The following is a 288,358-nucleotide window of genomic DNA, read 5'->3' on the forward strand; positions in this document are numbered from 1 at the left end:
ATGAGGGAACAAAATAAAATGGACATGCAAAGTTTAGGCAAATTTTAATGTGTTTATAAATCAGAACCATTACGGTAGCTCTTTACTACATGCTGTGTGGATCGCTTGTTTAGCAAAAAAAGCTGAAACATTTCCGTATGAGCTTATCTTAAGGTTTATTTCTTGAATATGAATTCTCTGTACTCTTTAAATTTAACCTTTTCAGCATTTCAGCCATTTTGAACTCTTGTAAATTATAGTATCTTGTGTTCCTGCTCAGCTGCATTATCTATAAAGTGTTAACACTAATGTGCCTTTCAAATGTGTTATCTAAATCAATCTTACGAAATCTGAAGAGGAAATCTATCTTCTTTTCGAACTATACCCTATTTTTCAGAAAGCTTATCAGTTTGAAGGCTTCAGCGGTAAAATTTACCTATAGTGATTTCAGCTCTGGTCTTTGGTGATTTTGTAGAATCTGCCTGTATTCAACACAGAGAAATAACCGAGTCAGTAGGCTGCCACATCTAAGAAGGATGGGTTCTGTCACCTCCAAGTGGTCTGTCTGTCCCCAGTGTCTATAGAGGGGACCTAAAGAACAGATTTTCATACAGAAATTTCACCTCAAGTTCTAGTGTAAACATATGCCATCAAGTCTCTAGTGATGGTTCACACTTTGTTTTTAATTTTTTCTAAGTATTGTTTCCCACCAACAACACTTGCCTGGAGCTTTGATAGATCAAATTGTCTTCCAGGTGGATGACAACCCTCCTCCTTACAGCATATACTAAAAGATAGTGACACAGTGGAGTTTCTAATCTCTTACATGAATATAGTAGATCAATCTCTTCTTAATTTCCCTAAATGAAGGCAGATTTTCTAGGGTAAGAATTAAGTCTGCTATAACATAAAAAATCAGAATACTGCTACAGAAATAAATAAATAAATAAATAAAATAAAAGCTTTGTAGGGAATATTCCTTTCTTCAGGGCAGGACAAAACATTCCCTCAAGACAGAACGCTGATCCTGACAAATATTTGCCTAACCTGCTCTTGAAAGCTTCTAAAAGTGGACTTTCTACAGTTTCTGTTGCTTAACCACACTACTGCATCACTGTTTTTCCTGCAAGGAAGTTTTCCTTAAGGTTTAAGCTTCTTTGGTGTGTATGCAGTTTAAAGCCCATTATCATGGCTTGTTTTTATCCAGTCTCTGGATACAGAACAGGAGAGGTTTTCTCAACAACATCATGAACAGGGAGGGCTTCGCTTTGTCCCTGTCCCCTTGTTTCATGGAAATGAAAAAGAAAAGTGAGTATTCTGTATTCCTTTTTTTTTTTCTTTTAACCCATGTGGAGTATATGTGTTACCTAACAATCTCTCTATCTGACTATGCCCCACTAAAATATTTCCTATTAAAAACTGATGAGACACCAAGCTGTACATTAGTGAAACTTTGCTCCTAACTTTGGGACACTATGCATAGGCCATGCATGAGTAACAGCTCCTAATATGAAAGGTCACATTCAAAAAGTAATCAGCAGACAAACTGAGTACAGAAATAAAATGGCTGTGAGAAAAACATTCTGCTCCTGGGTGACTGTCTGCTTTCTCCAGATTAGAAAAGAGCATTGGCCCATAGCAGCTGACAGGCTATTGTTCTTTCCAGATACATGATCTGCACAGACAGGAAGGTAAGGAGATGAGTAGCTAAATTTGAACTTGCATGTAAACCTCTGACAGAACAAACAAACTTTGTAGATTATTTCCTAACAAGGAATTGGGGATATCATTCTAGTTTGGGAATTTATGGCCAACAGAAAGTTGCTGAACTAATGAAGTTCTGATCTCAGTGTCATGCAAAGTGACACAAGATTCAGAGGCAGAAATCGTTCAGTGAAAATGGAGGTCACACTCAGGGAAAATAGAGGTGCACACACACTATTTGGCTTTATTTCCCCAACTGTGTGTGGTGTGAATGGAAATCAGTACAGTTTCACAATGATTTCTAACAATATCCTTTCCACTGTGCCTCTTCTGAGTGGAACAGCCTCTGCAGATATACAGGAGATACACAGAGTACCTCTTCAGGTCCCCATTTTATCTCATAAAAAAAAATGTATTTACAGATCTGTAAGTTCTCCATTTCCTTTCAGATTTAGCCTTCTCTACAAACCCAGCACATAGCCTTCTGGATCAATGCTAGACACCCAGTACATGTATCATAGAAACACAGGACGTAAAGAGAGACAGGTGCCCAAGACCATTTTGGAGCATACTTGCATGTCAACAATGGAATCATTGTAATAATCCATACGTAGAGCTCTGCATTCTTGATACTTAGTTTAAATCTGAATGGGAGACTGAATGGAGAGCACTGCCTGTAAATGATCAGTCGAGTGTGCTTTACTATTTGGAGAGCTGAACAAACCAAAAATGCTAGAAGGAACACAGGAACAAGAGTTACAGAGGTGTCTGCACACACAAAACCTGCTCTAAATCTTTTTGAAATTCAGAGAAAGATAAGATAGTTTTACATTGTGTTTTTTTCTTTTTCTTTTTTTTCCTTCTGACCCCCTATCTTTTTCTGTTTATCCATGCTGCAGCATTACTTGTGGTGCTTCCTTCAAGAAGAGACACATTTTAAGGGTCATGGTTGAATACTCCAATATCCACCTTCTTCAGAGCATGCAGTGAAGCCAGAATGTATGACAGAAGTGACCTATTCTAACGTATCTATTTCTGAAACAGATTTTCACTTGATCCTGCATAAAAATATTTGCTAAAGAACCCTCTTGTGTGACCATGGACAACCAAGCATGAACAGTAATACGTCAGATCAGCTAAATGTGTTGAGATCAATAGTATGATCTAAGAACAGTGCTATAAGAGCATGGAGAAATAAATGCTTTGTTCTGTCACTGAAAATGGATTGTCTTCTAATGTCAGCATGAGAGTGAATGGAGATTGAGAGGAAAGCAGAGAGAGGAGAGAAATACAGATGCAGAACAAAAGTAGTTAAGTAAAATTTAGATTATATGTTTATTGCATCAACATCACAGTAAAATACAGTACAATACAGTACAATCACAGTAAAATACATCACAGTAAAATCACAGTACAATTTCACAAAGTGCTTAAAATACATAGATTTTAGACATTATTAATATTATACATACTATAAATAAAATACATAATAATTCCAGCAGATGAAAGTTTTCAGAGGAGCCAACTCCTTATATGTCACTGAGCCCTCTCAAAATCTGAGGTACGTGTTCTTTGCCAACAGATCTGCTGTAGAGACCTGTATGTGGATGAGAGTTTTCAGCAGTGAGAAGTAGCCACTGTAGATTTTTGAAACCATAATCTCATTCAGTTTCTCCCTGAGAATGTAACATTAGGCACACCTTCAACCATGCTCAGGTTAAAAGTTAGATCTGTTAACGGAAAAAGATTCCCAAAACCTCTTGCAAGAAGGGGAAGTCAAACAGTTAAACCAAAGGCCAAACCAAACCAAAATCAGGCTTAGCAGTACCTACCAGAATGAATGAAAGAATAAAGATCCTCTTGAGTTGTTGGCTTTTTTAAATAATAACAACAAAAAGGTAATTGTGATACAGCTTGTGTAATTCCACTGCAGCCTAAGATTCAAGTTCCACCAAGCTACGATAATAATCCTACTGAAGGATTCAAATAAACACATGACAAGTGGTCGAATTTTAACATATAGATATCTGTAGCTGATATCAGATATTATTCAGGGACTAACTGGTATATGAATATCTAAATATATTGAGAATCTGACTTGGTTGTAAATCTTTCACAGATTAATAAAAGCATCTTTATTTTTTTTTTCACTGATATATATCAATGTCCCCGCATATGTAGTCATGCAGTCCTGTTCTTACAGCCAGATTCTAACCTCTGCAGTCATTCCTACATCTGTGATCTATGCTTGAACTATGCTTGCCTGGCTGCTTGCACTAAGCTTGACAGTACAAGTTGCTCAGATTAGAAGACAGAGATGAAACTGAAGACACAGTCTACCAGCAAGTGGAGGAGTAAGCTACTGTCTGTACTTGAAAAGGAAATTATGATATAAAAACATGACAGCACAGCTATTACCTTCAAACAGGGGAGCAAAAACTTGCCTGTGCCCTGAATATTGTCTGATTGTACAGGAAACATCATGGTTTCAGTCTGCAAGCTGTTGCTTCAGGAAATACGAAGTGATCACCAAATAAGTAAGGAAATGGAAGTACACACATTCCCACACATGCAAGAAAGGCAATAAAGATAGAGCACAATATATTGACTTGGTTGTGAATAAAGTCAGTGTGACCATGAATGAATGAATACATGGCTGAGGTAATCTTTCTGTTAGAATCGGAGGAGAAGTAGTGGTTTCAGACAACATACCTCAAGAAATGAAACAGACTTTCAGGGTTCTTGTGCCCTACTTAAAGCTTGCTCAGCCATGAAGTCTTTATTGAGTTCTTAGTTATATGGACTTTACTGGAGACTTGTAAATTTACGTATTCTAGGTTCATAACTATCCAAAGACATTTGGGCCAATTCAGGGACTTCAACAAACTTGAGATCACGTTCCTAATGAAAGTAATTTAGTACTTAGGTACAATGCACAATAAATACACATTATATACATGATGCATATATTCCTACATATAGAATGAAACTATACATTATATACAGCTTTTCCCTGTCTACTAGAACGTAGCATAGACTCTTGTATCTCCCATATCTGGTTTATTAATTAATTTATTTTGCTAAGGGAGCTCATTCGCAGGAACAATTGCATTTTTGTAAGCTAACTATTACACAGTGAGTTATTAACTTTGAACACCCTTCATTCCTGAAAGCTATGTAGTAGAAACACTTTAGGTTAGGGCAACTGCTCTTACATAAGAGAGTCTTTCTGCCAAGTAATTACCTCAGAAGGCCTTTATGATATAGGTGAGTGTTTGTTCAGAGATTTCCACTCCTCATACAACAAAGAGCTACTGGAGAACTCAATGCCCTGCATATGGCAGGATAAAGGCAGTCTTAAGCTCGATAAAACAGAAGCAAAGCCTCTCCAAAAAGTTCAGAGAAAAGAAAACCAGGTGCTGGACTGTAATCCTATCTGCTGTGGAGTCCTGCCTATTCCTGCTGCTTCCAGCAAAAGCAGATATCCTGACACCTTGTAGAAGCTCCAGAACACCTGGCTGGCTCTCAAGGGTAAGTCTAAACTTGTCTGTGAGCTCATAAGAAAAGCACTGGTATGTTTTTCTCCTTGATTTTTCTTTTCCATTTGCCTAAAGATTCTCTGGCCAGTGTACTTTCTCCTTCTCAGAAGTTCCAACAAATAAATATTGATAAGCTTGGCTTGAAACATAAAGGGCCAAGTTAAACAACTGTCCTGATGGTCTTGGGCTCCCTTGGGTGCTTGAGGTTTCTATGAACTTGCAAAAAGAGTAGAGAAGTTGACATAAACACTGTATTTTTCTCTTTTCGCTGTTTGGTTGGTCTGAGGAAAGCACGTACTAGCTAACAAGTTCTGCCCTGTCCCGTTGTTATTCTAAACTGGTACTCTGGTCAGACAATTAGACCAGGCAATTAGAGGGCTGTGTTGTTAGGCTCCCTTTTAGAATGTATTTAGATGGGTAGCCTAAAGACTAACGGGACTGTCTAGCTAGATCTACATTTTGGATCTACTAAGCCAAGTTCACCTTTTTTGCCCTACCCAGGGAAAAAAATTACAGCGTCTAAGTTGAAGGAAAGTAAAGACTTTCTTGTAGTCTGTAGTCAGGCTCTTTGGAGTGAATTTCTATGAATGAACTTAGGGAAATATGAGAATTCTTGCAATGGAAAACTTCTTTGGTCCTAAAAAAGAATCATGACCAAAAATCTTTCAGAAGATTTTGTCTTGGTTTCCACTCCCACAGGAGTAAATGTGAACACCTGGATTTGATTTCAAAGGGAGAAAAACATGCCAGCATTTCCACAGAAATGCTATTTTTCATATACTTCAACATGGAGGCTCTGAAGTTTTGACCCTTCTATAGATCATGTTAAGGAGTAATCTCCAAGGAAAGGGAAAATTGGCTGCTATGTCGATGGGGAAACATTCATTAATCACAGAATCAGTAGTCTAAACATTTCCTGTTTATATCCAGAATAACACTTCTTTAAATGATATTGCCAGCTCCAATTTGGCATCAATGTCTTATTTTGTTAAAACAAGCTGTTTTCAAATTTAACAGTAATAGATCTTTCTCAGTAATAGATTAGAAAACAAACTTTCATTAGGAACTGGAATCCAGTCATCTCAAATAGAAAAGTTGAAGGGAATCTGCTTGAAACAAGTTTGGAGGTATTCTATATTGTCCATTTAATGAAAAAGAAGAAAAAAAAGACATGAATTATTATGGAGATTTCTAATTCATTGTTTAGTCTTGTGGTAAGCGTGCCTCTGATAGATCACAGAATCACAGAATCAAAGAGCTGTAGGGGTTGGAAGGGACCTCTAGAGATCATCTAGTCCAAGAAACTGAAGTTGTACAGCTCACACAACCAGAAACATCCATTCTGATTCTTTCTGTTTGTCACTCATACTCTTTCAAAATCACCAAGATCAACAGTTCTCCCTCTTTTTTATTTATTTTCCCCTCAGACCAAATGCTACTTTTTATTTATGTTTGTTTGTGTGTGTGTGATCAGAAGTCCAGTGACACAGAGACTTCTGCATATTTGGGGCCACTGCAAGAACATACAGGCAAGTAATGCAAGTAGAAAGAGAGACAAAGGGAACTGTGGGAAGGAAAAAGGTAGCTGAAAGACAAACCAGACATTTCCATATTCCATTTCCACCACTAATCTTCAGCACAACAAGGTAGGCTTAATGAAACTACATTTGTATCAACAAACAGCTGTACTAGGAGAAAAAAAGCATGATTTGTCACTGAATTTAATGGGCATAAAATAGCTGTGCCCATTCTGTTCACTCTCCAAAACACATTGGCTGTATCCAAACATCCATATGGAACAGATTCCAGGGAGCGTGTTTAGGAAATGCTGGGCCTCCAGTTGGTAATCAGGATTGTTCATCCTGAAATATTTTATCTTTTCCTCTGTGAGGGATCTGCTCAGGAGTGTGTTGTGAGTGGTGGCAAGCTCCACGTACCCTAATAAAAGTGTGGCTTATGAAAGAAAAGGAAAAGCCTTATTTAGAGAAGTGAAACAATTTGCTCCATCTCAGATTTTTCCCTTTGCTAGTGTGTCTGACCCAACAAACTGATGCACGAAAGCACCATTCCCAAAAGTCTAACTTCTGTATCTTATCCATTGGAAAATGGGTGGGTGATCCAATCACCTAGGACATGGTTCTTAATATAGTACTTACCAGAATCTGTGTATGTTCCTTTCTTATCTGTTTTACTGCTTCAGCACATGAAAGTAACAAGCATTAGAGGCATTTAAACTGTTGATGGAACTGCAAGTCCTGCCATATTTTGTCTGAGCAACTGTGATTCAGGGCTGGATTTTCAAGGCAGAATCTATTTAGCAGCCTCATCAGAAAACAGTTTTCAATGCTTCAAAGTTTTGGTTTATCAAGACAGAAAAAAAGTCAAGAAGGCTGTAGTCTAATCCAAGCAAATTCAGTTCAGTTCAGAGGAACTGTTTGCCATTATCAAAAAATGCTGTAGAATAACTTAACCTACGATTGTTAAGTGTTTATATGTTCAGGTCAGCAGAGGAACTGCAAAACTTGGGTTTTTCTGTTCAAGCAGCTCCTGATGTTTATTACCCACAACAAAGCATTCAGCCTTTTCCTATACAACACTGCCTTGTTCTGAGGCAGGGCCAGGAATGCAGGAATGTGGCTCTCAGCCAAGCTCGTGGGGAGTGAATTCCCTCAACCTGGAGGATCCCAGCTCTCTCCACTCTGCATCTTTTGTCCAGCCATGTGCAGTACGCACTCCTCCATGCTGCCGTGGTTCTGGCTCAGCCTGGGTGGCCACGTTGGGTTGGTTTGTGCACTGTTGGGCAGGCAGGATGTGGCTGCTGGGAGGGCAGATGCAGGGAAGGCCAGAGCTTGGCTATGTATACCTAATATCAAGAAAGTCAATGTTCACAGGCTGAGAATACCACAGTGTCTGAGCTAAGGGAAGCTCTTTGTTTGCTTTTTCTTGTGGCAGCGCCTGGGTTGCTTGAACCTAACAGAAGGCTCTTTATTTTGTGTTCTCTGAGCCTGAACCACCACAAATCAATTACAGAAAGCCTATAGGAGATCTCTCTAGCTCCTCCCAGGAGAGGCAGCTGAAAATAATTCATGATGAACAAACTCCATAGTTCTCAAAGAGACTTGTATTCAGTGAGCTGCAAGGTCTTCCTTCTGCTTCCAACTCACTGAAAGAGAGAGGTGATCTTCACATGTGATAGTGTTGGTAGGAGTAAAGGCATTCCATCCTCCACCAGTATGCAGTACCCACTTGTCCCTCTGATACATTCAGTAACTTTGGGAAACAGATGCAGTCAGGGTCCTTCAGGGGTAAAATCTGCCAACCACCCGTACAACTGCAGCGCAGCAGGGCTCCAGACTCTTGTTTTACTTCAGAGTTCTCCATGGGGTATAAAAATACTAACTTCTGGGAAGTTTAGGGTTAAAGAAGTGAGTGGTTTATTCCTCTGTAAAGACAGGACCTACCGTGAATTCAGACTGACTCTGGGACCAGATGTTAAGGTTGACTGAGGCACACCACCTCCCATTCCAGAGTCAGTGGCATTTTACAAAGGAATGAAGCTAATCAGCAAGGATTTAAATGGCAGCTTTTCCCAAAGTCTGTTTATATTGTCTGCTTTAATCATACTTTCATTGAGCCAGAAAATAATAACATTGTAATAGCATTGTGCCAGATAAGCCACTTAAAAACAGGAAGAAATAGAAGTTATAAACACAGAACTGGCAGAGAAGAAGACCACTAGAGATTGCCCAAATGGTGCCAACGTGTCTGCAAACAGTGCACGGAGACAATAGGAGACAATACATTCAGATAGAAACCCATGCTGGATGGGAAAGTGTTTGTTCAGGCGACAGACAATCATGGCCTCCTAGGTCTGTATTTGATGTGCCTTATATATGGATGTGTTTTCAACAAGTATTTAAGTGCCTAAGGAGCTAAGCTGAGTATCTAGATGCTTTTGAGACCTTATTATTTACTGTTCTTTTCCTTTAAAAACTGCTTAAACCAGATTTAAGAATCTGGCATTTTGAGCTTGATTTCTCAAAAGTGCTTGGCTTTCAAACAACTTGAGGTCTGCAAGCACTTGAATAGCCTCCATACCTCTTCACGCTGTGAGGTATGGACACCCTATCCTCAGTGCTTTCACATCCTGTCACTTAAATTTCTTTGGCCCAGCCATAGTCTTTGGCTTCCATAAGATTGCTCCAACAAGTTACCAGCTTTCTAACTATTCTTTCCATCCTGCAAGGGTGTTTGTAAAGTGCTCTGGCAGGAAAGCACTCTCATGAGCAATGTGTTGTTGTGTGCTACAGAGCTTGGTTTCATTCCAAAGAGAGAGAAAAGCAACAGGAAGGGATTTCATTTAATCCTCTGTTTTTCTGATTGTGTGTAGGATGCAGCTAAAAGGGCCCAGAAATCTCCAGATGTGAGACAACCTGGGAATATTCTTGGTTGCTCTTTATGAAACTGTGTTGAAATTTTTCTCATACCATTAACTTTTTCAAGTCCAACATATTTAGTGTCCTGAGAGAAGTAACAGTAAATTTCAGGCTGGATGACAGATTCAAAAGATGCTTCTAGTTATAAAGGGTGGTGAAGGCCTAACACCTTCACCCTTTTGGAGGTATGTGGGTGTGATGAGTGGGTTAGTTCACAAGGGACCAGAGAGGATGTGCAGTTCATTGTGGTCTCTGTAGTGGAGGAGATGCAAATGTCTGTGCAAGGGTAGCACCTTTCACAGCAGACAGCCTCTGACTCCTCACATAGTTATTAGCTAACTTCTGTAACCTTAGAATTTTATCTGAGTTAAAGGAGGAACATTGAAAGTTTGGAGTTTGTACGTTCTTGCATCATCTTACCAGGCTCAGGAGGAGAGGTGTTTAAATAGCCTATGCAGCACAAAGATCCAAGGACTGGATATTTTTTATGCTGACTCAAACATTTTGTGCCCCTCTGGCCTTGCACTTAACCAGTCCCAGCAATGATGTGCAAAGAGGAAGCAGCTGCCAGCCCTTGAATCTTTCTAGCTGCCAGGGTGAAGGAGGACTTGCACAAGATTCACTCCCTTTTTCTCAGCTCTAGAAATCTCACAGAATTTGGAGTATGTATCATGGACACTTCACAAAGGAAAATCTTTGGTGGAATGATCAGAGAGGAATGAGCTCATATATGAGGTCATACAGACATATATGTTATCTTGGAACTTCATTAAATAAATTTTGAATGTGTGTACATACACATGTACACACATACATGTGTGCATACATGTCAAAGTAAAAATGTGACAATATCTCTGCAAGTAAAAGCGAGGAGGAATTCATAGCTACCTACAGTACATATGCCCACAGATGAGCTGCTCTCTCCACGCTGCCTTGCAGGCAAAGGTGTCAGGCACTGAGCAGAGCACATATCACCATTGTCTGAAATATATCATGTTTTTAAAAGCCTTTTTCCCTCTATTACCTGTAGAGGAGCATAAGCCAGCATCCTGGAATGCGGATTGCCACGTTGCAGAGGTGAAACAAATCCCATCTTTCCCACCTCTCCTGTGAATTCTGCATACTTTTTACTACATCACACGTTGCTTGCAAGGTTTTTTGTGTGCATGGACTCTTCACATGCAGAAAGTAAATCAATCAGTAAAACTGATCTGAATCCAACTGATGATTATAACAGATTCTTCAATGAGACAGCCCCAGTATTTATTACAATGTGCAGCACTTTCTCAAATGCAGTCTTCGCTCTAAGAGGCCTTCAGTTTTTGGAGTCTTCTTTTTAGAATTTAGTCTATTGATCCAGATTATAAACTGATTCCACAGACATCAGTGTTAGCACAACTAAGAGAGCTCTTTAACACGGGGCAGCAGACAGAAGTTTCTTGAGTTAATATTTCTGCTAAAATTTGTGTCAGGAGACAAAGCGTAAAGGACAGGCCTAGCACACGGTTGTTGCAAGCTGAGTTTACTTTATCAGCAAAATAAGTAGAGTAGGATTTCAGGTGTATATATAGGAGGTAGGTCAGAGGCTATTCCCCAGGAGCAGTTAAATTAACTCTTAAATGTAAATGTTCATACTTGAGTAGCAATGGCACTGATTATCATTACAGTATAACTTAAAGGACATCACAGATGCTTAGTACAGTTCAAGTTTAACTTATTGCTGAGAAAACATCAGATGACACCAGACTGGTCACAAATCTTTTGCTTATTTATCATACAAATAGAGGTATAACTGAAACACAGGCATTAACTGAGGGATACCTAGTCTCACTCTGCCTAATATCAGATGCTGAGATGCCCAAGTCAGAAGTTTAGCTGTTTTAACTCCCTGTAGAGTTAGTGAGGAAAGAGTTACTCTCAGAGATCAGTTCAGATTCAGATTTAAAATGTTCTTTGTAGACACATCTGCCCACTGACTATAGCGGGATCCCCGATAACTAAGAGCAACTAGGCACCTTATATAGGTCCTCGGTTAAATAGATGAATGTAGATGTTATTTCTGTTGTCCCCTTGGCTGTCACTGTAAGGCATTAGAGAGGTCAACAAGAGGACTAGATCTGGATTTGTTATGCAAGGGAAGAGCCCACTTTTCCTTAGTTACTCTAGCACATTTATTGGTTAGCAGCATGTCACTGTTTGGTGTTAATATCACAATCCCTTTCCTCAGAGTGCTGACAGAGGGTGCGTGGTGTAGATTTCCAGGCTGTACGACCTAAAGAGAACAGTGTCTGCTAACAGTTCATTAACTCCACTTACATTAGGTACTTATACAGCGGATGTTTACTTGCTGTCTTGGCTGTAGATGTAATGTAAGTGGTTGCTAGGAGGAAGGAATGGATTATTTCTAAACAGAAAGGCAAAGGAATAATGCTTTTGAAAGCAAAAAGTGTGTGTTCCATTAAAAATAGAAGAATGAAGTGCAAGTACTCTGTTCTCAGAAAAAAAATAAATAAAAAATAAGGCCCATGGGACCCAGGTAACCAGCCCAAACGTGGTGCACGAGCTGGGGAAAATGTGAAGATGTAATGCTGGGAATGAATTAAACCTGCATAGTCCTAATTTCCTGCCTCCAGTTTTGATGCTGCGTTGCAGAGAAAATAAATAAATAAATAAAGACAATGCTGCTATATCTAAAGTTGCAGAAAACAAACAGAGAATTGTCACATGTACTAGGCTGACTTCTGAAGCTGATCGCAATTTAGCAACATCTATTGCATTGGACCTAACATTGTATTTTTCTGATTTAATAAATCCAATAACTAATGTCAGTCAAAAAAGTATGATATTCCCTTTGGAAACAAACAATACGTTTTCTTTGCTCATTCTGGAAATTGTGTAAGGAAGACCTAGAATAAGGAAGTTGATGAAGTTTCTGCAAAATGATAATTTCCAGGAAAAAAAATATTCCAAGAAGTAACCTTGTGAGGTTTTTTAAATCTACTTTGGTTACTTTAAATCACAGAATCATATATTCTTTTGAGTCGGAAGGGACCCTTACAGGTCATCTAGTCCCCTGCAATGAACAGGGACACCTATAGCTCAATCAGAGCCTGATCCAGCCTGACCTTGAATGTCTCTAGGGATGAGGCATCAACCACATCTCTGGGCAACCTGTCCCAGTGCCTCACCACCTTCACTGTGAAAAACTTATTCCTTATATCCAAACTAAATCTCCTCTCTCAGTTTGAAACCGTTTCCCATTGTCCTATTACCATAGGTCCTGCTAAAAAGTCTTCTTCCTTTTAGTTCTCTAGATACTGAAAAGCTGCTATCAGATCACCCCAGAGCCTTCTCTTTTCCAGACTGAACAGCCCCAACTCTCTCAGCTTGTCCTCATAGGGGAAGTGTTCCATCCCTTGGATCACCTTAGTGGCTGTCCTCTGGACATGCTCCAGCAGGTCCATGTCCATTGTGCATCTAAAGAGGATGTCAGTGGGAAAGAGACCATTTCCAGCTTGTTCTTGTGTAGAGCTGAGGAACTAACACTAATGTTGGCAGAACTAGGTTCTGTGGACAACATTCCTCCCAAGCAATAGGAATGGCTGAGAAAAATTGCTTCATTGTAAATGACATTTGTTTGCACAACCACCAGCCAGGTTGCTTTGGCTTCTTTCCATCAATGAGCAATCAGCCCAGGCTGCCAGCACCCTGGTTTTGGTTCAGCTGATCTTTTGTTTACTTGTTATTTTAAATTCCATAGACACAGAAGGTTAAAAAAGCAATGGGAAAACTTCTAGTGGGAAAGGATGAACAGGAGTTAAGGTAAGTAGATATTCTTTCATATGTGAGATATCCATAACAAAGCATGTTTGGTAAGCACCTGGCCTAGATCCCTCTACTATGTCATGCTTGAGAGAACTGCTATCCATGTTAATTTTCTCCCTTTTCTCAAAGGAGGCAGCTGGTGATCCAGGACACACAGAACTAATGAGTCCTGCTTTCTTCTGGGAGTGGCCTGAGATCTTCTCCAGAGCCCTTTCATTGCAAATCCTCCAGATAAATATTAGGTAGTAATTCTGTCTATTTGAGAGGAAAAGTATATTTCATTTTCAAATAAGTTGTCATTCTATTTGTTAAGACTCAGCAGGAGAAGAGCGATCTCATGAAAATAACTTAGGGCTAAATAATTTTCTGTGCCCTCGTATGAGGCATGGCAGTCTTGTTACTTCCCAGAAGCAGAATGGATGTGGTGGAACTTCTCAGGTATATCTTGCTGCTCCCTAGGAGATCACAGAATCAAAGAACTCCAGGGGTTTCAAGGGATCTTTGGAGACCATTGGGTCCAGCCCTCTGCTAAAGCAGGTTGCAAGGGTAGGCATACAGACATGTCTTGAATTTCTACAGAGAAGAAAATGCCACAGCCTCTCTGGGCAGCCTGTTCCAGCCCTCTGTCACTGACAGTAAACAAATTTTTCATGCATTAGTATGGAACTTTCTGTGTTCTCATTTGTGCCCAAATGCAGCACATCACCAAAAAGAGTCTGTCCCAATCAACTTGACCCTCACACTTCAGATATTTATAAGCATCAATATGATCCTGTTTCAGCCTTCTCTTCTCCAGGCTGAGCAGTCCCAGGTTTCTCAGCCTTTTCTCATACGAGAGATACTCCAGGAACTTAACCATATTTGTGGCTTCCACTGGACCCTTAAATAGATGGAGGAGTTGTATATAGTTGAAATGACTCTGCAGGTGTTTTACTCACATAGTCCTGACAAAACTCTGCTTTGACATTCAGCTTCACTCAGCTGTTACAGTTTTTGTGCTTCCTGTTCATATCTGCAGCCCTGGAAACAGCAAGACCTTTCAGCGTGACACAGGCGCTACACCTGAATTTGTATTCAAAGACCTTTCCAGTCAGCTGTGGCAGGGTTTCCCAATATGGAAAATCTCTGTGAAAAGAGGGCAGAAGAAACGTTGGTTACATGGGCCAGAGTCCTCTATTTTTAAATCTAATTTTGTTTATATATGTAAAGTGGAAAATCTGTGTACAAACTGAGAACAGAAAAGTTACTAGGATTTATGTAGACTAAGCGCTTCCTGTTGGTACTTTAAAGAATACAGTGGCAGTCTTAAAATAATGAACCAGCCCAAGAAGTTCTTTAAATAGCACCGGGAATGTGCCGAGCTCTGAGTCCACCAGCAACAACACAGGAAGAGGAAAGCCAGAGATCAGATGACACTTTTCAGTAGCAGGAACGATGGTGGGATGATTTATTCCTCCAAATGTTACCATGTGTTTGACTTTGATATAAAGAGACTCTCAGTAATGAGGAGGACAGTCCCAGGAGGGGTTATACTCTCCTGATTATGGAGCCTTCCTGTGACATGAACAGAAACCACACACACACCTTTTGTGGTGAAGTGCACATACAGCTTTAAAAGTATGCTGCCAGAGATATATGCAGAAAGCAGAAAGTAAATAGTGAGTTGCAGAAAGGGGCAATGCAGGAAAATTGTTTGTCTTGCTGTCTTGCTTGAATGCAGTGTGCCAGTGGCAAAACAAAAAGAATGGGTTGGTGAAAAGGTAATTCTGGTTACTTTGTAAAGGGAAATTTCCTTATGAACTTAGAGCATTGAGCTTCAGGGTCTTTGACATGCTGGGCAGAGATATTCTTGCTATCAGAGACTATAAATCAATTTTACAACCATAACAGCATTTCATATTATTGGGAAAAAGCCCTATTTCTGTCACTGATATCTTGCTGCTGTTAACAAATACCGCAGAGTTCAGCTCCCTCTCCTTTGCCTGTTGATTTTTAAGGGTGTTGCCTCACAGAATTAGCTGATAATCTCATTATAGCTAATCCTGTTTGCTTCTTTTACGAAACCAATAAGGTTTTTTTTATTTTTTATTTTTTGAGCCAAGCAGTGTAGAAGCTGCTTTACGTTCCATTCAACAAATTAGAAGTTTCACAAATTCTTTTTCAGTTTTACTTTATCTTTTACGCCTTTAAAAAGTGGTCCCCTTTACAAGGTTTCTTTACAGGCATTAAAATACAGATGGCTCATAATATTCCAGTTATCTATAAATATTTTTGTCACTTGGATACTAAGGTGCTTAATAAGGTGGTATCACTTAATCCAAGATACACTTAAAAAAATAAAAAAAAACTCATTGTAATTATATATTTGGTAACCAGAAGCTCTTAATGAGGTTACTAAGAGCATGTAAAGGTTGATGAGGTGAGTACAAGCATTAGAAGCATGTGCACACACTAAGCATAACTCCAAATAGAAGTTTAGGAAGGTGATAACCACCTACCTTGCTATTTTACCAAATGCTAATTATATTCAACAATAGCATGTCTGACTTGAGGATTTGCACAGATGTGCTTTGCATTTTTTGTTTTCCTTATTCAGTGCTTTCAGTAAGTGCTAAAGAAACAGAAGCCTTTATTTTTGCTGATATGACTTAGACAGTAAATAAATGCATTGCCCAAAGTTTGTTTATTTGTTTGTTTTTTAATCAGATAATCCACTTCTGGAATGATGACTTTCAAAAGTAGAGATAATACTTCAGTACACCCTATTCAGCACAACAGCTCTGGGAGGTAAAGAAGGCTCACAAGTACTGATTTCTATTACACTCTTACAAAAATTATGATTTAGCTATAATAGTAATTCTTCATTATTTTTGTCACAGAATTTCTGCACTAAATGAGTCAAGGATTGGTAGGAGAAAGTAATGTCTTATTTTGATTCATCCTGGAAAGAACAGATTAGCTTTTGGGGTGTGTACCAAAATTAGATCCACTCAAAAATCTTGCCTTCAAACTTTGGACCAAGAAGTATGCAACAAGGCTATTTACAGCCTTAACACTAAATGTGCCTCAGTTACATTGTACATAAGGAAACAATTTCATCATAGTTACACAAGCTGCAGTTCCATTACTAAACAACATCCAGGGATTGCCTGCCCAGAACTGCCACATAAGGCAAGGAGTGTTGTTCATTCCTCATGATTATTTTGCATTCTGGAACACCTTGGTCAGGATCCATTGAACAGACTATCCCTGCCAGGAAAAATTTCACTCTAAATAAGAAAGATAATCTGATTATGGCAATGCAGAAGTGCTCTGATTCTTAGTGAGAACGAAGGGAAAAGGTGTGAGCACAGACATAGCGACCAAATTTATCAGGACAATTAAGCACCTACGTATTTGGCCCATGTATTAGCACCGTGTTACCAACAAGAACTCCTTCAAGAGAGTCATTTGCCACATAGCTGTCTAGCTCTTAGAAGTATCTTTATGTCTGACATCAAAATTTTGTCTTCAGAAAATTTTATCATTAGGCATTAAGCTTCTGCTCTGAGCCTCAATTCAGAAGTCAGACAGCAAGTAAATGCCAATGGAAGCACTGAGTTTGAACCCTTACCCCAATTAATTAAACAGAAAAAAAAAATTAATCCAGCTTTACGGTCTCCCAGATGAATGTTCTAGTCACTATTCTCTGAAGCATTCACATTTATATTTTTCAGATGCCCACAGACCACTGAAATACTACTTGAGGCAGGGAAAGGAATCCCAGCGTTCCGAAAAGTGCCTTAAGCACCAAGAGGGAAGCAGTTTTCTCTTTCTTGACTGAAAGCAATTTCAGTAATTCATAAGGAAATGGCTAATTTCTACAGGAGTAGCAGAAAAACATTATCTCACTTGACAACAGAGTTCTCGTGGGGAAGACTTGGTCTCAGATTGAGACCAGAGATCTCGCCACAGATTCAGTGCTTCAATTAACAGGCTATGAAGTATTAAGAGAGAAGAGGTTTTCATGAGAACAGCTGATGTGGACACAAATGGATCCAGAGGAGGTGGTGCTGAGCAGAAACAGGAGGTAAGTGTATACAGATACCCCTTAAGTGACAGGAAACCTATGTCCCACTAAGTGGTACCAGTGCTGGGAGACAGGGGCTGTGTAACCACCCGGTAAATACACATCCTGCTGTTATTTCCTCTCAATCAGCTCTACACACTCCTAGCTTGGTATGCCAGTTCTAGGATGCAAGTTATTAGGTCTGTCATTGGCAAGAGATGCTGTGTGAGGCACTTGGGTGTTTAGCAGAGGCTCCTATTTCTGTCTAGGCAGGGATGGACTCACACAGTACTAATGCTGAGCACTGTTGTACTCACCCTTGGGGTTGTTCCCATAGATATACAACCATGGAAACATAAAACTGAGCCCAGACCTTCTAATTACCATTCTAGTGTCTTCCTTGCTACAAGATACTTTTCCTCCTACCAATCTACTACCTAGTGGAAATTATTCTTAACCTAGAGAATGCAGATTTACAATCAAGTATCCTGCGGTGGTGACAATGTACAATAATGTACACTAAGAATCTAATAGAATAGAACCTGTTACAGTGGCATAGGAAGTGCCCCAAATACTAACCAGTACTGATTTCTCTCCTTTAAGAGGAGTGCTTTTGTAGTGCAAAATGTTAGCAGAGCATATTTCCTGGGTACTTTATGATGTTGGCATGGGAGGTGAAGATTTTCCAGATAACTTCTTTAGTTCTGCTGCCCTTCTTCCTAATGCTGGTCTTTTTATCTCATCTCAGTTTACTTTTACCTGTGGAAGTCTTGCAAAGATCTTCACAGTGTACAGCTTGGGAATAGTCAAGGAAACACTGGAACATCCTTTCCAACTCAACTCTGGGAGAGAAACACTTTGAGATGCACTTCTTATGCAGCTTTGGAGTAGAACTTGGTTCAGTGCTCTGCAGGAGGACTTTCCAAAGTCTTCCATACTGTTGTCAGTTTTGAAATAATGACTCAACAGAGCATTTCAGAATACAATTACATTTTAATTGTATTGTCAAGATTATCTGTATTCACAAGGAAACTGTGTATACACTTGATTTAAGCTTACTTACACAATTTGCTAAAACAGTCCTTTAAAGGAGACCTCTTTCTTCTTCACAGCACTCTATTTCCTGCCTTTAGCTGCAATGCTACCATCTCAACAGAAGGAAAGTGTGACCCTGACACAATGCCTCAAGATTGCAAACCATAGAATTTGAGATAGAAACATTCTAAAGATAAATTCTAGGTCATCACCTCCTCTTAAGGGTTAAATTAGACCTACAGTAGCAATACCACACAGCAGATAGGCATAGTCAGACACAGATATACAGACAGATACACTGAGAAGGGGCATTCATGCTCTTTTCACTTAATAGGACACACAGAGGGTTTGGGTTTTTTTGCTTTACAGGAATTCTCACAGACTTCAAGACGCGACATTGATGAGAGCATGCTGTCTCCTGCCTAAACAATTGCAAATGATTTTATTAAGAAGGAGAAATCTTGGAATAGCATCTGCTTTAATAAACAATTTCTCTTTCTTATCCTGACGTAATAGGTGCTGATAGAAAAGAACATAAAAGTCTATCTTCCATGAGACATCTCAAAGTAACTGACAGATGCATTCAGAGCTGTGTTTGGGCTGAAATTTTCAAAGGAGAGCAAAGATGCAGGTACTCGAATTCCATGTGAATTGGAGCCTTAGTTATTCAGGTTATTAGAAGCTTAGACTTAGTCTGCTGCAAGAAATACTCTTTGCTGCATGGTGACTCTTCGCAGACAGATAAGGAATCCAAACTGCAGTGAAGCAAATATAGGATGACATGCATATCATTGCCATGCTAATTAAGTTTATGAAATCCATGCTGGTTTACTCAGAGAAAACAATAAAAATGGTTTAATGGAAATAAATTTTATGGTGAGTGATACCATAGCCATGGAAAGAGTCAGTCTTAGGCATATATAGGCATATAATATCAGTCCTAGGCATATAGGGCTATAATAAAAAAGAAGGAAAAATGCCCAAGGCTACTTCTGCTTCTTAGGAAGCAGCATCACTGGTTCTTTTAGCAGCAAGAATGCTGGAAGAAGGTCAAGGAGGAGGAAATTATGTGTCACTGTATCTCCACTGGTATTTTGTCAAGACACTGAAATTACATTATCAGCTTGTATTAGTTTTGAAGCTAAGAATAAGCAAACTGTCTGTATCTCCAGTTGGTGAGACAACTAATATATTAGGAACCTAACAACATAAAATCATAGAGTAATAAAAGATGAATTCTTGGCTGACTGTGATACAGTCTCCAAGAAGCTTGCCAAGCGTGACACTGAAATAGTGGTGGATGGCTGTGATACCAGCGTAGAGTAGGAAGATGGGGAAGACAGTGAAAGAGATCTAATGTCTATGATATAAAAATTAACAATGACATGAGATTAATTGATTTTGTAATAGTTAAAGACACAGTTGAATAACTAAGAAAATTTCTTAAAAATGTTCTCAAGCATAGACTATCTACAGAGGTTGCTCTTACGGATCTACATATTTTGTCTCAAGACAAAAGTTGGAAACATAAGAATTAATCACAGAGTAGTAGTAAAAAAGAGATAAGGAAATTCAGTAGACGCATTACAGATCACAAGGTCCTGAAAATATATTAAACAGGTTGGAAAGATAATTCAGAATTCCACATATAAGAAACAAAGGACTGCATGCAAGCATATGGGAAGGTAATTGGAGACCAACGTGCAACAATGATAATCTAACTTTCAATCTGGTGTCGTGGTAAGCATGACAAAGCCAAAGAAGGACATATGGTATTTATGTCGTGTATATATGTACAGTTTGCAGGATTTAGTGGATAAAATGGAGCAAGAGGAAAATGTATGTAATGTAAAGGAATGTTATGATAGGGAGAGAAGATCAACTATGAGTATAAAAAAGGACAGAATGCAAGAATACAGTTATGGACAGTTGGAGGGGACTCTTTAATGACTCTCAGTACAGATAGTTGAGCTATTTGTAGAAGAAAAATATTAGGAGATTTAGGAGGCAGTTGGAATTCTCAGAAACAACAAAGGACAAAACCTTGGGAGTTTAAGAACATAAACAAGTGAGATGATGAAAAGGACTTTGTTGGAGAGGGATATAAGACAGCTTAAGGACCATGGAAACTGACTTTGTTGGAACAAAACTAGTTCCTCCAGCATTTTTTAAGAAGTGTTGAGATAGATAATAATAAGGATCATAACACTTCCTGTGCAGTTCAGTTTATAAATTCCTGTTTGCGACGTTTTAAACACCCATCCCTTACAATGAGGAGATAACAGCTGAAGAGCAATGTAGCTTCTGGAAAATAAAGTGAAGGAGTAGACAGAAAGATCGACTCCTCCATGTCTCCTTAAGTTGTCCTTGGAGTCATTACACAATTACAAAATTTACAAAATGGACTGAAACTAGATGATCCTCACCAATCCTCTGTTGTTACTAATAATTTTAGTGTCAAGAAAAGAAAGACAATATGATATAAAAGATAACTGGAGACCTCAAGAAAGCAGGAAAAAAATGAGGCTCGAGATAAATAAAGATAAAACCAAATTACTGTCTGTAATCATACAAGAAGATTTTAGACAAGCTTCTCTAGCAGCTGATAACAAATCTTTGTTAGTCTGTGGAAGCACTCAGAATACTGACGTTCTAAGAACACTGATGCTAATACCAATCTGAGGTGGTAAATGGAGTAGAAATGTGTGTTGTTCATTTTTAAATCATTTTTATTTTCACCATGAGAAATAATGCAAGATATAGCAGACCGCTGCAGTATATTTTGTTTTATGTATAAGTGAGACTTGGTTGCTCAGAAAAAAGACAAAGGAAGAAACCATATAACTTGAGAAGTAAAATGCATGGATGAAATTTAATTAGGAATGGTGGTGGGTGAATAGAGAATGTGAATAGTGATTTAATGGAATCCCCATAGCTTCAGTGGGAAAAGAGTGTGATTAGAGTGACACAAGCAGCATTTAGGCAGAGCCCTTCCACTGCTGTTTAAGGCTGGTCAGTCGAAAATGAGTGAAGTGGAAACAGTAAACTAGAATAATGTTGTTAACATACATCCAGCTGAACAAAAACATGCCCTAGGAGAAGGAATCCAGGGCGAACTGAGAGAAGCTGTGAATTATAATGATCCCTAAAACCAGGAAGGGAGGAAGGAAGAAAGAACATGAGAATTAAGTAGACCACCAGCAGAGAGACTAGCTCTGCAGGCATAGCCACATGCAATCAGAGACAGCCCTATAGCTGACAAGTACATTGCGATTATGGTCTGCTAAATGGTGAGCAAACCAAGCTGTCAGCCATATCAACATTTACATCATTCCTGAGTTTACTCATCTAAATCTCAAAATAAACAAAATAGGAGTCTCACGTTCCAAAAGGTTCTACTGTAGTTTGAATATAAGATTGAACATATCCTCTGAGTCCAAACAGATGTGGGGAATATTCAATTGTTACTGATACAAGGGTATTTTAAGTGCATGTGAGATGGATTCTAGGTGCTCATAATGCAGGGCATACTGCTGCTCTGAACAATATTGAAAATAATAAGAAAAAAAATTAAGATGTAGTTGGTTGCTCATTTGAAATATACAGCAGAAGCTGCATGAGGACCTAATTTTCCCAGAATTATCAAACAGTCTGTGAATTTCAGGACAGATTTAATTGCCATTATGAAAGAAATATCTTTTCCGCTTAGTTTCTGTTGACTTCATCTTAATGCTGAAGTATTTGAAAATGCATATACTGCTGCCCTAAAATACACAGCAGTGAATTCCTCACAAATCCTTTATTGAAAACATTAGCCTGGAGCTGAGTGATACCCTTTTAGCAATTCAGTCTATTACAGAAGTGTACACTGGAAAATTACATTACATTGCCTTGCAGTTTTCCTAATAAAAGCCAACAAGGCCACATTCCTGGTATCAGGACAAAGGGTTTTTGTTGTTGTTGTTGTTTGTTTGTTTTATGCTCTTTCTATAATTTTCCCTTGAAGATTACATCTAAGTTTTGGATGTTCTTGTGTGAGGGTGCTTCCTGATCTATCTAACACAAGTGTTCACAATCTGTTCTCGTCCACTTGGGTGCTGTTAACCACAGTTGATTCCCAAATTACTTCAGTGTTCATCTTGTATGATCTCTTAGAACCATGAAGAAAGCATCACTTTTGGGCTTGGAAATACAGAAGAGGGCTTTTCCTTCCTCTAAATGATTGTATAACACAATTATTTTAATTACCAGCTTTCTTCTATCTACAATTGGAGATGGAAATAAAAGCTTACTATGACTTCTGGGAATCTGGTGGCACAGAGAGAAGACAAAATATTTTACAAATATCTTCCAGATTTGAAGACAGAGTATGGCAAGTGAGACCATACAAGCTAACCTGAATTTGAAGCTAAATCTATATTTTAAGAATACCAAAACAACCGGGGGTGAGTCACTGGGGAGGCAAAAGTAACCACAAAGTTCAAGCACAGTCTATACTGTGAGCTTGACATGGTTTCCAAAACCTTTAATTTCTGTTGGTTTAGAGAAACTAAACACATCCTTTAAACAAAATGCTGTGCTTTTACAAAGTTTATGCTTTGCAAAAATGGAATAGCTACTGAAAGAATTAACTCTTCAGAGCTATAATCGTAACAAATGTTGCATGTCTGTGAGATATTATCTAGGCTGCTATCTTAAATAAATCACTAAAATTTGCACTTGTGCAACTTTTACCACCTACTGAGAACACATCATCCCTACTGTGTGGATACTTATTAAAAAATACGAATCTATGTCAGTAAGAAAAAATTCTGGCATCTAAGTCCAAGCAGCTTATCCCAAACCTCAGTGAATTCACAAAGGGACCTTTCCATGAAGAGGATTTGAATAAGGCTGTTAGTATTAACAGGTAATCCTCAAGAGAACAGCTGGGATTGTTGAAGACGTATTCTACCAGTACCAATATGATTTCAATGAAAAGAATTTTACTGCCTTCTGTGGAAGCACACTTGTGAGAAAGGTATGATAGCCATAAAATACCTTCTATGTTTTTTGTTTGTTTGTTTCTTTGTTTGTTTTGCATGAAATGAAGAAGAAACAAAGCATGCCACACTTCTGAAAAGTACTCATTACTTTGTAAGAAGGTTTTGCGTAACATGTGACAACGTAAACAGAAGTTTAGGATGATGATAGTAATGAAAAGGAATGAAGTGTCATGAAAAATTTAGTGTGTCTGTAACATCGCTGGAAAGAAGTGTAAGAGTGTTTTTCTCTCTCCTTGTGAGGGATGTTGAAATCTTTCACAGGTATCACTTCATCAATGGAAAATCTGAATGCATATTCCTTAAGCAGTCTGTGTGATAGGACAACAGCATGCTTTTCAGCCTTGCTGTGAAAAACAAATAAAAAGTCTTCAAGTCCCATCAAGCAGGAAGAAGACTGCAGGAGCCTGAATCCTTAACACAGTAATTGAGGCACTTTCATGGATTAATGGCAACGTGGGTTCTGGTCTTGCTTAAAGGGTTCTGGTCTTGCTTAAAGAGCTATTGGTGAGAGAAAGTAACTGAGTTCAGTATGTAAACTGCCCTTGGAAAAGGGGTCAGAACTCACATCTCCTCTTCTCTTGGCAAATATTTAATGCATTTTCATGTCATTCTCATGATCTTTCTCCATTTTAGAAGGAATCTGGGGAAATCTGTGTCATCTGTATTTTGCATTGGCTACCTTTAGGCATCTTTTTACAACAAGGGCATAGACCTAAGACAATTTCCTTCTCTCAAACTCAGTTTTAAGTTTTAAGAAAGTTTTAAGAGCCAAATGCTTAAGGGAAAGGCAATGTTTGACTTTGAAGTATCTAAGAAAGGAGCAGATATTGGAAAACAGGCTTTCAAAAACCCAGTTCAAAGCCTTTCCTTGCCTCAGGTCTGGTTTATCTCAGTAGGCATATGAATATAACTCCACTATCTGGAACAAAATAATTTCCTGGAGATTAACATTCAAAACTGTAAATCTAAATTTGAGTAATGTTAACACATGTATAGCAGACTTGCTTATAAAGGTAGAAGTAATACATGTTAAGGATAAGACTGACAGAAAATGACACAGAGTACAGGAGAAAATATGCTGAAATAAGTCATTATTTGGCTACTATCTATGCAATACAGGGGCCAAAAATGTTGAAAACACATTATTTCTCACTGTGTATATTGAGGAAGAAAAGGTTACCCAAGGTTTTCTATGCGTTTGGCTCAAGGATGCTGCAATATGAGAACATGTGATTTGCTAGGGAAATCCTATGTGACTCTTCTACAGCAGCTAACCAAGTAAACAAGAAGTGAGCTGGAACTTTCTGTACAAGGACTTTTTACTGGAATCATTCGGAAGCTTATGAGTATACTCATGCTTCCTCGGGTGGTTCCTTCTGTGTTAGATCTGCTGCTGCTGCAGGCATCATCTCTCAGAGAAATGAACTTGTAACTTTGGACTTAGAAAACAGTTTTCACCCCATTACCAGTTCAGGATCATGTCATCATAGTGGTTTCTATTTTAGTAGATAGGCTTTTAAAAATACATTCTACATCATTGACTGTTTTAAAAGAAAGAAACAGCATAAGTATGACTTTAAAAACTGTAATAGTCTTGCTAATAATCTTCATGTGTATTTCCATAAGGTTACAGCTCTAGCTTTTTGCATAGCTCCACATGTGGCTTTGCTGACATTCAAGCTGGCATTTGCCTGTGTGATTAAATCTAAAATGATTCAAAACTTCCTAAGTTATTCTGAGCCTTCATTTATGAAAACCACTTTTCTTGAATCCAATGAAAAGCATATGGCAATCACTGGATGCTGGAAGCCCAAGTCTGTTATGGTCCAATTATGGCTCTCAAGAGAAATCAACAGTAAAGTGCTCTTAAAAACTTACAGAAAGATAAAGCATATAATAATTGCTAAAAAGTTTTAACTGACTGTAGCACCTTGGCTCGTTCTTGTAAATGGTTTTAGTCCTCATTCTGCATTGACTTTTCCAGAGGCATATCCCTGTCAGCGATTTCTTCAAAAGAATTTGCACTTTAAGTTCTTTCTTAAATGTTCTTAAAAGTATACGTTGTATAATCTAGCATGAACATAGATATATTAAAAAGCTGATGATGAGGACATTTGCAGGTATTTGCTTCTACTTCCCCCCCCCCCCCCCCACTGTTTCTTACCACTTGTTTTTCTTAGGCAAGCTTTCTACTTTATTTCAGAGTAAAGATCTCAAGCAAGAGCTGTTGGTTTGTTGTGCTTGCACTTCCAGCAGGTACAAATAAGAAAAGTAGGTGCCAATCACCTTTAATATTCAGCTCCACTGACTGTACAAATTGGTTTAGTAGCAGTGTCATAGCAACATTTTATGCCAATACTGGAGAAACACCAAGTTTCCTAAGCCCTTGTCCATTGCCCTCAAAGTTATACTACACCTTTTCCTCTTAATCACTCCTTGCTTTCCATTAGTTTCTAGAACAGAAATCATAAGAAAATTATTTGCCTTGTGTACACCATGACTTTAGACTGAAGAATAAAAATAAAATGTAAAGTTTTCAAATTTGAGTACTCATTCAAGACTTATTTGCAGATGAACTAATAAGCTACTCTCTGTTTATTTTAGTGTATGTTTTCAGTTTATCCTTTGTTTAGTCAGTCTACAGACCTATACAAACATACATTAGAAGAATCCCTCTACCAAACTTTTGGAGCATGGAAACATCTTAGATGAAGGTAGTTTCTGCTGTTTGTTCTTTTTTTTTTTTTTTTTTAACAAATAGCAGTATATTCACACTTCTCCTGGAAAACTTTTTGTTTTAGTTCTGCAGTTTTGAAGCGGTGAGAAACTGGGTAACTGTTGTAATGTAGCACTGGAACAGCACAGCACAGAGCTGTTATTTCACCTAACAAGAAAGAACTACAGTTCCACCTGGGAAAAAAAAAAAAAAAAAAGAGCATGTCTTCATATGCCTCTTTTGTGAGCTATGATATTAGCACTGAAATATGTTCTTTGTAGAGTTTCCAAGCTCTTGTCATTAAAATCAAGTATCACTAAGATCACACTCCAAAAAGCTCTGGGGGAAGACCTTGCTAGTGCTAGTACTCTAGTTCTGCATTCTTTCTCTTCTCTAGGTTTGGATTTGTGTATCTTCTCTGGCTCTTCATAAGCCTTCAGGTTTTGCATGACAAATGAGTTAAACAGGAACAGTGTAACTCATAAATGGAGATCCTCTTCTGCTCGTGGAACATCACAAATTCTTCATTATCTAATTCTGGATTATTTTAAATGTTTTCAATTTATTCTGTTAAACTGATCGAGCTCAATAGGAGATTTTGAAGGTCACAAAATGTACAGACCGCAAAAGTAAAACTTTGTGGAAAATACAGAGTTAATTGCTGTCCTTCTTAGTTTTAGGGATACAAACTGAATACATGTATAGTAGAAATGCTACAGAAGACTGAAAATGTACCAGCTCGAAACTTCTATGATACATTTGGAGGATCAGCTTCTTTATAATTAAAGCAATGTGTGCTATTTGCATAGTGATTGTACACAGACTGGTCAGCAAGAAATGTGAATGTACTAGGACATTTATATCTGCTCAGAAACTGCCCAGTGTTATTTGTCTTTTACCTAAAAAGAGAGGAAAAAACATTCTTCAAGAAAATTTTTAACAAACTATTGATCTAGATATGTGTAAAGACTGTTTAGCATTCCATTCATTTCATAAGAAAAATTGCAAAATCATAAATTATCACAGAATCACAAAATCACAGAACTGTAGGGGTTGGAAGGGACTACAAGAGGTCATCAAGTCCAACCCCCCTGCTAAAGCACGTACCCTACAAAAAAATTACACAGTTAGGCATTCAGACAGGTCTTGAATATCTCCTCAGGAGACTCCACAACCTCTCTGGGCAGCCTGTTTCAGAGCTCTGTCACCCTTACCATAAAGAAGTTCTTCTGGGTGTTAGTAAGAAAACTTACTTTGTTCAAGTTTTAGGCCATTGTTTCCTGTCCTATTGCTATACATCACAAAGAAGAGCATGCCCTCATCCATCTCCCTCCCATCTCCCTTTTGATATTCATAAACATTTATCAGATCCCTTCTCAGTCTTTTCTCAAGCCTGAACAAACCCAGGTCTCTCAGCCTTTCTTCATAACAGAGATGTCCCAAGCCCTTCATCATATTTGTGTCCATTCACTGGATTCCTTCTAGGAGAACTCCGTCTTTTCTGAATGGGGAAGCCCAGAACTGGACACAGTATTCTAAGTGAGGCCTCACCAGGGCAGAGTAGAAGGAAAGGATGACCTCCCTTGACCTGCTGGCCGTGCTCTTTTTACTGCACCCCAAAATACCATTGGCCTTCGTGGCTGCCATTGCACTCTGCTGGCTCATGGCCAACCTGCTGTCCACCAGGACCCCACAGTTATGTGTTAATCAGATCTGTTTACAAGAGCAAGCACTAACACATCTCTCTTAATATCAATTGGCTTTAGAAATGAAATTATGAGGAAAGAGTGAGTCATAGTGTTAAAGTATCAATCTTTCTAATGATAACGTCACTGAAATCACGCTCTCTGTTCCATTCATCTTTTTTCAGGAATGGTTTTGTGAGGGTGCAGGCCATATGTTAGGAAGTGCAATACTTTTCTCAATAAAACAGACAGCAAAGATTTGCATAGACTTGATCTGCCTCTGCATAAATCAGACAGATTCATACTCACTTTGCATAGTCAGATTTTATATTAAACATTAAGCTAGTAACTATGGAGCTGTTTATGACCCTTAATAAAACTTAGCAGTTACACAGCTTTATCTTTCCAAACTGCTGGGAGCAGAAAAATGACTATCCAAACACAGAGATAACTCTTCCTCTCTAAACTTAGGAGTACCATACTTCTTATTTGTTTCCATTGCAGAGATTTCCTGTAAAAGTTACTTCTCCATAAAGAGCTGCAATTAGCAGAGAAGATCTTTGGGTAGGCTATTTAGTAGCTTGGCCCTGCAGCATGTTGGTTTATCTCAAAAGATAGGAATAGCAATAGGAATAGCATCACTTCTGGTCAGTGATTGCTGTCGTGACATGACGGCTGCATCTCTGGAGATTTCTACAACAGAGGGTAGCCCTCTGGGTATAAGTGTGGGACCAGCCCTTTGCCCAGCTTCAGAGTAATAAAAGAGCAGAGAGAGAAGGATGAAAGGACAGTGGAAGGAAAAAAAGAAAAAAAGACAAAGTGGAAAGAGCACTGGCAAAGCAGTAGCTAGATAGGATTGTTTAGTGTTTGTGACATTACTGTCCCCCAGATCATCTGAAACTGAAATGCTTGTTCTGGGTCAGACAGAGACTGTGCTGAGTTGGAAGCACACCTTACTCTTGCTCTGCCTCTTGCCAGCTGTGGGAACCCATCCCACAGGTGACTCGGTACAAATCCTCCCTGGAGCCTTTGGTACACTCCCTCCTTCTGGAACCAGAGCCAGCTGCATTACTAGGACAGATCTCACATCCATGTGCAGCAATAACAGCCAGCCTGCAGTCTCTCTGGCAATCAAATCTTAAAAAAAAAGCAATGATTTATGCAACCACTATCACCTTTCTGTGTAGTATATGAGTTTGTCTCCCTGTTCTGGAACCTTGCTGAGCTGTGGACAAGGGAGCTGTGAGATGCCTGCTTTGGAATTGTTGAAAGACACTGCCATTCTGTTCTAACTGCTCAGAACACAATTATCAGCTGTTACCTCCTGAGAGTCACATTTTCTGCCTGCTACTGAGCTTCAGTTGGTACATGCCAGCAGCTACTGTAGGCCCTGCTTGAGCTGTGTTACAGGCAGAGCCCAAACAGAAGGGCATTACAAAACTCTTAGGATCTCCTGCTTCCTCCAGATGTGGAAGGTATGGGGAAAGTCTTTACCACTGGGACCCTAAAGAAAAGAACTGTTACTGGCAGAACTTATGTTAACTTTAGAAGGAGCATAAATTTCAGCAAGTCTTTCCATTGACGCTCTCTTGTGTGGGTTTCTCTGTGGGAGGAATAAGGTCTTTCTGGAATAAAACCCCAAAGAGTCCCAAGAGTTCCTCCGAGAAAATGGTAAGATTGCACAAGGTTGGTCAAGGTTGTTGTCTGTAATAAGGGACAGGCTGAATCATAGTGTGACTGTCATGGGTAAATACAAGCTTCTCCCCAGCTTCCTCATCAAGCTTAACTACTCAGTGTGAAAACACACAGCTTCAGCACCTGAACATACAAGAAATGCACCAGCATTCCCTGGAGCAGTGACCAGGAATTTGCATTGCTGGCACACTCACTCATTCTCCTCCAGCCTTTTCTGTTCCTGTAGATTAACTTCTGTTATTGAAAGGACAGCCAAGCTTCAGACGCAGAGTGGACAGTGCCCTCTAGCCTAATGACGTGGTCAGAGCACTCTAGACACAGGAAATATCCTCTGAAGTGACCTTGCCCCTTGCACCCATTTTCTGGCCTCCCAACAAGCCTTTTACCACCTCTTGAGATGGAGGTGATCACTCCAACCACACATGATAACATCTGTGGTTTCTCCCACGTAACTTCAAAGGGAGAAAATTCTCTAGTGTTTAAATCCAGGACAGGGTTTTAGGCTAAAAATGTCAACTGGCTTAAGGACTGCGCATAGATAGAAGAGGAAAAACACAGAAGATGGACATTAGTGTCCACATCTCCAAATCCAGGAGATATTTCATCTAGATTTGACTCCACACAGTGTGTATATCCCGTATCTTAAAGTTTGAGACATTTAGTCTTCCTTGGCATTACTCCTGATAATTACAAGCATAATGAAGAAGACTATACATACGTGTGGCCAGAGGTCCAGAACAAGGCACTGAGGAATTGTTGCCTGCTGGTGCATATAACAGACAGCAAAACCTTAGCTTACAGTGCTGTGTAGGAAAATAAAACTAAGAAAAGTAGTGAGATAACAGCTGTTTGCTTTTGTTTAGGAAGAATGACCCATGCTCAGCACATTGCTTACTGCAAGCCTTTTTCCCTGTTCACTAGATGCTTGCATTGATTTGTAATCGTATATGTTAGGTCCAGCAAACAGTGTGTCTGGACTTCTATAGTTTAAGTTCTCAATTTTCCTCTAAGTGAAGGAGAACTGTCAGTCTAATTCAGGCATAAGGAATGTTAAAAAGGTTGAGTACTGCTCTGCTTCACTCTTAAGCAGATTCCACTCCCAGTTGAATCCTACAGCAACCCTGTGCATAAAGCTGGGAAGAGGCAAAGGCCAAAGCAGTATTCAACAGCCAGCATGCCAAAGCCAGGCACCTCTGCAGCCATTATAGTGAAGTGCCTCAAAATTAATTCATAGACTAAAAAAGCCCTTATTTAGGTTATTCTGTAATCTGGATACTCAGCTACAGTGGATACCCAAATGACCTGTCTATAGAGGTCTGAAGAGGATAAGTAGAGCTGTCATGTGCTGAGGTACAGAAAAAAATACAAAGAACTGAGATCTTTTAGAGACACAGCTTTGCCCCCTCTGCTCCCTCAGTTGTCACTTTTGTTGGACAATCGTCTGTCCTCAGTTTTCCCTGTCAGCATCAGGTCTCTGCTGAGTCCATCCTGGCTATTGTGAGTGCACTTGAGTCCTTGACCATGCCTGAAATACTCCAGTCCAGTGGCTAAGATTCATAGCTGAAGGATGAGCTCACCATCTCTCCCAGCCTAGGGACAGCCTGGAGCCCAGGACTGTGGTTTGACACATAGCAGGAGTGCTGCTTCAACTTTTGCCCTTGGATATTTATTCCAGGCTGTAGCCCTTAAACCTTTGCCCTAGGCTATTTTTTCCTGTTTATTCAACTTCCTACTAGCCCTCCAATGACTTGATGTTTGTGTTCAGTGTACTTGACAGCAGGGGAACTATTCAGTTAAAAAAAATACCTTCAGTGGAGGTTAATTAAAAATAATGGAATTGTTTCCTTGATCTTTCTGTATGGATATGCACTAAGATTCATACCAACAAAATAGAGTGGAGAAGCAGAATCACTTCTGTGATTCTCCACAGAAGTGGCAAGGTGTTTGCTCAAGCTCATACTGCTGCTGCAAAAGTACCTGCCAAAGACTAATCTTGGCATGCATTAACTCAGCCTGTGCCCTGTGCACTTGCAGTAGGTGCCTCAAAAACATGATTTACCACCTCAGTGGTGAGCTGTGCCTCATAGCTGGGAGGACAGAGCAGAGCTGTATTATTGTGAATCTCTGCTTCAGCTCAGTGTTAATGAATGGGAATCAATGACACAGGGATGGTTACATTTCAAGTGACCCAAGAGGCAAAAGAGATTGCCTAGACATCCAACTTCGCAAGGGTGTGGCACATGACAGAGCATGCTCAGTAGTACAGTTTTAAGCATGTCAGTATGTTCCTGGTGTCAGCAGTGCTGCACACACATGCTGTAAGAGTTTTTCATAGAACAGTTCTCTGCCTGAAGAAGCTTAATCATACAGCCCTGAAGATTGAAAGAAATCATTCCTTGGGTGGAAGCCAGGGTTGGGATTGCTGCCCATCTGACAACCGTAACCTGCCTTTCAAATATACTGGGATATACTTCTTTACTAAAGCTAGAGTTTCTGCTTATATGTTTTTACAGACCTTTTATTAGCCTGCAAGAGAATTGTGGTTAACCAGAGGTCTCTTGCAGGCTAATAAAAGGTCTGTACTGATACACCAAATAATACTTGTAAAGTCAAACATATAACAGAAAAATCTGCTTCTGATAAATGGATTTTAGCATGGCATCTTACAAACCCACACCTTAAGATATGTTACTTGTACATTATTTAATGCTATAACATCTCAACTTCTAATGCACTATGTTATGTAGTACTGAGACCAAAAAGAAGTCCCAAACACATTTTTTAACCTGTTTTCTTGTAGTTACACTAGTTACATCTCAGCATGTGGTCTCACTCTTCAGCTTGGCTACCCACTACAGCTTTCATATGTCAGTGGCATAATGCAGACCATACCCTGGAATGGATCTTAAAGAGATCATCAGAGTGCTTAATATGATACTGTGGGGCCTATGCATGCTGGAGCCATATTCGGCATTAGAGAACTCTTGGACGTGAGATAGATGCTCTGAGACATGAGAACAGCTAAAGAGCAATGTGAGCAGAAAGTATGTGGATCACAGGACTTAACCATCCTTAAATGTGTCCTTTAGTTTACTTTTCACCCTCTACATAGACACCTCAGGGGGCTATAAGGATCTACTACACAATATTGCCTGTAAAAACAACATGGAATGACTGACAAAACAAACACAACGTCCTGTGTAAATATAGAACTTCATATGCTCCTGCAAACCATTTGCTAGGTATCTCCACCTCCTCTCTGGCTGAGCTGTCTTTGTCTCCCTGCTTTTATGCTGATGCACAGAAATTTGGTTCCAAGCAATGAGTGGGCTCACAGCTCTGTCCAAGGATAGTATGGATGGGAGAAGATATAATTTTTCCCTTGGATATGGTTCAGTAGGGGGTGAGGGTGTTGCTGCCTGGAAACTTTGTGCAGGGAAAATTTTGATAATTTTAATCACTTATTCACTGGTACTGGCTGCTCAACTGACTTACAGGAATTCTTTTTGAACAGCTCCTGTTGATGTAGATGTCAGCTCCTGAGTGCATGCAGAGTTCGGGACAGCTGAATTATTGCTTCAAATTCATCCAACATTCATCAGGCATGTTCAGGCCATGGACTGAAGCACAGATAACCTGAAGTATCACACAAGCATCAGCTTAATAAGCACAGGACAGATTTCTTTGCGAGATCTCTTAGAAAAAGCATGGCAGTATCTGTCTGATAAATTGGCAAGTAGAAAAATGTGACAGACAGAAATAGCACTGGAAATGAAGCCATCACCATAGTGAAAAGAATGACTAAGTTGGGGGGGGGTAGACAAAAGTTACACAGAGAAAGGATGTTTGAATGTAATACACTGATGTTGGGAAGCCACTCGGAGGACTTGCAGTATGAAGAGTATATGAATGCCTGAGATGTCCTCAGCATATTTTACTTGCATATTTCCATGCTTGTCTGGCTACCACTAATCTGAATTAGGCTGTGACTCTCATAAATCCCTTTTTTCATGAGGTAATTAGGCCCTTCCACTACTATGCAAAGTAAGCCTCTTCAGTTTCATATCCATAAATCAGACTTAGTTCTAGGACTGGTTCCACCAACCCTTCCACAGTTAGTAAGATTGTTACCATTTGTCAGTGTTTATTGTGTTTGTCAGAGATTTATAGTTAGCTTCATTTTCTTCCAAGAAATATGCTGTATCTTATTTCACTGACATGAAGACTGACCTCTCAGGCTACTGTATGGAACACTGCAACAGAACTCAATCCCACTTAATGATTAAGCACTTGCTGAACTTTACATTGCTAGCAGAGTCAAGAGCAGGATAGCACACCTGCTTAAACTGGGAAGCAACTGATGTTTACATCAAGTCCAGAAGATTCAGTTTTGTTGCTAATACACAGGTATGCTTTTACCCAAAACTCATGCTCTGATAACATGGGCTCATGTAACATCTTCCCAACAAAAAGACAGTAGCCACAAAGATGGTAAAGCAACAGAATACAGCAACAGGCAGAAGCTCTTCCTAAGGCTCCTGGAGGATGTGGCAAGCAAGGTTCTGAGGCAAAATCACTGCATAAATCTGCTTCTGTAGTGAAAATATGAAATACTGGTTCAAAAAATATTCGTTGTAGCTAGTCAAGTCAAACCTAACATACTTAGTGAGGACATAAGCTGCTGCCCCTTGTCCTAAGCAGCCCTGATCAGATCATGTGGACAGGACGGAGATGTTTGGCTGTGTATGGCAATGAGATCTCCTTGCTAGCATCTCTGTACTGCGTGGGTGAAGCTTCACCTTCACTGCAAACCATAAGGGTCTTATTACTGGTAATGACTCTCGTATTTCCACCAAATGTAGTTTTCAGGCATCTGAGGTGTTTTTTCTAGTGAGAGGAATGCAAGTGCCCTCAGCATAATTATTTTTGGCAAGTAGTATTTTTCTTTCAATTTCTTTTAAATTCACGGCACTATCTAAACTAGTGCAGGTCAGCAGATCAAAGTCCTTCACTGTTCCTCCCTGCAAACAGACAAACCACAACAAACTACATGGTTTTCCTGTCAATCAAGAAGACCAGAGAATTTTTTTAAAGCCTTTTAGCAAAATATTGCCAATATGTCACTCGGCTCTGCAGACGTAAGTCCCTAAAGACACAGAAACTCTCTGCATTTGAAAAATATTTATTACAAAGAGATTGTATCTCTGGGGTCAGAATACTCATTTCCAAGAATAGCTCCAATACAGCTTGACAACACAGGGATGCTTCCACCAAGATCTCGTAGGAAAGATCTGTTGCTTTTCAAGTGCACTAAAACATATGCAGTACCCAGCACATATGAATAACTTGAAGTTATTCTTGGCAGAGCAGAGCCTACTCCTCCTTGTCCTATCACAGCCAGTGTGAGTTTTGTTACTGGCTTTCCTGAATACATTCAGTCAGGCCCAAATTCGCTCTGCTGGTTGCATTATATAATCATTAAAAGAACAAAAACAAAAACAGGAATAGGTAGTCCATATAAAGAAAAACTGGCAGACCTTCCCTCATGATATTACATATTTACAATCTCTAGCTTTTGTAAATATTGGTAGAAGTGCTACATCACAGTTCTGTTTAAATGGTAGGGTCTGTAAAATGTGCACACAACTTCTCAGCAAAGGAAGTTCTTTAATATTCTTTATTGGCTGGAGGAAAGTGGGTGCCAAATACAACTGTGAAATGGGAAACAATGCACAAAGGAAAAGTTCCAGAACATCAACACATCCGTTCCTTTCCTGCCATAAATAACCAACACACCCTTAACAGCAAGACTAAATGGCTCCAGGAAACTCTCATTAATGAAAATGTCCTAGCTGAGCTTCTCACTTTCAGTTGGAATTTTTCTGATCTGGAGAGCAGACAAGTTGTTCTGTAAGTAATATGAGGCACTGAGATAAACTCAGATAAACTAAAACTAGCCCGCTATCCGGAAAGACTTAAATCTTCCTCTCTCATTGCCCAAGCACTAATGTTGAAAGGCAGAGCTCTGCTGCCATTAAAATCGAAGACAAAATCCTGCACTAAGTCTGTAAAGACACAGCATGTGTTCCAGCATCTACCCTTCAATTTTCTGGAAACTGGAGATAAGGCAGGAAACAAAAATATGCGTATATGTACTACATGCAGATAAGTTCTGTTTTAAAATATAGCAGCTGTGACATTTCACAGGGAAAGTTGCAGGGTGAGTCAGGATGCATAGATGGCATATTTTCTGTGGATCAAAAGCTACAGGGCAAGGACAATCAGAGCAACCATTACTTCATGGGATATTTTTATTTAAATAAGCAACTGTATAGCAAGCAGGTAACAGAAACTCAACCATCTGTAGCTTTATCACCTTGAAACTTTTACTATAAAACTGTCTCACGTGGCAGCTGGTCAAGGTTTCTTAACTTCTAATGGTGCCACGGAACATGGAGTTGTTAAATCCAATACCAGAACTTCAAAACCACCTCAGGAATGACCCCTACCTCTGATTTCTCTTGGCAGCTTCTCATTTCAAAATCAAATTTTCCTGCTCCAAAAAACAAACAAACAAACAAACAGACACTTCTTTCCCCAGTTCCTGTACAGAATGTATACAGTTTACAGAGAAGCTGCCTGGCTAATTAAAAAGAGAAAATGGTCCAAATGTATAGTGTTTGTCATATAGAAAATGAGCCAGATCCTCTGCAATTACCCATGGTATGCATTCCTTGTTCAGGAAGGCTTCCTGCCAAGTGAGATGCCAAGTAGCCATTACTAAGGAAAAAAGTAACACGAGCTGCAGAAAAGGAAGGTGGTACAATTTAATTTGACATATAAAAAGCCTTCAAAAAAAAAAAAAAAAAAAAAACCACCACAAAAAACAAGTTATTGTATCCCTTTTGTGGATGGAAACCTGCATTTATGGGGCTACCATCCACAGCACATGGACCAACTGTATCCTGTGCAGCCTGTGTACATCAGGCACAACAAAACTGCCAGTTCCACCCCAAGCTTTCTGGTGCTGGGGATACAACTGGTTCCATTGCAGCTTTGTTTGCTATGAGATAGAAAGAAGGGATACAGAATGGAAACTACTGAAAATAAATACAGAACTGGTTCTAGGCAGCTGACATAGCAAATCACCATGTGTCTGGACTGCACAGTGAAGCCCAAAGCACACAATTAGGCATCCAGCATGCCCTTGCAGTCAGGAGACACTTGAGACTGTGAAGAGATGGCTGACATGCCAGAAAGGTAACTGCTTAAATCTACTGGTTGGAAGACCACCAGGAAGAGAGCTCTCCCAGTGCCTGCTCATCCTTGGAGTTACAAATGTTGAAATCTGTAACAGGACAAAACATCATCTAGTGCTTGGGATTTGCTGCCCAGGGCTTCTCTCCAAACACTGTTACCCTTCTTTCCCAAGAACAGTATGTGTACAAGGAGACACAGCCTCTCCTCTTAAGAAGGTGACACAGGTCAATGGATAGGCAATGGTCTCAGGAGGCCTGAAGTCAAGCATGCTCTTGAGCCAGAAGAGACCCAACCACAAGGTTCACGTTGTCCTTGCTCTAGCTTACAGCAACTTCAACTTTCTTTGCACAAGCAAAAACACTGGAAAGGAGAAGAAATGACAGGAGATTTAATCTCTACAAAATAGTCTATATTCACTTAGCCTGGGTAGGGAACGTGCACGATTGTGGGAGAGTGGCTTTGGAGATCTCAGATACATCCACGTGGATGCAAAGATGGGACGCAAGTCTGGCTCAGGACTCTCACACAAGTACATGCAGTTCCTTACTATATTGGCTCTGAGAACAAAGCATGTATAGCAACACAGAAACCCCCTGCAGGAGAATGCGAGCAGAAAAAAATGCAAGGAAAACTGAGGACTTACTTTTTCTCTCAGTCTTGCTGTGGTTTGCTGGGGAACAGAAGAGGAGCCACAGGCTTGCCAGCTCTTCTGATTTTACGGGCCTCGTGGTATATATATTTTTAATTGCTTGACTCTTGAGACTGTGGGATTGTGAAAATTTGAAGTTTGATTTAAAAGAGAGGCTGGCATGTAGCTATTGTGGCTTCAGAGAATTGCTGGAGGCTGAGTCCCAGACCTCAAAAATTGGAGGCAAATACAAAATGAGTGAAGAGCTGCCTGCACTTGAGGGCCTGGACCAACACTTTGAACCCTGGAGGGCTGGTGGTGTCCGAGATGCTGGAAATAAGAGGGTTTTTTTTTTTTTCTGAGAACGGTGTTTGACAGTCTCAGAGGGGTCCAGGCATGATCAGATTTGTGACTTCAGTCTGCTTTTAACAGCCTGCCGGAGCCCACCGGCTGCTGAAGCATCTTCAGCAACACTGCCTTGACCAAACCCTGACGCTAAAGTCGTGCAGTACCACCAGGGAGAAACAGAAATCCTCAGCTCTACGAAACCATCGCCACCGCTCCCCTGGCTGAGCGCAGGACGCCACAGGCAGCGCTGCCCACGAGCAGCCCGGGGCTGCCAGGTGCCACGAGCAGCCGCGCCCCGGGGGCAGGCCCGCGGGTGCTGCCTCCCGCCCGGGCAGCCGCGCCGCCGGGCGATGCGCCGCGCAGGCTCCTCCCGCAGGCAGCCCGCCAGGCCCTCTCCTCCATCCCTCCCTCTCCCTGCCTGCTCCATCCCTCCTTCCTGTCGGCGCTGCGCACTGCTGCCCGCCGGAGCTGGGCCGCCCGGGATCGCGCCGCGGGCACTGCGCACACCCCCGCGGCATGAGGCCGCCGCAGGGCAGGGCGAGGCGGCGGCGGGTGAGTGCCGGACCCGGGCCGGGCGGCTTCCGTCGGCGGCGCCTCCGCGCAGGGGGCCGCGCTCGCACCTGGGAGTGGGACCGCGCCGGGAAGTGCCCCCCGCGTCCCTCCACCCGCCTCGGGGAGGGGCGAATGGCGGCGGGGAAGGGGAGGGGGAGGGGGAGAGTGGGGCGGCGAGCCCCGCGGCGCGACGTATACCCGCGGCGCGCCGTATCCCCGCGTTGCCTCCGCGCGGACGGGCACGGAGCTCCCGCTGTGCCGGCGGTGCTTCGCGGGGCCGTGTCCCCCGCGTTGGCCGGGGCTCGGAGCCGGCACAGGTGGCGGCGGGCTCGGGCTGCCCCGGGGGAGGGCGGCGGGGAAGGCAGCCGCTACTCGGAGCTGGCGCTTATAAAGAGGCAGTGTTGTGTCGACTGCTCATTCTGCTGGCCGGCAAGTTGGTGGGTTCAAGGACCGAGCAGCGGGTAAATATTTACGCCTCTTCTTGCGTGCGTTTTTATTTATCATCATTTATTATTGTTATTATTTTTTAAGGTGGCATCTTTACCACAACATTAAAAAAAGAAACAGGACCTTGGGAAGGGAATGCAGAGCCCTTTCTGCGGCCAGGAGCATCCGGGCGCACCTCGCGCGCCGGCAGTGGCAGCTTGCCGCCTCTATTTTAAGGGGTTGCATTTCTGGTGCCTTTAGAAAGCATGTTTAAAAAAAGATCGCCCTCATCCTCTAAGGCGTTTCTGGAAGAAACATCGTTCCAGTGTTAAAAGTCAGAACAGGGCATGTTGTGCTGGCTTGCTGGGTGCTGCTCCGGTAAGAATTAGTGATAGATGTGGCTTTTCTGTTTTCTAATTGCAAATGCCAGGGAACTTCGCTACTTCTCTGTAAATGGGACTCGGGCTTCAGATAAGTATTGAAATCCCCTTTGTATCCAGGGGGACCTCAGCTACATACTATTGTGTTGGAACTCTCCCTTTGGTTCTCTGATACAGACATTCGTGCTTAAAGTTTCTGTTGCAAAAACAGTCAGGTGTTAAATTCCTTCAGGAATTTGACATCGCATCACACAGGGATTGGGTAGCTTTCTGCTGTACATGAAGTTTGGCATGTTACTTAAGCTTATCATTTTGACATCGCACTTGGAAGTCTTTTCTGACTTTTTTCCTTACTGTTTTTCACAAACTCTCTAAATTCTTCTTAAATCCTCAGCACATAGCGTGGACCCTGGCCGTTACTCAGTTTCAGCAGATCTGGCAGCTGTTGGGAAGATGAGGGTCCATGTTCTGGCACATTCCCTCTCTAAGGGAACAGTGTTTTGTTTCATGTCATTCTGTTGGTGCACATATGCGTTATTAATAATGCTGTGGGGGAAAATGCATAAACTTGTCATTACAAAAAAATTGCATGCTTGTTCTTAACTTCTCAACCATTGTATGCTGTACGGTTGTGGTGATAAAGATAAGCACTGAATTCCATTTGCTTTTGGTGATAAAGGAGAGCAAGCACTCCTGGATTGGGCCCCAGTGACTCAAGATTAAAGCAAAAATGATGTTTGATGAAGGAAGGATTAGGATGTGGGAAAGGCAGAAGCAAATGCAGGGAGAATTGCACATTGAACAGTGCCATGCTGCAGCTGGTTGCTACTGCTGAGCATCGGCTGCCAGCTGGTAGCTGGGCAGGCGTCAGCAGGTCTCTGCTGAGAGGTCTGCTCAGGCTGCAGAGAACAGCCTAGCGTCAGGAGGCTGCGGGTCTGCAGGGATGTGTATCTAAACCAGAGGACGATGGAGATGTCCACAAATCAAGAGCTTAAAGGTAGCTGCCTTGGAGCTGCTCTATAGTATAGCTTTCTAGTAGATGACATGATTTGTTTGGTTTTGCTTTCTGTTTACTCAGTCTTCACATCCTTTCATCTTATCACTGTTTTACCTATTCAAACTTTTATCAGCGTTATTAAGTGATAAGAATTTCCATTGTGCACTGAACATACCTTTTCAGTCACTTTGTGCAACTGGTGGCAAGCACTATCAGGGAGATAGGTTGTGCAAAATCCCTTCACAGGTGTGCTGAGAAAAGGGAGAGATGTAACCTTTAGGTGAGGGCATGCCCGTAGACTTGCTGGACACTGTGGAATGGACAGTAGCAGCCATATGGGTGGAGATACTCTCCAAGAAAGATAAACTTATTTTCACAGGTGATAAAGCTTCTCCTGCAATTTTAGCACTGAGCTCATGGATCTTTAATTTTCATCTGCTAGATAAGTTAACATCTACTGTTACAAAGTCAGGTCTGTTTCATCATCATATGCAGCCCAGGCTTACTCTAAGAACTTTAGTAAACATAATATATACATGGATTTATTTATACATCTTTATGTGTAGCACTGTAGCAGAGTCTGTACTGTCAATAAGCAGCTCTGTTAGAGCATGAATTGTTTAATCTGGTGAGTCCCTGAAAATGAGTTTTGTGCCATGAGAGCAGATGTATTTAAGCAGAAGGGTTGATGTATGCTGGTAAGAATTATACCTGAAAGATTAAATGGTACCTCAAGTAAAATATGTCTGGCAGTCTTAAACAGTGGAGGTTTTTATGGATTCTGACTCTATCTTGCAGAGTGCAGTGCGTCACAAGGATGATGCAGATGGATTATGTTTTTCTGCAAATGACTCAGTAGGTGATGTGACCAGGTAAATTCCAGTTATGCTATATGTTAGCACTCAGAGGAAAGCAGAGGATGCTAAATTCAACCATTCCACTGTGTAACCCAAGGAATGTTCATACATTTGCAAGATGTAAACAAAAATCTTGCATGTTTTTGAAAGTCAGTTTATATTCTCTTGTAATGAGCTTATTAGAGCTGTTGAATTAGAAAGGATACAAAGAATTAAAAGTGTTGAATTAAAAATGGATATAAAAATGATAAAGGGCCTGGAGCATCTCCCTTATGAAAGACTGGGTTATCTGAGTCTGTTCAGCCTGGGAAAAGAAGATGGAGAGGGGATCTGATAAATGTTTATAAGTATCAAAAGGGAAATAGGAGGCAAGTGGATGAGGTCTTCTCAGTAGTGTGTAGCAACAGGAGAAGAAGCAATGTCCTAAAACTTGAACATAGGAAGTTCTGCACCAAAGTGCAGAAGAACTTCTGTCTGGTAAGGGTGACAGAGCTCTGGAACAGGCTGCACAGAGAGGTTGTGGAGTCTCCTTCTGTGGAGATGAAATTCAGGACCTGCCTGAATGCCCAACTGTGTGATTTTTTTTTGTAGGGTATTTGCTTTAGCAGGAGGTATGGACTCAGTGGTCTCTTGAGGTCCCTTCCAACCCCTGCGATTTTGTGAATGGCAACTTTCAGGGAAAAGGGAAGAAGGAAATCAGAAAGCTTCATGGATTGGTTTTGTTCCATTTTCGGTAATACAGATAGGACGTAGTGGTAACATAAATAATGACATCTTATATTGGAACTGACATTGAAATACAGAATGGACTCAAGCGGAGGGATGTTCTTTAGCACTGCAAGGAAGATCTGATGAAGGTGTAAAGGTACTTGCTTAAATGAATGTATCAGACAATATACTTTATGTTACTCTGGGTTAGGCATCAATCCATACCTACTGAGATGTGGAAAACAGGTGTGGAAATCAGTTTTACTGCTGTTAACAAAACGGGCTGGATTTACCTGTATTGGTTTTGTGTTTTAGTGTGCCTTTTCTCCTCATATTTAATTACAAATAGTTTTTCACTGTCAGGCATCTTTTTTTCTTTTTTTGTCTAAAAATAAGAAAAATGAACTGCTTTCTTCTAGATATAGCATTTGAAGTGGTTGTGCCTTGAAGGCCAGTTCATGTACTTCACTCTATAAGCAGCTTAATATAAAAGATATGAGTAATCCCTGAGAGCAGGGCTTGGAGCCCGTGGTCCTTCAGTCTCCCTCACAAGGACATAGAGTCCTACTCTGAGTCAGAGGTTATTGAAGCCATGAAGAGAAATGTCATCTACAGAAGGACTGGGGAAGTCTCTGTCCTGGCTCGTGTCTTAGTGTCCAGCACAGTCACAGATGCTTCCTGCATGCTGGCATGTTCTGCAGTCTTTGGGCCACCTCAGCAAGTAGAACACTGCTATAGATTTCTTGACTGCTTATTTGGGGGAACCTCATGCTAGATGGTTATATGTGCACATTTTATTGGCTGGGATAGATGAGAAAACAATTGCCTTATGATTGCATATAAGTGTTAGTCAGGTCTTCTGGTCTTATCAAACTTAGAGATCATGTGCATGTATGTATGGTGATGCTTAAATAATCATCTCTCTTTTTTTCTCTCCCTTCTTTTTTTTTTCTCTTAAATATTTAGCTGCAACTAAATGGGATTTTGGAACGTGTTGTTTTAGGTCTAAGCATTACAAATTCTGGTTTTATAGGTGCTTAAATGTCTCCAGGGATTTCTTCCAGAATCTTCTGGATTTCTTCCAGACTCATTACTATGGCAGTAGTGAGGGACATATAAATTCCTAGATGGCTAGAGCTACTTTCTTACCCACCATTGTAGGGCAGGGGGCAGATTGAATACCAACTACCCACAAAAACAAAGATTCCCTTGTTTCTTGTCCACTTTGCTTACTGAATCATGAGTCAACAGATAATAACTAGAATTAATGGTATCTAGCAGTTTCAAACTCTGGTTAAGGCTTTTTGTAGTAACCACCAGGCTATTGATCATTGCTATCCTTCCTCCTCTGGTAAGTGTGTAATTCCTGGATTTACAGGTGATGGGAGCCCTCTAGGTATATGACTGCAAGGTCCTTGCCCTTCTTACAAGAGCCAGGAGCTCGTAGCAGTGGCTTTTGCCCCTTCGCTGCTGCCTTCCTGCCTTTACTGCTCTCTGGAGTCACTCCTAGAAGTGGATTTCACTGCACGGAGAGAATGCTTCAACTAAATATAGCTTCTAACCCATCAGTATGAGTGTTGGTCAGGGTGTAAGGTTTTGAAGGACATATGTTTCCCATGCTTTCCATGCACTGTCTGTAGCTGGCACTGGAGTGATGACAAAGACTGTTGCTACAACAGAAGCAGCCTTCTCTTATCCCATAGGCAGAGAACTGCTGAGCTGTCAGCTGTGGAGTCCAAATTATGCCTTTTACCTCAGGGAGCTCAAGTTATAAAAGCATGTGTCCTGGAAACAAAGATGGCACTGTAGCAATTCCCTGCCTCATTCTACCATGCCAAAAAGCAGAGCATAAGCAGCCTGTGTTGCCAGCTTGGTGTGGAGGTAGCAGGATGGTCTCCTGGGCCACATGTATCTGTGAATAGAGTTTCTTTTCTCTCTTGGAAGCTTAGGAACTGAGGGGAATCATCCATCAGTACAAGGAGCGCAGTATACAAGCCAGCCTCGGCCACCTGAAGTCTTCAGCAGCTGAAGGTGGATTTTCTTTGTTGTTGGTTTTTTTTTTTTTTTTTAATGTTACAACATCTTCTAGGCCAGCCAAAATTTTTCACTGGTGTAGTAGACTTGATTAGAGCATTACCTGGGGCTTCAGGTGCACTGGTAGTAGCTTCAGTAGTACTGACCGAATCATCTTAACTTCGTATCACGGTGGCCTGGTTTGTAGCACAAGAATCATGGAATTTATGTACAGCAATGTGTTTGTACTCTAGATAATGAATACTATCTGGAAATTATGTGGGTTTCTTGTAGTTGTGTAATTTTGTAATTATTATAGAAGTTGCTTAATGGTATAATAGCAGTCTGAGTTAAAGAGATGGTCAAAGATGGTTTGCTCGGACGTGCTGTTTTACTTTTTGGCCTTGGCCATCTAAACTAGTTTTGCTCCATGAATAAATTCATTAATCCCTTTCAAGAGGAGATGCAGGCTCTTTCGACTGGATAGTGTGGTTAAGCATTTACTCCGGATGGTGTGGATGTGACCTGTCACAAGCCTGACTAGCATGATGAGCAGAGTAAGCCAGCTCCTTTCCAGCTGGTTTTGTTCCTTCAAATGTTCCTCATGCTTTTCCCTTGGGCATGCAATACACTTCAGCCTAATGATTTAAATCCATTTTCTCTTTTTTGTGAGCACTTTGAGCAGCTCACAAAAAGCTGGTTTGGAGCCAGGCTCTGACTGGGCTGTGTACTGTGAAATGGCCTAGGCCAGTCTTGGATGTGGTGGACCTAAGCACCATGGCCAGCCTGCCACATTCAGGCTAAGCCTGAGAATGCATCTCTAATGCAGTACTTCAGGGTGGTTTAGACTTCTCTGGTGTTGATGGTTTAAGTGAGGTTGCATGTCATGTTACTTGGACATTTGAGTGTGGCACTACAATTGCATGTATCTTGGAGAGCCCAAAGGACTGGCAAATTGGGACAAGCAGAAGAGGAGGCACAGCTCTGCTTGGCTTGGGCAGACAGCTGCCTTCCTTCTGAGGCTGTCTGGTGATACTCTTCTGGCAGCCCTCTTTCCACTCAGATCAGGGCTTGTGCTGTCACCCATAAGCTCTTGTGCCAAGGCCTCTCTGCTGCTTGCCATGAGTTTTAACCATGTTTGTATGGCTGACTGTTGATTTGCCCTTCTTGAACTGGGTGATCTGATGGCCTCTCCTAACTATAAAATCAGTAAGGACAGAGCTACAAAATGTCTTTCTCAAATAATTGGTTTTAATAATACTACAGGGCAAAAAAGATGCTTAGATCAAGTGAACTTCAGAAGAACATTATAGAGGTCAGTCTTACAAGTTGTTTTTCTACAGGCCCTGAAGCCCAAAGATGAATATTAGTTGTATATGTTCCATCTGCAACTAATCTTCACAGTGTTTTATTTTTTGAATCAGGTTCAGCGTCTGCAGCCAAAGAGAGATTTGACCTCTGTGATTTTACAGCTACTCGTGAGCTAAAACTAAGGAGATAAGCTTTTAATGCTTAATCCTAGGTGGAGCACTGAGAAAGAGACAACTTCAGTGTTGTCTTGAGGTAGCTGTAACAGGCACCAAAATACTGTGATTGTGAGTTGCATATATTTATCACATGCTTCTACTTTTGTTAGGGTATCTGCTGGTTGTGAGTATAATAATATCTGTTCCCTAGAGTCAACCTTTTCCTCTTCCTTTTCCCCTCTTTCCCCTGCTCCATACTCCAGGAAAGGTCATAGCCATGAGAAGTCCTTAGTACACAGGTCTCCAGGCACGTAACTCATAATTCATCTGCTATAATAGCATTGTCAGAGTTCCCAATATAGAACAGCCTTGTCCTCCAAATTAAATGTGATTGGCCTATCTCTTCTCCAGAGTGCTGGGAATTTTTCAAAATAAGATATTTTTTGGTTCAGTGTTACTACACGTTTCAAATGATGGAATTGGTGTGGATGTAAATCCTACAACTTGCAACGTGACTGTTATTTTAAATCATATCTCAAAATTTGTAGTTTGTCCACTGTGTATTGTCTTCCTTCAGAATTAAACTAGATATAAGATCTGTAGGCTTTTTATGCTAATCGAGGCTGTCATTAGTGTAATATTAACCTGAAACTTAAATTTGAAATACTTGTGCTAAGCCCATATTTAGAATTATTTTCAGGAATGCATCCAATCTTATCCTTAAAATTTCAAGTGGTTTGTCCAATCCTTGGAATGTTTTGCCAATGCCAGTTTGGTTTATTAAAAAACAAACAAAACAACTAAACAACACTTTTCAGTGATAGTCTGCTATGTGGCATTTTCTTTGTATGCAGTAGAGAACTGTGATCAAGTAACCTTGTTAAACTAAATAGTTGCATTATTTCAGGCTTTGCAGCAACAGATTATCTCCCAGACCTGGTCTGCTCTATATAATTATTTAATTCTGCATGTAAATTGGCTGTACTGGATTAGACCATTTCCATTGCCAGTGAATGTTAGTTTTGAGGACATTTTTTTTCAGTGACTTCTAATGTACATTTGAGTGATGATAAAACTCATACTCTGGAAACTAAATATTTTCCAATTGCTTCCCCATGTTTCAACTAATAAGCTGTGCAGGTAGTTTTATTATGCGAAATGTGTATCCTTGAAAATGTATTCTTTTGTTTCACCCTTTTGCCCTGCTGTTTGCTTTTTGGATAATCAGTAAGTGTCTCTGGTTTGGAGATGAGTTTGGGCTGTGATTACTGCGGACAATAATGGGAGCAAGCCCTCAGTATTACAAGCTGCCTGCTGAATTAGGTCATTAACGGGCTCCAAACAGTGTTAACTTCTCTCACTGCACATGTAAGCACAGAAGGTGTACTTACAATTCAAGATCTTTTCTGATGGAATCTCTTGTGCAGCATTCTTCCCCACTAATTATATATGAATCTCTTAGCTCCAGGTACCTACTGTGGCTGCCCACTTCAGCACTCATATCTCCTGCACTGAAGAGTGAGGGCTGAGTCCATCAAAGGCTCCAGCAGCTGAGCTCCTGCCAGCAGTGCAAATGTAAGTGTATACATAGCTTTATTCATAAGGTCAAATTAGTCATAGTCAGGAGCAGTATGCATATATATGTGGTTACTGAGGTTTGCATAAATCAGCACTTATTTGTACAGCCAGCAGCAGCACCCCATGGCTTTGAAATACCTTCATTTCAGAGGGCACAGGTAATCTCTGAAGGCATTTGGCTGCTTGGTTCATGGAACTTGAGAAGAAGGTTCTGCAGTCTAAGCCCAGAGATTTGAAGAACTGTTTACTTTAAAAATTGTTTAACAAGTACTGGTAATAATCATCTCCTGTTATCTTTTCTTTTGAGGTAAAGTTCATCAAATTTTACTATTTCTAAAGAGAGCTGATTGTTGGAATGTTTGGATTTTCTTAATTAGGAAAAAAAAAAAGGATACTTGCCATGTACATTTCTAGTATGTGCATGACTATTTGATCTTTTCAGTTTTTTCTGCCATTGCTCACAAAGACTTTCTGTATGTATATTCTAAAGTGAAATATTCATGCTCCTGTGGTATATGCATTGTCATTTAAATACATTTTGTAAGTGTAATACTTGTGAGATAGTTTATGGCCCTTTAGGACAGAAGACTGTAGAACTGGGAAGAACAGAGTACTTTACAAAGGTGTTTGAGATGGTGTTGTTTTTAATGGTATGTGGATTCTCATAACTTCTAATGTGGTTCTGGTGAGATTGGCACAAGCTTTTTAGAAAAAGGTTTCACAAAAAGAGAAAACAAAAGTGATACATCAGTGTTTCATACCACAGAGTTTACATTAGGTGTTTTGCAGCTCTCTGGATTTAGACAGGTAAGGTTTTAAGAACAGTCTTGACTTTGTGAGTCATGTACTATGTATCTGATTAAATGCGTAAGGAGCAGAAGTGTAGAATAGAAGTAAAAATATACTGAAGCAGAATGTGTTTCTTCTAACTGCACCAAAATATTAATTGTCCCGGTAACTCCTCTTTGCTGAGTTAGGTTTCCTCTTGCCTCCTGCCTTTTCCACCTCTTGTCCTGACACTTCTCTCTGTAGCCACCAGCGAGACCATTGAGAACGGTTGCACGTCTCTTGTTCCCACAGTTGGACTTGCTCAGCAGTTTAGGAACAATAGCTGCTTCACTGCTGAGTTGCAAAACAAAAAAGTTAAATGTATCAGCAACAATGCATGAAAAATGGGATGAAGAGCATTCCACAGGAAAGGATTTTTTCATGCCAGTGTGTAGGTATATAGGTATATAGGATTTATAAGAGGCATAACCTAATAAGTAAGAAACTTTCCGTTTTTTGTACATCATCTGCTAGCTTAATGCTAAGAGATGTAAACCATGAGATTTACTAATAATAGCAGGAAGGAAGAACCCTGTTAAACAAAGACAGCAAAGTTGGAATGATTTGTGTGTGTAAAACCAAGGTTGTTTTTCCCTCTCCACAGCCTGTTTTTATGCTCACTCTTGAGAAGATACAACAACAACAAAGATTTTCACTAAAACAATCTTGTTTTCAAGGGAGAATTGAGGGACAAAAGACAGGTCTAGATTAGTTGTTACAGTGATGGTCATGTGAAACTGATGTGAAGATATGAAATGAGGTGTAGTTGTGACTGAAAATCTCTGCTATTTCCTATTCTACGCCTGAATCAGATCAGGAGAAACTTGTGGAACTGACTTGCTGTGTCCCATTAGTAGCAGGCTCAATTTTCTGTGTGCTGCTTTCATTTTTAAATTAGTTGCAGCATCATTAGCCTTACAGACGCTGCTGTCTCAGCACTTGCTGGTGGGTTATTGTCAGGGATTCAATTCACTGCTTTTGCTAAATACTAAAAGGAATGTCAGAAAGCGCTGCTCTGTTCTTCACAAATAAAAATGATACATATGAGTCCTAGCCATCTTAGCAATTATTTTAAAATGTTGAGATCTTTAATGCTTTGTTTCTTTTGCTGTATATTTTAAAGTTGCAGAGTTTGATCACCTGTTTCACCCCCCTCGCAAACTACAGCAGTTCATTCAATTCTGAGACGCTCAATGAAATATATGAGGAGCTGATAGCTTATATTTATCATGCAAAATCATGCAGTTTATAAATTCAGTCAATAGATAAGATGTGAGCTTCTCACTTGGAGTATTTAAAACAAAATGTGGGAGGTTTTTTAGCATCTTTTTCACTCTCACGGACTGAGACATCTCAGTCAATGCTTCAATCAGATCTGAAGTCATCCTAAAAAAATGGAAAACAAAATCTGAACTTTGTGTACGTACATATATATTCAACAATGTTCTCTGTAAACTGAATATTAATCCTAAATTATTCAGTATGGAAAATCGTATGTTAATTTAATTGTAAAACAGCAGAATCTTGTTCGTTTGGTGTTGCAGCCAGTGCTTTCAGGTAGAGTTCAGTTAAGGAAGCAACATGTGCTTGAAGAGCTGGGGATGACATGGAGCAGCATACTAAAACTAGATAGCTGTCAGTGTGTCTATTTTCAGGGTGTGAAAGTTTTCTAGAGGGGTAGAAAGGATAACATGAATGAGCTGGTTTATTTTGGTGTGCTGGCTTGCCAGCTGTGCTGTTGTAAGAGCTGATCCATGAGTGGACTGTCTGTTGCTGAGCACCTAGAGGCTTTCGTGAGAGGAATAGAGAAGACAAAGGGGACCAGCATAGATTCAGACAGATGGCTTTGGTGTGCCAACATCTCTCCTGGGTCCACAGCTCCAATGATGGCTGTGGCCAGCAACAGAATTAAGAGTACCAGTACCGTGAAACAGTGAGCGGGCCTGTGTGGAGGAAAGAGGGAGTCTCCATTTTCAGTAGCTGTGTTACTGTGTGTGCACGAATGCAGGAGTTAATATTTATCCTTCATAGCATAGCAGTGATCTCTTGGGGCCTACAAAAGTTAATTAGGAAGGAGGCTGGCTCTGATGCTTTTCAACTGTCAATATTTGTGTTTCTGGGTACTTAAGATTAATCCCTACACTTTGCTGCCACAAAAGGAGACTGTGCATGTGGTATGCATAAATGAGAAGCTGGAGGGGAATAAGAAATAATGTGAAATAACTAAACTTTCAAATAAATGCCAACTGCAATTTAATTACACATGGACAAGCTTTTTCTCATAGTGTCATAATAAATTGTAGATCTTCCTTCTTTGGAGGGATGGGAAGGGGAAGAGCAGCACTTGAACGCCAGCTTAGTTAAGAGGGCAGTGGAGAAGAAAGGAAAGCTTTCAGTCACCCCAATGGAAAGGGAGCCTACCTGTGATAGTATGCTGTTCACTGCGGAAATATGAGTTTTAAAGACATGAGAAAAGTTAATGCAATGGGAATTTATCAGAAAGTATAGATCTATAGTTTCAGGAATTGCTCATTCCCTTGATTACTAGAAAATCAATTTCTTTCTCGTAAGTGACTCTCATTCCTTACATTCACACTGAAAGGATATTGCATAACTGTTGCTTGTTATTCTCAATATATTATTTAATGGGGTAAGCTACAGTTCAGCATTTGATCTATTTGTATACTGTTTGTACACATGAAACCAGATTTCTTCAGATTCAGTTCATTGTACCTTAAAAATGATTTGAATACCACAGATTTTTCACTGTAAACAAAGAAGGATTCCAACCCTCAGGTCATTGCCAGTTTTTTTTTTGTTGTTTGTTTGTTTAAAAAAAAAACAAAAAACTTTTGGAATTGCTTCAATAATAGTCAGTGTTCTCTTATAAAACTAAATAGGCTTTTCCGGTGATGGAAAGAAGATTAAAGGTCATATAGTTCAAAATCGGTTTTTGAACACTGCCAGATTAAGGAAAATGAAATCTTTCATTAATAAGATCTACTTTAATGTTTATCTGTTCATAATGGTGTATGTGCTGAATTAAAGTAGCAGGGACAACATGGCTTGCCTAAGCATTTTTTACCTGCAGTCCCCTTCATAAAGTATGAGTGATAGTGGCCCTGCCTTTTAACCTCACACGGAGTAAAGCACAGCTGACAGTGTGGGCAGAGTTTTCCTCTGAAGTTGTGCTGTTCTGAAAACTAAACAGAGAATTAACTTTGCCCTGAAAAATTAAATGTGCTTTGGAATAGTGGATTAGTGTTATATTTAGGTTATATATCACTAAAATGCAGCAAACTTTGGAGAAGAGAAAAATTTTGTATGTGTTGTTCTGTTAAAATGTTTTTTTTGAATGAATTTGATTAAAAATGTGAATGTATTTGCTTATATGCATTGTCTCAGTTTTAAATATTGCAAAGGCATAGTGGATATACATAGGCATTCGTGTCAAGCAGTGTTCTAAACATGTGCAAACTAATCTGACTTTTTTTGGTTAGTGTAATTGTTCCATGCTGTGTTGTGAAGTGCAAGAATTCCAGGAAGTGGGACCGTGAGGTCACTACATTCAAGCATATCAGGAAATATGTGTAGCTATATCAGATTTACGCAAATACCTGAGGTCCTTCACATTACTGCGTTATTAATTTGCCAATTGTAGTAAGTATCAAGATGGTTTTTGAATGGGTTAAAATACTAATGTGTAAGTGACTCCTAGCAGTTTCCTCCTACTGCACGGCACAATAGCTAGAAGCTAAGTTTCTCATTTGGCTAATAGTGTCTCTTAACCTTCACCCTTCCACTTTGTTCTTTGTTCACATGATTAGGTGTTTTCCATCTGCACCTCTGTGGAAGAAGAATCTGTGCTTGTTAATTTGAGCTGACTTCCTAAGGAAGTCAGGCATATCTGATAATGCTTTGCCTGTCCTCTCACCCCTACCATAAACTTTGAACATGCTTCCCAGGTTCATTTCACTCAGAATGAGGAGGTGAGGTCTCAAAGTACTATGTGGTGTGTCCTTAAAAGCATTATGAAACTCTGCAGCTAGAGTTAGAGACCACGGTGAGGAAATGGCTGCAACATGAAGTCAGCCTTCACCCTACTGCAATCAAGGCCTTTCTAGCATGACTCCTCTGATGTCTAATAAGGCTTAGGATGTAAGCTCAAATCCATGATAACATTTTCCTAATATGTAGAAGCAATAAATCATGCACAAGCTTGCAGATATCCCAAAAGTATTTAATCTATTTTTGGTAATATTAGGGTTCACTGTGTTCCTCAGAAGAATTTGTTTTCTCATGTTACCATATGGAGAGCAGTGCTGTGTTCCTAGTAGTGATGTGCTTGTAGTTAATCACGTGCTCAGTAGTAATTGATATGAGCAGAGTCTTCCAAACTCAGGATTTAGACACCTGATTTTTTGTTTGGAAGTGTCTTTGTTCTTCTGAAAATCCTGCCTAGGGACCATCAGATGCAGCATCTGGGGTGGGGGCCACTCCTGATGTGTGTGCTGAGCAAGGTGTGGCAGACAACCCTGGAGGACTAGAGGTTCCTAAGTTAGACTACAAATTAATTGAAAACAGGAATAATTCAATGAGAACGAAAGGCAGAGTGTACAGAATACATACTTAGCTTTAAAATCCCCCAAATACCATTCCAATTCTGTTTCAGTTGTGGTAAAAATAAACTACAGATTCTGACAGCATCTCTTTGCTTTATTCTGCCCTTCCAGTGCACTGCTCTGCCTGACTGCTGTATCATTGCCGTTTCTTCTCTCCAGTCTGGTTGTCCAAGCAGGAATGTTCTCCTCAATGCTGTCTATAAGCCACCTAATCTTTTCTTGTGTATGAGCTTTTTTTTTCTTAACAAGGAATCTTACATTGTACTTTCCAACCCTGTTCAAGTTTGTATTTATGGCAATGATTAATCCATTCGACATATTTTTCATCTGTGTATTTTCATTTATTTTTAAAGACGTATCTTCAGGGTCTCAGGTTTTGTACGTGTATCTGTGTTGTAATGTCAAGGAAGTGTTAAACGCTTTCCTGAAATCAGCCTTGGATCGTGGTACTTGTTAATGGCTTTCTTAATCAAATGTCTTCAGCCCTTTGTCATCTCTGGCCTTATACATCAGGAAGTTCTTTTCAGAGTTTTCTCTCATCTACTTACTAGGTGCGGATGCTTTTCTCATGCTGATTTTCTACTTTGATGTATCCATCAGCTCTTGTAATCTGCAGCTCCCTCAATTGTCTTTGTGTTGTATTCGGGAGTACCAGAATTGGAAGTAAGGAGGAACGTATAAAACTGAGAAATGAGTGCAGCTGCTGTGTTGTCCTTGAAACTGAGCCAGGTGAAATCGCTGCATCCAGAAATCTTTATAAGATGTCTTGCTTTTTAGATGGTGCTGGTGACCAGAAGCTTTCAAAATGAGTTTGTGAAAGCATTGGTCATTGAGTTGAGCTCATGAGTTGTGTCCTGACATCTTGCGCCACCTTGCAGAGCAGGAGCATCCTGGGGTGGCTCCCCAGCACCTCTGTGATGCTGCTGCTATTTGGGAGCCAGAGGAAGTGGCGAGGAGGGAGGTTTTCCACTCGTGTTAGGCGGAAACAACAACTCACCAGAATATGTCTTAAAGGAGAAATAATAGGGCCCTGTGCCCTCCTGCACATTAATTGTGTAATATCTTAACACTCCTTGCTTACTTTTCCTCTGCTGCAGATTAGGAGGCTGCGCTGGTGCTGATAGGCAACTTGAATTATCTCATCAGCTTTCCAAAAGAGAGCTAGTGAATTCTTAAATTAATTCATCAGAACTGGGGAAAGCCAAATTCCCAGATGGGCTTCAGCCTTCATTTATAAACAATTTTTAGTGATTCATGTCCTGCAGATCTTTTATAACAGGGAATGCTGCCATGTTATAAAACAGAAAGGGAAAGCCTGCATTCAGATTGTTAAAGAGAGATTTTTGTCTCAAGTCTGGGAATTTTTTTAAGGAGGTGGAAGAATGTACTGTGTTGAAAAATAGCCCAAACCTCTCAAATAAATCTTATTAATTCTACTTCTCCTTTTTGTATTACTCAGTTATCTCTAGAGTCAAAGACTGAAGGCTGTGGGGTCAGCAAAGCTGTTTTAAAGAAAACCACTTTGTCCTCTGTTTTTGTCTTCATTGTCTTTACTGTCAGCTGCATTGGCAATTTGCTTTATTTCCCAGAAATGTGTACTTCTGGCTTAGATTTTAGATAGGGGAATTTTTTCAAAGTTTTCTGTTGGCGATTGTAGGATGTGGATGTGTAACTTGATATGTGCATACGGATATAGAAGCTTTGTCTCTCACTTCGGAGGTTAAATTAGTATCTTTGTCTGGAAAAAAAAAAGTCTGAGCCAAGTAAAATGATTGCTTTCCACCTGCTAAGCAGAATATTTTTTCCACTAGCAGTAAGGTTTTGATCTTGGCATCTTGATTTCTGCCTGAGTACATTTGAGATAATGTGTATTCATTGTCTCCGGAAATACAGCCTAGCATCATTCTCTACATATTTATTTTTTGTTGGGGTTTTTTGTGCTGTCCTATGTAATCATTTTCCTTGAGAGCATGTATGGTTCCTTTTTGTGGTAAATTATTTTGATGATAACCTTAATGATTGAAAAATATACATATAGCTAATTTATTGATGTACAGATTTATTATGTTTACTACATATGATCACATGTAGTATTCTCCACTTATATTTTCTATAAGCCTTCTAAGTTCCCTTTTTAATCTTTCCTGCATGTGGATCACAAAAATAGGTCTGAAAAGTGTGACCACCGATGCTTACTTACTTCATCAATTATTAAACCAGATCTGCAGTGTTGTGATTGACATATCAGACTGCCAGCAGGAAGCAGGCCAGAAAGACTTTTGGATTATTTTTTTCAGTCAGTTTTGTTTGTTTGTGTTCAAAGCGGTTTCTAAGCACTTGACAATGAAATACATTCTGAGACCAGAAAAAACAAAAATACTTTTTTTTTTCTTTGTAATTTCTTAATAGAACTTTGAAGAAGTCATATTTAAAGAACTAAGCTGTTGTGGATGACTAAGAAATGTTTTTTTTTTTTTTTTTAAAAAGAATCAAACAATCGGCTATATATTAAAATGTTAGACAGAAATAGTTAAATCCAGAAATACACAGTAAAAAACAGTCATCAGGAGAGGCTGCATCTATTTTGTGTTTTCCCCTTTGCACAGTTAAGTCTGACGAGGCTGGGGATGTGTCAGCGTGTCACTGTCACACATTTGGTGCTCTGCTTGTTTTCTCAGCTTGTGACAGAACCCTTACCCTTCACAGCTGACAACATTTTGAAGGAAAGTTGTCTGTAGATATTTTACCAGACACACACTGTTGAGCTGGAAGTATCATTGCCTCTCTGCAATCTCTCTCATCTGCCAGTAGGTACACTGCATACCTCACAACATCAAGTCCACAGTTAGAATTAATCTTTTTTTTTCGCTGGCTTGAGGCTGGTTCCCCAGTGTGTGTCCACGTATGCCCTTAATTTTGTTTTAAGGGCCATCATCCACTGACTTCAGTGATTACTATTTATCATTCTTTAGCTTATCTGCATAAAAAGCAATTTAAAGTGACTTCTTTCTGGCCACAGGGACAAAGATCAGTTCAATGCCGTAGAACCCTGAGCAGAAGTCAGAACTTCATGTACTGTAGATTTCAACAAGGTTATTTTGTAGTCTCATTTTTAGCAACTGATCTTAAATATATGTGTACTAACACCTTTGCTGCTGGTATGGCACAAATTTGCATACAGATGTCTTTTAGATATATTCACAATGTTCTTCATGAGCATAGAGTTATGTAAGGCTTTTTTCCTTATTTTAAAATTGGAAAAGTGAAGGCTCCTTATAAGAAAGTTATTTAATTAATTCTGTTGTGCAAATGTGCTCTTGCTAAGTCAGGAGGTTTGCAGCCCATTTGAGGATGAGAATGGAGTCTGAAGTGCTAGACAAACAGCTACGTGGCAGCTATATACAGCAGTATCCGGGGCTGGATCACAAACTGAAATTGAGTCAACAAGGTCTGAGCGCTGAGAGAAAAGCAAATATGGCATGGCCTGTGTAAACACATACTACTCAAAGTTTTGCCTTAGGAAAGTTCTTTCATTGTGCTTGGTAATGCTCAAGGCTTCAGGGGACAGAAATACTTTTGCAGCTGAGAGTACAGCAGATTTGGTCCACACAGATATATTCCAGGAATTATCACAGATCAAGCAATGGAGATTGGGAAATAGTGGAAGAAATGGAGTTCTTAAGGGAAGAACTAGTAGAGTCCTGATTTCAGTCATCTTCTATGTAGAAGGTTGCTGTAAGTCAGATGATAAAACTGTGCTTTATCTTCTGGAAGAAGATTAGAATAACATCCTTGAAATGGAGCAAGAGATTGTTGTGCATCTATTGGGGAACACCAGCGGTAGTGCCAATGAAGTGATGTGAATAGATTCCCCAGGGAGATGGGACTGTTACGGGATGTCCTGTTGCTGATGGATTTTAATGACATCTGTTATAAAAGGCTTCGCTGCTGTTGCTCTTTCTGGTGGAGAGACTGGATTTACCCCCTTCATCTCATTTTAGAAAGATGCAGACCTAAAGCTGGAAGACTTTTTTGTTTTAGCAGCAGCTGCTTCTGTTGCTCTCCAGCATCCTTGATTAAGGTTTTGCCTTCCCCTAACAACACTGAGACATCACGTCCTAAATTTGTATCTCTTATTCTTGTGTTGTTCTATGCCATAACATCATATCTACTTTTAGGGTAGCAGCTTTTCATTACTCTGCAGAACAAGGGAAAACCTCCATATCTCATTTGAATTATCCTGGAACAGATGAAAAGCAGATTTCACCCAAGGAAGTGAACTTTCTATTTTAAAATTACTTCAATTATTTTGTAACTTCGTAATTAAAACAAGCCTGTTAATCTTTTCTCCTGACTAATGGCATTGAAATATTGGATGTGAATCTTCGATTTGGCAGCTTTTCAACGGGCTAGAAAATGTATATGATAAGAGCCAGGGAGTCTTCACTTCTTAGGAAAGATTGTGGTTAACAAGATAGTTGTCATGCTTTGCATGGAAGCACATAACTTTCCTTTGGTGCCTATCTGTTTCTGAAAGAGAAACTAAAACTGTGCTTGATTTAGGAGAAGTTGGTTTTACTCAAATTTCTTGGAATTCACTGTTAAAATGTTGAAGTGTCCACACAGCATCCAAAGTACGTATTATAAGAAAGCAAAAAAGCATATTTTTTGAACCACACACAGGCACGTGTAGCTGCTGACTGCCTCAGAAATCTGGCATGACCAAACAGGTTCTGCACAGACACTCACAGCTGTGTGTTTAGAAAGTGAGTTCTTTGAGGTTTAATTAACTTCACAGTGCAGTTTTCTCTGCTTCAAGTAGTGTTGGTGCTTTCCCTTTTTTGTATTCTGTCCTTGGTTTCCGCAAGCTGACAGGACACTGTTCAGCTAATTTTGTTGTAAAACTTGAAGTTTTGATTATGGGCTTTACTGAAAACCTGAAATGGCCTTTGAAGAAATACCATTAAGTGCTTGCAAACAGTCAGTTGTAATTTTCACGTACATTTTGAGTGAAAGTCAGTTGTTTTGTTCATGTTAACTCCCAGGTCTGTTGGAGTGGTCTTCAGATTCGTGATGAAGTGAGAGATTTGTGAAAAAAGTTTAAACCTGGAGCTTACGTCATGGGTTTCCATGAGTAATGTGAACAAATATGATATGAAGCCCTCAAGGGATGCCAGCATGCAGTGGGCACTCCTGACACTGACAGCATTATATTTTAAGTGCTGTCAGGTTCGTAATTAGTCCTTAATATGGATTTGTCTACTTCTGATTTTGCCCTGACTAAGTTGCATGGCATGGTTATTCCAGTTTAAGAATGCATAAAAAACAAAAATTTGTAATTCATTTGAGAATATGATGAAAATAGAATAAGTTTTAAGGGTGTTTCTTCTCTCCAAATATAACGTTGACCTTTACCACAGAATCTCTCTTAGCTCCAACTCTGCCTGTGCCTTTCCCCCAGACTGTTTGCTGCAGACCAGAAGAAAGCAGTGGCCACTTGTGAACAGCTAATGCTTGAAGTAATGTTGCTACATTTCTCCTAACACAGTGCAAGCACATTGATGGGGAACACAGCGGTCTTTGTGGCATTCTCAGGTCTCCTCTGAGGGAGACCTTCTTTAATAATAATAATTACAATAATATTAATTTTAAAAAGATGTCTGTATTGAAGAGATGAAGGAACATCATCTTCAGGACTTCAGTAATGGGTGACTTCTTCTAAAATTACTGGAGGCTTTCAAACTGAGCTTGTTATTCTGACAATGAGGTACATCTAGCTTTGGAAGAGACTTCCAGGGTCAGGTGCTTTTCCACTTGATATTTCTTTAGAAAGAGACAGCTTGCATTTTTAGAAAATTGTTCTGTAGGAGGGAGTGTCTCATCTATACTCCTGTGTGAAAATCATGTAGTTCCTTCTGATCTGTGTCAGTGCGAGAAGGCCCCTTGGTACCTGAGAATTGTGATCTCTGGGAAACTCAAGTTTTCAGAGCTTTCAGGTGGTTTGGGAAACAATGCTTCAGGGATGGTTGAGCTTGAGGAAAAACTTTCCTGCAGTTTTCTTCTTGAGAACAAAAACTGATGTTGTCTGAAGTGTGGGTGGAACTGAATGTGTTCCTCAGTTTCTGATGAATGTCTCTTTGAAAAACATGCAACCCATTAATCTTTGAGGAAGAAATTAAATATAATATTCTAGATGATTTTTACCTTAAGGTCACGAATTATGGAGGCAAGCATCTGGGAACACAGTAATGGCCATCTTTTTTTTTTTTTTTTTCCTGTAGAAATTATTGTTTAGCAGCATATTGAACCAGCGATCCTCTGTTAATCAGCTTTGGTTCTGCAGCATTTTTGGCATCTTGTAGGTTTGAGAGGCAAGAATATAAGGAGTTATCAGAGTGGGAAGGAAATCAGATAATCAGATCAACTACTCTATTCTCTTAGAACCTCACCAAAAGGAGGGAGGGGACATTTGCAGTGGTGGTATTCAGGACCTTATGTAAATGTGACATACAGTCTACAATGGAACAAACTTGTTCTAGGAGAATACGCTGCCGTGTCTATTCTGTTTGGCATGAGATAATCCTGAAGAGCTCTTTGTACAGCTGAATTTTTTTGTATGTGCAAGTCCTGAAGTTATCTTCGGTAACTTCTCTATTCAGCCTTGCTGAAAAAGTGTGCATCAGGGAGTGGTTGGGACAGTGAAAAAGGTTTGCTTGCCAGTCAAAGAAAAGAAAGCCAATAACGCACATGGTGACAGCAATGAAAAATAAATGGAACAAAAAATAGCATTTGTGTAGTGGCAGCTTTGGAATTTCAAAGAAGTTTTTTTGTTCTGTTTTTCTTTTTGAATTTTAGAACTGACCAGCTTCTTGGAAGATGGTGTTTGTTCCTACTTGAAGCTGCCATTTAGGAAACAGAAGAATGTGGAAGAATCCAAACCTCCGCTGTCCTTTAGTACTAGCTATTTTAGGTTTAACAAGCTTAGTGCACAGTCGAGAGATAGGTGAGTATGTTGTTATGTAATTCACTAATTACCTATTTTCTGTTTCTCTCTACTGACCCCATTTAATTTTTGTGCTTTCCTACGTTATGAATATTCAGAAATCGCCACTGCTGTGGTTCCACACCATCCTCAAGATACAAGCACTGCAAGGCCTGTTTTTTCTATTCCAGCAGCTATTGACATCTTGTAAACCAGTGCAGAGCTGGGTTTTAGATTCTACATAACGAGAATATGTGATAGACTGCATGTGCAGTTAGTGCAAATGTCTGCATTGAGACCATCCTGCTGTATATGTCAGCTATCAGCAGCAGTTTCACACATTATTATTAATTGCCCTTGTATCATTAATTGTCCTCCATGTGGGACAGTGTAGGAGAGCAAAAACTCATTAAATTTATCATCAAAGCTTGCGGTTTTACCATTGGCCCAAAGCCTGCTTATTAGGCCAGGCTAGGAGTGGGTTTTGTGGAGACAGCTGCCTGTGTCATGCACAAATATAAACCCAGGTTTTGTGTACTCCTAGAAGCCCTTCAGTGTGTGGTTGTCTGTAATCGTGCAGCAGTTTTAAAATAATGACCAGACATAGATGTAGTAAATATGTAGAAGTAATGCCTACAGGTATTAATATAGTCATCGTTTTATGGTTCGTCATTTATGACCTGCCATTTATGACTGTAGTTCTTATACAATTTCAGGTTCTCAAGTGGATCCCCAGAATTTAAAATGCGTCACGCACAATTTACGTAAAATGGTCTGTACCTGGGAGAGCTCTTCTAAAAGAAGACATGGACAAACTGAGTTTTGCTACAATACCGAGTAAGTGCCTTACATACCTGATTTTTAACTACCCAGCTGTGATGAAAGTATAGTTATACCTTAGTCTCTGCCCATGAAATTCATAATGCTCTTTTTATTTCCTAAGAATCTGCCTAACAGTTGTCCTCCAGTGCTGCTGTCTGCAGGCACTGTTAACTCAGTCAGTGGCAGGGTTTCTGGTGAAGTTGTTTTTTTTTCACACTAACAATTCTTCTGCCAAAATCTCCTCCTTGATCTCTTCAAAGAGCTGGAAGATGCTCTCTTTTACTCAGAGTTCTCTGTGTGTTTGCCTAGCCCTTACTCAGAGTTTTCATAAGGGACATCTTCATACCAGGTTCAATCCAAAAGGAAATGATAGTTGGAAGAAGCAAATCCTAATATTATGTGCCAAAGAGGTAGAATACATAAGCATCAAGATTTACATGTGGAAAAACATTAAAAATCTCTTGGTGACTGTCTTATATGCTGTACACATTTTAAGCTGTCTGGACAACATTCGTTCAGAGATAATGTGAAAATGAGTCCACAAATTCAGTAGCATTTCTGAAGTGAATGCAAGTTGAAAATTTCAAAAAACATGAAAAAAATAAAATCTTCAGTATGTTTTTCACTAAGGAAACTACATGTGCAATTCCCCATGCTGTGGGCCTGCCAAATACTTATCATGTGCTAGGGCTGAGTTCAGATCTTTTTGTATCTTGATCCTTCTCCCAATCCAGACATTTGCACTCTATTTTTCCTCTTACTTCTACAGGCAGCCCAAACTTTTCCTTGGGGTCTCAGGGCTTGGCTGCACTTCTTCCACTTACATGCTTGATTTCTTTGTGCAGTTATTATCCCTGCATTGCCAGCTATTATTTCTATACAAAAATTGCATATATGTGATATTTTGGTCGGACTTCAGGAGTGCAGAGTCCATAAGGTACTGCCCTCAGAACAACAACAACCATGTAGCTGGTTCTGCTTCTTCCTTAGCAAAACAGATCATGGTTGGATCCCCAAAACAGAGGCTGAGGGCTGGGTTTCATGCAGACCTCTCAGAGGGAAAGAAATTTTGTTTTTCGCTTGCTCAAACATCCTGTAATGATATTTCAGTACAGATGAGGAATAGCCTTTCTGAGCACTCAGGATTCAACTGGCCTTCACTAGCTCAGAGTCTTTTGTGTGAATCTGGAAAGTCCAACCCAAACTCTTGACTCCAACAGATTTCCAGAGTCCTGTTCCAATTCATAATAATCTCTCAGCAGGAAGTCTGGCAGTGTTCTCATCATTTTCCTTCTTCCTATCACGGCCTCAGGAGTAAGATTTAGATTTTTCCAAACCTTTTTTTCCTTTCTAGTTGCATATCAATTATTAGCAAAGGGACTTGACCCGTGCATTGTTATTTTATGTATGTATCTACAACCTTTAGACAAAGACCAGATCACATTGTGCTGAGCACTGCACAAACACTGTGTGCAGACTGCATTTCCATTTGGAATCTTAGCAGCTCTTTCCCTTGCACTCTGTTCTTCCCCTGGTAGCTGATATGTTTTGAGGTGGGGTTACAGGTGGGTGAACATACTGTTCGTATCCACGTGCCATCCCTCTGGAAAGAAGTTGAGAGAGATAGAGTCAGGAAGTGGAAGGGAAAAACTTCTGAGTTTTGCTTTTTTTTTTTCTTAATTTAAATTATTTTGAAATACCGATTCATGGTGACTGAAGGCTTTAGAAATTTGTCTTGTGGTTAAAAAGCCTGTTTTTCACTTTGAGGTGTTCTCTTAACTACTGGGTGGCTGCATTATACAACTAGTGCATGGTCTACCACTGTGATACTAGTGGCTTGAAGGAAGAAGAATGTGCATTAATCTGATGCTAGCCAAAGACCATGCAAGTCCTTCACAGACATATTTGATATGAAGCTCTGTTTGTTACATTTCAGATAATTTGTGTTTTGTTAGTATCCTAAATATATGACTTAACTTGTCTTAACATCCTATCAGCTGAAATACCTGCTTAATCTTCCCTGTCTTTTCAGTGACCGCCTCTTCCCTCCAGTGTGTTTTAAAACCAAGGAGAAAAGAGTTGAGATTCCAGTCCCAGAGAGCTTCACCACCATGGAAATAACCACATACAGCATTTCTGGAACTGCTTTTGCTACTAGACACTTTGAAATTCACAAGAAAGACATCTGTAAGTGTCAGGTTTCATTGTATATGTAAGACCTCTATAATATGTATAAAATGCTGTAGAAGTGTAGGTGCTTGGATTTTTCTTTGTCACTGTTCCTGAATATAAAATGTTCATGGGTCCATGTGAATCTAGCCATATGTATAGGGGGCTTTATTTCTTCTCACTCGGGGATTAAAAAAAAAAAACCCTCAGCCCCCTCATCGCAAAGAAATTGAGGGCAGAATGTGAGGAGGAAGTAAAGCCCAGTGTTGTTAGATGTTACTAATCATTCTGTGCCCTTGTTTTCTTTGCTGCAAATTAGAAAGGATTTGTTGTTACTGATTCACATTCTGAATTACCTATGTGGAGCATACAGTGCATTTGCTCAGACTTGACTGGGGAAGGCAGATTAACATTCCTAGTGCCTGTTCTCCCCTCTTAAATACTGAACCAGTACAGAATTAAGTTATTTATTTCTGCAATTAGGTGGTGGTTTAAGATCAATTATATCAAGCATCATTCATGACAGGCTCATATATTCTTAATACATGCTGAAGTTATCTATTCCGTTCAAATTTATATGAAACTCAGTAAATACATCTGTGCTTGTCACCTTTGCTGCATCCTGTTGGAGACATAATTTAATAAGACAGACGTTTTCCTACTTCCTTTCTCCCAGAGGTAGAAGAAAGCAAGAAAGCATCTGTAGGTTGAGGCAGTGATGCCCTATGCTAAATTGCTTCCTACCTTGATAACTGTGCTTTGGCTTGCTTGGCTCTGAGAAAATTTCACTGATCTTGGTGTCCAGAGTTCAGAAGGAACCCTTGTCCCGGTAAATATGTATGTGCACAACCTCTGTCCCTTTTCAGGTTTTGGAGCATATGTTGTTCCAGGTTCTCTGTAGCTGTTTTGTTACTGTAACAATCCCCTAACTTCACTGCCATGTAATCTGTTCCAGTAGTTTTAGCCATTGGCATTATGTTGTGTATTTCCAATTCCACCTTTTGCTATCAATCAGATTTAAAACATTAGCTACTTCTAAGCATTTCTTACTGAAGTTGAGCTAGTAGACAGCTAATCTTTCCTTCAGCTTTCATCTGCTGATTCTTTTTGGCTTCCAGCAGCAACTTCCCTGATCATCTCATCTCCTCAGCTGTAAGATGAAGATTGGCTTTGGCAGTCTGACACACTTCCTCATAATTTAGTCTTTGTTTCTGCCTAGCCTCCATATTCTTTAATGCAGCCAAAATTTAGACTCAGTAGCCCTTCTTATTCACGGCTTAGTTTTCTCCTCTACTGACAGCAGCTAGGAAACTTGACAAAACAGACATGAAAAATATGTGGTGAATAGAATGGGTTCCCCTGTCTGACTCCAGGCAGGAGGACCCTTTCAGGTTCCTCACAAGACATCCCATGTAGTATGTTAATCATGCTGAACATGTTGCAGAGCCTTGGCCGGGACCCAACCTGGATAAATCATGCATTTTAAAAACTAGATTTATCCTGCGCTAGGCCCAATTCCATCTGAACTGCTATAACCCTTGTCAGTCTCTTGCTTCACCACTATCCATTTGTGTAAGAGAAGCTTCTGTTTAATCTCCCTGTCATGTCTCCATCACCATGTCATGCCTTCCCTATTTCTTGTATCTTAAAATCATATTCCTCACGATCCTCTTCAGAGCCTCATGTGAGCTTCTTCCACACTGTGCTTTTGCTGTCCTACCTCTGCTCTCCTTCCATACTGTGCTTTTGCTGTCCTACCTCTGCTCTCAGTTTTTTGAGTCACCTCTTTCCTACTTGTCTCTAAAACCCTCTTCTTTCTTTGGTAGATTTTACATCCTCCTCTCTGCTTGTATTCTTGTGTATGCTTATATACATTGCATCTCTGTGTCATGGAGTGAAAGTTGTGAAAGATAAAATGCCTTCCTTGCTATGCATTATGAAGAGTCAATTAAAAATCACTGAATTACACATCTATAAGAAACTGCTACCTGGTGATTCATCAGCACCTGTGCTGTCCTCAGCACTTTTCTGCTCAAGTAGTGACAGAACACATCTTGTTATAATCACAGAAGTTGAGTTAAATGTATGGCTACTAGCCAGTTCAGAGCAGAAATGTGTCTGTTAAGCACCTCTAGGGCTGGTGTTGCTGACTAATAATTTGAATATGTTTGTGTTGTTTTTTTTTTTCTTCTGTGCTCTCTTTTCAAGCATTTGTTCCACTCACTCCACGCATTCTTAGTTTAACACCTGACCTTTCAACTTCCACCTTAACTCTGAAGTGGAGTGATAATGGATCGACCTTCCCATATGGGCTGGATGCCTCATGGGAGATTGAGATACTCCGTAAGGAACCAATGGAAAACGTCACACATGTAAGTCCTTTTTGTCCTTTATGAAAAATAAACATGCTGATTTTGTTTCCAGTGTTATAGGATGTCAGCTGAATTAATCAGTGGATATCTTGAGATTAAAGTACCGTATAAATTTAACCAGAGTTTAGAAAACAACATCCCCAGATTTTCTTACGTAATTTGTAACTCTATTACATTGTTTTGTTGTTTTTGTTTTTGTTTGTTTGTTTTTGTTTTGTTTTGTTTTTAGAAAAGGAAGAATAGTAAAGCATGTATTCTAAGGCTAAAATTTACAAGATATTCATGGTGGAGAAGTTGGAGCATGGAGGGGGCCCTGAATACCGGGATACAGTGTATATACCCTTTAAAACGCACAGCAGGCTTCCTACTCTCCCTCCAGTGCTTATCCCCTGGCTAATTGCTTGCCTGGCTGGTGTTCTGTTTAGAATCTTAGACTCTTGCCCAAGTAAATTCACGAAGCAAATGAAAGCTAGATGAAACATTGCAACCATCTACTGAGAGCTTATTATTTACCTCACTCGCTTTCCCATTCTACTTACAGCTGTAAGACTATGTGTCTTTGCTAACAGCCATTCACGAACTCTTTGTTTTTGGGGGGAAAACTTTGTAGGAATCTTACAATTCAAAATTGACCCATGAAGACATTGTTCATTCTTGGAACTGGAAATCAGATATGCCTTTGGAGTGTACATCACACTATGTGAGGATTCGACAGTATGTTAATGTAACGCAATTTGATGGCCACAAGGTTTGGAGTGACTGGAGCCCACTAGAAGTAGTTCCTGGTATGTATGTTCCATTAGCATCACATGGACTTTGGTTACTTCACTGAAACTAAGGCAAAGTCAGATTAAAAGTGTTAAGGCTGTGATGAGTTACCATTTTGGGGGGTATTTTAAGTAGAGAAATATTTCATCATTAGTTAATGAAAACTCATAAGCGTTGATTTAGGTCTTCTGGTGTACTCCTGTGTTATGTTTTATGCATACTTATTGGAATTTTTTTTTCCTTAATTTTTGTTTTCTCCTCTGATAGGAAAAGATACTGAGCCCAGTGGAAGTGGGCTTTTTCCTCAGGACACTGTGGTGGCAGTGGGTTCAAATGTGACATTTTGTTGTGTCCACGAAGAAGGACGGCAGGTACAACGGATGTCATATGGAGCAAAAGATTACCCACTAATACGTCTGAGCAGTCGGAGCAGTGCAATCAGAGTGCTAAATGCCAGTGCTTCAGATGCCAGTGGGACAAATATAGTGTGCAGAATGTCTGAAAATGGGATGGATGGAACTGTCTTGTTTGTAGGATGTATGTATAATTATGTTTACTAACCTTGAGTAAATAGTTTTGAGACTCTTGAGTCTGCTAGGAAACATGCTGTTGTGGCTTTCTTGCTTTTTCCCGGCTTTTGATTTCTGAGGATAAGATCTGTGATTTTACTTGTATAACTAATTAATTTCACCATGGAAATTTCAGCACATGGAGACACCAGGGCTGAGAGGGTGAGGGGTGGGGGTTACCCAAGTGAGTACCTGTGAGAGTCTCATAGAACCTGTCCCATTGCATTTTTACTTCTAGGCCTCTTTTCCTGAAGCCTTCCACATAAGTGATAAGTGTTTCATGAATGAAGACTGTGATAATCTTCTAGGATTATTCCATACAGTACTTTCTAAACGGCTAGGCTGTAGCGAAGTCTGTGTTCTGCCAGTATAGCTACTTAGTTGGAAGTGAAACTTGCCAGAATACTCTTCCTGATGAGATAGATTTGGAGAAAAGAGAGAAGAGGAAATAAACGTATATTCACACCATTTTAGTTAAGCTTAGACTTGGAAAAGTAAGTGTTCTTTGCCTTTTACTTTTCTTAGTCTGAATTAACCTTTGCCACTGTTGCCTCTCTTCTATATGGCAGCTACATTGATACTACTTTGCTACATTTTGGGGAAAAATGTCTGAGACTCGAAGTGAGGCTCTGCACAGCCTTACATTAGCCTGGTTACCCCGTATGTGTTGGCAATACTGTCCATCTTCTCCAGGAAGGCAGTCAACAGTGGTGTAGCATGGGAGAGAAGAACAAGCTTTAGAAGGAAAGTATGGGTGCTTTCAAAGCAGTAATGAAAAGAACGAGGGAATCATGCTTTGCTTAAATTTTCAAATTCAGGATCAAATTCTTGCCATGGGAAACATTTATTTTATATGACTTGCTTGGAGAATGCAAAGCAGTCATGGAGCTGACACATGAAAAAATCCTAAATTGTTTCATTGTTAAACTGACACCCACAGTTTTGTAAATGCCTTGACAGAGCTTTAGTGAAGCACTTCCAAATCAGAGCTTGCAAACACAGCTTTTTATCAGCTTACCTACCCATTTAGAAGCCCAGAGTTACGCATGAATCGGTTTGGGCTGATAATAATTCTTAATTTTATTTATTTATTGATTTAATTATGTGTTGTAATTTCCCATATCACACTGGGATGGAATTACTCTGTATAACTGCTTTGGTTTTGTTTTATGCTTCAGATGGCCCTGATGTTCCCCAAGACCTCAGCTGTGAAACATCCAACTTTGTGATAATAAAATGTACCTGGAAACCAGGTAGAGCCAGTGGACTATACGGAGTACGAGGAACGAAGTACAGTTTAATTGAAAGGTAAAATCATTTAGCATTGTAGGAGTGAAAGGGTAGAACTAGAATGCATCCTTTGTTGCCTTTGACTAGTTTTTCCACACCCCCTTACATGACAAGAGGTCTTCATTGTTTGGAGCCTGAAATACTTTTGTGAAAGTTGGAACTGAATTCTAGAAACAAAATTGGAGGAGCCTAGTTTTGCAAAATTGCAATAAGAATTGGAGACGATATTTCCCAAAGACATAGGCTGTTAGGAACTCAAAATAAAATAAAGAGCTTATTGTATCACACTACTGCCAACATGTGGATAAGACAGTACAAGAATACCAGGGGATTATAAGAGCCATTTACTCTTTTTTTGTTTGTTTTGTTTTGTTTTGTTTTTTCCCAATGCATCCTGTTTCAGATCATCTTTCAGATTTTTATTGAGCTTCTGCTATGCAGGATGACAGAAACTTAACTGAGGAGCAATTGTAACATAGACCAGGGGCATTTACGAAATGTTACTAAGGAAAATAGCAATAAACCTCCTCCCATTCTCCACTCAGCATCGTAAGCTGCACTGTGTAGAGCAGGCAGAGTGTGTGTTACCTGGAAGACGCTGAAAATGAGAAATAACATTGGTACCACCCAGAGAAAAATGTAGAAGCTGATATCCTACTAGCTTTCCTTATGTGCTAGACATGGACAGACCACTGAAGATGTAGCTCTGCTCTTGGGTATTACCAGGCTGCTTTTGATTTAAAAATGTCTGGGACTATAGGCAGCAAATCTTAGTTTAGATTTGCAGGGCTGATATAAAGATGTTATGTATGTTATATTTCCTTAGCTCAGAAAGCAATCAGATACGTTCTTCCAATGCAAATGTATGCTGATCTGAGCAAAGATACTTTCAAATAAGAGTCTTAGTTGTGACTTGTGAGGTGGTTTTACAGGACCTACCTGTTTTCCAGGCTTTTGAGAAGCGAGAAGATGGAAATGTTATGCTAGTGAAGGAGGGGAGTTTCATGTGAGAACAGAGCAAGTCGTAACTGATGCCATCTTAACTTGCATTGTGGTGTTAGATATGCCTCTGCAGTCAATTTTGTAAGCCATGTGTTTTAATGAACACGTTATTCTGTACTATGTTTTTAGCCTAGACTTCTGACTGTTGCTATATATGACCTTACTCAAAAAATAATATTCTTTCCCCACCTTTTCTTACTTTGTAGTGTATCTGGTAAAAATGTTTCCTGTGAAGTAAATGAAATGAAAAAAGAACGTGTTTGTGGCTTTCCAGTTCTGGCTGATCAGAAAACCTACAATTTTGTATTAGGCGTTTCCAATCCAATTGGACAAACAAAGGCATCGCTTTTGGTTGATTTAAATCAGAGAGGTAAGTCTTGAGAGTTACGATGGCAAAGAGATATGTTTACTACACGCTAAAGGTTTGTTTGGGGTTTGAAAGAATTCTGACTTGATATACTTGCGATTGTTCTGCTTTGTTGTCACAAGTTTTATGACTAATTTTGTGATTTGAACTTAAGAAAGCACATGTCCTAAGGCAAAGATAGGGTTTACAGGGAGGTGCCTGTACTGTATGTACTCCACAGCAGTACTACTAGACTGTATACTCTGCTGTATGGATAAGTACTGCTGGAGATCTATAATAAACAACTGCTGTTCTATGTGTTGCTTAGTATTCTATTACAAATTAGCAGTTAAAATTTAGTTATACAATTGTTACACACAGTTCTAACAATCTGCAAGCTGTTGACCTTCTGTGATGGAGCAGTGGCTTTAGTGGGCAAAGAGCAGGTAACTCATGTCGTTTACCTGGATTTGTGCACGGCCTTTTGACATGGTCCTGTACATATCCTTATCTCTTATTTGGAGGGGTATGGATTCGAAGGTTGGCTGCAGTGACTCTGTATTCACGTGAAGACTGCTCATGAGTGGTGTCCCCCAGGGTTCCATCTGGGTACCAGTGCTCTTTAATATCTTCATAAGTGACATATATGATGGGATCAAGAGTGCCCTTAGCAAGTTTGCAGATGACACCAAGCTGCATGGTGCAGTTGACACAACAGAAGGATGGGATGCTGTCCAGAGGGACTTGAAAAGTGGACCCTCAAGAACTTCAGCAAAGACAAGTGCAGGGTCTTGTGCTTGGGTTGGGGCAATCCCAGGTATGTCTACAAGCTGGGAGAACTCACTGAGAGCAGCTCTGAGGAGAAGGACTTGGGTGGGGTTCTGATGAATGAAAAGCTGGACATGAGCCATGACTATGCACTTGCAGCTCTGAGGGCTGATAGTTTCCTGGGCTGCATCAAAATAGAGGTGGCCAGGAGGGTGAGGGAGGTGATTGTCTGTCTCTGTTCTGCCCTTGTGAAGACCCATCTGGAGTACTGTGTCCAGGCCTGGGGCCCCCAGCCCAAGAAAGATGCAAAGCTAAGGAGGTGCTCTGAAGGAGGGCCTCTAAGATAATCAAAAGGACTAGAGCACCTCTCCTATGAGGAAAGGTTGAGCAACCAGGTCTTGTTTAGCTCAGAGAAGGAGAAGGCTTTGGGGAGACTTCATTGTAGCCTTCCAGTACTTGATGAGAGTTTATAAGCAGGAGAGAAACTAACTTTTTACTCAATCTAATAATGATAGGATGAGGGGAAATTGCTTAAAACTAAAAGAAGGGAGATCTAGGTTAGATATTAGGAAGAAATTATTTACTCAGAGGGCAGTGAGGCAGTGGTACAGACTGCCCAGAGAAACTGGATGCCCCATCCCTGGAGGCATAGAAGGCCAGGTTGGATGAGGTCCTGGGCAGCAGCAGGGGAGGCTGGAGCTTGATGATCTTTAACGTCCCTTCCAACCTAAGCCATTCTATGATTTTGTACTTCAGTGTCTGCTTATAGGGCAGAATATTGTACAGGCTCACACTGGCAGCGTTTGAAGCATAAAAAGGCAATGTGAAGAGGAACTAGCAAGAGCATTACTCACTGCTGGTAATAAGCATATAGCCGTGACCATCTGCTGTTGTGAACTTTTATGTTGCATTCATGGTATAAACAGAGAGGAGGTGAAGACAGTCACCTTTCTGGTGCTGACACTTTTACTTGTCCTTTTCCACACAACCACTGCTGTGGATTCAGGGCTTATAGCTTTCAGCCATCCACTCTGAAACTCAATTTGCATTTAAAGATGGCTCACTTCAGCTCCTAATGACATGTAGCCTGAGACTAGAACAGTGAGAATACATAGGCAGGTCACTTTGGTATAACATTTCTGTTAATGATAAACCGGGCTGTTTTGCATCCAGTCAGTGTGACTGCTGTTTTCCATTTGTTTCCTTTCCTTTATTTCACTCTCTGTACACTTAATTCTCAGTGTAGAGCACATACTTGCTAAAGGGTAACTGGAGCAATTCCAACGCTGAAGATTTATTTTCTCTAACAGCTCTGAGTAGTATTATTGAATAGACCACAAAAGCTCCATGAAGGGAGTTTTGGACAGGGGGAGGTAGAGAGTTCTGCAAATTTTAAGTTCTAACTTGCCAAGTTCCCATGATTGGGTGAATTTAATGTGTCATTGTAGTCCTCTGAAATAGCCCATGTTTCACTGTTTTGGTAAAATAGCTAGGAGGAGAAATGCCCTTCTGCATCTACAACTCCTTATCATGTATGCCAGCAACACTCAGTATAAGAAAATCTGTTTCCATATTTAATAACTGAGAAGTGTGTCAGGATTGAGGCTGTTTGCAGGTGCCTCTGCAGCAACAGCTTTCCTAAGTGCTAATTGGGTAATTAATTCATTTCTCTGATTCTCTTCAGTCTTTCAAAATGTAGTATTTTTTTTTAGTATAAAGGTAATGTCTTTTATTTTTCTTGGAATAAATGTTTTTTCTTTAATTTTTAAGTTAATCCAGAAACTCCGGAAAAATTAACTGTTTATGGGAACAGCTCTACAAGTGTCCATCTGCGTTGGTTTATAAATGGAAGTTTTGCTGAGATCAGGCTTCTGTGTCAAATTGAAATTAGTACTGGTCACTCTGAGCAAAAACTGGTAAGTGTAATTTTCAGTGGATTTTTTATTTGGCTTCATATCTTCATTCTGATCAGTTTAGCAAATGATTAGTGCAGGAATGGTTAGGAGCTCATTGGTACAATTAGGGAAAGTTCTACTCATGTTCATTGTTGTTGCTGTTCTTTATTTTGTTTGTTCTTAAGTAGTTTAGGGGAAAGTAAGTGTAGCAACAGTGTTATTTGGTACTTTTAAAAGATACACTCATGCCTTCCTGCACAAGTACTTTTTGCCCACTCAGGTAATAGTCCTTGCAGAGTGTCCTCTATGCTCCAAATTGTACTAATGCGCACTTATTCCAGGTTTTGCTTCTGCCCTGCAGACTTCCATGGAGATTGTTTCTGATTGTCTCTAGAAATCTGTAGTTGATTTTTCCCTCCTTTTTCCTCAGAGTACATTTCATTTGCTTGCTGTAAGCAATTGGCACATGTATGACTGTAATACAGAGTTGCTTATTCTGCTTATACGTCACTGGGGCAGAGGCATGGTAGGGAGAGATTCTCCCACTGACATATAAGAAGGTAATCCTTAATGAAGACCTTTGCAGCTGGAGAGGAGGTGGTGGTTTTGGGTGCAGTTCAGATTTCTAGCATTCAGGCTTCCTTCCAGCTGCTGCCCAGTATCGATGTTCTGTCATGGACTGTAGCTGTGTATTTATTCTGCTGACTATCAAAGGCGAGCTTAAGGTGCTAATTTAGAAACCAGCTTCAGATACTGAGCGTAGGTGCTGGGAATATATCCCCTTCTTCCTTTTTGCCTAACTTAGTGTGTGGGTGATCTGTATCACTGGGGAAGCCTAATGGCAGAGCTGCCTGTTCAGCTGGCCTCAAGTTTACCTCCAAGTTCTGTGGTTGTACATTCAGATGAAGTATCTTTGATTAGAGGTGTAGACGTGATGCTGAATTACTCAGCGTTGGTGTAAAAAGCCTGCATTTATTTTGTGAGCATGTTAACCTCACAGCTTGCTTTTTATCAATGCTTGTTCCTCAGGTTGTTTGTAACAGGGGTATTCTCTTACCCAGTTACACTTAATAGTACAGCCTTGTACGAAGTCACTCAAGCCACAAAAGTGAAGCAGTTGACAGTCAACTTTTTTATGTATATTCCCTAAAATAATAGGGGAGTAGTGAATTCATGCTCATTTTTAAAACACTTCCAAAGCATTTACAGACTGTGGAAGCCTTAAGCGTTTCTATGTTCTCTGTAGTGATGTGGTAAGTAGTACTCAGATACTAAGTACTGCAGAGAAAATCAGATGCCTTGGGAATTGTCAGAGGAATTAACTGGCTTTTAGATGTAAATAAAAGCTCTGACCAATGAGCTCTATTGGATTTTGGTGTTGTAGTTATAGATACCCTCACCCACAGTTGTTGCATTTTCTGTTCCCAGCAGTAACTGCTTCTGCAGCAGACAGTAGTGAAAACAAATGTCTGAGCATCACCCAGATGCAGCTCATTTTAAAATGACTATAAGTAATTTTGCACAGTTCTGTCTAGCCTGAATTATACTGTTTGAAGCCTGGAGCACGTAATTGCTTCTGAACGCTGCTACTGGGTCAGTAATCTGGAGCAGTGGAGGGTGATAAAGTCATACACTGCCACAGCCATTTGCTTCACTGCACCTGTATCAGGGCCCTCCCTTGCAGTTATTTTGAAACACAGTACACAGCTTGGTAAAAACTCTTACAGCATTGTTACACTGTCTTTGGTTTCTTAACAACAACAACAACAAAAAAAAACACCTCCAAGAGTTCTCTATAATAAAAAAAGTAGCTGTGAAATTGTTATGGGTATTTACATGGCATTTTGAAGATGTTTTCAGAAGCTTTTCCATCCCTACAAGAGATTGTTGGCATTTTTATATTTTTCAAGTTGTCGTTTGGCTTTAGAAATGCCCAATTAGTTGCAGCTTAAAAGTCACTTGGAGTCCAGTTTTGGCAGCTGTGATGCACATGTGTTATAATTAGATTCAGTAAAGCGTGTTCCCAGGACTAGTGGTGGTGGTGTTTTTTGTTTTTGTTTTTAAGTATTCGTGAAACAGAAATACTCTGTAGACTTGTACTGTTATAAAAATAATGGAGGGACTAGTGCTATAATATAACTGTGAACAGAAGGGTTTTACTTTGATACTATCCTTTGAAGGAAAAAGGTCTGTCTGGTATGAATGCTGCATGATAAGCTTCTTGCTTAGATGGACTGTCTTTAGCATGCCTTTGTGAATATGTCGTAGGAGTAAGTCCTTTGTCCACCCAGTCTATTGTGCATACTCATGGTGGGAGTTCAGGTTTTGAATACCAGAGCCGAGATGCTGGCTGAACTTGTGAGCAAGCACTTCACTGCTCATAGGAGAGAGGGGAAACAAGAGAGGGTTGATGGAAGCAGCAGCAGCTCACTTTTGCCTGCAGAGGTTATCCTCTTGAAGGCTCACACTTCTAGGAAGCAATTGCAGTGGAGAGTGTGTATTCCATACTTTTCACTACATCTGACATCATTTTGACAGACCTTTGAATTCTTTTCTTTTGTTACATCTGCATAGGAAATACGTTTTGATATTTTTTTGGTACTCACCAAGCATGGTTGTGTTCTCACACTGTTCCTTTCTGTATTCCCTCTCTCCTTGGGAAGGCTGCATGGCTACCTAGCAATGGCTACCTAGAACTTGATGGCAGCATTCTTTCAGTTTGTATTCTGGGGGAAAATATTACCTTCTTTAGGTGCTGACTTTCAGTATAAAACACAGGAAAAAAATATATATATATAATTCTACCAATTTTTATAGCACAATATCTCCATGCCTGGTGGAAAGTTTTCAACTTACACAGCTCAGCTGAACACACTGCACCCATATACCAAATACCAGTTCAGAGTGCGTTGTTCAGCTGCTGACCACTTCTGGAGATGGAGTGACTGGAGTCGGACAGAGGAACACACAACACTAGAAGCCCGTAAGTGTATCTCATTCTTTGATGGTTAAGAGAGGAACTTGTGAAGCTATGTACTTTTTAAATTAGCTGTCTAAAAAGCTAACTTTTTGTTAGGCAATAAATTGTGTACTGTGCAACTTGGAGAAAGAATCTCTTTCTTTATCTTAGCTCCTGCCAGAGGACCAGATATCTGGAGAGAGAGAAGTCCTTCTGGAAAAAGTCTGAGAATCTTCTGGAAGGTAGATAGAAAACTTAAAGTTTTAACATACAGTGTAATTTAAGTCCGAAAATCCATTTTCCTACAGATTTATAAAGGTATGAAGTTGGTAGTCATAAATAAATCAGATTTTCTTATCTTTTTATAGAACCGTCCACTGAAAAAAATATTTTTTCCCAAATGGGAATTTACTGAATTTTTGTAATTTAAACCTACATTGAGGAGCATTTCACTTGAACAATTAAATTTTTAGTAAATCCCAGGAAGAAAGGAAAAAATTAGAAACCTTTGTATTAATTTCCAAATTTACGGAGTTACGGTCTTTTCTGCCTGGATGTCCTATGCATCCCTCAGACAAGATTGGGATGCTAGAATCATATTATCTTCTTTAACTCTTTCCCTTCTTTTTTTTCTTGTAATATGTTTTTTGTCTGTTCGTAGCCCTTAGCCCTTTCTGAAGCCAATGGAAAAATTGTGTCTCATGAAGTATCCTGCTACCTGCTAGAGGAGTCACTGGAGTATAAAGAAGTCACGGAGCCCTCAAACAGTACTGAGATAAAACTTGAAAGGAGTGACTGCATAATTAGCGTTGTGGCCAAAAATCATGCAGGCTCATCTCCTCCTTCAAGGATAACAAGCGTGGAACTTCCAAGTGGTGAGTTCTCCCAGCGGAGAGCTTAGCACCTTCATAGCTTGGGGAATATGTTGGCAAGTTTGATGATTGAAAAATGAGATGATACATGCTTTGCTTGTTTATGTTTGGTTTCTTGTTTCGTTTTCCCAGGCAAATCCTCTGCATGGGGGAGGAAAAAAATTGCTGCTTTGCTCTTAGGGTAGTCTCTTTCCAATTAATTATGCTCTTCGCAAAAAAAGGAGGATGATAGTGTGTAGCCTCTCTCTATTGCTTTTCTGGAGACCTCCCAGGAACAAGGATGAAGCTTCAAAGCATTAGTATAGTTCTCTGATGTTTAAAGAGCTCAGTTTATTTCTGTGCATTCTTTTTGAGATACTGAGAAGTGTTATGTGCTGAAGAGAATCAGAATAAAGATTTGGAGGTGTTGTGTGTCTTTTTGAGAGAGGAATTGTCAGTTCAATGCTTCTGAGCTCTGCAGGAGAATATTAATTGAGTTGGCTGGTAAAATGTTGGCATCCTTGTACTGGGAGCTGGAGTTTGTAAAAAAAAAAAAAAAAAAAAAAAAAAAAAAAAAAAAAAAAAAAAAGGTAGGACTTTAACTTCCCAATTAAAACACTGCCACTCTTGCTGTGTGCTTTTGTAGATTAAAATAGCTGAGCCAGATAATGATTTTCTGCTCCTAACCCTGAGCTTGTGGAGCAGATGATATTGCACGTGGCTATTGAGAGTCCATGCTTCCCTGCTTGCCAGGAAGAGCGTGATCTCTGAAGTTCAAACTTTTGACTCTTTTAGCTGTTTTGTCCAGAGGATGTACCGCTTCTCCTTCTCCACTTAGAAAGCAGGTACCACAGTCATCCTTCTTACAACTCTGGCTCTGATAAGAGAATACTATCTCCTCCCAGGAAGACGCACACTTTGAATGAGATCTGCAGTGAGAGAAAAATGAACTTGTTTCTATGCAGAAGAAAATAATAGCTCCTAATGTTTCTTATGCTTCTCCAAAGCACCAAAACTTAAAAATGTATTCTCATTCTGCTTCCTAAAGGGAAAATTAATTGTTCAGAACAGCTAAATGAATAAAAATGCTTTAATAGCTCTTCTCATGCAGTACCAGATCTGGACTGTAGTTTCATAGGAGGTCTCTGTAATAGATTTATGGTGTGGGACAGCTGATGGCAGCTGGAGCTTTGCAATCACTTGCAGCTTTCTCTTGGAATGAGCACTTGGATGTCTGAGGTTCCCCTCAGTGTTACCCAACTTGCACTCCTTGGAGGTTTGCTCCCAAGCTGGTATAGGAATGGTCTGAGTCACTGACTGGAGTCATGAAAGATGACTCATTTACTGAACTGGATGACATTTCTACCCAAACATCTTTTCTGGCTGCTTCCTGTGTGCAGTCTATGTGTGCTTTCAGTGTCCATAGGAGAGCAGTGGCTCAGAGGCTTGAGATCTGTTGAGGTTTTGTGGAACCCAGAAGCACAAACAGAGGATACTCTGCCTTAATTAATTTGCTGCTGTCTCTGAAAAGTGCTGTACAGTGTTCAGGGCACATAATCTGACTGTTACAGACTCCTCTTCTACAGAAGTGCTATGGTGTTGGTAGTTGTTTCTACTGCTGTAGGTTACAGCTATAAATACGTCAAAATGAGCAGTACTGCCCTAGGTGAAACTCTAGTCTTCTGGCTTAGGAAATAATATTGACTGTGATGTATTGAAGCATTTTAGAGGTTATGTGCTTTCTGTAAGAACAGGAAATTTTCATGTCAGTAGGAAAATTAAAGCAGTCTAATTAGAAATATGTTCTTCCAGCATCACAGAAGAGTGATTTAACTGGATGCTTAGCAGGTTTTAGGGAAAAATACTACAAGACTTTTAGAGTCTTTGCGTAACCATATGTGTCTTTTCTGCCCAGCTAGCAAGCTAGAAAATGATTCTACACTTAGCTATATGTTAAAATTTTTTAGAGCTAAGCAGTCCTTCATCATTCACAGCATGTCTGTGAGAGTGAAGTTTTCACAACACTGCTTTTTAAAAACTGGCTTTGCCCTTCAACCTTCCGTGGTTTATGGATTTAATGACATGAAATAATAGACTCAATAGGGAGCATAAATGAGAACACTGAATAAGGGAAAACTCAAATCCTGAGACTGTTTTTGAAGATTGGTTGTGGGGCCGCAGCTGTTGTGATGGCCTTTGGAAAACATCTCTTAGCTCTGCAGGGTCCCATCTGACAGCCAGGGAAGGAAGCTGCAGGAATCAGAAGTTGTTCTCAGATCTGATTGGTTCAGAGGCATCTCAACCTTTAAAAATCAGAAACAAAAATATAAATAAAAGGTATTGCAGGTTTTTTTTGTTTCTTTGTTTCTTTTAATTTATTTACCCTTGGTAGACTGGAATCTCTGTGAAGTTCACCAGAGACTCAACTTTTGCCGTTGATTTTCAGTGAAAAATAAATGTCTGTGGTCAGGCGAGTGGCAGCAAGACACTGACAGAAACACAAAGCAAACTGTTAGCTGAAATAACAGCAGGAATTTATAGCTGCAGGCTCCTGCCAAATTGGTGTCAAGTCAGATTTGAACCTGCCATCAGCTGTAAATCCTTACCTTGAAAAAGTGCTTTTTTAGCCAGTCCTGAGCTACAGTACTTCTCATCATCATTCTTTAGACTGTGGGATTTGCTGCAGGCTACATCTGATTTCCAGCACTTCAGAAAGCATAGCTGAGTGTGCTGCTTTGAATTTCACAGTACCAGGAGTGCACGTTTCTCATTACTAGAAATGACTGCAGTTTATTAAACCTTTGTGCTGTGGCTGGAAGGCTTACCTCCAGCTTCAACTACAGATAAGTGTCTGGTCTCTGATGGATTTTTTTTGTCGTCTTTGTTGCAGACAATGTCAAAACAGATCGAGCCGTGGCAATGGGGAATGGAATTTATATTTCTTGGAATTCTTACCCCAACATGACCTGTGGCTATATAGTAAAATGGTGTCATTCATCTGGGTCTGAACCCTGCAGTGTGGACTGGCAGAAATTTCCTTCGAATACGACAGATGCAGTGATAAAATCTGGTAAGTAAGAAATCAGTTTTTCAGTTTTTCTGGTTCAACGTCTGAGTAGCAATGAAATGAAAGCAGTACCAATGCTACGGATCAAAGATTGTTGCTCTGTGCTTGTGTGTACGGATGAACCTCTACTTGGCATTGCATTTTTTTAATTTCTTATGCAGCCTTACCAAATCCAAATACTAGTCATCACTAAACTGTTATCATCATGCATTTATTAACTGTTTTTAAATTACCTTTTCTAGCTACACTCAACAACTTCTTGTTACACCAGAACACATAATGGTTAATCAAGGGTTTTGGGGTTTATTTGGATTCTAAACATAAAAAGCATTGCTTAGGATGGGGGGAATACTAATGCATTGTTTTTATATCAGGCATATTTTTAGTTTTTTTTTCCTTTAAGTGTGACCTCCATGTGTGGAATCACTTTCAGCAGTTGAAATTCCCTGGAATGGGGCACGTTCCAGGTCTCTAGTTGCTGGTGGGCAGATCAGGAAATGAGTCTCAGCTGTGCTGGGACTAGTAGGAGCAGAAAAGAAAAGAGAGGACCCACGAAACACACATTTTTGTTTTTTTTTTCTTTGCTCCCTGTAAATATTTATATTTACTTTCTAGAAGGGTTTGCTATATAAAGTTGTCATTAAATAAAATCATTTAAAACTGTGTACACAGAAAATTTGGGGTAGGTGAGAAATACACCTTCCTACTTGTAGTTACAATGCTGTGTCCATGTTGTTTTTGTTTGTGCTGGCTAGCTCTTGCTTTTTCTAAGCAGACAATACTGTTTCTGTCCTAAATGTGCTGCTCAACTCCTGCACTCTTTCCTGGGATGCTTTTTGAAGTGTGCTGTGTGAGAGTTTCGAGGCTGTGGGGGCTGGGATTAAGCTGCCATATTTACCTCTGTGTTCGGTCCTTCCTGAAGAATATCTTCATCTGGACCTGAACTCCTGCAAAACCCACTTACTTCTGTAGTGGTCCACAAGTGGCTGCTTGTTTAGGAAAAGATTGATAGAAGTTCAGCTAGAAAATACTTGTAGAAATCTCAGGAAGTTATACATTATTTATACAGTGTAGTATTAAACATGTATGCTTTTATCAAAGACATAAAAAGCAGGAGTTTGATGAATATTTGGATTTTGTAGGGTCATTTCAGACCTGGAGTTCATTGCTGAAGTGCTTCAGTGTCACTTTTGAGAGTTCTCTGAATTTCCTTTGCATTATTGCTGCAGTAAGTCTGTGTATTTCAAAATATATTTTTGTTTCCAAAGAGGAGGCAGGATCTACATGGCTGCTGTGGGAGGAAAGTAAGGGGATTGTTTCAGTAACTTCAGTTTGTGTTTCCTCATGGAAAGAGCAATTTATGCATTTTGAGTAGCTTATTTTGAATCTGTTTGTTTAGAAACAAGATCTCTCTAAGAGCTTTGCTTACTGCTCCTGAACTGTGACTAACAGTCCCTCGGTAACAGCGATTGTAAATAAAGATAGTGTTTGTATATAATACTGCAGTCAAAGGCTGTCATTTTTTTAATATGTATTTTTATAAGCATGTACAACGTAGAAGTTAAAAGCATCAGTGTTCTTAAGTGACAACTTCTCATTAGTGGGTTTTCTCTTGCAGCTCTGTTCAGACCTGGTGTGAGATACAATTTTTCACTATATGGCTGCAAATCCAGTGGATATCAGTTATTGAAAAACGTAACTGGGTATACAAAAGAGCTGCGTAAGTGTACTTTATCATTTAGGATCTTTGTAAAGTGAGATTGAACTGTGTCTGCTTTTAGCTCGGTGTTGGGAGAAGACTGAGACTAGAATCTTTATATAGTGCTACTGATTTCTCTTGCTCTTTGTATGTAATATTTCTTGATTGACTCCAGTTCTCAGCATGCAACAACTCAGTGTTCTCCAGCTTGTATTGCAGTATAGGGTTTGCTGCCGCAGAGTTTGCTTTACAGGCATTGGTCTTCAGTGTTGAAGGTGGAGACAGTGTGTACCCCAGTGATGTGGTCCCTTCTGCAGGAGAGAAAACAACTCGTCAAATCAAAGCAAACTTCCAAGAGCTGGGTTCCTTTGGCTACTGTAATATTGAGTTCCTTGTCATACTGAGTTTGCTCATTTCAGCTTGTTGGGGCGTGGACCAAGGCAGTGCTTACTTGCCTGGGGGTGCACTAGTGGCTGAATGCCCTCTCCTCCCAGGAGCCTGAACTTGTCTTTGCTCTTTGCAATCACAGCTCCTGTGTGAAATGTAACTACAGCACCCATTTCGCTTTGAATTTTAATGTGTTTTCTCCTGGAAGAGTTTGCTTAGAAAACCGAGCTGCCGAACAAATCCGATCCCTTGCAAAAACTGTTGTTTATTTCATTGCTAATGTTGAAGGTGAAATTGAGAAGATTTTACCAGAAACTCAGCTTTCATCCATTTGCATTTCTGTAAAAATAATAAACAGTCTCCCAGAAGGTTTTTCAGTGTGCATTCTCAGCAGAACTGGAAACTTCCAAGATAAAAAGATAAAAGCATTGGGTAATAAAAATGCATTGGACATGGGAAAATAACTGTTTTCATTTTGCTTAAAATCATAGGTTTATTCTAAACATCAAATTTGCTTTTGGCAGGTAATCGTGAAGTCAAAATAGATGCATTCTCAAACGTGAGTTCAGCACTGCTAGATAGTAACAGATCAGCATCTGGCATCAGATTTTTTTCTGTTACACAGCACCTGCTGTAACATTTTCACTAGGCTTCTGGAGTTGCAGTGAGGACTTGTGATGCCTGCTAAGGCTGTTCTTTTAAGCTGAGATAGATTTCCATGATAGCAGTGTGAAGTTTGTTTAATTTGAAGACAAGCTGTGCAATCACGCAGCTAAAGCCTTTAAAAGCCAAACAGTTCATAAGCTCTGAATGTTTATGCAGTCTTTTGGCATTTGTTTTATGAAGAAGGCTATTTATGAATATGGGTCTGTAAAAACGTTGCCCAAGATGAGATTTTTCTCTCAGCTGCTGTTATTAGACAAAGATGCAGTAATTAATGACAAAGAGATCAATGTAATTCTGTCTTGGTAAGAGTCACCTGTTCAGGGTTGTCATGTTTTTGAGAGTGGTGGAAGGATATTCAGGAAAAAACTGAACATGCCAGCTCTGAAATAAAACTGATACTATGGATCCAGCATTTAACTCTAGGCTGTTACTGACTATCTTCTTTCATAATTCTCCCTGCAGCTCCGAAACGTGCACCAAATTTTACTGTGGAAGAAACATCTTCAGATTCGATATTGGTGAAGTGGGAAGACATGCCTATTGAAGATTGTCAGGGGTTTTTAGAAGGATATCGGCTTTCCTTTGCAAAAGGTGAAAAAGATGCCTTAAAGCCCAGGCTTTTGGAATCAGGTAAATCTCTAGATCATCATTCCCTTGTTCAAGCTTTTGGGATTTTTCCCCCCTCATTTTAATTCCAATGAAAATTAATTCATTTTTATCATAGTTCACTTGCATTAGTCATATTATAGTTGGTAGTTGGCCCTTGATATGTAACAACAGCATTTGAAATTATCAGTTCTTTGTTTGATTAGCACAGTTGTTGTTTTTTTTTTTTGTTTTATTTTTTATAATATAAGGCATAAGTTGGAGAACATCTGGGTTTGCTGGGGCCACAGAGCTGTGCAGTGACTAAGTGTCAGTGTGGCACACTGCCTTGTGTACAGATGTCTTGGGTAGAAGAGATGTGGTGGAAGTTATGTGGCTATGTTTAAATGGGTATCTACCAGGACCCATATTGCAAACGCTTCTCTGTAGTGAAGTGAGGTCTAACTGACTGACATAAGAGAGCAAGCATGAGCGTAAAAAACTCAGCAAAATCCTGTGGTGTTTGCTGCAACACAGGCAGGCACCGTGACCAGAACTCTCTGCTTCAGTTTTCCTTAACATAGACAGCTCCTTGATTTTTATAAGCTGACTCCAAGAAAGACTTACTAATCCTGAGGATGTCTCTCTGAATCCATTTTTAACAATGTGTGCTTTTTTTCTTCTAAACAAACAGGGAATCCAGAACTTAAAGTTAAGAATATCACTGACTTAACAAAAAAGTCTTTGAAAATACTTGATCTTCAAGGAAAAACGAGTTACCAGCTAGACCTACAAGCCTACACTGCTGGTGGGTTGAGCCCTCCAAATAGCCTCTATGTGGTGACAAAGGAAGACTGTAAGTGGAAAATCCCTATCCATTAATGTTAGTTAGCACAGGGGCAGTCCAGTGTGTGTAAAACTGAGGTGGTTTTGTTGTTTTTTTCTTCTCCTGGTTACTTTAGGTAGTCCGTGCCTATTTTTTTATTTTGTTTTTTGTTTTTTTTTTTTTAACACAAAAAAAGATACAGTTCAAAGCAAGGGGAAAAAAAAGTCTTTTCTTATTCCAGCTACTTTATAATTCAGGCTAGTGTACGCAGAAAAAATAACTTAAAAACTTTTACTATAGGATAGAGTCTTCTTAAGCAGCTTGTTGTTTTTGTCAAGTTTCCCATGATGAATATCTGTTAATACGTGATGGGAAGAAACACATTGTGGAAATATTTACCCATTTCAGAATTGTAAACAGAGGCCTCTCTGCTTTTAATTCAGTTTTATCAATCCCCTGACAGAAACAAACCCTGGAAGATTGTTAGAAAAAGAGGTTGACTTTGGGGAACAAGAACTAAATGTCACGTGAAACAATGGGGTGCAACAAAAACACATGAAAAATCAAGTATAAGGCACTTAACATCGAGAAAGGCAGTGAGAGTGTATCAGAGCAACCCTGGGAGTTAAAGCATTTTAAACCATATAAAAGGCAGTGCAGTTTCTGCCGTGCTGTTGGCCTTTAAGAGCCACTATTAGAGGTGTAGCCAGTTCAGCTAACCTGGAAGTGCTATTCCAGTGCCTATTGAGAACAGAAATCACAGTGGCAATCAATCTTGTATTGCACATGTGCAATTAATTCAGAGAGAAATAATCTGCTTATTTCTGTAGCTATCACTGAATGAACCTTTTATGGGTGGACTTTTTCTCTTCCAGAAAAGGTGAAGTTTATGCTTTATGTTTTATAGGTCTTTTTTTATGGGCCAGTGTTAACTGAGTTTCTGCTTAGGTGAGATAGAAAATTCATAAAGCTTGCTGGAAACTTTGGATATCTTTAATGTCTCTCCTTTTTCTGTCCCCCAGCTGTAGGACTAATTATTGCAATTCTCATTCCTGTGGCAGTGGTTGTTCTTCTTGGAGTGGTGGCAAGCATCTTTTGCTATAGGAAAAGGGAATGGTAAATATCTGCATTCATTTCTGAACTTTTTCTGAATGTGTTTGCTTTAATACCAGTGTTTTTGATGATTTGAGTAATTCCTTTTTTTCTGCAAGTGCCCAGTTATGTTAGTGGGCTTTTACAGACCTGTGTGAAAGCAGGTGGCAAAAAAAAATATTCAAGAAGATGAGATAGAAACTGAGTTGGCAATAAGTGAGAATTAAGAATGCAAAAAGATTTTACAGGACTCTGTCTCCCAGTGAGCCCTGTTTATGAACAGTTTTCCAAAGCATAATTTGTGAGCTATCCACAAACACCCAGGTAGACATCCCACCTTCAGCTTCTCATAAATGTGGCATCTCAAGTTCTCTAGTTTTAAAAAAAAGAAGAAAAAAGAGAGAGAAAAAAAGCTTTGCTGTTATTTCCTTACTTTCTCCGAGTATGTAATGAAAGTATAACACACTGGATCTTTATACCAGATGTCTTCAGTATATTGAATTAAACTGAGATGTTCTGACCCCTTCAGTGTACTGGCAAACTGTTTCAGGGCTTGGTAACTTTAAAAAGTTCTTTTTCTCCCCTTTAAAGGATTAAAGAAACATTTTATCCAGAGATCCCAAATCCTGAGAACAGTAAGGCGCTGCAGTTTCAGAAGAACATCTGTGAGGTAACCTTTATTTTAAATCTAGCATTTTAAACTTCTAGAAGACGTTACAAGCAAAGAAATCTTCTGTGGGCTTTGAGTCTTCCACTCCAGTTGTAAAATAATTCTGTGGCAAAGGGGAGTGTGACAAGATGCTTTGTAACTTGTTGTCAGGCTACATCTGGAACTGTAATGTTGATGTAGTTACTTAGAAAGTTTGGGCTAGGAAAGAGCTGATGTGTTTCTGTCCTGCCTCACTAACAGCGAGTATTAATAGGTGGATATGATTCTCCCACATAGTTATTACTTCTGTGATAGTGTTAGGAGAAGTAGAAACTATGGTAAAATACAGCGGGCACCGTAACTGGAGCTTTGTGTAACATTTAGGTAACCTTCTGGACTGGATTCTGAGAAGCTGAGATCTGGGGAAACAGTTCTCAAACACTTACTGCAAGATTTGGAATCTCTTTAAGTTCGCTGAAATAGTTCTAATGTGAACAGGAATGTGTGATGAGACAAAATAAAAATCGAAGCACATTTATCTATTTATTTATTTATTGTACTAATGGCAGTGGAATGAGTGCAAGCCACAAGCCAGCATGCAGGCTTGATTTGTTACTTTCAGGATCTTCAGGTCTTCTAGCTTAGTCTCTGCCTTCTCCTTTTTTTTTTTTCACTTCAGGGGAATAAGTCACTTAAAACACTGGAAATGAATCCCTGTACCCCAAATAGTGTTGAAGTGGTGGAGACACAGTCTGCAGCTCCCAAAATTGAAGACACTGAGATGATGTCTGCAACAACAGACACTGTTGTGCCTGAAGATGGATCTGACTCAGAAACAGAAAACCACGTAGTTGTGTCCTACTGCCCCCCTATCATTGAAGAGGAAATCTCAAATCCCCCTATGGATGAACCTGTGGGGTTATCTCAGGTGGTTTACATTGACATCCAGTCAATGTATCAGCCTCAAATTAAGCCAGAGGAGGAATCAGAAATAGACATAGTGACTATCGCAGGCTATAAGCCACAAATGCAGCTGCCTGTCAGTGCTCTGAAAATAGAAAGTGGTTTACCTGCCGAGGAAGAACCAGATAAAACAGCAGGTTATAGACCTCAAGCAAACACTAATGCCTGGAACATGGACACTCCAGACTCTCCTGGATCAGTTGAAAGCAACAATGAAAATGCATCTTTTGGGAGCCCATGCTCCATTAATTCCCGACAGTTTCTGCTTCCCCCAAAAGATGATGAAGACTTTCCCAAGCCCAGTAACACAGGGTGGTCCTTCACACACTTTTTTCAGAACAAGCCAAACGATTAACAGTGAGTCATCGTTGCACCTGAACCTGCCTTCTAAATAAGCTCTTATTCCTGATGTTGTAAAGAAAGGATGAAACTGAAGTGCAAAAAGCATGCATTATTCTTGGAGACAGTCAGCAGAGGTTCTAGTAAGCTGAATGTTACCATGTTTAAGTTAGTGAAAGTGTTGATGTTCCATTTTAATAGAGGCTGAGGCCAAAATTATAGCAATTTAGTTATTACTGTAGTAAAATATATTGGATATAAGCAGTATTGAGTTTAGATCTCCTGATAAATATAGACAAAGAACTCTGCCTACCTTCACATAGTGTTCCAAGGTTAATATGTTCTCATACAACTCATAACTTGGAAAGATTGCTTTGCTTTGTTGTAGTTGTTCTCAACCATGCATACTCAAACGATATAGTCTCAACAGGTTTGCTCACTTGAAGATTTCGTTTATTGAAAACTTCAGTCTAATGTTTGATAAGGATATGGTTGGAAACTCTTACCTAGTGATAAACTAACAACAAATCAAAGTTTTACTTTGTTCCCACGTGAAACGGTATTGTCACTGTTTAACACTTTTAAAGCAACAGCCATTTAAATCTGTTGCTTTTTAACTAGACACTAGTTTCTGTACCTACTGTACAATGTTTATTCAGTGTTTGACTCAGGGGTACAAACTTGGGAAATAATGTGTAACACTGATTTAAACCTCAAAAAGAACTGCATAAAGTTTAAAACTTAAAAACAAAACAAACAAAAAAAAAAAACCACCCTAGAATGCTCTATACTTTTCTATCCTTTGGTTAAGGAGTTAATATTTCTTGATGTATTGCACTAATTTTGTATTTTGTATTTTATAGTTCAAGCTCCAGATCTCTTGCCTCAGAGTCATACAATATTCCATTCCCTCACAGTATTCAGGAGTCTTTGCATTATGCAGTAATGTAAGCCATGGGGAAACCTCTGACCACTAACACTAGTTGTACAAGCCATTTGGCATCAGAAATCAGATGTAGTACTACAGCTCCATGAGAACAAATTGCTCTTTGGATGGTCTTCATTATGTTAGCTTTGCTACCTGCTGCCTGGCTGTTCTCCACATTGTCTACCCAACAGGACCTTTTCCTACAAATCCTATCTAGGAGTGTGAAGGGGGATTTCTGCAGTGGCAGAAACTTAATGAGGTTTTAAGGCCACTAATTCTACCTCTCCTTTACCATACATGTGATGCAAAGATATCTTAAATGATGTAAATTTATATACTTAAAGAAGTGTTCAGAACAATCATCTATGATTTTTTTCATGTATGCATTTATAGGCAACTGTAATTGTAATATCTCACTGTGTAAATTTCTGGCTGTAGCACACTGAGTTTACTGGCTTACGAGACAAAGTGCTTTCTAACTTACCTGTTGTGTATTGTAAAACACAGTGAAGAAAGAAAAAACCTTTAACTGCTTGACCAAAGCAGATCTCCATGAAGTCCTAACCAGATCTTTGTGTAGATTTCGATTTCCTGAACAGGCTTGTGGCATTTGAAATTATTAAGATGGATGAGTGGATTTCAAACTGAGATCTTAAAATAGATAAGGATGCTGAATTGACTAAGTTGCTAGCTGTAATGTTGTGAGAACAGACCATAAGGGTGGCTAAGCTTAGCAGATGTTCGGTCTAGAGAACCACATGATCTGGCCATCAAAATAAAACCAAGCATTAGGTTAAGTGTAGTCACTGCAGTGGGTGCTGCAGTTTCAGACACTGACCTGTGTAATGAAAACACAGATTTCAAAACTGACAGAACACTAAAGGCAAAACACTAAGCAGCTTCCAAATCATTATCACTAACAACTGTGTATGCCTTCTGGAAGAGTGAAATGTAAAGACAGTAAGTTTAGATATGTTTGCAGGCCTGACAATGCATGGTTTGTTTGAAGAACAGGAAGTGCAGGTAGGATTCTGCTCTAGAAAATGAATTTTGGAACTAACAGAGCTGCAAATGAAAAGGCAGTGTGAATAGCTGGTGTCCATCTGTCACCAGGCATCCCTACAAGAGAAAGTTTAATGCCTAACTTATTACTGCTTGTTATTCAGAACACTAAATTAATACATAAAAGGAAGCAGTCCTTCTCTTTGTGCTTGATAGCTAGGCAATGATTATGTCCTAATAGTAGCAGTATTTTCTTTCTATTCCAAAGCGCACAGTACTTTATTTAAAGCCTGTTTCTTTTCACTCTCAGTCGTTTTTATGTTCTAATGAATTTTAGATTGGGCTGACATACACTTTTAACTGAAAGCAGAAGATGTTAAGAATGGAGGGCATGGGTAATGGTTTGTTACGTTTTTGTTTAGGGGAGCAGTTTCTCGATACAGAGGAGCAGTTACTGTTACACGAAGAACCCTAGGAAAAAAGAAAGTGCCCTGGGGGAACAGCTGATCTCAGAGAATAACAGTGCTTTCTTGTGGTTGCATTTTACAAGAAGCAACACCAAACTGAAGTCTGGTATTTGTTAACTTGGCAGAATGGAAGCCAGGGTGACTGCAGAGAGCACTCAGAGCTCACAGGGGGCAATATAACACCTTTTGCAGTGCTGTCGAGGAGAGTCAATTCAACACAGATCACACATTCAGGTTTTCCTTCGTGTTGCTCTTCATTTGCAGTAAAGGCAAAATCATTCGGTATTGCTTTGTTTCACAATGATTAGGTAGTAGAGAGTTGCCCAACTATAGGGTTGTCTTTAATGTAATCAGAGCACTCATTTAATTATCCATCGCTATTGTTTAATTTGTTTTTGTTTTTGTTTTTTTAACTTAGATAATTGTTTTTGATCTGTGTTCCAATTTCCAGGATGTAGGACAGGAGAGTTCCATTAAGAGCAGAGGCTTACCATATCTTGTGTTTGTAGCCCTGCAATGGGGCTTCACCTGTATGCTACCAGTGAGGACTCCTTTTCAAACATCTATCTTAAATCTTCTGCAGCAAATCCTTACTACCGAATGAGTACTGAGAGGATATGTGCTTATTTAATAGCCAGAGAGGATATGTGCTTATTTAATAGCCAGAGAGGATATGTGCTTATTTAATAACCAGTGGAGACACCTTTCAGCATGTATGTGTGGAGCAGTAAGAATGAGAGACAAGGATCATCAGAGAACAGGCTTGCTTTTTGAGCCCAGGTGATTTGTTGAACCAGTGAAGCATGTTTGAGGAAGTATTCCATACCAAAAGCACTACAAAGCATCGTGCTGTTCAGCCTCAAGATGTTTTGATGTCAATTGTAAGACTGAAACTTTGGGCTTCAAAGGAGATCAGACTCCTTGTTCTCCTGCCTTTGTGCTTTTGAGTAAGTCTGTGCAGTCAAATTAGATGTGAGTGGAACCCCTTCCCTCTGTTTTTGAAAAAGGTATTAGGAGAGTAAATGTACTGCGTTGTTGTTTTCCAAAAGATTTTGTTTCTTTATTGAAACTCTGTTTTAATTTTTTTTTTTACTTCTTGCTTGTTTTCCTAGAAAATTAGGAAATAAAAAAAAAGGGAAGAAAAAAAATCCTTGAAGGGTTCCGAGTAGAAGAGCTTTTGTCCAAAAGCACTTCACTCCTAACTCAGTGCTTCACTCCTCTGATTGAATTGTCCAGAGATGCAAGGTGCCAGTGTCAAGCTATTTCCTTCTCAAGCAAATCATCTATCAGCATTGCTGCTTTTTTTTTTTTTTTTTGAGCCATATCTGTCATATGTGACAGTTGGGTTTATTTTTTCTTTTTATGTTTTTCAGTACTGTTTATTTCTTGCATGCAACATCAGTCATGTCTGATTAGCATCGTGCACTCTTCTTGACTTGTTCATTATTGTTGTGACTGACATACAGGAGCATACTTGGAATCTTGATTTTGTGTGTTAAATTTTGGAGTTGTAAATTTGAATGTGATATACCTCACAGAACTACTAGTTAATATTTCAACAAAATAGTAAGCTAATATTACAGATGGGCAGTGAATTATCTCCTCTGCTATGTGGTGACTGCAAATGCAGAATTAGGACCTAATCACTGATATTTGGTGTTGTTGCTGACTCTGTTGTCCATAGTTGCTGCTTTTGTGGGTAAGCTGTTTTTCAAAGGAAATCAGTAGCCGTGTCATCCATCATGACACAATTGGTTTCTTCACCTTCTATTTATGAGGGGGACCAAACTTTCCTTTGCTGGGCACAGGGCAGCAGGGTGCTACTGCTCAAGTTTCAGACTGCCCTGAAGCACAGATTCAAGTCTCTTTTCTCCTTTTTTGTTCATGACAAGTTCAACAGAATAAAGTTAGAGCTGAAAGCAGTGAGATTCCCTTTATACTGTCCTCCTGGGCGCTCAATTGAACATAAATAGTAGCAAAACTGATGGTAGCTGGATTTGTTGGAGGGGGAAGGTATTTGAATATCACTACTAAAAGGTGATGAAAAATAGTGTCCTCTATTTTTAGACAGTAATTTCTTTATAAACAGAATATCTGTATTTACAAGTAGATAAAAATACTGTAAAAGAATTTGAAATATGCAAGAAAAAACATAATATTTCGAGAACGAAGTTGCTAACGAGGCTCTGTACCATAAATCTATCAAGAGCCTCCCACGTAAGTAGGATCCTTTGCTCTGCCACAGACTTTAATGAAGACTTCAAATCAAATGGTGTCAGAATTTTTAACATCTGGGTAAGTTTCTAATTCTTCTTGCAAATATTTGGTAGCAGCGTTACATATCTAGGTGTGTATTGGCTTACAGTTCCCAAAGCAAAGTTTTTCAGAGCCCTGTACTTGATTGTATGCCTTAGGAGGTGCAGTTTCACACAGGGGAAATAGCTGCCATCTGCACTCCCCCCAGCATCCTACACAGACTTTGTGCTGTCGTGCATTCGGCAGTGACCTGCGTGACTGATGTTTAGAGATACTGTCAGCACATCTACAGATTTGTTTTTGGATTCATTAACTTGTCATTAGTGAGCCTGGGAGCACATTCTCTGACCCCAGATGTCGCATACAGAGATTGAAGAACATTGGAGTGTTTAAAAGCTCATTTCCTCATGCCTCTCGTAAGTTTTTAAGTATCTTCTTAGAAGCTGGAAAAAAGTTTCTTCCACAACAGTTTTCTTTCCCCTCCTCCATCATTTATATAACTCTGGATTTCCCCCAGTGTTTATTTCCTTTTTGCACATTATGCAAACAAACCTCAGATGATCTTGGCAGGGTTTTCTGTAACTTTACAAGTTGTCCCAGTGTGCATATCAACATTGTGGGGGTTTTTTTCCCCACAAATCAATTTCTCTTACTTTTTCAACAAAAAAAAAAATGTCTCCAGAAAATACTTGGGGGTTGAGATTCACCAGGAAGCTCAGCAGGTGAGCTGGTCAGAGAGCAGGGTGCTTCAAGGGGTGGAGTTAATCCCTTTCCAGTCCCACCCTCTCCTTGTGTCTGAGTGATGCCGTGGTGAGCCAGAGCAATTAGCATCCTCATCTTTTCTGTGTTCCCTAACAGCATCTCTAGAGAGGATCTTGAGCAGACGCAAATCTGCACTTCAAATGGTGTTAGGGCAAAGCAGGCAGCTGAAGAAGTGGATGCACAGCTTCCACGAGCACCCTGCCAGCCACACATTTCAGGAACTTTGCCACTCATTTGGTTTAATTTGCAAGTTGTAGTGCCCAGAGAGCAAAGTTTAACCATGGACTGTATTTGTTTTCCTTGTTTGGGCTGAGAAAAATTCAAAAAGCTCAGACTGTGCAGAGTAAAACAGACACCAGTAAAGATTCACGCTTTTTAGTAGCAATACAAATACAAAACAGTCCTCAAATTTCACCATAGCAGTTTTTCCTTAATGTGATTTGAAGTGGCTTAGGGTGATCAATACTGTAAGCTTCGTAGCCTGTCAAAAAAGAAGGTAACCCTCATCTGAAACCCTGCCTGATGATAATGGTAGTTTGATCTTCAGTCCAGCTGTGGCACACAAAGCAGCAGAACTGGTGGAGTCATGCATGTCTCCCAAAAATTGTGTTGTACTCTAATGCTGTAACTTTTAAAATACATACTGTGAACAGGTTCAATGGTTCAATGTTTTGCAGGTTGTTTTTTTAATTATTATTTTAGCTCTTTTTATACCGTCTTATTACAGCATAAATAATTTTTTAGAGATGGTTTTGTGTTCTATTTTTACAACTATTTTAATGGACTTCTGTTAAATAGTAGTGAAAATATTGTTTTCCAGTTTGAAATGTTCATCTGTAGAAATGAGTCCTGATAATAAATCAATAAATCATACTGTCAAAGCAGTCATCCTAACACACTAAACCTAGCCAGTCATTTAACATAGTTGAGTTGTTGAATGATACCGAAGGTTTCCAGCTTCCAAATCTGTCACTCAAAAAAGGTTTTCACAATTTAAACAAAACACTCATACAGCACTTTAATGTAGTTGTAGTATTCTGAGTAAAATAGTGATTCAACAGTGTGTATCAACAAGAAAAGTTGTTAGCTTAGCAGTTAAACAAATGCATGCTTGAAAATGGAAGCATGGGATCACAATGGGGAAATAATATCCCAGTGGGCTAGATGACACGTGAGACTAACCTAAGACACCAACTTTGCAAATGTTTTAAAACTAGTTTGCTTGGCTGTTGTAATTCCTGTTGTATTGCTTGTGTGTCTAAAAATATGCATGTATTTAACAATTTCACCATAATATTGCCATGGAATTTAATAAATATATTTTCTTACGCTCGTACATGTTTTGATATTCCTTGCTTGCATGTTTATTTTAAAGTGAGAGTTCAATTCTGCTCATGCTCCAGTGTAAACAGTTATTTTTTGTGCTAGAATAAAGAAGCTCAGAATCTGGCAAGCACCACCTTGGCTTCTTGATCAGTAGAGTAACACAAATACTCACTGAGCAGCTTCTCCTAAGCACAGCATTTCATAGCATGTATGTACAGCATACAGTGAAGCTCTTCTGGTTCATGTCATGCAATATGAAAAGAACTGGGTTGCTTCCCTTGTCTGTGTCTTTCTCAGCCTGCATCTCTAACAACCGATTTGAGATGGGATTTCAAAGCTGTCTTGTAGAGGTGAGGAGACAGAGCTCCCTCTAATGGACGGCTCTGTGTGGTGGATGTCCGTGTTCCAGAATACAGGGTGTAGTGTCAGGAAGAAGTGGTCCAGGATGAGCATCGTGGGGTTGGTTTGGGTGATATAGGACATTCTCAAGATCTAGTGGAACTGAGATGATCCACTTCTATGGTGGCTGCAAGATGGACCTTATGTTTGAAGGTACTCACACCACAACACTTATTTGTTCTCCTAGAAACAGCCAAGGAATTTTTTGCTGCATCCAGACTTAGGAGGAGCAGCTGAGGGAATTGGAATTGTTTGGACCAGAAAACAGGAGACTCAGGGAGGGCCTTACTTCTGTCTACAACAACCTGAAAGGAGGTTGTGTTGAGGTCAGGGTCAACCTTTTCTCTTGTGTAGCTGGTGATAGGACTGGAGGGAATGGCCTCAAGTCAGGGAGGTTAAGGCTGTATGTTAGGAAAATTTTTACCTCTGAAAGAGCAGTCAGAGGCTGGAATTAGCTACCCACAGAGATGGTTGAGTCACTGTCCCTGGTGGTGTTCAAGAAATGTTCAGATGTTGTACCGAGGGACATGGTTTAGTTGGAAATATTTGTAGGTGAACTGTTTGGATGATCTTGCAGATCTTTTCCAATCATGGTGGTTCTATGGTTCTGTGATCTAACCACAGCATCTGAACCCACTGGCTTACTACTGTGCAGACAGACTAGTGCCATAACACATCTTGTGCAAAGGTTGCAGACCAGCTATCCTGGTGATCTACCACAGTGCCAATATACAAGAACAGCTGAGAGCATGGGTCCTTGAAGATGCAAAGTAGTCTCTGATCTCCCTATAGTCAGCACCAACCTTCCTCCACTACTTGAAGCTCTGATGAGGCAAACATCCCAGTAGTGCACCTTACTACGCATATGGCAAGTCCTCTCATTGGAAGGATTCACCTTCAGATGTGTGTTTGTTTTCTGGTTACTTAGTCAGTGGAGAAATCAATTACTGACAGCACCTTTTTGTGTTGCATTTACAACATACAGTAACTATGGAGAAAATACCTCAAGCTAATTGCGATCTGAAGCTTTTCATTCTGAGTGCATTTAATAACTACTAATACAGGCATTTTTAAATAATGGTTTAAAATCACAGAGCCGAGAAGAGAATGAGTTTCAAGTAGTGTTAGCAGCTTCTGAACAATGTCAGTTGTACTTACATTGTTGTACTTAACAGTAGCCTGATCAAATTTAAAAGTTGGGCAGTGATGGAAGATCGGGATTGTCTGTTCTTCACCATGAGGACATGGGCACGGAGAGGGCGTCAAGCTGTCAGTGCTTCCTCATATCTGCATGCATAACTTTCTGCTGCTTAACTGTTTTTCTCTGTGCTATCTGCTCCTAACACATCACAGCCTGTAACATTTGCATCCAGTGTTTCTCTGCATTTGCTGTTGCAAAAAAGTTATGCACAGCACATGAATAAAGATTACAGCATCCCTGTGTGTTTGCTATTTATTAGTGTTAAAAAAGCAGTACTGTGGTAGTTTGAATGAGACCTTGGTAACTGGCAATCATGTTTGAATTCTTTGCTCCTGCCAACACAAAGAAAAAAAATAGAGAGAGGAAAAAAAAAAAAAAAAAGGAAGTGAAAGAAATAGTGAAGAAAATGCATCTTCAAAAGATGGGAAAAGCAAGGGAAATTCTAACATGTCCACAAGAAGTTACCTTAGTTGCCACTGGAAACCACTAACGAATCTGCAAAAAAAAAAAAAAAAAAAAAAAAAAAAGAAAAGAAAAAGAAAAGAAAGAAAGAAGGAAGGAAGGAAAGGAAAGGAAAGGAAAGGAAAAAAATTGAGTTGTGAGCCAGCCCTTTTTGTGTCCCTTTTCTTCCACCCAGTCACAGTTTTTGTGGCTGTCTGCCCCACGGTGACCTTTGCGACGTCCCCACTCCCACTCCTGGCGTCTCGCCGTCACATGTGGTGCTGGAAAATGCAACTGGTGGTGGGGCTGGTGCAGGGAGAACGGCATTGGTGTTCCCTTAGAGAGGAAGACTGCGGGAAGCTTAAAAAAGACAGGGGGAGGAGAGGAACAACGTTGTCTTTGTCCTGTGCACAATAAACAAAGAATAATAGTCTTAACAGTGAGGGAAAATTCAAGAGAAACAGGGGCACTCAGCCTGCAATGCTGCCTGGCAGTCTCCAAGGCAGGCAATTTGGAGCTAGTAGAACAGAAGGGGCAAAAAAGGGACTGAATAGGTGATATTTTTATTATTTTGCAGATAGATCACACCCAGGCCCGGCTCCTAAAAACAGTCTGCACAGAGTAAGTTCTAGGCTGTGCAGGGACATTGCTGAGGGCACCCACAGGCCACCGAGGCTGCTGAGGCCCTGGTGCTGCTGGCACTTGGTGAACACAAGTCTCTGCCCCACCATGGGGACACAGGCCCACTGCGAACCACATAGGAACAACAGAGTGTGAGAGAGCTGTTCAATCCACAATAAGCTCCTGAAACCAAAAGTGACTCAGTGGTGAGGTGGGATTGCTGCTCTCCATGAGTAGACTTCAGCAGTGTTTTAGCCTCTGCTTAATTTAAAGGGTTTTCCCAAAAGCAGACCCTGTGTGATGAAAATGGTGATTCAGTTGGCACTTCTGGCAAGACAATTCACCAGGTCTCAGGGCAGCCACCTCCAGCAGCCTCCTCCTCATCACCTCCTGGCTTCCCAGAGCCAAGTGAAGGAGCTGGAGTAATGAAGATCTTTTGTTCCCTTACTTTTGTCTGCCAAGGAAACACTGTTGCCAACACAAGGCTTTACCTACAGTAGGGATCACCACTAGGTCTGGCTTTAGTTTCCATTGCCATCTCTTTCTGCTTCATTATATTTTTCTTTCATATTTTTCCTTATTTTGCCCTAGGACAATCAGAGCAGACCTACCTGCCAATACCACAGCATCTGGTCAGTGGACTTCGTCTGAGCTGTGTCTGAACGAGGCAATGGGCAGACAGGGAGCAACTCCCAAAGGCATGGCCCCTGCCCCACTGGGCATCCTTCTCCCTGCCATCACCATCTATTTTTTTTCCCGATGGTCCCCTGGATTCCACAGCTCAGTGCAGCTCCTCCTCATGCCATCCAATGCTGGCAGCAAGCGGAGTGTCTTTCAGGATGAATATGGAAAATTAAGAAGACAACCTGAGATTAGATTTAGGAAGAGGATTACACTGTAAAGTGAGGCACAAGGAACCAGAGATGCTACTGCATTTCAATGGCCTCTTTATAGCAGTTTTAATATTTAGTTTGTTTATTTAACTGCATGCTCCCTGTCTACCTCCTCTGCTGCAAAGAACATGGGCACCAGTTTCCCTGCTTGACCAGCAGGACCCTGAATGGGGACTGGGAACAGCAAGTGCTGATTTAGTCCCTGCTGTGCCCTGGATTCTTTCTCTGCGGTTAGGACTTGAAATGCAGTGCAGAATCCAACAGTGGCGAAACTTACCAAACAGTTACACACCTTTCCCAGGGACTTATGGAGTTATAGTGCACATGCAAAAGCTTGTGAAGTTGCCCCAGATTCAGAAGCCTGGTTTTTGGCTTGTAAGAAAGTTAGTATTGGGGAATGGTGACTTTAGGACAGGCATTCTCGCTCCTCCATAGGTCCGTAGCATATGTAAGACAGGACTGCCAATGGTTGCTCCTGCTGCAGTGCCAGGGTTGTGCCAAGCCTCTGATAAGTGATGTGGTTAATAGCCTGGGTGTAAATGGTTTACCAGGCTGGTTCAGCCCGGTTCCGTGACAATTGATGTGGGGGACCCACGGACCCATGCCCCGGGAAAGGGGAAGGGGGAAAGGGAAAAGGGAAAAGGGAGATGGGCCTAGAAACAAAACAGCAGCAACAATCTGAAGAGGAAAGCTAATTTACTAAATAAGATATCAGAAAGCAAAATAACACAATATAATACAATATAATTGGAATTGAAGCTAATAAATCAAATAAAATGAGCAAGAGAGAGTGTCCGATAAGCCAAAGGTCTTACGCTAACGCTGAAGGCGGACGGCAGCGAGCACCCACTGCTGAGTCCATCCCAAAGGAAAGGGAGTGTCCCGTGACTGCAGACAGTTTTTATCTTTCCCTCTGAGCGGAAACATGTAAGAACGCAAAGCATCGCACAGTCCTCTGGGGAATGGAGTTCTTCTTCTCTTCTGAGACAGCTGTACCTGGAACTATCAATCATCCACAGAGCTGGAGCATTAACTCTTTAACTCTAAATGCACTACATGATTTTATCATGTGGAATACCAGTACCAAAATTCATAAAACCATGACATTCCACCCCTTATTCCACATCACTACATCATGCTTAATATATATATAGAAGAACAATGATTAACGTGCATTAAATACACACAAACACAGCATATATACATGTATATACATGGAATTACTGACTGCACTCCCCCAACATCAAATTCCCTTGTGGTACACACTGAACATCCCCATTCTTCTGCATCCCCCACCAAGTGGACCCACGTCCCTGAGGAAAGACAGTTCCATGGAGATGTTTGCCCTTTCCAGAAGCTGGAAGGACCCAAACTGCTTTTCCCAACATGTTCTTTACATGTACTACAGGGATCTTATCTCCCTCTAAAGTAGGTAGAGGGCTGGATTGGGCAGGACCATCGTGATTAATTGATCCTCGGGTGTTGACCAACCAGGTGGCTTCTGCAAAAGCTTCTCCCAGTGCTTAAATGTTCCACCACCCATTGCTTTCAACATGGTTTTTAGCAACCCATTGCATCTTTCAATTTTACCAGAAGCTGGTGTGTGATAGGGGATATGATAAATCCACTCAATGCCATGATCTTTGGCCCAAGTATTTACAAGAGAATTTTTGAAATGAGTCCCATTATTGGACTCAATTCTCTCTGGAGTGCCATGTCGCCATAGGACTTGTTTCTCAAGCCCTAAGATGGTGTTTTGGGTGGTAGCATGGGGTACTGCATATGTTTCAAGCCACCCAGTGGTTGCTTCCACCATGGTGAGCACCTAACACTTACCATTGCAAGATTGTGGCAAGGTGATATAATCAACCTGCCACTCCTCCCCATATTTATACTTTTGGCATCGCCCTTCCCCCCAAAGAGGTTTCATCCTCTTGGCTTGTTTAACTGTGGCGCATGTATCGCAGTCATGGATAACCTGTGCAACGGCATCCATAGTTAAGTCCACCCCTTGGTCTCTGGCCCGTTTATATGTTGCATCTCTTCCTTGATGGCCCGAGGTCTCATGGGCCCACTGAGCTAGAAATAATTCACTCTTGTGTTGCCAGTCCAAGTCTACTTGAGCCACCTTAACTTTGGCAGCTCAATCTACCTGATGGTTATTTTGTTGTTCTTCAGTTGCCTGACTCTTAGGAACATGAGCATCTACATGGTGCACCTTTAAAACCATATTCTTTATTCGGGCAGCAATGTCTCTCCACAGTTCAGCAGCCCAAATAGGCTTACCCCTTCACTGCCAGTCATTTTGTTCCCATTGCTGTAACCACCCCCATAAAGCATTTGCCACCATCCATGAGTCAGTGTAAAGATAAAGCACTGGCCACCTCTCTCGTTCAGCAATATCTAAGGCCAGCTGGACAGCCTTTACCTCTGCAAATTGACTTGATTCTCCTTTTCCTTCAGTGGCCTCTGCAACTCGTCGTGTGGGGCTCCACACAGCAGATTTCCATCTGCGGTGCTTACCCACAGTGCGACAGGATCCATCTGTGAACAGGGCATATCTCCTTTCATTGTCTGGTAGTTCATTGTATGGTGGGGCCTCTTTAGCACGTGCTACCTCCTCTGGTGGTGTTGTTCCAAACTTTTTAGTCCAGTCCATGATCACTTCTAGGATTCCTGGATGACTGAGGTTCCCCCTCCGAGCTCGCTGTGTAATCAGTGCAGTCCACTTACTCCAAGTGGCATCAGTAGCATGATGGGTGGAGGGAACCTTTCCTTTGAACATCCAGTTCAACACTGGCAGTTGAGGTGCCAGAAGGAGCTGCGTTTCAGTACCGATTACTTCGGAAGCAGCTCGAACCCCCTCGTACGCAGCTAAGATCTCCTTCTCAGTTGGAGTGTAGCGCTCCTCAGACCCCCTGTACGCCCGACTCCAGAATCCAAGGGGTCGGCCTCAGGTCCCTCCAGGAGCTCTTTGCCACAAACTCCAAGTGGGACCTTCCTTTCCAGCAGCAGTGTAGAGGATGTTCTTTACATCCTGTCCCGTCCGCACTGGCCCCAGGGCCATGGCACAGGCTCTCTCCTGCTTAATTTTCTCAAAAGCCTGCTGCTGCTCAGGGCCCCACACAAAATTATTCTTCTTCCACATCACCCGATAGAGAGGGCTCACAATGAGGCTGTAGTTTGGAACATACATTCTCCAAAAGCCCACTACACCCAGAAAAGCTTGGGTCTCTATCTTCCTGGTGGGTGGAGACATGGCAGTGATTTTGTTAATCACATCTGTAGGGATGTGACGACGTCCATCTCACCACTTTATATCTAGGAACTGAATTTCCTGTGCAGGCCCTTTCACTTTGCTTCGCTTGATAGCAAAGCCAGCTCGCAGGAGGATCTGGATTATTCTCTCTCCTTTCTAGAAATCTTCCCCTGCTGTATTGCCCCACACAATGATATCATCAATGATAAGGAGCACTGCCCTGTTCCAATGCAGTTTGGACCAACCCATGGCAAACAGTTGGGCTGTGCTTCCACCCCTGGGGCAAACGGTTCCAGGTGTACTGAACGCCCCTCCAGGTGAAGGCAAACTGCAGTCTGCATTCTGTGGCCAGAGGAATTGAGAAGAAGGCATTAGCAATGTCAGTGGTGGCATACTACTTGGCTGCCTTTGACTCCAGTTCATATTGCGGCTCCAACGTACCTGGCACAGCAGCACTCAGTGGGGGTGTGACTTCATTCAGGCCACAGTAATCTGCCGTCAGCCTCCATTCTCCACTGGCTTTACGCACCGGCCATATGGGGCTGTTTACAGGTGAGTGAGTTTTGCTGATCACTCCCTGGCTCTCTAGCTGACAGATCAAGTTATGAATTGGGAGCAAGGAATCCCTGTTAGTGCAGTACTGCCATCTGTGCACTGTTTTTGTAGCAATCAGTACCTGTTGCTCCTCCACCTGTAGCAACCCCACAACAGACGGATCTTCTGATAGGCCAGGCAAAGCAGACAGCTGCTTAATGTTGTCTGCGTCCACAGCAGCTATTCCAAAAGCTCATCGATACCCTTTGGGATCCTTAAAATATCCCTTTTGAGGTAATCAATACCAAGTATACATGGAACCCCTGGGCCAGTCACAATAGGATTTTTTTGCCAGTGAGGCTTATTTCAGCCTACAACATGGTCAACTCTTGGGAACCCCCCAGTCACCCCAGAAATATAGATTAAGTCTGTCCCTTGGTGACTCGAGGGCATTAGAGTGCACTGTGCACCAGTGTCCACCAGTGCCTTATATTTTTGTGGTTCTGATGTGCCAGGCCATCAAATCCATACAGTCCAATACACTCTATTATCCCTTTCCCCCACTGGCTGGGGGCAGGGCCCCTCTATTTGTTACCTCTGTTATTTTTACAGCTACTGCCATGTACAGCAGTCACTGGAGCAGTCACCTTCTTGGAGAAGTTCACCCTGGTGGCTGATCTATTTTGTAACTCTTTTACCTGTTCCTGAAGTGCAGGAGTGTTTTTTTTATGCCACTTCTTCATATCTTCCCCCGGTCACTTAGGTAATGCCACAAGGCAATACGTGACATAGTCTTACTGTTGTCACTTCCTTGAGCAGGACAACATCCTCTTTTGATAGCTGAGATGTTACGGTTTTGGGAATCCTGGTTCCCATCAGATTTATCAGTTTCATCAGAATCAAGCCCAGTAGTCAGTTCATCCATTATATCTTCTTGATTGCTCTCTAGTCTGTTAACTCATTCAGTTACCTTTACCAAGGCTGAAACATAAGCTTGTAGAGGGGCTAAATGTAACTCAATGTCTTGAAGTTTGTTAATCAGTCATTTATAAGGGGTCTCCTTTGTCTTCTGCCATACGTTGCTTCTAATGTACTGGCATACCTGTCTGGTGCAGTCCTTGTGAATATACCTGATTCTCTCAGGAACATGCTCTTGGTTTGGTTCATCATGAATTAATGCAGGCTCGTGTAACATTTCCACCACAGCATATACTCTCAAATAATTTATGCCCTTTTCCATATCAGACCATTTATTTCCCTCAGGCAACAGATCATCTCTGAAGGGGTATTTTTCTTTCACGGATATCAGCATCTGCTTCCAGAGAGTGAAGGAGTCTATTGTGGCATGTACTAATGCCTCTATCAATGGCAGAGTCCCTGGAAATGCTACCCAACTGGCGAGCTTCGTTACCATCTAGCCACACAATATTGGCCCCACTGTCCCAACAGTGTAGTAACCAGGTGACAATAGGTTCATTTGCGTGGCGTGTAAAGTCTTTTCTCAAACTTCAAATTTCATTCATTTTCAAGGGTTGAGTAACATCGGTAACAATTTCTCTTTCATCTCCTACTCTATCAGGACTCATTGCCCTTCTAGGCGTTGGTGACCGTGATCTTGTTGGGTGACTCAGCCCTCCTACTGGAAAATCTAGAGTTCTGAACCACTCCTCTGGACCTCCTTTCTCCTCTTCTCTTGCAGTGTCTGATTCCTCTACTTTCTCTTCTTCTCTTTCAGAGTCTGCTTCTTCCACTCTCAGCTCCTCTTTCTTCTCTTCTAAGCAAGTTGAGACTTTTTTCATTTTCCGTCCTCTTACAGGGGCAACTGACATCGATTCTGGTGTCACCTGTGGTTGATCATATTGGTTAGTATTAATGATCATTCTCTCTAGCTCGGCTCGAAGTCCATCTCTCTGAGCTATGAGGGAATTTAGTTCACCTTGGAGCCTGACGTGTTGAGCCCGAACATGAGCCAGTTCATTTTGATAACAGAATAATGTACCCTGGAAGGAAAGTTGCTCAGTTTTGAAGGCGTCTCGCTCAGATTGGAGCGCATCTAATTCAGATTGGAGGGCATCTCGCTGGGACCAGAGAGCATCCATGTTGAAGTGGAAAGCATCTTGTTGAGAGCGAAGGGCATCTCTCTCAGTCTGGAGTGTGTCTCTCTCGAACCGGAAGTTGTCTCGCTCGAATCAGAGGGCATCTAGATTGGACCGGAGAGTCTGATTGTCAGCTAAAAGACTCTCTTTCTGGATCTGGAGACTGTCCCTTTCGACTCGGAGTCTCTCTCGTTCTATTTCAAAAACTCTATGCCTCTCTGGGATAGTATTGAATAAGGCCCGGTAAGCATAAGCCAGACCCCAAATAATCTGGGTTTACATCCTGTTTGAGACAACATCCCTGTCTCAAATATCTGCTTAAGTTTTCAGGATCTTGCAGGTGTTCAGGAGAAAAGTTCCATGACACCGGTGATGCCCATTTCTCTAAAGTCTCTCCTAAGTCCCTCCAAACTCCCTGCCAGTCAGTATTCTCTGGCTCTGGGGAAGGCTTTCACAAAATATAATAAATACAGATACTGAGTAAAATGATGAGGAGTACATTCAGGGAGACTAACACCACAATTATTAGATGACCATTCAAAAAACGCATAATGAATTCAAAGGAGAGACCAGGAGACTGTTTAAAAATCACAAGTTCCGTAGCATTAACAACTCCATCTGGAGTTGCTCCCTCTGGAACTGATTGACACATCATATACAAGAGCCAGGTAGGTATTTCCAACAGTGTTTTTAGTTTATCATATAGAGACCAAGCTCCATGGATCAGACTGGCAAACCTAATTAAATCCCAGTATGTTCTGGGCATTACAAGGGAAAAAATGATGAAATGCAGTCCCTTTAAGACCAGTTTAAAAAGAGAAAGCATTTTTTTCTTTTCTAAGACAAGCTGGCAGAACCCCAAAACATTTACAAATATCCCAGAACAACTGGCAGTATGCCCAGACTTCAAGGTCGTGTTTTGCTGTACAGCACCTGCAGTACAGATAAGCTTCCTAACGAAGCTCTCTCTGAGAGCAAAGGGAGATTCATTCTAAAAGTATGACAATGCCTGGCTAAGGCAGCTGGTTTTGCCCAACATTGGGTGCCAAAAATGTCAACAGTTTATGGGTAGGTTTGGCCCGGTTCTGTAACAATTGGTGCAGGGGACCCACAGACCCACACCCCGGGGAAAGGGGAAGGGGGAAAGGGAAAAGGGAGATAGGCCTAGAAACAAAACAGCGGCAACGATCTGAGGAGGAAAGCTAATTTACTAAATAAGGTATCGGAAAGCAAAATAACACAATATAATACAATATAATTGGAACTGAAGCTAATGAATCAAATAAAATGAGCAAGAGAGAGTGTCCGATAAACCGAAGGCCTTACGCTAACGCTGAAGGCGGACGGCAGCGAGCACCCACTGAGTCCATCCCAAAGGAAAGAGAGTGTCCCGTGACCGCAGACAGTTTTTATCTTTCCCTCTGAGCGTAAACACGTAAGAACATAAAGCATCACACAGTCCTCTGGGGAATGTAGTTCTTCTCTACTGAGACAGGTATACCTGGAACTATCGATGATCCATGGAGCTGGAGCATTAACTCTTTAACTCTAAATGCTGTTGCTCATGATATTATGATGTGGAATACCAGTACCAAAAATCATAAAACCATGACACTTGGTGAGTGAGCAGCACACCCCAGGTCAGTTCCTGGGAAATTAGGACTAAGCACACTGCCATGCACTGTCCACCTTATTCCAGTCTGAACTTATCCAAACCACAGCCCAGCACAGCTGGCACAGCATCCCAGCTCCTGTCTCACACCACCTGCAGCTCCACAGCGGCCAAATGTCAGTGCATGGGGAGCTCTGTCTCAGCTGCAGCCAGGAGGAGGGCATAGGGCAGTGCAGATCAACGTACAGCAAAGAGTTGTGTGTGTTTTGTTTTGTTGGCTAAACATAGCCCTGTGAGCAGCAGAAAATACACAGTTTCATAAAAACAGGGTCACATATCCCACTGGTTCTGTGTTTTTGTTGTTCTCTGTTTTGTTGCTCTCTTGGCCATGCTGACTGTCTCGGATCACTTCTTTGTCTCATATGTGCCTTAACACGGTAACCAGGAGGATCTGCTCCATGATCTCCCCAGGCACAGATGTGAGGCTGACCAGCCCGTAATTCCCTGGGCCATCCTTTCTCCCTTTCTAAAAATGGGAGTAATGTTCCCCTTTTTCCAGTCACAGGAGATTTCACCCAACAGCCATGATTTTTCTAATATGATGGAGAGTGGCACAGCAACTACATCAGACATCTCTCTCAGAAGCCTGGGATGCATATCATCCGTCCACATGGACCTACGTACATTCAGTTTCATGAGGAGGTCTCGAACTTGATCCACTGTTACGTGGGATGGAATCTGTTTTTCATACCCACACCTAGAGGATCAGGTCCTGGTGGACACAGGGAGCCTGGCCATCAGTGAAGACAGGCAAAACACTGAGCACCTCAGCTTTTTCAATGTCTGAGGAAGCCAGATCTCTGTTCTTACTTATCAGAGGGGGGAACACTCTCCTTGGTCTGTCTTCTTTTGTTTTAATTAAAAAATTTAAGATTTGAATGTTTTGTTACTTATATACATAAATTATATATTGTATGAGGGCTGCTATGAAAGTAATGCCTCCTGTTTGATTATATTGGCCCACAACATCAGAGGTGGATGTCAGTGGTATGGCAGCAGAGGCTGAACCACCACCAGTATTGCATTACATGTTATTGCCACGTGAAGGATGGCAGCAGAGAGGCAGTCAGATAGAAGCTGACATGGAAGCACAGATGAAGCAAAGGTGTGTCACTGAGGACTCCATGTAGTTCTTCTATACAGAAAAAATGACATCCACTCACATTCATGGAAGCTTGTGGAGCATTTATGGAGACCAATCAAAGGATATGACCACAGTGAGGCAGTGGACTGTGTGCTTCAGCAGTGGCGACATCAACAGTGGGCCACCTCTGCTGGTGCAGATTTTTATAAGCGTAATGTACAGGATCTTGTTCATCACTAGCAAAAGTGATGCAAAAGCAGAGCTAAAGATGGTGACTGTTGAAAAAATATCATTTTGTAGCTGAAAACTTGCTCTATCAAATATCGCTATTATGCTCCTTGTATCAGTTGTCGTTTCCATGGAAACAAACAGGAGGCATTACTTTTGGAGCAACCTTTGTTTATGCAGCCTGAGACAATTATTCAGTGTGGCCCCAGGCCAGCTAACAGGTTGGAATACATGCCCAAGTCCTTCATCAGGCAGGTGCCTGAACCCCTATGCCCCCGTGGTCCTGAAACCTGTGTTCCGCTCAGCCCACAGAGTGGAAGCTCCTGCTCCCAAATCCAGCCAAAATTCACCTAGCAGACTGCAAACGTGCATGCAGGGATGCTCCCCATCTGGAATCTTTTCAGACACTATAAAAAAGAACCCAGAAACGAATAAAATTTTTTTCTTTAAAGAAACCAAACCTCACAGCATCTGTGCTATTTGCACCCCCACCCCCCGTGGTGCTGCACAGCTGCATTACTCATGTTTGCTCTGTGCTGTGGTGGGGTGCTGCTGCCAGTGCCAAATTCCCGAGCAGTGATACATGCAGTTGGGAAGAGGCATTTAGACAGTTGTAGTTCACTGCTTTTCCTTTCCCACAACATCAGCAGAGGTATTTCCTACCCACTTCCCCTTCCCACATTTCAAAGAGGAGCTTTTGTTCTGGAGAAATCCTGCCTTGTACCTAAACACTCTATACTCTGCATAAAATTATCTTAAAATAGGCACCTTGTACTCCAGATGCCTGCCTTGGAGCTGCTCTCCTAGGACAAAATGAAAGGGGAGGGAGGGGCACACAAGGCAGAGCAGGGACTGCTCATTAGGAAGAGGGATGCTGCTTTAGGAACACTGCTGCCCATCAACACATTCTCCAGGACAGGGGGTATGGCCAGATCATACTGCCCTGTGCCAGGATGGTCAGGTCACTGCTGCCTGGGAAAACCCCAGTGCATATAATTCTCAGCTCTTTCCTCTCTAGCAGCTAGCAAGCCCGTAGCCTCCAAAGATGATCCTTTTCACTCCATTTCACATTCTTTGCACTTTTCTCTTTTACATCCCATTGCATCAAATTCCCCTCACTTTTCAGTTTAAAGACATCCTATCATATATTTCAGTGACACTTACTTCACACATTATCTTGATTTTTTGTAGACAAGTTTCTCTCTCTTTCCTATGAGAGAGGGATTCTCAAACGTGAAAACTTTTGTTTCTCTTGGGCAGAAGAGACGTGTGTCCCCAGCCCTTCTGCTGTCTGCCTACTTCTCCTGCAGATTTTCTGCAGTTTGTTTTGAACAGGGGAGCACAGGTGCATATGCTAAGGTCTGCTTGGCAACTATTCCACACACTCAGATCTAGAGCTAACTGCCATTGTTCCTTCCATCCTGCAGTTCAGCTGCTCAAGGATAGCTTTATATGGGGCAAGTCTCAGGAACATGTTTCAGTTCCCAAGGAGTACTGTAAAAAACAGCCCAAAGACATGGCTGTCCATTGCCTTTGCCACATCAGATCCTTTCAGCACACTACAATCCAGAGGAGCCTGTGCCAGCAGGGAACTATGTGTGTCTCTTGTACTTCTGACATCTCAGGTCTCCTCTTCAGCTAAAGGGTTAACAGGACCCAAAATCTCTAAATTATGAAATTTTGGATTGTTTCCTTACTGTCTCGACAGCACTCAGTTTGCCTGCTTAAATTACAGTTTGGCAATCAAGGTTGCACAAGCGTTGGTCCAGTGCCTAAATATTTTATTTTAAGAGGAATGTGACCTACCGAGGTCTCTCACACATTCCTTTTTGTCATTTTTTAGGACTAAAAATCATGACTCAAATCATGACAGCAGCAAGAGTTTTATCTTTTTTTCCTAAACTTTTAATCTGTTTAGCCAAGAAAACTTCATCATGTACAATTTTAAGCCGTCAAAATTTACAAAACAAAAACAAACAAACAAAAAAGGAGATTTAAAACTGATTATAATTCACAAATATCCCCAACAAAAACTGTATAATATTGATCCTTCTGTATAATCAACTGAAACCACAGGTCACTTTGCTGTTTTTTGGAAAGTGTGCAAAGAGCTAATTGTATAGTACACTTAAATGTTAGAAGTTATACCACATAAGCAGGTCTGCTGCTGCTATAAAAAATATCAAAGTATAAAATTACTTCTACAAAATCGGTCCATTGATTTTTGTTGCTTGTAGTAAAAAAGTAGACTTTAAGAACTTTCTCATCAACAAACAACAACATTTGAAACCAGCCACTGCAGGTGTTATTTACACAGGATGAAACATAATTTAGCTAAATCAGAGAGCAATAAGAACTACTTATACAGAGACATACATACATTTGAATGCATAGATACGTTTTCTGCTTCTGTCTTTGTTGCACAATGTAGTTATTGAACCACTGCAAGATGGAATGAATGCAGGTGCTTAAAGACTGCTCTTTTTGACATAGAAAAGATACCTATGGACCACAACAACAGCCACTGAGCTACTTACAACATCACACAGTTATTTGCTGCTTGGGCACCAACACACGACCTTTAGCGCTCACTAAACACACAGTGGGACAAGGGATGGCTCCTATACAAAATACTCAGTTTGGTCTGGTCAGCAGAGGAAAGGAGAGGGAAAATGTTTTTTTAGGGTATCCCCTTTGGCTCTGTCATCTTCCCGGATGGCATCTGTGGTCCGGCCGTGGAGGGCTGCAGCAGCCAGCTGGCTTTCAGCTGCACACACAAGCACAGGACGGGTCCTCGCCACCCGGGCTCTTCTCTTGTCACTTGGTCCCACAGGTGTTGATGTTCTTCCCATCGGCCGCATCCTCCACCAGCGAGATGTGGTAGTCAGTTGACAGCGTGAGGTGTGAGATGCAGCCCACCAGCCCCCGCAGGTACTGCCTGTTGGTGTGCAAGGCTATCTCCTTCATGCCTCCTGCAGGAAAGAGGTGAATTTTAATGTATTCTGTTTTCAAAATCAAGTTTGGACACTCAAAGGGAATAAGCAGAAGAGAATGAACTAGGATTCTGATTATTGCAGCAGTAGTACCAGTAAGCTCTAAGTAAACTTGTTGTCCAGGCTCCCAGTAGCACACAGTGTTTGTCCCTTACTTACCTGCTGGGGCACTGCAGCACAACCTTTGGTGCTTACCCCTTTTCCTACCACAGTATCCCCTGAAGAGGCCTCCAGCCAGAAACTAGGCTGTGGAGGACCAAAGGCCAATGCATGGAGCCCTCACCTTGAGGAAGCAGGAGCTGAGATGCCTTGCCTTGCAACTGCCTTCACTAGCAGGAAAACACAGCTGTGTGCTGAACATGAGTGATGATCACTCACCTACATAGAGATCTCCATTGATATTTAGTTGCCTCATTTTTCCAGGGGATTTACCAGTCCTGGCTCCATAATCATCCACCGTTACCTTGCCAGATTGCCCATCTCTGAAATGAAAAGCAAACAGCTGTCATGCATCCAGCTTACAACCAGGCAGAAGGAACAGCAGCATCTCCCCCATCCAGAAGCCCAGGATGACTCAACACTTGGGTAGCAACAGGGAGGATTCTAGGAGCCCCACAGGCAGCGTTGGACTGTCTCTATCCTGACCCTTCAGGATTAAGTATTCTACAGACATGCAATTATGGTGACACATTTCTGGAGGAAAAGCAGACTAGAGAAGTGAACCGTACAGATCAGGAAGAGGGGAGAATGGGCACATGCTGATATGAATTTTAAAATCAGATATATAAAACTGAACTGCAGAAGCTTAGACAAGAAGGGGGGGGGGGTCGAAATGGTAATCTAAGGTATTGCTAGAATGCTCATTACATACTCAAAAGGCTCCTTTCTTGCCTGAGCCTTTAAGCTGCTTCCATCTTACAGGTGGTCAATAACCTCACTGACAGAAGAGCCGCATTGTAGGCTTTGCTCCTCACTTTGATAACAAGATGTACTAACATCAGCCTGTGACTTCTAGGGAGTCAACATCTCATGAGGCAAGAGATGTGTGCTTTCCCTGCTGGGCCTGCTGGCCTCCCATGAGGTAATGAGCTATAAATATGAGTTATATATACACTGTGAGATGTCTGCACCTCCCTCAGATAGAAAAAGTAGGCATACATGGTCTGTGCTCCAGACATTGTGCCAGCTCACAAAGTGCTCACTAGGGAATTTCAATACGCAGACATGAAAAAGAGATGCAACTAAACCATATGGCACAAGCTGAAGAGACAGCCTGTCACTGACAGGGAGCAGCCTGCCTGGGGCTGTGCTGGCCTTGGAGCTGGCACTGCCAGCTCTGGTACAAAGACCTCCATGTACACCCTTCTGCCACAGCCAAGCTGCTCATGGCTCAGCTAAGAAGTGATGAGAGAGCACAGGGTGCAGTGTCTCACAGCCAGATAGCAGCTCCATGGCAGGATGACCCCAGGGCCCCTGAGGAGGTGTGCAGTGACTCACCTAACAGCCTTGACCCGGTGCCATCGACCATCGCTGAAGGAGCCATTCACCACTATAGAAGCAACACCACTGCCTAAGTTGTAGCTGCAATAAAACAAACAAACAAACAAACAAACAAACAAAAAACACAGTGTAAAATGTTGCTGCTTTCCTCACAAAGACTGGTTTCTTGCCATGCTGACTGAATACCCTTGCTCTGTGCCTCATGTAACTGCTCAGCTCTAAGAGCCTTCCTTAGATTCTGGAGTGAACCAGTAGCTTCCTTCAGAAGCCCATTGGTGATGTACTTATTTTGCAAAGTCAAGCCCATAAAATAGCATATACAAAACTCACCCCTAACCTCTCTCAGCCCAGGGCAAGGAGAGGGCTGCACGTCAGTTCCTCTGAATATCAGGAGGCTCCAATGGTCAGTTATCTACAGAACTCTGGCCTAATGGCAGAGATAAATAGGAGGATGCACACATGGCTGATAAACTATTACAGGGGAAAATAAAGCATGTAGACTGTAGCAGAGTCACAAACCAGGAGAATTATAAGGAAGGCCGAAACCTATGATGTTAGAAAGGGTGAAGCCTAATGATGTAAAAGCAGAGATAATAATGAACTTCCCCATTTCACTTGCAGCTCTGTGTATTTCTTTGCATTTGCTGCCACTGATATTACTAAGCAGACATTCCCATTATATTCACATGCCAAGCACCTTAATTTCTGAGCCCCAAACACCTGAGCCTACTTTCATGAAGGGAAGTGATGCAGCAGCACTGAGCTACTTGCTGGGTGCTCTTCTGCCTGAATAGTCTGAGCCTGGGTTGCTGTTTGATGGCCTTCTGCCAGTACTGACTTAGTGAGGCTAAAGTCAACATCATAAAATACTCAGAAAAGATTGATCCTGGAATGAAATTCAAAGCCAGAGTTAGGTATTTGAGAAAAGAGCATTGTGCCTAGCACTGCCCAGAGCAAAGCAGCTGACCTGAATTTGACTACTCTCAGAGGCTTGAGTGTGTCTCAGGTATCTCCTCTCACCCTGAAGCCAGAGGAGGCCTGCAGGAAGATACCACTGTTGCTAAGCTCAGCTTTGTATCTCAGTGTTATACTTGTGGTTACAAAATGAGATTCATAACCCTAATGAATAAGGACTCACTGAAATAGAGAAATAACCTACAGAAGCACAGAAGAGTAGAGAGACTTAACACTGAACAGGGAACCCATCCCTTTTGGCTGGAAAAAAAATGAAGTGAATTTCAAACCAGAACACAGATACCTCACTTTGTGTTGCAGGAATTTTTTTCTGACCAAGCCTAGGATTTTCTTCTGACCTAATCTGTCAAACTCTGATATTTTCATAAGTAGCATGAGGCCTACTAGCTGTGAAAGACGATACATTTGTCCTCCCATCATCTGCAGTGCTCACTTTAATTATGCAATTATGGCTTACATCTGGGATCTTAATTCTAATCTTTCCTAAATGTATAAGGAAAGAACAGTTGTCTCATTCAAAAAAACAATGGTTTCAGTCTAAAACTTCTGTTTCTTTGCAGTGTGTTCAGATTACAGGCAAAGTAGATTGGACACTTACTAACCAGCATCTTGGAAAGACAGGCTCTCCAAAAGACATAAAATGTATCACTTCTGCAGATTCAATTTCTAATTTATAAAACAGTGAGATAGCTAAGAGTTTTTACATGGTTAACCACAAGAAACCACAAGAAAATATCTTGAAATAAATTAATTTAAATAGAAATAGGCATCTTTGTCTGCACGTCTGTGGTTGTGAAGAACAACCAGGGAAGTCAAGTAAAAGGTATTTACAAATTAGCCTGAATGATTAGCAAAATCTCTCTCATTTAATCAACAGTCATTCATAACAATCCGTAACAATAATGAAATTAGTAGTTTTCTGTTACAGTATTTGTCTTACACAATTTAAAAGTGGGTCACATGGAAAAATATGGCTTTCAAAAGCAGGAGTCGCAAAAAGTACCACGCACAAAGTTTCACTGAGTCTACCTAAGTATCTGCAAGGGAGAAAGTAATTCTGAAGACCCAGAACACAAGTTTAGTCATTTCCCAGTACCCCCTGGTTTCAACTTTTCCATGATAACATTACTCATTTCTTAAAGAAGTGGTTGTGTTGGTGGTGGCAGTAACAAAGCCTGATACCAGTTGGTCTTGCTTCACAGGGCTTTTCTGAGTTAAAGAATGCAGGATTCCTGCTCTCATGTGCATCCACCAGTGTCTGATGAAGACTGAGCCTACAGTCACTAGCAAGGGTTTGCTTATTGGACTCTGTTTTGACTGCAAGTCCTTAATACTTCAAGAGTCATGGGGGGAGTTACAGTACTCTTATGGGCACAGGATGACTTTCAACAAAATCACACTTAAAATATGATGCTCTAAAAATGGATAGGAAGAGAGGAAGCAAGAGTGTTAGTGCTGTGAAGTTGGCAAAATGCTACTTCAACTCATATCCTTTCCTAGACAAGAACTGGATCTATCTGAGCAAACTTTGAAGTCTCAGTTGTCCCACAGTATATCAAAGGACAATATCAGAAGCTTGTTTATATCAAAGGATTCCTTTGACCACTGAGTGCATTGTCTGCAATAAAATTAATAAAAAATAATGGTAATAAAAATACCTGAATATTAATGCTCCTTCTTGAAGGCCAAGAGAAATGAAATCACTATTAGGTCGCATAGGACTGTCACCTCTCCATATCAAAAGACCTTCCTTCATGGTGGTTTTAAACCTCATGAAAACATTTGTTCTCGATCCTGATACCCTGTTTAATGTAAAATAAGAAAGTAATAGTAAACACTGAACTAGTGTAGTCCTCTTTCAAACACACCTAAAATACAATACAGCATTCCTTCTTCACTGAACATGCTGACTTCTGTCTAGCAACTTGCCCACAGTGATCTATGAGGCACTGTGGTTCACAAGCCCATTTCGAAAATTTTGGGATGGAGGAATTGAGGTTGGCTCTCCAGAATCCTAAACACTGGCTTATACTACTCAAAGAAAAGAAAATACTATTTGTCTCCACCTTGTGTGAGATGTCATCTAACAAACAGACTTTGAGGAAGTCTGATAAGTTTGGTACCTTGGTGTGTGAGATATACTGAGATGTGAGTGAGAACATTTGGGAAGGCTCCCCCCAGTCAGTAGCTGAACTATGTGCAAGTATAGGCTGGAATAAATTATGCAACTTGAACATCTTTTAGGGGAGAAAGCAGGGAGAAAAAAAAAAAAAGTAATAAAGAAAAGGAAGTTTAAGGATCTAAATTTCATTATAGAGTAAGAGTTTAAATCTTCAGTCTGTGGATATGGGATCTGTATTATTTGTCTGATCTCTGTTCTTGTAAAAGTTTAAACCAGTCTTTCTCCATGTTAGATATATGCCACAAATATCTTTTCTTTAAAGTTTGCAATATGCTTAGTTGTTACAGCAATTGAATTCAAAACTGTGTTAATAGAAAATACATTTTTCCCAAAATACAGAAATTGGCAAATGTAGCTTAAGATGCATAAATAATCAACAACCTCCCACATGAGCATTCCAGTATTTTAATCATAAACAACCAGTATGATCACTTATGCCCACAGGAGATACATCACCTTTTCAAGATGTCTGGATTATCATATATGAGGTAACTACGACCAATAAATTGTGGGATTTCAATTGCTTCTGTAATGGCTGAAAAATATTAAAAATATGAGGCCTGTTATTTGACATGGAAATAGGAAGAAAGAAAAAAAGACAGTTTTGTTGAGTTACTTCCACATCGACAGGTGCCCCAGAACCCAACTGAACTTGCACTGGTTTCCAAAAAGGCACTGTCAGTTTCTGTCTAAATGCAAGGATAGTAGCTGTAGCAGTTCAAACTACTGACTCCATGCCAAGGGTCTAATGTACTACTCCACCATAAACATCACTGTGGGACAAGAGGAATTAACTGGGAAAATGTAGCATTCTTTTTTTACTCCCTGTAGTCACATTCCTTGATTCTCTGTGGTGGTCCTAGCACCTCTGGACAGCACCACAGGAAGAGACTAGCTCTGGGAGGACATCCAAGCTGCCCTTCATCATTTTATGTCTACTGAAAGCAAATTACACTATTCTAAAAGCTGTCTGACAAAATGTACAAAGCCTCTTGGCTTATGCAATCAGCATGCACAGCAGTGCTGTCCAAGAGGGTAAGTATGTCTTGCTCACTGCTGCTCCCACAGCACCTCGTCAGGGACAGCCCCTGGCACAGCTGTGTTGTGCAGTCCCAGTCCTTGCTGCAAGATCAACATGTGCCACAGCCAGTGCTGGAGATGGAGTCGGAGAATGGGAAAACATTGATGTGTGATGCAAATCCCTAAATATTCATGATATGTCTGTGGCAAGGTGTGAGCAATGGCCTGAACAGATTTTGAGTGAACACCCTATAGCCAGCTGCTGAGCTCTCGTAACTGCCTGTTCCAAAAATATAAGCCAATTTCATAAAATCCTTGAAATAGATAACTTCATCCTATTTTCCTCATGAGAACTAATCCCCTTAACATCCTCATTCCTAATCCCATCCATACAAATTGCACACTTTTCAGACCATGGATGCACACTCTCTTTGTGCAATACTAAGTCTGGCTGAGCTTTAAGAGCTCACTGTGACACAGATATAAAGCAATTGCTGTAGTCTGGCAGACAACAACAGCTATACAAACTTGAGCTCTCAGTGCCAAGGGTAAGGATTTTGGATAGTGACAAATGTCTGTTTCCATCCATAGTAAATTCAGGAAAGTTGCCTAATGTGTCTAAAGAAACCACTTAGCTCGCAGCTTGCCAGAGCTGTTGGAAGACTGTGAGAGATGAGTCGTGCTCAGCCAGATGCTGCTCACTGGGTCTAATGCTTTCTGCATTGGGCAGCCTCTGACCTCTGCTGGAAGAGGGCAAAGGGTGTCAGGAGCCCTTCTTCCACCACTATATGCAGTGTTTGCAGTACTGTCCTGCTGCTCCTGCCTGCATCAGGGTAAGAGGCTTGCTCTTGATCTCACACAGATTTTCTCTGCAGAGTGGGTGTTCATCTCTGCTTGCTCTTTGGTATGCCCATCAGCTGCTGCACAATATGTAACTTCAGAAAACCATGTGAAGTACCTTGATGCATGCAGGGTCTTTGCGACTGGAAGAGAGTAGGACAAGTAAGATGTTGTACCAAACATCTTCACTCCCTGCTCATCACTGCGCTGTTGGTTGGCACTGAAGCTCTCACGCAGGAGTGAAGTCTGAACAACTACATAACAGCCTGAGGGACCACCTACCCCCACAAAGCACCTGCCTGTCTTTGCTGCTTTGCAAATACAGGGACCAGCTCTGCAGCCACCTCTCTGTGCTCGGCAGGTGCTCTGGATGCAGTTTCAAATATCAGCAGGACAAGGCTGAAAGAAGTACAGTATAATGCTAGAAAATGTTTTGGCTTATTGACAGAAAATTGCCAGACTTAATGGCAATCCAGCATTCAGCTCACTAAAGCAGACACAGGCACATAATGACAGAGCAGTTTTCATATCATTTGCAGTACTTACTGTTGAGGCAGTAATTTCCACACTCTGCAGTGAGTCAGCAAAAACAAAACAAAACAAAACAAGAACATTCTGGTTTTATTTTTCTGTGGCATAATTTTCTCCCATCCAATGACCATCTACTTTTATGACCACCTTCCACGCAAATATGTGATACCCATTTCCCTTTTGCATAGGCAAGTATAATCACATACCCAACTATATGTATTTGTCAGCTCTAAATATGTAAAGATGCAGTTAGAAAGGACAAGCACCAAACCTCTCTGCTATTTTCAAGTATTAGCAACTCACCATGGCTTATGTAGGGATTAGCTCTACACAGGGTCAAGTGACAGTTCACTGCTCTGCTTCATCTTACAAGCACAATTATCTTTAATACTCACCAGAGCTTGGACAGAAAATATAAATCACAGTAACACCCCAGTAATGCTCAGCCATATCCTCAGCCAGTGATCTGAGATGCATCCATCTTGTATCTCATGCCAAAATCATTTAAGCTTTGTTTTTGTAAGTATGTATATAACTTAGGGGAAAGAAACACAGTACCACATGAGCACTTTGCTTTTTCAGTGCCTGGGGATTGGGAGTAGGATAGTGTCTGCACTGACAACCTTTCCTACAGGAGCTGAGTGCACTAACCAAAGCTCTGCGCTGAAGTAGTGGTGCTCCTGCATGTGCATGCTGCTTTAGTATAGTCTACAGCCTCCCAGTAAGATACTGGTAACTGTAATTCTGATAAATTTATTCTGAGTTAATAAGGGTTGTCCTGGATAGAGGTGCAGGAGGAGGGCTTTCTGCACTGTTCGCACACCCATGAGCTGGCAGTCACATGCCCCAGCTGCAAGTCATTCTCTTGCCTCAGCTCACTTGGGAGACCTGGGCTTGCTGCAGACACCATCTTGATGCCAGGAGCACAGCACTCAGCAAAATCACAATTCTTCCTCCTCCCCACTGAGAAGCTGGGATAAATGACGCTGCTCCTGCCATTAGCTAGACCACAATAACGTAAGCGAAGGGGTTTCTTGCATTGTTCTTTAATAAATGTTTTTCTTCTAAGACACTGGTTTCTTGCATTGTTCTTTAATAAATGTTTTTCTTCTAAGACACTGTTATTCTTTGGAAGAAAAGGTCAATCTATTAATCATCATTTAACCAAAACGACTATTTTTTACTTTGATGTTTATGCCTGTGATAAATGAAAGAGTGGGTGAAGACAATAATGTCACTCAGCTCTTCATAACTTAGTTTGTTGTTATTACACAAGGAAGTATTTCCTTAGGGATTTGTCAAGACCAATCCTGATGGAAGGGAAATACCTCCACCTAGTGGAATCACATGTATTCCTTTCTTTAAGGTTTTTCATGCAATCTGAACATCTTCCTGAGTCTGAGAAGTGAAATATTGCAGTGGCTCTGAGGAAAGAAAAACTACATGTTCCTGGGCAGGCTCTCCACCTTGGTGGTCTCTACTGCTGCACAGATGTTAAAACTGCAGAGGAGTCATGACTGTAGAAGGATTAGACCTTTCTGTATACAGGAGCAGAGATTGTTGTTAGTATGAGGGAGGATTAAATTACAAGGGTTATCAATCCATGTGGTTCAGAATGTAGAATAATCCCTGTCTGAAGGATGTTGGCAGGAATTGTCCCTTTATATGATCTGTGTAACCAGTGAGGTGGGAGGTATATGAAGCGTTCAGTGCTGAAAACTGTGAGCAACCTGATAGCAGGCTGCTGTCAATGAATTATTGCTCCTTGCTGGGACAACAGTTATGATGTTCCTAACTAGCAAAACAAATTCTTCCCTAGGCACATGGAACGTGCATGAATGCAAAGGGAGTTCTCTCCTCTCAGATTTCTATTTCAAGAAATGTGTGCAACAATTTTAGGTGCTAAATCTCTCCTATTTTTACAAACATTTCTAGACTGAAATGCAGCCATCATTACCTTTCTGGCAATGCTGTCCATCAAATCCCAGGGGACAGTCACATTCATAGCTGTCCTTCTTGGGAACACAGCTGCCTCCATTTGCACATGGGGAGGTCACACAGGGGTGGGCAGCATTTACTAGGTTGACTCCAAAAGTGAAATCCTGTTTCACATCAATTGTTCGGTCATTCAGGATAATCTAAAGGTTAAAAATAAAGAAATAGAGGGAGAAGAAATGTTTATTAACATCTTACAGGATTTTTATGTTGTATTCCTAGTCAGAAGACTTCTCTGTAAGATTTCAGAGAAAGGTAATCCTTGAAATCTGGCCAACAATCTGTTCCTTAAGATGAGAATGTTTTCCAGGAACTGCTCCAACAAATTCTGTTGCTCACTTTGACCTACTGGAGATAAATTTCTTTTGTGTTTCATGTCAGAGAACTGTGCAACCCCTATATGGAGAGATTGGTGTGGGATTTACTGATCTGTTCTCCAAGTACCGAGACATGAGCTATGACTGGAAAATCAGATGAGCACTGCTGAGGAAAAGTGTCTCTAAGATCAGGAATCCCCCAGGAGACTAGTGTTGACAACAGGAACTCTTAAGCAGAATAGCTTGTTTTTCATGTTTTCTATTGCTTTCTAGTACATCTTCTTGCTAGAAAGAAGCTTAAGAACAGATGAAAAACATAGTGATTTCTCAGAACTGTCTGTGTACAAACCAAGGAGAATTGTTAAACGCTGGGATTTTTCCAGTGTGTCAGCAACATATGCTCTTCAATAAAACCGACATTTGTATAACTTCAGCTTATACCTCAGCACAGAGATTACATCTGTGCATTCAACTTCTAATCTCAGTTACAACAAGATAAGAAGTATATTTCCACAAGCAAGGTCAGAAGAGAGAATTTTAACTGTTAAATCACAGTTAACTCACACAATACACCTTAGAAGGTTTATTTGGGGAGGGGGAACTGCATGAAGGCCTAATTCCCTGAGAGAGCACTAAACAACTTCAGTAGTAGTCCTGTCATGAATATGAACCAGTGAAAAGCCTATTACCTTTCCAGCTTCTTTAACTTCCAGCTACACTGTGCAGCAGCTAACATGTTCCCATTCTTAAAATGTGCAAGTTATTGTTATTTCTGTGCTTAGATTGCATTTAGCTTCCAGTCCCTGTTTGTCATTGTGCCTTTTCCTGCATCATTTGGAAGAAATCTCATCCTCATGCAAAAATTAGTAATCACAAGAAAGTCAATTCCTTAGCCTCTGCTGAGTCACCTAAGTAGACTGAGATTTTAAGCCTTTCTATACCAGATCTGTTTCCTAGTGCTTAGAGACGTTTGAAGCCTTATTTCTATTCCATTCTACAAAATTCTGTTCTGTGTGAACACAGCAGTCAACTAATAGTTTCCAGAGTCTGAGAGGTAATCGTACTCTTTCCTGACATCCCATCCATGGTCTTACCTACACCAGAAAAATAAGAGTGCATGCTCTTATCAACATCAGTTTATCAACATTCAGCTTATACCTCATCAACATTTCTAAAATATTATCAGTGCCTCTGCACTCCAGGATATAGCCCCCCATCATGCAAGTGTGACCTACATTCTTTGTTCCCTACCTAGCTGCTCAAATCACACAAAATTTAGTGAATTCACCATTCTCAACATATTTATGTGACTGACTTGTTCCCACCACTATTACTGATTCCTTCAGTTATCTTGTATTTCATGTTTTCCACTAAATAACTGACAGAGATACTGAAAAATGGTAGATCAAGTGATGGAACCATTAACACTGGACTGCAATTACCCTCTGTCCTTGATTATTATGACATGCATTAATAGGGTTTTTTATTTGTTTTTAAATTGATGCAAATATTTATTCATTTTAAATACCGAGGATTCTGGGACAATTTTTTAGCATTACTCAAATTATTTTTGGAATGCTTAAGCTAAATCACATACTGATTCCATCTGAAATCTCATTTAAGTACTCATTCAGAATATCTTATGAATATGTATCACTTTTCCAGAAGACAACTAGATCTATACAAATCTACAATGTCATCCATAGAGCTCACCAACAATGAAAAATATATTCCCCTTGGTGTTGGATTCAATGATTTCTAGAAGTCCTTTCTGATCCCTGCAATTCTGTGACTCAAACACCCCTCATAGAAGGTGAGTATGGAAAGAAAAGGGGAGAGCAACTGTTGGGTGGTGTAACATCAGTCTAGCTGGACTAATAACCACTTAAATTTATACCTTTTTGCTCAGTACTGTACTGGTACTTATTGTACTGGTACTATCATGTGTTTAGTAAGCTGGGAGGAGTGACTGACACAACAGAAGACTGTGCTGCCATTCAGCAAGATCTGGACAGGCTGGAGAGTTGGGAAGAAAGGAACCAGATGAGATTTAACAAGAGCAAGTATAGAGTCTTGCACCTAGGGAGGAATAACCACATGCACCTGTACAGGTTGGGGGATGAGCTGCTGGAGAGGAGCTCTGAGGAGAGGGACCTGGGTGTCCTGGTGGATGACAGGCTGGCCATGAGCCAGCAGTGTGCCTTGGTGGCCAAGAAGGCCAATGGGATCCTGGGGTACATTAAAAAGAGTGTGGCTAGCAGGTCGAGGGAGGTGATCCTCCCCCTCTACTCTGCCCTGGTGAGGCGTCATCTGGAGTACTGTGTCCAGTTCTGGGCTCCTCAGTACAAAAAAGACAGGGATCTCCTCGAAGGAGTCCAGAGGAGAACTGCAAAGATGATAAAGGGCATGGAACACCTCTCGTATGAGGAAAGGCTGAGAGACCTGGCTCTGCTCAGCCTTGAAAAAAGAAGACTCAGAGGGGATCTCATCCACATTTATAAATATCTAAGCTGTGAGACGCAAAGGGGCAAGGCTAGACTCCTCTCAGCAGTGTGTGGCAATAGCACAAAGGGAAATGGCCACAAACTGAAGCTTACGAAGTTCTGCACAAATGTGCATGGGAACTCCTTCCCAGAGCAGTGACGGAGCAGTGGCACAGCTGCACAGAGAGGTGGTGGAGTCTCCTTCTCTGGAGACGTTCCAGACCCGCCTGGACGCCTACCTGTGCAGCCTGGGCTAGGGAGTTGCTTTGGCAGGGGGTTGGACTGCATGATCTCTGGAGGTCCCTTCCAACCCCTACAGTTCTGTGATTATGTGATTCTATGCATTCTTGGAAGTATATGAAGACTTCTCTTTGATTTATTCATATATGTATGTAATGTTAAGGAGCACTTCCAGGACTCCAATCTAGACAGAGGATTATGTATCCCTCTATACTTGTTCCTGCATGGCTTTTTCTCTCTCTTTAGTACATAGTACGGAAACTAATTAGGAAAACACTTACTGACTATTGAAGTCAGAGAGAATTTTCACTGTGAAGCATGTGTTTAATCATTTCATGTTGGGCTCCATAGGTGATTATTTCGGATATTGTCAGTGCTATAAGGTCAAGTTTACATCTAAAGAGTTTACTGGATTGGATATACGGGGAGACAGAAATAAATGACTTTAGCATGTTACTCTCGCACATACCTTTTGAATGCTCCCAGTGAATGGTCTAAGGATCCCAGAGTTCTTCTTCACCGTATCATAACTGGGGACTCCACCAAGAAATATCTCAGAGCTGCACTTAATCTGTGTGAAAGCCCCCTGCAAGAAGCATAGGAATAGCATTTTATCAGAGTAGCTGGAATAATGCTTGTTTCTTTGTTTTGGACTGCTTACAATAGATGTTATAGCTTATTTAATGTCACAGAACTTCTGTTTATTTCATATCTTCATGCAATTCTGTCAAGAAAGCTACCACAGGACACACTTTACTGCCTGCACTTAATCCTCACTGAGCTAGGTGAAAAACCTCTCATATTTCAAAATGAAATTTTTTTTTTGTTTATGTTTTTTCTCCTTATTTACTTATTCAGCACACATTCTGACTGCTGTCTGCACATGTAACTATCTGGAATAGCTTGTGGTACGTAGATGCAAACCTGGAACCCAAATGAGGCTTGTGAAGCTAAAATCAAGGCAAGGTTTATGTAGCAGAGACTCAGTCTATGTTTCCAACAATTGGGAAGAAAGGAAGGGGGGGGAGGGGAGGGGGGATAGGAGGGGAGGGGAGGGGAGGGGAAGGGGAAGGGGAAGGGGAAGGGGAAGGGGAAGGGGAAGGGGAAGGGGAAGGGGAAGGGAAGGGAAGGGAAGGGAAGGGAAGGGAAGGGAAGGGAAGGGAAGGGAAGGGAAGGGAAGGGAAGGGAAGGGAAGGGAAGGGAAGGGAAGGGAAGGGAAGGGAAGGGAAGGGAAGGGAAGGGAAGGGAAGGGAAGGGAAGGGAAGGGAAGGGAAGGGAAGGGAAGGGAAGGGAAGGGAAGGGAAGGGAAGGGAAGGGAAGGGAAGGGAAGGGAAGGGAAGGGAAGGGAAGGGAAGGGAAGGGAAGGGAAGGGAAGGGAAGGGAAGGGAAGGGAAGGGAAGGGAAGGGAAGGGAAGGGAAGGGAAGGGAAGGGAAGGGAAGGGAAGGGAAGGGAAGGGAAGGGAAGGGAAGGGAAGGGAAGGGAAGGGAAGGGAAGGGAAGGGAAGGGAAGGGAAGGGAAGGGAAGGGAACCGCAGGTAGTTGGGATAAAGAAATACCACTGTATGCACATACAAGTGAAACACCCTGCTTGGGCTCTTGCAAGCATGATTTCACCTTATTAAACCTCACTACTACTTTTCAGTGAGTGAATAATAAAATGTGAGTCACTACCTCTGTGAATGGGGCAGGGCTTACACTGCCATAACAGCTGTTTTTGAAAGGACAAGACAAAGACCCACTTTTCTTCTGACTAACCTATCCAACACAATATTCAGAGAGAAGTAAAAATAGGACTTAGCACACAGAATTTTTCATTTCACCCTTCTCTAGCTGACACATTTCATGGTGCACAGTCTGAGCAACAGACTTAGACAGAACAAGTAAGTGCCAAGAAAAGAACTTAAAGCACTTGAATGAACTCCCAGAAATGTGAGTCCAGCTGCACAGCACAGGCAGGCAAAGCCATGATTTCATCTACCTTTATAGAGCCCCTGTACTTAGAGAGAAGACAATGTTACTTAGGAAAATGTGTCCCTAAAGTGTACTTTTGTTGACTTTTAAGAGCTTTGACAGCAGTCTGTTGGCTTACCATGTGATAGTTTTATAAACTAACATCTGTATTCATATATATACACAGATAATATATTAACACCAACTCATATCATATGCTCACCTCTGCCATGCCTTCCACTGGCTTTTGTTTGTCCACTTGTAGGATACCATTCTTTGCAGTGCGAGATACTCGCAGTTCATGCCATTGACCCAGACTGACAGGTTCTTCACTCCTATTATGAAAGGAAGAAAGATTTAAGCGTTTTACACTTTTAGCCTTCTGATATTTTCAGTAATTGCCATGTTAAAAAGTCAATTTCCCTTGGGATTACTTTCCATCAAGTTTATCCTTACTTCTAAGGAAGAAACATATCACTAGAGCCCTATCACTAATGGAAAATAAGACTGTATTCCTACCACAAGCAACAACTGCTTTACTTTCCTTCATAAAATAAACATCTAAATCATCAGAATTCACTTCATCCACCTCTGAATGACTTTTTATACTCAGTCATTTGTAAAGTATAAAGGCAAATTTTGGCTCAGTTATACATCCTTATTTCATGATGGCATAAGCCTGGAGATAAAATTTCCCATTTAATGTTCAGTTTAGCCCCACATTTTCCCTTCTCTGTTAAAACAGAAGTGCTTTGTGCTGGCTTATCAGCTCTATTTATGCATCTTGTTCTAGTGACATCCACACACACACACAAGCAGCCCGGCTGCTCTACATTACAGGGAAATAACTAAAATATGATCCTAATGATGTGATGAAATCCTGGACAGGAACAATAATCCCCAGTTGTGTAAAGCATTCACCAGTTTCAAAGCAAGTCTTTGAAGATTGTTCTTAAGAATATTGATTGGCTCAACTCTAATCTCAACAGCAGAGTACTTAATGGTCAAAAATGTTTTCCTCTTCAAAAGTTCTATGAAATTTGCATCTTATTTTCAAATGCCATTTACTATAGTAGTTAAAGCATTTTAGGCCAAAATGGTAAACTGCAGCCACTCCCTCAGGAGTGGTGAAAAGCCATGTTTTATTCATAAGTGGAAAAAAATCAGAAAAGGTATTATTTGGGATACTTGAAGACTTCCTAGCTTTTTCTTTATGAGAAAGTATAAATAAATATGAAAGTGATTCTGGTGAAATTATGTCTTACATTTTCAGACTGACTTAAGTGCTGATTTAAAGAAGATGCATCGATCTGAAAACATGCAAATAAGAGCGCTTCCTTTTTTTAATATTATTTCTGAATAATGGTCATAAGCTTTGAAATATATTTACTGTACTCATATTTCTCCTTCAAATTTCTTCAAAGTTGGTATCTGTTTTTATTTGGAAGACTCAAACAATAATTACTTTGACAGTTGTTTCAGAGAACCTGAAAAAACACAAATCACTGAGGAATGCTATTTGCCTACCTTTATTTTTTTCTTTTTTGCACACATGTGTGTGTGGTAGTATTTAGTGTTCAGTTACCTTGGGTAAATCAATAGATGACAGAATTTCATCATCTTAAAATATATATATTCAACAATAAACCAGTGGGTCTGGATGCCTAGAAAGTGCCACTATATGTATTTTATCTCCCCTAATGATTCGTTTAGGATCATGCTAATCCATCTGCTCTGCTAGATTTAATTACAGTTAGAGATGATTGAGTCTTGCAGTGTTGTCACCTGAGATTCACAAGCTATATAGGTTACTCCAAAAGAAGTGCCTCCAATTTACTTCCATAGAAGTAGAACAGATACAAAGAACACAACAACTCTATTTGATAGAGACAATTCACAGATACAAAATGTTATTTTTAAGCACAGTCATCACCATTTGTTATGCATTTTCACCAGCAATGAACAAGCTTGTAAAAATATACAAGCTTGTCTAGAACATGGCTTCCCTTTCACATCAGTCACTACTGCTGAAATGCACCACCCATCACCTCACTGTACTCATACCGACTGTTTTGCCACAGAAATATACAGCAAGCATCAGTGGGTGCCATTTTTTCCACATGACGAATTCAATTAACACATCTTTGCTTCATACACATTACCATGTCAGATGTCATTTTATCAGACTGCCCCTCTGCTGTCATCTGTCACATGGCAACAACATGTAATGGGATAATAGTGGGAAGGTTCACTCTCTACTGCTGTACCACCAACATCCACGTCTGATGTTGTGGGCAAACATCATAAAATAGGAAGCATTACTTTTGGAGCACCTCTCATATTTCTTGTATTCACAGTGTTGAAAACTATGAACTTGGCAGTGTTTCCTTCAAGCACTAGAACTTCTGATTCTTTGTGTTTTTTTGGGTTAATGATTACATTGTCCTGGGCAAATTAAACCTTAGAAAATACCCTAGATGATTAAGTTATCGATCCTGCAATACCTGGTGGCAGGAGACAGCAAATTCTGTTATCCTGGTAAAGAGTTCAACATTTGACTTCACCTGTATGCTCAGCATCTCTTCTCCCTCCTGAGCACCTTGTATACACTATGCTTTTTCCAGCTGAGCTCACCTTTGGCAAAACCCAAGGCTACTCCTGCTTCTAATTCACTGAAATAAGTTTGACTCATCCTTACTTACAAAGACACTATAGTTGTGTTCCAGTTATATTCTAATATTTAACAGCCTGGTCTTGTGGAAGAGTTAGGGTGACCAGAGCACAAAAGGTAGGGCAAAAGATAGGTAAAAAACCTTATGATGAAAAGCAAGGCAGACTTTTAATCTGGAATTGCCTAAGCAGGCATGCATAACTCATTTAAGAACTGACCTAATTGATGTCAGGGTGTGAGTTGCCCATGTTATCAAGAGCGTCTGAACTGGAGACAGGCTGAGCATTGGTATGGTCCGTGAAGACATGACTGGGGCTGACAACTGAGTGTGGATTAATTGCGCCAAGATAACAGCAACCTGATGTGCATCAGCCAAGGCAAGTTCACTATGACACTGAAAAGTAAGGTAGGTCATCAGTGCCTGAGCTGAAAATTAACTGTCATGCCTGAAACTTGTGAGTTTGGGCATAAGAGGGGAGGGAGCAAGAACTCACAGCACCAGAAATGAAGCCAATGCCATGTAAAGATGGTAATCAATCAAATGTAAGAGGAACCAGGATCCGTGGAGTTTGAATCATATCTGAAGTCTGAAAAGGATTGCTCTGTGCACCAGTGCTATGCCTCCCTAAACGCAAACTTGTCAAACTGACAATGCACAGTCAACCTAAAGCTTGTCCTTTCCTTGTCTGAGTGCCTGGCCTTGCAATTGCCACAATGTTCACTCAGCACACGTGTATGTAATCTTGGCAGCCTCAGGAATCCCCCCCATTACCCACTGATCACACCAGACTCATTCCTGCTGCACTCAACTCAGTGTTAATTAGCTTCCTGCTCTCTTTGTGCTTTCCAAGAGAAAAAGGGCAGTTTCCACCTTTAGGCACATGCTTGTGGCTCTCCACACAAGCCCCATGTATCTTGTCTGAACTTTAATCCAAGGTGTTCTGCAGCACTACAGTATTCCTGGGGGGAAAAATGATATCTACTTTAAAGTACCATGGTTACCAGTAAGAGGAATTAGACAGCTGTAATCATGAAGAGATTGAAGGCTATTGTAAGAGCCACTGGGAGTTCAAGCAAAGGTCTTTGACATAAGATATTTCTGACAGTTTGGCCAAAGAAAAGAACAGGGCAAGTTTGGAATGATACTTTCCTTGATATATCCTCCAAGCTTCTGGCAACATGTTATTTAGCAATTTCCTGAGTCAAAGGCTGCATCTGTACAATTGTGTTTGATCTCCCTCAATGGATCTTTCTTCAGATTTGTTCAAGGTTTTTTCTTAACCTATTTATAGTTCTGGCATCTGTAACATGCTGTGATGATTAGTTTCCACAACTTATTTGTGTGCTGTCTGGGAAAAAAAAAAGTCTTATTTTCTGTGCTTGTTACTATTGGTTTTGCAGTTTCACTGGGATTATTCTAATTCCCACATAACTTAAAAAAAAAAAAAGCAGAATAATAATTTTTGTTCATCTCCATTTCATTCACAATTTTAAAATCTTAATTGTACTTCCATCAGTCTCTTCTGCACTTCCGGAAATTGTTTCTTTCCCTTCCCTGGATATCAACAGTATTCCTCTTTTTTAATTTTGCTGATTTTGTCTGAAATTAAGTGACTACAGCTGCAAGAAGTTTTCATGGCAGCATGAATCATGATTTTTTGCAGAGGCATCATTCATTATTTAATTCCTAAGAGCTTTCTACACTTTAATTGCATTTTTGTGCAGCTAGCCTTTGATTGCACAGGTCTATCCACGGTAACTCTAGAATCTTTCTCTATCTGACAACACTAACTGCATCCCCAGAGCTGTGAGTTGTTGGCAATGTGCATCACCTTGCACTAGTTCTAATGACATTTCAGCTTTCAGTTTATAACCTGAGTGAATTGGTTTGCATTAGTTTTCATTCAGTGGAAAATCAGCATAGTCCTCTTAATTGTAGTACAGCCATAATTCTTGGTGTCCGCAGGAAAACATGATACACAAGACTTGCAGGCAGTGTGAATGTTTTTCATAAGCTTTACACTGATTATTCCTACAGGTTAGGTCAGTCTTGACAAAATGGTAGCCTCTTGGACCTACAGCCAAGGCACTGAATGCTGAATACTCTGTTCAGCTCATTGTATTTTCTGCAAACACTGGGAACAACTCTACGTGGCCTGGGCACTCATTTACACACAAAAAACCCTTTTTGAGGAATCTGCTCCTGCCCTAGGCTTTTATTTTAGGATGGTATGAAACATTCTCAGATGGTCTGTCTTAGTCTGGGGGCCTGGGTGACTCATATGAATCAGACAGTTACCTCTAAGACTGCTAAATCTAGGTAAAATGGGTATTATTGGACGAGAGGGAATGGCCACAAGTTGCGCCGGGGAAGATTTAGATTAGACCTGAGGAAACATTTTTCTCTGCAAGAGTGGTCAGGCACTGGAATGGCCTGCCTAGGGAGGTGGTTGAGGCACCATCCCTAGCGCCGTTCAAGAAGCGTTTAGATGAGGTGCTAAGGGATTTGATTTAGTAGTTGGGTAGGGATGGTGATTGGAGGATGGTTGGACTAGATGATCTTACAGGTCCTTTCCAACCTTATGAACTTATGAACTTATGAAATAATACTATGTGGAAGAGTGGATCTGGAGTTGTATCTTCTTGAGACACCTCCGGCCTAGTACCTACTGCCTGGAATCAGGCAGGAAACCAGGAAAGAGGATGCTCACAAGAGTGCCACAGTACAATTCTGCATCTACTAAGTGTGGGCATATGTATAAATATGTATTGATCCCCTAATTACCTGTGACACAATGTTTGGAGGTATGAAAGGAATTTCTGTAATAACATACAGAAGGAAAAATAACATCTGCAGTAAGATAGTGGCATGATGTAGAAACACTGACAAGGCTTTGAAACAAAGGAAGATGAACACTTAAAGTACAATGGTAGTGGTTCTGTGCCTTCTTAGAAGAAGCAGGCACTAGAGACAGATGGGCACCCATACTTCATTATATGGTACCCCTCCTTCCAACCCACTCCTCTCCTGGGTATGATCTGTGCCACTGTTGGAAGGAAAACACAAGAAATGAGATTGTACCTGATGACAGCTGTTCCTGAGCCGCAATCAAATCTGAACTCCACGTAACCAGCCACCATATTGATGGAGAGGAAGTCCTTGCTGTTTGTGTCGTAGCTGTACAAAAGGACACCAGTCTCTAAATCTGGACGAAATGTCATCTCAAACTCCATGAAGGAAAGATAGTTCTGTGGTTCCAAAGGCCAGGGTGTGCTAGCAAATGATCTCACAGATTCGTTGAATTGAGGTATGGCCAAGGTAAGTGCTGGAAATCCAGAATGCATAAGTAGGTCACTTGAGGCTCAAAGGCAACTAACCTACCAACCAGTATCAGTTTCCTTTATTTTCTGCTTAAAGCTAACATAAAAAGAAGCAACCAAGGAATTTCATCATCCAAATTAGAAATATTTTTTATCATAGCTAGTTTCACTTGTCTCCCTGCTCCCTCCTTCTCCCAAGGATATTATTTGTATTAGAAAATTTTGTGCTTCACTGTAATTAGTACATCTCTGTAGAGATTACTGCAGCGTTTTTCAAAGTAGTAAGCAGGCATACAGTGGGTAGCACCATGAATAACTATGTCCCAAACATTCATGTGGTAACTAGTAGTAACTATCACATTACTGTAGTAATTTTTCATCTCTGCAATTTCAACATAAAATTGATATTTGGTTCTTTATGTTTAAAATACAGAACTGATGCTGGTTGAAACAAAAGTATGGATTTTTTTTAGAGTGTGGCTGTGCAGCTGTGGAGCTGAAAAGTGAGTTTGAAAAGCTTAACTGTAGTTAATTTAAACAGTTAAATAAGAAGATAAGTTTCAGAATCCCTGATCAAATCGGGCTTGGATGTAGCCCCACACTGAATGAGGGGCAAGATCTCAATATGTGATTTTTTAAGATGAAATAACTGCAAGTACATGTCTTCTATTGGTGTAATAACATAAGACATTCGTGGACACTACTAATTGGAAAACATTGGATGCTAAATAACAAAAAGAAATGCAAGCAACCTACTACCCTCTCACCTTCTTCACAGTGGTGACCTTTAAATCCAAGAGGGCAAAGGCAAATGTACGAGTCTGCTTTGCTTGCAGTGCAGGTACCGCTGTTGATGCAGGATGCCTCATCACAGATTCCGCTGCTGCACTCACCTAAATACAGCACCACAGGATTGATTTATTAGAGAAGTTTGTCAAAGAAGATTTATTCAGTTGTTGGTCATTGCAACTAGCCAATACAATTTGCTCTGCAACCTAGATTCTTCCTCTATTTGTCAAACTGTATATAGTTCAGATAAAGTAGTTAGCTTTTAGCACTGGCTCTGTACCATACTAGGGAGAAACCTCAAAAACTGCAGAAATAAGCCCTCATTAACAAATCACGACAGTCATCCTTCATATTTTTTTTCCACCCTCACCCTTATCTTTGTTATCTCGTGTTAACTGAAAACTGTCCAGATTGTTTAGAAGCACTGTGATTTGTTTTATTTCAATTACCATTAAGTGATTCTTTGTTCACTGTAAGTTTGTGCCTTGGTAAGCCTGGGAGATGTTAATCATCATCAACTAATCTTATAAAAATAATGAAGTTGTCAGACGTCTTGTCTATCCTAAAAGGAATCGATATCATCAGCATATGGGCCTTTTAATAACTATTTCTACTTTATCAGCTCATCACTTGAAATACATAGATTAATTATTTTTGCTGTGGGAGCAGAGGTGCTCCTCATGCTCATTTAGCCATCATTTCTCCTTCTGAGCTTTGTTACAATGACCACAGTGAAATGTTGCAGAAGGGAAATGGGAATCTCGTCACTTCTTTTCACCTAACTGTACTCCAGTGGAATTTAAAAGGTCACTGCTACAAAGTTTAAATAATTTTATACACAAATCCTATTTTCAAGTTTATTACAAAACAGAGAATGTTTTAAAATGACAACCTGCACCTTTCCTGAAGGTCCTCTCCAGGCCTATGATGAATGGCTACAAGAGGTGTCTGGTCTTAAAAGATCTCTCGTGTACTCATCACTTTTTGCAATGGAGTCAGAAATGAGCAGTATCAACTTGGTTTTATGGACAGGAAACAGCCAAGAAGTGGGACGACTATAAATGCATCAAGTCTGACACACAACTAGGAATCTCAAGCAGTGCTTGTCTTTACTGCATCTGCTGTACATAACAATGATGGCAGTATTTTCAAACAGAAAAAGTTAAATGCAATTTTTGAGAACCAGAACAGGAGAGGGAAGGTAGCAGCAGCAGCAGTGAGCCTACAGCTCTCTGGTCTGTGAGCCAGTTTGAGCTGCAGCAGTCATGGTATGCACAGCCAGACTGCACTCAGAGCATCATGTGCTGTGGGCTCATCCTGCATAAGGGCAGGATGGCCCTTCTCCTGCCTACCCTCAGTGCTGTGGTCCATATATCACAGCATTCATGATTTATACACTGTACTAAAGAAAAATAAACAAAAGACTGGCTAGTAAAAACCATCCCTGAACCCCAGCAGAATTCACTTGAAATGTATTTTTTTAAAGCTTAATGTATTATATATTGCTTGCAAATCTCTCCTAGCACAGTATCACGTGTGTGTGCAGCCATGTAAGGATAGTAGGGCTCTATCACTCAGTTTTGAGTCACACATGGCAGGTCCCAGAATTTATTTTCAGTGATGTTGACTGTTAATGCAGTAGTATGTGAGGCATTCCTGGATGGGAATGAAGCCAGCTGCATGACAAGAGGCACTGGAGATTAGGACTCAGAGAACTTCAGCAGGGCTTTCATCTATCTATATAAATTCCATAGATTCTCACTCTATCACGTGAAATTACTCTCTGCTTCCAAAGACTTATTCTTTTCAGTATCTATTTCTTGGACTGCTCTGTTCTCCTCTTGTGTAGCACAGAAGATTGGCCATGTTATCTAGGGAATACAGGGCAATTGTTAGTAAGTTTCTCATTAAGCACTTCCTTCTTGAGATGCCAAATGCAAAGCCATAGACGAAAAGAAAGATGACTTTGTGGATGAAGCATGGCACAGAGAGTTCAGTGATATGGGATCTATTTCCTGCCTTTACCACTTGCTTTCTGACCTGGGGGTTACTCTTCCACTTAAATTGTTTCGACTGGGATGCCATTAAAGCAAGGATTTTGTTGTTTTCTGACTGTCTGTTACATGGATGAAGCAGAGATTACTAAATATACAAAGAAGACAGGACTAGTTAATTAACTTCCCTACTGCCCTATCTTTTCTTCTGTGAAGGGGAGATTATATTATGCCACCACCCCCAAAGCTATTGGAAAAATTGTTTGTTTTTATTTTTAATATATTGTGATCCTGGAACTGAAAAAAATGGATGGTCAACAGGAAAGCCTATTTGCCTCAAAAGTAATGAGTTTTCATGGGAGAAGTCCTTTTAATGGCTACAGCACTGCTGTGAATCTGAAAGATTATTGTGTTGCTTGGGAGAAGTGAATTGATGCCTGTAGGCAAAACACATTTTGTTGTGTCCGTAGTGCTTTGCACAAACACAGCATGCATTCTATTGATTTCTGCTGATGACTATGTTAGTCAGTAGCATGGAGAGGTAGTCTAGAAGATGCTGGAAAAAACACTAGTGTAGACATAACTACATAAAAAACACTGAGTTTTCTGCTTGTTTGAGAGAGTTGTTTTTACCATTAAGTTGGACAACTACGTCTACAAGTTTTCGGGGTATATTTGATTGATATTTACATGAACAGTTTGATAAAAGCCTGTTATGGCAGACCCAAAAACAGCAGTGAACAAAAGCGCAGAGAAATATCATGCCAAAAACTGACATCAGACCTTCTCCATCTCAAACCTATATGATTGCTCAATTTTTAATTCCGTTGATAAATAAATAAATAAATAGATTAACATAACACAAACTAATGAGCAGTTAAGCACTGATTACAAACTGCACACTTACCTACATCAGCACCACTGAGAGCTCTCCCTAAAGGCCAGGGTCTCATATCAATCATTTTCCCATTAATGCTGAGCAACTGAACGCAGCCCTGAAATCCACGGTTGGTGCCCACAGCTCTGACCAGCCAATACACGCTGGGGGCACCGCCAACGTAGAAGGGAGTCCGGAAGGTAATTTTACTATACTGGCCCTAAAGGGAAAACAGAACACAATCTAACATAGAACAGACATAATACAAGGTAACTAATTAAGCCACATGGTACACAATCAATTTTTTCTCCAAGAAGATTCGTCCCAGTGCATATATAGGTTGCTCACTGATAATTCCTTCCCATTGCTTATTCCCCTGCTCCATTTGTAATTGAATAACATTTAAAATATGCTACTTTTTGCACTCGCATCCATCACAATACCACAAGCTGCTTAACACAAAACATAAAGTTTGAAAATCACTGTGTTCTAAAGGAGTTTTCTGGACATCTGTCTTTTGCTGAAGTTTCTTCCTTTGCTTTTGCCAAGACTGCTTCTCTTCTCAACCCAGCATGGGGGACGCTGACCAGTATGGTGCTGCCATTTGGACAGAACTCACTAAAAGCTGCGAGTTAAACAACAATAAAATGAAAAAAGATAACAGCAAAAAACAAGACAAGACAGAAACTGATACATTTACAACTTCAGGGGGATTCTGCCCTCTTCACCTGCACTAAATTTACTCCTGATCTTTTATTACTTGATCTCAACCTACCTGTGGGAACCTACACATCTAAGTTTACTTGCACTACTGCAATGCACAAGAAGGAATTAAAATAGCCTAAACTGATCTTTTTTGATCATTAATCTAAACTCCTCCATAATGTGGTCAAATGAGTCATAATTCTTTTCATAAAATGATAAAAAATATTTATTTTGTCTCGTACTCATGAACTGTTTCAATCCATCTGTTACCTCTGGAATAAAACATGAAAAATTCCTGCTTTTATCCATGGCTAGATTTCACCTAGTGTGTCCTGTGAGCTGATCACTAGCCTAGACACTTTTCTGGACTTTTCAGTCCTATCTTGCCCCTATGGTATTTATGACAATAAATCCAATCCCCATGGGCTATGTATTACCAGGCTAAGTTAGCCAAGGCTATTGAGTCTGTGATCATATGCTGCACAGTACACTGCAGAAACATGTCAAACAGATCTGAATTTCAGCAGAGTGAAATAATTCATGCAGAGCCTGTGGTTAAAGTGAGTCCATCTATCCACAGAGTTTCATGGGTTGGCATATCCCATGGCAGTGGGCACAGTCCTCCTGCTCTCTTCCACTGATTGCCAACTCCCACAGCTCTTGATGTTTCTCCGTACTGGTTTATCATGTTCCACCTCTTTTGGGTACTCTCTAACTTCTCCAAAGAACCAGGTCAGAAAGGACTGTCATTTGGTGACACCAGTCCAGGTAATTTTAACTAGGAAGGGCTAAGGAAGAATCTCTGGAGCAACAACATCATCAGAGCTGCAAGTTCTGGTGGACAGTAGCACTTGGACCAATTAACTATTTTTTCTGGTGTAGATGCAGCTAGAAAAGTGTGAGTCCACTATCAATTCTTCTGGTGACAGACTCTGTGGTCTCACAATCCTCCTTCCCTGCATTTCTTCCTGCCCAACCTATGTACAGGTCGCCATACACAGTCTCACCAAAATTCTACGCAACAGCATTAGTCTCTACTGGACATATCCCCTGATTCATACTGAATCACATTTGACTTTTACGTGGTCTCACAGCAATGGTAACACACAGTGACACATGACAGACACTAAAATTCTTCTTCTCTGTCATTTCCAGCTGATGAGCACTGTATGTGAAGATGTTCTAGCCATTAGGCTCCAAGCACACCACATTTATGCTGACAATCTCCATCCCCTTTCAATCACTATAGTTGTTGATATTTTTTTCTTTCAGAGCCTGCACATGGAAGTGTAAAGTAATAATATACTTGAAGTCCACTTTTCAGTGCCAGGGATAGCATGCTAATAGTCATTATCAAAAGGAAGAGGAAAGACATCCAAACCAAATTTCAATTGTCTTTTTTCCCCTGCATCTTCATTTCATTTCTATTTTCTGGTTTGGTAAGAAATGGGAAAATCAAGACAGTTTCCTGCATTATATCTTATCCTGGTGGTCTCATAAAAGACTGTTGGTATTACTGTAAGTCACGGCTAAATGTCTATCTCCATCATAGTGCTTAAATCTATGTCCATTTATTTATGCTCTTGTACACAAATCTTGTGTGGCTATACACATATTGTACATAATAATACACAAACATACACATATGAACAATCTGTTCTGGTTGAAAAACTGGAAAAGCTGAAAGTTGAAGAAGAAAGTTAACAGGGACAGCAGCTGTAAAACCTGGCAAACTTCTGTGAGGAGCTTGTTATGAGTGATCAAAGAAGTGCAGGAAAAAGTTTCAGGGCAAGGAAGGAGCATGGCAGGATAATCTGGATGGGATTCAGCACTGGGATATCTACCTACATGAATTCTAGACTACTCATGTAGAAAAGTAATTTGTACATTGATCCTGGTTCACAATAAAAGCCCCAGCAACGATGACGGAAAGTAAACCTATCAAATTTGAACAGACTTCTTCTGGTAAGAAAAAAAGTCACTGCAATACTGAGCGAGCCCTAGGTCGAGGTGCAGGTGTAAGGTTACCTACCTGAGATTTTCCCATGACTGGAGCATCATTATCCATCCTTAGCCAGCCATTCAGTCCATCTCTGAAGAGAGTGATGCTGTGCCAGTTCCCCAGTTTGATTTTGTTTTCACTTGTTATGACTGCAACTCCAGTGCCACAGTTAAACCTGGTAGTTGTAGACAGAGGGCAAGGTGACAATTTCTCACCAAGGAAATCCAGAGCATTTTTACACTTCTGAATATTCCCTTGTCTTCTGGGAACTTCTCTGTTTCTTAGTGTGTATTAACAGGCAATAGGAAAATTAGACTGGAGCTCTAAGTATGATCTGTTTCAGTTTTCAAATTTTACCATCACTCATGGAGAATGTTTTGCATTTTCCAGCTATATCAAGTGCATTGCAAAGGTTTTTCATAGCTGAAGTTGTTTCAAAACACAAGGTATTACAATGTGAGTTCCTGATATCACAGTAATTTCTGGGGAATTTCGCTAGCTGCCTGGCAAAAGGTAGTGCTGTATTAATAACACTGGAGCTCCATACAAAACTCCAAGTCTTTCAGAGCAGACTGACAAGGAGACCTCCAGCAGAGTCTGTGTGGAGCTGACCATGTACAACACGTCATTTTCTCTGACTATAGTTCAGTGCAGGAGGTGAACAGAAACAGAGCCCTAGCAAGCCCCACTTCAGCTTTTCCACTTTCTAAGGACTCGGTCTTCCAAATAAAGAGACCCTTGAGAGACTTGTCCACACACTTCGTATCAATGGCAGTGCAAGAAATGCTCTCCCTCATCACATAAAAAAAGCCTGCATCTTCTGTCCAAACAAGGGAAATCGAACAAAAGATCCATTCCCTTTGCTGGCTTGATATCCTTTACTGTACTACATGATCTGCAACTCCTTTTTCTGAGAGGCAAAAACACTGAGTATGCACTGCCCCTAAGAAAACTGATCATTCTACCTTTACATCAAGGTCTGAGTCAGACCAGTTCAACAGGACATATGTTCATATAGTGAATAAAGATTAGAGAAGGAAATATGTAAGAACTGTACAGTGAAGCAATGCTATCCAATTTATGCATGGTGCAGGACAGAAGTCAGAGACAGGACATTTATTCATCATCTGAAGTTCTCCAAGAGCCAGCAATGTCCTCTTCTCTTTACATCAGGTTTAGAGTGGAGATGGGCCTACTGGAAATCAATCTTTTACCTGAACTGAACGCTCCTTCGGATGATTGCCAGTGACATAAAATCACCACGGCCATGTTCATTTTCCCCACAGTAGAGTAGCAAACCATCTTCTGATTCAGCCTGCAATGACAGCATCAACATGAAAAATCAAAGACTAAGCCTCACAGTGACAGATAAATGTAAGTAGCACCGGGGGAATTTTCTCCAGAAAAGGAGCTTTTAACTTGTAAAAATATGCTTGATTCATTATGAATCCTGCCTAAGTAAAGCCTAAGACACACTGTCTTAATGCTTATATGGTTTGAGAATATCTCTTCCATATACACTGTTATACTATCAGATCTACCAACAGCTAGAAAGGATTAGAAGCTGTCAGACATGTCCCATTTGAGATCTCTAAGTATGGAGTCTAGCCAGCACATCCTAGCAAGACTGTGAAGTATAGAGACATGAGACTTGTCACATGTGAATACACATACCCTACTTCACACGTTCAGTGAATGTGATGCTTTATCTGTATATACATAGCAACAGATGCAGTGGATTTTCACTGCTACCCTACATTTTGAGTTGATTAATTGCCAGAAGAGAGTTAGAACACCATGTGAGGCAGCAGGCCACTGCTGTTTCACAACAGGCTTGTACCTGGGCTGAGATGCTGGCTAGGCTGCCTTGCAGGGGTTGTAACTGAGAGCTCATCGACAACTGCTGCCTTCTCGACAGGCAGCCCTGTTCGCTCTGTCCTAATTTGGACAATAACAGACACAAACACTGCAGCTAGATTACCCAATTAATTTGCATTCCGTGAATGTGAAGAGAGATCTCTATCTATCTTCAGGGATGAAGCTTATATAGAGGCTCAAAACAGTTGTATTGTAAACTATACTGCTATACTAAGCAAAGTTAGTATTCTGTTGTCCACAATATGACAGTATGGGGTGGGAGTGCAATGATCCTTAAGGGTTCTTCTAATCTAATCCATTCTCTGATTCTGTGAATCTATGAATATCAGAATAAGGAAATCCAAAGCTCCCAAGAGAACTTGGAATTGCTTAAACTTACCCTGAATTCAAGGGTAATTTGAAATGTCTGATAGGAGTTTTTCAGTGGTTCAAAGGTAATATATGAGTAGCCATAGAACTGAGGATATTGAATAGTAATATCTGAAAAGCAATGACAGAAACATGTGGTTTAGCAATTTTCTACCAGTATAAAAATTGATACACATATTTAGCACTAGATAACATTAGGTGAAAATGCAAGGTTGCATTTCTCCAGAGACAGCCATCAGGCAGCAGCAGTGAACAACCAGTCAACCTATTGCCTTGTCCTTCCACCATCTCTCACAATTCTTCTACTCTCAAGAAACTGGTGAAACTGAAAAAAAGCAGGATACTTTAGGTCAAATACTGCTCATCAGTCAATCAGTGACTTTGGTGGAACATTCTGAAGAGATTTTCATCTTTGTTTCAGGAGACAGAATCCATCTATGCATTTATCTTCACCTAAGAAGCCATCTAATACACAGACGGCACAGGATTTTTCTGTTTTATAAAGCTTATCTGGGTAATGTGCAATGAGCCAGGCTCCATGATGTGTTGCTCATGGTCACTCCATAGCTGCCATATCCAGCAACCAGAAAGCCCTTGGGTAGCTGCTAGGAGACCCCAGTGCCTTCCTCCAGCCAGCTCAGAGCAGAATGCTCAGGGAGGGATGGGGAGAGGAAAGTTCCTGCATCTCCCATTCCGTCGGTGCAGCATTAACCCTCCATATTGCTCATAGGATGGTGTCATCAGCCCTTGCCCTTTATCTCATATCAGACCAACATTCCAGCTTCAGTACAGAAAACTAGAAGGAAAGGGGGAAGTCTTATGCTACCTTTGCAGCTCATTTTCTGAAGAAACACTGAGGACAGATGCAGTTTCAGGTCTGAATTTTTGACACAGATATAAGTCTAATAAGGTAAGAAGGATGAAGAGTCTTAGGAATAAGACTCTTTGCTGTTTGAATACTGAGTGGATTTTTCTTGGGTATTTGGAGCTGGATACAACTCTCAGAGCTTCTCTGTTATTAAGGCAAACAAATAAAACACATCTGAGACTGAAGTGGATGCTTTGCAGCAGAGAAGCAGACTTGCCTCACTGATGGGTAGTGACAGGCCACTCCAGCCAGCACTGGGTCTGGGCAGACCCAGGAACAATGCACAAGTAGGAGCCTCTTCCTTTCTCCCTGCTGCATAGCCTCACCTCTCACTTTGCCCAGTTTCTGGCATTCGTCTGGACCCTTGATCATCAAAGCAACAGATGAATAATTCCAGAGGAGGAAAAAAAAAAAAAGACTGACTCACTGGATAATCAGTTCCTGTCAAGGCTGGCAAAAAGGAGAGTCTGCTCGCAGAGTCAAAGGGGGATGAGTGCCCCAGCTGAGGCCTGGATACCATGGCTGGACCCTGCCAGGTCTGGGTGCCTCCCATCATGCCTGGCTTCTACATCCTTCCAATCCCAAATAAAGGAGTAGGATTAATCTGCCCCACACAGTATTAGGTATCTACATTTATTTTTCCCAGCTTTATTAATGAGTTACTCCTTCAAACATAGTTAAGGAAAGAGAAGAAACTAGGGGACTGATGTATGAACAGAATCGTGGAAGCTTCTGCTTCCCCTAGGGACCTTTTAATCCCAGCCTGATAGTTCAAAAAATGTACCTTTGTTGTTTTACCACACAGCTGCTCCTTGCCTCAGACAAACAAAACTAGAAATCCCCTTCCAGCTGGTCTAAAAACCTGGGCTACAGCCAGGTCCTGCTGAATGTGCGACTGCACAGAGGCTTCACACATTTGGTTGGCCAACCTTGAGGGGACACCTGTTAGTAAGGCACTGAAGAAGCACAGCCCTACATACTGGCAGACAAGGAGCTCTGCACCCAGAAACATACCTTCTGTGCACATCTCCCCTCCTTTCCCCAAGTTGCAGTGGCAGCGTGAGCCTCCTTGGTCATAGTCATTTACACAAAAGCTGTCTGCAGAACAGATGGTCTCATCACAGGACAGATCAAAGAGACGTGGGGCAGAGGACATGGTGCCCCTTCTTGTGGACCTGGTTGTTGTCACCCTGGCTGTGGTGGAAGGTCGCGTGGTGGTGGGAGTTGAAGTGGTAGGCTCAGAAGTGGTTGTAAGGACTCGTGACAGCAGCCTGGAGCTAGACCCTGGCGTGACCTTGGTTTCCACCAGAAATTTCCTGTTGCCTCCTTTGATAGCAGGAAGTGGTCTGAGCTGAAGTGAAAGAAGAAAACACAAATGAGTAAAATCTAATTTGGACACAGACATGACAATGACATTTTCCAAGACACAGACCTGAAGTAACAAACCCATTCTCACTAAGGAAAAAGAAATTCTATTACTGTATCTGAGCAAGTAATACCAATATGATGAGATTAGAAACTTGAAAACATTAAGACTTAAAAGAAAACAGATATGTCAAAGTGGAATCTTGAAATTTACCTCTTCTATGTAGATGTCATAGTCTGAGTCATCCACATCAAATCCATCATCATCACCAGTGACCGTTTCTGTGATATAACGATGTCCATAACTTCCACTTCCTAACTCCTCAGAACCTGAAAAAACACAACTGGTGTACTCAGTTCATACATTTTTTTTCCTCTCCACATACAGCAGCTCAGATCTTACCTTTCCTGACACAGAACAATGAAATCAGAAGCAGATCACAGAAGTTCATTCAGTACAGGCAATGCACGTGTCAGCCTCAAGATGGGACAGGTTCCACAAGTGATACATACACCATTTAAACCAAAAAAAGTCCTTCATGGAGTCACTTACTGTTTTTCCTTAACTGAACAAGAAAAGCTCACTATGCGCACTGCAAACTGACTTTGCCTATCATTTCCTCAGTAGAATGGCCCTGAATGTTTTTCAGCATGTTACACACTATAAAGCGATATTGGTCTTAGATTGAACCTTTCCTTTTTATAAATATTCCATCACTTGTTCATCCCACTGTCAACCAAATAACCTGAAGTGCCCAGGAGGTGCAGCTAGGTAGGACTTTTGTGGCACATTCTGCTTTATCTGCCTCCACTGGCTCCAACACTTTCGAGGTTAACACTGTATGCGTACCTGTAGGCTCTTCTTAAAATGCAATTTGGCACCTGGTAAAAAGAAAGGCACATTCTTCTCAAGTGCCTCTGCTTCTCCTTATAGTGCTGAGCAGCACAGAGAACTCCAAGCTGCGAACTGCCAATTTAAGCAATAAGATGATCCCTGCAAAAGATAACTGTGTTTTTCTGTGAAAACACAGTGAATCTACTAAAACATTGCTTTTTAGCTATGAAAATTTACTAGAAGGCATGAAGAAATACAGTAAGGGTAACTGCATAACTACTGGTCCTGGTCACTCTGGTAAGGTTAAGCACATAAAACATGTGGTAAGTAGAGAAACAGTGGATATCATACATCAGTTTTCCCACATAATATGCTGCAGTCACTTAAGAACAGCACAGGTAATCCTGACTTTGCAAACCCTCTGTAAGGCTACATGTGCTCATTTATTTTGGCAGTCCCAGGTTCCTGTACTTTCCTGCAGGTTAGCAGGTCCTTCCCACCACAACAGACAGAGGCTCAAAAGTCCTGTGGGGCCAGCAGTCTGCACGAAGGAGACTTGGCAGCCTAGAGATACCAGAGAACCACTTGGTGGTAGTGAGAGCTTCACTGCCACCTCTGAGCAACCTGAAGCTAAGGTGAAATACACGACCCATAAGGTTTAATGGACAGCTATGAAATCGAGCATGTGTGCACAAGATAAAAGCACTGGCTGGCTCATTGGCCACCCCACCATATGCTCCTGGGGTGCTGCTTATCAATGGAGTTCACATGGCACACTGACACACGGAAAAATCAGAAGCAAATGAGTGGTGGTAATGAGGCACACACATTTCCAAACAAAACAGACCAGGATAGAATATGTATAAGCCTCTCCACTCTAACTTTCATAGCTAATCATATGTAAATAATACAATTCAACTGTATATTAAGTTGAGTTACTCAGCATGGAGTTTTACTAATGGATGTAAGCAGAGAACAGATAGCTTTATGGTTGGTTATGAGATGAGGAAAATTGTACAAAATACAGATTATTTTTGCTAGTGACAGTGACAGCACAGGCAGAGGATAATAACTGGAGAAACAGCCTACACATTTACAAACTGGTCCCAACCCTGAATTCATTGTGGAAAAAAAAAAGGGTATTAGCAAAATGTGGCCACAACTTCATATTCCCAGTATTCACGTGAATAGTCACTAAGATTAATTGCCACCTCCAGATAATTTTACTCTAGGAAGGAAGGCTGGCTACTTCTCTTCCATCCATCCATTACTGCATCAGAATATTTTTCTTTGGCAAAAGCAATTTTCTGTGACATGTACTTCTACAAAAGAATGTCAATGCACACAAGCCTTGTAAAAGTGACTTGTGGTTTACTGGAAATTGTACTAATGAAGCAGAGCCCAGCATTAACTCAGCTGTCAGAAAATGCACCAGTTTTCTGCTTGCTGGAATGCTCTTCCTTTTAAGTTAGGTCTGTAATATTACTTCTTGCTCTTAGAATTATATTGCTCATATTGTTTATATTTGAGAACATCTTCTAATGGATGAAACCATAAATTATCTAAGAGTAACAGAAGTAATAAAACTTAGTTGGGGGGAAAAAAAGGAAAAATCACACATTACTGATCAATCATGTGTCACAAAAATCTAATCAGTACTGAATGTAATACACAAACTCAACTTTATAACTTAGAGGGTATAAACTATAAAATAAACACCTGCTACAGTCTAAGTTCTGCCACATTTTTTCTCTTCCCAAGCAAGCTTTCTGTTAGCTTAATGCATATAGTTTCAGTAAGGATAGTAGAGATGAAGTAATACAGAGAATGAGGTATTCTTATATTGATTTGTAGGAAAAAAATTGGTCTTAGTTTTGCATTCTAATATGTAGTAGATTTGCTCATGTGCATCATACATGATTTTAATGCTATTCTGTTTCACACAAATGCAACTCTCTTGAGTGTATTTTTATCTTACTGGCATAAGTAGCCATCAATGCTCAATGAGACATGGCCACTTAAACATGGTTCTCCGAGCAGAAGGTGTGACACTTTCATCCAGCAAAACTAGATGTTCCATGCTTTTCCAACAGAGGAGCCTGTGATATGGCATGTACACACTATTTTAAACCAGCCAACGATTCCTTTTAAGCTATTTGAGCTGGTACAACACTTAGATCCTGGAGAGAGCAAAGGAGGAATGGCTTATTGTGGCTAACAGAACAGATTGCTTTGAGGCCCTTCTTCAAAGGTCTTCAAGATGTAATCTTGACTTCACCAGGAAAAGTGTAATTACAGAAGGTGCCCTGATGTCCACAGGTCTCTGTATGGCCTAAAATTCCCTTTCTCGATCTTACAGTTCCATGTAAGGTTCAGATGGCACATACTTCATTACTCTACCTGCCAAAGTGTGAGTAGTTTTGGCAACACAGGGAAGACAATGAAGTTTGCATCTAACTACATCTGCATGCATACAGGTGATGGAATATTCACCTAAATGATTAGACACTATCAAACATCCACTGGCTTCTCGGTCACTATACTCTGTCTTACATTTGGTGTTAACTTGGTGTAGCATGACACTCTCAGGTGACATGATGCAACAAAACTATGCAGCGAACAGAAAGCAGAGAAGCCAACAGAACTTGCTGCAGCAAACGCCCTGTGTTAGCCCATCTTTTAAGAGCACCACACAGATTTGGTGGAGAACTCACCTCACAATGGGTGGCAAACCAGGGATAATAAAGCAAAGCAGTCCACTGCAAATGCCAAAAAACAAACAAACATACAAACAAAAAACCTCCAGAAATTAAATGTATGCTGTATTACTTTATACCAGTGTGTCAGTGATCAAGATGAAGCCCGTTTAAGACTCTCTATCAGGTCTTATAATTCTGTTTTCTAATTAATTGGAAAACATGTGGGGGTCCTGAACTTAAGACAGCCTCTTTCGAAGTAATCAGGGATTAAGCTATATCAAAGGTATATTTTTTAAAATACCAGAAAGCTACACAAACCTCTGTTTTACTAATTAGGTAATCAGGACCACCAGTACTCTGACCAGAAGAAGGCAGGAAATAGGCCAGAGAGGGTAGGATGAATCTAAGTGGTAACAGACTGATCATGCAGAAGATCTCAAAGGTCTCAGTCCTAAATACATTAGGGCATTTTTTATCCGAGGTTTATTCCTGTCAGTGACCCAGAGTTAAGCATGGAGTATTGTTCTTGCTTTTTGTTGCCGTTTATATAACAGGAACAGCAAATGCAAATGTGGCCTTTGTAAAACCTTTGGAGATCTCTGAAAAGCAGTTCTGCAGAAAACATTCTCCATCTGCTATCTCCAAGACACATCACCATCACTTCCATCAATGTCTGGGCCCAAGGGACTGCTCCTTTCCTGCCCCAAGCCTCAGCAGGCACATCCACTCTCTGTGCAGAATAAACACTTGTGCCAATGCCTTTTTCAGCACAAGTCAGAGCATACAGATGCCCTCATTTGTGAGAAGCTAGGTGCTGATGGCCAGGCCCGGAGGAAGGGATGTACCCAGATTAAGCAGCCACTTCTGTCACGTTAGCCATGGAGACAAGTAGGAGGGTATTTTTAACAGAAGGTACTTCCTCTGTCAGTCTAGCAAAGCCCAAGGCCAGTGACCTTCCAGGCACAGTGCAAACACCATCTGTTTCCCCAGGAGATTAAGGGTATTTAAGTGATGCAGGTGAGGACAATTTGTTTGTTTGTTTGATTACTTGGGACAGTTCATTGCTTTTGTTGTTACTAAAGTTGATATGTGAAAACTTCTGTTTTCAAGCAAACTGTCCATCACGTTTTGAAAGATCTGATGGAGCAAAAGCCCCAACAACCATGTAAGTGAAACACCTGTAATCCGCGTCTGCAATTCAGAAAGAAAAAAAAAAATAAAAAAAAAGATTTATTACATCATTTCCTTCTATAAAAAAACTAAACCAAATTACAAATACATGCAGACCTTTGGGGAAACTTGCCCTCTCTTTCCTCCCTGGAAATGGATCAGTATAATATAGAACAAACATGCAATTTTTTACTAGGTAAGTGGGCAACAGCTGATAACCAAGGCCATATGCTGTACTTGCAAGGATCTTGGGAGGTCTGTCACATTAGGTGATACAGTCAGCATTTCTTCAGAGAAGCATTTTAGCAAACAAAGACAACCATTTCATATGCTGACCTGAGTCAGGAGTACTGCAAATCCAGCCACTTTTCTAATAAAAATAAGACAATTACACATGAGAATGAGATAAGCCCCAGCAGATAGTGTGGGCTCAGTATCTGTGGGACTCACTACTGTCTCAGCCTAATTTCAAAGAATTATAATAGTCTCTAAACCATGCAACATAGACTATGTGAGGTGTATTTTGCAGTAATGCTGGGAATTCACTTTTCACTTAAAGTAAGTATCAGAATGTTATTATTTTAAAACAAGCATTAAAATGCAGGTTATAGATTCATAGATTCATAAAGCTCTGCATTTTTAAAATTTATACACAGTAAGGATCTGAGCACCAATACTTATATGAACAAAGCACCTAGAGATTGTATGGATTTCTGCCAGCTAAGATAATTCACGTATTTCTGAGTAATAATACCCTGGCTGTCAGAAAATAGCACCACATATCTGGGGCATGCTTCACTGTGTATGTAGGAGGACAGTTACAATGAAGGTAGTCACTCCTGAGATGGGTACCCTGAAAAGCAAAGATACTCCAGTTTCAGACATACTGTCTGTCTGTCACCCTTCCAGCAGCCATAGGTAACTAAGAACTGTCTGCTGGCACTTTGAGAGATTAAAGCATCTGGTGTCATCTGAGATGCATTATGGTACTAGAGGTATCACCAGAGGACTGAATGTGTATGGGAGAGGTATGAGAGGCTGAGACAGACAAAAACCAGCTGGTGTAATCCAGAGGACCTCAGATACACTGAATGTCTATACCTGAAAAACTGAACTGAATGATCAGCTAGGCCAAAGGTAACTATTGCCTTTCTGGTTAAAGGAAGGGGGAAGGTATTTTAGTAGCTGAAGATACATAACATGAAGTAGGAATTTGCAGAAGCTTAGCTTTCCTAGTAATACGTAAGGTACTCATATATCTGGTTAGCATCACACCAGTGTGACACAGACATCATGTACTAAAGCTAAATGAGAGTTTTATTCTCAGTCAAACTCCTATTTCCTGAAAGACACAGAATTTATTTCTAAAGGTGCATACCTTTTGTCACCTTTGAACACCGCTGCTCACCATGAAAAAGCTGGTTGTTGCGAAGACTGCTACCCAGAAGAAGAGAGCATGGTTTTTCAGGTGTATGTGGAAGTCTACTTGCAAAGTCAGTTCTGGAAACCAACACCAGATGGGCCAAGTAACCAGATTTGTATTCTCCATTGTATGTGCAGGGCTAGATGTAGATGTAGCACAGAAAAAGCAGTGGCTCTGGGGTATGAAGGTCTCCCTCAAGCGCTGCCAGCCCTGCAGTGCAATAGACCAACCTCCCGACCACTGCTTCATCCATATGCCTACTAACAAATTCTTTCTGAGCCTATTCAGAGAGCTGTGCAACATTCAAGTGCAGTAATTATTCAGATCTGATCAAGACACACCTGTCATGTTCATATCCATTCTCTCATGAATCTCTCCAGAGATTGGTGTTTATGTACAGTAGATGTGAATTCAACTCCAACTGATAAGATCGTTGTTTAAGAGTTGTCTTACCAGTCTCTGTAGAACAAATGGCTTCCAGTTTTAAAACTTTTGAGGAGAAAGTACCTTTCTTAGAGTACTACAGTAGTAAGTACAGTATAAAGACTACTCCACCCTTATTAGCATTGTCTTTTCTGACTATAGAACGTAGACACTCCCATCGGGGGTAAACAGGATACTGAGGAGTATGTAAGCAAGGCTGAGGCACAAGAAGCTGAACAAGGCCAAGAAATCCCACAGCGCATTACACCTTCTTGATTTTTATGAATGTTTTCTTCAGAAGTTAGATTTAAAGTTCAGCTGACACAACAAACATCATGCAAATTGTTCAAGAGATTCGAAGTATAGCAGATGGATGAAAACTGACTTATGAGATCAGAGAAGACGGTTTTCAGAAGGTTTTCAAGATAAGGAAGCAAACTAAAAATAAATCCTTATTGGGTTAAATTGATCATTGAAAAGATGGTCCACATCTCTGCAGCATGCTAATTGTGCTCAACATCCTACTTGAATATCAGCTGTAGTATTCCACCTGTTAATTAAAGATGATCTCATGTGAGGAAAGACAAAAATCAGTCTTGTAGGTTGTTTTTATAGTTCTATAATCTACTAAAACTGCCTGCAAGCATTTTATCTTTTTTCCTAGTGTTCTACCCCTTGTGAAAGCCTTCAGAACTGGGTTTTTAAGTACATAAAATCTCCTAAATGCAATAAGGATTCTGACACATTAAGGATATAGTCTAGTTAAGGCATGGTGCCGACCATCATCAGCCCTGCCTCCAGTATGGAGTCTACTTTGTCACGTGGGGCTGGCATTTGCTCACTTGGGATGCTCACATACTGCATTGGCTCTGGGGGAGGTGAGGAGCAACACTACCTCTGAGTCAGCACACAGAGACAAGGGCACTGGCAGAGGAAAATACCCTGAAGGCCATCAGAAGATGGACCACATACATAGAACTTATCCTTTATTTCAGTGTGCATGGCCTGCACTGATGCTCGAAAGAGTGCAATTTTTGAATGCATTTCCACCTAATATCTTCCCACACAGCTTTTGATGAAAATAGGATGCTTATCTGTTTATATCATTATTTTTCATGGTTATGATTAGTACCTGAAGAGCCTTACTATTCAGAAAACATTGTCTTTGGCTTTTTAAATTATATATGTAATTTATACAGTAATTAGAACAAACAACAAAAAAAGACAAAACAAACTAGTCTCTTCCATTTTTTCCCATGATATTTGCTTATCAGATCTGCATGAAGCTGGCACAAAAGTCAGTAAACAATAATCCAAAAAATATCTGTCCAATGATCTCCAGAACACAGAAATGGCATGAGAGTACTTCTACCTGGAGCTTTAACCTTCATTCACAGCTCAACCTTCACAGGATGCTGCAAGCACCATGGACAAGAATAAGAAGTGTTGAATCAGGGTGCTTGTGAGCCCCAGCTTGGAGGGGGACTCTTTCTCCAGTTGCCCACCACAGACTGCCCCCAGTATACAGCATTAATGACAAAATGGTGGCTCTACTCACTGAACGTTCGGACGATATCACTTGGCATGCTGGCAGGGCTGGATCCATAGGAGTTTGCTGCTCGAACTGCAAACTGATACTTAGTATTCGGGAGAAGACCCTTGAGCACCATAGACTCCATCTGGATCTGCTCTCTTATTACTGTCCAATTGCTGTCAAGGTCTGGCCTTCAGGGAAAAAAAAAAAAAAAAAAAAAAAAAAAAAGGATGATAAGTAAATAAAGCTGGCTGTATAAATTAACTGCCTTTAAACTTCCCAGGGAAATACATAAAATAAATGAGATACAAGCCTGTAGAATCACACTGAAATCCTTTATTCTTAAGTGGCCATACTATAAAATCATTTCTTAGCCTGTGACATGGAAAGATTGCAGCGCACAGAAATAAAAAAATATATTCTGATTTTGCTGATAAATCCAAGGAGGTGGTTTATTGGACAGTTTGAAAATCAGCTTCTGCTGGTTCATTTTTGTGGATTTGGAGCCCATGGTTTTCAAAAGTAGGTACACCACCAGCAGGTCTCCTTGGCTGCATAATGAAATTCTGTGCAATAGAGGAAAGATTCTGATTTATTTCTAAGAGCTGTGCTCTAACGCTGCTGAGACCACCCTTGAAACATGGAAAAGCATTAGCAGAATGAGAATCTAACATTTAATTTCCCAGGCAATTAGGTTAATCTACCTCACACTGGAAAATCTGGATTCAAACACTTCTCCCTACAAATAACAAAAGAACTGAACAATAATGCAGAAAACACAGCCTTTGCAAAAATATTTTCATAGCCCTTGGGCCATGCCTAGATAGGTCTTGACTTGCACTGGAAACCAGTGGCCAATAAATGTCTACTCTGTATGCATTACAATCCTGCTGAAATCAGTACAACCACTCACATAGTCTCATCACCATTGCAGGAAATCTAGAAATGCTTACTTTCGGCTGCAAATTGATATGTGAAAGGCAAGGCCTGCTTCAAACACTTTGAGAGAACATTCTAAAGCTTTCACACCATTTCTGCTCTCACTAAAGGAAGTCATGTCGAAAATTGATTGAGAAGGTAAATGAGTGTATACAAAATCAAAACATGAACATTAAATCCACAACATGCAAAATATTTCAATTGAAGCCTATGAAGGTAAAATAGGGAAAGAAATGACCTTCCTGAGAAAATTATTCTAGTGCCTGTTTCTAAAATGTCCTTGTGCTATTTATTACAGGAAATAACCTCCAAGTGCTCCCTGAATCTACTGATGTTTACATAGGACTAGCAGCAAATGTCTCCAACAGCTTTCCAGTGAATATTTTAACACAAGGCAGGCATTTTGCATTTGTTTATTTGCAGCTGGAAGGAAATGCCAAAGTTAACGTATGTTTCACTTTATCAGTCAATACAAGATTATTGATCACTGAGGCTTCACGTTGAGCCAGCAGGGCAAGTGTACTGATAAAGCTATAGTTCCCAGCTGCCTGACTCCTACGCAGTGGCACACAGGATGCAAATATTTTACTGTCTCACTAAAAATAAACCTAAAATAAGATAAATGTGCAAGATGCAATGATGACTAAACAGACCATCCTCAGTCACTCTGCATCACCATTTCCTGGTAGACAGGAGGGCATTTTTGTTGGCCTCTCTGTCACTGTTTCCCTTTTATAAGCTTTTGATGCCCAGGCCAAACTGAAAACTTTTAAAGTCTGTTCCAAATGAAAGCTGTTAACATCACTTCCGTCCACATGCTCACTTTGTAGCATGCTCTCGGTTTTCCTACACACATCTTTTTTTTTGCTCTAATTGCAACACAAAGAATTCCTGATCATTAAAAATGGCCTTAAAGCCACTTTGTAACGCAGCCTGCCAACATCAGTGCCCAAATGGGAAGAACCCAAAAGAGATATTATTCCCTACAGAAACAGAGGAGAAAATGTCACAACTCCACAAGCCGCAGGCTAGTCTTTGACTTCACTCTCCCTCACAAGACTTCCTTCTACAGAAATGAATAACAGAGGAAATGCCTGCAAATGTGTAAGTAACTGCAGCTGAAGGAGAGGGAAAAAGAGAGATTTATCGCTCGAACTTTGCTATTTCTCCAGAACATTCCCTGTGTGAACAAATCGGTACAAGACAAAATGGCAAACAGATGGGGAGAGGAACACAATGAACTCATACACTCAGGGCAGCCAATTCCTGCGTTTTCTAAGCTTGGAACATTTTGCTGAATTTTGCTTCAAGTCAGCTTTACACTAGAAGAGCTCATCTTGATGCCACTTTCCTCACCTTCTCACAGAGATACCTCCCCTCCCCTGGACCAGCAGAGGTTTGCCTCTGGCCAGGATCTTGCAGGGTTGCTTCAGGGGATGTCTCTGTGCATGAGGCATTTTCTGCTCTCAAAGTACAGCTGTGCATCTCCACACAGAAACATGATGCAGTAAGAATCTGGCCAGTGACAGAGTGCTTTAAAAATAATAAACTTATGGGTAAAGTCAATATGACTAAACAGATACAGACTGAGTGCAGAACTCTGCCCTAGCTATGCCCCAGAACATTTGGATTTTTGCTCTGCATTGTCGTGTGGAGAATCGTTCATCACAGAAGAGAATTATTTCCAATGTGGAGAAAAGCAATTGTATACTCATTTGAGCTTACTTTTAAAAATCAACTTAAAATGATTCAAGAGTGAGCGCTTACTGATATCAGTTTTACAAGGTTTTTGACTGCTTACTTGTGCCACATTTCTATTCATGACAAGTACCATGTTCAACAAACAAAAAGTTTTTTTAAGATATACCTACAAAAAATAAATGCATACAATACATTCTTATTTGGTATGGAAAATGTTCAAAGCAGGAAATAATGCACCACAGGATATTATTTTTAGTAATTATTCATCTTAGTTGTGACAGTTTCTATAAATTACCCTAACCAATATACCAGGTCAATTGAGGAAAAGAAAAAAATAGAGAATTTTCTAGCCTTATTCTTCTGTAAAATGTTACACTGATCTTAACATCATTAAACATTTCCATCTTAATTTCTACATCTACTATTTTGCTTTCTTCATTCATTATCTTTTCAGGTATTTAATCCTTTCAGATTGTGAGATAAGAGTAAAGCTAGAGTATCTGTTTCAGGCATTAACCAGGAGAATTGTAAAAAAGGCCCAAATTCAGACCTCAAGAAGGAGACAGCAGGTTATCCCTGGTTCTGATGACATTCTGGCAAGTGAAAGGAATTAATGTATTAAATATCCATGAGTTTTCAACACCCAACATCACAATTGAGTAAATAAAAAGATTTTTCCTTCATCTCAGTCTCTCAGCATGATTCTTATAGGGTGAAAGTAATATAATGTTGGTTCTGAGGGGACTGAAATGACGCAAACCATGTTATAGTTTCTAGAGGCTTTGCTGCCCACAAGAAAAATTACAGATATGCATCATTAATTTTGCAAAAAAACTCAGTGTAACATCTGAACTGTATTTCTTAAACACAAGAGGATATAATTCTAAATTTGTTTGCACTGTTTTGTTTTGGTTTTTCATTGGTTTAATTTAAACTGCTTTTACTTATGTTAATGCTATTCACAGTAGTTAAAACTACACACAGCAAGAGACAATGAAACTTAAAGTTAAATCTTTATTTCTAACTACATTAGAGCTTATGGCTCATTGAACATTTTCCAAATACATACTCAGGCCTCCAAGTCTAAGAAAGCATAATCCCACATTTAACAAGTACACTTTAAAAGTCAAACTAAACAGTATAATCAAAACACCGTGCTGTTAGCAAATTCTTTCCCAAAGTCTAAAAACAACAAAACACTGAAATTTCAGTATCTCATATGTCTTGACTTAAATGGTGAAGGCAATTTTCTGCTCTCCATTTGAACAAATACATTCAAAGGTGAGCTTTCAACACATCAAGTGGAAATGATGATGCCCACTTCTTCCATTAGAGAGGCCCTGGTTCTGTGAAGATGTGTAGTGATCTTTCTGGTAAAAAAAACACAGGTGACAGATGTACTGTCAACCAGAACCCAATGAAATCCCTTTCCTATCTACTAGATGAGTGTTAAGAGATTAAAAAGAGAGATAAATGATCAGAAAATGATTATGTTGTAAAAATAGATACCAGAAAAAATAAACAGTAATTCCATAGCAGTTTAAATGATGGCCATAATGCACCTTCAGCCCTCATGTCTGCATCCCAGTGAAATGAATATTGGATGTTCTCCCAGTGAATATGAAGCGTTTTGGTTCATTTAATACAACGTACCACGTAAGTTCACTAGTGTGTTTTCAGCTTGGGAGTTTTTCACATTGTATCAGTATCTTCTAGATTGTAATCACACTTAAAGTACTGAAAACCAATGTTTTTTTCCTGTTTGCGTTTACAACAATAAATCTTTTTTAAAATGAGTGTTTTTCGGAAGAATTTCTGACCTTTATAGCTTAACACATATAAAGAAACAATTCTTCTTATGCAGAAACCTCAACCAAAACTTGTCATAACATGTTTGTTCAAAGGGTTAAACTTCCAAAGGTTGCATTTTGCACACACTGTAAGGATAAAGAGGGACAAGCACATGAAGATAGAAAAGACCTGAATACAGATGTTAGAATGCACAAGTATATGGACAGCCAGGTACAGATACTTGTTTGTGTGTGCATACACAAACACCTGCTCCTGACCTTTTACATGCATCTTATAAAGCTAGCAGCTTTTCACAGATTAGATCTATTACTAGAAAATTTAAAGAGTTCAATATAAAAGCAAAAGTAAAAAAACGGCACAGAACACCCACAACTAAGAGAAAAGTCAACTGTTTGTGGACACTTGATCAGAGCTGGGATAAAACAACAAATCTGAGTCCTGCAACTCAAGACTCTAAATACTCATGTCAGTTAAAACAAATCTACAAAATGAGTCTGCAGTCACTGGGTTTTTCCCTATAGCAGTCAAAGGCACATTTGCTCAGGGTGACCACTCTGACACAAACTCTTCTCTCAGTGTGACTGAAGAAGTTGATGACAAAGGAAGCTTAAAACTTAATTTACCCAGGCTTCTATTAGAGGAAACAGATTAAACTAGATGTTTTTCTTGTTTCATCAAAAGGTAGGACTTACCCGTGATTTTATATTGATTTTGATTACTTCTAGACTTGTCTTTAAATTTTCATGGTGATTCAACAAATATTGAGAGTGAAACTTAGCATACTATATGCAGTAATAAATAAATAATAAGAAGAATCTATCATCAGTTTGATAGCGCAGTTTAAGAAGAGAAACCTATAGCACACCTCCACAGAAATTCAGTTTCCACTGACAGACTTGCCTGATAAATTCCACCATGTAGTACTGTATGGGAGAGCTTCCTTCACTGGCCCCAGGCTTCCAGGATAATGCAACTTCAGAATCAGAAACAACAACAATCTGGGGCTGATAGGGTGGTGCAGGGGGCATGCAGTTATCTGTGCCAAAGAAATGTAGAACAGCATTAGAGAAGTGGACATACTTAAATGTACAGTAGGCCAAATTCACAGACTTAGGAATCAAATCTATAGGCTTCTTTTTCCCTTACTGCCCCTCTAAAACTCCACATTTGTGGAAAAACAGTATTGCAATGCTGCACGTGACTGAGACTTAGGTGTAAGTGACCTGCTGTGGGACAGATGTGCTAGTGCTACTGTTAAACGAAACCTTACTTTGAATGGTCTAGCAGAAACTTATTAGAGATTCATAACATCAGATGGCTATGAGTCATCTAAATTGGAGAACACCTTCAAGATCATGATTTCCAGTCACCAACCTGACCTACCAAGTCCCATCACCAAGCTGTGTTTCCCAGTGGCTACTTCAACATGGCTCTTAAATACCTCTGGGGATGGGGACATGCTTCTCATCACTTTGCTATCACAGCTCATCTTGCCCCCTGATCACTCACTGCTCTTTAGGCAAACTGAGAGTCTCATGCAGTCTGCATTTACCTGCAAGCTGACTCTGCCCTGACAGCTTTTCAATAGAAAGCAGAGTTTACCTTGGGATAAGGTTGTGACGTCTCTGGGCATGCTTGGTCGTCCCTTCCCTGCCCAGCCATAGGCACCAACACTAACGCGATGTGGGGTGCCAGGTTTCAAATCTCCAATAACAACTTCCTATCAGAGTCAAGAGAAAAGACAAAAAAAAAATGTTAAGAAAGCACAACAACTCACAACAACTCACAACTGCAAGAGTCAGTGGGATCTGATACGATGTTTTCCATGCAGCCTCCTGGGAGGATTGCTGCCTTCCAGCCCTGCTCAGAAATTAAAAGCCAAAGGTCACCATGTGCTTCCTCTCAAGCTGCAGTTCCACCCCTGGGGAATCCATTGGGCTGATCTGGACCCACTTCTCAGCATAACTCTCAGGGATGTTTGTGTCCTCTGACATGCTTTCACTGATCAAGCTGAAGTCACGTACTATTCTCTCCCTTGAGCTGATTGCTGGCCTTTGTTATCAGTGTGGTGCATTTTTCATTTTTTTATTTTTTATTTTTTAAATCGAAACCATGGGACCATAGCTTCTGAAAATAAAGCAGTTTAAAGCCGTGTGAACTAACCATCTTGAATTTCTCATAGAGCAGAGCCCAGTCTCACTGCCTCTCATGATATTTCTTGCTGGCTGACCTCTTCAAGCTGCCAGCCTTGACCACTTCCTTTTTTTGTCCTTCTGCCATAAACACAGAAAGACTAACCCACAAACAGCTATCACGTGGAAGGCATTGCTGTCCTCCACAGAAAGATCTGCAGAATGTTTTCCAGAGAAGCCTGCTAAAATCTTCCAGAAAGTAGCTAATGTTATCAAAAAATGCATGTTTAAAAATACTCATATAAAAATTCAGAGTTCTTCATATGTAGCCTCTCTGTAGATGAAAAGCCTAGATTTATCAATTTTGACAGCATACACAAGTAAACAGTTTCTATGCCACAGACTGCTTTGCTGTGAAGAAAATGCAGTTAAAGAAAATTGTTGTACAGAGATATTTTTTTGGTTATCATTTTCTGATATTAAAAACATTATTCACAGAGCATGTGGAAATGTAGAGATCTCCTTTCACTTTAAGCTTGAACAGACTTTAAATCTGCATTTCCAGTTGCTGTAAAATAGTAAACAATACTAAAATTTTACTATCTGCTAAATGTGCTCACAATGGCCTTTTGGACAAACTTTCCCTTTCTGCTCTTTGGGGAACATATTTCATTAAGCAACATCATTAAGCAACACCCTGCCATCTGTCATTTCACTACCCATGGTTTTGGAGCTCCATCACTGATTTCATATTAACAAAAACTGCCTGAACATTATCCTGTTTTTCCATCCTTCACTCTTGATCTGCTTGAGTGATTTGGATTCATCTGCGAGAGATGACTACAATTCTGAAAAAGTAACTTCCCAGAGAGAATTCGTGAGGACATTCAAATGAAAATATTTATCTATTTAGCTGAAGTGACTGTGATCTTTCCAAATGTGATCTGAAATGAAAGCCACTGAAAATCCATCACCTCCACCCATAAGCTTCCACCACTCTATTGATCTTGTCATTTATGCTGTGCATCTGTATTTAAACTGTGTGCACTTGTTCCTGAAAGCATCTTATAATAAAAAAATCCTCCATTATGTGTCTGATTCACTGGTCACTTTCACACTATTCAAGAACTTGGCCTCAGCAAATGGTGAGATTCTTATATATTTGCCTCTTAACTATTGCTTCTCAAGTCAAGTCTGCAAACTAAACTATACAGAACTCACCTCATTGACAGCAAGGCCAACCAAAATCCAAGTCCTACTGAGTTATTTAGGTTCAATGCGTTCATTCCCAAAACTTCAGTAAACTGCTCTCTACCACTTTTATTTAGGAGAAGGGTCTTAAAATCAAGTTTGTTGCATCTCAGAGGAGACAGCAGCCTCACAGACAGGGAATTCAGGGGCTGTACTGAAAGACCAGCTCACAATTATTGTATTTCATCCCTTCATTCTTTCCAAACCGCTCCTGTATTTTGAAGCATGGTACACAAAATTGAACACTTCACTCCTGATGAAACTTAACTAACATCAACTGCAGTTTCTTGTCTTAGAAGACACTCTTACTAAAACCCTGCAGCATGACAACTGGCAGTTTCACTATAATCTCATATTCTTCAACAATGTGAAGCAATGTGATGCTTTTTCTGCAGTATGGGAATCAGTTGCAGACAGGGATTGTGTCCCTCCCTGCCTTGTGCTCCCTCCATCTGTGCTGAGTCTTTCTGTGAGGCTGCACTCGAAGTTGCTTCACAGAAACCCAGATTAGAAATTATTTTCCAAATAAAATCAAATTTCCATTTTGTTTGGTTTTAGTATGAAGAAAACGAACCAACATCAAATAGACAAAAGCCACATGGATTGCGGTATCGCTGAAGAAGCAGAGCTGGTTGTGATGCCATTTGGTCCTCTTACCAATCTTCCCCTGGTCTCAGCTGCTCACTCTCCATTTTGTACCCGTGTGTTTGGAGATCTGGTAGGGAGCACTGTTGTTCTCTACCTTTCTATGCCTGACATAATATACTCCCACTTCTAAAGCACGCTAATTGTTATTGCTTTTATATATACATATATACGTGTGTGCGTGCACAACTTCATGAATAGAGCAAAGCCTTAGTAAATGGTACTGCCTCAGCACTTCTGCAGGCTGCAGAATACAAGATACTATCCACTTTGCTCATGCAAAGGCACATGGACACATGCACAGGAAGAGCTGATCTCGCCATGACAGTCTTGCGAGGTCCAGAGAAGCTTCTGAGAAGGCAGCAAATCATACCCACACCAGCAAAGGAGGCTTAGTGATGGAAACATAAATTATGCAGACTTAACCACAAAGCTCTTGCAGATTTCTGTTGCGTTTGGTATGAATATAACAGAAAATATTTCAGCAAGAACACCACTTCCTGGGGATTAATGACAGCTGGGAGCTGATTAATCCCAGTCAGTCACATTCTCCACATGTACCCCTCACAAGTGTTATTTTTATCAACCAGAAAACAGGGCCCAGCCTTAGACTTGAACTCTGAAATGCTGCAATCCAAACTTGGGACTGAATCAGAGAGCCCTGTCTCAGGCGTGTCCTGAGATTTCAGTCTGGACAGCCTCCTCTTAGCCCAGCCTCTCCTAGTTAAGACAGTGCCAGGCCCACTGATTTCACTGGATTTCTCCATTTTTGAACAAATCTCATTAAAAAAAAAAAAAAAAAAGCAGGAGTCTGTTGATGTTAAACGCTGAAATCCCTGCCTTTATCCTACCCAGAGCCAAGCACCTCCTGCTTGCTTCCTCCTTCACAATAAGATCAGTCTGTTTACTGCTCATAGGAAGCAGAATTGACAGGGCTGGAAATAATTAATGTGAATAGCTCACCATCTGTAAATTCATTTCAGAACTATTTTATAAGAACTGTTGTTCTCCCAGTTCTCCTCATTGACATCAGCACTGCTGTCCTCCCCATCTCCGCCTCCCCTCCCACTGTTGGGCTTCTGTCCTTCCCATCACTGTGTGTCTGCAAGCCTCTCTGTCCTGGTCTCCTCTAAATCTTCACCACCTGAATATAGCTGACGTCTTCTTACACAAGCAAAACATCCACAAACACTTCAGGAGACTGAATGGAAAATGTATCCATCATTAAAAATGGAACTGCTATACCCACGCATACATTCCCCTTCTTTACCTCTGTATTTTGAGCTTTAGTCACTACTTTTCTGACTACAAAAGATCCTGTCTAGGTGCTAATTAGAACCAACGTTTAAGACCAATGAGGAGATATTTCTGAGGTGAATCTATGAAAAGCTCAGATCAGAAAAGTTCAGTCATTTTAAATCACAGCTGTGTCTGAGCTTCATGTGAAGCAATACTTACAAAAATTGCTTGTCCTTCAAGTTGACCCTGGAAGAAATCAAAATAGAATTTGTTAATGAAGTAACACACTAAAAAGTGATGGTAAATACACATAAATAATGGGTCGGCAAAGCAGAACAAGGTCAGTGTTGCATCATACAGTATTATTTGAGTCTGTTATTCACCTGTGTGAATACAGGGATACAGATTATTTTCCCAGGGAGTAAGAATTACTGTTTCCAGGATGAAGACAATAAAAATGTGTTGTTTGATTTTTGTTGGCACTACCAGCAAGAATGCTATTTGATGGGCTGAAAAAACTAAGTGGGAAATACTGAGATGATAAAGACGAGAAGGGAGAAAATAATGTGTCAATAAATAAATAAACGTATCATGGCAATGAGATACATTCATTCACCATGATCCCAGAAACCTACAGGAGTTAGAGCCAAAACTGAGTGACTGCTGGAAATACGAGCAATTCTCAACCCAATGCTTCCTACAGGGAAGGCTGCTGAGCACTTCCCAGCCAGAGAGTCGCAGTGAATGCATGTTATGGAACAGTAGACGGGGAAGCTAAGAGAGGTGAGGAAATAAGTAAGAAAGAAAATGAGTAGGAGAGACAGGAAGAACAAATCAAATTGTAAATAAGGGACAAAAAATTAAGATCCTGCAGTGCCTCGTGTGCACATACAGGGTTTTAAATCCTGTGCTGGTAGTGTTGCTGTCTCAGGGACAGATTCTGCTCTTTACAGAGGGCATTGTGGAAGTGTCCCCTCGCTGCATCTGACCCAAGATTCCACTTCATTTTCTGCCTGAGCCAAAGCCTGAAAATCACTGCTTCTGCCTTGCTGAACTCAAAGACCAAGTTTCCTCCCACTGAGGGAATGCTAGCGTGTTTCATAACATCTTTTTAAAAGCAGACCGCATTAAAACCATCCAGAAGCACAGAGGGGTCCTCTTCATCTCAGCACTAATTGCATCAGAAAAGGATGGACAGTACTCCTTTGTGAATGGAAATGGAAGGAGAAATTGGGCAAAGAAAGTGGAGGGAAAAGTATATAGAGGGCAGATAAGAGGAGAAACAGAACAAAAGGAAAGGGGAAAAATAGGAATCAATGAGAAAAAGAAGTGCTTCTAAGAACCAAAAAGATGAAAGCTGAGAAATCTCCTATCGGCTGGACTTGCACAAATGCAACGAAACAGTACAATTAATCTTTAAATTCCATACTTCGGGAGGCAACAGTCTCGCAAAGAGATAAAAAAACATTGAAAACTACTTGTCTCCTTTAACTTGTGCACTCATCTGTGCCAGACACTGCAATATACACACACTGATATTCAGGTTCATTGCTGCACAAATCCCCTTCCCCACATGAAAGTGCTCATTTGAACTTAAAAGTTTTCTTTCCATAGGCACCAAAGGTCAGTACTAGTAAGATACCAACAACTTCCAAAACTTCATGTAATAAGCTAGCCAGACAATGAGGAGAAAATTCTACCAGACAATGAGGAGAAAATTCTACCAGAGTGGATTAATGAAAAGCTTTGTGATTTCTTGTTTGCTCAATGCCCAGAGCAGATCTGGGGCTCTGATCCTCCATGTAGTTCACAACAAGGGAGCTGCAAGTACCCACTTGGATGCCCCACTCTTCTGCTCTGACTGCTGATGAACAGAAACACTCACCATGCTTAGCATATCCAGGCTCAGAGGAACATCGTGTGAGAGCTGCTTAACTGCTTTGTCACCTTCAACCTCTGAGTAGAAGACCTTGCAGAGAAGATACAGTTAAAGTGTTTAATGCAATAATGCAATGCTGCACAATTATTTAAAGACAATTGCAGTGTTACCACTTTCTGGACAGCAGTTAATTCTGTGATTCCCTACACTTCCAAAATCTATGAAAAGCTAACGATCTTTAACATTACTTTCGTATTTGCTAGAAATTGTCAGCATGACCAAAGGGCCACCATCTTAGAGAGTTTATGCTCATTTAATGTCAAATTCTGTCCAGGTTTCAGTGCACACTTGAGCTGTCTTGAATTGTGAATGATTTGGCAATGATAAGTTTGGACAGCAGTGGATTTGTGGGACTGATCCGCACAAGTCAGGAGTTTCACTTCATATAAAGGAGATATTATGTGATTATGTCACTATCAAAATTGCTGTGTCATAGATGTCTTCCTTCATGTCTGTTGCTGCTTAAAGGTGACTAATGAACCAGAGAGAATTTGATTTCGTATACACAGAGACACTGAGATGCCAGAGGGTCAAAAGCTAACATAAAGAAAAGAGGGTTAGCATACAGCGCAATTAACACTGGGCTTGTCACTGCTTTAATTATTAGATTATGCATGAGCTCAAAAGTTAAAAATAAACTGAGAAGTGAATATTTCATCTACTAAGTGAGTAATGAAAAATACAGTTTGTGAACTTCTGTACATAAAATACAGTTACATGAACTTCTGTAACTGCTTTTAAGAATACTGTGACTTACAGAACCATCACTTAAACTGGCAGAATTTGAAGACAGTCAATGTCCCTTTTTTGGAACTGACACCCAAACTATTAGCAATACTCCTACACTCACCTCTCCAGTGACTTGCACAGTTCTGTGTGCTGTGTAATGAGCACCTTTTTAACTACACAAACAACTCTGTAATTGGATTGGTGTCATATACATATGAAAAAACAAGTTTCCAGGAACTGTCTCACTCTTTTAGTGTGTGTTAATAATAAGGGTAGTAATGTATGTTTTGCATAAAATTGAGCATTGCATTCTGTTCGATTGCACTAGAAAATCTGAATCCTTCCATTGACAACAGTAATAAAAAGAAAAAAAAGTTCCTTTTTTTTTTTTGTGGTAATTTCTCTCTTATTATCTTCTGTTTGGCGACTGATTTTCATTGCTCTGGAACAGCAACTGAAGGAAAATCTAATGAACATCCCTTTTGTTGAGAAAGTAAGTGACAATTTGTACCCATTGTTTTTCTGTTTGCACACTCAAACAGTGCCTAGTTTAGGCTAGCTGCTCTGTTACGCCCAGTGTGCAGAGGGCAGCTGGGGGAGGGTCTGAAGGCTCCAGAACTGCTGGCTGAAACAGGAAAACCAACAGCTTCTTTTAGAGACAATAGTAAAGAAGAGACAAAGAGGCAGGGTCTGTAATAGTGAGTGCTGCTACTGCTACAGTAGTCCTCAGGTTGGAGGTACAAACCCAAGGATCCAAACAGCCTGGAAATCACCACAGACCTGCTTTCATTTGCAGTGTAGTATCAACCTGCTCTGCTGTACTTTACTGCTTTATCAGCGGCAGAGAGCATTGAGATGCTTGCATGGAAACCACAAAAGAAGAGCAATCTGTACCCACTACAGGCCACTGGCATCCAACCCGAATTCCTATCATAGCTCCCTTTTAACATACCAACTGCTTGTTTCTTAAAAGTTACAGTTCCATCAGTTCAAGTCCCCTGTTCCCTGAGCACTTTCCTGTCAGTGGCATTACCTGTGGAGAGCAGACTCTTGCTTTGCTCTGTTGTGTGTGTGCACAGGTGTGAGGCTGCTCTCCACTAACAGCATAAGGAATCACTTACTGTATATCCTGTGATGGTGCTTGCGTGCTGCTTTGGCATCCTCCATTGCACACTGAAAGCTGTGCAGTTCAATGAGTCCAGCAGTATGTCTAGAGGAGGTCCCAGTCTATCTGCTTGAAACAAAAAGACATTATATAAGAATCCATAGGACAGAAAAACAATCACCTGGCATCAACTACAGATAATGAAGAGAGGTATGCTGCCTTCTTTAAAAATTTCTAGACGTGAACCACTACTTGTACGTCACAGATCATACAATCACAAAATCAGAGAATGGTTTGGGTTGGAAGGGATATTAAAGTCTACCCAGTTCCATCCTCATGCTCTAGGCAGGGCTGCCCTGCCCCTCACCAGTTCAGGATGCCCAGGGCCCCATCCAACCCAGCCTTGAGCGCTACTAGGAATAGGGCATCCACAGCTTCTCTGGGCAGCAGTGCCAGTGACTCACCACCCTCTGAGTAAAGAAGATCCTTGTAATATCTAATATAAATATCCCTTCTTTAAGTTTAAAAACATTGCCCCTTGTCCTGTCACAATCTGTCTGTATAGAAGTCAGTCTCCCTCCTGTTTATAAGCTCCTCTTAAGTACTAGAAGGCCTTTTGACTGGGTGTACCCTCTACCCCACTGCCCCAAGGCAGCAAGTAATGGGGGTCCAGGACTGAGGGAAGGGAAGAGTTCCCCTGTTTCTGCTAAGGAGCTTTTGCTCACCTCAGAACACCTCATGGACACCTCATACACCAGCCCTCATGTTCCCACATGTCCTGCTGGGTGGAATACTGAACCAAGACCAAACCATGCCCCATCCTCAGCCCTCTTCTGCTTTGGCACAGGCTGAGGAGCCTCTGTTGTGGGACACTAAGAGGTCTTCTGATGACCACCAACCTCTGATGCCTCAATCTCTCTGTCATCAGCTATAGATTGGATAGCCAATTGCTTAGGCAAGAAGACAAGTTTAACCTGATATGAAAAGCACAAGATGCTCCCAGTCCCTAGGCTATGATGGTGGGTTCACTTGTCTTGACAATACTTTCATATGGCTATACTGATCTCACAGGTTCTCTCCATTTCCTTCTCTTTCCACTGCACACTCTGGCCTTTCAGTACACTGACTAATTCAGCTGCTTTAAATAGGAAACACGAGAAGATCAGAAAACCTTGAGATCCATTTCTCTAGTAACATGTTAAGTGACTGTACTTTCTGCTTGAGAAAGGAGCAGGCAGAGACGCTTGTCTGCTGTGCAGCCGAAGCAAATGTGGTGCAACACAAACATCACCATCAAGGTATTTCTCAGAAAGTTCCCAGTTTTTCAAATACATACAGTTTCTTTGGTGGAATTGCCAGAAGTCTTTATCAATTAACTGAAGATTATTAGCTTAAAAAACAGTCAAATAATGCTGATTACTGGGTTCAGGGTGGGAAGAGCAAATTAAGAGGGTGCTGCAAACATGAAGCAGAGTAAGCCACAAAATAAAAAATGGTAAAACATCCCAGAGAAAGACAGCAGCAGCAGGGTGGCTTTCCTGGCTGAGAAGATGCTGATATTTGCTCAGAAGGCTCCATACCACTAATCTTGTGACCTAAGGCAGCGGCCTCCCAGACAGAGCTCCCTGACAGTGGGAACCATACAGTGCCACACTACACGCATTACGTTATCGGGATGAAGGGTTTTAACACAGACTCTCCTAACAGCTATCATTCATGCACTTGAAACTAAACTCGTGTAAGAAACAGCTGCAATAGAGAACTGATTCAAACGTTTTAATGGTAGATCCATGTTTTCAAAAGCAATGATTTTTACTTACATTTACTATGCCCATATGCATGAAAATTGTAATTATAGGCTAAGAAAACCTTTCTATCCCCAATAGTTCTAATAAAAAAAATCAAAAACAATCAAACTACTGTAAAGGTAATTTTTAGATGGGAAGCAAGCCTATATATGTTTCATCATTCCCACCAATATATTTGATTTAAGCCTGAATACAAAACTTAGCAGCTTACAATCTCTACAGAGTATCAACCAACATCAACATTTAAGAAGTTAAACCAAGAGCAGACCAGATAGTCTGGTCCTTTTCATGTTGACTCAGTATTTTCCCTTTGATATGAAAAGTTGTTTTACAGTTTTTAACCTGAATGAACAAGTAGGACCAGGTTAACATTTGATTAACCATCAATGACTCCTTGTTTTCAAGGTTTTTTTACCCATATATTACTTCACTACAGAAAATCCATGAACGTGTTGGTACAATCATGAAAGGGTAAATATAAATGAAGCTTAAGAGAGCCATGCCTCTTTCCCTGTTCATTCCTTACACCTGAAGCTTTCATTGCTCTTACTAAAAAATAAATCCCAAGGACTCCAAATGGTAATGTTCTGGGCAAAGCTGCACAAGAACTTCAACAACTGGGACCTCACCAAGAGATTTTATTTTACTATTGAAACTATAAAGGGAAAGAAAAAACAACAACCAAATAAACAAACAATACTCCTTCAGGAAAAGGCACAAACCAGTTGTATGTTACTGTTTACATCTTCTACATGCCCCAAGGATCTTGCTTGTCAGTAAATCCTGAAAACTAACATGCTCTTTAGCATCTCCAAGAATGACTTCGAGTTGGAAGGAACATTAAAGATTGTCTAGTTCCAGACCCCTGCCTTGAACAGTCTCCAGCCACTGGATCAGTCTGCCCAGGATCCCATCCAACCTAGCCTACAGCACCTTCATGGAGAAGTTCTTGTGGATGTAATAAGACAGTGTTCCATTTGTATGATAAAGAGGGGAAACATGCTTAGCATTCTGCCTACATGAACTGTCCTTTTTTCACTATGATGATCTAAGCAGAACTAATGGAATCATTCAAAACAGCTGCAGTCCACACTAGCAGGGTCTTACTCTACAGATCCAAGCCTTCAGCCAGGACTCTGGTCTCTGTCCCAGTCCTTCCCATTTCTCAAGCAGCAAATCTGTGAGCTGCAGCCTCCCTCAACAACTCCCCAGAGATACGGTCAGTGTCTTCCTTCCCCTGCTTCCAGGGAATGGATGTGGAGCACAGCATGTCCTGAACAGACAACCACAGCCAGCACTTTGGGCAGTGGAGTCGAGCAGCCCACAGACATTTAAGCTTGCTCCTAAGATACTAAGAACTATCCAAGACACTAGGGATATATAGGACAGGCTGCCCAGGGAACTGGTGAAGTCACTGACCCTGGAGGTGTCCAAGAAATGTATAAATATGTGGGACGTGGTTAGTGGGCACAGTGGTGATGGGCTGACAGCTGGACAGATAATCTTAGAGGTGATTCTGTGATACTTTCATAGATTTTGATGTCGTATACAGCCTCTGGCACAAGATCAGCCTCCCAGAGAAATGCATGAGATGGTTTGGAGGATAGTACAGGACACAGACCTTTTTCACAAGTCAGTATGTGTGTTTTTTGGGAAAGAAAGAAGTTCAGTCATATAGATCAGAGTCAAGCCATGGTATGCTACTTGCTTTCTTTTCTTTTCTTGGGAGCTCTGAACACAGCAGTGTGTGCCACCTCCCTGTTTACCTCCTGCCATCAGACGCACACAACTCTGAGAACCTCATGCTATAAAAAAACAAGAGCAGCTGGAGCTGAAGTGCATCTGTCTTAGAAATAACAGCACTGTTAGGTAGCGCTGGACATTTAGAAAGTATCTTTTGATTCTTCACAGTACCCAGTGAAGTAGATTGGTATTAGAGCTGATACAGTAATAAAGGGAAACAACAACTGGGTAACTCTAACATACTCATAACTTCAGTCAGGCAAGTTTGCAGGGAGGCACGGTTGCTGAAATACCAAATTTTAACCAGCAGTGACAATTAGTCAAACAAGGCAGACTTCAAACTCATAATCCACACACTATAGGCCAATGAAATTATTTACAGAAAGCATTCATTGAGTAATTTGGAACAACAAATAAATTATAAAAAAAAAAATGCAGTCCATGTGCAGGCTATCTGCAAGCACAGAGAGGCAACATCTGCTAATAAAGACCTGTCATGAATTATTCACCTAACCCTACCAAACACTATTATCTCCAGTTTGCAGATGATGAAAGAGACACAGAGTGCCAAATACTGACCTCAGTTACACCTGAGTATAAACTGCCACTGAAGGAGTATGACTTCTGCCAGAGAAAATGAGAGCAAGGGGATGGAGAGGTTGATACTCCCACCCTCTTTGCTTAACTCTTCCCTAAAACTCATGGAATTTCCTTAGCACTACAGACCTGCTGGAAGTGTGTTCAGGAATCAATTGCCAGTGACTTTGGAGCCCAACACTTTCCTACAAGAGGCCCACACCTGTGCTGAACAGTGAACATAGAACAGTAGAATGACAGAATTATTAAGGCTGGAAACGATCCCTGAGGTCATCTAGCCAAACCAACAATCCACCACCACCATGGCCACTAATCATGTCTGAAAAAACGTGCAGATGTGTAGGATCATCCTGCCTGGCATTGAGCTGCTCCTGACCACGCCATGAGCCAAAAGAAGAACAAAAACCCAACACCAGCGATACAAAGAGAAGTACCTCATGCTCTGCAGCTGTCCCCACAGACTTCCACAGCCACACTGCAGACCTTGCTGCTTGTTGATAGGAATCTGGGGACTCAGAGCTGCTTCTTGACTGCCAGATTCCAAATTTCACACAACCCATCAGAAAGCAAAGAATGTCCATTTTTGGATGAACATTGCCTTTGTAACCACTGCAAAGGAGCTGCAAGCAATGTTTATGTCACAGAGATGCAGAAGATGTCAAAGCTTCCAAACAGTCATACTGCAGCTTTATATCAAAGCAGTTTCTCAGCTGATCACAACTACTGAAATATGTATCACTGCTTTACTAACAGATCATTTTGAGATAAATTTGTGCCTGATGTATTTTGCAAGATGTTATAGGACATTGTGTAATGGATGCACTAAAAATCATATTAAAACTGATCTAAACATTTATGGCTGTTTAGTACAAAGGCCATGCTTAGACTATAAAAAACACCGAGTTTCTAGGGTAAAACTCCATGTGTGCTTATAGCTCCCCTCATAATTTAGCTCAAAATTTCCCCTCTTCTCTACATTCTGAGTGAAATCCCTGTTACTTTTAACCTCCCAGAAACATGCTGAGGGCAAGAACAAGGAGCCTGAGGGACAGGAACCCACCTACTGCCTGACTGCCCACCAGTGCTGCTGGCACAGCATGGGGCTGCAGGGTCAGCCTGTGGGACATATCCACACCGAAGTACAAATACTTACAAATTCCTCTGCTCCTGTCCTCAACAAATCCATGCTCCTTAGCTCTTCCCAGACAGAAGGCTTGCCACAGTCACAGAATCAAGCTTAGAGTTGGAAGGAACCTTTAAAGGTCATCTGGTCCAACATTCCAGCAATAAATGGAGACATTCACAGCTTGATCAGACTGTTCAGAATATGTCCACCGTGAACTTGAATGCCTCCAGTCACAAGGCTTTCACCACATCTCTGGACAACCTGCTCCAGTGCCTCACCACCATTATTGTAAAAAATATTTTCCCTATGTCCAACCTAAATCACTCCTCTTTAAGTATGAAACCATTTCCCATTACCCTATCACCACAGACCCTGCTCAAGAATCTGTCCCCTTGTTTTCTGTAGCTCCCCTTTAGATACTGAGGCCACTGGTCATCCTGGAGCCTTATCTCCTCCAGGCTGATCAGCCCCAGCTCCTTCAGGCTATCCTCATATGAGAGGCGTTCCATTCCTTACAACATTTTTGTGGCCATCCCCTGGATGCAATCCAACAGGTCTATGTCTCTTCTGTACTGAGAACTCCATACCTGGATGCAGGACTCCAGGTGAACCCTCACCAGGGCAGAGTAGAGGGGCAGGACCACCTTTCTCACCCTGATAGCCATGCTTCTTTTAATGCAGCCTAAGATACAGTTGACTTCCTGGGCTGTGAAAGCACATTACTAGCTCATGCCCAGCTTCCCATCCACCAGTACCCTCAGGTGTTTTTTGTCAGGACTGTGCTCAATCCTTTTATCCCCCAGCTTGTGTAGATAGCGGGATTGCCTTGACCCAGGTACAAGAACTTACAGTTGGATAGGTTGAACTTCACAAGGTTCTTCTGGACCCCTGCTTGAACCCGTCTATCCCTCTGAATGCCATCCCATCTCTCAGGCATGTAGACTGTACCCTACAGCTTGTTGTCATACACAAACTGTGGAAGGTGCACTCAATCCCACTATTGATGTCACTGACAAAGATACTAAAGAGCATCAGTCCCAGCACTGGCCTCTAGAGGGATGCTCATTACTGATCTCCATCTGGACATTGAGCCATTGACCACCACTTTCTGTGTTTGATCCTGCAGCCACTGAACAGCCTATACAAATCTATGTGTTTCCAGTTTGGAGAGAAGGATGCTGTGGGGTACCATGTAGAAGGCCTTACTGAAGTCCAGACAGATAACATCAGTGGCTCTTCTCTTGTCTATTCATACAGTGACACCATCAAAAAAAGCTAGGTTTGTCAAGCAGCAGGATTTGCCCTTGGTGAAGCTATGCTAATTCTCCTTATCAACTCCTTGTCTTCTGTGTGCCTTAGCATAGCTTCCAGGAGAATCTGCTCCATGATCTTACCCGGCACAGAGGTGAGACTGATAGGTTGGCAGTTCCTGGGGTCATCCTTTTTACCTTTCTTAAAAATGGGTGTGATATTGCCCTTCTTTCCAGTCACTGGGGATACCACCTGATTGCCACAACTTTTCAAATATCATTGAATGTGGCTTGGTAACTTCACAGCCAGTTCCGCCAGGACTCTGGGATGCATCTATTTGGGATCCACAGACTTGTGGGTGTTTGGGCTCCTCAGGTAGTCATGACTCTAATCTTTGCTCACAGCAGGCGGGACATTGCTTCCCTAATCCCCTGCTTCTGAACCAATCTTTTGAGGGCTGTGTGATGAACAGTTATCAGAGACCAAGGCAAAATGGTTGTTGAGTACCTTCTCCTTATCTGTAGTTACCAGTGTGCCTGTGTCACTCACTAGGGGAGCATACGCCCTCCTAGAATTTCCCTTTCTGTCAGGAAATGGAAGGGACCTTAAAAGATCATCTAGTCCAAAAACCCTGCTGGAGCAGGAGCACCCAGGTTAGGTCAAACAGGAGCACATCTAGGTGGGTTTTGAACGTCTCCAGAGGAGACCCCACAACTTCTCCAGGCATCCTGTTCCAGTGTTCTGTTACCTTCACCATGAAGTTTTTTCTCATGTTTATGTGGATCCTCCTATGTTCCAGCTTGCACCCACTGCCCCCTGTTCTATCATTGGATGCCACTGAGAAGAGCCTGGCTCCATCCTCCTGACAGTCACACTTTACATATTTATAAACATTAATGAGGTCATCCATCAGTCTTCTCCAAGCTAAAAAGATCCAGCTCCCTCAGCCTTTCCTTATAAGGGAGATGCTCCACTCCTGTAAACATCTTTGTGGCTCTGTACTCTCTCAGATTGTTTCCTATCCTTGAAGTGAGGGGTCTAGAACTGGACACAATATTCCAGATGCAGTCTCACCAGGGCAGAGTAAAAGTGGGAGGAGAACCTCTCTTGGCCTACTAACCACACCCCTTCTAACACAACCCAGGATGCCACTGGCCTTCTCAGCCACAAGGGCATAGTGCTGGCTCATGATCATCCTGCTGTCCACCAGGACACCTAGGTCCCTTACCCCTACTCTGCTCTCCCAACAGGTTAAACCCCACCCTATACTGGTAACTGGGGTTGTTCTTGCTCAGATTCAAGACTTCACATTTGTCCTTGTTATATTTCATTAAATTCTGCCCACCCGACTCTCCAGCCTGTATAGGTCTCAATGGATGGCAGTACATACTTCTGGCATGTCAGCCACTCCTCCCTGTTTTGTGTCATCAGCAAACTTGCTGACACTGCACTCTATTCCCTCATCAAAGTCACTGATGAATACATTGAATAATATTAGTCCCAGAACCAACCTTTGAGGAACTTCACTAGATAAAGGTCTCCAACTAGACTCTGTCCCACTGACCACAACTCTCCAGCTCCTTTCCTTCAGCCAGTTTACAGTCCACCTCATTACCCAATCATCCAGATCACACTTGCTCAATTTAGCTGTAAGGATGCTGTGGGAAACAGTGTCAAATGCTTTACTAAAATCAAAATAGACCACATCCACTGCTTTATCATCATCTATCCACCTGAATAAAAAGCTATTAGGCTGGTTAAGCATGACTTACCCTTGGTGAAGCCATGTTGACTGCCCATAATGACCCTCTTTTCATTGATATGCCTAGAGATAGCACCAAGGATAAATTGTTCCATCACCTTTCCAGGGATGGAGGTGAGGCTGACCCTGCTTACACTATCTGTGCATTTTCTTCTTGCTCTCCAGTTTGACCAGCAGGTGCTGGTTCAGCAACACCAGTCTCTTGTCTTCCATTCCTGACTTGCTACACCTGGGGATGGAGGGCTCTTGAGCCCTGAGAAAACCTTACTGAAAAAAAATATGGAAAAAATAACCTTCAAAACAAAAGTGTTTCAGATTAGTTGAATAAACTTTGTCACATTTTAATGGAAATTTCAGAATTTATTTTCATTCTGAACAGGACTGAAAATTTAGACTGGCTGATAAGAGTATTTTTTTTTAATATCCATGAATGGAATATCTGAAAAGATCAAGCTTAGAATGTTTTCACCTAGCATGTAAGTCATATTCAGTATTTAATTTTCTCTTTTCATTTCAGCCGTTTATGATGTTTCAAATTATACAGTCAGTCATAGATCTTCACAACACCAAATAATGTAGAAATAATAAAGAGATACAACCCACATGGATTACTTTGATAATTCAGTTAAGAGCAAAAACACAGATCATTTCATCTTCACTAGTCTGTTCTTCCAAAAATTAAATTCTTTAGACTAGAGGTCAACAAAATGAGCTGACATCTTCATTATTTTATTTTTAAATTTTTCTGGGTAAGTACAAGTAGCTACGAACTGGATTCTGTTTTCTCTGTTGACATGTCTCCTACCTGTGTTCCACAGAATGAGAAATTTGCCTGTTTCTAACATCATGAAATAAGGGAACAAGAATATAGAAATATGCAAGACAATTCCAATGAATTCTGAAATAAAGTTTTCAGAATGTATCTTCTCTAGAAAGAAAAATTACTTCAGACTTTTTTTAAAGCAAAATATCACTTAATTCACTTCATTAATTTGTCAAAAAAAAATTATTAAAAAGATATTTTATCACAAAAAACATTGTTTTTGAGAAAAACAATTATATCCGCTAGTGTTGAAACAAATTCTCTCACTGAAATAATGGTGAAATTCCCATCTGTAAAACAATAAACATCAAAAGGGCCTTTTTTCACTTATCTCGTTTTTACAGATTGGATTGGATTATGTAAATACTACAGCAGCATGAAGACAGTATGATGAACCAAAATACATCAGGAAATCATATATGAAAAAAATATATTCCATCTTTCTATCTCTTCGAAGCATTTTCTGTTTCCCACTGCTGGGTACAAAAGAAAACAAGGATCTCCCAACTGCAATAATTACATAAGATGACAACTCAAACAGAATCTCAAGAAGTCTTCCTTGATCCTGCCTGTAGTGCACTGAGTAGCAGCACCAACACAGAGAACTTCAAAAAACAGAAAGTTTGATGGTCACTGCTCTGTACAAGTCACCTACTGAAAAGTAGCACAGGAAATGGATGCTGCATGGGGCAGAGTGCTCTTGGTTACCCTCCCAGACACAACCCTGGCACATCCCATATCGGAACACAGTACATGTCCTTATACTGCTGCTGATACATTGGGTCCCAATATAAGCAGACTGACTGGGTCACCTCCACATCAACACAACCAGCACCACTGACAAGAATACAGTTACTGCTACCCTACAGAGCATGGTGGTTCATGTGTTGGAGTGATGAACACACTCTTGGTCAGTCCTCTCAAAATTCTGTAACAAAACCAATAGAAAACCTCAGCGTCACCATAATGGCAGGCTTAGAGCCAAGTGATGTTTTTCTGCTGCAGTCAATATCATCTGTTACCTGTCCCAAGTACATTTGAGGTAACAACCATTGGAGTATTTATAGCCCTGGGAAAAGAAATGAAGGAGGCACAACTCCAAACTTTAGCTATAACACAATCAAGGAAATCCCACTAAAAACAAGCAGGCACAAGGTCACTGATGGCTTTGTCATGGCTCTTCCTGTGGTGGCCATGCAGGAAAGTGAGGGCAGAAATGGGGAAGCCCTGCTGCTTGCATTCCTTCAGCTGCATTCTGCTGCCAGCAGCTCTGTGTGGTACAGTCGCTTGACCTTCCAAATGGGAGAAGGAGAAGCATAAACTGATTTTTTAAATAACTGTTGAAGAACTAAATATAAGAAAAAAATCTACCTATGGATAGTTATGCATCAAAACTGCTTTTACCGAGTTCATGATGGTGAAGACTATTACAAGTAGGATGAGCACTATCTCTGAGGACAGGTTTAGTTTCTGTCCTGCCTCCATGAAAAGGTACAGACAGGGCAACCTACAGATACGCTGTCTGTGTGGGACAAACCAAAGGAAACTCCACAGCCAAGAAATATTGTCATTGCATTCTACCATAGAGACAAAACAACAGCTGGCTGGCTCCTGCTAATCTACCACCTCCTCAGGGCAGCTCCCTCCCCTTCTGCACTGTCTCAGATGTCATCTGAGAGAATAAGCTACTTGATTAGAAAAAATATAAAGGTTATTCTATTTTCTCTTGATGGCAAAGTATCTGAGGTATTAAGCAGAATAAACACAGGATGAGCTCTAGAAGCAGAGCAGGGCAAGTGGCAGGACAGCATGGCCAGGACATGGGAGAAGGCAAGTGGGAAAGGGATCCCTTCTAAGATGTTCTGCTTCAACACCTAAAAATTACAGACACTGGAAACCTCTCCATTGGTGCCCATGACTGCAGCCCTATGGAGAAGGATTTGGGGGTCCTAGTGGATGAGAAGCTGAACATGAGTCAGAAGTGTACGCTTGCAGCACAGAAAGCCAACTATATCCTGGGCTGCACTGAAAAAGGGGTGGCCAGCAAGGAGAGAGAGGTGATTGTCCTCCTCCACTCAGTTGCTCTGAGGCCCCATCCAGAGTACTGAGTCCAGGCCTGGGACCACCAGCACAAGAAAGATACAGAGGTCTTGGAACAGGACTGGAGGAGGGCCACTAAGATGATCAGAGGGCTGGAGCACCTCTCCTATAAGGAGACCTCATTGTGGTCTTCCAGTATTTAAAAAGGGAGCGTATAAACAGGAGGGAGAATGCCTGTTTACATGAGTAGATAGTGATAGGATAAGGGGAAATTGTTTTAAGCTAAGACAGAGGAGGTTTAGGTTCAATGTTAGCAGGAAGTTTTTCACTGAGAGGGTGGCGATGCACTGGAACAGGCTGCCCAGAGAGGCTGTGGATGCCCCATCCCTGGAGGCATTCAAGGCAAGGCTGGATGTGGCTCTGGGCAGCCTGCTCTAGTGGTTGGCGACCCTGCACACAGCAGGGAGTTGAATTTACAATTAAATTCTCTATGATTAAACACATGGAAAATTTAGGAATTTTCTTAGGATCATAGAATTGTGGAATTATAAAACCATTAAGGTTGGAAAAAAACTCCAAGATCATGTAGTTCTGCTGTCCATCTGTCACTATTATTGCCTGCTAACCCACATCCTTATATATCACATCTACACAACTCATGAACACCTCCAGGAACAGTGGCTCTGCGACCTGAGCAGGCTGTTCCAGAGTCTAGCAAAATTGTTTCATTCATACTAAAAAATGGATTATGTACCTAAATTGATCAGACTGCCTCTCCTACTGCTATTCTTCTATTTTATATCTTATTGAAAGTCTCCTACAGTATTCACCATAATGCTTGGTAGCATAGAAATCACCCACACTGACAACTGACAATATTCAATCTGATTAAACGTAATAACGAAGATGCATTCTCCATGTTTATGAACAATTCTGCCCTGAGACACATGGTCCTTCAAATACCACTGAAAGCAGAAATTATAGAACATGAACATGAACAAAGCTGATCACACAGTGCTTAAAGCTCTTAGCTGACTCTTACACACTTCTGGTAAAAATAAACCATATTAAGTAGGTAAATAATGTTCTGAAATGAAATTATAAAAATAAGGATAAAAGCCTTCTACATTTTCTGAGTAGTTACAACATGAATAAAATGCATAGAATAGCACAACAAAGACTATATTAATCATAAAAAACGTAGATACATTATATTTAGTGTAATGAAAATGCCAAAAATTGCTTTTCTCATCAATAAATTATATTTAAGGGTATATTTTTCAGGAGTTTGCTATCCAAAACTTACTATCTCCAGTGGGAATCATGGTAAAATGTTATGCAACTTGAAAAATGTTCTCACTGATACCTCTTAATCTCTTTATCTAAAACAAATTTCTCTTTCCGTTTTCCCTTGAAACCAACTACAAAGCTGAATTCTTGAATAAATAGTTCACCTGCTACTAGAAACAAAATTCAAGGGAAGCTTATGGAAAAATGGAAGTGTGTCAGACAGAAAAACTTCACTGTCATAGCTGTATTAAGTACACAAACACACAGGGGCACACACACACAAATTGAAATACAAAGAAGACAAAGCTGACCATGTGCCAAGCAACAAATGTGCAGAATGAGGACAGGATACATCAATTAGTGCTTTCCAGCCAGTTGGCCGCCGGCATATACTGCTGTGTGAGGTTGTTCTTCTCCAGGTGCATGACTTCGCACTTCCCTTCAATGAACTCCATGAGGTTTCTGTCAGACCATAGTTCCAGCCTGTTTATGTCCATAATGCATGGCAGCCACAACCTTCTGATATATCAGACAACTCATTCAAATTTTGTGTCTTCAGGACATTTCTGGAGTTTGCACTCTGTCCCACTAACTAGGTCATTAATAAGGATATTAAACAATTGGTCTTGCCAGTAAAAACTGAGATGAAGAAGGCACTGAATGCCTCGGCTTTTGGGTGTTTTCTGTCTCTGGGTCTCCTTCCATCCACTTTTTTCCTGATCTTCCTCTTCCTGCTGAAGCAATTGTAAGAACCCTTCTTGTTACCTTTTATGTGACTCACCAGATTCAATTCAAAGTGGGCTTTGACTTTCCTAACCACAATGGTACATGCTCAGACATTGTTCGTATTCTTTCTGGGATGTCTGCCTCTGGTTCCTCCTTTTGTATGCTTTCTTTTTATGTATGAATTTCATTAGAAATTCCCTATGTACCCATACAGGAATCCTGATGCTTTTGTCAGACTTCCTACATGACAAGATGGACCATTTTTCAGCTTGAAAACCAGCCACTTCTCCTGGACTTATGTTCTCTTCAGGGCTATACCACATGGAATTCTTCCAAGCTTCAAGTAAGCTTTCCTAAAATTTAGCATCCATTGCCACTCTGTTTTCTGGTTTCAGGATCCCACGTTTACTTTGCTTGCCTACCTAACCCTTGCTTACTCACTATCTCTGGGACCACACCTTTTCCCTGAAATTTCCAGTTTAATGCTCTACTAATGAGGGCAATTAAGTGGCTGGCAATGATGTTTTGCCTTACCTAGGTGTATCTCATGTAATCTTCAAACCTCCAAGATGTCTCATTATAAAAGCAAAATCGCTGATGTTGACCACAGCTATGCAAAAAAATTATTAATACACTGAGTCCTCCTCAAAGCCATCTCTCTTACCAGCAGGACCACCAGAGGCCAGCTTGGTCCTTAGACTGTACTGGTAGTCGTGCTTGATATGTTCAAGGTCTCTCTATGCAGTCCCACTGTAAGAGCAATGGGGGATAACAGTCCTAAGCCTGCTCTCTTCAGGAAGTCCTGTATCTGAGCTCCCAACAAAGAGCAAAGCCCCCTAGATTGCAACTCAGGTTGAAAGATGGGTCTTCTGTGTCCCATAACAGGGAATCACCCATACCACCTCTCACTGCTTTCCTCAGTGCTGCTGTGTAGCTTGCTGCAGATAGCTCAAGGTGCAGAACTGACTTAGGAAATCAGCTCAGCTGTGAATGTCATTTTATGTAGGCCAGGTCAGGGAGAAAATCTGGCATCTTCTCAAGAAGCAGATGTTTCTTCTCTAGATCAGTTCCTCCATAAGAATCAGATGTATCAAGAATGCAGATGTATAAGAATCAAATGTATCCCAGAGTAAGGAGATACCAATTCTATATGGAAACAGTAAATGACTGTGGGATAATTATAACTGCATGCATCAGTACAGGTTAGAGGATGACCTGCTGGAGAGAACCTCTGTGAAGAAAGACGTAAGTGTTCCGGTGGAGAACAGGCTGGCTATGAACCAGCAGGATGCCCCAGTGGCCAAGAAAGCCAATGGTACCCTGGGGTGCATTAAAAAGGGCGTGGCCAGCAGGCTGAGGGAGGTGATCCTCTCCCTCTACTCTGCTCTGGTGAGGCCACATTTTGAGTACTGTGTCCAGTTCTGGGCCTCCCAGTTCAAGAAAAACAGGGAATGCTGGAGAGAGTCCAGCGGAATGACATGAAGCTAATAATGGGCCTGAAGCACCTCTCTTATGAGGAAAGGCTGAATGACCTGGGTCTGTTCAGACTGGGGAAAAGAAGACGGAAAAGGGATCTGATTAATGTTTATAAATATCTCAAGAGATATGGGAGGCAAATGGATGAGACTAGGATCCTCTCCATGCTGCATAGTGATTGGACAAGGAGTAATGGCCACAGGAGGTTCCATACTAATATGGAGGTTCCATACTTGAACACAGGAGGTTCCATACTAACATGCAGAATTTCTTTATGATTAGGGTGATGGAGCACTGGAGAGTTGCCCAGAGAGGTTGTGGAGTCTCCTTCTCTGGAAATACTAGATACAGCAGGATGCCTACCTATTGTAAGGTTCCTGCTTTAGCATGGGAGTTGGATTCGATGATCTCTTGAGGACCCTTCCAACCTCTGCGATTCTGTTATTCTGTAATTCTGTGAATTAAAACGCCCACACAAACAATAACTAATACTATCAAATCTTCCCAAATCTTGTCCTATTAGTACAGGGTGTTACACCAGTGGCTTCCACAGCTTGCATCCATAGCCTGGTCCTTTGGCCCCAACCCTTACCAGGGTAGCTGCCGTAGCAGAGAAGCCAATCCCATCTCTTGGCATCAGCTGATTAAATGGCTCTTTCATTGCACTTTTCTGTTCATTTTAGGTGTTCCCGAGTTCTTTGTCCAAGAGTGCCTTCTTCCTGTAGCATTTTGAATGTTTTGTCCTTCAGTCTTACTAGTCCACAGAGGTAATAGTCTAAAACATTCTCATTTTATGCTACCAAAAAAAATCTCCAGTAGTATAAGAATACAGTTGCTACTCTTGATTGTAGACTTCATATTGTAGTGCTGCCAATGTAACTGATTGAGATTAAAAAACTAGCAATCTGCACAAAAATGGTTCACACTGGAATAGGAATGTATGGAATAGGAACATGAGATATAGTCTCCGTGCATGGATAGAATACCAGCTGCAAAACCAACATCTCTGTAGTTACTGCCATAAAAATCTTCCTTATTGTCAGAAAGTGTATTGCCTTGTCTTTTGATAATCTAGAAATTAGAATATGAAACTAAGGTAACATTTCTGTCCCAAGTAACCAATATTGGCCTCTGCTATCTTAAATCATAAGCATTTTGGTTCCAGACACTTTTTTTCAACCACTTGCAGGTTGATAGGTTTTGTTCATACTTTTTTCCTAAAATGATCTTCTAGTTGAAATTTCCCACATATACAAGAATTTAAATTGCATTAAATTCTCTACAATCATTGCCCTTATGAGTTTTTCAAGTATTTTTGAGCTCAGCAACTGAAAACTTTCTTTATGTAAGTTTCATTTATTATTGTGTATTTATGTACACAATAATGACTCTGACACATAAAAAGAATTGGAATAATTTCTGTACTTGAAAGCAGTACATTCAACATTCACAAAATGTTCCAAATGTACATGGATATTGATAATTGACTGAACCATCATTTTTGTTAGGTGTCAATAATTTTGAATGACTTTAACAATAGAGAGAAGTGCAAAGGACAACTTGGCTTGGGATTCTTCCAGCCTTGGAGATCTTTATCTGTCAGCTACACCAGCGTGACTATCATCTGTGCACACTGGGAAACTCAGAACCATTCAGTGTCTCAGTACAGAACTATTGTTTATAATATGACTTTTACCTGCACTGTGTAAAAAGAGTGTATTATCAAGGCAAACTGAAAGGTAGCCTGTAAGCACTTCGTATGTGGATCACAGAAAGACAGAATATAGTAGCACCTTGACATAGTCCTCTTTACACCTTGACATGTTTCTTCTCTTCTAGGTCTAAATATTATTTGGAATAACTTTGGCAATGCTTGAATAAAACATCTTTTTAAAGTCCATGTCTTCTGACTACGCAATTAAATATCCATCAAGATACTAACAGCAGAAATAGCTCCTACCACAGCCCAATGGCTGTATTTTTGATTTTGGATAAAATGTTCCCTAGGACAATATTGTGCAGATTTCTCTTTAATTTGAAGCCAATATCTTCATGATCATTCCTCATGAGCAGCCCCTCCTCCTGGGTATGATTACACAGTGTTTGGTAGAAGAGCTGGTGTAAAACTGACATATATATTACACATTATGGACTCTCACCTGAAGGGTTTTACGGATCACTGCGTCATTATCTGGTTTGAGTTAGCTAACTGGTTTGCGGTAGCTTTCTCCCTGAGCCTCCAATTTTCAGAGGCTTATGTTTTTCTGAAGTAGTTACTTTCAAAGATGAATTCTGCTGTGCTTCTTCTCAGTTCAGAAACTCTGAAAAGTCTGAAAAAAATAACCTCCATCTTCTTCTCCTGTGGCCTAGATGTTCACAGCTAGGAATTATGAAGACTATGTTTTATATTTAAGAATTAATTTGGGTTTTATGTGCAAGTATTGGTAAAAATAAAGAATAAAACAAATGCTTATTCTTAGCTGGAAATATTTCCTTCCAGTTGAAATTAATTGTGAAGAATAGTTCTTCGGGGTTTTTGTTTGTTTGTTTGCTTTCACCTAGATGGGTCATTCGTTTTTGCAGAAAAAAAAAAAAAAAGGAAATTTGATTCAGGATCATGTTGTCAACTCAGTCTCCTGCATACCTGTGGTTTAGAAAGTCTTTTATTATGCGATCACATATCATTGCTACACATTCACTACAAATATGGGGTGGAACTATACATTCATTAGTGCATGAAATAAACAAATTATTAACCAGATTAATCTGGTTTGACTTAAGTCAAACAGACATAAGGTTGAGCACTGATTTGTTTGATCCGAGGAATGAGAAACTTCCAGATATACTCTCAGCTAACTGATGAGTTTGAGGAGACTTCATACACTGAAATTTTCTGTATTAAGAAAACAGAATGTCCTCCTGCTCCTCAGAATCTCTGAGATGACTAGTATTCATTGCATTTAACCTTAAGAATCTTCCAGAGGAAAAAAAAAGAGTTTTTTCTACAAGGCATGCTAGAAGATAAGGAAATGCTCACGTACATATTATTAATAAGGTAATGCCTACCAACAGTTATGTCAAGTAGCTAGAAGTCCTCTTATGGTATGATACCTCATATGGTATGCTTGGAGAAGGAAAAAAGTGAAAAACCCCTACATTTTAAAAACAGAAAGCCTGCCCTGAGAATGACTGGCAAACCCTCAAAGCAAGTCTCCAAAAGCCTCAGGACAGGATGACTTTCCAAAGCTCTCCCTAATGCCTTAACTCCAACATCACTGTTCTTCTACAGAGCATCACTGGGAAACACAACCTCTGTTACAGTTATAATTTCAGCAATTCTTAATACTCTGTTGTTTAATTTCACCTTTCTGAATGCTGGTGAAAGGCTGTACAGTAGTTTCAGAGGCAGCATCAGCAAAATGCTGCCTAGGAAACTCATTTACTGAAAAGTCTCCTTTTACAGATGAAGATAGAGACTTCAGTTTGGACAGAACAGAAAACACAGAGCAATGAATAAAAACATGGAATTATAGAATTGTTTGAGTTGGAAGAGGCCCTTAAAGATCACCTAGTCCAATGATGAAATGATGTCCCCTGAAATGAACAGAGACAACTATAGATAGATCAGGGTGCTCAGAAATTCAGGTTCAGAGACAGGGCATCCACCACCTCTCAGGGCAACCAGTTCCAGTTCTTCATTACCCCTGTTGCAAAAACTGTTTACTTACATCCGATCTAATTCTCCGCTTTTAGTTTGAAACCATTTCTCATTGTCCTATCTAAACACATTCTGCCAAAAAGTCTCTTCTTCCTTCTTTCAGCCTGCCTTTAGATACTGGAAGGCTGCTCTCGCGTCTCCATGATGAGGCTCCAAAAGCCTCTTCTCCATGCTGCACAGCCCCAGCTCTCTCAGCCTTTCCTTCTAGAAGAGGCGTTTCATCCCTTGCCTCCTTTCTGTGGTCCTCCTCTGGACACACTCCAACAAGCCTGTGTCTCTTCCATACTGAGGACCCCACATCTGGGCTCATAATTCCAGGCAAGGTACCACCAGCATGGTGTGGTAAAACTAATAGAAATCTGAACACGTACTTCAAAATGATCTAGTAACAGTGAGATATCAAGAAACATCTAAAGTGAAATAATTCTGTGCATTCCCTGCCAGAATATTATTTTCTTCCCCGGAGGTTATTAAGGGAATGCTGGTAGCTCCCGAAAAAACACACACGTATACAAGGTTTCAGTGGTACTGATCAAAGGCAGGACCAACTAACAGAATATGTGTCCTGGCATTACAACAGCAAACCCAATCAGCATGGAAATGTCCTATAGTGTTGTGATATAACTTGCACCCAAACACGGTAAATAACCAACAAATCCATACATAATCACTCTTTCTTTAAATTTATAATGTTCAAGACATTGAACAGTATATTTTGATAGCACACGCTATGACCTATGTCAGAAACAATAAAAGAATGATATTAATCTCCTCACTGGTATATTATTCACAACTTCTTCACTAGTTTTAGCTCACAGATAATGCACCATTTCTGCCAGCAACGCAGCCCTGGCAACAGGTATCAGCCTGCTTTAGACATATATCTTTTCTCTAAGAGGTTTTCTATTTAGCACCAATTCAACCTTATCCTTGTACATTTTACAGGCAAGATTTCTTAAGACAGTGACTTACAATTCACTCTAATGTTGGTTCAAAAAATGTTATATTTAAAACAACAAAACAGAAACTTATGCCAAAAGTCAGTTCCATTTTCCACAAAGGTAGACTGGATTGTCCAGGTACTTTGACCTATTTTGATATCCAAGTAGGTCTAGATTTTAAAAAATGTTCCACATCCAGCAGCTCTTATTATAGCCAGATTTTCTAAGGAATTCAACTACTGCAGCTCCAAGTTCTTTAGAAAAAGAAGTCGTTTACAGTAGTGCTGACCTGGGAGCTTAGTTCTTTTGAAAATCTGGCCCTGAAATTGGGTATCACAATCTTGAATAGTCTTCTTCAGACTTTAACACTTTGGCCTTTGCTGCATTTGCACAGCTAGTCAGTGACATCTACTCTTATGGTCGCATGAAAAATTGACACAAGCTATGCAATTTTTAGCCCAGTTCTTTCTTTACATTGATCAATAATTGTAATACTACTACTAATGCAACAACTACTAAAATTAATAATAGTAAATCCAAAAGCATCAGAAATTAATATCTTACTATCTCCATGCAGTCCAACTAAAGTTTAAATATTTTATGGGGCTTTGGAACTTTACACTGTGATATTAAAAAAGAAATGAAATCACAGTGTAGTGCAACAAGTTCATGCAATAAGTAGCTGCTGTGGGAAATCAGTTATCAGTTTTTTTTCCACTATAATTCCCTAATATCACAGAACTATTAAAATTCAATGATATGTTTATATCAATAGTAGTATTACACACTGCGGACTAGATTTGCACTTTACCGCATTAGTCGGCTGATACTTGAAGCAGAAGTAGCAAAAATCTGCAGCTTTGCAGAAGGCAAAAGCAGCAGCACAAGTGCCAGCTTCAGGGAGAACAAGATTTAGAGAATCCCCACCTAATCTTCTCCCAACTACGCTATTCATCACACGGTGTCTAAGGATTTGTTTTAAGCCCTTCCCAAAGTGTCTGGCATCCCATTTCCTTGTCTGCAGTGAATGTATCTTGTAACTGTAAATAAACCTTCAAATGAGTTTAACAGTCACCAGGATGTTCTGAATTTGAGCACAACAGCTTTTTTCTCGAACTTTAACAAGCTGCATTTGTGGTAATTTTCCTACATATTCTATTTTTAACTTCACTAATACATTTCTCACTCTACTGCTTTCAGCAAGACTAGACTTTGTAAGGTGAGCCCTGAATGAAAAATGTGGAAAAATAGAAATGTGTTTGACTATCTCATTTCTTCTTACACGAGTACTGCCAGCCAGCTCCTGTTACTGAAGATGAGCTGGTTTTATCACAACTCTCAATGAGACTTTTGGCTTGTACCTCAAGTACCATTCCTGTACAAGACTTGCTTCCACCACTATTAAAAAGGCAAAGTGAAAGCAGAATAAGAAACACACCAAACTTCAAGAACTTTTTATCTTATTTCTTCTTCATCGGAAGCTTTGGGATGTGCAAATAAATCACAGTTCCTTCTTGCTTTTAGCCTTCCAGCATATGATCAGCAGCAGGAACAAGACAGACGTGGGTTACCTTGATCTACACCTGTGCTCAGTGCTTCAGTAACAACAGCCCAGCTGCAGGGCTCAAGGAACCCTGCATATCTAACAGCCCCTAGTAGGATACAGGTGGGGTACTGCTGCGCACAAGCTCTCTGAGAGGCATTCCTCTTCAAATCTTGCTATAAGAGAATTTTCAGATGTTCACAGATTCTGGAAACACTGTTTCTAGACAAAACTGGCTGCTTCTTACATGGAAAAAGAAATAGAAAATGGATGATTGAATCAATCAGTAAACATTAAGTAACATAAGTTAGGGATATTTATGCATATGTAGGTAACAAAAGTAAGGGGCACACAATGTTAGTGTGTTAATTAATCTCCTGCACAGAACTATAGGTAAATTGTTTCCAAATTTAAACCAGTTAAATGCATAAGAATACATTTCCACTGTACTACTCAACTCTGCAAGACTTGCACAGTATGTTAGAGTAAAAATAATATTAAAATTATTTTAAATATTCTTAAAATATATATATTTACACTTTTCCATGTCCAGCTTCACAAATCCAGTACTCTAAGGCAAGCTACTAATCATCTCATCGACAACTACCATCCACCTAATTTTCTCAAGTACTTAATTGTGGCTATTATGACAACCAAGGATCATGGGACTAGATCCCTAAGAGACAAGGTCAGACCAGTAAAATTAGCCATCTGTCCTGTAAGAGCTTTAAGATCAGGCTGTATTTAAGTATTAAGTTTCCAGCTGCACTGGCATATTGTTTTGTTTGTTGGAGTTTCTTTTATTTGCTTTGGTGTTTGTTTGTTGTTTTTTGTTTGGGGTTTTTTTGTTTGTTGGTTGGTTTTTTTCCCCAAAAAGAGCAAAAGAAGGAACAGTGCTGATTCTGAAAATAAATAAATAAAAACAGAAATACAAAACAGGTCTGATTTTGCAGTGTTGTCAGCTGAGTCGAAATTTACTAAACTTTTTAAATTTCCAATTGATCTGACTGACCTGATCCTGGTAAAATCAGTGACAAGAATCAGTGTTAACCCCAAAGACTGCACTGTAGACTCCAGATTCAAGATGCTTTGGGGCGTCAGCATTTTCCCTAAGCACTACAATTACTGAGTATGCACAATGTCAGACTTCTCCATGCTCTGTGCCCCATCTCAGTGTTTACATCTCGTCTATCTGTTTCACAGGCTGCAGACTGCAGGGGCGGCAAACGCTGTTCAGATCCCGGGCTTCAAGCTTCTGAACACGATTCACTTTGATTAAAGTGCAAAACCTTTCTGACACCAGTGGGAACTCCCGCGGATCACAGGTAGCCTTCGGACAGACCGGCAGCATCATGAAAGAACCCAATGATACCCCTCGTACAGAATACGGTAGAGAATACAGATTTCGGTTGAAATTATGGCTTCTCCAGCTATTCTCCCTCGGATTTATTAGTCTTTGTCACACTGTTCTCTACCACAGAGTCCCTGCCATACAGAGCACGGCCCCGCAGCCAGGAGGGCAGCACCGGGCTCATCGCCTCCCACCTCTGCACGCAGGTTGCGGGCTCCGAGTAACGCGAGCAGCGTTTAGCCCACGGCTTTAGCCGGGTCTTGGTCCGTAATTGAAGTTAACGATCGGAAAATAACAGAGAGAAGGGGTTTCGCGCTGATCCCGCCGCTTCCCCGATGGGGAGGGCAGGTCGGGGAGCAGGACGAGGCGAGCCTCGTCAGCCCTCGGGCTTCTCCCAGCACAGGGAGTCAGCCGGCCGGTGGGGAGGATCCCGCCCGGCCCGCGGGAACAGTGCTGCAGGGAACGCCAGTTGCAAAAGGTCGCGAAACTTCGCGGAGCGCTAGGGCTTTCGGAGCAGGCTGTCTCTCTCCGAGAGCACACGCCGCATCCGCCGGCGGGGATCCCTACCTTGCCGCCGAGGGATGCTCCTCCGCGGCGCGGCCGTGCAGCCGATGCACGAAGCCAGCAGCAGCAGCAGTGACGCGAGGCGACGGCGGTCCGACACCTCCATGTGCTCCGCGTTCCCCCGCCGCCGCCCGGGCCGGGGGGTTGGGGGCCGAGGCCGGCGTCCCCTCTGCGCGGCAGCCGGGCGGTGAGAAGGGCCGGGCGGGCGCGGAGAGCGGCGGAGGGGCTTTTACCCCCGACGGGCAGGGCCGAGAAGGGAAGCGGGGGAGGAGGAGGCTGGGGCCGGCCCTTTGATGGGATTACAGCCGCCCCCGGGGTGGGCGGCAGCGCGGGGCTCGGCTCGCACCTCCCCGTGGGACGACGCCGGTCCGCGGCCCCGAGAGCTCCGAGCTGCCGAGCTCCGCGGTGCTGCCCCTCGTCCAGCGACTCGCGGGGACACGCGGAACCCCGCCCCTGAGCCTGGGATGTCCTCGGCCCTCTGCCCTCCTCCGGGACCCCGGCTCGGCTGCTTGTCGCTCCGGAGGGAATTGGCGTTGACGCTTAGGGTTTCTGCCCGGATTCCTTGCGAGGGTCGGGGATGAAGGGGTAGCCGAGTCCGGGGACAAGATAAGGGGAGGATTCGGTGAGGAAGTTGTTGTTGAGATAAGAAGATAAATTGTTTAATCCCCCCAGATGGAGGTTGAGACCTATCCCAGCCACTCAGACTAATATAGACACTCGATGGAGATTAGGGGGGGGATGATGTGAGCAAGGCAAGGGGAAGTCATGGAGTTCGAAGATCCAGGGGAAAAAAAAAAAAAAAAAACAACAAAAAAAAAACAGGGAGAACTGAGCAGGAAGCAGCCAAATCATCCCCTTGGAGCAGTAGTGTTTGTAGGACAAAAACCCAAATGCATTTAGTCTAGTTAGTTTATTCTGGTCACTTAACAAACAGAGGAAGGTGCAAGAAGCTTCGCATTAGGCAGATGTGGATTATCTGCCCTCTGCTTTGGGTCTCATCCTAATCTTGGTTAGTTTAAACCCTGAAACATCAGAGTTCTTACATCTTGAGGGTTTGTGTGGGCTTTGTTTTTGAAATGAGCCTGAGTTGTTTTGCTTGTTCGTTTTGATAACTGTGGCTGGTTTTGGTGTTCATATAAATTATGCATATTCTTACAGTGCCTTTCTGAACGTTATTAAATTTATAACTTGAATACTTTGTTTAGTGAGTTCTAGGCTCTAATTTTATGACATAGGGTGGGAGGAGAGAGAAGAAGAATGTAAGATATTAGAAAAAAAGCTGTCTCTCCGCAGGAATAATGCTGAGACAGGAAAAGAAAGGAAGCTGTAACCTTTCAGGGTATGAGAAAAAACAAGGAAACAGTGATGAAGTTCATTTGGACAAAACATCAGAGGAAGGGAGTTGGAACCCATATCCTTTAAAAACTCTGTGAGAGCTTCAAGAAGTTGTTTGAGGGGGAAATCAAAGTTGTCACCAGAGATGGTGAAGAGGACATCCCCTGCCCATTCCATGGATGAAACAAGGAGACAGAAGCCCAGTCCCCATGGAGAGCACAGTGTGTGAGTTTTGGAAAGATCTCCATAGGGAGAGCATGCCCAAGGCTGTAAGGGTTACAGATGAGGAATAGCTCTGCTAGCGTATTTGAGATGCCAGTGGTTTCTCTCAAATGCTCTTATCAGCCAGCCTGCTTATGCAAAGCTGGAAGAATCACAGCATGTATAAAAGTGCAGGGCCCGTGGCTGGAATTCCTGTCTGGATTGCACTTCACAGGGCAGGGAACGAACTCAGAACTCCATATCTACACATAGAAGCTGCCTGTGATTGCTAACTCATAGGTTAAAATGGCAAAGAGGTCATGACAAGGGATAGAAGTGAAGTCTGTCATGTATTGTTCAAGCAATTATTTGTTATCAAATATGCTTCTTCTTCCTTAATCTCTCTCCTTTATTTTTGGTGGTGGGCATTGGAACAGTTCATTATCTGCTGAGCATCCTCCACCAGGGAAGGCTCTAAGCTGACACACTTATTTTGGAACATCAAACTCGTGCTCAGGTCAGATATTCCACCCATCCTCCCATACTGTAGCTGTGGGAGAATATCAAGCTTCACTCCACGTATTTTCTTACTGTAGGAAGTGAAGGGACACAATACAAAGCATGGAATTCTTCTCTCATATTTCTTCTCTAAGAGGCAGCACATGGCCCTTCTCTATGCCTAAAGGAACAAGAATGCAAGGAATGATGTTCTACAGAGCCTGGGAAGGCAGAAGAAACACTCATGCTTCCTCACACTCAGATCTACTCTATCAGCAATATGTCCAGGACATAAAGGAAAATGTTCAAACGTGTTCATAGTTTCCCTTTCATTTTTTGAAGGTCCTGTGTAACATGACTTCACTATTTTTGTGAACATCACTCTGGACACATCAAGTCTTAGGATGACAGTGTTTTCAGCAGTGACCTACACCATTATCCATGTATAAAATAAATAAAAATAAAGATAGAAAAATCCTGCAGCTATTTTCAACATCTGATTTTACGGTAAATCCCTGAAGAAGCAGTTTGCTGTTTCAAGAAAGATAAAACAGGATGTCAACCAGAAGGCTCTTTCTTTAATACAAGGATGGAATTCTTTCTCTGTGGGCAGTTAAGTGAGGATAGCAGGCTTTTCCATTGTGATTCATGGGGGGAAAAAATGTGTCTTTGTTTCAGGACTTGTCTTCACTTGAAAGATATTTGCGATAAAAAGAGTGTATGAATTTATAGCATTTTCCAGGGAAGCTCCGTATGTGGATAGATTTGGTCCAGAATAAAATTAAAAGAAAATCAGTGAAGTCTTCTGAACTAGAAATAATGAAATGGGATCATCATGATGATGATATGGAAAGTTTTACTTCTCTTTCAGTGTTTTCATGGTGATACTGTAAAACTCAGTTAAGAAAGTTACAATAGTAACTTCAGTAAGTATTGTTTAGTAAGTAACAATAATATATGTGCCCATTTTCATAATCGTGAAGTATGGATTTTTCTCTTTACAACTGAAGTCTCAAAATTTTTGTTTTTCTTCCTCTTTTTTTCCTTCGTAATCTACAGTTTTCAAAACTATTAACTCTGAATACGTAACACTGTGTCTATTCAACCGTAATAAATTGTTGATTTTCGTTCAGTATTTTTCACAGATTTTGTTGAATCATAGAATCACAGACTGGTTAGTTTGACTTTAAGATCACCTGGTTCCATCCCATCTGACACAGGAAGGGTCGCCACCCACCGAATCAGGCTGTCCAGGATACCTTTCTACATGGCCTTAAATGCCCCAGGGATGGGGCATTCACAGTTTCTCAGGGCAACATGTTCCAGTGCCTCACCATCCTATGAGGAACAAAATTCTTCCTGATATCCATTCTTCCTGATATCTTTTAATTCAAAGACATTCCTCCTTGTCACTGTCAGACCATATAAAATGTCAGTCTCCCTCCTGCTTATAAGCTCTCCTCAAGTACTGGAAGGCCACAATGAAGTCTCTGTGGAGTCTTCTCTTTTGCAATGTAAACAAGCCTGGCTCCCTCAACCTTTCTTCATAGGAGAGGTGCTCCAGCCCTCTGATCACCTCTGTGGCCTGCTCCAGACCTGCTCCAACCCTCCATGTCTTTCTTGTGCTAGGATCTTCAGACTTGGATGCAGGACTCCAGGCAGGGCCATCTGCTGATCAAAGGGAGCCTGGAGGGCAGATCATAGGGGGACAATTCTCTTCACTCTGCTGTCACCCTCTGTTGATGCAGTTCAAGATGCAGTTGGCCTTCTGGGCTGCAAGCACACACTGGTGGCTCACATTATGATTTTCTTCAGCCAGGATCCCTAAGTCCTTTTCTGCAGGACTGCTCTCAGCAAGTCCTCCCAGTTTGTAAATCTATCTGGGATTGCCCCAACCCAACTGCAACACTTTGCTCTGGATCGTCATGAAATTAATTCAGTTCACGTGGGCCCGCTTTTCAAGACTGTCCTGCTCCCACTGGATAGCATCTCTTCTTTCTATTGTGTCAACTACACCATTCAGCTCAGTGTTGTACACAAACTTTGTGAGGGTACACTCAATTCCAAAGTCTACATCATAGATAAAGATGTTGAAGAGCACTGGTCCCAAGCTGAGGAACACCACTCATCTGGCCTGGACCTGGACATAGAATAATTGGCTACATCCCTGCTGCTTTGGCTATCAAATTCAGCCTTCAAGTCTATACCTCTCGAAGTTAAAGATTACGATATGGTGTGGGACCATGTCAGAGGCCTTGCAGAAGCTCAGGCAGATGACATCATTAGCCCTCCCTTCAGGACCCTGAAATGCACGTAGTCCAGCCTCATAGACTTATACACATGTGACTTCATAAAGTAGTTTCTGATTTGTTCTGTTCTTACAGTGTGAGGAATAGGCCCTTCTTAACCCCAGTCCAGAAGTTCAGAGATGTGAGAAGCATGGAAAACCTGACTGCTGGTAAAGTCTGAGGCCTTGTCTGTTCAAGCCAGTTCTCTCTTTTCATTTATCAGAAGAGATACATTCTCCTTTGCCTGTCACTTCTGATTAGTGTACCTCCTTGTTAATTTTTGTACCCTTCACCAAGTTCAGTTCCATCTGCACCTTGTCTTTACTGATCATAGGTTCATTAGGTTGGAAAGGACCTACAAGATCATCTAGTCCAACCATCCTCCTATCACTATCTCTACCCAACTACTAAATTAAGTCCTTTAGCACCTCATCTAAACGCTTCTTGAACAGCGCTAGGGATGGTGCCTCAACCACCTCCCTAGGCAGGCCATTCCAGTGCCTGACCACTCTTTCAGAAAAAAAATGTTTCCTCAGGTCTAATCTAAATCTTCCCTGGCGCAACTTGTGGCCATTCCATCTCGTCCTGTCATTATTTATCAGAGAGAAGAGGCCCACCCCCTCCTCATCACAACCCCACTTCAGGAAGTGGTAGAGTGCAATAAGGTCTCCTCTGAGCCTCCTCTTCTCCAGACTAAACAATCCCAGCTCCCTCAGCTGCTCCTCATAAGACTTGTGCTCCAGACCCCTCACCAGTTTTGTTGCCCTTCTCTGAACACGCTCCAGGGCCTCAATGTCCTTCTTGTAGTGAGGGGCCCAAAACTGAACACAGTACTCGAGGTGCGGCCATACCAGAGCTGAGTACAGGGGGATGATCACCTCCCTGCTCCTGCTGGCTACACTATTTCTAATACAGGCCAGGATGCTGTTGGCCTTCTTGGCCACCTGGGCACACTGCCGGCTCATGTTAAGCCGAGCATCAACCAACACCCCCAGGTCCTTTTCCTCTCTACATTCTTCAAGCCATTCTGCCCCAAGCCTATAGCATTGCATGGGGTTATTGTGGCCAAAGTGCAGGACCCGGCACTTGGTCTTATTGAACCTCATCCCATTGAGCTCAGCCCAGCTGTTCAGCCTATCCAAATCCCTCTGAAGGGCCTCCCTACCCTCAGGCAGATTGACACATCCTTCCAACTTGGTGTCATCTGCAAACTTACTGAGGGTACACTCAATTCCCTCATCTAGGTCATCAATAAAGATATTAAACAAGATGGTCCCCAATACTGACCCTTGGGGGACACCACTCGTAACAGGACGCCAGCTGGACTTAACTCCATTAACCACTACCCTCTGGGCACGGCCCTCCAGCCAGTTCTCCACCCAGAGAAGAGTGAACCTGTCCAGCTTCTGAATATGTTTCTGAATCATGTTTCTGAATATCCAGACAGCATCCCTGTATTCTTCCCAGACTACTTGTTCCTGCTTCCAATGCCTGAACAGTTGTCTGTACAATTGTATAATTCCATCTTTTTCCTTCCTTTGATCAGTAGATCCTTGCTCAGCCATGATAGCATCTTGCCTCGTATTGATTTCTTATGGGTTGGATGGAGAGCTCTTTTGCTTTCAGAAAAGTATTCTTAAAGAGCTGCCAGCTCTGTTCTGCTCCTATGTCACTAAGGATGTTTTCTCAGTGGATCTCATCCAGTAATTCCCTAACCTGAAGTTAGCTCTCCTGCTCTTCATCAGGCCCATATTCCTTGAGATCATGAATCAACTAGGGCATGGTCACTGCAGCCCGAACTGCCTCTGATCTTAACCTCTTTCATTATCTCCTTCCTCCACATTGGTGAGCATTTGGTCTGGTAATGCTTCACCTCTGACTGATTTGTCCAATACCTGAACCAGGAAGTCCACAAAAGAAGTGCATAAAAGCCCTAGACACCACAGGAAACATTCAGCATGTACACATAGTCTCTTGGACTTTAAAAATGATAGGAAGTGTCAAAGGATAACCCACAAGAAGCAACTCTGGGCGCCATTGTTGCAGTTTCTGCTTACAGGTAACCTAGTCATATATCTCATAGTTCTTCCTGCAGCTTATCTATCTATCTATGTCTGTGTTTGTGTCTGTGTTTGTGTCTGTGTCTGCGTCTATATATTTTCTTTTACTCTTCCCTCTGACCTGATTAGAGTTGAAGAAAGTTGTGTAGGAATATCTCCAGTAAAATTCTCCAAGGGTACCAAAGTCCAAGCAGGACTTATTAATGGCATTTGCATAGAGATTCCTATGTAAATTTTACCTCTTTAAACTTTTAAGGTCATCTTAATATGCTAAGATGATTTTGCAAATTTCATCATTGTGATAATAATTGTAACATGTAATATTAAATATGTGTTATGGTCATCTATGCATGTGCTGATTTATAGAATTATATAGACTTGAGGATCTTTTTATTGACTAGCTCACCAGTTTTATATACAAACCTAATAAATGTAAACACCAGAAAAATGTAAACACAAGAAAACTGTATTTTGACAACTCACATTTAGTTTTATAGCAAAAACAAAGTACAGTAATTTCTATCTTATAATTCAATTAGAAAACAGTAATGTTTTGTGAATGTGTATATTTCTTGCTTCTACTAATCATTATAACAAATACTTGCCTAATTGGTAAATATATATATATATATGTTAATTATCTTGCAATACAATAGCTGTTTGCACTTATTTCATTTATCTCTTACACGATAATATAGATGTGCATAGAGTGCATATTACAATATGCTGTCTAAAGTCATAACTCTTCTGCATACAGTTTCCCTCTGGCTTAACAAAGTAGACTGTTTTGGATGGGTCTGTTTCTAATTTTCATAGAAGATGGTAGACAGTTTTAAAGAGCAATTTTTTTTTTCTCTCAGCGTACAAGAGAAGTCTACAACACAAACATAGAGCACCTCCAGTATTCTGTTTTGTTTTGTTTTCTAGAGAGAAAAGTGGCACTGCTGAACAGTTCAAGCTTCCCAACAAACTGAAGGTTGTGGAAACACTATTTTTCCTGTAGAATTAGTAGGATTTCTTTTCAGGACACTAGTAGGAAGTGCATAGAGAAGAAAGTAAATTTCAGCTACCTTGAAATGATGCAGGTCTGAGTTTATCCTATTAGGTTCTTAACTTCTGACACCATCTACTTATTTTAGATCTGGATCTGAATTGAGCCTCCGCAGCTTTCTCCCTGGGTATTAGTCATAGCATAACACTTCATCAAGAATCAGCACTATTTTTATAATTAAAAATAAATATACATTATACGTTAAAAACAGTAGCACTGAACAGGATAAACAATGCTTCTTCCTTCCTTTTGTGGGCTTACTTTAGTACTTTGTTCATAATTTAAACTAAATGTGATGAGCAGTGAGATGTCACTCTTTTGTGCCAGCACACCTAAGTGGATACTATAGTCTGTGTGTTCAAATGCTGAAATTTTATCCCAAAAGGTTATTTAGTGTTTATTTTCAAAAATAATATTGTTAATTACTTGCATAGCAAATAATTTTACAGCACATCAGCCATAGGTTACGATGCCAATACGTTAAAAATGCCCAAAAATAAGTTCCAAAGGTCTCCCAGTCTGAATAAACTTAACCTCAGGATGGGCAGAACTGTAAACATCTGCAGTAAGGCTATCAATCAGAATAGTAGCTTGTAAAAGACAAATCTTAGGCTTGAGGTTTACAATGAAGTTGTTGCTTTTTTTTTTTTTTTCCCCCTATCAGAGTTATTTAAAGATTTACAGATTCCAGTTTTAATAACTTTGCTTTCCTTCTCCTTTTGTCTTTATATGGGAACTGTTGAATCACAGCCTGAACCACTGATTGATCACCTGAGGCGAGTGCTGAGTCAGCCGCAGGGCACAGGTGAAGGCAATGTACCTGTGTGATGGAAGGGGTGGAGTTTGGCACCACCTCTCCCAGACCCCATTTAAGGGCTGACCACCACTAGGAAAGGATCTCTTGTTGGAGATCCTGCCTGTGTGGAGTTCCAGGTGAGCCTTTCCTAATTTATCAACTGTCTTTCTACTATCTGGATAATCCAAAAATCTACTGTCTATCTTCATTATATTTTGTTGTTATTCTATTGTTTGGTTAGGTGAGATGGAGGATGCATTGTTTTGATCTCAGAAAGTTCTTTGTATTGATATTTTTCATCTCACAAACAGCAGAAGCACAAAGATCCAAATTAAAAAAAAAATTGTCACCAAAGGATCTCAGTGTAATGTTATACATCTCTCTCACTATCTAAGGTCAATTATTTACAAGTTATTTTCCTCGTAATTCAAAGGGGCACATTCTTCATGTTTGCAATTGAATTCCTGCCAGACTTAGAACCTATGATACATGTAATGAAAAGAAATGGGAAGAATAAATGAGCTCTTACAAACCTAAGTGTAGCTTTAGACATAAAGCTTGCTGGCACTTGTATTACATATTTAGTATTTGCAAGTCTGGGAGATATTGGGGGAATGATGCATTGCCCAATGTAGGCTTTTCTTTCTTTCCAGATTATGATGATGGTATAGAAAAATGAACAATTCGCAGTGCTTTGGAGAGTTCAGAGCATCATCTTTGTATTTATTCTCCTTTTTCTTAAGGCTGCTTTAAAAAATAAAACTTCAAAGAGTTACTTTCATTGTTTTTCTATTTAATGTATATTTAATGTGTATATATGCTCTTATTGTCCTCCCGTGTGTCAGTCTCACTGACCACCATGTAACTCCTGCTTTCCTGCCTATGACTTAATTGACATAATTTCCTGGGGGCATTCCCTCTGATTTCCTGATAAGGATTTCAGAGTGAGGAAAGAAGAGGCGGATCACAAAGAACCTGTCCAGAATTTACATCAAAAACCATCAATGGACTTGCTGGCTTTTTGGCCCTTAACAAGGAGGCAAGGGAGTGGATTCTGCAGAAGCAAGTCATAAAAAGTACTAGAATCCATGTCTTTTTCAAATTTGCTTTAATTCCTATTCCTGGAAGGAGTGTCCATACACTAGAGACATTACACTACACTACCTTATACTGTATGTGCAGAAGGAATATGAGTTTCATTAATGTCTATTAGGGAAAACTGAAGATTGAAAGAGAAGAAAGAGAAAATACTGCTCCCAATTTATCACTTCACCCTTGTGCTGATGTTACTTCTGTGATGCAAATAACACCCTTTATTCTGTTTATGTGCCGAAGTTTGGTAGCGAGAGGCTGCAGGGGTGGTCTCTGTGATCAAAACCCAATACTGCCTCATGTCAGACCAGAGCCAGTTCTGCTGTTACAAAGGGGCCCCACTGCTGCTGGAGCTGAGCTGTGAGTGGTGTTGGGTGTGCTTTGGGACAGCAGATTGAAGGAAGGGAAGAACTGCTGCACAACAGCAGCTGGAAGAGTGAATTGAGAAAGTGAGAGAGTAGCAGCTCTGCAGGCACCAAGGTCTGTGCAGAATGAGGGCAAGAGATGCTCCAGGAGTGGAGCAAAGTTCCCTGCAGCTCGGGAGAGGTCTATGGTGAAGCAGGCTGTCCCCCTGCAGACCATGAGCACCATGCATAGCAGATCTCCACCTGCAGCCATGTAGGAGCCCCTGCTGGAGCAGCCCTGGGAAGCAGTGCTGGAACAATAATGCCTGAAGTGTGGGCCCTGGGGTATGGAGCTGTGCTGGGGCAGTGCTTTGAGAACTGCAGCCTGTGGAAAACCCATGCAGATCAGATGGGGAAGGATGGCATTCTGTGGGAGTGATCCATGTGCAACAGGGGAAGAGAGAGCATGGTGGAGCAGCAAAGATGAAGCATTCCAGACTGATTGTAGCCCTGATTTCTTTGTTTTGTTTAAAAGGATGAGGTAGATGAGGGTGTATTTTTAGTTTGCTTTTAGTTGTTACTACAATAAATTACATTAATCTCCCTATGCTGAGTCTGTTTTGCCTGCCATGGTAATTGGTGAATGCCATTTTTCTCAACCCTTGAGCCATTTTGCATTGCATTTTTCCATCAAACGAAGAGCAGGGGTAAGAGAGCAGCTGTGATGGAGTTCAGCCGCCCATCAGGGTGAAACCACAACAAATAAGAATAAATGTAAGCGGCTTAATTTCTCTTGCTCATCTGTGGGGCCTGTTCATTAACTCCTATTCATCATGCTTCAGGGAATTTTTTCATTTTTCCACCTCATGTTCACTTCTTCAACGTGCGGAAAAGAGAGGTAAAGGATGGATTTGCAGAAGGAATGACATTTCTGTTAAGGCCATTCAAAAAGAGGAAGACCACTTACTTAGTCAATTTCTATGTGCTGGAGGTGATAGAGGAAGTTTGAAGAAGTTAAATTTTCTTTCTAAATCAGACGATACAGGGAAAAGCTACAAAATGAGCACTACATACATTGTGGGAGCCCAGTCATGCTCTTGAACTCTTCATTTCTGAACACATGAGATCACCCCATATACAACATACTCCATCACATTTCATTTCACCTCTGAGTCTTAATATTAAAAAAAGCTTCACATGGTCTTGCAAGTTTCAGTAATGTTAAAGAGGTCTTCAAGTAATTTCCATGATTTGTCTCAGTATTTCTCCTCTCTTTCCAAAGATCACTGAAAAGTTCATTTGCCATAAATTAAATCAGAACAGTGTAGAGGTAGTTCCAACTGCCTCTGAGTTTGATAAGATTCTATGGAGCTTCAGAAAACTCATAAAAGTTTGAAAATACCTTTAGAAGTAGTTTTTCATGATTGCCCTAACAGAGTAATATTACTTCTTTAAATGTAAGAGCAGGTAGCAAAATCCAATCAATAGACTGCTAAGATTCTGACAGAACCAAGATAGGATTACATGGCGAAGAAAATAAGAAATCTTTAACTTTTTTTTTTTGAACAAGAAAAGACAAAAAAATGCATTGTTTATTACATAAGCCTAACTTGAAAATGTTTTGTTTTCTTCTTGCCATCAGAATACCTGCTCCGATCCTTCACCTCTTCTCTCATGATACTAGTGAGTAAACGATAGTCTCAGTTTATTGTAAAATTATTATTCTTACTATATGGGCTAAAAGATATTTTACAGAGTATAACAGCTTTCTCTTGTTTCATCTACACAAGGTAATACCAATTTCACCAAATTCTGAGTGACAAGTTAATCTTTAATTACTAACATGATGTTTGCAGGTGATCAGTGGTACATGAACTGATGAGGCTATTAATATATCAAAGCTAGGAGGTCCCACAAGACCAAATAAACATCTTAGTAGCCATTTAACAGCAGATTTTATGTACGAGTTAAGTACGTCATCCATTTTTACTTTTGTTTATAATGACTATGATTTGTGTTTCAAGCTTCAACTCTTTCAGTAAGCTGCAAAACTCTACAAGGAAAATGATGCCTACATTAAAAACTACAATGTGTTTCCAGAAGATCAGGGTACCATTCTGTTTAATCATAAGTTAGAAGTTAATCAATGTGCAGGACAGCTGTACTGATATAATGTGCAACATTCAGTCTAGTGTATTTAGAGCTGCATAAGTATTGGTGAGATGTAATGCTTTCTGGCCTATTTGTACTTCTCAATTTCCTTTGTCTGAGTCTTTGAAACACACAGCTAAATGCTTCCAGCACATGTGTCTAATGCTAAGGATCAGTTCTGAGCTACTCTTTTCCACTCAATAGTCACATCATGGTGAGGGTGGTGTGCTACAGCTCACCTATGCATCTTGAGCTTGTTTTCCGCAAAACTTAGCACTCTAGTTTCAGTGTTGACATTCCCACACTTAGCTTCTCTTCTGCTGTCTGCTGAGAAACAAGGCATACTAAGACCAGGTGTAAAGTCACTGTGAAGGGGTGGTTTTGAACCAAAGTCTACATATGAAATTTCAGAACATGCAGTCACCTCCCAGCATCCAGATGTTGTCCCCATCGTGTACAAAAACACATTGTGATGCCACAGAGCACAGCTAGAGACCTCCTCACTGTGTGAGAAATTGAACTGGGACATGATAAGCCAGCAGTCCCTCTTGCAGCTCCTCATCTTGAACCTGCTCATTTTATCATCCATAGGAGAAAATGTACAGAAAGGTATTTTCAGCCTATAATTTAAATGCAAGTTCTACCTTCCTGTGAATTAGTTTTTGTTACTGAACTGATATTAATAAGACACATTGTTAACTCAGAGCACATACTTCTGCAGACCCTAGTAATGCAGTAACCTTACTGTGCTTTATTCAAACCCAGTGCAGTTTGTGGAAAGACTTCTAGTGACTTCAGAGGATTCTGCATTTGTCATGTCAGTGTTAGGGATTTAGGTCATAATTTATAGCGACTCACTGCATGAGGCTACAAGAAGCTGCAATCACTTACAGTCACTATAATTGGGAAGCATGCCACTTTATGATTGGCAGAAATGCAGAATTTTCTGTTCAGCTACCTAACAGTATGGATGAGTCTGGACTACATTGCTTTTGGCATAGCAATTGGCAAGACTAGTCTTAATGAGTTCAGAAATCTCACATGAGCACTAGAAGGACACATCAAATTTGTTTTCTACCTGAAATTTCAAAAACAATGAATTATGCTTGATCTTAGGAGGACAAGAGAGAGACAGGAAGTTTACGGCTGTGGTTTCCACTGACTGCTGTGCTTAGTTCTTACAGCAAGAACCAAGTGGATGTGGCCAGGCTCTTCTCAATGGTGCCCAGAACAAGGGATAATGGGCACAAACTAGAGACACAAATTTCTATCTGAACATGAGGAAAAAGACAACTGTTCACTTTGAGGGTGACAGAGCACTAGAACAGGCTGCCCGGGGAGGCTGTGGAGTCTCCTTTTCCAGAGACGTTCAGAACTCATCTGAAGGGTTTCCTGAGCAACTCATTGCAAGGAACCTGCTTCAGCAGGGGAGCTGGACTAGAGGTTCCTTTCAACCCCTATGGTTCTGTGGTCCTATGATTCCTCAGGTACATGTGCTACAGATCTGTGCAGTTACATCTGCACAGATCTGCAACAAGGATGGTAAAGTTATGGATGGTGAAGTCAGTGACAACACTGAAAAATAAATAAAGGGGAAAAAATATCTTTTTTTCTTTTAAGATTTCATGTTCTAAGACTTGAGAACTTTACATTCATGACTTCCTTACAATGTGATATCCTTTTAAAAATGATTTGTTTTATAGAACTTTGTAATATAAATATTTAATTTGTACCATTGTGTTTTTATGCAGATTTTCCTTTCAGAAGCATGTACATAGGAATCCTAAAAAATGTGCTAAAGTTCTTAAATTCTGCCCAGACAAATTTCCAGACAGAACAAGAAAACCCAGACAAATGGTTACCTTAACTATATCTAATAACAACCTACTTCACATTTATGTTCTAGTAAGTGATTAGTTCTATCAAATATTAGATAAATAACCTTCTTTGGAGGAAGTAAGTACTGACCTTTACACTGCTTGAAAAATGAAAATATAACAGCTGGTACCCATAGTAATCTATCCATGTCTAACTATATCAATGGAGCTATTCTGGATTTATACTACCATTTTTCAGTTTAAAATCCAGTTCAAGACAGAGAAGTAATAAAGAACATAAAAATAACTACAGAGTAAGTGCAATGAACCAGTCTGTTTTTCAGTATTCTAGTTACTGAATTACAATATAAGCCTTCTCGTCCTTTTTTAATGGTAAATATTATTTATTTATTTTTACAAAAGGGCCCTCCACATAAATGAGTCAAATCTCATGGCTGCTGGGTGCAGGAAATCCAAGGATGTTATTAAGAGGTGATACTGAGTCATTTTTTTTGCTAAATAATTCATCAGCTTGTGGCTTTATCTAGACTTGCAATAGCAAGTTACCACAAATGTCAGAGTTCCGTGGCCACCATTTTTGTCAACACTGCTGCTGCTGAATGGACAGATGGCCTGTAAAGACATTAATGTATGTTGATCACTCTGAAACTTATGCCTACTATTTTTATTTTTCCCGTGGAAACTACAATGGATACAAGGAGTGCAGTAACCTTCTTGGATAGAGCAAATTTTCAGCTACGAAATGTTGATGTTATGTCCAGATTCCAGGACTTCCAGAATTATCAGCCCTTTCCTATCCCAAAGGACAGTGTAAATCACTCTACCTATGAAGTGCGATGTCTTGAAATTTTTATTTGATGGAAAATTCCCATGTTGCCACTGCATAAACAGCCATTTTGTTTTCTGCTCATAATGATAACACTATGTCTCATCACCAATAATGCCATGATAAAGAAAGATGTCACCTGCAGCCCCATATTGGTTCAATAGGTTCTGAAAAACATGCACACTGTGTTTTTTCTTGTCCTGTATGAGCGTTCACTGGACCTACCTGACACAAATTGTGATATTTCAGCATTGCCACCGCTGTTTCTGAGGCATGGAAGTTGATATTCAGCTCCATACACTGTTTCCCTGCAGCAGTATTTTGATTCACACGGACGAGGTGATCAAGATGCTTTTCATTTTGTGGTGTGACAGCTGTGCATGGCTGTACAGGATGTAGCTTGTCTTTCATGTCTCTGTCACAGCTGCTGAAAAGCACTACCCATCACGTCACTGTGCTTACATCCATCATTTGGTCTGCATAAATGTTCACAAGCACTGATGAATGTCAATAGGAGTCATTTTTTCTACATATGTACTTCCATGTCAGATACCATTTTATCAGACCGCTCCTCTGCTGCCATCTGTTGCAGGATGATAAAATGTGACAGGGTATTGGTGGGAAGGTTCAGTCTCTACTGCCATACCACCAACATTCACCTGTGACATTTTGGGGCAACAGAATAAAATAGGAGGCATTACTTCTGCAGGACCCATGTGTGCTCTGTGTAACATCAACCATACCATCTTTTGTAACATGTTAAGCTAAATCCTCTGTGAGCTGATTATATGACAGATTCAGAAGAAACTGCCTTCTGCATTGTACTGTATCTGTGAGACAATGTGTTGGTTCTTTCTTACTTCCTGAAGGGGGGTTGTGGTGAGGAGGGGGTAGGCCTCTTCTCCCTGATAAGTAATGACAGGACGAGAGGGAATGGCCACAAGTTGCGCCGGGGAAGATTTAGATTAGACCTGAGGAAGCATTTCTTTTCTGAAAGAGTGGTCAGGCACTGGAATGGCCTGCCTAGGGAGGTGGTTGAGGCACCATCCCTAGCGCTGTTCAAGAAGCGTTTAGATGAGGTGCTAAAGGACTTAATTTAGTAGTTGGGTAGAGATAGTGATAGGAGGATGGTTGGACTAGATGATCTTATAGGTCCTTTCCAACCTTATGAACTTATGAACTTATGATGAAAACAATTTATAATATATTGAATCCTGTTTTGCTGATGGTATATTCAGGTCTCTACCCTCAAGAACTGCTCTGTAGCTTTCTGGGAATAATCATTTTTATTCGATTTATTTCTATTCCTGTAAGTAAACCATGCTGTTCTGCTGAGAGAGAACCATAGATCTGTCTAATGCTGTTCTTTTTACATGCAACAAATTCTAGTTATCCCAGGCTCACTGTTCTAACCTCTCTGCACAACAAGAGGCATATTCCTGTCTCTTCCATAGCCTGTCAGTTCTTCAAGGTCTTGCTTAACCAGATCTATCAGTTGTTGCATAAGTGGCACATAACTGGAAGACTAACTTTGTCTCATATTAATTTGGAGAGATGTGATATCAATATTTACTGCTGAAAACCAACACTATAACCTTTCCACTCATTATTAAACTGATATTGACTTTGATGCAAAATTTACTTCTTACTTTTCTACTATTTTTGCTGTCCAGCAAAAATAGGAAGCTGCAGCAGGAGCAGAGTGTCTGTGTACCCTGCCTCCTCTGATGCCCAAGGATGTTCTGGCGTTGCACTTCCCTTCTCTCCAAGTTGCAACTCCCATCACCCTGCAGAATTGCTTGCTGCCAGAGCCCAGAACCCACATCAAATGTCCATAGCTTGCACACAAACATAACCCCATGATAGTAAGCTGTTCTGTATTCAGGACACAGACTTTGAAGTGGTTATGACAGCACTGACATCTGAACCTAATTGGCAAGACTCTGACCTTCAAGTGCAATAGACTTGGTATCACTATGGCTGTGACAGTCCTTCCAGACATGCTCAGCATATGTTTATAATCACATGCTGCAACCACTGCTCTTGCTATTCACAAATCCATTGTTTCTAAGTGCTAGAAAAACAAAAAGCAAAACTGCTTTAGAGTAAATCTTTGACTAATCATCTTACTCCAAACAAGAAGGATTTCAAATTAAAAAAAAAAGGGAGTATGTGAATGCAGTCATGCAGTTTGGTATGGGCTCATGGACTCTCTCATTAAATGCTGCACAGCCAAGTTATAAGTATATAAATACTCTAATCATGTTCTAAGTATGCAGGATACTTTGTATGTCATGAAGAGCAAATAGAAACAAAACTGAACAGATCTTTTCAGTTAGCTTCAGCCAGAGCCTCAAAAGTGATCACGCTAGGGTTCGGGGATCTGTGAAAGCTGGGGATAATTTGGGTCTGTTTACTTACTTTCTGATGTGATGTGCTGCTTAAGAACTAAATTTTCACCAAAACTCAGAGGCCCAAGTAAATAAAAACAACTTCATCCTTCCAATACTATAAACATTTAAGGCCAGGCTGGATTGGACTCTGAGATACCTGGTCTAGAGGGAGGAGATACTGCCTATAGCAGGGGGTTGGAACTAGGTCTGGAAGGTCCCTTCCAAACCAAACCATTCTATGATTCTATAAGAAGGATTGTCCTACTTATGCAAGGAAAGCAGCAGTAGGAGAGTGGAGAAAAAAAGAGTTCTTCTAATTCCTGAGCAAGCCAGCCACCACAGAGATGAAGACAGATGGTAAAAAGTTACTCAGGGAAAAAAATACGTGTTTTTCCAGAACACGATGGGGGAAGGGGAACAGAATGCGAGGCTGAAGTCTGTACACCAATGTCCATCCAGAGTGAAGCTGTTCCTCTTGTCCAGGTTGTCTGGGATTGGAGATTCACAGTCGAGCCCTAGGGGACTGTACTGTTCTCCTGGATTTGAAGAGTCAGTTAGGGTCTGTCGTAGAAAACCTTGGAGAGTAACAACAGACTTAAAACTGTGAGGCAATGAACCCCATAAAATAACTAGAATAGAAAAGGAAAGCACGCATAAATGGTTAGCAACTTCTTAGACAGCCACAGGCAACAGGAACATTTTCTTTTTCAAAAGCAGTTCTGATAAACAAAGGGTCTGTACCATCCATTCACTCCTATCTGTGTAAATAAACTAAAGGGGAAGGTTACAGTTTCTCCCTGGCTCATGGCCTGGCACCAGGCAGCAGCTATAGCTGATGCTGTCCTTGTGCCTGCCCTCCAGCCCAGAATGTTGCAACCAAGTCACATATAAACTGCCCACTGTGATGGCTGCTACTCCTCCCCTGCAACCAGGCAGAGATGAGACACCATAGCTAAATTTTTCCCATTTGCACAGAAGGAATTGCTGAAGAGAAGGGAGAGGAGAGGAGAGGAGGGGAGGGGAGGGGAGGGGAGGGGAGGGGAGGGGAGGGGAGGGGAGGGGAGGGGAGGGGAGGGGAGGGGAGGGGAGGGGAGGGGAGGGGAGGGGAGGGGAGGGGAGGGGAGGGGAGGGGAGGGGAGGGGAGGGGAGGGGAGGGGAGGGGAGGGGAGGGGAGGGGAGGGGAGGGGAGGGGAGGGGAGGGGAGGGGAGGGGAGGGGAGGGGAGGGGAGGGGAGGGGAGGGGAGGGGAGGGGAGGGGAGGGGAGGGGAGGGGAGGGGAGGGGAGGGGAGGGGAGAGGAGAGGAGAGGAGAGGAGAGGAGAGGAGAGGAGAGGAGAGGAGAGGAGAGGAGAGGAGAGGAGAGGAGAGGAGAGGAGAGGAGAGGAGAGGAGAGGAGAGGAGAGGAGAGGAGAGGAGAGGAGAGGAGAGGAGAGGAGAGGAGAGGAGAGGAGAGGAGAGGAGAGGAGAGGAGAGGAGAAAAAAAGAAAGAAGGAAGAAGAATAGGGAGGGGAAGAGGAATTCAAGGTCACAGGACATCCATCAAGGCTAGAGAGGCTGCTGGAAAGGTTCTTTCTGAATCTGATAGAATGTGAAAGATGAGAGTAAAGGAACCAGCTCAGAATTACAGTTCTCTTGAGAAATACAGGTCTCTGGGTTTCTCAGTTCTTAAAGGAAACAGTTAAGGGAAGCCATAAAGACTGAACATTAAAGTTACTCAAAGTGTTCAATTATTATGTATTTTAGCAAAGAGAAAGAATACATGCAGTGCAGTGAATTGATAGTTCTCTTATATTCTATGAAAGATTATATTAGCAGTGACTTTTTCTGTGCTTGCTAAGGCGATCAGCATCCAGCTGTTCAACTGAAATCAGTCTGGATGTATAAAGAGTCTGATTTGTCTGGGGGTAGAGAAAGGGGGTATTAACCACCCAAATGTGGGTAATTCTGGTACAGTGCAAGGCTCAATGCCACTCTACACAATAAAACTCAGCAGAGAGACAACATTATCTGTGGGAGCCTTTTCCAACATTTCTTGTGCCATGACCTAATAACAGTATTTTTAAGATATCATTTTACTGTTGCTTTATTTTGTTTATTTGATTTTTTGGGGGGGATAGGAAGCACCAGACAGCTGTGTCCTTCAACAAACTAGAGATCAACTGGTCACTCAAGGCTCAAGGTCATTATGCTGTCTCTGCCTGGTCTGGAAAGAATGGAAGAGGTTTCACTCTATTTTACTCTTTTCAAATGAAGACAACTCTCTGTGTTTGGTAGCCTAACCCTCTTGTTTATGTGCACTGTACAGCTCCAGCTCCTGCAGTTGTCAAATGCATGAAGAATTAAGGAAATAATTTTGAAACACATTTGCTGTAGTTTCAATTGGAGAAAAATATATATATTATGCACACCCTAAGAAATCCAACAACAAAGAAAAATAAATGGACAGCAAAATGATCATTTGGGGATATTTACTACATGATTTTCAGGCCAGTGTTACTGCATTTGAACTTTCATTGCTCCCCACCTCCCCTGTCCCTCTTTTAGGACAGTCTCTCAAGGGAGTCAGAAGAAACCCTTCACAGCCCAGCAAAGGCTGCTACAGTCTAATGTGTTGTTATGGAAATGAGTTTAATGGTGTTTTACATCGGAATCAAAAGAAAATATACTATAAAGAATCTGGTAGAAATACAGGATATGCTGACAGGCCACAACATCAGTTAGAGAAATAGCACCCTTAAAAGCAACGTTGTGTTCTTAGATTGGCTTGCTTTTTTCTTTTTTTGTGTTTGCTTGCTTGTTTGCCTTTGATGTTGCTGATTTTTATATATGCATATATATGTATATATTTGTTTGTTTGTTTTTGCAGACCACACCACTTTTTTATTAGAAGATGCTCACTAATCATCTTCTTTGTAAGACATATATGTAGTGCCACCTTGAGGGGTGTGTAATTGGCAGATCCCCATACTGGAGCTACGTTATAGTAAACCAAGATATCAAGTTATTTATATTTGATCAAATAAAACAGTCAGAAAGACATTCCTTTGAATGTTAGCTCTAAGAACAGTCTCATGTTGTCCAGTAACCTTGGAAAGTTATCTTTCTCTGATGCAAATGAAATATAAAATCAGTACAGAGTATCCCTTACTTAAATATGTATTTCTAGATTTTAAAAATGCCCTTATTTCTTTTTCTGCTTATTGATTTTCTGATAATTCACTTCATTTGCCACTTTGCATGTTCCTCAAGAAATTTAGTCTTTCCTGTTCTAAATTACTGTTCGAAGAAACAAATACTACAGAGCTTTCTTAGATGTGTAAGATGCTAGAGAATCCTGAAGTGTGAAATGATCTTTCTTTTGCACCACCAGTGTATGAAAGGCCTTCCTGGCATGCTGACAGTGACAAGTTCCTCATGAGATGTGCAATAAATACCATTTGAATACAACAGCCACACACAGTCTTACACTCTTAAGATTATCCCCTCTTTTCAGTGTGAGGAGAATGAGTACCACAGTGGAAATTCCCTATGTGTCTATGTCGGTGATGCATGGGGAGGAAGTGGGAGTCCACATAAGTATGCTGAACATGTGTAATGGAGCCCTGAAAGCTGAAATGATCTGTCTGGCACGTGTCCAGCTGCACGTGTCTGCACTCTGCTTTCACTCACAGAGCAAGATGACAGCAAAGTCCTGAAAAATGAACCTTCTCCCATTCCCTGAAAAATTATCACAGGGTATCTGCAGCAACTGTCAATTCCATTTGCTTCTCTAGGATAAGAATCTTATTTTCTACTTGACTACCAGCATCAGCTGCTACTAATAAAGAAACAAATAAAGTCTAGACTTGTGATTTCATGCTATAACAGGGCAAAGCCTGCAAGACAACACCAAAAGGAAAGAGGTACGTGATCCCAGGTGAAGTTCTGCTATGAATCAGATAGTTAATACTTGCTTCTGGGATTAATGAACAGTGAGACCCAGAAAAGTTTTGTACAAATGTTTGTATCTATATCCTTAGATATAGACAATATGTACTTATATCTAAGTCAGGATGATAACCCTTGAAACAGCTAGGGTGATTAAGTAGAACTATAGAATTACAGAATTACAGATTCATAGAATATTCCAAACTGGAAAGGACCCATAAGGGTCATCAAGTCCAACACTTGGCTCCACACAGGAACACCCAAAATTCAAACCCCATGTCTGAGAGTGTTGTCCAAACACTCCTTGGGCTTTGACAGCTCTGGGCCATACCCGCTGCCCTGGGCAGCCTGATCCATGCCCACTGCCCTCTGGGGCAGAGCCTTTCCCTGACCCCCCAGCCCTCCCCTGGCACAGCTCTGTGCAGCACTGCCCTCCACTCCCTGTGAGGAGCTGCAGCCACCATCAAGCCTCGCCTCAGCTCCTCTGCTCTGGGCCCAGCACACTCAGGGACTTCAGTCGTTTCTCACACACCTTGTCCTCCAGTCCCTTCACCTTTTTTGCAGCCCTCCTTTGGATACTCTCTGACAGTTTTATGTCCTTTCATACTGTGGTGCCCAAGCCTGCAACCAGTGCTGGAAGTACACAGTTCAGAGCAGAGCAGGACAGTGACTTCCTAACAGGCTAATAACACACCGTGCTGGATGCACTGCAGGATAGAATTGGCTTCCTTGCCTGCCTGAGCACACCGTTGATATGTGTTCAACTTGCTGCTAGCCAAGACCCCCAAATCCCTTTCATTGGGGCTGCTCTCTAGTCTATCATTTTCCAGCCAAACATATATTCAGGAGGGAAACTAAGTAAAGGGACTCTTAATCACAATGCAATGACTAAACTTGCCTTTCAAGATAGGAGCATCCTTAAAAAATACGCCGTTAGTTAGCATGTCTAGCTAGCCTGCAGGTAAGGTTATTCCTATTTTTAACCAACAAATTGTAGGCCTGAAGCTGTATCAGGGTAGTATATAAGGCCACATGTATAAGGCCACATTATAAAAAACAGGTACGGAAAGACATCACAAAAATCCTAGGTTGTACTAGCTTTTTGGAAGAGCAGCTAGCCTCCAAACTTGTGTAACCTGTCAAAATCAGTATCTTATCTCTGTGTATGTGATTGGCTTATTGCACGCCAGATAACACCCACCTTTCAGGCAAAAGGGACACACTGCACTTTCATATCAGTCCATTGATATTTTACGGGTGAGGGAGATAAAGAGCTGGGTGGGAAAAGGTTTTAGAGCTCTAAGCCTAAATGTGTAGGGTAAGGGAGGAACAGGATATGAGAAAAATACAGCAACAGTGACTGCAGGGCAATTGTAAGGAGCCTGGTATCAGTTCAGGACCCAACACAAGGAGAGTAAGTTCACCTGAAGCATGGAAGCTTTTCACTTCAAGAAAGGGCAACTAGGATTTTTAAGGGCCTGGAGAATATGCCCTGTGAGGAGTGACAGAAGGAATTGGGGCTGTTTAGTCTGGGGAAGAGGAAACTGAGGGGAGGCCTTACTGCTCCCTTCAAATACCTGGAAGGTGTTTGCAGCGAGAGTAGGGTTGGTCTCTTCTCACTGGTGACAGGCGACAGGACAAGGGGAAATGGCCTCGAGTTTCACTAGGGGACGTTCAGGTTGGTTATAAGGAAAAACTGCTTTACAGAAAGGGTTGTTAAGCACTGGAACAGGCTCCCCAGGGAAGTGGTTGAGTTACCACCCATGAATGTGTTTAGAAAACATCTGGACGTGATGCTCAGGGACATGATTTATAGGTGAGTTGTTAGAGTTGTGGTAGTACAATTAGGATGTGGTTGGACTTGATGATGTTTTCCAACCTGAGCAATTCTATGATTCTATGAAAACCACACCCTGAGAAGTGATGGTCATGAAGAGATGCATGAAATGTATTAGACATCAATGTTCTGTGCTAGATGAGCCGTGTAGCTACTGCAGCAATTTGGAACATGCTATAGAGAAGGAGAAGATCCCAGGAATTTTTGCTAACTATTAAGGTAAGAGTGGTAGGCTAAAGTAAGTGTTCTAAGTTACCTCAGCAGGGCATATATGAAAACTGTACAGTGATACATTAAATGTTAAAATGAACTGATTCTTTTCTGTACTGTGGCAGAAATAAAGATATCTTTACCCTTAACACTGCACAGATGTATACTCTTCTTCTGTTCCTGCTCCTAAAAGCTTCCCAAAATGCAGAAAATGTGTGATGTGAAATGTTGTGCAGATGGAGAGATACACAAGTTTATTCTTCCTATCCATCCAGTTTTCCTTCAGAGACCTGCCTCAGCTCCTTTTTCAAAAGTCAAGTAGATGAATAAGAATTGGAGAAAAGTTTCCTGTAAAGATTTCCCTCTCCTGGGAAAATACCAAATTTGGGAACATATTTCCATTTTCCAAAAGAGCATTTTGAAACTAACCAAAATATTTCATTTAAAAGATCAGTGCTTAGTTTGCAATTGCTCTTTTAAGTTGGGCTCTCATTTAAATATCACTGTACAAGGAAACATCAATTTAAAATCAAATGCTTTGGTCCAGATTTGAATTTCTGGAGAAGGATTAGTAGCAACTAGAGGGAAAAGACAATCTTACAAAGGACAAATGTATCAACATCAGTCCAAAATGGGATGGGATTGTTGCAAATCCTGGAAAACTTCGAAGATTGAAAATTGTGATATTAGTTTCTCTTCATTTCCTCTAATGGGAAACTCCCAGAGAGAAAATATCTTTTATTGATCTTCAGTTGTACGGAAATCTCTTTAAGAGTGAATTGTAAGGATATTTTAGTTTATGGTCTCTTGCAGTTTCCATAATATGTTATGATTAGATTTCATGTTAAAATTTGTCTCCTTGTTATTTCTTTTCCCCTTCTAACATTTCTTTTACACAGTGCTAAGTTAAAGGTAATTTTTCCAAACTAAAAGACAAATACAGATTTAGATTAAAGTCAGCAGGAAGCTTGCTATCAGTGTAGATAAAGACAAGGTACAGCTTCAGATTCATTGCTGTAACATATTTACTCTACCAGTGTGGTTCAGCTCAGGGTGTGAACATCACTCAGCTTACCAAGCAAGTGATGCCAACTGTGAAGATTCCACCATTCCTTTGAATTCAAGCCATCAAACTCTAAATTCATCAGTGAAAACCAATTAATATAGTGACTGAATTTACATTACTAGAGAAAAATTGTCTGTTGTCTTAAATAAAAATTATTAAGAAGAGCAAGCCTAGGAATATGATCCTTTTTCTATTGCATTAAAGCTCTTGTACTGATTATTCTTTACCTCTCATACACCAGAAATGAACTGTTTTGTTTCTTGCTCTGAAGTGTTCATGCTTTATAAAACTCACCTCTTTCATACCATCGATTGTCATTTTCTTTTTCATTATTGCACTGTATTTTATATTCTATATTCTTCAATTCCCACAGAGATTGAGAGTAAAAAGTAAGACAGAGGCAAAAAGAGTGAATCCTAGCCACAGAGAAACCTTTTCATTGAGTGCAAGGGGACGGAAAGCTGTAGATGCTATAATTGTATTAATAATTTTAAAAGCAAAGAAAATAGATGTGGAATGCAATTGCTGAACAAACACTTGTTGCAGATGTTTAATATTTTTCTTCAAGGGAACGATTTTATTCTACCTCCAAGCCAAGGTAAAACAAACATGTAAACACACACACATAAAGTAAAAAGTCCATGCAAAAAAAAAAAAAGGATGCTAGTACCTTCCTGCAATAGTAGTATTGGCTTCAACTGACTCACCCAAATATTGGTCAGTGTTTTCGTTAGTACATCCTTGTTATTTTCTCTGAATTTTCAGATGTTAAAATACACCATGCTAACATGTAGTGAAACTACTGACACAAGGATTTGAAAAGAAGCTTCAGTACTAGGGCTGAATGTGTTTTCTCCTCTCCCTGCTTCTCCTCTAAAGATACAGGGCATTGTTGTAGGGCTTCGTCTCTTCACGTCAGCAGAAGTGTTCTGTGCTTCTGTTCACAGATGCTGGAAGGCTTTATTTGTTACAGTCTGCAGCTGTTGCTGCACTGTGGTAATGAGAAACAAATGAAAAAGTACATGCAAAGTCCAGCCTACATAAATTAAAGTTTCTATCACCGACAGGGAGGACTGGCGGGCTTTTGGACATACAGGAGAGGTGGCACTTTCTTATTCCACCTGGAAAAGCCCATGTGCTGCAGGTGAGAGAAGATGCAGCATGCCTGCACCAAACTACTCCTGTGGAGTGTCCTGTAGAGAGGAAAAGGACCTGGGGGTGTTGGTTGATGCTCATATTAACATGAGCCGGCAGTGTGCCCAGGTGGCCAAGAAGGCCAACGGCATCCTGGCCTGTATTAGAAATAGTGTAGCCAGCAGGAGCAGGGAGGTGATCATCCCCCTGTACTCAGCTCTGGTACGGCCGCACCTCGAGTACTGTGTTCAGTTTTGGGCCCCTCACTACAAGAAGGACATTGAGGCCCTGGAGCGTGTTCAGAGAAGGGCAACAAAACTGGTGAGGGGTCTGGAGCACAAGTCTTATGAGGAGCGGCTGAGGGAGCTGGGATTGTTTAGTCTGGAGAAGAGGAGGCTCAGAGGAGACCTTATTGCACTCTACCACTTCCTGAAGGGGGGTTGTGGTGAGGAGGGGGTGGGCCTCTTCTCCCTGATAAATAACGACAGGACGAGAGGGAATGGCCACAAGTTGCGCCAGGGAAGATTTAGATTAGACCTGAGGAAACATTTTTTTTCTGAAAGAGTGGTCAGGCACTGGAATGGCCTGCCTAGGGAGGTGTTTGAGGCACCATCCCTAGCGCTGTTCAAGAAGCGTTTAGATGAGGTGCTGAGGGATTTGATTTAGTAGTTCAGTGGGTAGGGATGGTGATAAGAGGATGGTTGGACTAGATGATCTTGTAGGTCCTTTCCAACCTTATGAACCTATGAACCTATGCTGCCAGGACTTATCCACACACAACCCTTTTTGTCACCCACAAGCAAATGTCTCTGTGGGTTCTTGCACTGCAATCTGAGATATCCTACTTAAATAGTTCTCGCATGGAAAGTGAATCATCAAATAGAAATAGAAGTTAAGGAACATTTCTTATGAAAGGTGGTCGCCCTGATGACTTCAGTCTAAGATTTTTACCGAGGATTACAGAAAAAACATGAAGACTCTCAAATACATCCTCTTTCTCAAACGATAAAGATGGCATTTAGGCTAGATGTCAGGAGAAAATTTTTTACTCAGAGGGCTGTGAGACACTGGCATAGGCTGCCCAGAGCAGGTGTGGATGCCTCATCCTGGAGGTGTTCAAGATTGGGTTTGACGGGGCACCCTTTTCTGGTGGGTGGCAACCAGCCCACAGCAGAGGAGTTGGAACTAGATGACCCTTAAGGTATCTTCCAACCCAAGCCATTCTATGATCTGTAGAGCTCTGATACAGAGGCAGAAATGATTTCTGTGGGATGAGTGTGAAAACCTATCATTAAATATGTGCTTTATATTACACCCCTGCAGATACTCTGGATTGATCATCCTTACTGAGAAAGGCAATTGCACACAGTTCCACATCCTATCAATCTGCTGCAGATATCTCAGAAATCTCTGCACAGGCACTATTTGACTATCCTTTTTCCTACAATACAAAAGTTGTGCTGTATCCAATTTATCATGTGGTAAATAGCATAGATGTGTATACTTCTCATGTCAGAATGCTTCCTGCAATGTATTTTTGGGGCCACCGCTCTCACTGAATGGGTCTCTGCATGCTGAGATCAGCTATTAAAAGATTGGTCTCTGAATCTAAGAACTAAGTTTTGTTCTCAGTCTTACTTTCCATGCCCTACACCCCTTTTCCACTGTCGCCTATAGTTGGTAAAGCTCATAGTTTTGTTCTGTTAAACAGCTCCTGCACACAGCCTTACTTTGTGTTCTGCACGTCTATAGGCACTGCCTGATGAGAGGGGGCATTGTGTCACTGAGAGCTGCTGTCTGGAAAAATTTTCTGATCATGTGTACTGCTATTGTTCAATATTACTGCCTGATCGACAAAGCTGTTTCCTAAGTTCTGGTACAATATCCACAGGAATTACATATTTTAGCTAGGGAATTTGTCCATTAAACGCCTAAAGGCTTCAGAGTTGGGGGTGAGAGAGCTCTGTAGAAAATGCAAAGTTAACCTTCTTCCAAGGAAATAATGCAGAAGAAGGTCTAGGAGAATTAAGTGTTTTTGTTTCCTTTTCAATAAACTTCACATCATTACTGAGAAGGCATTTTCCTAGTGCAGTCCAATACTTGACTATGGGTGTAGAAATAAGTCTTCTGGGAGAAATGTGGAAAAGACAGCAGCTGACCACAGCAGTGAGCTCAGGAAACCACTGAGGGACTGAATAGCAGGGGAGTACAAAGGCAGAAGTTGTAAGGCAAGATCTGATCTTGGAATTTATTTCAAATTGAGAGTGAGATGTTTGTACTGACAGTGGTGAAAAAGAAGGAACCTTTGGAAGAGTGGTTAAGCTTAGCAATGAATGAACACAGATGAAGGAACTATACTAGCAAAAACAAAACTCACTGAAATTCTTTGCCCCTAAAATAACTACCTAATTCACTTGATCTTCGTATGTCCTCTGAGAGTATAATTTCAATCCCATAATGGGAGCCACATGACCTGGAATCTTGAGATTAATTCAACAGTGCAGATTATGCTGAAAAGCAGTAAGTTCTTAACCTACACAGTCAAAAGGAAAGCTTAGAAATTTGGCTGACTGTAAGTACTAACAATAGTCAGAAATAATAGTAATGAAGCATATGAGCTACTCTTATATTTTAATGACAGTCCGTATTTTAGATCCCACTGAGTGCAGCAGGAATTAGCATCCTGGTATGCCACAGGACAAGACACCCCAGGATAGAAGCTTATAGAACTGGGAGGAATCTACTGTGTTTTTTGTTCTGTGTATGGCAGGCAACCTTAAAGGACTTCTACATGATAACACCAACTGGAGTACCTCCATGGGTACTGAGAATCCAGCTTTCCCTTGACAGCATCAGACTACAGATGCAAAGTCAGTCCTTTGAAAGATATTTGCTATTCACCTTACATTGCTCTTTAAATTATTTCTTTTTCTTTAATTTAGCTGTACAAGAAAACTTATATCAGTTATGATGTTAAGCTGTCAGTGAATGTCTTCAATTGTTTTCACAGGCCTGCTTTATTTGCAGTCTCTACCTGCAATATCACTAAAATATGGTGGATATATTAGCGTGTGGCACTACAGTATTAACAGTTCTTAGATAACAGTCAGTAGAGCTGAAACTATTTCACAGGGAAGACTGACTGTTACACCCACGTACCTGGTGACAAAACTGAACTCTGGAGAAGTGACCTTTCAAAGGCAGCTAAATCATATGGTATCCAAAGCACTCAGTAGAATCTAGTGTTAGGGGTCTGGCCTGGATGTTTCCTCTTCCACTTCTTTGCCAGAGAAGTGGTTTCAGGCATCACAGAGGCTATTTCTGAATCTCTTCTTTGTTGCATTGTGTACTCATCATCAGTATCTCTAGATTCAAAGCAAAACAGGCTTTGAAATTCTACTGCAAATTGCTAATACAATAATTTGCATTCTTCACTGGCTGTAGTTAAGTGCAAGGTCTCTACTGACTGGAAAGTCATTAAAAATGATGCTTCAGTCCATTTTCAGGCTACACATATCTTTTATCCCTTTCTACTCCTGAAAAACTGACTATATAATTATTTTGATAGTAAAATTTCAAATCCTCTTTTCATCAAAGGTAATGAAGTCTAGGTAAGACCATATTTATTAAATAACAACAACAACAATGAAAACAGCTCAAACCACCCCTGGGTCCTTTTGATGGCAAGAATGGAAGACATGAGCTATGGAAAAGAAGGCTGAACTGGAAATTGAACTCAGATAGAATTTTTAAGTCTTTTGTAGTACATGCTCCAATGGCTGTGATAGGAGCTAACACATGTTCTAAGAATGTTCTTTCACTCATTGCATGTTACCAGCAAAGATGTCATATAATCCTAATTGTCAAAGCTAGTTAAATTGTATATCTAAATTAATAACAGCCTTACTATCCTAAACCACTTCCTTAGATATCTAGATACAGTTTAACTTCTACATTCTTTTGAACACAAAGCTCATCATACGTTACAGTAGTATAGGGATATCTGGGTAAAAACTGATATTAAAAACAATAAGAAAAGCCATATTCAATGGGACAACAGTTCTTTGCTTTTTCCTCTTTTAATGCAGCAATACAAATATCTTATTTACTTTGTGGTATATTATGGATGTGTGATTGTTAGTGACGCAGTGCAATGAAAATTAAATCTTCACCCAATGGGCTTAGATGGAGCTTGCAGGAAGCAACATAAATAAAATGTATTATTCATTTCTTCCTTGCTTATTTGCTGTTAAAGATATGAGAATTTGCTGTTCAAGTGGCTTATGATTTCAGAGTGCAATAAAAATGAAATCAATGGCCAATATGTCCAACATTTAGAAACAATTCTTTATGCTATAAAGCTTTATTTCCTATGGTGCCTTTCATACAAAGTATATCCCAAAAGGTTATGCATACTGAAAGAATATAACCACAAAGATAAATAATAAATAGGAAAAGGAGAGTGCAGTTAAAGAGGCACCAGCAAGGGGAAAAACACAACTAATATACTATAGAACAAATGTTTCTTCGCTTAGCTTTGTAGAAGGATATTGGTAGAAAATGATTAACTTGATTGAATCCTGTTTGAAGTGGCAAAAACTCTGACATACACCATTTTTAGAGGCCTCAGTCAGCAGCAGTTTATCAACTGCTGTGCTAGAGGATATGCTAATGTTTGAAGGACAACAAATCAGGCTCATAAAAGATAATGGAAGTCTTTCCTCTGCTTTTACAGCGCATTGGACTGGGCTTGAGTGTGCTTATTAAACCAGTAATGTTCATCTTTTTTTTTTTTTTTGTCCAGAATGACAAACAGTCATCAAAGAAACAGAAAAACTCTTCTAATTCTTGATATTTTATGCTTTCTTTGCATGTTTTACTCGGGTGACATTTCATGAGATACTTGGAACAAAAATATGCTTTTAAACTGTAAAACAAACTCTCTGGCGAAAAAGACAAAGATGAAACAATCAGGTTCTTCTGAATTGCAAAATGCAATAGCAGATGAAGTACTAATCAACATAGTTTTTCTATTAAACTTTTTTTTTTCCTGATAGTGATGTTCAAGACATCCAAGAACAGTCTGTTGTACTGTTTCACAGTTGTGGTAGAAAACAACAAACAAAATAGTTTCATTGAAAGCAGAACGAAGAATAAATAAAAATACTGTCCTTAACTGAACCTATTCCAACTTAAAAATCTACTTTGTAGAAGCATGGAATAGGCTCAGTTTTCTATCTGACAGAATCAGTGTATCTACTGGCATTGAAATGAAAAAAACAATACAGCCTCCACTCTTCCTAAACATATTATGCTGGTTTTATAGATAACCAATATTGATTTTCAGACATTTATGAGTGCAGTAAATTTAAGCAGAAAATATTTAAGGAAGAAGAAAAATGATGAAAGATAACAATTTCTGTACATGAATATTTTGCTACAGTTAAAATGAGGAAGGTAATAAAAGTTTATTTATTTATTTTTTCAAATAAAAGATGATGCTAACATGGGAGAAAACTGGTTGCAAGTGAGGTCTGAGAAAATTTTATCTGAAATTCAAGAGAATGCTATTAGCCAGCAAGGGAGTAGATGTCTGAGCAAGCCTTCCAACATAACTGAAAGGGAAGCAAGAGCTGTTCCAGAATTCATAGAATCATAGAATTCTTTGAGTTGGAAAGGACATTTAAACTTCATGATGTTGGCCTTCACGATGTCAGAAGCCATCGTGGGGTTGGTGGTATGGCAGGAGAGAGAACTTTTCTGCCAATACCCTATTACATTTTGATTCTATGTGACAGATGACAACAGAGGGGAAGTCTGACAGAGCAGCATCTGACACGGAAGTGCATATGAAATGAAGGTGTGTCACTGAATTCCTCCATGTGGAAATAAAAATGGTACCCACTGACATTCGTTGACACTTGTGAAAATTTACAGAGGCCAAACAGTGGACATGAGCAGTGAGGTGGTGTGTGGTGCTTCTCACCAGTGGAAACATAGACTTGAAACTGGACTTACATGCAGATTTTTACAAGCACAGCATGCAAGCTCTTGTTCATCACTAGGAAAAATGCAGTTAATGGTGGTGACTATATTGACTATATTGAAAAATAGTGTTTTATAGCTGAGATTTCATTCTATCAAGCAGTGTTATTGCACTCATTGTATCTGTTGTAGTTTCCATGGAAATATATAAGAGGCATTAGTTTCAGAGTGACTTTTGTAGTTCCAAGATGCTGCTGGACTGGGATTAGCAGAGAGGGCATGCCCCAGGAGGACAGACTGGAGAAATCTCATCAGATGTCCCACTTTTCTAGAATATTGCGACACTCTGTCCATTCTGGTCTATTCCAAGCATTCATGAATTCAAGAATGTCTTTTTTCCATTCCTATATCAAGTATCTTTCTCAAGCTCCTTTCTTCGTACAGTTTTCCACACTTCCTTCTGCCTTCCAAAATTCTGTTCCATTCTAACTTGAAGGTCAGTATCTAATCCCCTTCCTCAGATGTTTTCTTATCACTACATTGCAAACCTTCCTGTAGCGCACATTGTATTGAAAAAGTCTCTATTGCTTCTATTACCCCAGGCCTGCTAGAAAGCTTCCCATGAGCTATGGCAAAGCAGAAGAATGAAGCTTAAAATATGAAAAGGTTTTCATTTTCCAGGGGAAAGACAAATTTGATAGACTTGAAGAAAATGAGGAGCACTAAAGATCTTACCGTCAACAAGAAGGAAAATCAATTTTAGTCTATCTTATTTTAAAGCTGTGAAATGCATAAAAGTTCATGGACAGTTATTTTGGATTATCTGGATTTATCTGGTTATCTGGTTTTACATAGACACCATCAGCCTTAAAGAAAGATTAGGCTATGATTTCTGATAAACTTAGCTTAGAGCAGATGACTCTCACTCTTCTCTTCAACTTTACCAAAAGTAAAATGAAAATATAGAGATTTTCTCTCTCCCCATATTTTTATAATATTATGCATTAAATGATTTTTATATTATTTTCTCAAGCTCAAGATGAGCAGACAATGCAATAGAGAACCATTGCAAAGGAAGAAAGAGTCAAAACTGTCGAATGTAAAATTCCTTCCTATTGGTCTGAATTTGGTTTTCAGGCTTTTTTTCTGCATGCACCATAAAACTTCTACCATGCAGGTATCCTTAAGATTCTTAAAGCTTATGGCCACATAGACAGTGCAGTAACATATTTTCTAGGCCTTAATATTGATTCTGGTAGTCTGTAACCTAATATGGGAAGACCTAACAAGGTCCAGCATCTACATAAAGCTGGACACATTCAGTGTAGATAAGATACTGCATTTTAATAATGGTTATCAGAACACACAATCATAGTGTATTTTGCACTCATTAATGAAGATGGAGTATCTTTCTAGAAACTATGATATATCTCAAACAGAGAGAAGCTATATGCAGAAGAATGAGTGGATTGTTTATGTGGTCCAATGTGGTTCTAATTTCTCTTTTCTCATCTAGGTTTAGGATTCCATCAGAATTATCTCTGACATGCTGCACCCAAACCCAGGGCTTGCTGCTCCTAGTTCTCAGCCTGCGCTTGTATGCAATGAACACAGACTCAGTGTTCCCAGTTTCTGCACCATAAACTGTCACATTCCATCTTTAAAAGCTACTAATTTAAGAAAAGGTTTTACTCTGTGAAGAGTACTCTTTTATCTTTAAAATTAGAAACTAGTGCATGAATTCTTTCGTCTATCTAGTCAGCTGGTTTTATTTTATAAAGCCCAAATCAAAGACCCACATATCTTATGCTTGGTTGTGTACTACTCTGCACCAACAAGCATTACAGAGCCCTGAATGAGCAACAGAGCACCTTACTTCAACCCCTAAGCACTCCAGGCAACGACATGCCTTCGTCTCTGTGTTTCACTGTACCGAGGCAAAATCTGAAGTCATTAGATGTAAAACTGTTCACATATCTTCATGAAAAATAAAAAAATAAAGAAAGAAATTCAGGAAATGAAGCCTTCTTTTGAGATAGTGATACTGATGAATCATCAGAATGAAATAAAATAAGTTGGTCAAACACTTCATTCGACAACTCTAGTGGCCTTTCTGAATGGGTGCACAGGAGGACAGATAAAATATTCTTACGCCATTTCCTTGTTAAAATTATTAGTTAACTTATTAAGTGATTTCTAGAGAAGCATTACTATTGTAAAACTAAATTTTAATAAAATCTAACCTTGTAACTGCAAATACAGCTTATGAACTTTAAGATGGACTCCCAATTTTGTTTACCTGGGTACCATATAAAAAGAATTCCAGGTCACCGTGGCTATAGCTTTTACCTCATACCTTCAGTGCTGCCATCTCTCCTGAAGCAGGAGCAGAAGTTCTTGGCTGTCAATGGAAAAGGTAATGTGTTACATATGTTTAGAGAGAAAAGAGCCAAAATTTGAAAGCAAAAATATTACATCCAGAGTTCTCCAAAAGAAACAAGCAAAATAAAACAAACACCACTAAAAATAATGTGTTTGACTAGAAAGAACCCCTATACTATAAGCTGTGCAGAATCACAGTACAGCCTGAGAAGCAGCAAATTCTAAATTAGTTTGTTCATGCTTGTTCCCTATGGAAAGTAGTTTTGACGTGGACAACTTGCTTGACTTAGATTCTTGGAGAAATTCCAGCTTACGACAATAAATTTCTACAAAAAATCCAGAATTATAAAAGTGTGTGGGAATATTAAACTTACTGAATGTACACATCAGCACACTCAATAGAAAAATCACTAATATTTAATGAATTAATAGAATCACAGAATGTCAGGGATTGGAAGGGAGCTCAAAAGATCATCCAGTCCAATCCCCCTGCCAGAACAGGAACACACAGGTTGGGTCACACAGGAACACATCCAGGTGGGTTTTGAATGTCTGCAGAAAAGGAGACCCCACAACCTCTCTGAGCAACCTGGTCCAGTGTTCTTTTACCTTCATTGTGAAGAAGTTTTTTCTAATATTCATGTGGAACCTCCTATATTCCAGCTTGCACCGATTGCCCCTTGTCCTATCATTGAATGTCACTAATCCAAATCCTTCATCTTAGAAAAAATTAATAAACTTATGAATATGAAAAAAGTACAAGTTGAGCAGAATGATTACAATCACTGCATTTGTGAGACATCTAGTGGAAAAAAAAGGCTATTGTCATGGATATTCAGTTAGACACAGTAATACGAGCAGATTATACCAAGGAGTTAATATCAAAGAGGCATTCCTTCTGATATGTATGGTCTTTCAATGATTCCACTTCTTGTTACATGGTAAAAACTTTGGTAAAGATACAGGAGTACAGCATGGGCTATAGAGGACTACTTCAGCATGTTACTGAGTCTTGCATAGGCCATCCTGTGGCTCACCTTTCCTCTGTGTACCCACTGTTACCTCTTTTAGCCATCAGAATGTCAGCAAGTTCTAGTGGGTCACTATGGATCTGTCCAGCTCAGTATCACTCCCCAGCAACAGCCCTTGAAGAGTTACAGGTCTCCCCAGAGTACTTTCCTTGCCACTAGAACCCATGGCAGAGCTGTTACCATTGTGTCAAACAGCTCTTGGTAAAATTTTCACTTTCTTCTGTTGGAGTATTTAGTAGTATATTTGCTAACTTTTTGGCACTCACAGATCTGTGCCAATGTTTTCCACAGCTCATAGTTGTGAAGAATTACCTTTTTTCAATTTTAAAAAGTACTTTTAAAGTACTTTGCTTCATTTAGTGTCTCCCATTTCTGGTACTGCTGTGAAAAAATTGGGCTATCATCTTCTTATGTACGTTCTCTTGTATTGCTTATGATTTCATAGTCATCTCCTTCATCTCCTTCTCTAAGGCATCTTCTGCAGGGAGCAGAATTCCTATTTGTGGAATTCATTCCTGTACAGACCCTTCTGCAAATCTTTCATCATATTTTTATTCTTTGAAATGTCTTTATTTTAGCTCTGCTATGTCTTGTCTGTGCCTGGAATTCTGAACTGGAAACAGTGGTCAGGGTAAAGCTCAGATTTATGTTGTAGAATAATAGTATTTCCTTTTTACATTATTTTTCTTTCCTTGTAACTCTTAGTATTCTGTGTATATATATATATATATATGTATATATATAACTCTTAGTATTCTGCAAAATGAGCAGAGATTTTCATATAAACAAATGATGAACAGTCTTCCTGAGACATAATAACTGGCATTGACTATATCACAGTGTCTGTATATTTGTGCTTTGTTGTTTTTTTTTCCCCACATACGCGTGTTTGGAAGCATTGGATTTCATTAGATATTAAATCCTCCAGCCTACCAATATCATGAGCTCTTCCTGCAAATAATATAGTCCGTCATAACTGTTTCTTGTTTTAACTTACCCACAATTTATTATCACAAGCAGATTTTGTCATCTCCTTCTCACTTTTTTTTTTTTTTTTTTAGCCTTGTTTATGAATATGTCAGAAAACATGGGATTTGGGACAGATCTACAGAGGACTCCAGTGGCAATGACCCTGATCTGGAAAAAAAAAAAAAAAAGATTTTTATTCTTACTCTTCATTTTGGTGTGTAACAAGGTATTATTTCATGAAAAATCTTTATTTTTATCCTGTCACAGATCAGTGATTTATGGGAGACTTCTGTAAGAAACCTTGTGAAAAGTCTCCTGGAGGCAAGTATCTAATATAGCCATGAACTTCTTCAAATAATTTTTCCAATAACTATTAAGATTTGTCTATTGTTCCTTGGCTCCTTTGCTTAAAGTTTCCCGCTAACATAATTCCCAAATGCCAGATGTCCAGAACTCATGAAGGGTTAGCTACCCACCTCCTAAATGTAAACTTCATCTTCATTACACTAAAAATGTGCTGAGTTGAAAGTTAAATCAAGTTTAAATGATCCCGAGAAACACTGAAGATGAAGAAGTCATGCTTTTATAGCACCATTCTTGTGAACCAGAAATAGCATGAAGGCCATTTTGCAGTGGGCTGCCCTTTGCTTTCTGTTCTGTCACACTTATATACTTATTCTAATCCCTCGTGGCTGTTCCAGTCAAGGGAAAACCCACTCGTGGGAGACCAAGAACATTGCTGAGGGCAAAGTGAACCCAGACTATGTAACAGATGGGGATTTCTGTCTGAATATGTATTTGATCTGTGTAATCTCTGTCTCTTGTCATAAAATCTATTATCACCAGGAAGAAACCTGGCTCAGGGAAACAACTTTTCCACTGATTTCTGAAACCACATATATCATACTTCAGGTTAAACAGAGGTAAATGAGAACAAGTTAGAAGGAGGGAAATATGCAGTCTTGACCTTGTACAATTCTCCTTTGATAGAATCATAAAATCATGGAATCATAGAATCACCAAATTTGGAAAAGACCTACAAGATCATCCAGTCCAACTGTCCACCTGTCACCAATAGCTCTCACTAAACCAGGTCCCTCAACACCATGTCTAAACATTTCTTGAACATCTCCAGGATAGCTGACTCCAACGCCTCCCTGGGCAGCCCATTCCAGTGCCTGACTGACCACTCTTTTGGAAAAGTAGTATTTCCTAACACCCAGCCTAAATTTACCATGGCGCAACTTGAGGCCATGCCTTCTAGTCTTATCACTAGTTACACAAGAGAAGAAGCTGACCCCCAGCTCACTACAACTTCCCTTCAGGTAGTTACAGAGAGCAACAAGGTCTCCCCTGAGCCTCTTTTTTCCAAACTGAACAGTCCCTCTCCTCATAAGACCTGTGCTCCAGCTCCCTCACCAGCTTCGTTGCCCTTCTCTGGACTTGCTCCAGGGCCTCAATGTCTTTCTTGTGGTGAGGGGACCAAAACTGAACAGTACTCAAGATGTGGCCTCACCACCTCTGAGTACAGGGGAACAATTATTTTCCTGTTCCTGCTGGCAACACTATTTCTGATACAAGCCAGGATACTATTGGCCTTCTTGGCCACCTGGGCACACTGCTGGCTCATGTTCAGCCTAGCATCAACCAATACCCCCAGGTTCATTTCCTCTACACAGTCTTCCAGCCACTCTGTCCCAAGCCTGTGGTGTTGCCTGGGATTGTTGTGGCTCAAGCACAGGACACAGCACTTGGTCTTGTTGAACTTCATTCCACTGTCTTCAGCCCAGTTATGCTGCCTGTCCAGATCCCTCTGTAGGGCCTCACTACTCCATGCAGAACAACAATTCCTCCCAACTTGGTTTCATCTGCAAACTTATGGAGGGTGTTCTCAATGCCCTCATCCAGGTCATCACTAAAGATATTGAACAGGACAAGCCCCAGTACTGACCACCGGGGAACATCACCTGTGACCAGTTGCCAGCTGGGTTTAACTCAGTTTACCACCACTCTCTGGGCCCAGCCCTCCAGCCAGTTCCTTACTCAGCAAAGAGTGTACCTGTCCAAGCCACGGGCTGCCAGCTTTTCCAGGAGAATACTGTGGGAGACAGTGTTTAAAGGCTCTGCCGAAGTCAAGATAGGCCACATCAGTGGTCTATTTCAGTTTTCATACCTACTTCTCCTGCCTCTAAATCTTTCTTAGAAAGCAGAGCCTTTTAGAACCAGCTCAAGCTTTGCTTTCACAAATTCTTTTGCTTTTCAGAGTAACCTATCACAGAATCATAGCATATCCCAAGTTGGAAGGGATCCATAAAGATCACTGAGTGCAGCTCCTGACTCCACACGGTGTAACACAGGAGTTAAACTATACATGAAGAAGCATTGTTCAAATTCTTACTGAACATCAACAAGAGACTATGCTTGTCTGCCCTAACAAAACAGCTACTAGCTAGGGATAGAGCCCTTAATTTTCTTTAAGTCAAGTAAAAGCAGACAAATGAGTTTTTCATTCTTTACTTGAGCAAGAGCTCTAATTCCCTACCCCAACACAGCACGCGTAACATCAGTTTATCTAATTTTTAATCATCACTTCACTGCTAAGGTTCTCTAAGAAATACCGATATGGCAAGAATAACGAAGAGCGCAGCCTGAACTACCAGTTTTGTAGCCTACAGGATCAGTTTTCCACCATAATTTCAAATGATAAAAGCATCTGGCTCAGACAGACTCATCCTGAAGAAATTCTGGGGTGGTTAACAAAGACTGACCTGCCTCCCATTGTGATAAATATTAATTTGTAGACAAATGGTAGCAGAAAAAGAGAATAAAACATGTTACATTTACTTTCTTGCCACCTCTGCCAAAGTAAAAATATTGGCCACGAGATGAATTCAAGTAGTTAATGAAGCACAGCTTGAAACAAAAGGAAATATAAGAGGGTTTTTTAATGCTAAAAGTTAGCTATGCTACTGCTAGGAAAGGGGAATTCAGAACATGCCCTCATACATCAAATCCCTGCTATGTTGTTTATGAGCAGCAATTTGAGATCAGGACTGGATTTACAGAGGTATGTGAATTGTAAACAGTTTGCAGAAATGGCAACCAAGATTCCAGCATGCTTACTGTAGCCCTGGAGAGGTTCATGGGGCATTATTGTTCTTTAAACTTAATTACCCGGTACAGTTAAATCCTAGGCCAGATTTTTATCTTATACCATGCAAGGAAGGCTGAAATTGATCTTTTGAAGGCATGTCAGTCAGTTGCTGGGAATATCACATGCACAGTCAGCATCAGATATGCCCACTTATGCTATTTCAACACTGCTAAAGGAATCCTTCTAATATTTTATGTTCAACTCTGAGATGAATTCAAATAACTACAGCAAGGTCCCTGCTTATAGCCTTGTGCAGAGGGCACTTTGAGCTAATAAAGCTTCAGCAGAAAGGGAGAATAACAGCTCTCTTGAAACAGTTTGGAAGAAATAGAAATGGTTCTATGCACTGTTCAAATATCCAAACTTGTACCTTTCTGAGGCTTATGATTTGGGCAAACAATGAGGCCTGGCTATGTTATATGACCATTTCAACAACTGTGAGGGGAGGGCTTCAGACTTGTGCTTCACTGAAAAGACTACCAAGCAAAGCATGTCTGTTGCAGGTCTGGGTTTACTTCACAAGTGAAAGGACCCAAGTACCAGAAAAGGCTGAAAATCCCCATGTTAACACATCGTCAGGAGTAAAAATCCAGACTGAGGTCATTATTTCCAGTGCTCAGCATCCCCAGATTTGGATGAACACAAACCTGGAGTTATTTCTACAGATATCAGCCACCTGAGAAATTCAAACTAGCAGACTCCATTTGGGTTGCACTGAGTACAGCTTTGGTCAGGGGCTCTCAGCATTTCCTCTCTTTGTAAAAATCTACACAAGTGGCAGGAATACTCCGTCAATAAATGGGGATTTGTAGGTTTAAAATAGCACCAGCTAAAATAGTAGGCTAGCATCATGTAAATGTTTTTGCACTTCAAATTCTGATGGCAGACATTTGGCCCCTACCACAGCCAACATTTTTCCAAGCCACTTATATAACACAGGATAAGTACTGGACTTAACAAAGAAATCTGAAATGAGTTTGACAACAGAAAAATCATTACGCCAAAGAAGCAGAAAGAGACGAGCAAGCAGCTTTTTGCCCACCCAGGCTCCCTACAGGGGGAACACACGTTCGCTAGGCTCGCAGAGCTCAGGCAGGCGAGCAGCAGCACCGACCAGACGAGCTGCTAGCAGTGGGGCCGGCAGGTCGACAGGGGGAGCAGCGGTCCCGCCGCGTCCGGCAGGGTTCTGCTGAGGCCGGGAGAAAACCGGAGGATGCTACTACGGAATGCCTGTTTTCAGCGGCTTCTAATTTGTAAAATAAATAAATAAATAAACAACAAAAAAACAACAACAACAAAACAATACCCTTTGTTCTTGTTTTTCTCACATTCTTCAGGAGTGACGTTTTCCTAATAAGCTGATGAATAATAAGTTCCTGACTGTTTGACGAGAGCACTTCAGCTACAGTACATAATACTGAATAGTTTCAGGCTTGACTTCCCATAGTTGAGATTCTCATACAACCAGCATGGACTGCATTTTCATTATCACTCGTTCAGATCGAACAAAATTATTCCAAATTGCAATGAATTTGTTTAGAAAGAAAATGAGATCTTTTAGCTAGAAAAGTGGAATTAAAAGTTATCAGAGGGATTATTTATCTAATTATTATCCGTTATTTTGCTTATGGAAGGATCTTACAGTTTGTAGAATTATGGTTTCCATGATCCAACATTTTTTTCAGTGTTAAAATATATGACGTACAGTTCTCTGGAAAAGATCCCAAAGATCACAGATGAGTAGTGTGAAGATCTCTTCAGAAATTCTTAAGGGCTCTGCCCAACAAATTAACTTAAAAGTTAGTTATCAAAGGTGTTAATTGCCCTTGAACAGGCTGTGTCTAAAATCTGCTGTCAACACCTGACTTCATAAATTACTTTCAGTGCTGGTGTTTTGTAAGAAACGGCAGTGCTGCTTACCTCACACTGCCTGAAGTGCTGGAAGGACTCCTGCCAAAAATCATGCAACTTCACCTCTCCAGCATTAATAGTTTACTTGCTTGTTTCTGGCACAAAGAAACTCTGGCTTACCACCTCAGTCAGACCAAACTGGTGAAACAGCGTGGAGAACTTTAGAGATAGTATCACCACAGGGGATATAGTTTAATAAAGTATTTTACCTAGGTTATGCTTAATTTGAAAGCCTGCATGTAATCTCACAGTAGCTCATCATACGGTTTAACTGCTTCCTAAACCTGTTTCTAATTTAGAAGCTCTGGATTTATTAATTTCTTCTTTTTCATTTATTTATTTGTTGGTTTGTTTTTGCATAGATTGAAGCTGTAATGAAGACTGAGAGAACTGTAGAAGTACAGTCCTAAATATATCAGAAATGTCAATAATGCAGTATGTTAATACTGGCTTTCACAAATATTTGTGTTACTTATGCAGCTGAAGTCTCTTTGAACAGCGCACAGAAGAAACACTGGATAAAGCCCATGCATGAGTTGCCTTTCTTAGCCACACTGCCCACTTCAGTCAATCTCAATTTTTTGCAAATGCCAATTAACAGGTGTAAGAAATGCTGCTTCTTACCCATAGACTGATGTCTACAAAATGGCGATACTATCTTGGCAATTCAGTCCGTAGCATTAATATCATGGTGTTTGAGCCCTTGGGGCCTGTGGAGTTTACAACTATGCTGTCAAGATCTCTTCATTGGGATAGTCCTTGAAGTCCTGCCAAGACGTAGGGGACTCCGGTGCTTTTATGTGCTCCCAAACACAGCTCTGGGCTCCAGGAGTCAACACTCTTGTCAGGCTGAGTGATGGTGTGAATCTCAACCCGCGAGCTGAGATTCCAGTGGGGAATGTGACAGTGCATGCTTGCACGATGATGCCAAAGAAGCAGGTGACGCTGGCTGATAGCTGCAAGGAATAGTAACTGGGTGGCTTCTTGTTACATATCCTCAGAACTTCACAGGATGGAATTAGAGAGAGAGGAACAGTTATAAAATGAGGTTACAAAATCCGGATGTCCTGATCAATTCGAGACAGTTGTAAGGTACCTAACACTGCATGCACAGGCAAGAACAACATTCAGGACTGGGTCAGGATCTGTTTGCATCATATTTTGGCTAATCCAAGGATTAATCACATTGCAAGTCAATGAGCTGTTACACTCTTCCAGGCACTTCAGAGACTGCCTGGGGAGAAAAGAAGGGGTTGCTATGTCAAAATGTGACAGAAAGAGGTGCAGAGCAAGTATGTTTTTCTTGTAATAAAAGGCTACATAGGACCAGAGTATTTCAACACAGCTTGAAAAGAAAAATAAGTTGAAAGGGCAAAGTTTATCTCAGTCACATCACTAAAATCAGGGAGTTAAATCAGTTCTGAATCTGGCCCTCCATACCTACAGTAAATGGAGAGCAAGGACAGCATGTGGAGCCTGAAGTGCTGAATTTCTGAAGTTCTCAGGCATCTCCAAAGCCTCCAAATTTAGTATAACCTTTGCAGTGTATGGCATTACCAACAGGTTTCTGGGCATTATGTGCATTACTGCTGTTGTTAAGTCATGAATATTAAGATAGCAGCATATCTGCTCTCACCTGGGCCAGAATTTATGGGCAGGTCCAAACAAGTGGGGCAAGTCACCCAACTGTACTCACCAAGCCTGTGCCATGTGTGGAGAGACATTTTATGTCTCAGTGAAGCAACACTCACACAGATGTTCATTGTACATGGCCTACATGCAGCAAACTCACAGGCCGTTACAGACTGAAGGCAAAGGTGATTATCTGCTGCAGCACTGAAAAGCCAAAGTTGATTCTGCATTTCTTACTTAGCCTCAGTCATACTCCCCACCACAAGTAAATAAGCTAAAATTTTTTAACCTAGCCATGGAAGCTCAGGTGAACATCAAGGATTTTGCCACCTATGTATATAGCCGTCTTGTTTTTTATTTATTCATGGGTAGCATTTAACTCTTTGTAGATCTTTGCCTGTATTAGCACCAACAGCCAGCTGTGCAGTCCTACAACAATGAAAGAGGGTGCTAAGTCATTTGCTGCTTCAGAAACATTTTATCACATGGTTCATCACTAATATAAGGTACAGTGCAGATGAGACAGAAGTCAACAGCAGAAATAATATCTGAGAGCTATCGTTAACAGACATATTGTTCCTTGCCGTGTGCTGACCTTCAGGGACAACTGAATTGAGATAAGTGTTCATCTGAATGTTTGCAGTAAACAAGGCTGATAAGCGTAACCAATCTCCTTTAAGACTCTATGAAATAAATCCACGCTCAGGGACAGTTCTGCAATTTACTCAGTATCCTTAACCTCTGTTAGAGAAGGATTGTGATAATGAAACACTTATGACAGGATTGTCCAGATTCTTCTTTAATGTTCAATAATGGAAGGTGCTGAGCATCCTTCTGTTCCTTGAAAATAGCAAAAATTCATATAAATCACAGGTTCAGAGCCAATATGCTGTGTTATCTGCTAAGATTCATTTTGAGCTTGATTCTGCAAGGTATTGTCTATTTACTGGAAATGTATTGTTAAAAGATAGATTTGATAGTGTTGAATAATGTGCCAAAGATCCTTGGTCCCTTCTAAAATGAAGGTCATAAGAAAAGCAATTTTAAATTGTGATCTCTTTTTAATAATGGAATAAGGCAAAGTTGAATTCACCTGTCAAAGTGTTTCTCCTTATAAGGCATCATAGAAATTGATTAAGTTATAAATGTGAATTGAAATATGTATTGTACAACTCAAGAATGATTCAAGTTATACCATGGTTGGGTGCAGAAAGCCATTAAGCCCTTTTTAAAATGTTAAAAGAATTTGTTTGTCCCTTTGTCACATGGTTTCTAGTGAAACAGTCACATCATGGCAGACCCAAAATAGAGAGAAATATTGATATTGGTTCCCTGAAAAGGAATAGCAGATAGCTCAACAACATCCACTTGTAACATTTAATGTTCATCGTAAATGTATGTAGGCTGAGTTGGAAGGATGAGTCTACAAATTGGAACTATTAACTAAACCCAGTGAACAGAAGATTGGGCTTCACAAATAACTGTCCACGTGCTCCTGGAGTTATAGTGGTGATGCCCACATAAAAGGGACACCATACTACCAGGTAGCACTGCCTCTTTCTGTTGTCTTCTTGGGTGACTGCCACTGAAGCTCACAAACTTTAATACATCTCACTTATTCACTTTGCTTTTGTAATAGAAAAATACACAGATCAGAGCTTCACCCTAAAGAAAAGGTGTATTTCATTTGTTTCCTTCTACCTTTAAAGTATTCTATATTGAAAACATATTGTTTTGTTTTGTTTTTTAAATATGTTTGTGGAGCAGTCTAGTTGGATCCTGAAATTCCTTTTATGTCCTCTTGGGAGTATAAGCATTGGTTAATACATTAAAAGCCCTCTCTTAGATTTCTTGATCACTAGCTGCTGGTGTTATGTGCATTGCTTTCAGTGAATGATACAGAAAGCAAAATTAAAGAAAGGCAAAACCAGCAGCCCATTTCCTAACACAGTACTACCTGTGTGAGTAGCAATTTCTTCTGGCCTATGTTGTCTGTGACCAGCACTCTGCTTTACTCCCTTGCCTGTCATAATCACGGGCAGACACCTGCTATGAAAACTGCTCACTGTATGGTGTGTTGACACCATCCCAATGGCAGTGGGTAAACGATATGGCCACCCACAACCACCTGTTCTGCCCACATGGCAGCCTGCTACTGAGGCGGCCTACAGGAACACTGTGGCCACCTCTAAACACAGTACTGAGTGCCTTCTGGAACAGGGCATGTCCGCCTGTTAAGCGGTCACAGATGTCAGTCCGCATTTCAGATAAGTTTATAATACAACCCAGACCATTAAAAATGTGTTGCTACAAGCTTGGAAATGCAGATAAAATTCTCTGAAACAAAGCCTGTAAGGCTGGAGAAACTGTGATTAATCTCCTATTAGGGTCATGCTTCGGTCTTGGTTGTCTTCTCAACCTTCCTCTTTAGAACTGGTGTATTCCTGACAACCAGAGCAGTGTAAATCTCTGAAGACAGTGAATCTGAGACTGAGATACTGCTCTTCCTGCCTTGAATTCCTTCAGATATTCCCTCTATCAAGAGAACTGGAAAAGCTATTTCCTTATACACATGGAAGTACTGCAACAGTCTCCCACATCATTTCAATTGTGCCCAGATAAAGGGCAGACTTGTTCCCAACATTAGGCCATAACCCAAAAACTTGTTTTCACTCAGCTTTGTTGCTGCTACCATCTACCACGTACTTTTGAACATAGGTGGAAAATCCACCTTGCTAAGTATGTATCCCCAAAGAAAATGTTTTCAGGACTCTGTTTAATTAGGAATTATATTTTAGAAAACCAGTACTGTACAGCAATTAACATTTTTGTTTAGCTTCATTCACCTTATACTTTCCCACTATATAAGCTGAGGATGAAGTATAATGTATATTTGCTTCCAAAAATGAGTAGGCTTTTCCTTCAAATACTTTAGGTTGCAGCTCCACTATTTTCCAGATGCAAAAATGCAGTTTTTCTCATGTGTCATGGGTTGATATGTGAACAGGGAGAGGAAAGCTGAAAGCTGAAGGTGAACTAGAAAGTGGTGAGGGGGAGTTGAGGACATCAGGAATTAGCCTCTGATGACTGCAAGAATGCACTGCACTCACTGGAACAAAACAAAGTATTTTGGGATATCCTTTATTCAACAGCTGTTCCTGAAGTTTGAAATGCTATCCTTAGCCAAATTTCTTTTATCCAGCTGTGGCTGAGTCTTTTTACGGCAGTATTAACCAGGGAGAATCATGTTACTACAATTACAGTGGCTGACAGTACTTCCTCTGTGCAGGTGTGCAAGGTGCTCCTTTGAACTTGTCCAGCTTCAGCTCACTGGGACTCTGCCTTCCCTTAAGTGCTGTAACAGTCCTGAATATAAGCCTTCCTTATGATTAGGTTAGGACTAGGGGATTTTCTGGACTAATTATTTGATCTGGGAGGCACCCCGGCACCTACAGAATCTGGAATCTTCAAGCCATATTAACCATCATAGAGAAATAGTCAGATGATGTATGCATAACAGTTTGCTTTAGTGTACTGTGGAGGGGAGATTTCTTCCTACCAAAAACCATCCCTAGTGCAACCTTGCAGTTGCCAACACAACAGAGTTCCTTTGCTTTCAGAGCCAGATGATGTTTAACATTTTCAAACTGGATTTCTTCTCCATACAGTCTGCCTACAGCTAATGCAGAACATGAATGCAACAAAAATCACATGCTACCTGAATATGATGCCTAGATCAGCCTTCTGATGAAATAGATGCTCTGTTGCAATCAAACTCAGCACTTAGCTTGTTAGGTGGTCAGGTCAGGAAAACAATCTCGCTGCAAAGATGGTGAGAGATCTAGACAAGGCTGTGAGTTTAGAATGCAACTGGACTGAGTTACCTGAAAGAAAAGGCACCATATTCTCCGTATAAAAACAAACGAACAATAAAATTCTCCATTTGTATATCTGAGAAGATGAGGCACTGACTCTTTTTGAATATCCAAAAGAGTATGAATCAAGCCTCTTATTTGTACAGCTCTGAGATATTACTGTGTCATCTATTATGTGTACTTCCACTGTCATAGGACTTTCAACTCATTTCATAGAAAATAAATAAATAATTTGAAAAACCACACACACACACACACACACACACGCACACGCACACGCACACAAAATCACCTAATTCAGTTTTCCTAATAATTCAGTTCAGAAATTTGCATTCAGTTTCCAGAATTGTTCTAGCTTTGAGATTTGGAAAACAAAGGAAGTGTTTGAGCTTTGGAAATTTCCTGCATCATTAATTTTAACAGATGCAAAACACAGTAATCATCACGAGTTCTGAGACACTCATAAAGCTGGTATTTAAAAAAAAAAAAACACACAAAAAAACATTGAAGGATACCAATGGACTAATCCCTGCAAAGTGCACATGCATCATCACGGATAACTTTTTATTCTTAGTCCATGGTGCTCAAAAGAACTAATGTGTGGGCATTAATGATTTCCCCTGCAGTATGTGTTGTTAGGTTATCACCCAGACACTGTGTTTATACTTGTTGAATAAAAATCTCTGGGCTAGTCACATCCAAGAATCTACAGAATTGATGGTAGGGACTTTTTTTCCATTCTAGAATGCACCCAGAGAATCATTACCATCTGCATGCACGCTTGTCTTGAATAGCCCCAGAGTGGTAAAGTTAATGCACAGACACTGTACAAATGCTGGGGTCTCTTGTAAAACTGCTGCTGTGATTTTCAGACGTGTCTGATTCTTTCCAAGATATACAGCAGGTACCTGTCACACTTAAGGACACCAGATCCATGAAAAGTGGAAACATGCGCTAAACAGAGATTCTGACTTTTTGTCTGACACTGTGGATGACACAAGCAGTCAGATCACTAAGTGAATAAACAGTGTTTTATTTTCCCTGCAGCTATGTGAGCTATGGTTATTTCTGACACACCTGCAAAGCCTCTGCGGAGCTTAAATAAGTGTCTCACAGAGAAAGTTTGACTTAAACACACTTTTGCATGTGGAATCTGATTTTGGAAGAGATGGGCCAACAGAGCTATTAGAAAGACATGCCAAAGAACTGTTAGCTTGTATATGTACCAGTTAACATCAAATCCCTTGTTCACTGGGGAAAGTGTATGTGTACATTTCTCATAAAAACCAGGGCTGTGTATTGAAGCAGACAAAACCCGGGTGCAGATCTCTTTGCTCTCTATTTCTGAGAATGTTTAGATTAAAAGAGGGAATCCCTATTTTACCTCATTCTCTATTCCACAAGTATACTTATCACCGCTTGCTTGAAGACAAGTAATAAAGCAGCAGCTTCATTGTCCTCACTAAGAACCTCTGGAAAATACTAGTAACATACCTCATGGATGAGACACTGCTCCAAGAGCCATCTGTATGCATGCTACAGTACTCCTTCCCAGCACAATTCCTGGTCAAGTAAGGGCAGTGGGTTGAAACCTGCTTGGAAACAATTGCTTTTTCTCTTTCACTAACCACTGATTTGAAGGAATAAACAAAGCCAAAAGAAGCTGAACTTATCACGTTGGACTGCCTTTTCCCCAGTATGCCAAAAATGTACCAGAGAGGCCCTCTTTCTCAAGAAAGATTATCAGCCAATATATTCAAAATTCTGGTGCCAGACAAACCTTTCTTCTCTAGTTATGAAAGAAAAATTTCCCTTTGGATTTGCTTATTACATAGGCCAATTGGCTTTACTTGTAGTAAAGATGCAAAAAGACAATCACACATGTATTATTTAACCTTTTCAGTTTTTTTATTTTTATTAGGTAATAGTTATCCAATTTCTTTTTTTTTTTTTTAACTCAGCAAACCTTTGAGAAGCATCTGGAACAAGCAGGAGCATTTGAGCTCATACAGGCTCAGGTGAAAATGCTGCTGATTCTAATTCCCCTCTCATCAGACAAAGATGTCAGCCAGGAACTTTAAAAGCACAGTTTCTCCATTTTCACTTTCATACCTTACAGAATAGTCTATGGGTATTGTCATAATCCAGGGTGAAGCGGGACAGCCAAACCTAGATGTGTTAGCATGGCAAAATTACAACCCTTCCAAAAGGCAGCCTGCGACTTTGTCTTCTGCCCACCCTTCAAGCACTGAGCAGTATGCATAAATGTCAGGTCTCTGAGAGTTTCATCTAGTGCCAGCTGAAACCAGTGGGAGCTCTGCTGTCATTATAGACCAAATGCTCTGTGTAGGAGTACTTAGTGTGGTTTTATAACAAAACAAAAAAATCTACCTCTTGTCTCCCCCATTTCAATATAGCCTGGCAATGACCCATCTTCATGGAAGGCAAGCAGCACTGTCTCTAGATCAAACTGCTCATGACTGAATATGAACAAGGAACGGAAGGCTTGAGCCAACTGTAATATTCTTTCCACAGCAATTTTATGTCTCTTCCAAACTGTCTGTTACTAGGAACTTGGTATTTTCATAACAGCTGGATAATGGGCAGTGGGTGTTTCGGCAGTGATATATTGAGATTTCAGAGATTAGCGTGCCATTTTACTATTTCCATTCTGATATCTCTATGCTGATAAATGCTTGGCCATCGTACCATCCCATTAGTAATATTAAATAATGTAAACCTAGGGTTTTGGGAGACATAAACCATTTTAAAATTGAATATGACCAATAAAATGTTCTCCGGGCATTTTTCCAGTGCAAACACTCTCCAAGCTCACTATCAAAATATATCACAGGAAAGAGCTACTAGATATTTATTTTATAATCAAGGGCAAGCGATATGAGCCTTCTGGCACAGTCTTTTATGAACATACACTGAGATGAACATGCAGATATTTCTGGTTTCAAATAATATTACAACAGGAATCAGTAACATTTGGAGGAGCTTCTTTAAATTTTCTCATCAATGTTGAACCGAATCTTTGGCAGATGGAAAACTCTCTGTTATATCACTCAGTTCTGACAAATTCTGCTCCTCTCATCTATAAAAGAGGACTTTGTTTCCTTCAAAGAAAACTCAGAGTAAAGTCCAAAGAGCAGTGAAAACAGCTGAATAGGACCAGGGAAGTGGGGGGGAGTTGTATCTCTTCGACACAGAAGCCCTTCTTTTACAAGTACAAGGCTGAGATGAGTTAGTCACTAGCCTGATGAAGTCAATCCCTGTTCCAGTACACTTTCTCCAAGGTCACCGAGTGAGTCAATAAGGAAACTAGACTCAGAAAACAGGAGTCCCATCCTGCAAGTGCAATAATTGCACTATATTTATCCAGACTCTCGTGACTATTCAGGCTTCTTTTTCATTTTTTATTTTTTTTTTATTTTTTATGGTGAACATAGCAGACCGCCCAGAACAGGCACTGTTTGAGACCTCATACTAATTAAGATATGTTGCCAGTCAGTGTCAGCAGACAGGGAACAAAGAGGTTGGAGTTCTGCAAAGAACTTTGGGAAGGGCACAGAAATTCACCCAAGACTCACAATGAACTTTAACATTTAAACATTTGCTGAAGAGAGAAAGAAAAAGAAAAAAAAAAGATTAAATCCCCAAATGAATGGGACTAGAATGTGACCTCAGGAAAGGTCACTAAAGCACAGAGGCACTTTTCCACTCTGTTTGGTTTAGGCACTAGAATGCTATCAGGATGCTTGGCAGTTCTGAGCTTCTACAAGCACCTTAGTAGCGTTACATTTAGATGTATATATCCTGCTGCCTTATGTCTCAGCCATAACAGGATCTTTTCTCTACCCTGAATAAACAAAGCCTGATCTTTTCCCACATCATTTCTAATTCAATAGTAATACATTGGTCTTGACTTCTGTAAGCTGCTTTCCTCTATATATGGGCAGGGGCATACAAATTGGTGAGCTTGTGAATGCAGTTTGAGATCCAGACAAAAAATGACACAAACAGGAGCAGAATTATTCAGCCCTGCTTTGTTGACTCACTCCACTGTAAATTTCGAAAAGAAAAGCAAGTGTTTTGATGCAGTCCAAAGAATCCTGCAAAGCACTGACCACCGCATGCCAATCAGTGAGACCATCAGTGAGGTCTGATGGTGAGAGTGAAGGTGCTGGGCATGGGGGTGAGATGGAGACGACGTAGCAAGTCAAATGCATTTAGAAAGTTCAAGTAGCCAATATTTATCTTCTCTCCTCATTTATGTTCCTCTACAGTCATGTAGGATCATTACTTGAAGGTACAGTAGAGTTTGTTGCTCTAAGCCCTCAACAAATACTATTTAAGAAACACCACTGATGGGAATAAGAAAACAGGATGTAATAAGAAATCTTTCACACACTCTAAGACCAGTTAAAGAAAGCTTACCTGTTGGTATGACATCACAAGATAATAAAAGAAGGAAAAAAATAGCAGTAAAGTTATTTAAGGTAAAACATTGCTTCAGTCCAAAACTATCCTCAGAAATGTTGTCAGTCTGGAGAATCATTACTACAATTTAAGAGGTACTGCAGACACTAAAATATTGGTCTTTACTTTTGTTTCCAGATGAATGACTGAATTGAGAGCTTCCAGATAGGTAGGTCTAGCTAAACATCACAGAATTGTGGAATTACAGAATGTCTTGGATTGGAAAGGATGTTAAAGATCATACAATTCCCTGACATAGGATGGGTTGCCATCCACTAGATCATGTTGCGCAGAGCCGCAGTCAACCTGGCTTTAAACCCAGGATGGAGCATCCACATATTCCCAGGGCAACCTGTTCCAGTGCTTCACCACCCTCTGAGTAAAGAATTTCCTCTTAAAATCTAATCTAAATCTCTCCTCTCTTAGTCTAAAACTGTCCTCCCTTGTCCTATCACTATCAGAGTGATAAAGATCTGGCAGATTCTTCAAACCCACAGGATTCTAGGGTGACCAGTCCTCCTCATGTCCAAATGTTACTCTTTTAGGAAGGCATCTTTACAGTAGCTGGTAGATAAGGATGGCAGGAGAAAAGCAGACTTGTTTATTCTTCTCTTCCATATGTTTGTCTGACGCACTCTACTATCTATTTAAGATAATCAGTGGGTTTCATCTATTCTGGTAGTGGAATACTCTGACATGGAATCTGCTGCTAAAATTCAATAACAGTTTCCTCTGCTGTGTCCATATATCATCGCTCAATGAGGATGTGAACAAAGTGGCTTCCTACTTCCTAATTCCACGTCCTCTTTCATGACCCATACTCATGAATTGACTAGATGACTGATATAACCCTTTTCTAGAAGTAGGAAACACCAGTCCTCATTCTTGACTTCTTTTAAAGCAGGATTTCAAAGGCCATGCTAGCATTAGTACTACACAGGGTGGTGTAGCTGAGGTAATCTCACTGCATACAGGAAGAGGACACATGAGGAGGTTTCTTAACTTATTCCCCCAGTTACCAGGAATCAGATGAGCACAGTCACAAGCCAGGCTCAGACTGTTCTGCAAAACCATCTCGTGGTAGAATGTATTTGACTTAAAACTACCCTTCAAACACAGCTTCATACAAGTTGGCTGGGAATCAGAAAGCCCTACAGCTGTTTTTAAAAATCTGTTCTCACAACTTGAAAGTAATGTTTTTAAATCTAGGGACAGTGTCAAATGGGGACTGATTAGCAGAAATTCACCTGTGATTTTGGAATGTAATTGCCTCATATCAGTAGAGGTTAATTTCAGTTAAATAGATTATACTGATATCCTTTGAGAGTGGGTAAGCTGATCCAAGATGAAGCTGCCAGTTCAGTGATTTAAAATTAGAGCAACATTCTCCCTTCTTCAGGGCCCCCAACATCATTCTTGCTGCCACATGCTAACCCCGCTGCAATCTGATGCTGTACTCAGCTGAGAGTTGCTGTATTCAAGTGGGAGGCAATGAAAGCACAAGCACCACTGCTACAAAAGTAAAAAGGAATTTGCTTATTTACCCTCAAGATGAACAAACACAAGGATCCATTTCCATGGCACCTTGACAGTACTGTGCACATCTCAGTATCACTATTTCTTTGTAGGACAGGATTATGCTCTCTCTTAAGGAAAAGGAGAATACTCTAAAAAGAGTGCAATACAACTGTAGCAAGCAGCTCAACATCTGGGCAGGCAGGCACTAAGGGGCTGATAGAGGACCACAGCTGTGTGTTGGTCCACATGAAAGGCTAATACAATTTCCAAGGCAAGAATTCCATTACAAGATCAAATTAAGTATGTTAAGTCATTATCTAGTAAAAAAAGTCTTAAAGTGGAGATTTGGAGTTTTGGGGCTCCCAGGTACCTTCAAGATGGACTGGATGTGAAACAAATGTGCACCTTTCTGGTGGTCCTTTTTGTTAAGTGTGTATTTTAACTAGATTTCTAGAACAGACTTCTAAAATAAAAAAAAGGGCACACCGATGAATGACACGCCCACTATACCAATAACTAGCTATTATCCAAAAATTAAGTAATTCAAAATTAAAAGTCAGGTCTGCACCTAAGGAATCCCAATTCACATGCACCTTTGGTTTTCCTTTCATTAAAACCAGACCACTATAGAAAGAGGTGAAATCTAAATAGCACACTCAGCTAATTATCCTGTTAACTATTATTAACAACCCAACTAACTGAAAAGATCTTGCTCAGGCTTGTGGTGATCTTATTCTCAGAGGACAGTTCTACTGCCCCTCTTCTCCATCACATCAAAACCCACATCCCCTGCTCTTCACCATCTGCTCAACCCCATCCAAAAGGCCAGCTCTGCCCATCCACAAGTAAAACTACATATGATCCTGCATGTTCACATGTTAAAACTCCCATCCAGAACATAAAAGGCTCTTGGACAAAATCTGGGTGGTTCCTCACTGGGACAAAAGTGTTCTTCTTTTGGAAATCTGAGCTCAGCATCCTGTATCTATGTATTTGGACATCATACATCAGAGACAAGGTCCCTTAAAAAGAGCATGGCCAGAACGTTGAGGGAGGTGATCTTCCCTCTCTACTCTGCCCTGGTGAGGACACGTTTAGAATACTGTGTCTAATTCTGGGCTTCCCAATTCAAAAGAGACAGGGATCTCCAGTCAACAGCCACAGACTCAATGATCTCTTGAGGTCTCTTCTAATCCTTGCAATTCTATGAGTTTGTGATCCAAATTCTTCCCAGGTATATTAGACCATTCTTTCCATTTCCTGCAGTCTCTTTATATGATAAAACTTAAACTCTCCTTAAGCTTTTTCTTTGAGAGCTGTGTGCAGTCTGACATGCTCTCAAGGTAGCATATACAAGTTTGCTTCACTACGGTCTAAGACATGCTTTAATCTAGAGTTCACAGTTCCAGTGCATCAAGGGTTAAAATGCAATGAAAGACTGTGTCACATACACTGGAAAGAAAATCAGCAGTTCCTCACATACTGTTCATATGGTGTCAATCTCTAGGTTAGCATATCCAAGAGCCCATCCAGTTTTTTAAGTGATAAGGAGTTGCCCATTGGCAACCCTAGATAGATTACTTCCCTTCTCCCTTTCCCCTACCTAGAACCTGTAAATAACAAGCATTTGCTTTTACACTCTGCTTCATTTTTAAATGAGTCAGTTTTAAATTTCTCCACACTGCTTTAAATCACATCCCCAAATCAACTATATATTTCTCCCAGTTCCAAAATTGTTTTCCACATTGCCCAAATTTCTTCTCCACATCCCTTTAAAATTCTTATTTTTAGAAGATTTTTGGTTACATGTTCTCACTCAAAACTTTACTAAGTTCATGCTGAAGTCCCTAGACTCAGTTCTACTCCCATGGAGATATACATGCTGCAGTCATTATAATATGAAGCTGTTTTCAGAGAAGAGTCATATGAAGAGACACATGTTTCCTGGGCATATGAGGACACACTTACAGGATTGACCCTGAGGGGTTTCAAAAGAGTTAATGCTGTCAGTGGATTGAAAACTCTGTTTTATGCTAGTAGCACATAAAGCCTTTCACTGCTCTGTGTGGTCTCCTGCAACTTATCAATAAGCATGCATTACCATGCATATTTTACATAAGTGACCTTCATTCTCTCAGTTCAGCATGCACAGTACTAGCTTATGCTGCAAGTGGTACCTGTTGTTTAACAGAGCTGTTGTTAGCAGCCATGAGAAAGAGATGATCACATCCTTCTGGCTGCTTTGTTCTGTAGAGGCTAAATGGGAATAGAACAAAGATGATGGTAAACTTTCCCTACAATTTACATTTAAAAAAAAATAATATTTTGTATTAATTTTAGTTTACAATACTTCAGATTTGCTACTTCCTTCAGCTACAGATCATGAGGAAATTCGGCCCTCACAGACTTCTAATGCCAAATGGAAGCAATTAGAAGCTAGAAATCTGACATTACATCTAAAATGATATAATGCATAGTAGAACTGGGCATTTCTCAAAGCATCCTCGAAGCAGCCTGAGTAATAAAGTTTTTATTTCTTCAAACAGTATCAGCTGAAAGCAGGTGCTGCTGAAGATGTCTTTGAGGGAAAAGTATTTCACACTGAGAATGAAACAGTGTCTGGCCATAGAAATGGGTCACTTACAGTACCAGAAGCACTGGCTTCAGCTGCATATATCACAGCATTTATTATGGATTGGGTCCACTTAATTTGAATAGCTTCTCCAGGACTAACACTCACATACACTCCTTATCATTTGCAGAGCAGCCCAGCAAGGCTACACTGAGGCAGAACCAAGTGCAAGCTGGTGCCTTGTCCCAAGAAATATATGTAATGTGACACTCCTGCCCTGTGCAGGCTGGTGGAGCTCCTGTCTCTGACACTAGGGTCACATTTGCCTAAGGTGAACTCCAGTCAAGTAGTGAACCTGTGCCAACCTCAGCAAGATGTTTGCTGAATACAGGCACCTCCCAGCCATACCTTACTGGGGTGCAGTTGTGTGTTCCTCTCTCCCAGCGATGGATGTGAAACCCATCAGGTAAGCAAGAGTGACTGCTCAAAGGTGTAGGTTCTTAATCCAGGAAGGAGTGCTCAGTTCTGCTCTTGTCCTGTTTCTGGGCACTAGTGGGCTCTGGCAAGAGCTATTGTGATTGAGGTATTTGAATTCAAAGTATGAATATTTCATTGTACATCTTCCTGCAGTAACATCTGTGATAACAGAATTACAGAATCATAGAATTGTAGGGGTTGAAGGGATCTCCAGAGATCACTGAGTCCAGCCCCCTGCCAAAGCAGCTCCCTAGCCCAGGTTGCACAGGTAGGCGTCCAGGCGGGTCTGGAACATCTCCAGAGAAGGAGACTCCACCACCTCTCTGTGCAGCTGTGCCACTGCTCCGTCACTGCACTGGGAAGAAGTTCCCACGCACATTTGTGCAGAACTTCCTAAGCTTCAGTTTGTGGCCATTTCCCCTTGTGCTATTACCATATACTGCAGGGAAGAGTCCAGCCTCATCCCTTTGCCTCCTGCTCCTTATATATTTATAGACATGGGCCAGATCTTCTTTTTTCAAGGCTTTTTCATGGCTCTTTGTCAAGTGTTGCACTACAGTGCACAACTAAACATGCTAGAAGACAAGGAGCAACAGACCACACACTTGTGAAATTTTCAAAGAGAAAAGGCAATATCCACTTATTTGAACTAGGCAGTGTGAGTACATAGACATGAGAAGGGATAAAGGTGTTAAAGAGTTAATACAAACCAGTTAGGATACTATTCTTGGACTCTCCTCTATGAAGAGACAACAGATTTTCCCAGCACATCAATGACCTCCTCTTGCCCACACGTATCTAAGGCTGTGCGCAAGTCTACACTCATACAAGTTATCACCGGAGCCCATAATAAAAGCCCATATACCCAAACACTGTGTGGAAGATGGGACACTAAAAGGAAGGAGTGAAGGATTTTGTTAACCAATTCATCACTAACACTGCTTTGGTATGTACTAGTGACACAAGATAATAAAATCTGCACAGCACTGTTTTATGTCAGAGGAATTTACTGCTTGGGAAAGCTGCCGTGGGAACAATTCTGAAGAGACCTGCTCACAAGAGCGGTGTCCGCACAGCGGTGCAGGAGCTGTCAAGGCCTCAGCAGACACAGAGCCTCACTGCAGAGCCCCACCACAGGCAGGGTGAAAACTGCCACCTGCCTCTGTTGGGCGCAGGGGGCAGGCAGCCTGCTAGTGACAAATGAGGTGCTAGCTCTGAGGAACAGACTGGGATCAAGTACAGGGTTACTAATTTGAATACTAACATAACTGCCCAAGTACTATTGCACGTTAATGGTTTTCAGTCATTACCACAAAATTTGATGTGCTGAGTTGAAAAGCCTGATGTCATATCACGGCAGAGTGGTGACTCATATCAGCTCTTTACGAAGCAGAGACAACTGATGGGAGTTTACCACAGGATAATGTTTTCAAAGACATCTATGCTGTCTCAGAGACTGTTGTAAGAAAAAGCTGGCCTCGGTTTGTCACTATTTCCAGAAATAATCACTAAGAACTAGTTGAGGAGGTTTCAAATTCTTTTTGTTCAGGATATAAGTAGTATTATCCAGCAACACCTCCGAATACAAAAAGCCCTTTAAAAGATTTGAAGATATACTTGTATAAAGAAAAAAACATTCTCCCGTTGCAAAATTCTGCACACTGAGTAAATCACATCGTTTGGTGAATCATTTTGAAATTTGTCTGGATAACAGATGCAAAAGACTTCCAGCGCCAGGAGCTTTTCTATCGTAACCCACAGTGGGTGGCAGCAGAGGCCCAGCAGACAGGGCAGAAGCAGCCTGAGTCACCAAGATGTTTATATCTAGACACGCAGATGTTACAAAGGGTGAGTTTTCATGTTGCTTTGTTTTGTTTTTTAAATAATAAAAAAAAACCCTGAACAAAACAAACAAAAAAACAAAAAAACGGCTTTCTTGTAACTAAAACAAAAGAGGAGACAGAATGAGTTGACAAACACATTCTTGTTGAGCATCCTGGCCACAAATGTCCATGTACTTGCAGCAATATGCCAAATAGTCAGATTTATTTGAGCACGAGTGAGTCTGCACAGGCTTGAAAGAGATTGTGTATGTTATGCAATATCAGGTATTTGCTTTTAAACTGCTTGCTATTTGATGCAGCCTGCAAAGTATTCAGTCTTGACAAGAAATGCTGTAGATGGCAATGATAAAAATTGTCTCGGTGAGGACAACTGATAAGGTCATCTCTCTAGCAGGAGATCAGGTAGCTGCTATCAGATGTTAGGAAATTATTCCTGGGACTTTTTAGCATGATACTGAGATTTTAATGATAGTTCTTCCCAAGGCATCCCTAACTCAGGGTACCTGTTAAAGGGAAACCTTCATTAAAGTCAGAGTCCATCAAAAGCATAACCTTTACGATTCTACTTCATAGAGCTGAAAGCACAGAGGTAACCACTTTTGACACACATTTGCCTTCGGGTTTCATGCCCTGAAGATACTGACTTTTTAAATACATTTACTCCATTCTAAACAGTACCTGGCCTCACTTGTCTCATATCAAATGCAGAGGCAATCTTTTACATTTGCACAAAGGACAAGGCAAAAGCACTGTCATTTCCTCCATCCAGTCTTTTGGCTGGCAGCCAGGGGCCGACCATGGCATGGGTGCCATGGGTGCCAGGAGAGGGGAGGGGTTGTCTCCTCTGCTCTGTGCAGCCTCACCTAAATCACTGAGTGCAGGATTGGGTGCCACAATATAAGAACATACAGTTATTAGAGAGTGTCCAAAGAAGGGATGCAAAAATGGTGAAGGGACTGGAGGAGAAGAAGTATGAGAAGTGGTTGAGGTCCCTGTGTGTGCTGGGTACAGAGCAGAGCAGGCTGAGGATAGTCCTGATGGTGGCTGCAGCTCCTCACAGGGTGTGGAAGACAGTGCTGAGCTCTGCTCTCTGTGGCAGCCACAGGGCCCGAGGGAATGGCACGGAGCTGTGCCAGGGAGTTAGGGAAAGGCTCTGCCCAAGAGGGTGGTGCTATAAAAACACTAGAATGATAACCAAAAATAGAAAGCATTAGCTATCAAGCATCAGCAATAGTCCGAAGAGAAATATCATGTCTTCCTAAAAAAAACTCTTTTTGCATTAAGAATCCATCAGCAAACAGTACAGACCTAGGTCAATTAAAATCCACTGGAGTAAAAAAGACCAAAGAAATGTGACTTGAATTAAATAAACGTCTTTCAATGTGGATACCATCTACACTGGTAAAATTAATCTTCTCCAAGGATCAAGAATATTGAGTTATTTTTAAAGTATATAACAATAAAGTTACCAGTAAAAATGGGTCCATAATGTGCTTGAAATTCTGTAAAGCTACTCCCAACTCCTGTTACCTAGATATTTGGTGAACATAGTTTTAATTCAAATAGTGCGTTTGGAGGTGACTTTGTGGAAATTATGCTGTCAGTATGACTGGAGGGAAAAGTGAATTTAAAATGATTTATATTCTGACTGTTCTGGCTTTTGGGACCACAAATCACAATAGAAATTCAAATCGTTTGTAAAGATGAACACTTTGAACATTGCTTTTATTTATTTATTTATTTTTCTTAAAACTCTCATCCTAAAAGTTTTGTGGTAGAGAGAAAAAGCAACTTCCAGACTGTTGATTGACTGCTTAAGGCATATGTGCTCTTAAAGTCCTGCATTATTTTTAACTGGATACACATGAACCCCAGATGAGTTTATTGGCGAAACCTAGGTTTTAATATAGCTATGAATTAAAAATAAGAAATGAAACGACAGTTTCCTTTTACACTAGCATGTTAACTTAATCTACTAGCTGAACTATTTTCCTTTAGAGCCTCTCTGTTTAAATTTGGCCACATAGGCTAAAAGGACAAAGTTGATGGAGATAAGAGAACATAAGGAGAGAATTTCAGTTAAGACTCACGAGTTAAATTGGAGTAAAGATCAACTGATGATAAACGAGTTAACAAATGGATTTTTGCAAAACATATATATATTACTAAGCTGTCTCCCAACTGCAGGATCCATGGCACTTGACAGCATAAGGAATCTCAGGCTCTGCTCTTTCTGGTACTGTTGCAACCTTGCGAACTTTGTGCTCAATCAGAGGAGGAGTAAGTTTTCAAAAACTAAACAATGGGTGAAATTTATTCATAGTGCAGTTCCATTTACTTGTCTGAAAGTAGTCTAATAATGAATTGTAACCATATATTTTACAGAGAGGATTTACTAAGTGAAACTGAAAGGCAGCTTCAAAACAGTCGATAGGCAACATAGGAAAGACCACACAGTTTTGGTAACTCACATGTGGTCTCCTCAGCCTACTGCTGTTCACATATACATAATAGTACAGAAATGTACCCTCAAAATTGACTATGGCAATGTAGTCAAAACAGCAGCTATAATTACCCACTTGAACATCTTACGTAGGAATATTTGTATGTGAATTCCCTCCCACTGAAGTTTTCCTTCAGAAAGATATACATGAGTTGAAAAGAAAACTGCACGTTTAATACAAAATGTGACTGAGTAAACTCTGTGACTTGTGCTAAGCAGTTCACACATGGTCATTGTGAAGTTATTAAAAATCACAGGTCTGTGGTATGCCATGATTTTAAGACACAAGCAGTTCAGTAAAACCACTAAAGTCTGGTTTCTTCTCTTATGTACTCTGAATAGCTTTATCTAACTCCAGAACAAATCTCTTACAGGTCATAGACTTTCATGCCTTTTAGGGACATAAGAAAGCTCGTAAGACACACAAAAAAATAAAAAAACTCAGAAAGAATCACACAGGATTTTCAACAGCATAGTATAAGACAGACTCTCACATCATGAAGAAATGTGTCTTTCCTGTGCCAACCCTATGAATAACAGATATAAGCAAAGCTTTGGGGAAGAAGACTTAGAAGTTACTTCTTAATCTTTCAGTGGCTGAATTAAATATTGGAGCTTTATTCTTCCAGAACAGTTAGACATGACCATTGAAATGTCAGCTACTTATCTAACTCTAAACCATATGTGACATTTAACTTGAAATGAAGTGTATTGACACCTATATCACAAAGTCAAGATTAAACTTTAACAAGAGGCTTAAAAATTTACCTGGAGAATGTATTTTCTGAATGGGTTACCCACTCAAAGGTGCCATATTCCATCTTAGAGATAGTATTTTAAAAATAACTTCCTATATTCTCGTCTTTCTAACAGATGAATCAGTAAGGGAGGAAAACTATACAGGACTCAGTCTTGACACAGGCAGAGCATTCTCTGTTTGAAAAACAGATTAAATTGTGCAGGAGGACTGAGAAACAGAGGCGAGTGAGAAAAAGAAGAAAGCTACACAGACGAAGAACATCTTTTAGATATGCCAAAATTAATTGAATGACTAATTAAGACAGTAATTCAAATCAGAACCAGCTGGTAGTTTAACATTCCTCAGACCATGATTCAGCAAAATGTTTGAGTATTTGCCCAGTTTCTGGTTCTAGTCCCACCTCAGAAAGTTTGAAACTTGAGGATAAATCTTTTTTTTTTTTTTAACTTATATAATTAAGATTTAGGAGGTTTCAGATTAGTATTAGCTAGCTGGATCTTGTGCAAAACTTTTGCACTACAAAACCAAACCACTGTATCTTATATGACTTACAAGAACAGCAGTGCAACATACGGAGAAAGGTTTTGCCTCTGTGAATGACTCTGTTCACATCTTGTTTCCAATGGTGATGAGAGGCACCGAGTGCAAGAAATCCATCCTAGAGCAAGTCAGTCACAAGAAAAGCTTTTCCCTATTCACTAGATCTTAAGCCCAGGAATTGGAGAAGCTAAGCAAATCTGCGCAACTACCCTCCAAAAATCCCAGGGTTATCACATGGTAGGATAGGAAGTCTTTTCCTCTAAAAAAGACCGTCACAAGAGCTTACAAGTGAGTCATGAATCTTTTTTTCCTTTACTGTTGCTAAGGACACAATACATCACGGTCACAGAAAAACTGAAGTGGTTGTCAGTAATACCAATAATCTCCAGAACATTTAGCAGAAAGTTAAAACTCTAAGGTTACTGCAGATGAATAATCTCCATTCCCTCCAGCTAAATGAGAACAGGTTGAGCCACCTCTTTCTTTGACAGCTTCTTCAGTCTCTTTTTTGTAGACGTTGGACCTTTTCCTGCAGGAGCGTTTCTGGTGGCTTTCTGATGTTGCTTTCTCACAAAAAATAAAATAAAATTAAATGAAAAATTGGACACATCTTCATGTTATTTCAAGGACCCTAGGCATATTCTAAAGACTGTAGTCATTTGTGTACTGGAAGGGTTTCTTCATTGTAATTTTGGGGAAATATTTTTAAATTCCTGCAAAGTTGTCTTTTCTAACACATTCACAGAACTATTGCACACAAGACCCCTGATGCATTTCAAATAAAGGTTTATTGATGTGCACAGGTTGCTATAATCTCAGAGCATGATACAATAGGCATGATTTGTGGAATACTGTGTTATATGTCCAGGAAATAAATCACATCCAAGCCCCTTCATGTTTGTCTTAGAGTGAGGCATGTGTAACTTATCTTTTCTTGTGCAAACATAGGCATGATTAACAAATATTCTTAGCAAAGGGGGGAAAATATCTTTAGGAAGTAAAATTCATTCTCAGCTTCCTGAAAAGGTTTATATGAATTATCTGAACAATGATCTGCAACCCAGCAAGCACCTTGCTTTTCCGTACGATTAAGTGCCGCAGGAACATATTCTATTCTGAGAGCAGGGAGCAAGAAAGAAAATAACCTTGCAGTATCCTTTAAGCCTTATCTAAACAAGAGTCAGGATTTTTTTAAAGTGACTGATTACTGTAGGTGCCTTGAGACTCCATAAAGAGGTCTGATTTCCAGGGCTTAAGGTGTTGTCTGAAATAGCAGCCTTGCTGGTGCCTCATGTTAGTCAGTCTTTTTAGAGGCGCTCAGACTCACAACATTTCCAGAGAAACATACTGGTGATACTGTGTGGCAAATAACTTTTGGAAACTCTGCTATTTCATTTCCTATCTAAGCCCAAAATACCTGTCAAAGATGTGTGAACTAAAATTTCTATACTCAAAATTGTCAAATAGGGAAATATTTGAGATTCTCAAGATTGAGAATCCCCACTCTTCCAAGCCCCAGCTGGGAAGGGAAGAGGAGAAAATGAAGTGTTTTGCCCCCTTAGATATCAAAGATAACCTTAAAGCTGTAAAACCATCAACTCCTGTCCTGTAGAGACCTCAAGCAGACACACTAAAGCAATAACCACCAAGGTGCTAATTTCAGCAATTGATCTCCTGTTCAGTGTATGCTTCAAAGGATGCTCATGATCACTTGAGTGTTAATGTTTCCAAACAACTAGTATAAAAAGAAATATCCGGTACCGGGTCAAATGATGTTTTAAAGGAGAATAATTCATTCTGATTGGTGTACCAGGGAACATATGTTAAAAATAAAACTGTGTAGCACCTGAACTGTTAACATTAAAATAATGGAAGCTATCTAGGGTAAAAATGAATCTCACTTTACCAGTGACAGAAAACAGCGGTACAGCATTGGGAACCAGAAAACTGATGGTCCTCCACTAAATTTCAAAAGTCATTCCTCAACCACCTTCAGGTTGAGGTCTCTGGTCTACAAAGATTTTTCTCCCCATCCCTTTCTGCCTTGGAGTTTTGCCTACAGCTAGTTAAGTCTTTACTACAGATGTTTCCATACTGCTCACAAGATGTAGGAGGACAGGGATAGGAGATTTCGAATTTGCAATCAAAAAAGTTTAGGGCCTATAACTTAATTGACACTGGCCAGCATGGCACGACCTCTTGCCTCATTCCAAACTATAGAATTAGGAAACTACATACTGTTACTGAAACAAAAGGAAACCATGTCTTCCGCCAATCAGTCTGTATGTCCTGAGCTCTATTGTAACTTTAAATTAGGCAAACAGGTGTGAATTATCCACTCATATTCTGCTTATCTGTATAGTTTATTGTGCTTTGTTGTCATGGACATGTGTAGCTGGCAGGACAAAGAAAAGGCCAAGGAACACAGAAGAATATGATCTATTGAAAGATCAGCACTTGTCCACTGCTTTTACTCATCTGCTTCTCTGCAGCTGAGTTTTTCATGCTAGAGAGTCTGTGGAGCAAGAATGGATGGCAGACTCTGAGCCATATTTCTATCAAAAACCACCAATAAGTGTATGTCCACATTGGCCTGTGCAGATGCCAGGTATCAGACCCAAAGACTATTCACCACTCTAATCTCTTGGCTCAAGTCAGGCCATGTTTTCAGGCACCTCAGGAAATTCCTCCTTCTTAGGGAACCAAAAGCCTTCCAGGCCTGCAAGGAGCATCTAGGCTCCCTTTCAAGTGCTACGTTAACTGTGAGGTGTGTACATGCAGTGGCAAACCACTCACTCTCTAGCAAGTCAGAGCATTTGTCTAAGTTATGTTCCAGCTGTCCATTGTCAGTTCCTGCACTAGATGAAATAACCACTGTGCAAGCACTATTCAGTTTCAAATCAAAAGGCAACACTGTCCTGTTTAGCTGTAATACAAAGTGCTCATATGAGTACTTGTGTCAAAAATGAGAAGGGCTAACTGAAAACCTAGAAGACCTAAGCTAATAGCTTTAGCCACCACAGTATTCAGTCCCTTTGGATGGACAAGTATAAACCAAACCTTTCCAGCTTCCAGGCATTTTCCATTGACAGCTGTTATTGAAAAATGTCCCCTGCTCATGATATTCCTGGGCTGTCTCAACTGTAGCCTATTATATTTGTTAATAGAAGGATTGCAACAGATGATTATAAGACATATGGTCCTGATCCATTGGTCAGGACATAGATAACCATGAAGAGAAGCCTCAAGAAAACATGCGAATAAGTGTGCAGTAGTCAGAACATCATAAAGCTGATAGGAAATACCTTTGACAGACGTCACTGTCTTCTTCTGCATGGCATGTAAAAATGCCATGGTATCTCTACTTCACTTGTACTCCATCCTGAGTAATGTATTATGAAAGTATGAACTACGAAAGGACTTTATCTTTTTAAGATTGGTCATTCAGCACTTCTTTTATCCTGATAGCCCAAAAAAACATTTTTAATATGTGATAATTTCTTTCCACCTTAGATATGTGCTTGTTCTGCCCAACTCTATATTGGGATTTCTGAATATTCCATATAAAGGATACTTAGGCAAGAGGTCAGCCTTGGACTTCTGGAAAAAGAAATTTTTAATTTCTTGGAAATATGTTAAGTTGTGTATGTATATATAGTATAGGACATTGCTGAGCCTCAGCTGGCTGACAGCTCCAAGCTGGCTGGTCAGTTCAAGCTGTAGTTGGCTCTGTTCCCAGGAAGGGTGGAAGAGACTGTGAAAGTAATGTTCTACTGGTTCCATCACAAATAACCACAGCTGAAAGTCCTTTACAGGCTACTCATGAGGACTGTGAGACTCTAACGGCTGAAAAACTGCATGTAGAAAAACTCTGTCCTGAATTGAAATGCTGCCTGATTACCACAAAAGGCATTCTATGTTCCATGGTTACTATCCTACTGCCTTAGCTGCAATATCATCTATGTGGAGATGTCTTTCTTCACTGCTTCCTCTAGATGCTACACCTATACAAGGTAGACAAGTATACAAGGTAGACAAGCATACAAGGTATGCAAGGGACCTCCTTGAAAGAGTTCAGTGGAGAGCTACAAAGATGATAAAGGGCATGGAACACCTCCTTTATGAGGAGAGGCCGAGAGACTTGGGTCTGTTCAGCCTTGAAAAAAAGAAGACTTAGAGGGGATCTGATCCATGTCTATAAATATCTAAGGAGCGGGAGGCAAAGGGGTGAGGCTGGACTCTTCTCAGCAGTATTTGGTGATAGGACAAGGGGAAATGGCCACAAACTGAAGCATAGGAAGTTCTGCACAAATGTGCGTGGGAACTCCTTCCCAGTGCCGTGATGGAGCAGTGGCACAGCTGCACAGAGAGGTGGTGGAGTCTCCTTCTCTGGAGACGTTCCAGACCCGCCTGGACGCCTACCTGTGCAACCTGGGCTAGGGAGCTGCTTTGGCAGGGGGTTGGACTCGATGAACTCTGGAGGTCCTTTCCAGTTCCTACAATTCTGTGATACTGTGATTCTGATTCTGTGATTATGTGTAATGTTTCCTCCTCATCACAATTCAAGGACCTCTGTTCCTTAATGTAAAAATAATGATGATCTCTGTGTGAGATTCAGGTAGATGTTGGCAGTTGAAGGACTCTATTTCAGCTTTGTCCTACAACACAGGCCCTCTTCCATGAGAGGCTTAAAGCAGAGAAGAGCTTCTCTTGCCTATCTTTGCATTGCACACAAGAATTCAAATTATAAAGGGAACATTCTTCAGGCTAAGCTGAATCTTATTTGTGTGCTTTGCTGCACGCAGCTACAACTGTTCTTTATAAACGCAGGAAGGATGTACTTTGTATACATTGCATGAGTAGTCTATGGTTCTACTACCTTTGCACAACAGGGGGGCAGACCTCCCCTGGCTGAATGCTTGTGTACCCCAAGCAGACAGGAGATTGCTTCTTCATGGCACAATGTCTTGTTCATCAATGGTCAGAAAAAGGGAGAGGCTTTGCTTCCTTTTCTAGGTCATAGGGCTAGGATCAATACATAAATAAACTGAATTAAGGCCTCATCAATTATGTAACATAAAATACAGACAAAGCTAGGAGCAGACAAGGTGTATGCCCTCTCATTCTTGCCAAATGACCTATCTGTTGAGCTTTCCTCTGTCTGGCCATGCCCTCACTGTTTTAAAAGCACAGAATTAAACCGATTATTAAAAACATTTAGTTAAGAGCTGCAGATGGACGCATCTGAACTCACCCTTTTCATTTTCACTCTCATCTTCATTTTCTATCATATCTTGTATTTTCCCTTCCTCCTTCCCCTCCCAGTCAGATTTTTGCAGTTTATATCATACTCAATTCTGGCATTTCAACAATGCACTTGGAAGTTGCTGCTAAAGGCTAAACTTTATTCTCCCATGTAAGTTTTTTGCTCAACACTTGAACAGGCATTTCTTGGAAGGGCAAGTACTCACAGAACTATAGCACACAGCAATCATACTACATGTCCAGATGGTATGTAAATATTAATATTCACACAGCTTTTGTATGCACTGAAGATTACAAGATAATTAAGGGCTATATAACCACATAACTCAGTTTATAATGTGTATGACAGTTATAGGACCAAATTCTGTCATTCTTCCAGGCTTGACTCTTTGGAATCTACTTTTTCCTTTGTTTATGAGGAATTAATCATTTGGAGCCTGCTCCAAAAAGCTCTGGAGTCAATACAAATCTTCTATTGACTCTACCAGATTTTGGTGTAGATTTCTAAGTAAATGTCCTCAAATCATTTGAAGCCCAGATTTAAGACACATTACATCATTTACCCTAACTTTCAGCAGTCTCCTGTGAGTCTTTTGCTTGTTGGGCATCATCAGAAGATTGCTACAAATGCTGTGAATTATCAGAAACCTGCCACATGAGAATCACCCTTAGGATCAGTTGAGGGTATCAGGCAAAGCCTTTCATTCAATCACAAAAAATAAACCTCCTTGAGCATGCTTGTCATATAACAACAATGTCATTAGGCCACAGTATCCAAGGATCCACTGCTTGGCTCTGTTCCCATTTGGGAATACATGTTCGCCTTTCCCTCTTCCCCCAGCAACTATGGTTGACAAGACTTCACTCTTTTTAACTTGTGCAATTACAGTTTGTCAAACCACTTCACAGAATAACAGCAACACAGAATCTTAGGGATTAGATGGGACCTCTGGAGATCATCTCATCCAATTCTCCCACTAAATCAGGTTCCCTACAGTAGGTTGCATGGGAAAGTGTGCAGCTGTATTTTGAGTATCTCCAGAGAAGGAGACTCTATAACCTGTCTTGCTCTGTAAAATGAATGTTAAAGATGTTTTTCCTCATGTTCTGATAGGACTTCCTGTGTTCCACTTTGTGCCCATTGCCTCTTGTTCTATCACTGCACATCACTGAGAAGAGTATGGCCCCATCCACTTGATTCCCACACATTAGATATTTATAAACAGTGATGAGATGCCTTCTCAGCCTTTTCCAGGCTGAACAGCCCCATGTCTCTCAGCCTTTCTTCACGTGGGAAATGCTCCAGGCCCCTGATCATCTTTGTTGACTTCTGCTGGATTCTCTCCAGCAGTTCCCTGTCATTGTTGAACTGAGGAGCCCAGAACTGGACACAGTACTCCAGATGTGGCCTCATCAGGGCAGAATAGTAGAGGAGAATGACCTTTCTTGATTTGCGGGCTGCAGTCCTTTTAATGCATCCCAGATTATCATTGGCCTTGGCCACCAGGGCACACTGCTGGCTTGAGGCCAACCTGCTGTTCACCTGAACATTCAGGTCCTCCTCCATAGAGCTCCTTTCCAGCCCCTAAACTCGACTGGTGCAAGCAGTTATCCCTCCCCAGGTGTAGCACCCTGAGCTTGTCCTTGTTGAACCTCAGAAAGTTCCTTGCTAACAAACAATCCATCTTGCCTGGGTCTTGGTTAATGGAAGTGCAACCTTCTGGTGTGTCTGCTACTCCTTCCAGCTTTTTATCATCAGCAAACTTGCTGAGGGTGCATTTAACCACCTGAACATAAACTGTAGTGGATTTGAAGCTTATTATTCTATGTGAGCTGTTTATAGCTACGTTCTGTTTTTTACAGTTCTATTCCTCTGACTGCTTTTCTGATAGCTGTGAATGGTAGCAAATATTCCAAGGAAGAAATGTCAGTGGACAGGTTTCCTTTTAAGTGCTGTAAAGAGTTCACAGAACCAAACTCAACAGACTGTCTCCTTTACTAAAAAATGGTTATGTTTTAAAACAGAGGAAAACTGACTCGTAAATAGGAAGCAACAAATAATTAATGCTCCAGTTCATACTGCATGTTTTTGTTCCTATCAAAACATGGAAAATCAGCCTTTAGTTAACTGTGTTCACAGAGAGGTGTTTCAGATGAGTTCACACATAGGTGAAGATAAATAGCATCACTGCTTGAACAAGGAAACCTAAAATATTTTATAGCATTTTCTCCTAACCAAAGAACCCTCTTACAACACTCTTTTATTGTATTTTCTGCACACAGTTTCAGTGAAAAATGGATATCTTACAATAAGTTGTTTCTTCAGAGGAGGGCCATGAAGACAAGGGATCCAAGGGCTGGAGCACCTCTCCCATGATGTCAGGCTTAAGGAGCTGGGTTTGTTCAGTCTGGAGAAGAGAAAGCTGTGGGGAGATGTCACTGTGGTCTTCCAATATTTAAAGGGAAATGATAAACGAGTGATCAACTTTTTACAAGGGTAGACAGTGATAGGACAAGGGGCAATGATTTCAACCTGGACAGGCTGCAGACTTGGGCAGAGAGGAACTGGATGAGGTTTAACTAGAGCAAGTGTAGAGTCTTGCATCTAAGGAGGAATAACCACATGCATCGGTACAGGTTGAGGAATGACCTGCAACTTCTAAAGAACTCACTACTGTGACTTCTTCATAGTAAGGGTGAAAGAACACTGGAATAAGTTGCCCAGAAAGGTGGTGGAGTCTCCTTCTCTGGAGATGTTCCAGACCTGCCTGGACGTCTACCTGTGCAACCTGGGCTAGGGAGCTGCTTTGGCAGGGGGTTGGACTCGACAAGCTCTAGAGGTTCCTTCCAGTCCTTGAAGTTCTGTGATTCTGTGATTTTAAACTAAAGGGAAGATTTAGATTAGGTGCCAGGGGGGAGTTTTTCACTGAAAAGAGTGATGAGGCGCTGGAACAGGTTGCTCAGAGAGGCTGTGGATGACCTGTCTCTGGAAGTGTGCAGGGTCAGGTTGAATGGGGCCCCAGGAAATTTGACCTAGTGTTTTATCTAGCATCTGGCAGCCCTATCTGCAGCAAGGGGTCAGAACTTGATGATCCTTGTGATCCCTTCTAAACCAAGTCATTCTATAATTCAGCAATTCAACAAAGTGTGTTTCTCAGGTAAATACATATGCTTTAGGTATCTATTATTACAGTATGCTCTGAAGTTGTCTCCATCTCACATTGCTGTATGCTACCATGCTGGAAGCCTGGATCAAAACAGATTTTATTTAAAGCCACTATTTTATGACCAGCTTATCCCATAGTATGCACAAGAAAGAACCTCATAAAGCAGTATCTAAAATAGTTCATATTTTGCAACAATTTCTTCAATTATCCATTGTTTCTACCACTACCCTCATATGCTCCCATGCCCTGCGGACTGTGTTTTCAACAATGACTTACAACGCCCGAGCAGCTTATTCTCCACACCCTTTCCTGCTCCTCCTTGCTCAGTTGTGTACCCAACAGAACAAGCTGGCTCATGTTTTGGGCAAAATTTATTCAGCAAATTATATCAGAGCTTTAACTAGTTTGTAAAGTGATTGAAATTACATTTGTAAATACATAACTTAAAGCTCACTTTGTAGTGTTAGATTATTTATTATGACGAGTTTCTCTTACTTGCTGGCTTAGACAAATTTGTATGTATCCACTGTAGGATGGATTTTAAAATATTCCTATTGACTACAAATTAATAACTTGGTTGTTGTTTTTTTTTGTTGTTGTTGGTTTTTTTTTTTTTGCTGTTATTTTAAAAAGGCAAGCCAATGTGTCATTCATTCACGCAAGTTTTCACTAAAAGCAGTTTCCCATTTATTCCTGAAACAAAACACACAAAGGAGGCTAAACTGGATTTCAGCTTTGATGTTGAAATCTTTTTATTATACAGAATGACTTACTGTTGTTAATCTCCACTACTGCACTTTCATTTTCGTGTAAATGATTATGATTCAATTTGATAACTATCAACAGTTCAAAGCTAATAAAAAAATGAGATGTATTAACCTCCATGCTCCACCAAAGGGTACTTTTCCATGAAGCTTTTTGTCCATAAGAAATCAGTAGAGGAGAAATGAGTACAAGAGGTAGCCATGGGGTGCAAAGTTCCTGCTGCACTCTTGCCAGTGCATGGAGCTGCAGAAAGATTTCACTTCTCTGGAATCTGTAAGCTACCTGCCTCCCTGAAAAGCAGAACAACTAAGTTTAGAATTGATCTCTATTCTTGTTCTAAAAGTTAGGCTTCAGACACAGATGTGGTTGTTCTGTTCTGTCACAAAAATTATTCTGCCATAAGTACTTAATGAGTCACAAGTGTGTTATCAGATCATATCTACAAACATCTGTGAATAAGTAACTGAAGTCAGTCAGTACTATCAGCTGTAGAACAAACTCTTACTTCAACTGAGAGAGGTTGTATGTTTAAAGCTAACTGGAGAGACCTTGCAGACAGGGAAAGAAGTTGTATCTTTTCAGCGTATAAGGGATGTCCAGTTTTTGAGCTATCATGACATATGGCAGAGAATGCAGGAGTGAGGTCCGGGCAAGGAAGCAATAACAGACATTTTCACCAACTCCATACTCAAAGAATGTAGTCCCTCCCAAAGTATACATGAGAGCAATAAGCCAAACAAAATATTGGTTGTTTTTATTCATTTATTTATTTTATTTTATTTATTTCTTACATTTATTTGTCTTTATGGGGGAATTTCAACAAACAAGAAAACTATTCCATGGCACTGTTGATCAGGGTAGTGATCAAGAAATGTCACAAATACCCTTTTTTATTATTTTTATAATATTCCTTGCAGCTGATGGTGCCAGACAGGATGATCTAATGCTCTGTCCCAAGGAGGCTTCATTGAGTATTCTGTGTTCTCTGAGCGCCTGTGCAAGATTGTTGCAGAATTGTCTGCGTGGCATCCAAGTACAAGAGAAGCTTTCTATTTTTATCAGCTCTCAGATCCTTTATTATATAATACATATATTATTGAACTTCATTATAACAATATCTCTGTATCTTAGTCAGCCTCATATTTTGAGATGCTCATAAATGAGCTAAATACTAAATTATCATCAGACAGACCCTATCACTCTTGAAGTACCTAGCTATGGACAATATCTGACAAATAGAAGACTGATTTCTAATCTGAATAAAAGTGAATGTTAGGTTATCTTTTGAGGAGTAGATTTGGCATGGCTGAGCATCTCACGGTCTTTGTTTCTCCCATGCTGCTGATTTTCCCTGTGCTAGAGCTCAGTCACAAACTAGACACTATCATTCCTGATCTTGTTCATGGGTCTAAACCAAGTGCATTTATCACTGTACAAGTTGGCAGGAAATGTAGAGGCACAGTGGGTGGAAACTGAGCCACAGAATTACACACACTGCCAGCTCTGCTGCTACGCGAAGAACTAAGGCTGCAGCACTGGTCTGAGGAGAACAAAACCTGTGGAGGACATATGAGAAACTGCCTATGTCTGAGAGTGAGGGGAATAGTGATAATGAAAGGATGTGTTTCACTGAGAGCAGATCAGCCAGGACTGGACTAGCCCTGGAGAGCACCCCCTGTGCCGCAGATACAAAAGGCAGTAAAAATCCTGATGAGGGTTTTGGGGCACTAACAAGTCAGCCAAAACCTAATAGATCCTGACAGATTTGAGTTTTCTGTGAGTAGATTAAGCATGCTCTTTCTTTCATTTCTTCACCTACCTCTTTTATAAACATTTGTAACTGTTTTCCCTATATTGGATGCTGTAAGTACTTCTACTGGCACTCTTCCCAAAACTTTCATTTAATTTAAACCAGACTAAGGTAGCTGGATAAGATCAAAGTGTTTTTCATCAAGACTATGGTGAATTTATAATCTTGAGCACAAGGAAACCATATCAAGTACTCAGCTCCCCATCACCACACTTCAAGAGAGACAAAGGGAAAAGGACCTGTCGTTAAAAAGCTACATGGGTTAATTCAAGGCTTGGCACTACTGGGAAAGAGAAGCATTCCTGCAGCCACAGCTTTCTCTGGTGTGCAGTATAGTGTTGAAAAGCAGCCTGGAACACCAGGATCCTCACAGCAGTCTAGGAGACATTTCTAAGGGGAAAGAACTTTTATTCTTTATACCTGCAGGACCTGACAAGCTTTCCACCACTTTCAGAAGTAACAGATGCTCCTTCACTTGCAAAACCAACTCTGGAAATTTTGAGTAGAGTTTTAGAAAGCCTTGTAAAAGTTTTGAGTGTGCAAAAGCTGTGATGTACAAGCCAGACACAAAATCAAGCCAGTGCTGTGACAGAGTGACATGATACACATTTCAGTCCTATTCTTTTTCAGTTAAGATTTTCAAACAGGGATTTCAAGTTAAAAAAAAAAAAAGAAAAAGTAGCTGTTTACACAGTTGTGTTTAATTGGTATGTTGGATTCATGTGGTTTCAATTCAGTACACCACCACCTTTCTTCCAGGGCCCCACCATGTACCAGCAGCCATCTCTGGGTAGAAGGCAGCAGTTGGTTAAGAGGGCAGAGGGACAGTACATGATTGTTTAGGGGATTGTCCTGTGGAAAATCAGTAACAAAAGAAGCAAAATCCTTTGACAACAGAAGTTTTTGATGTGTGTTTAAGTGGGCAAGCTCTATCTATGGTTGGATTCCCAAGACATTATCCAAAGGCAAACAGTGTTTCTTGTTACTTACCACCTCCAGTTTGCCTTAAGAACCAGCGGAGAATGAGGTTTTGTGCAAGGTGTTGCACCAAGAGAACAGCAGACTGTCCCCACTGAAGGAATTTACAGTTCAGAGACCTAAGTGTAGAAAATAACGTAAGACAACGTATGCAAAACAGTAATTCGTTGGCACTGGAAAGGGGGACTGGCTAGAATGTTTAGCTTAGGTACGGGAATCAACTGCTATAAGGAGAAGAAGGCAAAGGGATAACAGTAACAGAGAGCTAGAGAAGATGTGCAAGAAAAAATGGGAACAGCTGACTAGCACAGGTTAGCTGAAGCCCAAAGTTTCAGACAGACCTCAGGATGTTAGAAGTCCTGGGCTGTGGCTGGCTGCAGCCTCTGGCCAGCTCATCTTTGTGTTTCCTCGAGGGCCATGCAGAGGATCTGGGAAATGAGGCGTCTGGGCAGGGTCCTCCCCTGCACACTTCTGGGTTCAGAAGGTTGCTGGCAAACCCCATCTTGCTCCTTCCCCTCCCTGCAGCCGGCCTGGTTTGGCTGCCTTCACAGCTGCAGCTGTTCCTACCAGCTGGAATCAAACCTGGCCCTGTTCCAGCTCAAAAGCAATTACATTCTTGCAAGTGGATATTGCAACTTCCTGTCCTAAACAATCATGTACTGTTCCTCCACTCTCTTAACCAGCTGCTGCCTTCTACCCAGAGATGGCTGCCTGTACAGGGTGGGCCCTGGTAGAAAGGTGGTGGTGTATTGGGTTGAGATCTCTCTCTCCTGTGTAGGTTCCTTTGAATTTGAGTGAGGTCAGAGAGTGCTTCCTGCTGCCCCAAGTGCCTACAGATAGTGCTTATTGTTCAAACTCTGTGATGGTGATGAAGATGAGCATCATCTGGGTTAGACCGCAGCAGAGGAGTGTGTTCTCTTGGCCCTAGCCTTCAAGAAGAGATCTTCCTCTGTGCCTTAGCTTCATAAAACAAAGCATCTTCAACAGCTGATGCAAGAACTTCCTTGCCTTTGCCAAGCATTTAAAACCTGAGCTTGGCCCATAGCACCTGGAAAAGACTTTTATAAAACATCTTAGTTGAAAAGGTGCTGGAGGCATCCAAATGATTAAGTGGGATTACTAGTCCCAGACTAACATATGTAGTTTCCTGCAGTTACTCTTCTAAAAACGTTTCTCTTAATCTCTAGCTTCTATATCATATGTACATGAGAAAAAGAACAGACATATATATATATATGTACCAGAGGAGAGCCAGCATCTGTCAAAATACAGCTCAGGCATATTATTTCCATCTAACTTTGCTACGCAAGTGGTGTAGATCTGAAGTCATTGCAAGACTTTTAATTCCTGTAACTTTTTCCACCTCCAAGTTCTTCAGAGGCCTTGATTAATTAAACTCATTCTCTTATGAAGAGTGTAAGCACACATTAACATGTACACAGCACAGAGAGAGGCAGCATTCTATGGTACTCTGATCCAGTGAGCACATGGGGAAGTTGGGAACCTGTTCCAAAGTAGGAGATCTCAACTGCTGCTGGAGGTCAGGAGTGTTTTGGGGACAGCAAGTCTTGCTCAGAGAGGCACCATTTCTTTTAAAAAGGAGTAGACCCACACCAGTACATCAGGAGACTTAAACCACTAGCTTCATCTAAAACTACTTGAGTAAACATCTGTGGAGAGGCGAGGTTTTCAAATATTGCTGATATTTATCTCCTTGGTTCCTAAAGCCTAGACCTTGCTGTCTGTAATACCTCCTGCCTGGGGAGTTTCCTGGGAATTACATCTACCCCCACATCTCAGAGACAAAACAGCAAAGCAAATTAAGTAGAGTTGCACTGAAATCTCTGTGGCATTAACTATTTGAACATAGGTCTTTCATAGCTTGAGGAAGCAACTCATTATTTTGCCTTCACTTTTCTATCAGCTCTGCTTGTCGAACACTGCTGAACACCTTGCCGTTTCACAGAAGTGCACGTTGCCTTGATGGGAATACCAAAGTAATACATTAGCAGAGATGCCCCTTAGCATGACTAAAAAAGCCCAGTAGAATTTTGTGAAGAAATGGCAACAATGCCAAGTGATGTACTGAGAAAAGATGCATTTTGCAAAAGCTTGGATTTTAATATTTTTAAGCTGGCAGTCAAGTAGCCTTTCCACCTAGCCTTTGAGATTTGTGACAGGCTGTCTTGGCTGACAGCCAGGCAATCCTAGATACAGTGGAAGTACAAATATTTAAGTCTGAACAAACAGATTTTCCAGCTTTGTTTGTTTGTTTTTTTAACACGTTTCCTTCAAGTGCTACAAATTCTGCTACAGTTGCAGCTATGGTAGGATACCTTTCCTCCAAAGTATTGAGTCTCCTGGATTTCAAATATGATGATAGAGGAGAGCAAGTACTGAAGTACTTTTATGTATTGGTTTGAGTGCCATAATTTATAAAAATGACTCAAAGTGTTCTATGTTACAGAAATGCACACAGATAAATCATAGTAACATGTACGCTAGGTACAGTATGCTTCCAGCTTATTCTGTCTGCCATCTTATAACATATGCACCTACGTATGGGAGCACTAGAAAGCATCACATTGAACTTAGTAAATATGGAATCAGAAAACTGCCTGAATTTGCTTGTTTGAATACTCTGCATTGTGCAATCATGCTCCATCATTTAGTTACCTCACTTGTATGATATTATGAGTGGGAATGATGTAGATATACTAAGAAGATACTATAAACCAAGATGAGTTTCTAAAGAAAATAACAACATACAGGTCTGATCTTGGCTTCTGTTTTTTTCTCTTTTTTGTGTCTCATGTAACTGCTGTCTCCAGTTTCTTTTTTGGTAGCTTTTTGCTGGATGATTTCCACTCTGTTTCCCACATGAAAACGTCTCACTTGCCCTTACATTGGGCAACTTCTGTCCTTAGTCTAGCTCTGTTAATTGGCTCTGAAAAAAGTCATCTTGTCCCAGCAGGCATTCTCAGTGAGCAAAAAGGAAATAATTCCTTGCACTACTGAGCTGAAGAGCGGATCTCTGAAAGTTTGCACTGACCCTAGTCCAGTAGATTACTGGACCTAAGCCAAAGCTGAGGAAATAATGTCATGTAAAAACCACTAAATATGGACCAAATCCTGCCAGCTGGGAGCCACGGAGAGATGAAGCCATTTGTTCAGTTCTCCTGGCAGATGGTTGAACTCTGATGCAAAATGTGGCTCTTGAGCATCAATTACATGGTCACCACTATCTCTCATCAGTGCCTGTAGGTGGTGCCTCAATCTATCTTAAATATTATTTAAAATTTAAATTTATGATTTTTTTTAGAAAGCTTTTATTTTTTAATTTTTTTAATGCTATTAGTGGGAGAATTAAACCAAAGAGAATGTCCTTCACTAGCTCCTATTGCTGGCTTCACACTCTACACCACTTCCAACACTTGACAGTATCATCTGTATTCTGATTTTCAGTCTCCTCTCAATCCTCCCAACCTCCATTCTCATAAATTATCTTGGTCTCATTTACATCATTTGAATAATGCATTTCCTCTCTTAATCTCACATCCATCTTCTTTTAGCTAGTTCTTCTCAGAGCTTGAGTATAACCTATTACACAATACAGATAAATGACAGTTTATATTTGAAGCATGTTAAATTGCAATGTTAAATTGCAAACTGAAATGAACTAACACCTCAGTAACAAACAAACAAACAAAAAAAATATGGACAGAAAACATGAAATAGAGAATTCCAAAGGGACTTATTCTTCTTAGATTTGGAAGTCCTTCTAACTAAAGAAAAATATTCTGAAAGTGAAGACAGTTGCCATAGCCAGGAGAAGAACTCTTCTTTCCTTACTATCATTATGCACCTTTCCTGTCTTTTCTACTTCATTGTAATGTTCACAAGTACTGAAAATCTTTTGATTTGTTTTTGCACTTGCACGTGAATTGCATGTGAATAGCTTTATAGGATGCCACATATATTATTTCTTGGAAATCCTGTATTTATTAATTGTCCATGAGTAAAAACAGATGTGGATTAATAGTTTTAAAACAAATCTGTTTTTTTTTTTAAACTTCCTTTTGAGTGCCATATTTAATTAGTTCCTCTGGAAGTATCCTTCAAAGCCTGGCTCTTTTTTTTGATAAGAGCCTGCTATAACATACCAAGCTTTCAACTGAATAGAAAAAGAATTAACGAAACTGCGAGTTTGTCTAATTTAGGCAGATGCTTCCTTCCTGTCTACTATTGAAAAACATTTTTTTTACTCCTCAAAATCTGATGAGGAAAAAAAGAAAGTTCAGGACATGACATTTTCCAGGGTTTGCAGCTGTGTTACATCTATTAAACAGCAGCTATATCACTAAACCTCACGATAAATCAATAAATAACATACAGTGGTAAAGACAGTTCTATAACCATTGCTTTTACTTTGGATTGCGACTTTACAGCTATTCAGAGAGAGAGGCTTTGCTCCCAAGTCATCATTTTTCTGTCATTTTATGTGCCAAATATAAATGCTGGATGCTCCTTTCCTATCTCAAGCCACCATCACATGTACATTCTCTATTGCTGCAACTGAAGAACCAGATTGCTTTTAATCCACTATCACCTACAGAAACAGAGTGAGGACAAGTGAATATCACTTGTTGACACAGTATCTTCAGCCCAGTGCAGGGCATTGAAGTCCTACTCTGACCTCCCCAACAAAGCCAGCTCCCTGTATTTCCTGATGGCTTTGTCCTCAGTAAAAAGAAACCCTTTTTGTACAATTTTTAACCCATTTAGATTTATGTAGAAGGTGTGGATGACTAACCAAGTGAGATGTGGCATCTCATGATTTTCTAATCATATTAATTTTTCTCCCTTCACCTGCCACATTTAGAATGGGAGAGGCTGATGTTTTCTGTATGGCCAGGGCAATCAAAGATTAACACATGGCCAGATGGAGGCTTTACAGGATAATACCCCTGAATAGATCAGGGAACCTTCCACAGAATCACAGGATAGTTCAGGCTGGAAGGGACCTCTGGAGGTCACCTAGTCCAACCCTCTGCTCCAAGCAGGGCCAACTTCAAATATAGATCAGATTTCTCAGGGTGTTCCGGTCTCAAAATGGGATGGTCTCTGACAGTAAGCAAGAGTGGCACTTCCCAGAACAATCACCAAATATAGCAGCTTCCCAGTAAATCAGCTACAGAACGAACAGGTTCAATTCCAGCCTCTATACTTTCACTGTTTGGTATGTCTATGAAAGAGGTTACGTTAAACTGCCCTAAACACCAGTCTTCGCCTCGCCTCATACCTGTAAGAAGAGGGACAACCAGCTCAATTGGATAGCATTTATAGATAGTTAAAGACAAATAGTTTAGTGCCTTAAAGTTATGTAATATTTATCTCACCTTCGGTTTATCCCATCCCAGAGACATTCAGCCAGTGTTTCTTCTCTGCAACAAAAAAGGCCCTTTGAACCAATGATAAACACAGCCAACACATCAGCTAAATTGGTCCATGATATTCTCTGTTGCAGCTTTTTTTCATGTCAAAAAACAAAGCAATAGCCTATTTGAAAGCAAATATATTCAACAATGTCTGCAGCATTTGAGGCCTCAGGCCTTGTTGATACAGCTGTGATTCCCTTAGGGCAAGTAATTCTGGCTGGCAGTAGCACATTTTTAATGAAACCTAGAGGGCTTCCAAACCCTTCCAAATGCAGCATTTCCAGCCACCTTTTTACAGAATTCTTTCCCTTATCTGTACTATACAGGAAAAAAGTATCCCAAACTAAGAAACAGTTAGATAAAAGAAGGAAAAATCAGGAAAACTGTAGGAAAAAAAAGAACAAAAACAAAACACCTAATAAAATCATCACAGTGGTAGGAAGGATTGATAAAATTAGGAACGAAGTTCAAAGGAAAATATTTTTATTATAAAGTCATACTCTTTGTATGACTTTTTTTTTTATACATTTTTGAAGAGAGGAGGAGGCCATTTTAAATCATCCAAAAGGGAAGGAAAACATGAAATTGAGATCAGTATGATTTGCAGGCTTTCAGCACTGCAGTCTATAAAAGCTTGTCCTTTACTTCCAAACAGCACTAAGAAAAAAAAAAAAAAAGGAGCATGGATATTTATGTCCCTAATCTTCAATAAAAGCTTAAAATTTATTTTTGTGCACATGAAAATAAATCTGGGAGAAATTTAAATCAGAATGATGACTTGAAAGAAGAGAAGTGCTCAACCAGTGCCAGTTAATATTATCGATGGGGAAATTAGTATTTGCTTCCTTTGAATTCTCCTACTAGTATCACTCATGTAACTACTACAGTACAAGGTTTTTTATACAGATCAGCCCTGTTCACTAAATCCGCATATAAAACCTAGACCAGAGATACTTGCGTTCTAATTCCACTTTTATTATTCTCAATAAAACTCAGTCTTTGAAAACCATAAAGGATCAGTGATGCTAACAAATATATTTTCCAGCTGTTTTACACTTAATGAATAATACACAGGTAAAACAGTTAGAAAACTGAAAACTGCTCAGTTGTATACAGATTAGTGATTACCAACACTATGCCTATCAATCCCTGGGAGGAGTAAGGCAATCTCTGGTTTTCTGTAGGTAATTGCCTATGTCCTTTCTCCCACTGTGAGGCCAAGGTAATTTAGGGACTCCACTCAGTAATCTGGACTCGCAAGTGTAATACTTCCCCTTCATCTCAAAGACATGGGATCACATCAAGAAAACTTTTCCATTCCCAGGGTACTCTGACCTCAAAGACCTCTCCTTGCACAGTAGTGTTGCGCTTGGCCTTCGTGGGGCAAGGGGAGGATCTTGACCCTGGTAGGAAGTTGGCAGGCAGGCAGGGAGGGCAGCTCAGGTAAGGCAGGTGACAGGAAGAGCAGTGGACGGCACAAAGCCAGGCCATGCCAGGCTGCTCAGGGCAGCCCAAGGCAGAAGTCAAAGGAGCATTTAGGGTAATATCAGCAGCTCATTAGTTTTACATCGTTGATCATGCATGCTATTTGGATCAGAGAGCTCCAGTGGTATTGGTAGATCAGCCACTACAAAGGAACTCTCCAAACAGCATGTAGAATTTAGACACACGGATCCCATGAACTTCAATGAGAATGATGCATCTGTCTCCTGCGGTAGCTTTGAAGCTCTCGGCCAAAAGTATTCTTAGCCCTACTGTCATGCATGTCCCCAAAGAGACAAAAAAAGAAGGTGTGAGCATATGAGACTGAGAGCGGACGTGGTTGAGGAAGTGAGAGACCAAGTAGAGCCTGATCTGGGAACCCTGCAGAGACGGATCATGTCCCCCAGGCTTTATATTATCAACACTTATTTGGAGGCAAAGGACAGGTTTTTTTTTCTCTTGGCAGAACTAGGAAGCCAGTCCGACATGCTGGCTGCTGATGCTCAGATTGCTTTCAGTGGCATTCCCAAACCATTTAACTTACCTCAGGTATCACTACCTGACTCTGCCAGCCCAGAAAGCAGAAGGAGTAAGACAGCTAAAAATGACACAAGGCAAAGAAAATGACACAAGGATACAAAAAGGAGAACACTATGCAATATCTGAATCTGCAATTATTCCAAATCGTCTCATTTTCATTTATGAATTCTATTTTCTAACCACTGTTTTGATGTGAAAAGTAAGAAAGACGGCTCCTATACAGGTGAAAATAAGTTCTTTGAATCTGTGCAGCTCATCATGATTGTGTACCCTTACTTTGCACTAGTACACACAAGCAAACAAGCTTAACAGGTAACACAACACTTATATAATCTCCATCTTCTAGTTCAGAATGTCTAGGATATAGAAAGTGCCTAAAGTGTATTAATACTAAGCACTGTATCACAGAATTTCGTAGACCTTGAATTAAATCCTATGTTTTAAAAATAAATCTGTGCATAAAAATGTGCTCTGCAAAAACTCATTGACAATTGTATGTGGCTCCTTTCCCATCCTTGGTGAAGAGCTTAGTCCAAACTCTGTGCTGAAAGGTTACACATGGGGAGCAGCTCCTCCTGTGCTTTGGTACAATGTTCTGCTCCTGGTAAATACAACATTTGGAGAGGAGACAAGGATTAAAATCGCTTAGATGTAGTTTAAGTAGGTTCTGGAAATAAGACAGATGGTTGAAAGTTTGGTAAAAATTCAAGGTCAATAATCTTATATGCTGAATAGTTAACTAACAATTTTTGTTCTTATCTCCATCGAATCTCAGAGAGAAGGCAGAGTGCCAGTCCATAGCCTGAACTCAGCCCTGTATAATGCTGCTATTACATATCCTTTATCAACTGCAACACCCTTCGGAGCTTGACAGTTTGAAGATACATTTTAATGCTGTTACTGTATTTTCCACAAATCCTGGAAGTCAAATAAATCTTGGAATAACAGAGGAGATATTAGATTGCTTACTAGAGTTGATATTCATTTTCATTATTTGTTTCTATAAATAGAGATGATCCTTTTTTTCTGGAACGCATTCTCATGTAGAGCAATACCTCTTCCTCAGATGGCATCAAGACACAAAACAAGTTTAAAACACTCTTCACTACATCTTCTTTCAAAGCTGCACTCAGTAAAGACATGATAAATGCAAGAACTTACAATCACACCGCCATCTATAAGCCTGTACAAATCTTTAGGGGTGTAAAATTCGAACCCTTAAATTTCTGTTGCACTTGAAAATTTATTCTTATGTATTATGAGGCCCAATAGTTTATCTCCATTCTGATCTTCAGAACTAAATGTATACTTAAGAGATGCACAAATGGTTCTCTGCACTCTCTAATGCTCAAAGAACTGATAGTTTTAACAATTCAGTAAACGCCAGTGATGATATGAGTTTTCTTTCTTATGGCACTCCATTCTTCAGATTTTTTAACAAAGCTTATTTTAAAATTAGTAGTGTAAATTCTTACTTGTGTAAATTCTTACCGCTAACCATTCTGAAATCAGAAGTTAGGTCCTACCATCAGAATTATGTCAATGAACTTTGAGTTAAGTTTTGAGCCTTAGGATACCATTTTCAAGATAGCCTTCCTATTCAAGCACAACAGCAACTTACTTCTAGAAGACATAAATTTTACAAAAGCTACTCTCACAGTAATGTCTCCTGTTTCATTACATTGGCCCACAACATCAATGGCAGATGTTGGTGGTACAGCAGTAGAGGCTGAACCTTCCTACTGTTATTCTGTTACATTTTGTTGCTGCATAACAGATGGCAGCAGAGGGACAGTCTGACAGACCGGCATCTAATGTGAAAGTGTGTATGAAGCAGAGGCGTGTCATTGAATACCTTCATGCTGAAAAAATGGCTCCCACTGACATTCATCGACACTTGCTGAAAACAAACAGGATATCAGCACTGTGAGGTGGTTGGTGATGCTGCTTGGCTGTGGTGACAGTGACAGAGTCTCCTCAGCTGGTGCAGATAAAAACACATAGCTATGGTGGTGGCTGTGCTGAAAACCAGTGTCCTGTAACTGAGATTTTTTACTTTCAAATAGTGTTATATTGCTCATTGCATCTGTTGCAGTTTTCCTTAAAATAAATAGGATGCATTATTTTCAGAGCGACCTACATAATTCTTTTGCAAGCCTGACTCCAAAAACTCTGGTTTTATGAAAAACAGATGAGGCCCAGAATTAAATCTAAGGTGAACAAACTGCCAAACAGTTACCTTCTACAAACAGAACTTTCTTTTTAATAGCACGATAGAATCTGAAACAAAGGCAATGAAAAATGAGAAGTAAATCCAGTTTGACAAGATTCTTTCGACTATACATTCTTTGGAGTAAAGACCTCCTCTTGCTCTGTACATTTGACACTCAGAGACCAGGTCTCTCACAGGACCATGATGTACTGCAAGAGTTTAAGCACATTCAAATGGAGACCAAAGATGGCTGAATATAAGGTTTCTAAACTAAAGAAGTCCAAATACCCATTCTCTCACCAGGATTAAGGAAAGCAGACATGGAAACTAAATTCTTTCCAGTCAGTGGATTCAAACTGAAATGTGGTTAAACCGTTAATTGTATTAAAATATACTTAATGTTAAAAAATCCACAGGAAATACTCAGCATGCCAGCCAGAGATGCAAAATAGAACAGAACATTTCAAGTGCTATTGTAAAAGAGTTGCGTGGGTGTCATTATTTTCTCTCCAAGAAGAAAAGAAAAGGAGGGAGAATCAGCTGTATGGAAATCAGAGCTTATCTACCGTGTAGCACTCCTGCAGTTTCTCACAACAAATCTACCCCTTTCTCTGGAATTTGCCATTAAAATGGTAGTTCCTAGAGATTACACAATGGCTCAGCTCTTTTCAGTGTATACTTCTGAAGGGTCACATATGTTTAAATAATGTCTAGCAATTTCACGGTTGCTGAAATTTAGTGACATGAACTTTTTTTTGATTAATTGAGGGTGTAGTAAAATTTACTGCTTGTATGATCTCTGGGAAATAAAGGCAGCTGGATATATTCACTCTTGTTCAGTGTCCTCCAGAAGCAGATATAGCAGATCATGGGAATGTTGCAAGATCAGGATATATTATCTCATATTTAAGGGCTCCTAACCAAAGCGACTGTCTGCTATGTCTTTAACACTTCTTGTGATCATTCTAGTGAAAAACATACTGATTTAAATTAATCAGCCTTATAGGACACAGGTGCTCCTGAAGGGGATATTCTCCATCTCATTTCAGAAACCACATTCACGGGAACTGTACTGAGCTTGAGTGAGGCCATGGCACCCTGTACTTGAATCAAGAAGAGTACTGCCATCCTTCCCAGACTGCCATTTGCTTTGCTGATGGCAACAGAGCTCAGGCAGTAATAGGTTATCTTCACATAGCAGCTGCTGTTCTCTGGGCTTGAGACATGAGCCTGATTTGGTCTCACAGGTGTAGCAATTGAATTTTATAGACAACTTACATGCAAGGCAGGGCTGCAAGCTGGCCTAGTCTGATTTTTACACTCGCTTTTTCCAGTAGTGTACTTCACTCGCAGGAGTGGCCAGATGTATAGCCATTTAGGAAACTATGAAGTTCACTTCAGGTGTACACTCCAATTTCCATAATTATATCAGGACTGTGCTGCACAGACAGCCATGGCCACTGCCTGAGTGAGCTCCTCCAGCCAATATGCTATTCAGGCATCCTTGCAAATGAAGCTAACACATTGTTTTGACAGCATTAAATAACCATGAATCATATATACTTGAGAGCCCAGGATAATTTCTTCGTATGCTTAAGATTTTATTCAGCCAAATGAGCTTAAAAATAACTATCAAAAATAAGAGTGTAAGTTATAAACTATCTTGCAAAATATGAAAGCAGCAAAGCAGCCTGCATCCCTAAAGCATTCTGGCCTAGAAATAGGAATAAATTTGTCACTAGGATGCATCTTTTGAAGAGGAACATGCATCTTCCTCTGAAAGATTTCCATCGCTCCATCAGTTGCACTTTATTCTTAAAATCTCTCTCAAGGGAAAATAAAATTTGACTTCAGGGATTTCAGGGTTGCCTGGCTGCCAGACCTGTTTAAATCATCGACTCTGGCTGAGAAAATGAACTCCAAACAAACTGAGCAGCGAGCAGTCCTGTGAAAGCTGGAGTTGAGAACGCTGTGTGTAAATGGAGCAGACCAGAGTGGTGACCTGAGTTTTGGTGCAAGGTAGAGACATACTTGAGCTAGGCTAGACACGGGTAGCAGCTAAGTTGTTAGCAGAACAGATGACAGAGAGGACTATTCAAAATCTACAGCATAGAAACACCAGACTTCACTGATAGCTCCAGTACAGCTACACAAGCTGTATAATTTTGGGAGGCTGCATATGCAAATCTTACAATTTCTAGTTGTAAAGCAGTTGTATTCACAATCCAGATGACAACAAGTGTTGAATTCTACTTGATGTGCAAAATAAATGAACAACATCACCAAGTCCAAGTTACTAAGAAGACTTTAAGTGGTCCTCTTGCCCTCTCTGCAACCTGGGCATGCTTAGCAGCTGTGATACATTAGCCACATGCCACCATGCTAGCTGCAGAAAACATGTTTTAGACAGCAGAGGAGAGCTGGTGTTAAGTGGGCACGAAGGAAAGGATCTAAACTGGCCAAAGTTGGGATGAGACTACCTTTTTGTCATAGTATCTGTACTGACAGGTTAAGGCTACATAAAAACAACCTGAGATTATTTACTGTATGCACTCATGCTGAAGGACAACTATTTAAACAACTGCCTGAGAGTGCTTTTAAGAAATCAACCAGGACGAAAGACAGTGAAAGGAGAACGATCATTAAAACATTCTCAAAGCTTCCTAATATGTCTTGAAATAGTGTTCTTGCATATAGGAATGCTAGGAGATTAAGATCCAATATCTCATGATCTACGGCGTCTAGGAATAAGTACTTTAATACTACTGGAAACATGCCCTTTTGGATTTGTGACTACATATTGTTTCCATCTCTAGTAGTAATGAGTGTCAAAGTTACCTCTCCTAAGCCATTATTGTTTGCCATACATGGCTATGATTTTGGCTTAGAAGTCCACATTTTGAAGAAAAATGGATTATTGGTTGCTGAGGTTTTTTGTGTGTGGTTTTTTGTTTTAAGATGACACCTTTAAAAGGAAGACTGGCATTTCAGCAAACAGCTAGATGCTTCAGAAGTGCAATTTATCAAAGAACAGTCCAGATCATGGTTGTGACCTACTCAGCTTTCCTAAAATATGATTGTACATGGAAAAATGCTTTTGCCACTCATCTGACCATCAGTACACCTCACACAAGTCCACTGATTGTGACTAATGACATCACCCCAATGCATGACAATAAAAATCTGTAGCTCATCACAGATTCTGCTTTATTCTTTATCCATTTTCCTGGAGTTCTCACACTGAAGCACATTAATTAGTATGCAAATGTCAGTATGTCTAGCACAGTTTATTCCCAAACACTGGTTATTTCAAGAGGAAAATCAGCAAACACCTAAAGGCTAGATTATGCAAGTCAGTTTGTCTTTATGAAAAAAAAGTAATTCTTAGACAGCTTTTTACATCTCACTCTCTCCACCCAAACTTCCTTTTGGATGTGCTCGTTAAGAATTTCTCCAATAATGTCACTGGATATGCTTCACAATACTCATCTACACTGCCCAAGCAACCCCCCTTTAAAGGATTTTAGTGACCAAAATAAAACTCCTTGGAGATTAGTAAAGAATTTTCAGCATCACTGAGTCCATAAGATTCAAAGGACCTCACAGATACCTTAAAACACTAATGAAATTTTATTTCTGCTTTGGTTGTGTTACCCCTTCAAGTGTACTGTGACCTGTTCAGATGCTCCAGTTCTGAAATTCTTCCAAGATACATTTCCTGTCCTAAACTTTTCTACTGGCTACTTACATCAAGAGAAGCTGGTCCAAATGCAAGTTCCAAATGCTCAACATCTCTGATTGCACCAAGGTTTAGTTTAAACCACACATTTTTAATTTTTACCTAACTCAAATGGGAAAGTGTCATTAATTAGTCATCACAGCTACCTGCTTCAATTACATCCACTGATCCTCCTTCCCCTGTGTACTGATAGCTGATCCCACAGCTTTGTGGTTTGCTTATCCTGCTGAGAGTTGTGCAGAAGAATAAGGATAAATTGCGCAAAACCAAATGGGGCTGGAACACAACACTTTGTGACTGCAAGAAAAGGGAAATAATTGGTTACCTGTCATCTTCAGTCACTGTAGACATCCTGCCGCCATAAGTGTGATCAATCATCTGTGGCTGGAGATTTAAGGAAATTCTGATAATAGTTTCCATATGATTTTTTCTGCTAGATTTGCAAGGTCGACGAAGGCTCAAGAAAGACTGCATTTGATTCTTGTCACTTTTTCTTAAGCTACCCTGCCATAAACATATCAATAATTTTCAGAATGTCTCTTAAAATCTGTGCATAAACAGGCAGCGGAACTCTTTCTTAGATCTTTCATGCTAACTAGAAGAGAGCCATGTCTGTTGAGCCCTGGCATAACCATTTGGCAAGTAACCTGCAAGCTCTTGACAAACCAGCTTAATATTTTAACTTGGCCCATAGTTCACTCCTTGTTCTTTTGTTCCCTGAGGATCCTTGCTAACAATGCTAATTTTTGTAGGATTTTCTCGGACACTGAGGTGTACCAGTCTCAAATATTCCCTTTGATAGCCTTCCCACTGACTCTGCAGTGGGCAGAAACTTTCAAGAGTTTAATGGAAATATCAGCCAGGGAAACTGCCATTTGTCAAACCTAAATTTCACAGAAGTCTTGTCAATCTATGCACACGCATAGTTTCAACACAAATCCCATGCAGAGTGGTTAAGTCAACATTACCTCTTACCATGTGGGTGCTGAAAAATGCAATGAAATCCTGAAAGGTCAGCCAGTTAAAAATAATCAATTTGTGTGTTGTTTACTGACTACAATTGAACAAAATCATTTCTATATCAGAGCAGCTTGTGGTAGGAAGGGACATTAAAAGTCATCTAGTTCCAACCCCTGCCTGCCATGGACAGGGTACTGAATGTACTGCAGGGGCCTCACTAGGGCAGAGCAGAGGAGGACAATCCCTTCCCTTGCTCTGCTGGCCACCCCTCAGTTGATGCAGCCCAGGATGTGATTGGCCTTCTGAGCTTAACATCAAGCTTTTCATCCACAAGAATTCCCAAATTCTTCTCTGTAGGGCTGCTCTAAAGGAGCTCTTTTCCCAGTATGTACATGTTTGGGATTTTCCCATTCCAAGTGCAAAACCTTGCACTGAGCCTTATTGAACTACACCATGTTCTCATAGGCCCACTCTTCAAAGTTGTTCCGGGCCCACTGTATGATATCCACTTCTTCTGTTGAATCAACTGCACCACTCAGCTCAATGTCATCAGGAAAGTTTCTGATTGTACACTCAATCACACTGTCAAGTTTTTGTTGAAGATATTAAAGACTGTCAGTTCTAAGATGAATCACAGAACTGTGGGGGTTGGAAGGGACCCCTAGAGATCATCGAGTCCAAGCCCCTGCCAAAGCAGCTCCCTAGCCCAGGTTGCACAGGTAGGCATCCAGGTGGGTCTGGAACGTCTCCAGAGAAGGAGACTCCACCACCTCTCTGTGCCAGTGCTCTGTCACTGCACTGGGAAGAAGTTCCCGTGCACATTTGTACAGAACTTCCAATGTCTCCGTTTCAGCCCATTTCCCCTTGTTCTATCACCACACACTGCTGAGAAGAGTCCAGCCTTATCCCTTTGCTTCCTGTTCCTTATTTATAGATGTGGACTTAAGAATGATGTAGGACCATCAAAGGCCTTACAAAAGTCCAGGTAGATCACATTGGTTGTTCTTCCTTTGTGTGCTGATACCATCAATCCATTGTAGCAGGACAGCAGATTGGTCAGGCTTGATCCGCCCTCAGTTAAGGTGTGCTAGCTGTCTCAGATCACCTTCTCATCAGCATGTGTCTTAGCACAGCTTCCAGGAGGATCTGTTCCATGAGCTTCCCAGCCACAGACATGATGCTGTACCAATCTGTATTTTTCCAGATCTTCCCAGATCTTACTTTCTTAAAAATGGGAATGTTATTACCTTTTTTCTGGTCACCAGAGACTTCACCTGACTTTTCAAATCTGATGGAAAGTAGCTTGGCAAACACATCAGCTAGTTCCTTCAGAACCCTGGGATCCATATCATCCAGCTCAATGGACTTGTACATATTCAATCTAATGAGGTGATCTTGGACTTGTTTGCATTTACAGTGCAAGGAATTTTGCTATCCCAACCCCATCAGGGATGTGAGAGATATAGGAAGTCTGACTACTAGTGAAGACTGAGGCAAACAATGCAGGGATATAGAGTGAGCAAGTGCCTCACTCTTCTCCATGTCTGTTGAAGCAATTTCTCCTTTCCCTTTTATTGGAGGGGGTACACTCTTCTTGGTCTTCCTCTTCTGATCAGTATGCCTGTAGGCATACTTTCTTTTTTATGTTTTTCATATCACTTCCATTTGTGTCTTGACTTTCCTGATCCCATTTCTCCTCTTCCAGACAGTATTCCTGTGTTCTTCCAAGGCCACACATTCCTGCTTCCACTTCCTGTCCAACTGGTCAAACTAGAAAAATGACAGTGCACCAAAGCGACAAGAATTAATGAGAAAGACCTTATGTGGATGAGCTGGTAAACAGCTAGAGACATTCTGACAGGATGTGAGAGCCAGAATCACACTATATACTGAGTGTTTAATGGGGTATTTCATATGATTGTTTTCAGGGAGCTCCAAAGCAGTTTCTGAGACCTGTTCGAGTGTATACTGATATTAATCAGGTGGATAGGTGCCCATGGGTCAAACACAGAACCAGAATCTCTTTCTGCCTCTGCTAACATTGTCAAGCAGTCTTCTCCTTTCTAAGAGACATGGGAAAAGAGAATAAAAAGAATAGCAACCAAACTGTATATTGCACAAATCCAGTGCTTTATGCCAAAAATTGGTTCCACTGTTGATGTATGTAGGGATGTGCATTACTGAAAACACTGGACATTTATTTGCGTTAAACCAGTTTCATGCTGCTTAGTTAGTAAAAGTCAGAAGGACTGAAAATCAATTTTATTTTTTTCCCCTAAGATGAAAGTAAAACTATGCAATTAACTTATATGCCTATTGATCACATAATGAAAAGTGCAATTAGATATATTGCTTGCAAATCCTTCCGTAGTCAATGGCAGGATGTGAAGTCAATGGAAGCAAGTGGGTATGTTTGACCATAGGCTCTAGATAGAAAGCAGTGCAGCATAGATAATCAAGTTAGTATTAAATATAGTTATACCAGTTCAGTTAGACAACACAAATCATTTCTAAAACACAAATAACAACTCCCCTAGAGAATGAGATCATTAAAGCCAATATACTTTTAAAATTTATTCATTGAAAGCATGGCACTGAAAGCTTTACTTAGAAATGAAAAATCCAACAAATTGGCAACAAAATATAGGATGGAAGGAAAATAAAAATAAATTCAGAACAGCAGGCACAACTGTCAAAGATAAGAAACAATAAAAGCTAGAAGCTAATCCCTGACCAAATTCACAGCACTGCAAAGCTCAAGTGACTACCCATATAGTATTTCCACTTAGTAGAATACTCAAAAGCCTCTTCTTAAGGCAATTATCATTTTCAGAATTAATCACATACATTTGAATGTGTTGACAGCCTAAGTGTACTGTTACACAATGGTATCTGTGATTTTTTTGTGTCTTGTTACAGCAGAATGGAAGCTGCAAGGAATGGCTTCCCTTTTTGCAGCATTTTTGATTCATACACAGAACATTGGTGTGGGTACTCCGAGATGAGTGTATTTTCATAGCCAGGAGCTCTTTTATGTTAGACAAGTAACTTCGATGCACAGAAATACACATACAAAGATAAAAGTCCAAAAGAAAAGAAATGAAAAAGCTAAGGTTCTCAGAACCGCTTTATTTCAATTGTACAGAAAACTATTTTTATATTCTCTTTTCCTTTTTAACTGTACTCGTTAATACATTTCTGCTTATATTACATATATACCTTAATACACACAGGAAGCGCAAACTTATACAGCTTTTTACTATCCAAACTTCTGTGTATTTAAATGCATGCAGTTAACATTTTCTTAAATGCAGTCAAAAGTAATCCATAACAATCACTTGACAGGATATTAGCAAAGGAGAATGTAATGAGTATAGAAACCATTAGGACTCTGCAGAACAGTCAGCCTTACTTCAACCAGCTGTAGGAGCATCAGCAAAGTATAAAAGAATCAAAACCAGTTTAGAACTCAAGATTCAGAATAATTAATACTGAATAAAAATCCTGCAGTGCCATACCTCTTGTTAACAGTCCTCATTGCTTCTGCACAGCATAATTGTACCACAACAACGTGACATCCCCAGAAGACATAGCTTTACTAGGTAGAAGCTGTCACAAGAGAGATCCATCTAGTCCTGTGTTGGTGCTTTTTTGTTGTTTTGTTGGGGGTTTTTTTATGTTTGTTTGGTTTTTTTGTTTGTTTGTTTGTTTTTAATATACAAACTACATATATAGGGTAGACTAGTAGCTGTTGGTAAGGTTCTGTGGGGGATAATGAAAAAACTTTTCCACAAGAAATACTATGTACTAGAAGAAACTTAAATAAACAAACATAACTCAAACAGAAAAATAGTAGATTCCTTTATCTGGAAAACAGACTGAGCCCACTGCTGAAATCCAAGTACCTTTCTGTATAGGATTGGCTCTTCTTAGAGGCAGAAAGTGGCTACTTCAAACGAGATTGAACAGAACCCAGGCACGGCAGAGAGTTAACCCCAGGCACCTAACTAAGAAGCTTGGCCAGGACTGAGCATCACAGAGGTGTCAGTGGTTGAGCAGAAGGGCAGGATCTTTCTGTCCCATGTCCTAGGGCTACCCTCATCACAGAGCAGATGTAGGAGATGCTGACATTCCTGCCCCACTTCCTCAGGAAGACAGCACTGCATCTTCTGCCTGCCTCAGAGGTAGTAGAAGACTCCTGATTCAGATAGCCATGTCATCAGAGGTAGTAGAAGACTCCTGATTCAGATAGCCATGTCAGAGAATCACTTCACAGACAGAGCCTTTTGAAAGTGAGAAAGCTATTAGGTAGGAATAGAAAATGTGAAGTCATGTAAATAACAAGATAGGCATGAAAAAGGAAGCCTTGGAAGTCCTCAAAGCCTCATTTTAAGGTTCAGCCCTTTTGTGCTCTGACAGCACCTGTGAGGTGATGCAGATGGACAGTCTGAGTCTTGCTTACTCATTCGAGGGAGAAGACTACTTCTCAGCCTTCTCAATCTATCTGGCTCCCTAGGAAATGCTTTTCACTAGCTAATCCTATCCCCTTGTAAGCAGGGAAGAAAAACATTGTTCTTGTTTTCACTTGTTTTAGCCTGTTACACAATCAAGGTATGATTTTCTTTTCAGCACATTTATGTTGCCAAAGTAGACAATCTGCAATACCAGCAGTACCTCTGGTCATCTCTATACCAACCTGGCGTTATAAACTGTGCTTCCCATGAGCCCAGGTGTATCTCACTGACAGATAACAGTGTGAAATTCAGTCTAAAATATAAGCACTTCATTACAAAAAAAGGCAGGATATTATGCTAAAGATGCTTTCACTACACTTTTTAGTATGTGTTGTGATTTTGAGCATATGATATCCCATGTTTAAAGCTATTCTTTTTGTATTAGTTGGTATTTGAATGAATAAGAACAAACAATATTATCCATATTTCATCCCAGACCATGTAAATGTAAAAAGCTCAACTTACAACATGCTCTGAAGAGAAGAATCACTCAGAGATTTACAAAGTAATAAGAAAGTTGTTGACATAATTTAGGCACAAGTGCAAAACACATCCAACTAAGTTAAAAAAATATTATCCAAAACAAAAGATGATATCTCATTTTGTCCTGACCACAGGGATTTTGACTCAAGAGGGAGCTAGGTAGCTGGTTTTAAGAGCAGAGTATTTTTACACATTTACATTTGAAAATTTAAATGAAAAAGTTAAACCTGCTTATGTTCACAATTGATACTGCTGATAAGGAGATGCCTAAGGTTTAATTCCTAGGGCAGAACTGGTGACTGTTCACTGACAGTGGCTTTCAATGAGAGATCCCATAATACTTAAACTCAATTATACTGCCTTTTTCTGTAAATTGCAGAAAAGCACTCAAGAAATCTTTCATTTTCACTTCCTGATATCAGATGAGAATTCAAAGGAAACTCAGCTCTTCTTCCGTACACAGAAACTAGATAGAAGTTAGACCATACAGGTATTCTTTTTTTTTTTTTCATTAGAAAATTAGGAAATATATCTATTTTCCTAATTATATATAAATTTTCAACTGACAAATTTAAGTGCTGAAGCTTGTTGCATAGCTGAGTCCACAATGTGTTTCATTATTGCTTGTCAAGCAAGTATTATAACTAGATAAAAAATTTGTTGTGTGCATTAGAATGAACCTAAAGAAGCCTCAGGAGGAGAAGGTAGCTGTCATCAAAGCTGACAGAGCCAGTAGGCTGCAGCAACAAGAAAATTACAAGAATTTAGATTAAGTAAGGAAGGAGGCTTCATGTACGTATATTTTAATGGAAACTTCTACACAGTTTCTCAATAACTCTTCTTTTAGTGGCAGGGGTTTGTCATTACACACTACTGAGAAACAAGAAAATCCCACTATAATAGAAAAGAATATATCCTGAATCATAGAAAGAAAGTGAAATATCAATAATATTTATGATAGATACGTTTTCTAGGAAAAAAAATGTTTTGGGCAGCAGGAAGCTCCATTTCCTTGCTGTAAACAGTAAGTAAAGTGATCCCAGCATTCTGGGCAAGAACAGGTCAGGTGGGGAGCTGTCTTGTTATTATATCTTCAATACAGAAGTTAACTTTATGAAAATTCAGACTTCTTGCATAATAATGATGACATTTGTCATGAGTAATCCCATTTCAGTCAAAATTGTGTTCATGTCCTCTGGTACCCTTGAAAGTGCCATGGGGCAAGAAACAAAATTCAACAAGTTGAAGGACTTGCTCTACTTAGGCTGACTGTGTGACAGCCTCTTTGTCAGTGGTAATACAAATCCCTACCAGCCTTGAAGCTGTCCCAGACTTCTTAACTGAAGGATTGCTACATAGAATGACCCTGGAGCTTCTACCTGGCCTCTTCTCCAGCACTGAAATTTCCCATGGCCAAGGAGGAAATGTAGCACACACCTCCTACCAGCATGCCCACGCTTCTAGCAGTGCCTTGACAATTTCTGTCTTTTATTTATTGCATAATAGATGGAAGGAGAAACAAAGCCTGTTCACTTTGCATGGCTTGCATTTACCTGTGTTGTGTAAAGCAGAGAAAACCTGCAGCAGATTGCCTGGAGGAAGGTACCTTCTGCTTCCCCGTGGCAAATCAGTGCCAAGGCTGGGATGAGAAAGGAAGGAGGTGAAAGCCTCTTGGCCATCTGGCCCTACCCTTTTGGTGGCTGAGTTCCTTGTTTTGTTACTGAACTGTAAAATGGGGAACAGTCACACAAGATTTGTTCTTTTCAGAAATAAGGCGCGAGCTGGAACTGATTTGTCTTACGTAATCTTTACAATAAAGTCTTTGCTCTCTGAAGTGACAAGGAATGCTAGCGTGAACCAGATGAATTCTTAAAAACTTCACGTCTGAACTGACTACAAAACCAAACACATGAGCCCATGTCTTATCACCCCCACTCCTAAATTCAAAGCATATGACATAACCACTGCACCAAAGTCTACGGAAGTTATGTTTAGTTAATTACATTAGAGTTTATTTACAAATGCTCATTTAAAGCAGAAGGAAAGAGTTGCAGCTAGAGAAAATGGGCAATTCTCCATTTCTAAATAATGCTTGAACCAAAGCATGCAACAAAAATATTATTTAATTAAGTCAAGGGTTACAACTTGCTACAAAGCTAGAAAGACATCCAAGCTCATTCAAAAATTTAAATGAATTCTGCCACAGCTCAGTCTGCCTGTTAACAAAAGTATTGCTATAACTCAGAGGAAATATCATAGAATTATAGAATCATTATGATTGGAAAAGACCTCTAAGATCATCTAGTCCAGCCATCTACCTAACTCCAATATACTGCATCTACCTTTTCCTTAATCATTTTCAGGGATGGTAGCCCCACCACTTTCCTGGGCAGCCTGTTCCAATGCCTGACCACATTTTTTGAAAAGAAGTTCTTCCTAATATCCAACCTGAATTATGAGGGCCACTTCAAAAATAATGTATCCTATTTTATTATGTTGGCCTGTGACATCACATGTTGGTGGGATGGCAGTAGAGGCTGAACCTTCCAACAGATATCCCATTACATGTTGTTGCTGTGTGACAGATGGCAGTATAACAGAATGGCATCTGACATGGAAGTATGGATGAAAAAAAGGTGTGTCACTGAATTTCTCCATGCTGAAAGAAAAACAAAACATGGCACTCATTGGCATTCACTGACGCATGCTGAACATTTATAGAGACCAAACAGTGGATGTGAGTATAATAAGACAGTAGGTGGTGTGCTTCAGCAGCAGTGACAGGGACATGAAAGAAAAGTCACTGGAGTGACTTACATATATTGTAAGACTAGTATCTTCCTTCAGGTCAGCAAATATTAACTAGACATTTGCTAAATCAGAGTTAGAGCAAAATCTCAAGCATTCAACTGACCAGCATCAAGATCAACTCTAACATTACCCACTGGTAGCAGCAAAAGTAAAACTTTGTAAGAGAAAATGAACACAAATGCCTTCTAAATCATCATATAGAAGGCATCAAGGAAAGTACTAACAATATTCTATCTCCTCGTTAAATGCCTGATAGAGGACCACTTAAACTGCAAAATTAGCAGTTACAAAAAACTCTGTGTGATTTGAGCACGGATGCACAACTAGGATCCTGCTCCGAGGGGTTCCAAATGAGCAACTGCTGCCAGTAAACAAAAGCATGAGAAGAAAACCACGGGCACTGCAGAGGGAGGATGGGAAGATTAGTCTAGAAGTGCTAACACAACCTGCTGGCCAGGGCTTTGTGTATCAGCATCCACTTACAACTTCCAGCAGGAAGGGGGAGGTGAGAAAAAAATAGGAGAATTTGTCTCTCTCCCACATCACTGGGAAGGACACTGAATGGGAGAGTGGAAGAGCAACCAGCTTACTCACTCAGAGGAAACAGGAATGCAGCAGAAGGGCAGCAGAGGACATGGCACCAGGAGACCCTATGACATGTGCCAGCTGGCCTCGTAAGCCCCTTTACTGCAGCAGTTATGGAGTTGTTAGTGGAAGCTGAAAAAAAATAGTCATTGATCTCTGAAACACCTGTGTGTTCTCCAGAGGGTATTGAGCTATTCAGCCATTTAAATTTGACCTAAATGAAAGCTGGCAAAATAAAAGTTTTTCTTTTGGCACCCAAGAATTTATAGTGCATTTTCTAATCCTCAATGTTAAGGAGTTTGAAGGAGAAAAAAAAATGTGCATTCACAAAACTAAGCAGAAACCATGAATCAGTCATTTAATTTTGTTTAAAAGCAGACAGTTACTGAAGCTGGAATAAAAAAAGCATTCAACTACAGCTATGTAGCAGAATTCTTTGCTGATTTTAGAGAAGTACAGATGGAAACAACATTGTGGAATCACATTTACAGTCGATATTGCCAATAATTAGTAGACAGCCTAGGCTCAGCTCTGCATCAGTGCAGCCTCTGCTGAAGCCAGTCATGTCTCCTGCAGCTATTCAGACACAGATTCAGATACAAAGGTTCTTAAAAGTTTGTAAAGATGCTATTCTTCTTACATTTGCCTTCAGAGTTTGAGTTAATTTGAAACTGGTTTAATGTGAAACATAACAAGCATAAAATTTATTATTTAATATGACATTGAGGACTCATCCCACTCAGAGCAAGGAAGAAGATTATATTAAGTGTCTGTATTGTTCAAACTTGACAGAAGAGAGAATAAACCTCTTGCCACATAGCAGCTTTAGTTGAATAATATGCAATCCCTACATTCACACAGCAGAAAGAATTGCCTCAGAAAAAGAGACTTATAACTTAGTGAATAAAATACTCATAGCGAGCATTCTCACTGTAGACCTGTTTATCCTCAGCAAGTCAGTCAACTGGCAATACTGCTTCTACACCCCTCTTTGCATGTGTAGAAGCTGATGCTCAGTGCTTTCCCTCCTATGACTGAAACAAATCAACAACTTTCCTACAGGAGGTACACAAGCAGAAAAGCTCCCTGCATCTAGCATAGAGCTCAGAGAGCTTAGGAAGGAGTATACATTAAGGTACCACTTGCAGTTTTACACAGTATAACATATCTCTTCCAGCTTTCTTTACCCACAGCAAGGCCTCCAAACACCTACCTGGATACTCTGCTTTGAGGAGGGTGGTAACAGATGCCTTTCACAAAACTTGTAGCAGCCACAGATTGTGTCCTCAGCTCTCCAAGAGGACAGAAGAACCACCAGCCTGACAGCAAAGCCCCTTAAGCGCCGTTTCCCCTGCAGCCACTTCCAAATGAATGAAATACAGGTTTGTTATCGGCCTCCAAACTTATCACCTCCTTCCTGAGCTCAGATTGGTTCCAGTTTCCTCAGCTGACCTGCACAGCTGTCAGATGGCAGCTGCAAGGGACCCACTCCTTGGGTCTGCTGTCCCCTCCATTGCTGGGAGGACGATGAGTCTTTCAGCTAAGTACTTTCTTGCAGAAATACTGGGTTCTCTGAGACCTTAAAAATTAACAACTGCAGCAAAACAGAGTAGTTGATGCTCAGGATACATTTTAAGGCAGATAGTTTATGAACAGCTGCTGAAGAAGAGGCTACATGAAGGAAAGGTTGAGAAAAGTGGAGCTTTGGTCCACAGCATTGCATATATTGACATTGCCATGTCACTGACTATATAAGCAGTGAAAGTGCTAAGTGCCTTGGTGCTATATTGTTTATCTGTGTGATAACAGTCATACTGGCTGTGTGGTACATGCTAATATGCTACTCATATTTCTGCTACTGATTGTCCAACATACTTGATGTCCATATTGTTAGGAAGTAAGGCAACACTCAGGCTTTAAGTAACCTTCAGAGCAATCTAAGAGATAGTAAAAAATAAGCTTGTGCTACCACATTCCCATCCATTATTCTTGCAGCGCATGATTTAACCTGAATGGACAAGATCCCAAGGGTAGGGACAGTGCTAGTGAGGACTGAGAAAAAAATGTTGAAATGAGTGAATGAAAACCTGGTCCTTTGAACCATGTAGCTGTGAGCCAAAAAGTCTAAAATCAGCTAAGTGTGTAAAATGGGATTGGAGGCCAGATGGAAAACATTTGAACTTGATACCATTATTGACCAGGCAGTCCAAAATACAGCATTTAAAATTCTTGCATTCTTTAGCCAAATTCTTTCACTTGAATATCTAACGGGAAAAAAATGTATTTTAAAAATATTAAAAAAAGCTAAGACACAGAAAATTTTCACAGATCTCCACTAGTTTTTAAATCATAGCTCATAAATACAGGTGTACAATACCTGCCAAATTTTAGCTAGGAAATAAACATGATGTTACAGGGGGAAGGGGATTTGATGCTTTTAATATACTTCTTGTATATTCTGGAGGTGATTTATGTGAATGCTCTGCACTGAAGTCCACTTATTTGCTTAGAACTACGCACCTACCAGAATAGCATAATTAAGTAATAGAAATTCAATTCAGGTAAAGTTTTCAGTTTCCTGTAGCAGGCCCTGAACAAGAATGCTTGTCTGTAGACAACAAATTGAATTAGGAGGTTTACTGGAAGAAGTGGATGACCTACCCCATTAAGCCAGCTGACATTTTATTGTAATCTCTGACTAAAGGGTCTATTCATGGAATTCTGCTTTCATTTCAGGTTTCTCTTACTTAATCCTCTGAGGTATATTATATGTTCTTCCTACAGGAAGGTTATGCTACTAGGATTTCTTTGTATGAAACACAGCTGGCATTTACCATCATATGATTTGAATATGGTCTCCTTAGCCAAACCTTAAATTAAGATGCATTTTTCACACATAGAAATGCTGGATTCTGTATCTAAGATCCACCTAAATAAAACTCCATTTGTGAACAGTACTCTGCTGCACTCAGACTGCCAACATTTGGTTTCTTCTTCATTATCTTCTCTATCAATATTTTTTGACATAATTAACTGCATCTTAATCTGTCATGTGCTCAGTGCTTCTAAACTCTAACAAGTTTTGATTTCATGTAATGCAATAGACATTTGCAATACTATTTTCCCAGCACATTACATATAAGCAGCAACTCACTCGAACTAAGCCTTTAAAATATGGCTAAATAATAAGATACAGATTGCTTTTAGTTTTCATGTTGATCTATAATACTTTACTTCTGATTTATGTAACTCTATAATGTATTGGGAGCTTTTGTCTGTTGGACTCATGACCACACAGCCAGTATGACTGTTATCACACAGACAAAACATGTATGGAGAAATAAAGGCATGCTGCTAGGTCTAGCATAGTACCAGACTGGACTAAGAGTATTATTTATTCTTTTACTTTTGTTAGAAAATATACTACACTGACAAGAGTCAGAGTGCCTCAGAGTGCCTGTCTAAATGGCAGAGCATTAAAACCCTTCAGAAATTATATTGGTTGTACTCCGCTTTTATTCCATTTTGAGGGATGGCAGAGTATGGCAGTTTGATTTAGCTCTTTTTTTTTTTTAACCTTGTATTATCAGTCTCTGTAAAGCCAGTCTGTGTCTTTCTACTATTTGTAGGTTCTCTAGCTTTTTTAATTATTATTATTATTTATTTTTTTACTGCACCCTGTCTCTTTTCAGAGCAATGAAAAGCAAGTTAACCTTGTGACAGCATTACTTGGAATGTCATGGATTGTTCTTGTTAATTTGACATGTCAGATGACTTCAGGGACTGGACCCCTTGTACTGAATGAAGGACATATGAAGAAAAAAAACACACAAGGGAATGTGTGTTATGGTTTTCTCCTATTCAGTGTTCCGGTAGAAATGAACATAGTGGAGTTTTATCAGCTAATTAAAACTGCTTCCTACATCAAAGCTGAGCATTCTTGACATATTCTATGCCCACCTCCTTGGATGCTTACTTTGTTTTCTGTCTTTCTCTGTCTTTATTAAAAAGAAACAGAAATAAATAAATACATAAATTATCTAGGGATTCTCTTACTTTCTCCTCGTAGATTACTTCTTTAGGCAGTTTATTTTGTCTTTCACTCTCTCATCCTGGTTGCCACAAATGCAGTTCCTCACTGAAGGTTTAGCTCTGGAGGCTCAAGCATATTGTGCTGTTACCATACTCTGCAGTGAGCAGGAGCCTCAGTGACTCAGAAGCCCAGAAATGGTTTCTTGGAGGAGGCCCAGTATGAGCAAAACTATGGCCCCTGACACTTCTCTGCTTCTTCAAAGAACAGTTGTGAGTGCTGTCAAAGGTTGTCCAAAGATATCCACATCTCTGGGTTAGCCAGACTACTGTATTTCAAGATTCATTCTACACCCATCAAATAGTTTTGTTTCAATACTGTAGAATAATACTGTCAGGAAACTAGCAGATTTTTGCACATTATCACCGTATGCTTTCCCTGCTTAAAACTTTTGCAAATTTGTGTCTGTTCAGCATAGGCCTTCATATAAAATCTTAATGATCTGCTCTTAAAATGACATTGAGTGACCTAACAGAGAAATGTCACTGGGACATATGAGAAGCCTTTGTCTTAACAGATCCCCACTGATCCTTCCATGAAAACATTTAAACAAACAGTTAAAGTCCAATCACAAATTTTCCAAAACCAATTGTTTTGTTCACATACTTGGGATTAAGCAAGTGTTTAAAATTTCTGCAGGATCAGATTCTGGGGGGGGGCTTTTTTTCCCAAAGAATTCTAAGTGATCATCTCTCAGCATCTCAGATTATTTTCTTAATAGATACAAGAAAATATTTGGTTTTGCACTTGTAATTGTTGCACAAACTTGGTACAAACTGGATTCAGGCAACCTGATACAATTGTTACTCTTTATTCTAGAAATCCTAAATCCTTATGTAACATAGAAATGTACAGTTGCTTCCATATATCCAATGGACAACTGGTGACATATGCAGGAGGTCAAAGATGCTGCTATGTTCAGTTGGCAATGGAAGCTGAATGAACTTAACCATGCTGTTCTAAGGAATCATCAAGTCAAGGCAGACTAACTTTTCCTTAATTCTTACAGTAGAGGAGACCATCTCCAGTTCAGTTACTGGGGAACATATTGTAGCTGTTGCATCAGCTCAGTTCCTCCACTGTACTCACAGGTGGCCCCTGCTAAACTATCAGCGTCTCGTAAAATTACCACTGATCTGGGATTGAATTTACCATCTGGCTGCAGCTGGCAGTCTAATCTCAGTAGCAGACAGAGCTGTGCCTAGAAATAGTCCCAGTATTTACATAGCTCCTTGGATATATATAGGTTGGTACAGGTGTGCTGCAGGACTAGAAGAACTGGCAAGAGTACATATTCAAGAGAATATTTGCTGTAACCATTTAAGAATATTTTCATTCTGAGATCATGCAAATTACATGTTTTGTTCTAAAATCCTCTAAAATATGACAGAAACTCTTTCAGCTTTCATAAAATATCAGGTTTGAAATCTGCAATTTGTACTATGTAGGAACAAGGGAAATATTTCTCAACTGCAATCAAATGCTGTGCCTTCCTTCTAAGCAGTCAGTGGAAGCATTTCAGTCTGTATTCATCCCTGATCACTGAAATGTTTTCCTTTCTTGGACATACTTAATACCACCTTCCAAACAATCCAGAAGCCAGATTTACAAATATATCCACAAAGTGTGCACCTGAAAAAAAACAAGTGTTCTTTACTGAGCTCTAAGGCAAGCCAGTATTTACCAGCCTGGAGTAAGAAAGACCACTCTGATCAGATACTCAGTTCAGATTTTATTCTGAAGCCAAAAAGCTTTTGTATTTGACACCTTTTAGAGTTTATGCAGTACGTGCTGCACAAACAAGTACTGAGTTCACTGGAGGGGAAGATAATAATGGTAACAGACTTCTGGAAATGTTTTTGTTGAATGTTGTGTAAATTAATAGGTTTATTCGTAGGCCAAAAAAAAGATACAAGTGGGAGATGATTCACAAGGAGCAGGCAAAAGTCAGAGGTGAAAGAAGGAATGAATTTATTATTTATACAACTAGAAGTGACAACAGAACAGATCTGCTACAGTAAACCACAATAAAAAACGAAGGGTAAAAGCTTGATCAAGCATGTCTAGAAACAATGTGATAAATTAAGTACATCCACTTGCCATATTTGAGTAGAAGAGCTGAGAAGAAGTCTCTTCCAGTAGAGATCAGATAGCAAGAGCTAGTATTTGCTTGTCTTATGTTCACACTCATCCTCCCACCTGAAGATACAACAAATGCACCATTTCTACCATAGAATCTTTGAACCATTAAAGTTGGAAAAGACCACTAACATCATCTAGTCCTACCATCAGACCATCACCACCATGGCCCTAAATTTCATATCTACCCTTTTCTTGAAAACTTCCAGAAACATTTTCCTGGGCAGCTTGCCCCAGTGCATTACCACTATTTCATATTTAAATCCCATCTATTAGAAATATGCTTTTTTGTTTTCTCATCACGACACACCTAAGAATTTCAAAATATTACTGCATTTCTTTTCTGTTCGTTTTATACAACTGCATTGCTTATGCATTTATGTCCTCATGAAACTGAATGTTTACAACTCTATGGGAGCCTGATGACATGGACTGCAGGATCCTGAAAGAGATGGCTGATGTAGTTGCCAAGCCACCCTCCATCATATCTGAAAAGTTGTGGTTGTTGGGTCAAGTTTCTGGTGACTGAAAAAAGGGAAACAACTCTCCAGTTTTTAAGAAAAGTAGAAAGGAAGATCCCGGAAAACAGTCAGGTGACCCTCAAGTCTGTGGCTGAGATCTTGGAACAGATCCTCCTTAACGCTGTGCTCAAGGCATGTGTGAGATAAGGAGGTGACCTGAGACATCCAGCACAGCTTCTTCAAGGGCAGATCATGCCTGACCAATCTGCCATCTTTCTATGATGGATTGGTGATATCACTGTACAAAGGAAGAGCAACCAGTATCATCTACCTGGACTTCTGCAAGGCCCTTGATAGTCCTGCATCACATCCTTATTTCAAAATTAGGATGTTACGGATGGGAAAAGTGGCCTATTTGGTGGATAAGAAATTGTTTGGATGGTTTCAGTCAGAGGGTTTTGGTCAACACCTCAAAATCCAGGTGGAAGCCAGTAATAGGTGGTGTCCCCATGGAGTTTGTCTTGGGGCAAGTGCTCCTCAATATCTTTATCAATTTCCTGTATAGTGGAATTGAGTGTACCCTCAGCAAGTTTGCTTAAGACACCAAGCTGTGTGGCTCAGTTGATACAATAGAAGGAATGGATGTCACTGAGGGGGACCTAGATAAGCTTGGAAAGTGGGCCAGAAGAACCAAATGAGGTTCCACAAGGCCAAGTGCAAAGTGTTGAGCCTGTTTTGAGGCAATCCAGACACATGCACAGACTTCAATCTGTACACCTTCTCTTGGTGAGAAGAGCTCCTAGAGAGCAGCCCTATGCAGAAGGACTTGAGGATTCTTGTGGATGAAAATCAGGATATGAGCCAGTAGAATATACTTGCAGCCTGGAATGTCAACAGTATCTTTGGTTACTTCAAAAGAGGGGCAGCCAGCAGGGCAAGGGAGGTCATTTTCCCCCTTTGCGCTGCTCTTTTGAGGCCCCACCTGCAGCACTGTGTCCACATCTGGGGCCCCAAACACAAGAAAGATGTGGAGTAGTTGGTGTGAGACCAAAGGAAGGCCACAGAGATGATCAGATGATTGGAGCACCTCTCCTATGAAAAAAAGGCTGAGGGAAACAGTCTCGTTCAGCCTGGTGAAGAAAAGGCTCTGACCTGCCTGTAGCTTTCTAATACTTAAAGAGAGCTTAAAAGGAGGACAGAAACCAACTTCTTACATGGTCTGTTAGTGATAGGACACAAGGGGATGGTTTTAAAATAAGGGGTCAGATTTAGATTATATGTTTGGAAATTTTCTCCTTCAGAGGGTGGTAAGCCACTGGAAACAGGCTGCCCAGAGAAGGTGTGCAAGCTCCATCCCTGGAGGCATTCAAGGTCAGTCTGGACAAGCCCCTGGGCAGCCTGATCTGGTGGGTGGCAACTGTTGGAACTGGATGATCTTTAATGTTCCTTCCAACCCAATCCATTCTATGATTCTGATTTAACCAACCTGCCTGTTATGTGCCTGAATATCAATAATACTGTATAGATAATGAAAATAAACCTGCCCCCCAGAGAAGTCTTTTTCTCAGAATTTTTATGAAAAGCTCACTTGTAACATTGATATACACCAGAGAAATATTTTTTTGCCTCCTATCCTAAAGAATTCAATAGGATCTTCTCAGGATATTTCAGGCTGAAAGATAAAGTTAGCATCTTATTATCTTATGTTGGTGAGCTACTAGTATATATTAGCATATTATGAGCTAGACATGTCTTTTCCGTCTGTAAAATCTTCAGTATTCATGCAGGACTGCTCATCTCAGTAGGCAGACAAGTAATTCCAAACGAAAATTGTCTCCTTCTAAGATGGGTATCTAATACTCACTATGGTATCTAATACTGACTATAGAGGGAGCCTAACTACTACCTAAGCCTGGATGTCTTGCTTCTGTGTAGCCACATTAGGGTAGTTGAAATCCACTCACAGTCCATAAGAAAGTTAAATGCACAGCTTTGATTGGAAGACTTTTAACATAGAGGAGTGGTCATACAGAGAGAGGCCCTGACGATTTTCAGTAGAATAAGATAATACAGGGGGAATGCATGAATTTGCAGGCAATGCTATTTTTACTGGAATTATGCCCAAGAAATCTGCCATACAGCTGTTGTGAACAGTCCCAAAACCAGAAATATCTAAAAGTGAACTGAAAACTGTAGTTCAAGACACACTTTAATATTCAGCCAAAGACAGGCTTATACATAGTGAGGTCCTTCCTTCCACCAAGATGGCTGGGTGTGTGTTCATGGCAGATGATAGAAATCAGTGGGAGACAGCTGTTAAGTACCTCTGAACACAGGAGTTTGTGTGACTTAAGGGATCCATTTTGCTAGGATCCAGAGACACCAAACATCTACATGAACTCTCTAAGCTCAGTAGTGACTGATACATTTCTGATTTATGATCATACTAGCAATGGTTAGTATTAAGCATTCATGTATGTCATGCTACAGGTATAGGTCCTGAGTGATAACTTGGCCAAGTAGTTTGGGGTCTGGGTGATGCCTTCATTATTTGAAATAGAGATCCAACAAAATTTTCATTTGGATCGTGGCAACTAACTTACAGCTGAACACTTGCTGACTTAGAACTTTCCAATCAGTAAAGCCAATATAGGCAAATCAGACTAAAAGGAGAAACAAAGAAGATATAACATTTTTAAGAAATTGGTACTTGTGTGAAATAGCTGCATCCCAGTCATTGCACACATGCTTACAACAAGCAGGCTATTCCTGTTTCCAACTGTAGAGCCATAGGGTTACATTCCTGAGGCATTCCCTTCACATGATGCCTGCATCTGGCTGGCAACTACCTCAGTCAGAACAACTTGTGGTGCAAAACAGTTTTCCTGTGACTCTTAAAAACAGGAAGAAAATGGCCTATTTCTCAGTAATGGTCGGAAGGGTTAAGATAAAGCAGTCTTCATTCCCTAGCCCCTTGGAATTAGCAACTTCAGTGTTCTCCAGAGATCACCTGCAAAACCTTAACTACCTTTCTGCACTGAATGTGTTCATGACCACACAGTGCTACCATGTGTTTCTTCAGTGCAGACTGCAAACTCTGTGTTTGCAGCAAGGATTATTTTCTAAAGTAAATAAAACAATATTCTAGGGCTCCCTCCAGGGTCATTAAGCTTTCCTCTGCTAAGTTAGTTTCGGCTTTCAATGATTACAATAAAAATATATCTTAACTATATCTCTTCCACTTTCTCAAGCATTTGAGAATTTTGAAGAACATAAAGGCAAAAGGGAGAAAAAATTATTTAAGAATTCTTCATCTATGTGTGTGCATACACATGTGGCATTAAGAATGACTATTTTTACATTTCATGTTGCATATTGGTCTATCTTCAGATCTGTAGATAACTAAAATTCAGAGATATCCAATGACTCAG

At 40.5% G+C, this 288,358-nt stretch overlaps 2 protein-coding genes across 5 annotated transcripts; one reads left to right on the plus strand and one right to left on the minus strand.

Annotated features, from left to right (window-relative positions):
• Positions 1-38,372: 38,372 nt before the first annotated feature.
• Positions 38,373-216,209, plus strand: LOC136050809 (leukemia inhibitory factor receptor-like). 3 transcript variants are annotated; one of them, XM_065739923.1, is made up of 21 exons: positions 38,373-38,495; positions 59,226-59,373; positions 60,069-60,189; positions 62,207-62,361; positions 64,552-64,715; positions 65,326-65,500; positions 65,751-66,020; positions 67,231-67,360; positions 68,551-68,714; positions 71,229-71,374; positions 74,171-74,336; positions 74,484-74,554; positions 74,974-75,187; positions 78,054-78,233; positions 79,849-79,950; positions 81,445-81,612; positions 82,262-82,423; positions 83,416-83,509; positions 84,077-84,155; positions 84,814-87,206; positions 216,198-216,209. In XM_065739923.1, the coding sequence occupies exons 2-20, from the start codon at positions 59,292-59,294 to the stop codon at positions 85,450-85,452; spliced, it is 3,282 nt and encodes a 1,093-aa protein (XP_065595995.1). In that variant the 5' UTR covers positions 38,373-38,495; positions 59,226-59,291; the 3' UTR covers positions 85,453-87,206; positions 216,198-216,209. The 3 variants fall into 3 exon arrangements, with proteins under 3 accessions (XP_065595995.1, XP_065595997.1, XP_065595996.1); XM_065739925.1 differs by lacking the exon at positions 38,373-38,495 and adding an exon at positions 39,285-39,299; XM_065739924.1 differs by lacking the exon at positions 38,373-38,495 and adding an exon at positions 46,710-46,917.
• EGFLAM (EGF like, fibronectin type III and laminin G domains) lies at positions 107,176-183,040 on the minus strand. 2 transcript variants are annotated; one of them, XM_065739930.1, is made up of 23 exons: positions 182,809-183,040; positions 160,063-160,172; positions 158,159-158,242; positions 156,493-156,519; positions 152,609-152,726; positions 151,907-152,042; positions 146,579-146,745; positions 138,685-138,800; positions 138,120-138,456; positions 136,248-136,348; positions 135,205-135,305; positions 134,021-134,165; positions 131,314-131,503; positions 128,391-128,516; positions 127,385-127,628; positions 121,855-121,966; positions 120,151-120,267; positions 116,604-116,784; positions 112,712-112,790; positions 111,732-111,875; positions 109,096-109,179; positions 107,977-108,080; positions 107,176-107,577 (listed from the first exon to the last, which is right to left on the minus strand). In XM_065739930.1, exons 1-23 carry the CDS (start codon positions 182,909-182,911, stop codon positions 107,423-107,425), a joined length of 3,081 nt encoding a protein of 1,026 aa, XP_065596002.1. In that variant the 5' UTR covers positions 182,912-183,040; the 3' UTR covers positions 107,176-107,422. The 2 variants fall into 2 exon arrangements, with proteins under 2 accessions (XP_065596002.1, XP_065596001.1); XM_065739929.1 differs by having other exon boundaries at positions 160,063-160,175.
• Positions 216,210-288,358: the final 72,149 nt, after the last annotated feature.

The sequence above is a fragment of the Cyrtonyx montezumae genome, unplaced genomic scaffold (genome assembly GCF_038088225.1).
Source record: "Cyrtonyx montezumae isolate F1298 unplaced genomic scaffold, pur_monq_1.0 scaffold_25, whole genome shotgun sequence".
Taxonomy (NCBI): domain Eukaryota; kingdom Metazoa; phylum Chordata; class Aves; order Galliformes; family Odontophoridae; genus Cyrtonyx; species Cyrtonyx montezumae.

Bases quoted from the DNA above. Each gene is read 5' to 3' on its own strand.
- LOC136050809 (XM_065739923.1), top strand. From the start codon at position 59,292: ATGTGGAAGAATCCAAACCTCCGCTGTCCTTTAGTACTAGCTATTTTA. The intron at 59,374-60,068 runs GTGAGTATGTTG...ATACAATTTCAG, and splicing joins AGTGCACAGTCGAGAGATAG to GTTCTCAAGTGGATCCCCAG. The intron at 74,337-74,483 runs GTAAGTGTATCT...TCTTTATCTTAG, and splicing joins ACACACAACACTAGAAGCCC to CTCCTGCCAGAGGACCAGAT.
- EGFLAM (XM_065739929.1), bottom strand. From the start codon at position 182,911: ATGGAGGTGTCGGACCGCCGTCGCCTCGCGTCACTGCTGCTGCTGCTG. The intron at 152,043-152,608 runs GTAAACTCTGCT...TCTTTGGCACAG, and splicing joins CGTCACAACCTTATCCCAAG to ATAACTGCATGCCCCCTGCA. The intron at 108,081-109,095 runs GTGAGTCACTGC...TTTTCATTTCAG, and splicing joins CACCGGGTCAAGGCTGTTAG to AGATGGGCAATCTGGCAAGG.